This window comes from Phyllopteryx taeniolatus, chromosome 2 (genome assembly GCF_024500385.1).
Source record: "Phyllopteryx taeniolatus isolate TA_2022b chromosome 2, UOR_Ptae_1.2, whole genome shotgun sequence".
In the NCBI taxonomy this organism is placed as follows: domain Eukaryota; kingdom Metazoa; phylum Chordata; class Actinopteri; order Syngnathiformes; family Syngnathidae; genus Phyllopteryx; species Phyllopteryx taeniolatus.
In genome coordinates, this window is record NC_084503.1 from 26,601,088 (window position 1) to 26,808,666 (window position 207,579).

The 207,579-nt window shown below is 42.1% G+C and overlaps 1 protein-coding gene and 1 long non-coding RNA gene across 2 annotated transcripts; both read right to left on the minus strand.

Annotated features, from left to right (window-relative positions):
- Positions 1 to 34,271: 34,271 nt before the first annotated feature.
- On the minus strand, positions 34,272 to 205,283 carry LOC133474163 (uncharacterized). The gene is made up of 6 exons (XR_009787377.1): positions 205,216 to 205,283; positions 125,462 to 125,569; positions 56,298 to 56,413; positions 53,378 to 53,453; positions 35,823 to 35,930; positions 34,272 to 35,698 (listed from the first exon to the last, which is right to left on the minus strand). It is a non-coding gene; the product is annotated as an uncharacterized LOC133474163 (long non-coding RNA).
- LOC133466120 (uncharacterized) lies at positions 159,529 to 162,465 on the minus strand. Its single transcript, XM_061749503.1, has one exon. The coding sequence runs from the start codon at positions 162,326 to 162,328 to the stop codon at positions 159,548 to 159,550; it is 2,781 nt and encodes a 926-aa protein (XP_061605487.1). The 5' UTR covers positions 162,329 to 162,465; the 3' UTR covers positions 159,529 to 159,547.
- Positions 205,284 to 207,579: the final 2,296 nt, after the last annotated feature.

Genomic DNA, 207,579 nt, shown 5'->3' on the forward strand with positions numbered 1-207,579 from the left:
GGGGGAGCTACTGCAGATGAATTCTCGGGAATGTTTTGGCGAAAGCCCTTTTTCCCCCTGTCTGTAAAAGCAATTTTTCCCCACTGTGTCGCCATCACAAAATGTGGGGGATGAGGACTGTCATTAGATGCGGGAGACCGTTGCTGTTTAAGGACATTCCACAAATGCCAGGACAGGTGTGAAGTTTAACACCTGACACTTTCGCGACCCACTGTATCGAAAGCAAATCTCACCCTCCAACAAGTACTTACACGTCACACCAGACGCTGGTGCTGTCGCCATCTAATTATCTGATTGCGCTATGCAATGTGCAGTGTGAACGCTGGGTTGACTGGGTTTTGTGTGAAAGACAAAGGCTGATCCATACTGTACCAGATCTTATAGAGCTCAGAAGGCAAAATGCTTTTTTTCTTTGGTTCCAAAAACTAACCCAGATAAATGCAGATTCTGGACAAAGCGACAGTATGTAGCGTTTGAACAATAAGGTTGGCCAGCTAAGCTAAATGAGACGAGCTGTACGATCCTGGTTGCAATGTTTGTACGGGCTAAACATTTCCAATCAGGCTCCAAATGTATGAAAATTAAATCTAATTAAATTACATACGGCGGCATGGTGGGCGACTGGTTAGCACATCTGCCTCACAGTTCTGAGGCTTGGGTTCAAATACCGGCCCCGCCTGTGTGGAGTTTGCATGTTCTCCCCGTGGCTGCGTGGGTTTTCTCTGGGTACTCCGGTTTCCTCCCACATCCCAAAAACATGCGTGGAAGGTTAATTGAAGACTCTAAATTGCCCGTAGGTGCGAATGGTTGTTTGTTTCAATGTGCCCTGCGATTGGCTGGCGAGCAGTTCAGGGTGTACCCCGCCTGTCGCCCGAAGATAGCTGGGATAGGCTTCAGCACGCCCGCGACCCTGGTGAGGATAAGCGGTACAGAAAATGGATGGATGGATAAATTACATACTAAATTTAGGAACAAAGATTTAAAATAAATATTAAATACATACAGACAGAAATTATTTTATTTTTAAATTCAATTGTGTTCTACGTTCCAGAAAATAGGATATAAAGTAAATAGTGTATTTATGAAAATGTAATTTTATTTTAGATTTATGAAAATTAAATTTGATATTACATTTAGGAAAATGTAATTAATCTACATGCTATATTCCTTAAAATGTAATAAAAGGAAATACTAAATTCATGAAAATTATATTACATATATATATATTTATATATATATATATATATATATATAGTTATAGTATAGTATGTATGTTATAGTATGGAGTTCAACCATACTACATTTATGGACATTAACTTAAATAATTACAAACTTTATGAAAATTAATTGTAATTACAATCTAACTTTGTGAAAATTTGATAAAATTACATATAAAATATTATGAAAATAAAATGACATAAAAAGTATGAAACTGTAGTTAAATCAATTTCCCAAAAACATTTAAGAAAAAAGATGCAGTGATCAAACACATTAATTAAAAATTTAAATAAAAAATTTTAATACAAAGTTAACAAGCCTTAAATCAAATTGCATACCAAATTGATGAAAATATAATTAAATTAAATATCAAATTTATGAAAATGAATGAATTACATATACATTTATGAAAATGAAATTAAATACAAAAATTTAGAAAAATGAAATGAAATGAATAGTTCTTATATGTCTATTGTATTGTAATGACTGCAATAGTAAGTAGAGAGCAGGCCAGCTTTAAAGAAACCTACATAAATAACGTTAAAATGTTTAAAAATAAAGTTTGACCCAGGAATGGATAATTGCCATTATTTCTTACAGGAAAAAAAGAAATAAAGACAAACATTATCTATATTGCCAAGTTTGTTATGATCCTAACATAATCTCATTATTTGCAGCTACACATCCACATATTCCGAAGGTAAAAGCTCAAGCAAATCCCAAAGGTGTCACTCTGCTCTCCCAACAGAGTGACGGATAACGGTTAACGACGGACGCTTCATCTCGCCGAGCTTCTGTCACGACAGAGACAGATGACATCGGATGCAGATGAATTACGGTGCGCCCATTTATCACGACGGGGCCAATGGGAAAAATACAAATGAACGATTAGCATATTTAGCCTTAATTAAGCGGCGGGGCACAATAGATGAGCTTGTAACAGGGACAAGCGTGTTTGAACAGGCTTTTGAATGGAGTCAAAGTACAAGGTTAGTTTGTAGAATATGAACACTAATTAGGGTTAATGGGCTAATTTTCACTGATTGTGGACGTCCTGCACTGTCAAGGTGAACATGAATTCTGGAAATGGAAGGTTGACTCATGGGGAGCTGAGTTGAATAGAACGGAACTCCACTTTCAGAACATATAAAATCTAGCTTAATAGCAACCATGTGAGTTGCACAATTCACACACGTTGCCCTTCAAACTCTGCGGATACAAATGCGTTAATGATCCTAACTACCACTGCATTATTGTATTTGTATAATCTTATTAACGATAAAGACATGCAATTTTTCTAACACGTTTACAAATTCACACATACTGTACCTCAGAAATAACACCATCTATTTTGCTGCTGTCTGCGATTGAGTAAATGCAAAATGGCTACCACATCTTGGCACTTTAGATCACAGATCCCTCTGGTGAACTGGTTAACGGCAAAGACAACTTGAGCGACATAGAATGGCCGTTTGTTAAAGAACCAAAAAAAAAAAAAGAAATATCAAGACACTAAGATGCATTTCTGTTAGTTTTCATGGAAATGGTATATTGACGAGAAAAATCCTATATATCCAAAAGAACATGAGCATGTTCAAAAAACATGTTGCAAATCATGACATTTCATCCATCCATCCATCCATTTTCTGAGCCGCTTCTCCTCACTAGGGTTGCGGGCGTGCTGGAGCCTATCCCAGCTATCATCGGGCAGGAGGCGGGGTACACCCTGAACTGGTTGCCAGCCAATCGCAGGGCACATACAAACAAACAACCATTCGCACTCACAGTCACACCTACGGGTAATTTAGAGTCTCCAATTGATGCATGTTTTTGGGATGTGGGAGGAAACCGGAGTGCCCGGAAAAAACTCATGCAGCCACGGGGAGAACATGCAAACTCCACACAGGCGTGGCCGGGAATTGAACCCCGCTCCTCAGAACTCTGAGGCTGACGCTCTAACCAGTCGTCCACCGTGATGCCATGACATTTCATTTGGGTCAAATAAAGGTGAAGACATTTTGGCATTAAAAGTGAATATCACTTTAGAACAATTATTTTTCTTAGAAACAATTTAAAATGATAACATTTTAAATGATAACAACTTGCGATAATTCAAATACTCATATCAGTAAAATTCATTGATTTTCAAAATAAAATTCAGTGGGCTATGTCTTTATCGTTATTGATCAAATTATATGAAAATGATCCATATATTGGAAAAAAAAGAATTTTTTCGTGACTGCATTGATGACAAGTCTTGGGAATTATTCAGATGTATTTTTTTGTGTGTTTTTTTTTTTTTTTTTTGCAAAAGTAAGATGAGCCTTCATGCTCTTCTTTGATGATCTTAAACATTAAAGTGCAGATGCTGTGCCAAAACAAGAATTTGATAAGGGGCAAATACTTTTTCACAGCATTGTATGTATATTTTCTTTTCTTTTCTTTTTTTAGAACAGTACTTTTATTAAAGTATCTATACCAAATGATACTGACTATCAAACTATTGATACTGCAGTATTATTCCACTGATAAATTGATTAATGCAGGTACTAATACTGTACTTTTACTTACACATGTAGTGTCCATCCATCCATCTTTGATATCATCTTCATCATCCTCACGAGGGAATGGATGTGCTGAAGCCTATCCCAGCTGTCTCCAGGCAAGAGCGGGGGTACAACACCCCCACGTCGGAAACATGAGGCAGATGTGCTAACCAATCGTCCACCGTGATGCCCCAGCAGTATTGTAGGTTCCTAAAACCTATACATGTATCAATATAATATTAGAATATAAATGCTATATATGCAGATGTCAATATCAACAAAAGCTGTAGTTGGGGAAAAAAGTAACTTTTTGAAGTAAATTACCAAATGAGTTTGTGAATCAAAGTACTGATACTAAATCAGTGTCGATATTGTAACAGTATTGATATTGTATCCGTATCGTTTCAGCCATCCTTAGTCAGTAGCAATTTTCTTTTTTCTTTGCAGTGTGTATTGGGGAGAGAAAAGGGCCTTCCCGAAATTCTTATCACAAAGTTGGACACATACAATGGTTTGATTGCTTTTGCACAATTGTCAAAAAAAAATAAAAAAAATAAATGTACCGGCATTACCAGACAAATAGCAGCCCTTTATTGCTCAGTGCTCAGTATTTTTTTTTGTCAATGCCTTTATGTCACAAAAGTGTTCTCTGTCAATTGACTGTCTGTTGTCGTACTAGCGCGGCTCCAACTCCCGGAGACAAATTCCTTGTGTGTTTTTTTGGACATACTTGTCAAATAAAGATGATTCTTATTCTGATAAGTCCAATGTCTGATTGATTGATTAATTGATTAAGAAGTCTGGCTGGAATTGTTCTATGTAGTTTATGTAATTCTTGGCATTGTCTACAACACCCTGTGAGAAGACAAGAAGCTGATTTATCAGTGGGCCATTTGAGTTTCAATGAGTTACAATTTAGCAAGCAGCACCGTGCCGAGGCTATGCGAGACTTGCGGGAGGACGCGCAACCCCTGTTGGAAGAGTAAATGACAGAGTTTCCATTGGTGTATGAAAATTTTGACGGAGGATAAAATACCTTTACATTTATATTAGTATTATTTGTTTGGCTATAGCTACACGGAAGTCTGAAACATTAGGAATAGTGCTCGGTATGAGTAAAATAGGATAAGAAAAAAAGGAACCTGAGCATTATTACTCTCAGGAAAGGCCAATGGTGAGGAACCTTTTTTCCAATTCATTTGTATCCATTAAAATGAAAAACAATTTACTTACATACTGAATTTAGGAAAATTTTAATAAATAAATTACATACGACTACAAGATATTAAAGTCATAAAAATGAAAATGAATTCAAATAAATCTTTAAACTGAATTCATAAAAAAATAATTATATACAAAATGTAATAAAATTTAATTAAATACCTGATTTACAAGGTTAAAATTAAATTGTACACTAGTCATATATTTAATTAAATACCATCCATCCATTCATCTATTTTCCATACTGCATCTCCTCACTAGGGTCGCGGGTGTGCTGGAGCCTATCCCAGCTGACTTTGGACGAGAGGCGTGGTACACCCTGAACTGGTCGCCAGCTAATCTCAAGGCACATATAAAGGAACAACCATTCGCACTCGCATTCACACCTACGGGCAATTTAGAGTCTTCAATCAATTTATCACGCATGTTTTTGGGATGTGGGAGGAAACTGAAGTACCCATGCAGGCACAGGGGGAGAACATGCAAACTCCGCACAGGCGAGGCTGGATTTGAACCCGGATCCGCAGAACTGTAAAGCGGAAGTGCTAACCTGTCATCCACCGATAAATACCACATTTTTATAAAAAAATGTCATGCTACAGTTATAAAATTATATGCTAACTATGAAAATTAAATGGCACAGCAAATTTCTGGAAAGTAATTTACACATTAAATTTATAAAAATTTAACTGAATTAAATACATTCATTAAATAAATAAATAAATAAATAAGCTGAGTTCCATAATGCTGGCACGGTGGAAGTTGAACGGTGGAACGGTTTGCATGTTCTCCCTGTGCCTGAGTGGGTTTTCTCCGGGCACTCCGGTTTCCTCCCACATCCCAAAAACATGCGTGGTAGGTTGATTGAGGAATCTAAATTGCCCGTAAGTGTGAATGTGAGCGCGAATGGTTGTTTGTTTATATGTGCCCTGCGATTGGCTGGCGACCGGTTCAGGGTGTACCCGTGACCCTGGCGAGTATAAGCGGTAAACAAAATGGATGGATGGATGGAGTTCCATACTACATTTATGAAAATTTCACTTATTTACATAACACATTCATGAAAAAGAGCATGATTCAATGATCAAGTAAATGTTTATTATTGTATATATTATAAGCATGTGTAGGTTAAAAACCAACAGAACCTCAGAACTCCTCTGAGGTTCTGTTGGTTTTTTGATTCACATGGTACAATAGCCATATCAAACACTCCCCACCCTGGATTAGGTGTACCTAATAATGTGGCTGGCGGCTGTATATTATTGGGGGGAATTGAGCATAACAAGCAGCTGTCAGGAGTTGACGTATTGTCGAGTGACACGAGGACGACGGCAAAGATGAAGAGGGAAAATTCGGTGGGGATAAAGGAGGTAAATGAATAAATGAGACAAGAGAAAACAAGGGGGAACGGATGGGTGGAGGAAAGTGGGGAGGTGGTTTGGAGGTGGGGTGTCTAATGGTTGAGGTGGTGTGGGGTATTGGGGGGTTGCTCAGGTTGCAAGCAATTTCTCTTTGTTATCAAGTGAAATGACTCCGCAAATATGACAATAAATCACAGCAGGAATCAATCTGAGAGGAGGCGACTGTGAGCCGCTGATAATGCATCAATCAATATTTAATGTTTGGACTTTAATTAATCCACACGGGCACCCGGCATTCTTTAAGTGACAAAAAGGGGAGGAGGAGGAGGAGGAGGAGGAGAAGAAGGAAGACGTGTTTGCATAGAATGGCTCTTATATAAAATGGAGACACCAGAGGCAAGCAGGACCTCATCGGTCGATGCGCTCGCGTTGCTTTATCACCTGTGCTCTTAGTTACAGGCGCTTGAACGCACCACAGCACAGGTGGAGTTAAAAGTGTGCTCGAAAGTATTAAAATGCCATCCTCATGCTTGAAGATCTGATAATATTGTAATGACTGGAAAGGCCACTTTGCTCTGGCCCTAATTACCACTTTCTCTCCAAAATAAAGGTTTTTGACCACCATTGGGGAGTGACAAGATCACAGCAATGCAATTTTTGTTAACTGGTGTATGGAGCTACAATGGACGCTTCAAATAACTGCAGTAAGTGCAGTTAGCCTTGCAGAGTAGCGTTAGCTAACAGCGTTAGCTTCTGATAAGCGGCACATTTTTGTTCAGCGAAGCCACTTGCACTATCTGCTCCACAAATTGAAAAATGTAAATCGGAGGCTTGGTGATGTAGTACTGCCGTCACAAGTAAAATACAATTCATACTTTTACTGACTTTCTGGATCTTCGCCTAGCATAGCTTACAAGTCACTTGCGGAGAAACTCGAATGCACCTATTCACGCCTATGTGCGTACTTTGTGCTCTTTGTGTAATGCCCTTAGATGCCACCGAAACATCTTACTCCTTCTAAAGGCTTCTTTATACTCGCGCGGACGTAACTGCGGCTATCCCTCGCGTAGTTTGCCTTTATACCCGAGCGCAACCCACGAGCCCAGTTTTGAAAAAGTACTGCAGTTCACCTCCAAGTCGGGGGCGGCGCAACGGCTGGTATTGGCTAGGACACCACGCAGTGGAGTTTCCTGTACATTTTCTGGGGCCGTGCGGGTTAATTTGGCGGTCACGTGATACAATGCGGGCGACCGCCGGAGTATAAAGAGGCCTTAAGGCGCCACGTTAGCCAATAGCTGGCCGACTTGACAGCAAACAGCGGCATGACAGAAGATTCCAGTAGAGGACCGAACGGGTGGGTGGGGTTCCTGGTGGGGTTGACGCCGGAGAAAGCAGGTAAGTAAACCTCTCAAGACGATGCAGTAAAAGGTCTGCATGGCTATTAGCAGTGGTGGAAGTTGCTGGTCAGCTGGTAAATGTTTGGTGCCCAACGAAAAACTATTAAAGAAAAACTATGTATCACTAAGTCAAAATTTCAAATTATTTTGATTAACTCTAAATAAAATTTAGCTGTTGAAGCAGGCATTAACTGATTTTTTTTTTTTTTTACTTCCTCGCAGAAGTCAGGCTATAGGTCACATTAATGGTGGAAAACATTTAAAAATAATTCCTCTTTTTTTATTTTTTTGGGTAAATTCAATCTGACGCTCTCACTGTGCTCAAATAGTGCAGTGTTCAGAGATGTTTTCTATGAAATCATGAACGACCCGGATGGCCATTGGCAGATATGTCAGTGCCTCCGCCATACTGAATGTGTCAATTCTGCCTGTAAACATTTTAACGCATCCAAAGTTAACCTACAAACCGGCAAAACAGTAGAAGTGCTAGTCTTACTAGTGTTAGCCAACAATTTCAGCTAGCTAGCTCACACACCACGCTAACAACGTTAGCGAGACCCAGCACCGCCAAACGTTTGACCACAACTTTTGAAAAAAAAGTTGACTTTTAACTTACCAACTTGAGTCGTATCCACGGTACATGGGTGGCATATTGCTTGAACACTTGACGCTTCCTTCTCGTCCTGCCTGATGCTCCGGGCGCTCTGTTTCCTCAGACAGAGCGGTGGGAGTGCGCGCCGACACTCCCAGAGGCATTTGAACAGGGGTGTGTAGACTTTTTATATTCATTCTACACGCCAGCGTCATCACATTTCTGGTGCATTTTTTGAATTTAGAATGAGTGTGAAATTATATTAAAATGTTTTGGGATCATAGTTTGTTTGGGGTATAATTATTTAGGATCTACACTAATAATACAATATATTAATAAAAAAATAGGTGTCTATTAGTCACAAATTTTGATTATTTGCGGCAGGAATCCACACAAACCACACTAGTTTCGTGTTGTAGTTAAAAACTTTTTTTCCTCTCGCAGTGCTAGTGGGAATGTGACTTAAGAGGTTGCACCCACACTATAGCTTCTGATTCGAGGGGGTTTGTTATTAGAAGCAAAAATCTCTTATGAAGCCCTTCTGATCACACTGACACATCCCACAGGTACTAATTACCCAATTCACTGCACAAAAAGGCTTGTGGGAGCCAAAAAAAAAATCACAAGACACTCCTGACATTCAGATGCCTGCAGAGATAATTAGGACACTGCTGAGACGGAGGTCCTAAAGTTGAGAAAATAATAAGACGCATCACCTGAGCAAAGTGTCCAATAGGTCATTGCAAGGAAGACTGATATCTCTCCAACACAAGGTTTTGGACAATTATTTGGAGGGTGGCTTACACGTGGATAAAAGGCTCACTGCAGTGATATTCTTGACCACATGTAGACTCCATTTGATGTGTTGTCCCCCAGATTTAAATGTCTTTTATCTACAAAGTCATCTGGACGTGGGCCGCCTGCTTCAAAGTCCGCCCCTGCACACCATCCCCAAACCAGCACGAACAAGCAATTTGTGGGAATCAGCCCGCGAAATATCAGCGGAAGCCTATAGTTGACTTAATGAGGACTCGGGGTTCACCAGTGATGTTAGCACTGTGGTCATATTCATCTCCAACAGGGAGTCTCAAAACTGTGGTGCGCCTTCCAGGAGGTGCGGGAGTTGAATCGTGTCACACCGGGCTGTTGTAATTGCTCTTTTACAGTGTTTGGAATATAAGGCTGCAATCCATGCCGCACAGACTCTTTAGGGGTTTAAAAAGTTTTCAATAAAAACTGTTCTGATGATGGAAAGGGGGTGCGCCAACTCTGTCGGTATGTTGCAGCAAGTGTGTTGCTTAAAATGTTTGGAAAAGGTTGCAATAAAAACATTTGTGACATTTTTCAGGGTGTTTGGATGGTGTAAGCAGGGGAGAGTGGTGGGCCAACTCTGATGGGATGGTGGAACTGGTGAGGGACTTAAAAAGTTTATGATTAAAAAGCATTTCTGACTTGTTTTGAAGATGTGTTCCAGTGGGAAGGGTGTGCACCAACGAAAATGTTTCCAATAAATGATTTTCCAACTTTCTGGATGGAGTGTGTGAGGAAGTGGGGGTGCACCAATTTTGTCAGGATGTTAAAGGGTGTACGTATTTCAAGAAATTGGCAATAAAAGGCTGCAATAAAAAGCTTTTGTGACATTTTTTTTTATTCTGGATGCAGGAGAGAGGGAGTGCGCCAACTCTTGGGATGTTGAAGGGGGTGCGTGGCTTAAAAGGTTTTCAATAAAAAGCTGTAATAGCGTTTCTGGTTTTATTTGAGGGTGTATGCAGGAAAATGAGGTTCACCAATTCAGCAGAGATTTTGAAGGTGAGCTTGTTTTAAACAATTCAGGGGAAGACTATTTAGAAAATAAATCCAGAAGCACCAAGACAAGATGCTGTTAGAAAAGTGGGGGGGGGGGGGGGGGGAAATCAGCACCTTTGTCATTTCAACACTGCAAATGCATTGCAGACGAGGGCCAAACGGAACAATCCCATTCAACTGACGTTTATAACAGTTGTCAAGTCATTTCCTGCAGCCGTGGTTTATGTTTTTGCAATAACCTCCATGAATGATGTAAAGAGATATTATGATACTTCCTCCTGTTTTTATGATGTGACTTTTCTGTCATTTCTACACACACAAATGATCAAATAGAGACAGTTTGTTCTGTTTTGAAGCAAATAAATACAAGTTGAACAACAACGAAATGAGCAATTACCTGTAAATGTGATTCAGTGAACATTTTATGGTCTCCCTCGAATAATAAACCTCTGATTTGTGCAAATTAGTTTTGTCAAGTATTTAATATCTATTATTTTTTTATTTTACTTTTTTTCCCCCCTTTATCCTGATTATAATCCCTCAAGGGGAAATTTGCTTAAAAGAAGGCTAAAGAAGAAACATCTCCACCGTGGAGGCAGCTCACAATGGGCCAGTGTTACAGAGAAGCGAGAGAAACAGTTGCCAACTGAACATATCCAATTGGTCACGCTCATTAAAAAATAAGACGCACTATAACAAGCTTGACTGAAAGTGTTCTAGTTATTCTCCATGATTTATTGGTCAGACACACTGAACTGACAACATGGACGGGCCAGAAGAAAGAGTAACTCTCTGGGATGTTGAAGTGTGTCTGTGGCTTAAAAGGTTAGCAAAAAAAGCTTTTTTGTGTGGAGGTATACAGGAGGACGTTGGTGCCCAACCAAGGATGTCGTAAGGTGTGGTTTCAAAATGAATGCAATAAAAGCTTTGTTGACTGGTTTTGAGGGTATGTGTGGGAAAGGGGGTGCACCAACTACCTGCTTAAAAAAGTTTACAATTAAAACTTTTTCAGACTTTTTTGCTTTGTTGAGAAAGGGGGCGGGCTAACTTTGTCAGGATGTTGAATTAAGAATGATTAATAAATTAGCAATGAATGTTTTTTTTTTTTTTTACTTTTTTGAGGGCGTGTCTGGGGTAGAGGGAGTGCGGCAACTGTGTCGGGATGTTGGAGTGCTTGGCCAATTAGGTTTGCAATAAAAGGCTGCAAAAAAAAAAAAATCTTGACTTTTTTGAGTGTGTGTGTGTGTGGATCTCTCGGGATGTTGAAGGGGGTGAAAACATTACTGTACATTGGAAGGGTTGGCAACTAGCGGCTCGCGGGCCATCATTTCTGGCATGATAATGAGCCTGGCTGTTACAGTGCAATGGAGGTGGGGAAAAAAAGGCTGCAACAGCGCTCACTTCACTTCCTTTTTACATTATTTAAGCACCTGGGTGCCTAACCCATGTGACGTGACGACGTCACAAGAAATACACTGATTGGCTGACTTGCCCACGTGACCGAAATGCGATGTTCAATGCAGAAGTAATGTCTGCAAAACGGCGGCTGTGACGGCTGTAACTGTTTACATAAGCGGTGTACGTTAGTCGCCCAATAAAAAGTAAAGTAGTGACAACTCATGTGGATTGCAGGACAAATCATGGTCACTTCCGACCTCCGGCAGCTGCGGTGGATCGCCGCTTCGTGCAGCCAACGTCCCGTCCAATTCCCCGCTGCAACCAGTTGGCTTGGAATTTATAAACACAGGTAGGATAAACGCATATTTTTCTTTCCACTCTTCTTTGTACTTTCTAAAATTTGCTATCCACTTTTCTTTTCATCGCTATTGACAGTGATATTTTGCCAGTTTGCTTGCTAGCAATCTTGAGCTAATGTCTCACACACCATACCAACGTAAAGATACAACAGAATCAAGATGTCACGGGAGAATAGGCAAAGTTACTAATAAATAGCCAAATCATTACAGTAGGGCTAAATGTCATCTAAATGACTAATATATTGATTAGGCTAAGAGAAATGTTTATTATTTAAAATGGCAATTATTATTGTTATTATTATTATTACCATTAAGTCTTAAAAACTATGTAAGTGATTAAAGATAGCTGCCTCATTATCGCCAGGTTGCTGTTTCACGACACCATGAAGAGCTGCAGCAGTAACGCAGTAATAACAGCCTGTAGTAAATTCATATATTTTAAATTATAAGTGCATTAAATTACATTTTTGTACATGAGATAATAGTATAAATGAGAAAAAAATATATACATTTCTGTAGGAAAAGCAAGGTTTGCCTGATAAAAATGTAATTTCGGCCCGCGATTGAATTGTCAGGAAAAAAAATTGTCCCAGGGCCAAACTAAGTTGCCGACCTCTGCTATATTGAAAACATTGCAAAATGTCTTCAAATATATTGCAAAATATTGTCCCTTAATATTTAGCCCATAACAGCGACTACTAATGGTCTTATTTAGTGAAGAAATGTGAGAACCACCCAAAGTGGGTCAGCAAACTGGAACTCTTCAGTCTGAAGGAGACTTAAAGCAGCAAACAGGAACCGCCAATGTGGACCACACACACCATCGTGAGGGTGCTTTAAGGTCAACCATGTCAAGAAAGTTTGTCTCGGGGTCAAAGGTACATCCTGCAAAGTTGAACTTGGGGCGAGCACACATTTGTACATTGTTTCTATCAGAATTGAGACGTCTTCTTATCTCGAAGAGGAGCCCAACCAGTCACACTAACAAGTCAGACTGTTTACCACAGGTGACAGTCGGAGGTTAAGTGCTGTCTAGCTGGACAAGAGCCCCACAAACAAGATTTAAAGCCTCGGCTCCCCCTAGCTGCCCCGATCTGCTACGAACTGAGAGAGGTTCACTTTGTGCCTCATAAAGGAGACGGGACCAGGGTCAAGCTAAAACAGCCCGACAGAAACTGAGAGTACGTGTGTGATGATGTCATTGGCTTTATTGGCCTGATGATGCATTCTTCTCTCAAGATGTGAGAGATTTAAGAACGTGGCCTAGAAATGTGTGTAAATACATGTAGTCTTCATCTTGCTTATGTGTGACTCAAACTTTACAGTCTGGTCAACTTTCTTTGAATTGTAATGCCTTCTAAAGGCACGGACGGCGACTGCGCTGACGTCACTGCGGCTGTCCCGCGCGAAGTTTGCTTTTATACACGAGCCCAACCAATGCGCGCTGTTTTGAAAATATACTGCAGTTCACCTCCTGTCGCTACGGCTGGTATTAGCTAGGACACCACAGGGTGGAGTTTCCTTTTTTGGCCATTTCCGGTAGCCGTTTTTACTTTCCTTTCCGTAACAATGGCGACCGTAGAACAGTGTGCTAGAAAAAATGGACCTAGATGACCAGATGATACGTTTAATTTAATTATGCTGCAAAATCGATCGAGGAGGCGGCGGCGTAGATGGTATGTAGAACCAAGGGGAATGCCGAGTACGTCATCACAGCATGTGACTAAAACGGACCAATCACGAGAGATGGTCTCCGCGGCATTCGACGCGCAGCAACAATTTTTGACGTGTGCGCATCAAGCTACGCAGACGGGCCGCGCGGGGCAATTCGTCGGTCACGTGATGCAATGCGGGCGTTTTCGGCCGCGCGACCGCGTGAGTATAAAGAGGCCTTAAAACGGCACCTTCACACCAAAATGGCAAACGACTAGGAGGAGTTTGTTCAGGTACGACCCCTGGAAATGTCAAAAATCCCAGAAAAACGACCCTTTCAAACCAAAAGGGATGACAACTTTTGGATTTTACAGTAAAGATCCTTCATTGTTTTAGTGCATCCTGTCATAATGAACATGTGTGTCAGATTTCGTGTCCATCAGACACGATGGGGGCGGACGTGACGATTTCCTAACACTCCGAACCCTAACACAGGTGAATAATAAAGCCGCCATGCTCTGTCCACACCGATTGTGAAAAGTCATCATTCTACCCATATGAAAAAAAGTATACTCAGTCAAAATACAGAGTTGATTGGGTGGATTCCCTATGAGAAATTGTTTTTAGGTACGGCACTTGGAAATGTCCAAACTAAAATAAAACAAACTGCAAACCAAAATGGCCGACTACCCGTGCCTTTCCTTTCACAGGATAGGTTGCTATTGATTTTTGTGCCCAGTCATGATAAACAAACCTGCCGGGTTTTGTATCAATTGGACATACTTCGCTCATCTGTCTGTTATAGCTGTTTAAAATTTGACTGAGTAATGCTTGACATTACTTCATTGGCCTTCGCTTTAATCCATCCTGATGCAGCAAACAGTGACGCCAAACATGCTCAACAACATTTAATTCCTTCCCTTCTTAAGGAAAATGTGTATTTCCTCTGAAATGTCTTGAAGCAGATGGAAATGTGCGAGGATGGCGGTAGGGGATAAATTTAATCTGACTAAGATTATCATGCTTTGATTGGACCCCAGATTAGGACTGCGGCTGGGCATTTTCAATAATTATTTTCTGCTTGAATTAAACGTATCCTCTTAACACGGAAAAACATACGCTGGCTGGAACATCTGCACCATCGCAGCTTTTAATCTTAAAATATTTATTAAACCACATAAGAGAGCTCAGCATTCACAGATAATGATGTGCACTGTACAGTGGTACTGCCAAGGCCCAGCACAACCCATCAGCGGTTCAAAGCCAATCCATCAATATCAATTATGTTTGGAATAACTGTCGCCATCATAAAACCTTTATTAAGTGTACAGGCAATGAGTCAAGTCACATTGAACATAAAAAGGCCAAAAATGTCTTTTTTGTTACAGGCAGGGTGAAAAGATCTTCGGATTCTGCCCGAAGGTGAAAAATTGACAGCTCAATTGATCCCCCATTGCGTGTTAAGATGTTTATACAGAATCCAAATCCAAAATGCCTAGCTTTTACCTGCAATGTGAAGGAGACTTCTATTACTACTTCAGAAGGCGGAGAATTTTCTGGGTCGACTTGGTCCCCTACTCCATTTTGGTGTTGTTCATACAGAAGCTTTAATACAGAAAAAAAAGGAATAACGTCTGCTTTTAAAAGCAGTGTGAAAGGGGCTTCTGATCCGATCTCACTGGTTCGGGGCCGTTTATACGCAACAGCGAGACTGAAAAATGTATCAAAATTCTGTCTCTTACAGGCTGTAGTGGTTTCAAACATGTCCACCACTCTCTGTTGACAGCTTGTAAGGCCCCACAGATGGGATCGTTATATTATAGCATCGTTGGGACAATTGGGTTGATTTAATTGGCGCTAAAGAAAGGCATCTCTCTGCAGCCAGGCCGTCACACATACAATAGCTTGCAACTTATCTCCTGTCCCGCCTGCTCCGCATCAAACGTCCATTGTCTCAATTGTCTGTGGGACAATCCCAGCCAGCGAGGCTTGTTTGCGAACCGTATTCATCCTCCTTCTTTTTGGAGGTGCGCTCCTCTTCCTGTCGTGAATTAGTTCCCTCACTTATACCCAGCTTGGTTTAAACCCCCATTGTTCTTTTTTTTTTTTTTTTTTTTTTTTTAAATCACTGACCATTTAAATAAATCTCAGGTGGTGACCCCCTCCTCTTGTGTTAACCCACCCCCTGTAAGCTGCATGTAGAAACAGTTACCTGCTTCCACAATGGCCTTGCTTTATCTGACAAATGTTGACAAAGACAGCAGGTCAAGCTTAATACCACCTCCTCCATAGCAGATTCTATGACCTCCTCTCTTCTAAGTTCTTATCACTGCGGAAATGACAGGGTGTAATTCTATCTTTTATGCTTGAATAAAGGACAAATAGAGCGATTAAGAGGGCGAAACATGTTTTACAATTCATTAAGCGAAGAGCCCTGCCGTGTGCTTGATTTGCGCTAAAGCGCTATGTTGGTGTAAATAATGTATTCATTTTTAAAGAGATTCTATCTGGTGTTTCAGTGGAAAGAAAAAAACATCTCCATCTGGTCAAGTGTGAAGTAGGACAGAGCGAGATTAGAGAATGTACTACTGTGTTATCTTATCTCAGCTTAATGTCTGCACAATCAATGCTCCTCCCAACAAGTGGTTCATTACAACGAAATGTATTAATTCCCGAAGAACGGCAGCTCAAAAGTGGCTTATGGATTCAGTATAATATCATAACAGAACTCCCGAAAACTGTCAATTTGATTTCAACTCTGTTTAAAAACTCATACATTAAGACACACAAGTTCCAAAATTAGCCGAACTGGAATTTAAAAGGCCTGAGTAAGTACATTCTGATCCCAGGTCACCACTTTGTCAGACTGGTAAAGAACATTAACACGGGGGGGGGGGGGGGGGGGGGGGAGGCTTTTTTACAGACAGGGTGAAAGGGATTTTGACACAACCTAAGATGCTGGAAAATTGCAGCGTTGACTCCATTCCGTGTCGGTGACATTTATACAATTCAGCAACACAAAAAACGTCTGAAAAATGCCAGTTTTACAGGCAGTGTGATAGGGTCTTCTGATACTAGCTCTGAAGGTTGAAAATTGCCGGGTCCGATTTGCTGGGTCAACTTCATGCCCGTTCCACAGAATGGGGGTACGAAGTTAACAGTTTACAGTGTCGACTTTGTCCCTATTCCATGCTTATCCCTTTTATACAGAACAGCAACAATGAAAAAAATGGGGAAATACATCTGGAAAAAGACAATGAAGGTTTTTACAGGCAGTATGGATGATACTATTTCTGCAGGTCAACTTCATCCCACACTTCACATCTGTGTTGTTTTTACAGAATAGCGACATGGGGAAAAATTACGGTTTGTGTGAAAGGGGCTTCTGGCACTCTCTAATTTCCAAAGGTGAAAAATTGCAGGGATGAAATAGTCCCCCATTCTGTGACAGTAGATTTAATGCAGAACAATAATGTGGAATAAGGTGAGAAAATGGTAGCTTTAACCAGGAGTGTGAAAGGGGCATCTGACAATATCACAAGGTGGAAAATTGCTGGGGAATGGGGTCCCATTCTATTTCACTGCTGTTTAAGCAGACCAGTGAGATGGGAAAAGGGGTAGAAAATGCCAGCTTTTACCAGAGTGTGAAAGGGGCTTTTCAGACTACCTCGGAAGCTCAGAGCAATTTTCCATCTCTTTCAGTATCAAGGTTCTGTATAAACAACATCTGCTTGTAAAGGAGAAAATGTCGACGCTACACTTTTCCGCCTTCTGTGGTAGTATCACAGGCCCTTTTCACACTGCCTGTAAAAGCTAGCATTTTTATGACTTTTCTATGTTGCTATTCTATAAAAATGGCACAGACACTGAACGGAGAATGAAATCCACATGGCAATTTTCCACCTTCTGAGGAAAAATCAGAAGCCCCTTTCACACCGTCAGGAAGAGTTTTTAGGTTTTCCGCCTTTAAATGTCTCGCTGTTCTGTATACACAGCATAAGCATGGAATGGCGGCAAACTCGACACTGTAAACGGTCAACTTCATCCTCCCATTCTGCATCAGTGCCATTTATACCGAACAGCGACACAGTAAAAAGGCGGAAAAAGCTTACTTTTACAGGAAGTGGAGTGACAGCTTCACATGACGGCTTCACTACTAACCACACAAGTTTTTTTTCAACATCCCATCATAAATCCATGTGAGAATCCAAACAGGTCAACACCTTGATCTCCCGCTTACCCGCTCATTCCGCCTCATCATCTATAATTCATCGAGCTCCCGCTGCCGGCTGTGTTCTCATGCCGCCGGCAGCCGCCTAGAGGGGCCGCGGTGGCATAAAGTTGCCGGCTGCCAATACCGCGTCATGCTCGGAATCGCAATGGTCTGGGCCCTGGGTTCCATCCATCACGCTCCGCCTGTCGGTGTATGCCTCAAATAATATTAAAACCCGAAGCCGTAAATTTAACTGTGGCGGTGGGGAATGCCGTGTAATTACACGTCAGAAACAGGAAACGTGGCTGAGCATTCTGCTGCGAAGTGAGTGGACACAATGTATGGAGTTGACTCGAAAGGAGGTGGAGGAGGTTTATTATAGGAGGAAGAGCCTTTTCTTTGGTGGTGGTGGGGAAACTGGGTGGGAATTCCTCCTCAGCATTCCCACAACAAGAACTGGGGACACGCCCTCCTGATAGAAGAAACTGGAGGGTATCAACAAGTGCAAGCTGCAGGGTTTTATTAATGTTATTAATTTTCCAGGTCAGGGCAACCTGGACGTGCAGAGGAAGAAAAAGATGAGGAAGAAGAAGAGGCCAAACATGTGCTGTTAAGTGCAAGCAGGCTGCGGCGTGACATGTTTGCAGTCTTGTCCTCTTCAGATGTTTGGCCTGCGCCGATCCACTTCAAACGCTCCGCTGATAGCCCTCGTCTTTCTCCTTGACTCTTCATTCCTTGTTCACCGAGGCCACGTCCACACAAAGATGGGGATTTATTTTCAAAAAATATTCATTGTAGTGGTATTTTTCTGTGTTTTTTTTTTTTTTTTTTTGGGGGGGGGGGGCTTTTGTTCACAAGCAAATTCCATTTTAGTTCACTAAAACCGCTTTCAGTTGTAGGGGTAGCCAGAAAAATATCAGATTTACAGGTAGTGTGTAAGGGTATTCTGATACTACCCCTGAATACAGAAAACTACCAGTTCGACTTTGTGCCCCCATTCCATGTCGGTGCTGTTTATACAGAACAGCGAAACAGGAAAAAGCCGGCAAAATGCCAGCATTTACAGGCTGTGTTAAAAGAGTGAAAACTGCTGGGCCAACTTCATCCCCTTCATTTTCTTTCAGTGCCATTGATAGAGAAGACCAATATTGGTAAAAACTGGGAAAATGTTGGCTTTGTGTTTACACTCAGTAGGAAAGGGGCTTCTGTAACTATTGCTAAAAGTGGCAAATTTACAGGTCGGTGACCTCATTCACAGTCTGTTTCGGTGCCGTTTGTACAGAACAGTGAGAGAGAAAAAAGCTGGAAAATATCAAGAGGTAGGTAGATGTTGCGTGAAAGGGGCTTATGATACTACCACCTGAGCCAGAAAATTGGCAGTTCAACTTTGTCCTCTCTTGGACAAAAAAGCCGGAAAATGTCAGCTTTTACAGTAAATGTAAAAGAGGCACTAGTAGCCCTGAAGGTGAAGGTGAAGCATGCTGGCTCTTCTTCATCCCCTACACACAGGAAAATAGCTGGAAAATTCTAAGCTTTAAAAGTTGTTGTGAAAGGAGCTTCTGGTACTACCCCCTAACATAAGATTGCCAGGTGGACTTTGTGGACATGAGAGAAATCTGGAAAATATCAGTTTTCAGAAGCAATTACAGGCTTCTACTACCCCTAAAGGTGAAAACTGCTGGGTCGACTTCATTTCTCCATTCTGTGTCAGTGCCATCCATACACAACAGCCACACAGGAAAAAACTTGAAAATATCAACTTTTAGAGGCAGTGTGAAAGGGGCATATGTTGCTACCGTTGAAACGGAAAAATGCAGGTGTGACTTTGTCCCACATTTTACGTCGATGTCAATTACAAAATAGTAACTCGGGGAAAAAAAATAGAAACTTCAGATACAACCCCCGAGGATAAGTCATTTCTGGGTCCACTTCGTACAACTCATTCTATGTCAGTGCCATGTATACAGAGAGAAAAATGTTATAGAAATGTGGAAAATGATAGCTTTTACAGGCGGTGGGAAAGGGATTGATGATACTACCGCTGAAGCTGAGTGTCGAGTCGACAATGAGTAAATCCATGGTTTCAAACTTTGAAAATGGAATGTCTGCCAGTCTGGGTTGCCATCATTCCCTTTCTGGGTGAATTTAGCATGGCAGCGCTTGCGTGCAGGCCAATGATGAGATTTGATCCATCATGCTGAATGATCCTCACCTGATATCCTGCATCAAGCCAGATGCTTAAGCAGGTTAACTTCTAAGTCTTAAGAAGCAAGGACACCCTGCTTCATGTTGCCCTCGCACAATGCCATGAAACGGCGGCTAAGCTGGTATTAAAGTTGAGCAACACGCCTGTCAAAGTGACAGCATGCGAGGATTCCGTCATTTCAGTGATGGGACTGACAAGGGGGGAAAAAAAAAAAGGATGAACTCATTGATGACTTCTTTGAGGGGAAGCTGTAATTAAAGGACTATTATGCCTTTGCTCTGGGAAACGCGTTTTGTGGAGCGGGTGGCGGGCAAGGCTGGCAAAGAACAAGCGGTGATAATTGACGGGACATCTGCTGAGCTGCAGGTGTCTATTACTTCACCACTTCACCAGCATGACCTCACCAGGTGACAGCCGGATTTTTGTAGCAGCAGAATAGAAATATGCCAGCCAGAGCTGCCCCATGCAAAAAAAAAAGTCACAGTATTCATGAGCAACTTTGATATACAATTCTGTTATTTTGTCACAATAGAATTAATATTTATATATATAGTTACATCATTGTATGAAGCTTACAGTAAGCTATACAGTATATTAGCGTTTGTTAAAAAAGTCAAAAGTTAATATATATATATATATATATATATAGTCAATTCATTTGTATTTGTTGTACATTGAAGACATTTGGGTTTCAGATCAAAAGATAAATATGAGACAAAACCTCAGAATTCTAGCTTTTATTTCATGGTATTTACATCTTGATCTGTTAAACAACTGAGGACAGAGCACCTTTTGTTTGAACCCACCCACTTTTCAAGTGAGCAAAAGTATTGGAATGTGACTAACAGTCAGTTTGGCTTACATGGCTGCTTCTGGAACGAGCTCACTAGTCTTTATTGATGATGTAACTCATGATGGAGCAGCAGAATGAATTCTGAGGTCTACAAAACCATTGCTATGTGGCAATTTATAGAAAAATGCATCCAAATTAATCAAGTGAAGCTTCATCATGCAACAAGACAATGACCCAAAACACCTTGCCAACACAATAAAGGACTTCATCAGGGGGAAAAGGTGGAAGGTCTTAGAGTGGTCAAGTCAATCACCGGACGTTAACCCAATAGAGGATACGTTTTACCTCCTTAACAGGAGACTAAAGGGAGAAACCCCCAGAAACAAACAAGAACTGAAAAAGGCTGCAGTAAAGGCCTGGAAAAGCATTTCAAATGAAGAATGGAGCAGTCTGGTGAAGTCAATGGGTCGCAGGCTTGATGCAGTGACTGCAAGGAAAGGTTATGCCACCAAATATTACATTTTATTCACTTGAAGTTAATTTAATAATGTCTGTTCCAATACTTTTGCTCACTTGAAAAGTGGGTGGCTTCAAACAAAAGGTGCTCTGTACTTAGTTGTTTAACACATCTACATGTAAATACCATGAAATAAAAAGGAATTCTGAACTTTGTTCTCATATTCATCTTTTGATCTGAAACCCAAATGTCTTCAGTATCCAACAAAAACAAAGAAACTGACCTTGCCGTTCCAACACTTTTGGAGGGGACGCTCTCTCTCTCTCTCATTAATGTCATTAATATCTGATGTTTTAGCAAGTAGAATCACAGTTTCTGTATATTTAACTGTGCTTCTATGCTGATCCTATAGGTGAAAGAAAAAAAACTATTGTTGTCTACTAATATTACTATATTTAATGTTTTACGTTTAAATTATTTAGACATAAAAACCAAAAATTGGCATTACCAATTCAATAATAATAATAATAGTAATAATTTTAGTATAACAACTATACTCACGACAAGCCTACTATATTTAATCTTTTATCCATAATTTTTATTTTTCATTCTGTTGATATTACAATACAATACTATATGTATTTTTGTGTCGCAGATAGTTTTAATTTTGCATAAGAATAAATAGGGTGTATCAGTCCCTCCCTAGTAAGCCCACCAGCCTGTGGCCGCATAGTCAAATTTTTAGGGAAGTATCATTTGTTTCCAGTTTCCTCAGCGGTTCTGAGCTCTGACTTGCGTTGATTTATGGCCTTTCAAGAAACAACCACATCTGAGAGAGGAATAATTAGAAGGCTCGGAAATGCTACAGTTTAGGGCCTTTGTAATGAAGTTTGTAGGCCCCTAGCCGTATTTTTCTAGGGTGGAGTCCAGGGTACTGAAGGGCCGGATAAGGTGACCCCTCTACACTGCACTTTTCTTCCCTCTTTTGTTGTGGATCCATGGGAATATGACATGCATGCACCAGTGAATAGGGCTGTGCATGAAGTCGGGGTTGCACGACAGATTTTTTAATGCGATGAAAGTCGAGTCGACGAGTCGCTGATGAACTAATTGATATTTTTTCAGTAGACTACTATAATAATAAAAAAAAAATCACAGAAGGAGGGAATGAATCTAAATGCAATGCTCATACACACAATTTACAGAGAACATATGTATATGTTAGAACAAAAAAAGAATTGATGTGGCTCGTCCACTGTCACATATTAGTATTTTCACCCAGAGAAAAATCCTCTCACTTGGTGTGCTTGCCGCTGGGACGGCTAGGTAACATTTGCACAACATGACCAAATGGGGAAACCCGTCCCCATTCTGAGCCCACCACAATAGCGGACTCAGCGTGGCGAGAATTTGCGCCGTTTGCGAACAATCACGCACCTCTTTGTGTGCGGTGGTATACTTTTCTGTTTCCACTTTGATAGTGTAAGCTAAAAAATTGTTCAAAAGCCTAACGAGGCTTTTTTCCCTTTTGATGGTTCTCCTTGACTTATCAAACCTGCTCATTCAGAAATAAAAGAATGTAAATCTATTAAGGTGACTTACTAATTTCATTCTACGCACTCATCTGTTGCTGCAAGCGAATAGTAAAGTCGACAAGTCTGTAAACCTCCTAATATGAGAACAAATTTATGGATAGTCAAATGGCGTAGCCCAAGGGTCTGTCTTTAACTAAAATTTGATAAACAATGTAGGTTTGGATACATTGTATCCATGAAAACAATGTTTGTGAAGCTTGAAAAGGGAAACATTTGAAAACAGGTCTGGAAATGTTTGAAAGCATTGTTATCCTAAGACTAAAACTGGTTGTCGCCTTTGTGTTTGTTTTTTTCTTTCCCCCAACTGTGTAGTATTTCGGAGCCTAAAAATCCTAACATTTGAAAATGATTCTCAAAGTTTTTGAAAGTGAGAATGTTAACACAAACAGGTTTTAAAGCATATACTTCTGGCTTGATGGAGAAAAAACAAACTTTGGGAAAAAAACAATAGTTTTTGGATGATTCCCCCCCCCCCCCCCCCCCCCCCCCCCCCCCCCCCCCCCCCCCCCCCCCCCCCCCCCCCCCCCCCCCCCCCCCCCCCCCCCCCCCCCCCCCCCCCCCGCCAACAACTGTGTTTTGGAGTCTGCAAATGCAAACATTTCTCAGCAGGTTTTGCAGTCAGTTTTTTAAACCAAAAAAGTAGTTGTCGAAATGTGTTTTTTAATGTTTTTCTCCAATGATAACGGCTGTCAGAATGAACTTTTTTTTCTCTGACAACAGCGTTTTGGAGCCTGCAAACACCAACATTTCTAAATGGGTTTGAAAGTGGATGTCTTTGAAAGTGACACTGTTCTCGTTTTTGTCTCAACACTAAAAATTGTCCATTGCAAAAACTAAAAGCTATTTTGGGTGATTTTGAAAATGCTTTAGACCCTGGAATTGCAAATATATTATTTATTTTCTTTCAAAAAGGTAGTTTTTGAAAGTGATGTTTGTGTCAAAAGACGGAAAATTGTCAGCGGTGAAAATGGTAGAATAGGTTTTGAAGGATGAAAACATAAACGCTGTTGAAGTTTGAAGTGACACCGTTTTGTCATTTTTGTCTAAATGCTGAAAATGGTCATCTGTAAAAACAGCAATTGATTGGCTATTTTCCCCACAATAACTGCCTTGATTTTTCCCCGAAAATGAAAATCAATTGAAAAAAGAGTGTTTGCAAAAGGGATGTTATTGTTTGTGTTTAAACGCTGAAAATGGTCATTTGTGAAAGTGTTAATAACTGTTGGGTCTATTTGCAAGGCAAGTGGTTGGTTTGAATAAGAGTAATGTTTTTTTATTATTTTTTTTTTTTTCCACTGACATTGCCAACTACTGGCCTGTCATGCTTATACATAGTTTGCAGTTTTATTTTTATTTATTTATTTATTTATTTTTTTTTGCTGGGTTGTATGATCAGGATTCTTTTTTACAATGTTTCCTCCTGTAACATTAAAAATCCATCCATTTTCCGGACTGCTTATCAACATTTGGGTTGTGGGTGAGCCGGAGTCTATCCCAGCTGACTTTGAACAAGAGGTGAGCTAATTGTAGGGTATATAATCTGTAGAAAAACAAGCATTCACACTAACATTCTCACCTATGTAGTCTTCAATAAAAATAACAAGCATGTTTTTGGAATGTAGGAGGGAAGCCAGGGTACCTGGAGAAAACCGACTCAAGGGGAGGACAATAATATTATTGATAATATAATCTTCTGCAGCTTTTGCTGGAAAAGACTTTCATAACCTTTACAAGATCATTTCAATCTAACTAACTTGTCTTTATGGTGATTAAATGCATCCCCGGTATAAGGCATCAATTACTGGGCAGCCGAGGGCCACAAAGTGGTCCGGGCCGGGGCTCTGGGAGCCAAGTAAAGTGGGCTCGCCTGGCTGCTGTCCTGGCTGCCGTGCGTAACACAATACAGGAGGAGTTCCAAGGCCTAACTCAGCGTTCGGCTCGTTTCCAGGGTGGAGGTGGAGGGGGAGCGCAGAGCGGGGGAAGTGCTGCAGGGCCTCCCCACCCCTCACAGCTGCTCAGGTTCTCTGTTCTATTTTGTCAAAGTACTTATCACAAGTGAAATGACTTTGTGATATAAGCCAGCACAGAAAAACAACAAAAAGAATAGCGGCTCTTATTGCTGCCAAACAACTATAATTTTGTCGATGCCATCACACTCACAGCTTTTTCTATTTGCTGTGGATATAGTTATTGTTTTGCACAAACACACTTTCATCACAGCAGCTATGCGAACTGCCCATCTCCAATAGCACCTCACAGCTTATGTGTTGATGCTGGGCCATGTATCGTTTACACAAACGCAGGGACGTCCAAACTTTCTGAAAGCTTTGAGAAACATGCTAAAGCTGACGCTATATGCTGTCGATTAAAATACAATTTATTAAAATTATTATTACTCATACAAATATGTTATTATTATTATCATCATCGCAGGGCACATATAGCAACGATTCGCATTCACATTCTCACCTACAGACAACCAACCATGCATGTTTTAGGGATTTGGGATGAAACCGGAGTACCCAGAGAAAACCAACGCAGGCACGGGAAGAACATGCAAAATTTGGCCGAATTTGAATTTGAATTTGAACCCTGCACCTCAGAACTGTGAGCCAGATCTGCTAACCAGCCGCCCACCGTGGCGCCCATTATTATTATACTGTATATACTGTAGCAAATGGATGAATGGATCATTTTTACTTTTTACTTTACTACTTGTAAAATGTGTGTAAAGGGTGGTGTAATTTTAATTAAAATTACAAGACAACAAAAATCAGTTTGATACATTGCAAGTGTCAAGATTTTCAAGATCAATTGATTTTCAAACATTTAACTTTTCTGAAAATTAAAAAAAAAGATGAATCACAACACGTTCATTTTCTGAATGAAAACAAATAAAAAATGTTTTTACTGGGGGACATTTAAAACTCAAACAACAGATGGAGTCAAAAAATGGGGTCTTTTGAAAAATTCAACTTTTTTGTGTGACATCTGTAACATTCATCCATCCATCCATTTTCTGAGCCGCTTCTCCTCCCAAGGGTCGCGGGCGTGCTGGAGCCTATCCCAGCTATCATCGGGCAGGAGGCGGGGTACACCTTGAACTGGTTGCCAGCCAATCGGAGGGCACATACAAACAAGCAACCATTCGCACTCCCATACACACCAACGGGCAATTTAGAGTTGTCAATTAACCTACCATGGATGTTTTTGGGATGTGGGAGGAAACCGGAGTGCCCAGAGAAAACCGACGCAGGCACGGGGAGAACATGGAAACTCCACACAGGCGGGGCCGGGGATTGAACCCCGGTCCTCAGAACTGTGAGGCAGACGCTCTAACCCGTCGGCCACCGTGCCGCCCACATCTGTAACACTGAACATTAATTTTATATTTTTAAAATAATAAGTCGTTTTATTAATTAATTACAAAATAATAAAATCATTCATGATCAGAATTTTCATATCATATCCAATTCAGCGTTTTTATTTTATACATGTATTTCACAATTGTAGTCATTTTTGAAATTATAAAATATACATTTTCAAACATTGAAGACATTTTTACAGAAATATTTTACAAAAATATATCTTGTAATATTTTGTTTTCTCGTAAACTTTGGTTGTATGCATTGTTTAGGTTTAAATTTAGAAAATGAAAAAAGTCCAAATGGCCCCCTGCTCTCAAGCTTGTCAACTGATCCCTTTGACAACTTAGTGGGATGCAAGGGGTTCATATTCATTTTGAAAGGTACAAATGGTCACCACCTTGAAGTCGACGCCTGAGGAGGATAAGTGTTAAGGACTGAAAGCATGCAGTAAAGGGGGTCAGCTAAGGACACGATGAGTGGAGTCAGGTATTAGAGAGCCACAGGAAAGTTCTACATCTTCGATATGCTCTTTTTGAACCCTTAAACGTTGAATTTATATACAATTTAATGACAAGACGATTCATAAAAAAATGCGTAACATAAAAAAAGGGGTTTCCAACTAATGTACTCACATGTCTCCAAACACACGGAACGCGATGACATTTTACACCCCAAAACACAAACATCAACACCAGTGGAGAAGAACAAGGATTTCTTCTGTACAGTACTTCCTGGCATGTCTCTGTTGGTAAGGTGACAGCAAGATGGAGGCTGTGCAGATCTACAGTAACACATGAGCTAAACTAACATAGGATTTGTTTTTATTTTTGTCATTTCCAGTCATGTATATTAAGATGTTACAATTTCACAGGGCACCTCAGTGACTCTCCGTACTGTGTTTTTATGTCTCAAAAGTCAGACAACCAGTCTCTTGTTGTACTAGAGCAGCTCCAACTACCGGAGACAAATTCCTTGTGTGTTTTTGACATACTTGGCAAATAAAGATGATTCTGATTCTGACACAGCAATTCTATTTGAGAGGAGACTGGAGCTGTGAGAAAATGGAGTGCTGCAGCAAAGCAGAGACTATGGAGTAAGTAAGACGAAGATAACGAAAGAATGTGTGTTTTGTTATTTCTAGCTCGGTATCGTCAAACGTTACAATCCTCAAATTCTTTTCGAGAGGCGACTAAGGGCGGCAAGAAAACAGCGCTGCAGCCAAGTGGAGACTGTGGCGTATAATATGATAACGCTTTAAGGCCCCTTTGATGTCTCACATGACTCATTTTAGCACTAAAGAAAGCACCAAAGCGGTGAGACTGACGTGAACAGGAGGAAGTCTACTCCGCACAACAGCGCAACACTTCATTGGACATGTGTGGAGACCCCCCCACCCATACCCAAACACCTTACACTCATTATTTTTTCCCCCCTTTACATGCAGTCGGCCTTTCCCCCACTCACTTTCTAATCAGGCCAGGGGAGGGTTAAGAGGACTGAAGAATCTTACTAGGATGTAATCCCGTCCAAGTGGCACTGGCTCTTTCTTCTCTCTTGTTAAGGACTTCTTTGTGAGGCTCCACAGCTTGGAGCCCCGGAAGGGAGGAAAGGATGTGCAGTGGATGAAGCATTCGGGGCCTGGGGAGAGGTGAGGGTGAGAGAGAGGGTGGGATGGTCGAGGTAGAATTTACACCGACAAATGTATGATGTCATTGAATGGAAAGCAGCGTGGCGCCACAATTCAATCGATTTCAATCAAATCACATTCAAAGTAAACAACTGTTGTACTTCAAAGGAGCATATGAGTGCAAATTTATGACCCCTTCCTGGTATTTGGATAACAAATGTGTCAAAAAGGATGAATGAATTCAAAGGCTAAGAAAAAAACGGACTACATGTAACGGCATTACATAAACAGGATAAAAAAGAGGTAATTGGATTCCATTATCGATTCCACTAATACACGTAACCGGATTACAGGTACATTTATTAAAAATCGGGATTATTTTGCAGGATTACAATTTTAATGCGGGGAGAGGCTGGTCGTTGATTTAAGCCCTCAGCAATTTTCAAGCTAGCGGACGGAGCAAACTTGTCGCTGCGCACTTTGCAGGGGCTCATGGAAGATAAGGTTTGCTTCTCACAATAGCACCAGAAAAAAAACTACTCCGTTTGATCTTCCCATGATCGCCTTCCGTCACAGGAAAACTTAACCATAATGTCTTTATCATTGAAAGTGCTAAAAACACACACATACAAGCACCAATATAAAGTATGCCGTGCCTAAATTTAATGCGTTATTTTCTCTTATCGATACAATCGATTCTTTTATTTTTGAAAACGTTTTTTTTTTTTTTTTTTTTTGCATCCGGAAGGCTAACTACCTGCGGACGGATGGATCCAATTGGATCGTAGGAATGTCCAGCGATAAATCGCTAATGAATGAATCGTTACACCCCTTACATACATACATACATATATATATATATATATACATACATACATATGTATGTGTATGTAAGTATGTATGTATGTGTGTGTGTGTGTATACACACACAGTATGGGGGAACGTTTTTGAAAAACTGTTCGGTTCGACTGTTAAAGCTATTGTATGTAACTTTTGGCACCACTCTAAGCTTGAATTCTGCATTACAAAAGTCCAAATATGTCCTGTTCGGTGGCAAAGAAGTTTACAGTAGTGCTAATGCTAGCCAAGATTGTGGCAGGCATGGTTGCTGCTGCGCGTTCTTATGAATCCCTCTCGAGTTCTAGGCAGAACACGCCATCTGCGTCATGCCCTTCCAGCAATGCAGCAGCTAATCATATTGCAGCGTGGCGTGCTCTTCCTACAGCTCGAGTAGGATTCATAATATATAATGCTAGCGAGCCCATCGTCAGCCACCACTACTGAGTCTATATAGCTCCAACAGATCCCTCTGGAACATAAAACGGACCACTTGGAATTACAACTTGATGCAAATTGCTATGTTTGTGACTGAGGTGTTTTGAGTATGATGCAAACGTGGCTTAACCCGAGGATACATGACACTAGCATGCAGCTAGCCAGCCCCCTTAAAATGTGGGAGGAATAGTCTATACACAAACTGTTATAATTCCTACACCGTTTACCTGATTTGGATGTAACTACCCTCAAAATAAAGATGAAAGCCTGCAGTTAAAGCACATCTTGTTCATATAATTTCTAATCCATTGTGCTGATGTTTAGAGCCAAAAAGATGACAATTGTGTCCATGAAGTTTGGAGTGAACTTCATGCATGAGCTGACTGAGCTCATTCATGTACTGTACTTGTATGATTATCATTAACACACATAATAAGCACTTCCCAACCCCTATTGAATATGAATTATGAAAAATGCCAGTTTATATGCATCATGTGAGACTTACAGTATTTAATAACTTGAACTATTTTTATTTAGGAGAGCAAGGGTTAGATCAGTGTTTTCCAACCTTTGCTGAGCCAAGCCAAGTGTATGAATAATTTGGAACTTTGGTGTATGTTATAAATCTACATGTGTATAGAGTTTTGGCTGAGAGGAGGTCACGCATGTCCAAAATAGTGTAACGCAACACTGTCTTATCAAGCGGAACATGTTCACAAACCTTGTGATGAATGTGAGTGGATCCAATTAAAATAAACACACTTGGCGCCCCATATCCATACACATGTTTTTCCTTTCCACATCTGTCCCTCCTCTAAAAAATAAATGACTTATGTATCCATATTGATACATGCGTGTGTGTATATCTTCTTTATTGGAGCCTGTTTGTATGACAGCAGTGCCACTGGACCATCTGTGCACACTGTGCTCAACACCGTCTGCTCTCCTTGAAAGGAAGCTGCCTGCTTAGACAGTGACGAAATGGGAGGGGACTAAGGGTTGGGGGCTCGGCAGGAATGCGGGCCTTGTGTATTGTTTGTAAAAATAAACCATGTGGACAAAGATATTTGAGCGGAATTTATATTAAACAGCTGCAAAAGCATGCTTCTGTCTGTGTGTGTGTGTGGATAGCTGATCCAAGAGGACCACACCACGAGTCTCAACCTGATCTTTCTCAAGAGCTCTCAATAATAAGAATCATTTACAGCACATTGTGAATACTGGAGAAGACATACTGTCTTATGTACATTATTTTTTCCCCGATTGAAAACAGCTCATAATAGGTCTCATAATAACGTCAGTAACATCTTTTTGTCAAAATGCGCCAAGGATCAAGAAAACTTTTACCCACTTGCTGAAATCAGCCTGTTTTGAACGGGTTATTCCTGACTCATGCAAATGAGCAGCTGATCACGCCGCCCCCCCCTCTACTGCGGGACCAAAGCAGTAGAGTAGAGGATCTCAAATGGTGGCTGAGCAAGGGGGTTGCAACGAGGCTCACGGCTACTCATTGCGGAAGCGCCAGCCCAGAGTAGGAAAAAGTGAATAAAGACAGTTAAACCGTATTGTTTTCTTGGGGTGAAGGTGATTGGTGGTGGGGTTATGGTCCAGTCTCAAGCAAATGAGCCAGTGCTCACCCAGCCCCCCTTTCCAAGCAGGAGTTTACAATGAAGAGAGCAGCTACTAATTATGGCAGTTCTCATTAAGACAATAAAATGTATTTTGTATTTTCACTGGTGGAGGCAGCACTTTATTGCCAAGCCTCCAAACATCGTGTCAATTAGTGGTGCAGATCCTTACATGCGGGGCATGCAGCGGACAGTCACCAAACATAAATACCCCCCACACCCACATCAAAAACTTCACTAAACATGTATGTGTTGCTTATCAGAAGCTAACTGCTTCCAGCACTGTATCTCTACTTACCCTTTGGCTTCATAAAATTTCAGTGTTGTACAGCCATTGCTTGCAGTCCTGTGTTCATCCATCACAGTCTGGTTTGGTGCTGCTACAAAAAAGGACAAACTCAGACTGCAACGGACAATCAAAACTGCTGAAAGGATTGTCGGTACCCCCCTACCCACCATTGAGGACTTGCACGCTGCTAGAACTAAGACAAGAGCGTGCAAAATCCTCTCGGACCCTCCACATTCCGGGCACCGGCTCTTCCAGCTCCTTCCCTTGGGTAGGCACTACCGATCAATGCAAACGAGAAGTAGCAGACATTCCAACAGCTTCTTCCCTCTTGCAATCAACTTCTTAAACACCTAACCTACAATTCCATTACAACATGCTGGCAATTTTTTGACTTGAGTTCGTTGTCACATTTCTGTGGAGCCAATTATATATTACTCGTGCACTCACTGTAGTAGTCTCGCCACGCTGCACTATTTGCATATCTGTTGTTGACCAATACTGGCCACTCATGCTAGAGTAGCATCTGCTCCATTTGCACACTGATTGAGGAGTATCTGCAACATTTGCACAATCAACATTGTCCCAGATTATCGCGCTACTCGTCACTTTAAACCGCATACACTCCTTGAAGTCTCGGCGCCCTTTGCACAATGGTCATTGCAATATTAGTCTTTCGAACTGCTCTGAGTGCTAGAGGACTCTGCATCTTTTTGCACAATTGTTAAAAAAATTAATTTAATTACCGGCATTACCAGATAACTATCAACCCTTTATTGCTCAGTGACTGTTTTTTTTTTTTTTGTCAATGTCTTTATGTCTCAAAAGTGTTCTCTGTCAATTGACTGTCTGTTGTCGTACTAGAGCGGCTCCAACTACCGGAGACAAATTCCTTGTGTGTTTTTTGGACATACTTGTCAAATAAAGATGATTCTGATTCTGTAAATGGTGTGTATTCACCAAGCCTAGAGGCCAAGTCATGGGCGGAGATACTTGGTGTGCAGGGGGTAATATTATGAAAAAGATGTGTGATGTCAGAATACAGAACAGCTTGCTCACAGAAATCTAATTTTTTTTTTGGAAATAGGCAGCTCAGAAAAGATTTACTTGCTTGTTTTATTTTTTTCTCACACTGTCCAGAGACCAAACTATTTGTATAAAAGCAATTATAGGTTCAGTTTACATAATGTCTCCTCCCATGTTTTTAAATTATTGAACTGTCTTTTAAATTAACTTTCAAAGGGGTGTTTCTTTGTTTTACCGTAACCAAGTGCCGTACATTTTGGTTAATGGACATAATTTCAGTTTTGAGTTTCTTCGTTATGTTGGGAGTATTTTTTTTCCGTCTCTTAAATATCTACTGGCTTCTCGTAGTCCATCAGTCAAACCTTTGGGGAGCAACTCTGGATATTCTGAATTAAGTTGATTACTTTCCTGCAAAGCCATGGAAAGTTTCTGGTAATTTTTTGGGGAAAATTTAGAACTGGAAGATTAATTGTAAAACTGTGAGTATATATCCTCTGGTCACCAGCACTGTTCTCCTACTACATATTACTTCCTCTTCAGAACACCTCCCCTATTCACTTTGGGCCATATGCTCATGTTTGCACGTCTTTTTTTTAAACGCATCTGGCCTGCGCACCTATGTACATTCTCCCTTCAAGACTCCTAACACACCAACTGTGCTAAACCTGCAAATTTGTGCGCACTTACCAAAGAGGTGTGATTCATTGTCTATCTTCAAGTCTGAGGCTGGCTGTAAATCATGGATCATGGAGATTTCCTGATACATTTTAAAAATACTGTTCAGTTTAAAATATGATAATGCCTTACGTAGTGGATGTTTAGTCATGGGACGTGCACACTACTTTGTCTAACACACTTCGCTTTGAAGGAGAGCATGTGTTTTTTTTTTTTTTATTCTGAATGAAATAAATCCAATAAAAGTAATTTAATCACAATACCGTGCTCATGACAGTATGCATGTTTGGAGGTCCATCAATAAAAAGGGGATTGATCAGCGGTGCCCACGCTTCCTTGTGACACCGATCCAGGTGAGTTTCACATATTTGACCAACGACATACAATAGAGACAAATACTGCAAAAACAAATTATTCAATATCTAATTGCTATCATTGCAATGACTTTTATCATTGTTGTAGTGGGAGCTGTGTAGTTTTTAAAACAGTCCAAGCCACCGGCAGCATATTTAAAGTGGAACAGCTCCTTGCAGGTGAAACAAGCCAGCCATGTCGACATTCGGCCGACAGCGTAATGTTGTATGGACACATTACGGCCACTGGGAGGTAAGCGTAGGTTACCGTCAGTAAGCGTAGTTGAGCATTATGGGCATGTCCGGACCATCAGCATGAGTCAGCCACCTTCAGGCCGTTGGCGGGCAGTTTACTGAATCAAAACGTGCAATATGAAGTGTCACCTTCATAGGGTGCCGGACTTACCTACAGCCTCTGGAGTGCGGACGAGGGAAAAAGCTTAATTCCACAGGAGAATGTGCACAGCATGCATGCAGGGACAGATTTGATGGGGAACACCCACATTTTAGGGTTGCTCCACCCAGAGTGCGTACCTAGCATGAGGGAGTGTAAATAACAGATTTCAGTGGACAGGAGAATGCGCTCAGCCAGAAAAGCATGCAGATGCTCGCCTTGTCTGATTTATGCACACGCAAGAATATAACCCTTTGTTTTGAAAACAATCCATGATCCTCAACCCTGTCAAAAGTTATTTCTTTGTTTTAATAAACCTTGTGTCGGCCTACCATGAAGGGATACTTTAGAGCAGCAAAGCTTGTGTTCTTGCATGCCAATCATCTGCTCAAAACTGAAAATTAAAACAATTACTTCCAAAGAAAAGATGTCAGCACTCGGTTCATTCAAACAAAGTAACACCCTGTTGAAACACAAGTTCCGTGTCATTTTAATACATTCCGTAGTTTCTCCCTCAAGGGTTTGACTTGGAAGTGGAGAATCATTTATACCAGGTACCGGTACATTTCGGAGACACGCTAAGACTGACACGCTTATTTTGTTTAAAAAAAACAAAAACAAGAGCTGACAGACGACAAAGGAATAAGCATAATCTGAAGTTGTTTATTACCCAAAGTTTGCAGCATCTGGTTCATTAAAACAAGGCAAACAGTTTTTTGCCTAGTTAAAAACACATTTTATTTCATTATTATATATATATATATATATATATATATATATATATATATATATATATATATAAATCATCATAAAGTGTACTTTATTATACATACGAGTATTTCCCATGGAATCATTCACAGACTTTACATTGTCTTTCTCCCTCAAGGACACTTTCAGATTACATTTAATCGTTATGAGACGGTCTAATCTAATCCGCAGCCCACCCCGCCACTAACATATGAAAGGGTCTGCACAAGCACTACATGTGGTTCCCATGCAAACAAACTCTGCGATAACAACCTTGTGTGTGTGTTTGTGTGTGTGTGCGTGCGTGCGTGCATGGGTGCGTATGTCGTGCTATGCAAAATGACAGAGCTTTACAAAAAGGGACTGGATCCCATTTCCCAGGCCGGAGCCGGACCCCAAGGGCACAGTGTGGAAACTGAACTAATTGCAGGATATTGGTGCTCGCTTGATTAGAGGACAACTTGGAATGCCTGGTCTGTGATGCAAGCAGACCAAGGTGAGACTAATGGCGGACACTTTTCTTTCTTTCATGCCTGGAGAGAAGTCTGTACGAAGGGCCTACGGCGCTGCGATGGGCCTGGGAGCTTCCTGTATGTCCTCAGAGGATGTTGCTCAGTGCTTGTGGGCTTTGAAATTCGGTTGAATTAACGGCATAAATCGTTGGCATTGCGAAGTTCTACAACATTACAATGCAGTGTACAATACACTTCATTTCAACGGTTGTCGTTGCATACATTTCAGTGTGTTTGGTCTTTACAACATCTCATGATGCTTTTGCATTAAATACAGTAGAATATAATCAGTCTTTAATGGTCCCGCAATGGGGACATTACATTTTTTTTACAGCAGCAAAGCGGTCAGTAGAAACAGACAAGAATAATAACACCAACTAATTAATGTATATTTACCTAAACTGGACAATAAGTCTGAGTAGAATGAAACTAGCAGTATATAGCAATGATACATGATAAAATATACTACTATATAAACAAAGGTGAATGTAAACAGCAGCAAAATAGTCAGCAGCAATTGTACGTGGCAAAATGAGAATAATCAAAAGCAATACCAGCAGTGGAGTGACACTATCACAATACCCTACTATAAAGTATATATGATTATAGATGTGCATGTGAACAGCTTTCACAGATCCATTTCACAGCTTGGTGGTAGAAGCTCTTTTTTAGCCTCATGGTCCTAGACTTCAATGTCCTATGGCGTTTTCCAGAGCGAATGAGGGGAGAAAAGTGAGTGTCTGTGGTCGGAGGGGTCCTTAATGATTCCATTGGCTTTTCGTAGTAGTCTGCCAGTGTCGGTGTCCCTGAGGGTGGGTAGTGTATAGTTTAGCCAGTCACCCACTCTGCTGTTTTCACCACCCGTTGCAGGTCCCTCCCGTCCCTCACAGTACGGCTGCTGAACCAACTTGTGCAACAGGAGGTCAGGAGGCTCCCCATGGTGGATCTGTAGAAGTTTATCAGCAGGTGCTGAGGGTACGTAGTAAACTATCCTGTTGAGAATGTAACCAGCAATGTTAATCACCAGAGTACTACACAGGAATAATGATAAATTAACAGATTACTATATTATTAATGGAGAAACTGTAGAAATACAGAAGTGAATGCATACAGTACCAACAATTGTCCACAGCAATAGTCATCATTCTTCAGTTTATCCTAATTAGGGTCACGTGTGTGCTAGAGCCTCTCCCAACTGACTTTGGATGAGAGACGGGGTACACCCTGGAATGGTTGCCAGAAAATTACATGGCACATATAGACAAACATCCATTCAAACTCACATTCACACCTATGGACAATTTATAGTCTTCAATGAACCTCAAATGCATGTTTTAGCAATACAAAACAATAATAGATAGCAGCAATATATGTCGCCAAATACTATACATCAATATGTATATCAATGTAATAACGTGCTGTTTAAAAAGAATACTATACAATGAAGTATTGAATATCTGCATCCACATGCAACAGGTGGCAGTAATTAAACCTGTGTTTGTCTTATTTGTGTCCAGAAATGTTTGAGGTCCTTTTCAGAAGCATGCAGACTCCATCTCTGACTTTAGTGCTCCTTTGTCTGCACTTGTTTGTTTGATGTGACTTTTCAAGCGACAGACACCACTGAGTGGTGGGAGTGTTGTTCTGCTGCGTGCCATTCACGCCTGCTGTAGAGCGCCACGAAGTCAAACACAGAACAAGCCCCCCGGCTCATTGTTGACCACTGGAACTAATCACCCTGATGGCACCTCCAATAAATCCCATCCCCCTCCATACCCAACCCAGTCAACAGTGATTGGAGTGTACCTATGTGTGACCGCGGACAATACAAATGTGCCAAAGGCAAATAGAATGGGGGTGCACTGAGGCAATATTTAGCTTGGCCAGATGGCCGTTTGCATGCAGCAGGCTGCTTGGCCCTCCACATCTGCTCCTTGTGATGTGCCAGCAACTGCACCACAGTCGCACTTTTACTTGTTGGACCACTTTCTTCCCGGCGATCCCTGCTTTGTCCCGCTTCACCCCCACACCCCCAAAAAAGGAACAAAGATGTGAAGCAGTTCTCAGTGGTATTCGGCTAAACATAGGTTGAGTGATTCAAATGTGGAGAGCAAACTATTCAAGCATTTTCAGTTCATACTGTAGAGTGAATGTTTCAGTTTGTAATTAAAAAATATGCAACACAGATGTGCAGCTGCTCTCAAAAACAGTCCTTAAACGACTAAATATTAATTGAGCGAGTCACAGTACATCAAGACCTTCTGCAATATTTCGGTCTGATCAGTAAATGTTTGAGTTTGTATTTAAGAATGAAACATACGTGAAAAAGTCCTCAAAAAGAGTACTTATACGACTGAATATTAGTTGAGCCATTCGTAGGAGACCAAAATCTTCAAGCATTTTTAAGTTTGTCAATGAGTTTGTAAGCAAAAATCCCACACAGATATGAAGCAGTTCTCAGAAATTGTCGTTTGTTGTCTGCTTAAACGACATTAGGGTGATGGCTCTGCAAAGATAGATTCACATTTAAGGTGCAGAATCTGTCTAATAGCTGTTTGAGTTCAGATTGACAGAAGCTCCTTCATGGACCATCACAGGTTGGGGATTGTATCGTTTTTAAAAAAAAAAAAAATAGAACACACAGGCACACTTGTTGCATGTACGATAGGACGCGTGCATGTTCATCCCAATCACACAGACTCAATAAAAGGATGTGCTTTAGAATGTACTTTTAATTGGTATATGAATTCTGACAATTATGCGTTTGGAATTTCCCCGCTCAGAAGTCACCTTCGCTAATCTGCTTCAGGCCTAAATGGATTGACCGTTGTCAAAATTGAGTGTGGACAGCAAGTGTGCGTGCATGCTTCTGTTGTTTTATGTGTGTGTGTGTGTGTGTGCATATACAGTGTGAGTGTGTGTGTGTGTGTGCTTGGCACATCGTGTGAATACGGCCCAGGCCAATTGGATTAGCAGATTACCACAAGATTTGCCCTATGACCCTTGGATGACACCCGGGCACACCCGCGAATTCGGCCGACAGACGCCGGCCCAGTTCGAACTGCACGACCTTGTCGTGTCTGAAAGGTCAAAGATAAACAGGAGACTATAACTTCAGGGGGATTACAAGTATGCAGCGAGATTAGGCCAACGGGACTACAACAATAATCAGCATTAAAGCCGCGCTTCCTCAAGAGCCAACTCTACCTGATTTGACAACGTGGAGCTTTCTTAGCTGGCTTGCTAGTCGAACAAGACAATAATATGAAGTTTGAATTTCAGCTTCAATTCTCATGTAACTGGTTCCTAGTCACGTGTACAGAGAGCATTTTTAGTTTTTTTTTTTTAATTATACAAAAATCTAACATGTTTGGTTCATTGTTAAAAAAAAAGATCTGAAAATTTGCAATAAATTACATATTTCATACACAAAGTTTGTGTCCTGTTTGGTCCATCAGCAAAAAAAAAAATAAAAAATAAAAAATCTAATTGCAAATTCAGTTGGAGAGTTAGTTGAGAGATGTTTTTACTTAAAGTTTTTGGGTCCATTGGAAAAAAATGGCTAAAATCTAAGGAAAATATGTTTACCATGGTGGCACGGTGGACGACTGTTTAGAGCGTCTGCCTCACAGTTCTGAGGACCGGGGTTCAATCCCCGGCCCCGCCTGTGTGGAGTTTGCATGTTCTCCCCGTGCCTGTGTGGGTTTTCTCCGGGCACTCCGGTTTCCTCCCACATCCCAAAAACATGCATGGTAGGTTAATTGATAACTCTAAATTGCCCGGAGGTGTGACTGTGAGTGCAAATGGTTGTTTGTTTATGGGTACCCTGCGATTGGCTGGCAACCAGTTCAAGGTGTACCCCGCCTCCTGCCCGAAAATAGCTGGGATAGGCTCCAGCACTCCCGCGACCCTTGTGAGGAGAAGCGGTTCAGAAAATTTATGGATGGATGGATGTTTCCCATGTTTTTTTCTTAGTACAACCTCAAATATTAATATAATAGCCAGAAGAACCCTTCCTTGAGCTGTCACCTTATCGTGGTGGAGGGGTTTGTGTGTCACAATGATCCTAGGAGCTAAGTTGTCTGGGGCTTTATGCCACTGGCAGGGTCACCCATGACAAACAGGTCCAAGGTGAGGGACCAGACAAAGCACGGATCAAAGACCCCTCATGATGACGACAAACAATGGACTTCGCTTTCCCTTGCCCGGGCGCGGGTCACCGGGGCCCCCCACTGGAGCCAGGCCTGGTGGTGGGGCTTGAAGGCAAGCACCTGGTGGCCGGGCCTGCACCCATGGGCACAGCCCGAAAGGGTAAGGTGGGTCCCCCTTCCCATGGGCTCACCACCTTTGGGTGGGGCCATTGGGGTCAGGTGCAGTGTGAGCTGGGCGGTGGTCGAAGGCGGGGACCTTGGCGATCCGATCCCCGGCTACAGAAGCTGGCTGTAGGGACTTGGAATGTCACCTCTCTGGCAGGGAAGGAGCCCGAGCTGGTGTGTGAGGTCGAGAAGTTCAGTCTATATATAGTCGGACTCGCCTCCACACACAACTTGGGCTCTGGTACCAGTCCTCTCGAGAGGGGTTGGACTCTCTTCCAGTCTGGAGTTGCCCACGGTAAGAGGCGCCGAGCAGGTGTGGGTATACTTATTGCGCCTGTACGTTGGGGTTCACCCCGGTGGACGAGAGGGTAGCCTCCCTCCGCCTTCGGGTGGGGGGACGGGTCCTGACTGTTGTTTGTGCCTATGCACCAAACAGCAGTTCAGAGTACCCACTCTTTTTGGAGTCCTTGGAGGGGGTGCTGGAGAGCGCTCCCGCTGGGGACTCCATCATTCTGCTGGGGGACTTCAATGCTCACGTGGGCAATGACAGTGAGACCTGGAAGGGTGTGATTGGGAGGAACACCGAGCGGTGTTCTGTTATTGGACTTCTGTGCTCGTCACGGATTGTCCATAACGAACACCATGTTCAAGCATAAGGGTGTCCACACGTGCACTTGGCACCAGGACACCCTAGGTCGCAGTTCGATGATCAACTTTGTGGTCGTGTCATCGGACTTGCGGCCGCATGTCTTGGACACTCGGGTGAAGAGAGGGGCGGAGCTGTCAACTTATCACCACCTGGTGGTGAGTTGGCTCCGATGGTAGGGGAAGATGCCGGTCCGGCGTGGCAGGCCCAAAAGTATTGTGAGGGTCTGCTGGGAACGTCTGGCAGAATCCCCTGCCAGAAGGAGTTTCAACTCCCACCTCCGACAGAACTTTGCTCATGTTCCGGGGCAGGCGGGGGACATCGAGTCCGAGTGGACCATGTTCCGCGCCTCCATTGCTGAGGCGGCCGCGCGAAGCTGTGGCCGTAAGGTGGTCGGTGCCTGTTGTGGCGGCATTCCCCGAACCCGTTGGTGGACACCAACGGTGAGGGATGTCGTCAAGCTGAAGAAGGAGTCCTATCAGGCCTTTTTGGCCTGTGGGACTCCTGCGGCAGCTGATGGGTACCGCCTGGCCTAGCGGAATGCAGCTCTGGTGGTCGCTGAAGCAAAAACCCGGGTATGGGAGGAGTTCGGTGAGGCCATGGAGAAAGACTTCCGGACGGCTTCGAGGAAATTCTGGTTCACCCATCTGGCATCTCAGGAGGGGGGAGCAGTGCACCATCAACACTGTGTATAGTGGGGATGGGGCGCTGCTGACCTCGACTCGGGACGTTGTGAGTCAGTGGGGAGAGGTCACCGAGGTAATTAAAAAGCTCCTCGGTGGCAGGGCCCGGGGGTGGATGAGATTCGCCCAGAGTTCCTAAAGGCTGTGGATGTTGTGGGGCTGTCCTGGTTGACACGCCTCTGCAACATCGCATGGACATCGGGGACAGTACCTCTGGATTGGCAGACTGGGGTGGTGGTCCCCCTTTTTCAGAAGGGGGACCGGAGGGTGTGTTCCAACTACAGGGGGGATCACACTCCACAGCCTCCCTGGTAAGGTCTATTCAGGGGTGCTGGAGAGGAGGGTCCGTCGGGAAGTCGAATCTCAGATTCAGGAGGAGCAGTGTGGTTTTCGTCCTGGCCGTGGAACAGTGGACCAGCTCAACACCCTCGGCAGGGTCCTCGAGGGTGCATGGGAGTTCGTCCAACCAGTCTACATGTGTTTTGTGGACTTGGAGAAGGCATTCGATCGTGTCCCTTGGGGGGTCCTGTGGGGGGTGCTTCAGGAGTATGGGGTACCGAACCCCCTGATACGGGCTGTTCGGTCCCTGTACGACCGGGGTCAGAATTTGGTCCGCATTGCCGGCAGTAAGTCGGACTCGTTTCTGGTGAGGGTTGGACTACGCCAAGGCTGCCCTTTGTCACCGATTCTGTTCAAAACTTTTATGGACAGAATTTCTAGGCACAGCCGAGGCGTAGAGGGGGTCCGGTCCCCTCAGTATTGCATCTCTGCTTTTTGTTGATAATGTGGTTCTGTTGGCTTCATCAAGCCGTGACCTCCAACTCTCACTGGAGCAGTTCACAGCCGAGTGTGAAGCGGTGGGGATGAGAATCAGCACCTCCAAATCTGAGACCATGGTCCTCAGTCAGAAAAGGGTGGCATGCTCTCTCCAGGTCGGGGATGAGATCCTGCCCCAAGTGGAAGAGTTAAAGTATCTTGGGGTCTTGTTCACGAGTGAGGGAAGAATGGAACGGGAGATCGACAGGCGGATCGGTGAAGCGTCTGCAGTGATACGGACTTTGTATCGGTCCCTTGTGGTAAAGAAGGAGCTAAGCCGAAAGGCGAAGCTCTCAATTTACCGGTCGATCTACGTTCCTACCCTCACCTATGGTCACGAGCTGTGGGTCGTGACCGAAAGAACAAGATCCCGGATACAAGCGCCCGAAATGAGTTTCCTCCGCAAGGTGTCCGGGCTCTCCCTTAGAGATAGGGTGAGAAGGTCGGTCATCCGGGAGATCTCAGAGTAGAGTCGCTGCTCCTCCACATCGAGAGGAGCCAGATGAGGTGGCTGGGGCATTTGATTCGGATGCCTCCCAGACACCTCACTGGTGAGGTGTTCCGGGCACGTCCCACCGGGAGGAGACCCCGGGGACGACCCAGGACACGCTGGAGAGACTACGTCCTTCGGCTGGCCTGGGAACGCCTCGGGATCCCCCCGGAAGAGCTGGATGAAGTGGCTGGTGAGAGGGAAGTCTGGGTGTCCCTGCTAAAGCTACTGCCCCCGCGACCCGACCCGGATAAGCGGTAGAAAATGGATGGATGGATGGAAGGCCAGAAGAAAAAAACAACAACAACACATGGTTAAAATTCCTTTGCAGAAACCTTTTGTGTTTATGTGGTTAACCACCAAAAGCAGGAAGTTAAAATGTGATTTTTTTTTCCAGAATATATGCAAAAATCATCCCATGTCAAAGGTTTCTCCAAGGGCCGTTTAAAGGGATAACTAAATTTCAAATTAATCATAAATGGTTAGCTACATTCTTGCCGAGTCACCGCTCTTGGTGGTCACGTGGCATGAACGGATCAATTCTATTGTGCGCTACCGGAGCGAGTGAGGGTATCGATACTTTTTGAGTGTAGCTGATACCAAATTCATACTCGTGAGAGTATCGAGATATCCCTCATCCATCCATTTTCTGTGCCGCTTCTCCTCACTAGGGTCGCGGGCGTGCTGGAGCCTATCCCAGCTGTCATCGGGCAGGAGGCGGGGTACACCCTGAACTGGTTGCCAGCCAATCGCAGGGCACATAGGAACAAACAACCATTCGCCCTCACAGTCATGCCTACGGGCAGTTTAGAGTCTCCAATTCATGCATGTTTTTGGGATGTGGGAGGAAACCGGAGTGCCCGGAGAAAACCCACGCAGGCACGGGGAGAACATGCAAACTCCACACAGGCGGGGCCGGGGATTGAACCCGGGTCCTCAGAACTGTGAGGCTGACGCTCTAACCAGTCGGCCACCGTGCCGCCTTATCGAGATATCATTACCATGAAATCGATATGCCCATCACTTGCAGCAACTCACCCTACAAACGAAGAATTGTCACAAGATGTGGCACTGAAAAAAAAATGTAAAACTCAATCAATGAATACTATATGTGACTCTTTCCGTTGACGTTTTTATAATTTCAGTTTGTGTTACGACGCTGTTGTTAGTGTTATTATGTTGGTGTTTTCCCATTCCCATTGTTGAAAGTGTAGCTTCTTCTTTTCCTTTCGGCTCGTCTTGTTAGGGGGTCGCCACATCCTTTTCCATGTAAGCCTATCTCCTGCATCCTCCTCTCTAAGACCAACTGCCCTCATGTCTTCCCTCATGACATCCATCAACCTTCTCTTTGGTTTTCCTCGAGCTCTCTTGCCTGGCAGCTCCATCCTCATCATCCTTCTACCAATACACTCACTATTTCTCCTCTGGACGTGTCCAAACCATTGAAGTAACCTCTCTAACTTTATCTCCAAAACATCTAACCTTGGCTGTCCCTCTAATGAGCTCATTACTAATCCTATCCAACCTGGTCACTAGAGAGAAACTCAACATCTTCATTTCCGCCACCTCCAGCTCTGCTTCCTGTTGGCTCTTCAGTGCCACTGTCTCTAATCCGTACATCATGGCTGGCCTCACCACTGTTTTATAACCTTTTCCCTTCATCCAAGCAGAGACTCTTCTGTCACATAACACACCTGACACCTTCTTCCACCCATTCCAACCTACTTGGACCCATTTCTTCACTTCCTGACCACACTCCCCATTGCTCTGGACTGTTGACCCCAAGTATTTAAAGTCCTCCACCCTTGCTATCTCTTCTCCCTGTAGCCTCACTCTTCCCCCGCCACCCACTCTCATTCATGCACATACATTCTGTCTTAATCTTCATTCATCTCCTTTCCAGTGCATGCTTCCACCTTCCTAACTGTTCCTCCACCTGCTCCCTGCTCTATCCATCATCGACTGCAAACAGGAAGGGGCTCTGGGCTGAACCCTGATGCAATTCCAACTCCACTTTAAACGCCTCTGTCACACCTACAGTACACCTTGTCACTGTTCTGCTCCCCTCATACATGTCCTATACTATTCTAACATACTTCTCTGCCACTCCAGACTTCCGCATGCAGTACCACTTTTCCTCTCTGGGTACTCTGCCATAGGTTTTCTCTAGATCTACAAAGACTCAATGTAGCTCCTTTTGACCTTCGCTGTACTTCTCCATCAACACCATCAAGGCAAATAATGCATCTGTGGTTCTCTTTCTTGGCATGAAACCATACTGTTGCTTCCAAATACTCACTTCTGCCCTGAGGCTAGCCTCCACTACTCTTTCCCATAACTTCATTGTTTCATCAACTTCATTCCTTTCTAGTTCCCACAGCTCTGCACATCACCATTGTTCTTAAAAATGGGCTCCAGCACACTTTTCCTCCATTCCTCAGGCATCTTCTCACCTGCTAGAATTCTGTTGAACAAGCTGTTCAAAAGCTCCACAACCACCTCTCCTAGATGCTTCCATACCAACACAGGTATGTCATCAGGACCTTTCTCCTCTCCTCACTCATCTCAGTGTCCCACTTTTTCTTGGCTAATCTCTTTCCTGGAATGATTTCCTGTATTTTAAGGTTCTAACACCAAGTCTGCTTCTCCCGTTTCCTACCAGAAGACACACAAAGTTGATAAGAGGTGAAAAATGGGAGTTCCCAACATTTAGAGGCTTTTCCAAATGTGTTATTTTTTACTTTTTTACTTTTTTGCAGTATAAAGTTACAAGTCCTTTAAAGGCACAGATACCAGGAATGCCATTTAAAATGTCTCTATACGGCATCACTCAATCATCAAGTCCATTTCTAATACAGCTAACGTACACAGCCTATGTTGTTTCTAATCCGTGACCCAGCTCGCATGTCCGTGTTTGCCAGTAGTTGCTCCATAAACAAGCAGAAAAGACACGACCCCGCAGCTGCCAAAAAGCCTTTGAAGCAAATTACTTCCTCTCAATCGCTAGCGCTTTAATAGCGTGTGTGAGGACATAAAACAGGTTGGATAATTTCTAGTGGGGAAATCATATTTCCATTGAAAACATGACCACTGATTTAAAATAAGGGGATTTGTTGGGAACGTCGTAATTATTTTTTTCCCTCTCCCGTTCCGAGGATTGGGTTGCGGCTAATCGACGCAGAGCTGAAAGCACTAATTAGGTTTTGTAGTGGAGTGACATGGGCGAAGAAAAGCAAAGGTGCCGCAATAAATAAGTTCTCACCATGTAACTCAAAGCCTGCAATTTGAGACCACGTTTATGTATTAGGTTGTGGGAATGATAAAGGTCTCAACAAAATTCATAAGTCATTGCGTGCTGTAAAATTAATAATCAAAAGAGTATGCTTTTACTCTACTGTTGCTGTTCTATTAAAAACAAGCTAAAGTCTCATACATTTAGATGGTGTTCTTGCTTTTTGCTCTCTTGTTTTCCCTTGTTAATCTCCAGGTTCTACAACAGGTATTTTTGTTTTTGTCTTTTCTTTTTGCTGCATCTTGTCATTGTCTATTCCTAGGTTTCCCAACTCGGTCCCAAGAGTGACTTTTGCTATCTTTTATTGCTTTCTTTCTCTCGCTCTCTCACCTCTTTGCTTATCCCAAGGTTCCCCAAAGAGGTTCCAGTAGGTTTTGTTGATGTTGTTTTATTGGTTTTACTGTGGGTCTCTTTTTTCCTTGTCTCTCCCCAGGTTTCCTAACCATGTGTAAACAGATTTTGGTGTTGTTGATATTGCTCTCTGCTCTCTCTTTTTGCCTTATTTATTCTCAGGTTCTTCAACCAGATCCAAACAGGTGTAGTAGTTGTTGTTGATTTTTTAAATGGCTTTTTGCGCTCACTCTTCTCCTCGTCTAGTCCCAGGTTCTCCAGCCATGTGCAAACTGATTTTGTTGTTGTCGATGTTGATGTTGCTATCACTCTCTATTGTCTCCTTATTTTTAGCCCATGTTCCCCAAACAGATCCAAATAAGTATTATTCATCCATCCATTTTCCATACCGCTGCTGGCGTGCTGGAGCAGCTGACTGTGCAACCCTAAACTGGTTGCTAGCCAATCGCAGGGTACAAACAACCATTCGCACTCACATTCACACCTACGGGCAATTTAGTCTTCAATGAACCTACCATGCATGTTTTTGGGATGTTGGAGGAAACCGGAGTACCCGGAGAAAACCCACACAGGCACGGCGAGAACATGCAAACTTCACACAGGCGAGGCCGGATTTGAACCCGGGTCCTCAGAACTGTGAGGCAGATGTGCTAACTAGTGCCACCCAGATGTGTTATTCTTGTTGTTCATTGCTTTTGCTCTCACTTGTCTACCCACAGGTTCCCCTACTATGTGCAAAGTTTGTACTGCGAACAGATTTCGTTTTTGTTAATGTTGCCATCTTTTCTTTGCCTTTTCTCCTTATTTATTCACAGGTTCCCCAAACAGCTCCCAACAGGTGTTGTTGTATTTGTTGGCTGCTTTTTGTTGCTTCTCCTTGTTTCCCCCGGTTGCAAACTGTGTTGTTGTCTTTTGTGCTCTCTTTTTGCCTTGATTTATTCCAAGGTTCCCCATTCAGCCCCCCTACAGGCGCTGTTATCTTTTATTACTTTTTTGTTCTCTCCATTCTCATTGTCTACCCAACCAAGTTCCAACAGGTTCATTGCTTTTGTCTTTTGTCAATGCTTTTTACGTTCCCCTTTCTCCTTGTCTAACTCAGGCTCTCAACCAGTTCCCAAAAGATGTTGTTTTCTGTTTTTTGTTTTTTTTGTGCTCTCTATCATCTCCTTGTCTACACTCAGGTCCCGCAACCATGTGCAAACAGATTTTGCTGTTGCTGCTGCTCTCTACTCTCGCACTTATTTTAACCCAATCTATTCTGAGGTTTGCCAAAGAGTTTTTTTTTTTGCTGTTTTTAAAAAAAAATCTCTTCTCCTTGTTTATTTCAGGGTTCTCCAACCAGGTTCGAAATAGCGTTGTCTTGTGTTAATTGCTTTTGTACTCTCTTTCTCCCTTGTTTATTTACATATCCCCTAACCAGCTCCCAGCAATTTGTGATGTTGCTGTCTATTGTTGTTGCTCTCTGCTTGACTTTTTCTTCATATTTATAACGAGGTTCATCAACTACATCCCTATAGGTGTCGCTGTTGTCAATTATTGCTTTTTGCTCTGTCTGCCCACAGATTTCCAAACCAGGTTCCAACAGGCATTTTTGTCGTTGCTTTTGCTGTATTTTCTCTTTGTCTATCCGGAGGGTCACCAACCCCGGTCACAAAGGATGTTGTCTTTTATTGCTTTTTGCTCTTTCCTCACCTTGTCTATCCCTAGGTTGCCCAAACAGGTCCAACGCGTGTTGTTGTTTTTTATTGTCTCTTCTTGCTTTTTTACTTTCTTTGCTTTTTTTTAAAACAGTGAATCTACTCTGGCAGAATAAAGTAAAAAAGTCATTCATACTGCACAAAAAAAAATGTATTTATAAATTAGAGGCCATGTACTTGAGAGGGTTTTAAATTACCACATTGCTTAACCACCACACATAAAATGTGGATATTTAGACGCCCCCGTTCCTCTCTTAGGTTACAATGGAGATATTTCTGAAGGAAACCGAGTTGCCGCGTAAAGACAGATTGTTCATACTAGTCCAAACATGGTATAAATCACGCAGGCAAATGTTGTTTTTCCTTTCTCGGTGCCTTGACATAAAAGCTATAAAATTATATAAACAGAGACTGTTACCTTTTTCTGTCTGCCATGCGCAAACAAAAGATGTCTGACGGGTGACCTACGAGCTTTGGAATTTTCCACATCTCCTTTTTTTTTTTTTTTTTTATGAAGAGAATTGAACATGACAATCAGAGGGCAGATCACGTGATCACATGGGCCTGTGGCAATCTGGCATGTTAAGCTGTGCATACATTCACAAACTGGCCTTTTGGATGCTTTTTAAGATGCAGCCAGGTGCTCTCAGCAGGTCTGACCGCCACCACTGACAAACAACACACAGCCTGCTCCCCCACTGACACTGATGGCTTATGTCACTCATGCGCTGGTAGTATTCTCTGCTTCTGGACAGCAAAGCAGCTGTGCAGGCCAGGAAACCTGATGGCTGCCAGGTTGAATGCTTGCTACCAAGAACCAACAGGGAAACATTTTAACAGCAATTGAAATGACAAGTTAGCAAAGCCTCCAAAGTTGGGGTACAGCGTTTCCATGCTATATTCCAGTTTATTGTTCCTGCCCCGGTATATTGTGAATTTTCATGGGAATTTACACTCCCCATACTAATGAATATTGTCTGCCGAGCATTTCTGACACTTCTGTGTTAGTTAAATATTTTTTGTTAAATACTTCCACAAGTCTGAATTTGGAGTTTTGCAAAGATATGCAGCATGTAGTTGAGAGCAAGAAAAAGAGGCACAATAGTTCCCCAACTCAGCTACAGTAATAGTTATTGTTCCCAAAGAGCACAGAGAATACAGTATTGCTGTTTGTCCGTTTATACAGTGGGAAAGTTTTCAGACCCCCTTAAATTTGTCATTTTTTGTTATATTGCAGCCCTTTGTTAAAATCATTTAACTTCATTTTTTCCTCATTAATGTAAACACAGCACCCCATATTGACAGAAAAAAAAATGTAATTGTTGAAATTTTTGCTGATTTAGTAAAAAAGAAAAACTGAAATATCACACAGCCATAAGTATTCAGACCCTTTGCTGTGACACTCATATATTTAACTCGGGTGCTGTCCATTTCCATTTCATCCTGGAGAAGGTTCTACACCTTCATTGGAGTGCAGCTGTGTTTGATTATACTGATTGGACCTGAAAGCCACACCCCGTCTATATAAGACCTTACAGTTCACAGTGCACGTCAGAGCAAATGACAATCATGAGGTCAAAGGAACTGCCTGAAGAGTTCAGAGACAGAATTGTGGCAAGGCACAGATCTGGCCAAGATTCCAAAAACATTTCTGCTGAACTTAAGGTTCCTAAGAACACAGTGGCCTCCATAATCATGAAATGGAAGACGTTTGGGACGATCAGAACCCTTCCTAGAGCTGTCTGTCTGGCCAAACTGAGCAATTGGGGGAGAAGAAAACTGAAAACTTTCCATACCCACTGTATGTGAGTGTTAAAGTAACAGTTGTTTGAAGGTTTATAAATTCTTGTTAGACTTGCTATAGCATTTCTCATTATATGTTATAGGTTATAGCATTAAACTAGCAGACTTTCGTTAGACAAAACAATTTGGTTTGATTGAAAGTTGATGTTTAATTCTCTTTTGTTTTCTGTGTCAGTTTTATCGTAAACTTCAAATGGGATTGACGCATAAACAGCTTGAAGAAAGCACGCTTTTGCTTTGCCTTTTATTTGGAGAACTGTACGAGTGAGAGAGTGACAACAAATGGTAAGAAATATTTTAAAAAGTGTGTTATTAAGTGTGTTCATTCAGTTGAATTGTGTTTAAAGTGTGTGGTAGGGGTACATGTATGACTTTTTTTTTAATCTGGTCTCTCTATATCATGGAATTTCACCTATTGCAGGTAAAGGCTTCTTTATATTCCAGCGGTCGCGCGGCCTACATCGCCCGAATTGCATCACGTGACCGACGAATTCCCCCGCGCGGCCCCTCTGCGTAGCTTGATGCACACATGGCAAAAATAGTTGCTGCGTGTCAAATGCAGCAGACATCATCTCTCGTGATTGGTCCGTTTTAGTCACATGCTGTGATGACATACTCGGCATGCCCCTTGGTTCTACATACCATCTCCGCCGGCGCCTTCTCAATCAATTTTGCAGCATAATTAAACGTATCATCTGGTCAACTAGGTCATTTTGTTCTAGCAGACACTATTCCAGAGTCAACGTTGTTGCTTTCTTCCTTGTTACTGAAAGGAAAGTAAAAACGACTACCGGAAATGCCCAAAAAAATGCAGAGTAAACTCCACCCTGTGGTGTCCTAGCCAATACCACCCGTAGCGACACCCCCGACATTTAAAAAACTGCGCGCGTGGGTTGCGCTTGAGTATAAAGTCAAACTACGCGAAGGACAGCCGCAGTGACGTCAGTGGGGTCGCCGTCTGCGCAAGTATAAAGAAGCCTTAAGGATCTGGAACATATCTGGCGGGGATTGGCTGGGAGGGTGGCATTGGGTCCCTGCAGCCCCCACCGTGTGGCCAGTTGTTGGGGCGCCTCGGTGTGGCTGGCGGACCGCCCTGGGTCCCTCGGTGTGGGACGTGTGCCGTCCACCGGGCTGCTCTCGGGTGGACCCCTGGGCCCCCTCCCGCCCCTCGATTGATTGGGTGGGGTCCTCAGCCTCCACGATGCGGCCACAGCAATTACAGGACACTTCTGTCAGTCTTTGTGCATGTAAAACAGTGTCAATTCACTTGTGTGTGTCAAGATAATGTAATGACTTACTTTTCTCATCCTGTTTACAATTAGTGCTTTATCTTTTGTCTTTGTTTCTCTCTCCCCTCTAGAAACTTTGTTCTGTTCGACTGATCGACTCTGATTCTCAATAAACTTCAATTATAATACAACCCCAATTCCAATGAAGTTGGGACATTGTGTTAAACATAAATAAAACAGAATAAAATGATTCACAAAAATCATGTTCAACCTACATTTAATTGAATACACTACAAAGACAAGATATTTAATGATCAAACTGATAAACCTTATTGTTTTTAGCAAATAATCATCCATCCATCCATCTGTCTTCGGGCGAAAGGCGGACTACTTCCTGAACTGGTCGCCAGTCAGTCGCAGGGCACATATAGACACGGACAACCATTCGCACTCACATTCACACCATCACTGAGTGGGAACTGAACCCACGCTGCCTGTGCCAAAGTCAGGCGAGTGTACCGCTACACCATCAGTGACTCCAAATAATCAATAACTTAGAAATTTATGGCTGCAACACGCTCCAAAAAAGCTGGGACAAGGTGGAAAAAAAGACTGAGAAAGTTGAGGAATGCTCATCAAACACCTGTTTGGAACATCCCACAGGTGAACAGGCTAATTAGGAACAGGTGGGTGCCATGATTGGGTATAAAAGTAGCTTCCCTGAATTGCTCAGTCATTCACAAGCAAAGATGGGGCGAGATTCACCTCTTTGTGAACAAGTGCGTGAGAAAATAGTCGAACAGTTTAAGGACAATGTTCCTCAATGTACAATTGCAAGGAATTTAGGGATTTCATCATCTACGGTCCATAATATCCTCAAAAGGTTCAGAGAATCTGGAGAAATCACTGCATGTAAGCGGCAAGGCCGAAAACCAACATTGAATGCCCGTGACCTTCGATCCCTCAGGCGGCACTGCATCAAAAACCGACATCAATGTGTAAAGGATATCACCACATGGGCTCAGGAACACTTCACAAAACCAATGTCAGTAAATACAGTTCGGCGCTACATCTGGAAGTACAACTTGAAACTTTACTATGCAAAGCAAAAGCCATTTATCAACAACACCCAGAAACACCGCCGGATTCTCTGGGCCCGAGCTCATCTAAAATGGACTGATGCAAAGTGGAAAGGTGTTCTGTAATCCGACGAGTCCACATTTCAGATTGTTTTTGGAAATTGTGGACGTCGTGTCATCCGGGCCAAAGAGACAATAACAATATAGAGCTGAATTCTTGAGATATAGCTTAAGCATCTTTTTCAGCATTTGAATTTTCCTGATTTTGAGAGTGGGGTTAAAACACAGCCTCGTGACATCACGAGGCTGGGGCATATACTTTCTAGTGCGAGTTCCCCCCCCCCACTGTATCAGGACATTTCGTTTGGCTATGCTGCTCAGTTGTGAGTTAGCTGTGCTTAGCTTCCTTAACAAGGCCCATTTACCACTCCAGCTTGCAGTGAGCAAGCTAGCAATTGCTACACCCCGAAAATGCATCTTCGCTGGATGCTTCACTTTACAGGACAGCTCGGTGACGTTATTTAAGCTCCCCAAAAATGAGGAAATAGAAAAGGGATGGATTGACTTTTTGAAGACACGCAGAGGGTGAGCTGAACATCAAAACCAACATCTGACTCTGCAGTGCGGATTATACGACTGATAGTTTTGTAAACTTTCACAAGAGACAACATGGCTTCGTGGGTAACTTCATACTAGTGAATGGGGCAATGCCGACTGTCTAACTACCTTCATCCTCCCGTCCCACTGTCGTCAGATGCCGTGTTCGGCTGTGACATTACGTCACCAACAACGAGGGTAAGTTGACTTGTGTGCTTATTTTTATGATTATAGTCGACAATAACCATTCAATTTTGAAGTGGAGCCTCCTAACGTGATTTTACATCGTATGAGTGATCACCCCCTCATTATATTTGATTTGACATACATTCGACACGCCGACAGCGTCTGAGAGCTGAGAGGTGGCCATTATTATTCAAGGTTTGAAACCTTATTTTATATACTTAGCGATTTGTTTTATTCATTCAAATTTGGCAGGCTTGTTAACATTACTCTTCTCTGTTGTGTGTCAAATTTGCATGCCATTTTTTGGGCCTACTTAGTGCCATTTTCAGCTCCTTGAGCAGCTAAGAGAGTATGTTTTCATACCAGAGAATGGTACCAGAACCCATAAACCTCAGAAATGTGAGCTAGCAGTGCAAGCTACGGACATTAAACCGTCACTTAAAACATTTTTAAGAAAGCTTTTCCTTTTACCATTATATTTTTTTCTTGGTTCCAAGTGCAAAAAAACAAGGCCTATCAAGGCATGCATGGATGAGTTTTATGTGAACGAAGCCCATTAAAACACTTTTGGCAAACCCTAGAACCACATCTCTTAATATTTCCTTCCATTTTGTGCAATGGCCACGTCCCAATAAATTTTTCCATAGTGATTTTGTTATCCGTGCTGCTCAATGACATTTTTGGCAACAAAGAGGCAACAATCCAGCACAAAGTGGAGCCTGACTTGCCCCCCGAGCCTGTACACAGGCTCTCAAAGTCTTCATACACCCACAAAGACATGGTGGCATTGTAAATACACACACACACACATGCACACGCACACACACGCACGCACGCACGCACGCACACACACACACACACACACACACACACAGACGGCTAACTTGGCTGCGTTTGGACGGGTGCAGCCGAGTCATTGAATAGTTTACAAAAGCTCAGTGAGGCAGACATGAGGTCACTGTGCATTAGAAGGTAAAAAGCATCCGAGCGGGACAGAATACTTATTAACCCGCTCAGGGGAGTGTTGCTATTGTGTCTCTATCAACTAGTGATGGAGGGTAGAGGCATCTACAGTATTGGGGGGGAGGCCATTATTTAAGTTTAAAATTAAATGGAAAGCACTAGGATGGAGAAATGAAGCGAAATTAATTGAGCGGAACACAATATGGTGGAGCGATCACACATCGCAAACTACAGGAAGGCTAATTGGCTGCACATAATGTAAAATCATTTCTAATGGAACTTGTTTGCTGCCAGTCTCCAAAACTTTCATTGTGACAGTTTACGTGCTTTGGTGCTGCTGTTTTTGTTAGTAACAAAGTTCAAATGGGTTCAGCAGTTAATGTAGTAGAACAATTGTAGTACAAGTACACCCAAACAGCGTGTGAACACTCGCTCTATGTACACATAAACACACACACGCTCATTCAAGCCGGCTTGCTTAGTCAGAGTGTGAGGTTGCTGGTGTATGAAATGAGGGGAGAACCTTTCATTTCCTCCCCAGCGTGGTTCTCTTGCAGCGCCCCCCACACACACCTCGGGAACGCTTCGCCGCTTAATGCCTGTGAGTTAGAGATGAGAGAGAACACAGGAAGACAGTCAAACACATGTATAGTCACACACATATAGAAAGAATGTAGTCACTGGAGTCGGAAGTCATTAAAAAGGTTCCACTTGCTGGTCATTGTCAACGAGTGGGCAAACATTAGCCACAAGTGGATGTGGATGTTGCCATAGGAACAATTTTAGCGGAATAGTACAAAATTACAACAACAACAAAAGAACGCTTTTTCCGCATTTCTGAATGAATTTGTGGACAGTTTGTATTCATTAATTATAATACTGTCATACTGTCATAAGTTTTTACTCTGACCTAAATTGTAATTAGTTCTTCCAGGCCAAAGCTACACCACAGAACATGTTTAGTGAATATTAATATTTCATTCCATCCTTCCATCTTCTATAGTACTTATCTTCACTAGGGTCACAGGTGAGCTGGAGCCTATGCTGGCTGACTTCGGGCGAGAGGCGGGGTCCATCCTGGATTGGGCAACAGACAATTGCAGGGCACATATAGACAAACATGCATTCACACTCACATTCACACCTAAGGACAATTTAGAGCCTTCAGAACTGAACATACGTGCATGTTTTGGAATGGTTGAGGAAACGAGAGTACCCACAGAATACCTACGCAGACATAGGGAGAACATACAATCTCCACACAGGAAGACCAGAGCCCGGCTACGAACCCACAACCTGTGAACTGTGAGGCGATCGTGCTAAGCAGTATTTATTTATTTATGTATGTATGTATACTCATTTATTGTATGTATTGCATTCATATTTATTTTGATGTGTTTTTCTTTTTCTTTGTAATTACCATTTTGTTTAGGTTCATATTTATAAGACAGGCAGACAGACACAGCTACTTAATGCATCCCTGAGAAATTAGGAAATTAGATTGCCACAGTGGCAATGCACAATGACATCAAAATTTTACAAAATATTTTGTAACAGAAGCCACATGGCTTCCAGTATACATTGCAACATAAAATGTTTGAAACTGTTGTCGTAATAAAGTTATAAAATCTAAATTTGCAAAAATTTCAACAATTCTGTTTTTTGTCTGTCAATATGGAGTGCTGTGTGAACATTGTGGAAAAAATTAACTTAAATTATTTTAGCAAGTGGCTGCAATATAAAAAAGTGTGACAAATTTAAGGGGGTCTGAATACTTTCCGTACCCACTGTGTATAGAGAGAGAGAGAGAGAGAGAGAGAGAGAGAGAGAGCGAGAGAGAGAGAGAGAGAGAGAGAGAGAGAGAGAGAGAGAGAGAGAGAGAGAGAGAGAGACAGAGAGAGAGATGGTTAAGTGGTACACTCGCCTTACTTTGGTACGGGCAGTGTGGGTTCAGTTCCCACTCAGTGACGGTGTGAATGTGAGTGCGAATGGTTCTCCGTGTCTATATGTGCCCTGCGACTGACTGGCGACCAGTTCAGGGTGTAGTCCGCCTTTCGCCCGAAGTCAGCTGGGATAGGCTCCGGCACCCCGCGACCCTAACCAGGATAAGCGGTGTTGAAAATGGATGTGTGTGTGTGTGTGTGTGTGTATGTATATACATATATAAAACATTTTTATAATTATTTATTTATTACATTTATGTACACTTGTTTAATTAATAATATTTTGGTCACACCTGGGTATTTCCAATTTCCCCCAGTCTCTCAAACGTACCACAAGAGTGTGGCTGATATGCATGCTGGCTGTGTTAGACGAGTGCATGGAAGTAAACAGAAAAACACAGAGACAGCCATGTTGGGCACACAAAGCATGTTTTACGCTCGCTGTCTGTCCCTGTCAGGTCGTGGGCCGTTGTGACGACGTACGAGGTCGGAATGGTTAGCGGAAGGATGACGGTGAGACAAGATGGAGGGACGAACAGAGCCTTCGGTGGTGTCCGATGCCGTCACTCACCCTCATCTTCCCCACCTGGTCACTTTTCTGTCACCTCCATCGCCATCACCTTGTCGCCCACTGTCCGTGCCACCGTGTCACCTATCCCCTTAGCCAGCCAACCTGTCAGCCATACTGTCATGTGACCCCCCGCTCCCACCACCTCAGAACGCAACCCCCCCTTGACCTTTTGCCTCTCCAGAGGCCCTGCAGGGAGGGCGGCGGTGTCCAGACATGCCTATCAGCAAGGATCACAGGGCCAGAGACATAAATGCTATAAGGGGTCTTAGATTTATGATGCTGCGTAATATTGTGGTTAAAGCAACCCACCCACTCCTGTTACCGACACGGGGGGAGGACGTCTACTCATGTTTTACGTAAACACACGTGCACACACGGATGCATGCACACATGGATGCACACACAAAATGCACACGAACTGTATAAATATCATTAAGTCAGAAACAGACTTATTTGGCCAGAAGTAAGACCCTCATTAATTTGTTTACTTCGTTTATGTCAAAATCGCCCTCAAAATTGGTTTTGCTACCTCCCAAATCTTTCTAGTCTAGTGTTAAATGGATGCAATGTCAAATTTGTTTATCTTTCGCTAAGCCACATCTCGAAATATGCAGACTGGCCAATCACAGCACAAAATATACACGTTCCTGGCAGCAAGTAAACAGGTACACTTTGAGTCTGGTCGAAGGTAACTTCAGAAATGGACTTGTCCATCCATCCGTCCATTTTCTACCGCTTATCCGGGTCGGGTCGCGGGGGCAGTAGCTTTAGCAGGGACGCCCAGACTTCCCTCTCCCCAGTCACTTCATCCAACTCTTCCGGGGGAATCCCGAGGCGTTCCCAGGCCAGCCGAAGGACGTAGTCTCTCCAGTGTGTCCTGGGTCGTCCCCGGGGTGTCCTCCCGGTGGGACATGCCCGTAACACCTCACCAGGGAGGCGTCCGGGAGGCATCCGAATCAGATGCCCCAGCCACCTCATCTGGCTCCTCTTGATGTGGAGGAGCAACGGCTCTACTCTGAGATCCTCCCGGATGGACTTGTGTCATCTGTAAAATAATGACATTAGCTCTTTACCCAAAATGCTAACCTTATGCTACTGACGTGAGGTCTAGCTACTAGCTGCGGTGCTAATTTGGCAGCGGTTGTATTTCATTGAGTCCATTCAAATGGTCTTGTTGAAATCTTTGTCATATTTTTCACTAGTTTATACTTATTAGCCATTTCCAACATTCCTGTATGAAAAGCCAGTATGGGGAATCGGTTTGGTCTCATGCAAATGAGCCACTCCTCAACCCAACCCCATCGACTGAGGGTTGTGCCATCATGTGTGCGGGTTTGCGTTACCATGACGACCAGGGGCAGTGATATTGTGAACCCCAAATCTGAATTTTACCCAAGTCCTCATAATGTTAGCAAAAGCATGGATTGGAGCTCAGCTTTGCATTTGACTTTGACGTGACTAGGGTTGGACATTGAGAATTGAGAACCGATTGGAACCGGGACAAACGTTCCGCTTCTCACGGACGGATGTGACCGTGCTTCCATGTACATGACATGGAACAACATGTACATGTTTTCAAGATCGCTGCTGAGCCATGGCATATCCCAGCTGAGTTTGGTGCGCGAGGCAGGTGTACCCCCACGGACTGGTCACTAGGGGTTCAACTGCTCTGCTGCAACATGACTGGCTGCAGGAATTGCATCACTGCAGCATTGTTACGATTCCCACATAGTTTCTAGGCACGACACGCCTAGATAAACGATGCAAATGACGCGTCACTGCAATATGATTGGCTGCTATATCCGGGTAGGACATGCTCTCCTTCTTCCAGGCGAGAAAAGAAGTATCTGACTTCAGTGTGGCGATGTTGTTATAAATCCCACCAACCCCAACCCATTCTAACACTATTTAACCTCACCCACACTATCACTAGCCCAACCCTAACCATAACTAACTAACACTCGGGTGGGATTCATAATAACGCAGGACTGGTGGTGAGGAACGAGGGCAGTGGCACAAAGTGAAGCTCCATCTTTGTTGACAAAATATTATGTCCAATAATGCACGGACAACAACTGTGTGCCAACGAGAATTTCATTCAGAATAGAAGTTGTAGGGTACACCAACACCAACCAACATCACAACACTAAAAATGACACTTGTGTCGCTTTACGACACAAACATCAGTGTATACAGCTGACGTATGCTACAAGCGTGTGGAAATATTTGACCAAAAATGGGACCAGTAGCACAGTCACTTGCAAACTATGCAAGTCTATCCTTAAATACAATAAAAGCACAAGTGAAATAGAAACAGAGAAAGGCAAAACTTTTTGGAGCCTGGCACGTTATGCTATGGATCCTTATGATGGGACCGGTCGGCTCGTTGAGTCTTTATAAAAAGTCTTACTATTACTAGCCTCGAAGAACCCTTAGGGGAGGTCCTGTTCTGTATATTGCATCGGACCACATGTTAAAAATGTCTCCACGCAACATTACCCATAATCCTGTGGACAAATACGAGCATGTGATACCATAACAACCCTGTGCTGTCACTTGAGTGTGGGATGCATGCGTAGCAACAGAAGCATAATTACACATTGGCTGACTAAGTTCCGAAGGCCCACTAAGCAACCCTTCTTCTTCCCTCCCTCCTCCTCTTCTTCTTCACAAGCTCCCACACTGATATTTAACAAAACATTAATCTTCTTGCCAGTGCCTCCGAAGAATGGGCGCTGATCGAGCTTGAGCGCTGAGGCCCGGCTAATAGTCATTCCATTGTCGCGCTCTTTTATTTACGCCTTGGCTCGAGCCGGCAGATGAGGTAAGTCTCCTTTTTTCCCCCCGTTCTTCATGTTATTATTCACAAGTGGTGATACATAAAGCCAGATTACACAAATGTCTCTCTGTTTCAGCCACCTCGTACCCCCCTTTGCTTAATGTCCACCACCTTCTTCCCTCCAATGGCTTTCAATAGCACATCTCCCCCTCTCTCCCTCCCCCGTTTTTCTAAATCACCCTGCACATTTGCATGTGAATCGCTTGTATATCTTCTTTTATATGATGCACCCACAACAGTGGCAAAAAAAAAAAAGAGAGGACCCCCATCCAACCCTGAACCTCCCACCCCCCTCCAACACAGACACATACATACATGGACACACTCAAAAAAAAAAGAAAAAAAAAAAAAAGAAAAAACAAGATGTTACTCTGCGACTCCCCTCCCTGCATTGGGAACAGAGCAGGTTTTATGATATGGAGACAAGTCCTTTGTGCTCTCCCCAGAGACGAGCCCTCTGTCTGCCCATGTTACTGGGGCGATAATCCTGCTGGAATTTCTCCTAAGCACTTTTTACTGACATTTTCAATTACCGCCATGCCAGCCCGTGCTAAATGCCATTTAAGGGGGGGGGGGGGGGGGGGGGGGGGGTCATGTCATCTGCAAGCTGAATCATATTTGGGAATCAGACATTGCAGTTGGCTGACCCCCTATCCATGGATGGTCACATATGATTGATGGGAAGAGGTGGTGTCCTGGAGATGAAACTTTTCCTTGCTTAGAAAAACATCAACAATAAAACAAATAGAAATATGCCTCCTCTTGTGACATAATCAAAAGAAAATGCTAAAATAAAAATCTTTCTAAACTTGCGCTTTGTGTCATATATGTCCACACTTTCTGGTGTTTAAGGTCACAATTTGTAAAGCAAGCTTATTCAATATCTATCAAAAATTAATAATTAAAAAAATGCTGAAAAAAAAAGTCAAAAATATTATTGTTATTATTGCTCTGAAAAATACTTCCTGGTGTTTAATGTCCCAATTTTGGCAATCAAGCTAATTTCTTTTCTCTCTTTCTATATGGAACAGTAGATTTTTTTTTCCCTTAGTAACCCCTCCAAATTTTTCCATTGAAATCAAATTTTCTGGTGTTTAATGTCCCAATTTGTCAGAGTTTATTCAATATCTCTTTTTCCATAAAAAAAAGCAGAAAACCCCAATTGAAAAAAAAGAAATAATAAAAAACGTTTTTATTGAAATCACGTGTTGCATCTATTTCATTCAATGTCTCCACAATAGCTGAAAGGAAAGTAGGACTTCGACAGAAAGTCGCAGTAAGAGAGATCTGCCAACTGAAACACTTTTTATAATTCTAAATAGCACAATATTTGTGACGCATTACTGCCCCAGGTTAGAGATGCACTTACAGACGATTCAAACCCGCCTTGTAATTTACAACATCCACATGGCCCTGCCCCCGTTGGCAAACAGAGCATCCAGAGATCTAGACGAGCAAAAACAAACAGGCACGCTGACTTCGACAGTGTACCCGGTTGAGCTTGTTTTTTTGCCTCAACCTCTACGCCGAGTCCGAAAAAGCTCTCGTTTACCACGTTGTAATAATTCATACATGGATCGTCGGTTGCCCCCGCGTTCTTCGTTTCGGTGGACCCACTTTAAAGTGTGCGCTTCGGCAGATTTACAGCCATTGAAGACAAACATTATAGTTCATAAGAGATCGCTCTAATGGAAGTGTTTGGTTTAAAACAACCCAACTGCTGCTATCCCCAAACTGTCAACACATTTGTTTAGCCGAGTTGCGTGATGGTCTTGTTGAACTGCAAAGGCGCCAATTAAACAGGTCAAACACACACACTGCACTCGGGCACACTGCGATAAACATGTTTGATACCCCCCCATAAACCCCCTTGCCGTCAATGATGAGCCAAGAACAGCTGTTTACATGCTTTTTCTCTCTGCCGCCAAGCTGACATCATCCATTGGAGCGCCTCTTCCTTCCTGTCTCGCTTTCGGATGGCCTTTGTTATGACATGTTTAATTGAGGGTTGTCAAGGCATAACATTTTTGTAAATATCACACGTGCCAAGAGAGAGCATCAACGAGAGGAAATGGCCCGCAACACACACGCGCATACACACAGCGGGTCTTGTTGGTCCTGCACGAGCGACAATGCGCACCATTGTACGCGTATAGAGCGCCGAGAGGCATTTTGATACTTAAGAGTCCACATTAAAATGGACGCCCTTAAGATAACAGGACAATTTGTACTCAGTGTTTCCAGCCTTTATATGCAGTGATACTTTGACTAGCAAGTGCACCAACACACAAATACAAAATGAAAACACTCGCAAGGAGCATGGCGTAGACACTCACACTGAACTAACCCACTGTAAACGGCCAACCGCAGCTTGAGTCAGAACTCCTGATGTGAATTCAAACATTTTTTTAAAAACTCATACGTACAGTAGAGGAGTATTTAATTATTCTGTATGTCACCATAGGTCGTTGGCATACAGAGACCAAAGATATATTATTTGTCGTCAATAATAATCCCATCCCACCTACTGCTAGGCCAATGGCGAGTACAGTTTTGTTACCATGACGACTTGGGGTGGCGCTATGGGTGGCTGCACTTATAGCCTTAAATCTATCAAAAGTGACTTAGAACTGTGACGCACGTGCAAAGCCACATTAGGACAACATGGATTGCATAAAGAGGATTCTGATTTTCATTCGTGGAGGCAGCGCTTCATCACCAAACTGCCGAATTACACTCAGTGCATGGGGTGCACGCAGCGGACACATCGCTAAACATAAAGGCGTCACCACCCCCACCGCGTTGTCACAACACAAGCAATCAAGTACAGTGGTACCTTGACTTAGGAGTTGAATTTGTTTGGTTTACTTTGAATGCAAATCTGTGCATCTAACAAATGACAGTGCAGCTCTGCTTACATGTTGCCTTTAATGTGGTGTTTCACCCGTCTGTGTCCAGATTGCAAATGAATGGCTCTGATGTGAAGCCCCCCTTGGTAATTTAAGCATGTATCCACCCCCACCTCCAAAAGCAAGTGGTTTGCATTTTCACTCGTGGAAGTGGAAATTGATCAGCAAGCCGAATTACACTTTGTCAGTTAGTGTTAAGGATGTGGCAATGACATCGGGAAACACAAAGCCCCTGTCTCCCATCCCCATGCCGACAATTTAGCTGAACATTTGCGTATATGCCGCTTATCAGATGTTAAGGGTGGCAACATTGTTATTTTACGTTAATCTGTGCTAACACTGCAGCGCTGCTTAGCTTTTGGCTTTGACTTGATTGTGCTTGTGTGGAGTTTTCCGGGTAGTCAGGCTCCCTCTTACATTCCAAAAACATGCTTGTTACCACAATAACAGTACTCTACACTGTATTTCCATCCATCCATTTTCTACCGCTTATCCGAGGTCGGTCGCGGGGTCAGTAGCTTTAGCAGGGACGCCCAGACTTCCCTCTCCCCAGCCACTTCATCCAGCTCCTCCCGGATGACCGAGCTTCTCACCCTATCTCTAAGGGAGGGCCCGGACACCCTGCGGAGGAAACTCATTTTGGCCGCTTCTATCCGGGATCTTGTTCTTTCGGTCAGGACCAACAGCTTGTGACCATAGGTGAGGGTAGGAACGTAGATCGACCGGTAAATCGAGAGCTTCGACTTTCGGCTTAGCTCCTTCTTCACCACAACGGATCGTCACAAAGTCCGCATCACTGCAGACGCTGCACCGATCCACCTGTCGATCTCCCGTTCCATTCTTCCCTCACTCGTGAACAAGACCCCAAGATACTTGAACTCCTCTACTTGGGGCAGGATCTCATCCCCAACCTGGAGAGGGCACGCCACCCTTTTCCGACTGAGGACTATGGTCTCAGATTTGGAGGTGCTGATTCTCATCGCACCCGCTTCACACTGGGCTGCGAACTGCTCCAGTGACAGTTGGAGATCACGGCTTGATGAAGCCAACAGAACCACATCATCTGCAAAAATCAGAGAAGCAATACTGAGGCCACCAAACCTGATCCACTCTACGCCTCGGCTGCGCCTTGAAATTGTGTCCATTAAAGTTATGAACAGAATCTGTGACAAAGGGCAGCCTTGGCAGAGTCCAACCCTCACCGGAAACGAGTCCGACTTACTGCCGGATATGCGGACCAAACTCTGACTCCGGTCGTACAGGGACCGAACAGCCCGTATCAGGGGTTCGGTCCACCATACTCCCACAGGACCCCCCCCCCGAGGGACACGGTCGAACGCCTTCTCCAAGTCCACAAAACACATGTAAACTGGTTGGGAGAACTCCCATGCACCCTCGAGGACTCTGCCGAGGGTGTAGAGCTGGTCCACTGTTCCACGGCCAGGACGAAAACCACACTGCTCCTCCTGAATCTGAGATTCAACTTCCCGATGGACCCTCCTCTCCGGTCCCCCTTCTTAAAAAGAACCACCCCAGTCTGCCAATCCAGAGGCAGTGTCCCCGATGTCCACGCAATGTTGCAGAGGCATGTCAACCAGGACAGCCCCACAACATCCAGAGCCTTTAGGAACTCTGGGCGAATCTCATCCACCTCCGGGGCCTTGCCATCAAGGAGCTTTTTAACCACCTTGGTGACCTCAACCCCAGAGATAGGAGAGCCTGCCTCAGAGAACCCAGACTCTGCTTCTTCATGGGAAGGCGTGTCGGTGAAATTGAGGAGGTCTTCAAAGTATTCTCCCCACCGGCTCACAACGTCCCGAGTCGAGGTCAGCAGCGCCCCATCCCCACTATACACAGTGTTGATGGTGCACTGCTCCCCCCTCCTGAGACGCCGGATTGTGGACCAGAATTTCCTCGAACCCCTCCCATACCCGAGTTTTTGCTTCAGTGACCACCAAAGCTGCATTCCGCTTGGCCAAACGGTACCCATCAGCTGCCTCAGGAGTCCCACAGGCCTAAAAGGCCCGATAGGACTCCTTCAGCTTGACGGCATCCCTCACCGTTGGTGTCGACCAACGGGTTCGGGGATTGCCGCCACGACAGGCACCGACCACCTTACGGCCACAGCGCCGGTTGGCCGCCTCAGCAATGGAGACGCGGAACATGGTCCACTCGGACTCGATGTCCCCCGCCTGCCCCGGAACATGAGCAAAGTTCTATCAGAAGTGGGAGTTGAAACATTCTGCCAGACGTTACCAGCAGACCCTCACAATACGTTTGGGCCTGCCACGTCGGACCGGCATCTTCCCCCAACATCGGAGCCAACTCACCACCAGGTGGTGATCAGTTGACAGCGCCGCCCCTCTTTTCACCCGAGTGTCCAAGACATGTGGCCGCAAGTCCGATGACATGACCACAAAGTCGATCATCGAACTGCGACCTAGGGTGTCCTGGTGCCAAGTGCACGTGTGGACACCCTTATGCTTGAACATGGTGTTCGTTATGGAGAATCCGTGATGAGCACAGAAGTCCAATAACATAACACCGCTCGGGTTCTGATCGGGGGGGCCGTTCCTCCCAATCAAGCCCTTCCAGGTCTCACTGTCATTGCCCACGAGAGCATTGAAGTCCCTCAGCAGAACAATGGCGTCCCCAGCGGGAGCGCTCTCCAGCACCCACTCCAAGGACTCCAAAAAGGGTGGGTACTCTGAACTGCTGTTCGTTGCATCGGCACAAATAATAGTCAGGACCCATACCCCCACCCGAAGGCGGAGGGAGGCTATCCTCTCGTCCACCGGGGTGAACCCCAACGTACAGGCGCCGAGCCGGGGGGCAATAAGTATACCCACACCTGCTCGGCGCCTCTCACCGTGGGCAACTCCAGAGTGGAAGAGAGTCCAACCCCTCTCGAGACGACGAGTACCAGAGCCCAAGCTGTGTGTCGAGGCAAGTCTGACTAGATCTAGTCTCAACCTCACACACCAGCTCGGCTCCTTCCCTGCCAGAGAGGTGGCATTCCAAGGCCCTAGAGCCAGTTTCTGTAGCCGGGGATTGGATCGCCATGGTCCCTGCCTTCGGCCACCACCCAGCTCGCACTGCACCCGACCCATATGGTCCCTCCCACAGGTGGTGAGCCCAAGGGAAGGGGGTCCCGCGTTACCCTTTCGGGCTGTGCCCGGCCGGGCCCCCTGGGTGCAGGCCCGGCCAACAGGCGCTCGCCTTCGAGCCCCACCTCCAGAGGGGACCCGCGTCCGGGAAAGGGAAACCTAGATCCATTAATAGTTTTCATCATAGGGGTCTTTTAGCCGTGCTTTGTCTGGTCCCTCACCTAGGACCTGTTAGCCATGGGTGACCCTACCAGGGGCGTGAAGCCCCAGACAACTTAGCTCCTAGGATCATTGGGACACACAAACCCCTCCACCATGATAAGGTGGTGATTCATTTAATGCCATTAAAAAAGTGCTTTTCTTTCAAAAATAAGGACATTTCTAAGTGACCCCAAACTGTTGAACAGTAGTGTGTATGTTTGTCATTTCTTACACGTCTCTACCTCTTGCTGCATTTTGCAAATGCAATTTTATTAGCGCCTGAGCAATTTCTTTGTTTCAGTGATGACGCACTCTGACTTAGCCGGCTTCCCCCCTCCAAGCTCCAAGCCCCCGCCCTCTCTAAGGTGAGTCAGTCCTCCGAGTGTCGCTTACCGGAACACGCTCAGCCTCGACACAATGGAGGCCTCACGGAAAGCACCGACGCGCATGTTAACACGCAGCAAGGCGCTCGCTAATGACTCACAGGGCTACTTAATGAAGACAGCATACGAATGGCTCGCAAAGGAGCTGAAGTGTGCAATGCCGACCGGGTGCTCTTTGAAGCCTGTCACACGGATGACAATAACACAATAACACATTCATCTTCACGCCTGTCATCGCAGGCTGATGGACGCACATGCAGGACAGATGAGCTCAGCTTATTGCGAGTGGCCTCACACACACACAACTGTATTGTCATTTAGATTTAATACTGAAAAATAAACCACAAATGGTTAACGGCATGTGTGGTTTGCTTATTCATCAGCTTTTGTGTAACATGGTCAGGTAACCTATCACATTGAAGTTGCACACAATTTTGGAGGGTTCAAATCACCATCCTTGATGACAGCGTACACACGCACACAACTATAATTAGGTGTGATTTAATAGTAGAGTTAAAACTTAAGTCCATGCATTTTACAATAAATTAGTGCATAAGTTGCACAAAACCCTAGTGTTTTTAAAAAAAATGTATAAATTACTTGGACAAAACTATAATAATAGCAAAAAACTACCAGTAGATTTTGGAATGATTTAATTGCAAAGTTTATGGTTGAAATGGAAGTTTTTTTAAATTAAATCATATTAAATAACAAAAAAAAAAAAACACTAGCATTTTTGGACATCAGTTGAGACAATATCAAGTCTTGTGAAACCACAGTTTGCCGAGCAACCAAGACCGTAATTCTTTGATGGTTTTTTTTTCGCGATACTGATTTTCAGGAAACATTCACCCAAAATATTTATATTTAAATTTAGTGGATTCACTGTACAAAAGCTTACTTAATAACAAATATGATATAATTTGGTAGGATTAAATTGGAGAGTTAAGGATTGAAGGGTAAATTTTCGGCCACATTTTGTGCATTTTCGACTAAACTTAGTACATTATTTGTTCAAAATCAAAAAAAAAAAATAAGATCAACCCTATAACCGCACACTCCTGCTTTGTCTAATCACTAAAGATTGAATATCCATGACACAGAGAGAGAGTAAACATACATCCTTATTTACTGTTGGAAGTCACTTTATAACAATGGAGTCGATGGGATGAATTCATTCCAGAGGCTCTTTAACGAGATTCCGAGATGGCGATATAACTTCGCACCCACGCCCGCTAAGAGACGATGAAACATGAAAATTGACAGCGCCGCTGGGCTGCCGTTTACGAGAGGCCCTCTTAAACTGGATGCCCCTGTCCTCCATAAGTCATCGGGCGCAGTGCTCATCACTGACGAGGAGGGATTTACGAGGCGGGAGTCTGCATATGTGCCAAATGCACACCCACCATCACCCGCCATTTAGATCAGGCCTCTATGAGCGTCATAGACTCACTCGCGGCATATTATCCAGTAAAAAAGAAGGGCCACGACATGCTGGTCAAGTCGACTTCCAATTACATTTTCTTCAAAACTGAGTTTTGGCACGATTTAATTGATGTAAGGTTTGAAAGGTAATTAGTGTACAATATTTAGTGCATTTCCAACAAAGTTTAGAACAATAATAATAATACACAAGCCGACTAAGAACAAAAGCAACAAAACTTTGGCACGATTTAATTGAAGACGAGGTTTGAAAGGTACGTTTTGCGCTACATTTTGTGCATTAACTGTACAAAATCATGCAAAAAAAAAAATCCAAACATTTCGACTTGGGCGTGACTTATGTAGAAAGTTAGGATTTTAAAGGTAAATCTTATACTAAATTTAGTGCATAAATTGTACAAAATAATAAAATAATAAAATAAAAAGAGTTCAATTTTGGTGTGCTTTAACTGGAGGGTTTGTCAAGTTTAAAAATACATTCACTTGTAAAATAAGTAGTTTGCAAAATCAAAGTCAAAGGTTATCCTTTATAAAAAAATTTCAGATCAGCATTTTTAGCATTTTGAAGGGAAAGGTAATGTCATCGTTTAGGCTTCAAAATCAGCTGAAGTTGAAAAATGTGGCCTGCATCCAAAGCACCGCAGGTTCGATTCCCTTGATCAGCATGTATCAAAACCAAAATGCAGTCAGAATAGTTTTGTTGAGCATTACAAATGTGAGCTGCCTGTGCCGCTAAGCGTGCTCGACTTTGCTGTTTGTTAGCATATTTTTTGCACACAGAGAACACCTACACACACACACACACGGACACACACACACACACACACGCAGAGGGAGTCAGGTGGTCAAGGGAAGTGCCGAGGGCCGTGAGCCAAGTGGGACCAGACAACAGCTATGACAACAGGGGAGGCTGAGGATGAACACTGTACTATGCTGCTGCTGCTGTTGCTGCTGGTCATGTTGCCTCCGGGCTTGCAGCAAGGGCAACACGACCTGGATGTGAAGCAGAAGCACACATCCCAAGCTTGGACTTCTCAAGCACAACTAGACAGGAAAGACAGAGCAGCAGGAGGGATTCCAGCTATGTTCCAGCCAAGCTGGAAGCGGGAATTTCAGACATGGAATGTGGCGCAAAGAAATGACACTTGTCAATGACGCATTTTAATGTCGAGTAAATAATAATAATAGTAATTCAAGCTGCAAGCTGCAACGAATGGGTCCTCGCATCGTCTTTTTCAAATCCCTGAAATGATTATCAAACTTTGACACCGTGCTCCACCCACATTAGTTGGCAAAGGAAAAAAAAGTGGGGTCCATCTTTTGCTGGATAACTGCTTCTGAATGGGACTCATTTCAAGCTTGTCAAAAAATTTGCCCCAAAAAGCCTGTTTCAAACCAAAATAGTTCACTTCCTCTTACATTTCTGATGCGTCCTGTTATGATAAACATGTCCACTCAATTTTGTGTTGATTGGTGCAACTGTTGGTCATGTTTTTCTCACATCCTGAGAAACTTCAAAATGATCATCAAACTTTAGCGTGCTCCATCCGCAGTAGATGGCGCAGGCAAAAAGGCTTGGCAACTTAGTGTCACCCACCTGTCTAGAAAACGTGCGTCCAATCGGGGCTCGTTTGGGCAAATTTACTAGTCGGAGTTTGTTGAAGTACAAGTACAGTGAAGAAATTCACCCCAAAATGGCTGCTTCAAACCAAACTGGTGTCTGGCGATGTTTTCTAACTTTCCACGGGGCACTACTGAGTGAGTTTTAGGGAGTCAAAAATACATACAATTCCAACTAAGTACACACATTTTCAAAAATCTGTGACTTTCTGGGCATGCTGAGACCGCCATAAGGTCATTCATTTGTCAGCATGATAATAATGAACACACGGGTTCCAAGAATAAATTTGACTGTGGTGAGACCTACAAATAAAAGTCTCTGTACCCCAGCTTCACCAAAATGCTGTAAATTGGCATCACACAGCAACACAATAGACCGCATGAACTACTGAATATCTTTCCGAGTGGCGGTGTGCATCTTTTTAAATATTGTAGTAGTATGTTATAATAACAGGAGAAAGTAGGGAGTGGGGCATTGCTGGTGATTTCTAGAAAACTGGAAAGCGGGACAATTCAGAATGTATGATGATGAAAAATACCCAAAAATACCAACTCGCAATTTGGGGAAAATTCTTAAAAAACAAAGCATCTACACATTGAATTTCCTGAATTTAGTTCCTCTAAGTTACAAGAAAAAATAAATCTCTCTCCAACACAGTAGATTCTTTTGTTTCCATCCAGGCCTTTTCGATAGAGCTTCCACATTGGTTGTGGGTGAGTGAGAAATGTCCCAGCTGATTTTGGGCGAGAGGCGGGATACACTGTGAACTGGTCGCTAACTAATCGCAGGTGACATACTGTATAGGCAAAAACTATTTATACTCACATTCGCATCTATGGACAATTTAGGGTCTTAAATGAGTGCATGTATTTGGAATGTGCGGGGAAGCTGGATTATTCATGCAAGAATGCTGAGAACATGCAAACTCCACACAAGAGGGCTGAGATTTGAACCTGAAATCTTAGAACTGCAAGGCAGACAAGCTAACCACTTTATGCGCCATGCTGCCCACCTCCTTTTTCCCCATCATGAAAAAACAAGTATTAACTGTTATTTTCTCAGTTCATAGACATGTTCATTCACACATGGTCATTAACAAGTTATCTCCTGAGCCCATTTGAACTTTGTTGCTAATCAAAAAAGTAGCACAAATCGAGGCATGTAAACACTGTCTTCTATAACAGTCCTTTTAATTATTGTTTAAACTCCACTTTTACTTGATATGAATTGTACAACCCCAATTACAATGAAGTTGGGACGTTGTGTTAAACATAAATAAAAATAGAATACAATGATTTGCAAATCCTGCTCAACCTATATTTAATTGAATACACTACAAAGACAAGATATTTAATGTTCAAACTGATAAACTTGATTGTTTTTAGCAAATAATCATTAACTTAGAATTTTATGGCTGCAACAAAAAGCTGGGACAGGTGGCAAAAAAGACTAAAAAAATGGGGAATGCTCATCAAACACCTGTTTGGAACATCATACAGGTGAACAGGCTAAGTGGGTGCGATGATTGAGTATAAAAGGAGCTTCTCTGAATTGCTCAGTCATTCACAAGCAAAGATGGGGCAAGTGCGTGAGAAAATAGTCGAACATATTAAGGACAATGATCCTCAACGTATATCCATCCATCCATTTTCAACACCGCTTATCATGGTTAGGGTCGCGGGACGCTGGAGCCTATCCCAGTTGACTTTGGGCGAAAGGCGGACTACACCCTGAACTTGTCGCCAGTCAGTCACAGGGCACATATATAGACACGGACAACCATTTGCACTCCCATTCACACCGTCACTGAGTGGGAACTGAACCCATGCTGCCTGCAACAAAGTCAGGCGAGTGTACCACTACACCATCAGTGACTCCCTCAACGTATAATTGCAAGGAATTTAGGGATTTCATCATCTACGGTCCATAATATCATCAAAAGGTTCACAGAATATAGAGAAATTACTGCATGTTAGGGACAAGGCCGAAAACCAACAGTGAATGCCCGTGACCTTCGATCCCTCAGGCGGCACTGCATCAAAAACTGACATCAATCTGTAAAGGATATTACCACATGGGCTCAGGAATACTTCAGAAAACCTATGTCAGTAAATAAAGTTTGGCACTACATCTGTAAGTGCAACTTGAAACTCTACTATGCAAAGCAAAAGCCATTTATCAACAACACCCAGAAACGCCGCCGGCTTCTCTGGGCCCGAGCTCATCTAAGATGGACTGATGCAAAGTGAAAAAGTGTTCTGTCGTCCGACGAGTCTACATTTCAAATTGTTTTTGGATATTGTGGACGTCATGTCCTCCGGGCCAAAGAGGAAAAGAAATGCATGGGTAACTTACACATCTGTGAAGGCACCATTAAGGCTGAAAGGTACATACAGGTTATGGAGAAACATATGCTGCCATCCAAGCAATTATTTCAGCAAGACAATGCCAAACCACATTCTGCAAGTGTTACAACAGTGTGGCTTCATAGTAAAAGAGTGCGGGTACTAGACTGGCCGGCCTGCAGTCCAGACCTGTCTCCCATTGAAAATGTGTGGCTCATTATGAAGCGTAAACTACGACAACGGAGACCCCGGACTGTTGAACAGCTGAAGCTGTACATCAAGCATGACTGGGAAAGAATTCCACCTACAAAGCTTCAACAATTAGTGTTCTCAGTTCCCAAACGTTTATTGAATGTTGTTAAAAGAAAAGGTGATGTAACAAAGTGGTAAGCATGACCCTGTCCCAGCTTTTTTGGAACGTGTTGCAGCCATAAAATTGTAAGTTAATGATTATTTGCTTAAAGCAATAAAGTTGATCAGTTTAAACATTAAATATCTTGTCTTTGTAGTGTATTAGGCGGCACAGTGACCGACTGGTTAGAGCGTCTGCCTCACAGTTCTAAGGAACGGGGTTCAATCCCCGGCCCCGCCTGTGTGGAGTTTGCATGTTCTCCCCGTGCCTGCGTGGGTTTTCTCCGGGCACTCCGGTTTCCTCCCACATCTCAAAAACATGCATGGTAGGTTAATTGAAGACTCTAAATTACCCGTAGGTGTGACTGTGAGTGCGAATGGTTGTTTGTTTCTATGTGCCCTGCGATTGGCTGGCAACCAGTTCAGGGTGTACCCCACCTCCTGCCCGATGATAGCTGGGATAGGCTCCAGCGCTCCCGCGACCCTTGGGAGGAGAAGCGGCTCAGATAATGGATGGATAGATGTAGTGTATTCAATTAAATATAGGTTGAACATGATTTGCAAATCATTGTATTCTGTTTTTATTTGTTTAACACAACGTCCCAACTTCATTGGAATTGGGGTTGTAATTTACCTTATGCTGTACTTCATTATTTCAAAAAATGCTGACAAAGGCCTTTTCCAACTGCGTAACGAATCATAGTTTGTACAGTAGTGGTCAGCAGAAGCAGGCGGGCCGGGTTATCTTGGCAGCAACTCGGCCTCCCTCAGCTTGAGCTCGTGTCCCCGCCACTCGGGAGACTGACGTCCATGCAAATCATAACAGAGGCGAACGGCCGGGGTTCAGTAGGCCCCCGCCGGCCCCCGCCGAGCTGCCTGCCCTGCACCCGCATAGACAGACAGACAGACAGGGACAAATTGGGACAATCGAACCCTCCCCCCCACCAAACCTTCCATTACCACCCACTCTTCCTCTCCGTCGCAGGAGCCTCTGCTCAGGGGGCTAATTCCACCTTCAGATCACCATTTGTACTTATTATGCTGACATAATTAATCCCCTGTTGTGATCAGTGGGGGCATGAGTGGGGGCCTCTCCGGCTCATTGGACCACGCGCCTCCCCCGCCTGCACCAAACCTCCAAACCAACACCTCCCCTCTCTTTGCCCAACTTGTCTGGTGGCAGAGCTCTATCTCTTCATAATCTGCAGCGTAGCTGTCTGAGTTATTGATTGAGCTGGCGGCCCACCAACGCGCTCATGATGACATACTGTACTTAGCAAAGTGGGACAAATGTATGGCTGCTTTTTTTGTGTGTCAAAATTATGTTTATGTACATATTATTATGTATATTAAATTATTTTTCATTAATTAGTATTTCTGATTATGTATCATCAATTAATTGTACAGGATATAGGTGATTTTATGATTAATTATTAACATGTCAGATTAAGTTTCAAATGTTAATTAATTAATTACAAGGAAATGTTATAAATGAATACATTTCCCATTTGTTGTTGTCTTTTCTAATTGCTTTTTGTGCTACCTAGACCCAGGTGCCCCAACCAAGTTCCGACAGGAGCTTTTGTTGTCTTTTCTTTTCAATATTGCGTTTGTGCTCTCTTTTCTCTTTGTTTATCACCAGGTTTTGCAACCAGGTTACAACACGTTGTTGACCTTTTTTGTCTTTTTGTGCTCTCTTCTCTACTTATTATCCACAGGCTTCCCATCCAGATTCAAACAGGTGCCATCATCTTGCTATTGCTTTTTGTGCTCTCTTTGTTTATTCCCCGGTTCCAACAGGTGTCTACAGTGTCCTTTATTATAGCTTTCTGTGCTCTCTTTTCTCCAAGTGAATCTGCAGGTTCCCCAACCAGGTTCCGACAGATGTTATATTTTGGTTATTTTGGTGTTGTCGGTGTCCATTGTTATAGCTTTTGTGCTCTCTTTTCTAGTTGTTTATCACCAGGTTCCCCATAAATACCAAAAGCTATTGTTATTTGTTTACTTTTCTCATTATTTGTCCCCAGGTTCCAACAACAGATGTCAGTTTCTTTTGTTACTGCTTTTGCGTTCTCTTTTTGTTTATTCTCAGGTTCCCCAACTGGGTTCCAACAGATGTTGCCTTTTGTTAATACTTTTGTGCTGTCTTTTGTTTGTCTTTAGGATCCCAAACCAGGTTCCAACAGGTGTTGCTGTACTCTTTTGTTATTGCTTTTTTGTCCTCTTTATTGTCCTTGTTCATCCCCCGGTGCCCCAGCCAGGTTTCAACAGTTGTTATTGAGGTTTTTGAGGTCGTTTCTCCTCGTTCATTGCCATATTTCCCAGCCAGGTCCTTGCAGGTGTGAGTGTTGCTCTTCACTCTGTTCTCTCTCATTCACTACTCGGTGACATTCCAATATAATAATGAAGCAGACCAGTCGCACTGCATAGCTTAGCTGTAGAACAGATCAAGAACTTTTTTAATGAATATAATATTTAACTATCTCTATTTAACTGGATTTCTATAACCCATACAAATTTGTCAGAAGTCAACATCACACTCTTATTGAATAACGTGAACAGCACTTGATCGATAACAGCACTTGAGTTGTTGACACATTTTGATATGAGTGCGGCCTATATTGTGTTTTAATGTGAGTCAAGTTGAAGAGAAGCAGATATGGAAAGCAGAATAATGAGGGATGACGGGGTTTAGATTGGTGGGGGGTGGGTAAGGGTTGTGGGGGGGGGGGGGGGTCTCATCAAAAAACACCAGCTGGATTAATAAATCCACATCTTAAAGTGTCGGCCGGATTAAAAAGCGGGGTTGTCTCCATTGAGAAACATATGTTGACAAGACTGAGCAAACATTGTGGGAATAATAACATGCACAGATGATCGGTGCTGGGTGGACGAACACAAGCGCGCTTCTGAGAAATCAAAGAGGCCGATGCTTGGTTGAACTTTGATGCAACGCTGTGTATATGTATGAGAGAGGTGAAAGCTCGGTGGAAAAACACAGTTTGTGCAAATATATAATTCAGGGAAATTGCCTGCATATTCAATACCATCATGCAAGCTCGGTCAATAAAGAACAGGTTGCAACGAAAAGGCAAAAACAAAAAGGTAAATGTTTGCAAAATTGATCTCCTCTCAGATGAGGAACTTTAGACTTGTTTTGGCCTTGAGTCCACTTCATAACTGTATTTAGTTCACTGAAAAATGAACTTTTTTGAGAGCTGTAGCCAGGGTGAAGACTTTCCAGAACTTAGTTTTCTGCCATTTATGTACGGAGACCGGAAAGCCAAATAAATATTTTTTGCAAAACTGATCCCTCAGTACAGTAAGCTTTGAGTAGCTTCTATGGGCTGTCTCTTTTTCCACGTGTGTGGTATACTTTGGTATATCCTGGTGCTGATGTGTGTGCAGCTGTATTGCTTGACATGTGAATAAAACTAAACTGAACTGAAATGTAATTCTGTGAATATGTAAATGCTCTGACATCACTTTTCGGTTTTAACCCACTTGCATGGAGATTTCTATGATGTATGATTTCTATGATGTAATAACCAGTCCAGAATTATAGCTCTCAGTTTTTTGAGTTCACGCACGCACACATAAATCTGTTGTAAACATTATTTTGTTTATATGAGAATCTTTCATTTAATGGACAATTTATTACTAGCAATTGGCATTTTGTATGTTTAATTTCAAATGTCATTAAAGGTGTTGCTCTTTACTCGAAAGAAAATAACTTTCATGTTGAGCATTTTCTTCCCTTAGTGTATCAAATGTGAAACGGACATAAAATCCGGGTGTGTACTATGACTTTTGCCATACCGTTACACCCCTAATTAACGATCATGATCAGAAACTAAAGGAGTCACATTGAATCTAGATGCTAAATGCTAACAGAAGTCCTCTGTGTGACTGTCTGATCAGTTTAAAGGGCGCCAAAGTTCACAGGGAACTGCACACGACTAAACTGACGTGAAGCATGTGTGCTGGCTGGTCCACCACTATAACGGACCACTGACGTCGGTGATCTCCCTATTACAAGCCAGTGTACTTTCAATGTGATATTGAAGCCGTGTGAATATTAAGCCACTACTGACTTGTTACATCTTGATATTGATGCTTTAAAGATACTCACTGCCCTCCTCTGGCCTTCATTCTGATGGATTCCGATGAAACATTCCAAGCCTCAAGGTTGCGTCTCAGCGTTATTATGGATGCTATTTCCTGTCGCTTTGTGAACATTTCCGTGATCAGCCACTACAAAACCTTATTTGATCATCATTTGGCATTGCACCTGCTACAGCGATGGGAAGCTGCGTGTTATTTTCACCCTCAAAAGAAGGACGTGTACAGTCAACAGCTGCATGTACCACTGCAGGAATTTGTCGGAAAAAAAAACACTACATTTGCGGAGTGAAATCAGTTTATGTGACTCTATGAGTAACCACAATATGTTTTACCCCAAAAGCATTCTCCCATCAGACTTAGACACCACCCCACCTCCCCTTTCCACTCCTCATATTTACATAAAGGTTCAGCTGCATATTAAAAGGCGCTAAAATATTCACACTGTCAAAGGTGGTCAAAGGCTTCTGCATTCACACAGGAGCTGACAAAGAGGCGGTGCCCAGTGCTAAACCAAAAGACCACTGTTGAAATAAATCAGCGCATACAAAAGACACAGGGAGATAATGGGGCGGGGAAAAGCTGGGCCCGGTCCAGGAAAGAGGGAGAAAAACTCACATAGCGAATGAGCAGCTGGCTGGGAACAAAGTCTGCGCATAGATTAATATTTAGTTTGCGGCACAATTTGTCCGGGACATACAGTATCACAGGAGGGAAAACATCATAACTCCCACAGGGCTTCAACCTTGCTGTGAATCAAAATCAAACAAATAACACGAAGAGGGGGTGAAAAAAAAAATAAAACACACACACACACACACACAAAAAATTGGCAGATGGTTTGGAATGGAGGCTTGTAAGATGGGAACAGAGTAACCCAGACACATCCGCTGATGGGATGTGGAGGCTTTGTGCATGGCTGCGGTGTGAGCAACAATTGTGTGTCCATGTAAGAATGGACAGATTCATCCAAATGGGGGTCATATCCATTCCACAGTTGGTAAAACATATCTAAGGTTTGTCGAAATCACGAAAAGGTGAGTAAAATGTAACAAAGGTTAGTTGACTTTTCCAACAAGTGAGTAAAACATAAGGTTATTTACATCCCCAAACAATACATTAGCTAACATTAATTTACATTTACAGAAAATGGGTAAACCATGATGTTTATTTTCTCGACAAGTGAGTAAAACATAGCTAAGTTTTGCTTTGGTCCCCAACAAGAAAGTGAAGCGTAGCTAAGGTTCATTTATGTTCCTAACAAATGAGTAAAATATAGCTAAGTTTACATTCCAAACAATAAATCAACTGTAGCTAATAAACGTAGTCAAGGTTCACGTTCCTAAAAAGCGAGTAAAACGTAGCTAAGTTTCGCTTTGGTCCCCCAACAAGAAAGTAAAGCGTAGTTAAAGTTCAATTATGTTCCGTACAAAGAAGTAAAATATAGCTAAGTTTACAGTCCAAACAAGTAAATCAACTGTAGCTAATAAACATAGCAAAGGTTCACATTTCCAACAAGTGATGTAGCTATGGTTCATTTATGTTCACAAAATAGTGAGTAAAATGTAAGCTAGGATTCATCCTAAGAAGTGAGTAAAATGTAGAAAACATACATAACACGAGTAAAATGTAGCTGAGATTCATTTACGTTCCCAACAAGTGAGTAAAATGTAGCTAACGTTTATTGAGGTTCCCAGCAAATGAATAAAATGGAGCTACCGTTCGTTTATGTTCCTAACAAGTAATTAAAGTGTAGATATGGCTCATTAAGTTCCCATCAATTGATTAAAAGTTTGTTTACATTCCTGTTTACATAGTTGGGCTTTATTTACATTCCAACAAGTGAGTAGAACATAGTTAAGTTTACATTCCTGACAAGTGAGTGAAATGTAGCCAAGTTGACATTCCCAAAAAATTAGTCAAATGTAGCTAAGTTCTCGTTCCCAAAAAGTGAATAAAATGTATCTTAATTTACATTTCTAACAAGTGAGTGAAACAACAATAGTTGTTTAGTTCCCTAATAAGGGAATAACCCCTAGCTAAGATTTCTTTGTTCCCAACAAGTGAGTAAACCATAGCTAAGATTGGTTTGCACTGGCAATAAGTGAGCTGAACATACTGTAGCTAAGGTTTGTTTAATCTTCTGACAAATAAGTGAACTGTAGTAAAGATTTGTTGACTTTGACAACAAGTGAATACAGAAGAACATATGTAAGATTACGTTTCCAACAAGTGAGTAAAATGTAGCTGGGGTTCATTTACGTTGAAACGTAGCTAAGGTTCGTGTACGTTTGTTTTTATGGGGTAAAATACCTCTGACATAGTGATGCTGTTCGTTAACTGAGCTAGAATGTATGCATTCATTGGCCATTAGGACCCTAGCTGGAGTTGAGTTGACTTTTTATGGAATGCTTCTTTACATCTGTGCGTTTGAAGTGAGTGCTGCCTGCCCTCCTGTCATTTCCTGCTTCGGGTCAGCATGCTGGATGACCACTCATGACGTGTGTAATTTAACGCAACGTGGAACATCCCATAGAGCGGTCCACTCGGCTGATGTCACGCTGACATAACGCCTTGTTGGCATAGGTTCACTACCATTTGCCCTGCGGGGGCGAGGGTGCACAGTCCGTAGCCTTGTGAGGTTTATTTACATTTTGCTCTGGTGCAAATGTATTCACCATTTTTCATAGTGTGTTTTTTGCTACAAATTTTCGAGGGCACTTATAGGTAGAGCACAATTAATTGCAAAAGGAATATTAAACTGAATTCCGATGCACACGCGTCTGTTTCTGGTTATCATTAAACCAGAGTGGAGTGGTCCTCCGTGGCACATTAATTTCATAGCCCTATTGATTTACTGCCCTTTTTTTTCTTCTTCTTTTTTTAATACACATAGACGTTTCAAACAGAGGTTAAAGTCAAGGGTTAAAGGTCTGGCCTGCGAGGCCTAGCTGGAAACAAGAAACTGGCTTTTTTTGACACATATAGGCTGTTGAAAGAAAGTGACAAAGTTTGGACTAGAGTGTTGGGTGGGTAGGTCGGTCAGTCAGTCAGTCGGGAGGGAGCTTGGTAGGTAGGAAAGGAAGCAGGTTAGTAGGTAGGTAGGTAGTAGACCTGCACAACATTGGGAATATATATATATATATATAACATTGGAATATATATATATATATATATATATATATATATATGGAATAATATTTTGTACCTTTGCGATATATGTTGCGATGTGAATAAACAGGATACTTGCGATGTGAAAACCAGCACACATTTCTCTTTTTCCCTCTATGTATTGTTTGGACAGTTTATAATATAATAAAAATCATACAATATAATAAATAAAATAAACTATGCTCAGTAAAGCACAAAAGTATACTGAGTCATACTGTGCATGTGAAGTCTATGTTTATTTTAGTAGTATTGCGCAGGTAAGAGTCCAGCCAAACATGGAATTAAAATAATTTCTTTTCATGCCCAATTATACTGTACAGTCATTAGCACATTCCTAACACTATTCATTGTGGAGGAGGCGGGGTACACCCTGAACTGGTTGCCAGCCAATCGCAGGGCACACATAAACAAACAACCATTCGCACTGACGTTCACACCTACGGGCAATTTAGAGTCTTCAATTTACCTACCATGCATGTTTTTGGGATGTGGGAGTAAACCGGACTGCCCGGAGAAAACCCACGCAGGCACGGGGAGAACATGCAAACTCCACACTGGCGGGGCCGGTGATTGAACCCCGGTCCTCAGAACTGTGAGGCAGACGCTCTAACCAGTCATCCACCGTGCCGCCTTCATTTGGTTTTAATTAATCTATTATATTACACATATGTTTTAACATAATATGCATTAATATTTCTATATTTTGAGTGCATTCGTTTAAACAACACGCATTGTTGTGTGCACCTTAGGTTTGTCTCTTTAATGTACCAGTAGCTCTCCAACATGTAATCTGTTGCATTCGTTTGTTACATTCTGAAGAGCTATACTGCACATAAATGCAGGCGTGAAATTGTTTCCCATGTTCTCATTAATAGCTATCATACAAAAATCTAAGTATATAATTCTCTCTGTTTCTCCTTGTGTTGTTTTAAGGGTTACAATCTACCGTAACATTGGCGCTAATCTTATTGGCATGTCTAGCTTTTCATATCACTGTGTGCTCGCACTTTTGTTGTTTTTACAGTGGTTCGCTGCCTAAAGAGGAGCTTTGTCAAAATAGGATTATTCTACTCAATACAACACTAGCATGGAAACAGAAGTTCAAAAGATTCAAAGATAAGATTTTGCCATCCCATTAAAAATAAGGATTACTCAACGCTTTATTTCCCCCAATAGTCAAGCAAGAAAATATAGTATAATCTCAGACAGTCCAAATGCATCCTTGGCACACAGGTATGTATCACATTTATATCCTATAAGAGCACATCCTTGCAACACACACATGAAAATGAGGCTATAGTGTGTCAAAGGTTTAATGGCGCATTGTGCGGGTGTCAGCCAGAAGGCGCTGTGTGTAACCATTTCTGTCGTGAGCTGACAATTTGATAGTTTTTCACACTTCGCCCATGCCAAGGCTCTTCCCCATTTTTCCCTTTTTTAGACTTTGCCATTTCCGCCAAACTTAAAGCCACACACAAAATATTGGGTGTCTAATCCTTGGGCCTCATTAAGCAGGGGCCGAGCTGTGTATCAACAAATAGCTGAGTGTTCAGAATGAGTTGAAGGAGGCCTCTGTTTCCTCGGCATGTTGATCTAGAGGGCGAATAAAAAGAACGTAAATTTGCATTGTGGATTAACATTTTTTTGCTTGTTTCTCATCCACAGACAGCTCTGTGATTTTTGTGTTGGTTACACCTCAAGTATAAATATAAGTCTTCGCAGGCAAAACCCAAATCTGAAACAGACTGTAGACATTCAGCGCTATTTATTGTTTGAATCTTCTCTCATGTACACAACTACTTGTTTTTCACCCAGTCAGGTCACTGATCGTCAATTGTCAGCAGTGTTGGAAAAGTTCATTTTCTATCCAAACTAGTTCAAAGTTCAGTTCACATTCCAAAAATCAACTACTCCATAATTCAAAATTTAGAAAATCCAAAATTCTGAACTCAGTTTACCGTTCCGAAAATGAACTAGTTCATAATTATTTTTTTTCTCAATATGTTGCTGCAAGGGCACGGTGGGCGACTGGTTAGAGCATCTGCCTCACAGTTCTGAGGACCGGGGTTCAATCCCCGGCCCCGCCTGTGTGGAGTTTGCATGTTCTCCCCGTGTCTGGGTGGGTTTTCTCCGGGCACTCCGGTTTCCTCCCACATCCCAATAACATGCATGGTAGGTTAATTGAAGACTCAAAATTGCCCGTAGGTGTGCATGTGAGTGCGAATGGTTGTTTGTTTATATGTGCCCTGCGATTGGCTGGCAACCAGTTCAGGGTGTACCCCGCCTCCTGCCCGATGATAGCTGGGATAGGCTCCAGCACTCCCGTGACCCTAGTGAGGATAAGCGGCTCAGAAAATGGATGGATGGATGTTGCTGCAAGCTGTTACCCTCAAAATACTGGCATTTCCCCATTGTTGCCAGTCACTCCACATTAGTCGCCAGTTGCAGCTTTCACCTTACAGTCTCAAAAACATGAAGAAAAATGTGTTACTTGATTTTTTTAAAAAAAGGGCGAATTAAAACAAAAATAGTATTCTAGTCCTTAATGTGCACATACAAACACAATCTGACGTAGAAAAGTAGGCGTCACTGCAGCTATGTCCCTGTACGGCCTATTAGGGGAGGAACGGTTCACAAAATCCACAGTTCAGTTCGGTATTGTGGTGATGGTTTTTAGTTTGACTCTTAAGAAAATATAATTTAGAAAAATTTCTTATATATTTTGTATTATTATAATATTTTTTTGTCGTCTATCTATGCCAGCTGCGTTTAATAACAGGCAGAACAATTAAAGGATTTTGCATTGGATGGAAGGTACAATAAAGCTGTGTATCCACCTGTTGCTATTCATACAACAGAATAAGTTGGCTTGCTGCAAATGTCAGCTTTGTGTTCAAGTAAAGAAGTCCAGATTTCACACTGAGTAAAGTGCATTTGTGACTAAACTAGACAAGATTTCAGTATTCATACATTTTATGATATTTTTGTTTGGCAGTTAAGTGTGAGATTTTTCAAATAGGTGCCTTGGCTCAACAAAGGTCTCCTGATCATACATGAATGTCCTCGGCTTATGCATGAAGTTCACTATAAACTTTATCTTCATGTTACTAGCAGCATTGATATATGCTTCTAGTCAGGTCCGTAAATATTGGGACATGAACACAATGTTTTGGGCTAAAATAGCAGCACTACAATGGATTTGAAAGATGTGCTTGCTGCAGACTTTCAGCTTTAAATTGAGGGTATTTACATCCAAATCAGGTGCCCATACCTTACAGTTGCTTTCACAATGATGGAGTCACGGCTACAGCGTCTGATGTGATGTTTGAAATACTTGCTGGACATTGACTTTGTTTTCAACACAACAGGGCAGGAGAAGTGAGTGTCGGGTGTTAAACTTCACACCTTTCCGATGTCCTCTTTCACACAGCCGCAGTCCCACCTTGCTCCGAAGTCGTGAAATTTGCAACTTCTCTTTGATGAACCCCAATTCTATCTATGTCAGGTACCTTTCACACAGAACAGTGACAGTGGAACAAGCCAGGAAAAAGCTGGTGTGTGGCTTCAGCTACAAACTTTGCAACGTACACCCAGCTTTTTGCTCCTCCCTTTCCACCCGACTACACTTCCTCCAAAGTTGGGAAAATTGTGGGTTGTCATTTCAATGCACCTGTCATTTTGATCCCCCCAATCGATTGCAACCTGGTCCCGGATTTCCGCTATTCTGTTTCTCAAAGCCACAGTCCCACCATGCTCCAAAGTTGGGAAATTTGCAGTTTGTCTTTGAACTCACATTCCATGTCATTACCTTTCCCACAGAACAGTGACACAGGAAAAAGCCGTCTTTGACGGGTTGTGTGAAAGGAGCTAGTGTCACAATACCTTCAGCTAAACATTTGCAAAATTTTGATTGAAGATAGCTGTTTGGCAATTCATTATTTCGATGTTGACCTGGTTAAAGGTTGTTTTTTTGTGGCTCCTACAGTGGCATCTATTAAGGGCCAGGAGGTTACGTTGGACAGTCTCCAAAGCGGAGGGGGATTTATTGCGGCTAGGTCTGTATTGAATATATTTGCTCTAAACTAATAGACCGCGAGGGCAAGAGGCGCTGAATTAGGCAAATGGGGTCCAGGATGTGAAGTTGGACTTGATTTATTGCTTTCAATGCGACTCAAATCAATGGCTCCATTGCATTTCCCAGCTGAAATCATTGTCATGCCTAAGAAAAGAGAGATTAAGCGGCCCTAATGAGTTCCAGCGCTTGAATGTGTCGGCTCGCCATTCAGGGGCGAAATCATATTTAATGGCTGACACTCAGTTCATGGCAGGTCCTTCTTTTTCTCAGTGTTGGGTCACCTTCGACACCAGGAAGGCCCATTCAGGGATCGAAGCAGGGTAGGGCGTGGGGGTCGCCTAAATATATGCTGTGACGTTCATGAAAAGAGGTGTGTGAGGAAAAAGCAGCTGATTTTCAATCGGACAGATGACCTCACTGTGCCAAACCCCGAGAACTCGGCCGCTTTTGTTTCTACAAGAAGACCTTTTAATTTCATTTCAGGCCCGACACAGCAGTTGCCTTGGCTAAAAAATGCTGTGCGACACTAATAAATTAAGATGCTCTTTGGCTTCGCTTGTCCAGACAAGTCTGCTGTTATATCTGGGCATTCATTTGCAAATCCACTCCTTACAATTAATTCCAAGAGTCAGATAAATAAAGTGGAGGATGGCCATAATTTGGCTTTAGCCTGACAAGAACGCTCTTTTCCTGGAATTATTTCAAATGCTTCTCTCACAATCACCTGAATTGCTTCTTTAAGCTTGCTTGCAAAGACATGGACTGCGTAAAAACATATTTATTTCCATACGCCAATCAATGCAACGGCTGTAATTTCAGCCCCCCTGTCAATGGTAATATGCCCCGATGAGGTTAAAAGGCATTAGGGCCAGCGGGTATGAGATTAACAGTCATTGGCTGACAAATGGAAAAGAAGGGCTGTCCCGGCTTATTCCAGTTTAATAAGCACGCGATCCATCCCATTGATTATTCAAGCGCTAATATGCCGCAGCCAAAATCAATAGGTAGTGTAGCACTCATTTCAAAATGAATCCAATTACTGCTAATGCTGGAGAAGAAAATAATCAGTGAGGAAAGATGGTCTCGTTTTAATTTGTTCAGATGCTGACCACCTCGTCGCTCGTCAGACATAACATATTATTGTGTAACATGACATAACATAGCACAGTATAACATTACATAACATTATTATTATAATAAGTACATTTAGAGCATAGCAGGGACATAGCATCTCCCAGTATAGCGTAGAATCGCATAGTATGATGTAGCATGGCTTAGTGTAACATTATAAATACAAGTAGTGGTGACATCCATATAATAGCATCTTCTTCTTTTCCTTTCGGCTCGTCCCTTTAGGGGTCGCCACAGCGCGTCATCCTTTTCCATGTAATCTCCTGCATCCTCCTCTCAAACACCAACTGCCCTCATGTCTTCCCTCACGGAAGGGGGCGGGGTACACCCTGAACTGGTCGCCAGTCAATTTCAGGGCACATATAAACAAATTTATAGTCTTCAATTAACTTACCATGCATGTATTTGGAATGTGGGAGGAAACTAAAGTGCCCACATATATATATATATATATATATATATATATATATATATATATATATATATATATATATATATATATATATATATATATATATATATATATATATATATATTCATATTCTTGGCGGCACGGTGGACGACTGGTTAGAGCGTCAGCCTCACAGTTCTGAGGACCGGGGTTCAATCCCCGGCCCCGCCTGTGTGGAGTTTGCATGTTCTCCCCGTGCCTGGGTGGGTTTTCTCCGGGCACTCCGGTTTCCTCCCACATCCCAAAAACATGCATAGGAGGTTAATTGACGACTCTAAATTTCCCATAGCTGTGAATGTGAGTGCGAATGGTTGTTTGTTTGTATGTCCCCTGATTGGCTGGCAACCAGTTCAGGGTGTACCCCGCCTCCTGCCCGATGATAGCTGGGATGGGCTCCAGGACGCCCGCGACCCTAGTGAGGAGAAGCGGCTCGGAAAATGGATGGATGGATATATATTTTTCTTTTCCCTTCGGCTTGTCCCTTTAGGGGTCGCTACAGCGCGTCATCCTTATCTATGTAAGCCTATCTCGTGCATCCTCCTCTCGAACACCAACTGCCCTCATGTCTTCCCTCACGACATCCATCAACTTTCTCATTGGTCTTCCTCGAGCTCTCTTGCCTGGCAGCTCCATCCTCATCATCCTTCTACAAATATACTCACTCTCTCTCCTCTGGACTTGTCCAAACCATCGAGAGTCTGCTCTCTCTAACTTTGTCTCCAAAACATCGAACCTTGGCTGTCCCTCTGATGAGCTCATTTCTAATTTTATCCAACCTGGTCACTCCGAGAGCGAACCTTAACATCTTCATTTCTGCCACCTCCAGCTCTGCTGCCTGTTGTCTCTTCAGTGCTACTGTCTCTAATCCATACATCTTGGCTGGCCTCACCACTGTATTATAAACTTTTCCCTTCATCCTAGCAGAGACTCTTCTGTCACATAACACACCTGACACCTTCCTCCACCCGTTCCAAACTGCTCGGACTCGTTTCCTCACTCCCTTACCACACTCACCTTTGCTTGGGACTGTTGACCCCAAGTATTTGAAGTCCTCCACCCTTGCTATCTCTTCTCCCTGTAGCCTCACTCTTCCCCCACCACCGCTCTCATTCATGCACATATTCCGCTTTACGGAGAATTGGCTTTGTGACGCTGTACCCGGGTTCCGGGTTTTCATCTTCACCGAGCATACCGCATCACGGAGTTATCGGGGAAAACAAAAGGTGGCAGGATATGCTTCTATAGCAACGAAAAATGGTGTACGGACATCAGCACACACTGCAGCCCACATTTGGAGTCGCTGTTTTTGAACTCTAAGCCATTCTACTCGCCGCATGAATTTGCATCATTCATCCTGGCTGGCGTGTACATCCCGCCTCAAGCTAACACGAACACCGCACTGCTAATGCTTGCCGAACAAGTCAATGAAATTGAAAAAAAATCCCGGACTCACCCCTCGGGTGACTATTCTCGGGGACTTTAACAAAGCTAAACTCAACCAGAAACTCCCTAAATACAAGCATCACAATGACTGTCCTATTTTGGACCACTGCTATACTACGCTAAAAAAACGCGTACCGTGCTATACCTTGCGCAACCTTGGGCTCGTCTGATCACTGCTTAATTCACTTAATACCAACATATAGGCAAGAACTTACATGCCCGAAGCCTATGGTGAAAACAGTGAAGAAGTGGACCAATGAAGCCAAGATGGAACTTCAAAGTATTTTAGACTGCACAGACTGGAGTGTCTTTGAAAATTCAGCTGGCAGCCTGGATGAATATTCGATCACTGTCACATTCTATATTAGTTTCTGTGAAGATGTGTGTGTACCAACAAAGTCATTTCGCACATTTAACAACAGCAAGCCGTGGTTCACTGCCAAACTTAAGCAGCTTCGCCAAGCCAAGGAGGACATATCAAAGCGGAGATATGCCTTTGTCTTCCTAATCTTCCTCCCCACCACCAGAGTCATCTTACACACCACCATCCTATGCTGTCTTGCCACACTTTCCCCTACCACCACCTTACAGTCAGTAACCGCCTTCAGATTACATCGTCTGCACAAGATGTAATCCACTTGCGTGCTTCTACCTCCGCTTTTGTAGGTCACCACCCTATGTTTGTGCCTCTTCTGGAAAAGAAGTGTTCACTAGAGCCATTTCCATATTTTTTGCAAAGTCTACCACCATCTGTCCCTCCAAGTTTCTTTCCTGGATGCCGTACTTACCCATCACTTCTTCATCACCCCTGTTTCCTTCACCAACATGCCCATTACAATCTGCACCAACCACGACTCTCTCTCTCTGTCTGGGATGCTCAGAACTACTTCGTCTAGCTCCTTCCAGAATTTCTCTTTCACCTCTAGGTCACATCCTACCTGTGGGGCATAGCCACTAATCACATTATACATAACACCCTCAATTTCAAGTTTCAGCCTCATCACTCGATCTGATACTCTATTCACCTCCAAGACATTCTTAGCCAACTCTTCTATTAAAATAACCCGACTCCATTTCTCTTCCCATCTACACCATTTTAAAATAATTTAAACCCTGCGCCTAAACTTTTAGCTTTACTGCCTTTCCACCTGGTCTCCTGGACACACAAATCTATCAACCTTTCTCCTAATCATCATGTCAACCAACTCCTGAGATTTTCCTGTCAGTCCCAAAATTCAAAGTCCCCACATTCAGTTCTAGGCTCTGTGCTTTCCTCTTGTCTTTCAGCCAAAGAACCTGCTTTCCACCTCTTCTTCTTCTTCTTCGACTTCGACCCACAGTAGCTGAATTTCCACCAGTGCCCTGCAGGTTGACTGTGCCGGTGGCGGACGTTGTTAACCCAGGCCACGACCGATCCTGTATGGAATTCTTTGAATGAACGCTCATATATGTTTGGCAAAGTTTTAAGCCGGATGCCCTTCATGACGCAACTTTCTGCATTTATCCGGGCTTGGGACAGGCCTACAGTTTGCACTGGCTTGTGCCCCCCCATAGGGCTGCATTCATCCATATAATCCATCCATCCATTTTCTGAGCCGCTTCTCCTCACTAAGGTCGCGGGCGTGCTGGAGCCTATCCCAGCTGTCATCGGGCAGGAGGCGGGGGACACCCTGAACTGGTTGCCAGCCAATCGCAGGGCACATACAAACAAACAACCAGTCGCACTCACATGCACACCTACGGGCAATTTAGAGTCTCCAATTCATGCATGTTTTTGGGATGTGGGAGGAAACCGGAGTGCCCGGAGAAAACCCATGCAGACACGGGGAGAACATGCAAACGCCACACAGGCGGGGCCGGGGATTGAACCCGGGTCCTCAGAACTGTGAGGCTGACGCTCTAACCAGTCGTCCACCGTGCCGCCCCATATAATAGCATATTAATATAATAAGTGGTGATTACCTCATCATCCATTACTGCTAAATACTATTATGTTCTGTAAAACAGAGCATAACAGCATGGCAGAGCACTGCATAGCATAACATTATTAATACAATATGGGGGGATGAACTCATCAGTTCTTTGTGCAAAGTACATCCACAACATAGCATAGCAAAACGTAGTGGTGACGACCTTATCAGTACTTAATGCTAAGTATTTTCATCACATAACCTCATGGAGCATAGTATTTCATGACATAACATATATACAGTACACGCATGGAATAACTGGCGACATTGTCTTCCACTTGTTATGATAAGTATATCCAGCGCATATCATATCATAACATCGCGCACAATTTCAATATAACAATAAGTGGTGACGGACTCATCGCTCATTTGTGCTAAATACTTTGAACGTCTATAAAATAACAGAGATTAACCTTGCATATATCATAGCATAGCATAAACTATCCATGCAGTTTCAGACTACCAGAGCATTGGTAAAACATGCCTTATTGACATTTTAATTCATCCCTTATCTGCAACAATTTATTCAGGCTTCCTATGAATTGCATTTTGATTGGATGGATTTCTTTGGATTCATTCATGGGCTTGCTCCCAATTGGACACACAAAGTGAGCAAAATAAAAATCTTACATTCCTCTATTCAATCACCACTAAAGGCTCTCTAATCACTTGGCCAACAAATAAGACTGTTTGCTTTTTTTCCCCCTAATCATCCCTAGTTAGAGAGAGGGAAAGAATGAGCGAGGAAGAACGGGAGACAGACAGAGAGAGAGAGAGAGAAAGAGAGAGCTAGCGAGAGCGAGAAAGAGAGAGAGAGAGAGAGAGAGAGAGAGAGAGAGAGAGAGAGAGAGAGAGAGAGAGAGAGAGAGAGAGAGATCATTACATGGTAATAAAGCATCCATATGGTGTAAATGTTGAGTTGTTGCAAATCCCTTCAGCTTAGCTGCACGGTACCCTAGTAGGGAATGTCAGGCGCAAATGTGTCTGACCTGAGCATATGTTTTGTTTTGAGATATTTGGGAAGTTGCCATGCTACATGATATCGCCAACACCACAGAGCAACAAACAAACCTGAAGTTCCTGATCTGGTCCATAGAAAATGCCAGATGTGCTAGGTTTGCCACAGCAAGTGTATGGGGATGATACAATGTCACCATCACATGTTTTTGAGCAGTACAAGGTTTATAGAAGGATGCAAGGACGTGGAAGACGACCCCAGGAGCGGGCAGATGATGTGTGGAGATTGTCAGTTGACTGTTCGATTGATCGCAAATGAGCTGGGCATAAAATGAGACAGTCTGGAACATTATCACTGAAAATTCTGGCATGCGGAAAGTCTGCGCAAAGAAACTGCTGAACGATGATCACAAGGATCAATGCATTCAAACATGTCATCCTTGAAACAACCAGACTTGCTAGGGTGATTATCACCAGTAATGTGTCTTGGATCTTTGAGTATGACTCTGAGACCAAAGCCCAAAGCCTTCAGTGAAAGTGTCTGACATCACCAAGTCCAAAGAAAGCAAGACAGTTGAAGTCCAATGTCAAAGTATTGTTTATAGTGTTCTTTGATGTGATGGGCATTCTCCAGTTCTTGCCACAGGGTCACTACACATCGCTAGCATAGATAGATGAACAAAGATAAATTTGTAATTAATAAATAACAAGCGGCACGGTGGACGACTGGTTAGAGCGTCTGCCTCACAGTTCTGAGGACCGGGGTTTGTATGTTCTCCCCGTGCCTGCGTGGGTTTTCTAGGGGTTTCCTCCCACATCCCAAAAACATGCATGGTAGGTTAATTGAAGACTCTACAATTGCCCGTAGGTGTGAATGTGAGTGCGACTGGTTGTTTGTTTCTATGTGCCCTGCGATTGGCTGAAGATAGCTGGGATAGGCTCCAGCAGCCCGCAGGCCTGTTTTAAAAATGATGCAGCTCATTAATTTTGGGACATGGTGACGTACTAGGACTGTTGTAGAAGTGATCACTGGAAAAGTTGCAGAGATTTATGGAAAGAAATTGTTGCATATTGATAGTCATCTGTTTCTTTATTAAATCATTGTTGATAATCATTGTGTAAATTCATTAACATGATCGGTTTCTCCACATAGAAGCCATAAGAAGCAGCTCAGTTTTAAAAAGGTTGTTGACCCCTGGTGTAGATGCCGATACAACAGCTGTCGCAATGATACAATATTTGGGACTGAAGTCACACACACTGAGAAGTACCCCCCAACCCTCCCCAACACAAAAGGTCCGTTGTGCTGACAAGTCAACTGGAAGGCGGCTTCAACTTTGAACCCAGAGGTCAACTCATTAACACCAACGCTTAGCTGGGCTGTCATGCAAACTCAACAACTTGTGAATGATATGCACAAGTGTCACTATGTTACACAGCATTTCATTGACTGTGTGTATTTCATTGACTGTGTGTGTGTGTTCTTAGAACACAACTATGTACTGTAGCCTTATTGTATGATTTTGAAATACAAAACGTATACATTTGGAAATAGTGGCCTTGAAATTAGCATAGTGGACTAGTACTTAGCACCTCTGCCTCACAGTTCTGATGTTATTGGTTAGAATCTTCTATGTGGCCTTCCAGTGTGGAGTTTGCATATTCTCCCCGTGCTGGCGTAGGTTTTCTGTGGGTACTCCGGCTTCCTCCCATATTCTAAAAACTTGTGTCAGGCTCATTCACAAGACTCTTAATTGTCCATAGGTATGAATGTGATGGTGAATGGTTTATTTGAACATATGTGCCCTGAGATTGGCTGGCAATTGGTTAATTTTTTAATCATATCTGATGTGAGATGAAGTCTACAAGTCCCATTTCAGCCAACATTCTTCAAACTGTCAGGGATTATAGGGACCAAGCTGCTGGACCAAGCTGTCCAGAAAAGGCCTCTCTGACAGGTACTACTGTTGGACCCAGTTTTGTATCCGCTTTGTCCATATTGCACAATTGTCAAAAATAATAATAATAATAATAATAATTGTACCGGCATTACCAGATAACTAGCAACCCGTTATTGCTCAGTGACTGTTTTTCTCAATGTCTTAATGTCTCAAAAGTATTCTCTGTCAATTGACTGTCTGTTGTCGTACTAGAGCGGCTCCAACTACATACTTGGCAAATAAAGATGATTCTGATTCTGATTTGGCTAAGACTGCCCCGTTTCCTCTGATTGGTTGCCTCCGTGTAGAAGACCCACTTGTGAGAGCACGTGTTTGTGATGTTGACAGCGCTGGCTCGGGAGCAGAGAGGTAGGCGTAGATCTTTGCTTGTGATTGAGATAAGCTCAAGAAATTTGAATGAGCTGATTTCAGGCCTGTCGATCAGAAAAATGTCTGGAACACAGGAATGCGTGGACGATTTGAATTTATATTTCACATGATTACTGAGGCACCACAGAGACAATATACAGTAACATCCCAAATACTAGAAAAAGTTGGTTTGGCAAAATAAGGGACCTTTAAAATAAATGGCTCACAGTCACAGATTTGATTTTGAAAAAATGCACTCAAGGTGGCCCTGCAATTGGCTGGTGACAAGTCCAGGGTTTACTGTGCCTCCATGAATTACCCATGAACCTTACCCATGACCTTAATTTGCAAAAGAACAGCAGAAAATGGATGGATAGATGGATGGATGGCACCAGAAGTAAAAACAAAAATATCCATCCATCCATCATTTTCTACACCGCTTATCCTAATTATGGTAACGGGTATGCTGGAGCCTATCCCAGCTATCTTCGGGCAGGAGACAGGGTACACCCTAAACAACCATTCACACTCACATTCACACCTACGGACAATTTAGAGTCTTCAATTAACCTACCGTGCATGTTTTTGGGATGTGGGTGGAAACCGGAGTAACCAGAGAAAACCCACGCAGGCACAGGAAGAACATGCAAACTCCACACGGGCGAGGCCAGATTTGAACCAGGGTCCTCAGAACTGTGAGGCGGATGTACTCACGAATCATTCCCCGTGCCACACAAAAATACCAATTAATCCCCCCCCAAAAAAAGATTGACTGAAAAAAGCAAGTACACTTCTGATTTTAAAAATAATGCAAAACAAGATTTTTCACATTTTTCTTGTCACCAGTCTTAGACTGGTTAACTGTAGTGTTTTGGAGTCAGATACTCTACCAACCTGCACCCAACAGCCACTTTGTTTGAGACGCTTTTAAGTGCACACAGATAGTGCGTCAAAGTTCTTTTATTGCGCCATCTAGTTGTCCAGAGGTGGAGTCAGACAGGTGCAGCAGGAGCCATTGTTTACTTTTGACAGGATTATTTGTACCTCTCAAACGAGCATGTATCATCAGAGAGCAATGCGGCTATATGTTGACAATGGCCGGATTTCTCCCTGCGTGCAGGTCGTGTAATTAGAGCTGCTCTGTAATTAGGGGCTGAGCCGTTAGGACCTGGGGAACGTCTGTCGACGAAAGTGCAAGACCTCCTCCCGGAGGGGGTGGGGAGTCAAGTATCTCAGGTTGGCTATTTAATGGCCGTGTTTCAAGATGAGCAGTCTTTGCTGCACAATTTGTCCATTCATATGGATACTGGTTGAAATAAATCTAATTCTGTGAACCGGTGCGGCTGCGTCACATTTGTTGTTGCTTTGTGCAACTGTCTGTCCATTCCCATAGACATAATCAGTCAAGCTGTTTTAGGTGGGTCAACAATTAAGGCCTCGTTATATTACCGGGCTCGCGCGGCCGACAACGCTCGCATTGCATCACGTGACCGACGAATTGGCCCGCGCGGCCCCTCTGCGTAGCTTGACGCGCACACAGCAAAAATTGTTGCTGCGCGTAGAACGCCGCGGAGATCATCTCTCGTGATTGCTCCGTTTTGGTCACATGCTGTGATGACATACTCAGCGTGCCCCTTGGTTCTACATAACATCTACGCCGCCACCTGCTTTCTCCCCTGACAAATTAAGGAACTAGAATGTCAGTCAGTAGAGCGCAGACCTTCTTACAAGGCACCCATTTGTGGGTTACGCGAGTGCCTGCCCTACTATTTAGTTGAACTATATCATGTAATGTGTGTATTGTTATCCGGTGAGGCAATGCTGACTACGGGCTCAACTGTTACCAGAAAGATTAAGGGCGTGTTCCTGGACGTCCTACTCCTTGTTCCTCCTTGACTGGGCATGAAAGAGTGAGCAGGAGCACACAATTAAAGCTCTTACTTAGCATTTGACAAGTCACGACCTTTATTTCAACGACATCACTACTCCATAACGTTGGTTTTGTCATCAGGGATATAGCTGGGGCAAAATTGGAGCCGAGATCGAAAAGCATAAGAGGATAGAACATAAGTGTAAGACTATATATGGTATGAACTTTAGTTGTGGCAAACACCCTACTACACCTGGATTGGTTGTCAGTCTATCGCAGGGCACATGAAGCAAAACGATTCCCACTTACATTCCAACGTGGTGACTCAGCGAGAATCGATCAAAGTTGAATAATAGCATTTATTCTGTGAACCCGGGTATGATGAGGATGGAGCTACCAGGCAAGACCAAAGAGAAGGTTTACAGATGTAGTGAAGGAAGAGATGAGGGCAGTTGGTGTTCAAGAGGAGGATCCAGAAGATAGGTTTACACAGAAGAGTGTGACGCGCTGTCGCGACCCATAACAGGAAAAAACGAAATTATAAGATTCTGTGACCCTCAGGCAACAACTTCACAATAGTTTGTCGCACCCCACATCTGTCTGTCCATTCATTTAGTCATATAATCTGCGACTCAGACTCGCTGTCAAGAACTCTTGTAAAGCTAAGCATGTTTAATTTACTTACAATGTTGAATACCTGTTTATAATACTTAATGTTGAATGTGTTTGTGAGAGAGCGTGCAAGTGAGGCAGAGAGAGAGAGAGAGAGAGAGAGAGAGAGAGATAGAGAGAGAGAGAGCAAGAGAGAGAGAGACATTCCTTCACTCACTGATAGTATGCACGAGCGCATTATGTATGTGAATAATGGGCTCTTTTGCATATTTTGTCACAAGAGCTGGATTAGTGAATTAGTTGTTGACAGAAAACTAATATTATAAAACAGGCAGTTTACATGTACCCCCCCTTGCTGACGCCGACTCTGCAGCTTGGTCAGGCAGGAGACTTTTATTCTAGTCTGCTGGAACAACAAACGTACTCGGAAGCTGCCCACCATCCAGTGTTTCATCAGTAAAAAGGTTTGACAGAACGTGACAAAAGTTAGGAACCCTATAGGAAGATGAGTGGCTGGAACAGAACATCGGCATCCGTGGTAAGCCGCTGGCCGGAACACAGTAAACTGTGATACACCATGAGAAAACTTGCAGGACTTGGCCAAAATCCCACGATGTTTTGGGCAAACGGAGCTTCCGTGGCCGTCGGAAAAATAGCGCCAACATAGCTTTTGTTCCATCACAAACTCATGGATACAGGCTGCCATCTTATTCTATTTGTTTGTAGCATCATGCAACGTTCTGTCCAATTAAAAACACAGAAAAATTGTTAGGTTCGGACCCAGAAACATCATTCAGCTTATCAACTCTACAGTCATTCCCATTGATCAAGCGCATGCTTTCCAACGGGAGACGTTTAATTGAGGGTGGCGTCTGAAAGTAATTGAAATATCAAATGAACGCCATTAACTTCTATGATGGCGAGAATTCAAAGAAAAACCGTACATCCTGACGAATGCTTTTAGCGCTATTGAGAGGACGCCGGCAGACGGATTGTGCGTCTCGTCGCACGGAGCTTACATAGATCCTCACCGTGTGCGTCTGAGCCCGCCGAGGAATGACGGAAAGCTCAATGGAGGCGTCTGTCTTGGGGTCCCCCACTCCCCCTCACTTTGTGATTAATACAAGCCTGGCTCAGTTTAACCCCCCTCCTTCTTCTCCTCCACTTACATGTGACATAGATATTAACACGATATAACAAGCTCATGGCTCAGATTTAGCCCCTCGTTAAAAAGTAAGCGAGCTGTTAAAGTTACAGGCGCTTGGACGTCAAATGATCAATAATATCACCCGTTCTTAGGCCACCATTAGTGACTAACACTTTTGTGTTTACAATGTCTCCTCCAGTATAATTTGAACACAGCCAATGATAACGTGCAGTAAATGGCAAGGTCTACGACTGATTGGTTAAAACTTCAGTGAAGGACAAAAGGTTCCTCAAAGTACAGCTGTGTTAAGTGCTTTTCTCGGGAAAGGTGATTTGTTGGTGATAAAGAGTGAAAAATAAAGACTAATGTAACACAATGATTGAAATGATTACTTGATGCGTGTTGTGTCTGGCTTCTTTCGAACTAAATCCGTTAAACCTGTCGTGCTTGAATTGGGGTCCCTGGACTCCCGGGGGTATGCAAATTGTAGCTTGGTGGTCTGCAAAATAATTTGCCATACATTATTATGACATTTTATTTAAAACGTGCATGCCTACAGTACGAATGGGGACCGCCGTGGCAATAAAACAAACTTTGACATGATTGTGATGCATCACATAAATCTGAATGAATAAAGTAGTTTGTGTTTTTTAAGGTGAGCATACTGTACAGCATTATGTAAGCGTCTGTCTGAGAATATTATACTGTAATGATCAGGATCGTATTTCATAGCTACACTGATGGTCATCATTCAGTTTATTATTGAACTTACAATCATTCCTTAGGATCGAGAGCAGTTGAGTTAAGTCAAAATCACTCCTAAGGATCGTACACAGAAAGGTTCCATTTGTTTGTTGCATTGCATAACAGTCTATCCATTCACATGAACATCTGTCAAAAATGTGTCAAAGACGTCTGTGCACCAGTGCGATTTGTTTGTGTCTTAATAAAGGCGACTGTTCATAAAAGTGGCACCATTCACGCTCACTTTCTCCATCGTCTCTGCGGTGTGAATGCAAGCCGCATGAAAATGAACTATTAATCTGTTCCCCCAAAGGAATTCCGCTCGCCACACAGAAGCTTGACAGCCGCAATTGGACGCCGCTTGTCTGGTCAACAAACAATTTCACTGGGCTTCACTGCCTTTCAAAAGCCACTGTTTTCCTTTTCCCCCCTCACTCTCTCCAAGCAGGGCCCTGATCATGTGAAAAAATGTCAAAAGCTTTTCTTCAGTTGTCAGCTGGGGAGAGCTAGAATTTCCAAACATGTTAATCCGCGCCAGCGTTAAAAAAAAAAAAAAAGAAACTCGAATCATTCAGCATGCTGGAAAACTTTGTGCGCTTTGTAGAGTGTGACTTTGAGTGCACTCTGCCATAAGGTTTCCGTCACCCACAATGCTGTATTAGCAGAATTGTTACATCATGACACTCATCATACAAACTATTGCTTTATGCTTCAGATTAGCATTAGCAGATAAATATATATATATATTTTTTTAAAACTACTTTTATACTGTAGGTGCACCTGCATCATCTCATGAGATCCAATACAAGAGCTGCCTTTACAAAGACGGACACAGACCTTTGCCAAGGTGGACTGTGGTCTGAATGTAAATACAAAGGATTTCTGGCATGGAACAGTTAAAAACAAATATTTTTCTTCACATTGTCGTGTGTGTGTGCGTGTGTGCGTGTGTGTGTGTGTGTGTGAGTGGACTAACTAGAAAAAAGTATCAAAGGCACTTTGCCAAGTTTCAAAGAGGCTTTAAAAAAAGGTATTATCAACAGTAACCACCTGAAAATACTACAAAACAAGGTTATAAAATAAGGTACCAATGGAAAATGCTAGGAAAACAAAAATAAAATAATAATGCTGCCCTGCCAAGTTTCAAGGAGGGTTATGAAATACCACCAACGTGAAATATAACTGAAATAAAATACCTGAAAACAAGGATATACAATAGCTAGGGAAACTGTCTGTCTAAATGTATGCATGCGTGCAAAAAAGTATAAATTAAGAAAAATACATTCCTGATGCGGCGGCACGGTGGCCGACTGGTTAGAGCGTCAGCCTCACAGTTCTGAGGACCTGGGTTCAATCCCCGGCTCCGCCTGTGTGGAGTTTGCATGTTCTCCCCGTGCCTGCGTGGGTTTTCTCCGGGCACTCCGGTTTCCTCCCACATCCCCAAAACATGCATTCATTGGAGGCTCTAAATTGCCCGTAGGTGTGAATGTGAGTGCGGATGGTTGTTTGTATCTATGTGCCCTGCGATTGGCTGGCAACCAGTTCAGGGTGTACCCCGCCTCCTACCCGATGACAGCTGGGATAGGCTCCAGCACGCCCGCGACCCTCATGAGGAGAAGCGGCTCAGAAAATGGATGGATGGATGGACATTCCTGATGCCCTGCCGAGTCTCAAAGGGGGTTATAAAATAAGGTAAAAGCAACATAAAATAACTGAAAACAAACAAGAATGAATGTGTCCTGAAATAAGGTACCAAGTGTATTAATTATGGAAAATAAAATGAAAACATCCCACCACATCTGAAGGGGGGAAGAAATAAGCAAACGCCAACAGAAAATTACAATAAACCTGAAACCAAGTAGAACCTGTAACCTGTTTAGGATGATCCGGGTAAAATTGTATTTATCACGGAAAACAATAGAAAGGTGTTGTGCCAAGTCTGTAGGGGGATTAGGAAATAAGGGAACCACCAAAGGGAAATACCCTTAACTGAAGATGTCGACAGTATTTTCTTTTCTTTTTTTTTTTTTTTTGTATTGGATAACAGGTCAGCGGGGATTAAAAAGGTGGGCCACCCCTTAACACCAAAGACTCCCCCGGCCTCTTCGCGCTCCTTCCTCCTCTGCGGCCTCTCATCCTCATAATCATCATCGGCGCTCTTTTCCTGCCATCACACTCACATTCCCTGTCACGGCGCCGCCTGACGGACGAGGTGGCGTTTGATAATGGCATCGGGAAGCGACAAGTCTTGCCTTGTCATTAGATAGCATCAGTGCTGTCTCATTACAGCGAGGGGAGTGTGGAGAAGGTGGGGGGGCAGGGACGAGGGACAAGACCCCGGGCAGACGGACGGCTTCCTCGCCGCCCAGATATGGCCGCTAGTTAATTAAAAACAGTACCTGCTCGCCTTCATCCATCACATGTAGGAGAACTTCACTGACAAACTGCACTTTTATTTTCATTGAAAAGTCACTCTGAGAAATTGTTCTTGTTATATATATGGAAATAGACATCACGTACTAAGCCACAACTCCAGAACGCAGACTGGCCAATCACATCAGAGCACAGAAAAGCGGTCAAAGACTTCAGAGATGTTCCATTGATACATGAATTGATGGTAGAAGAAAAATGTGACGAAGTAGAACAGGATATTTTACTTACTGACTTTTACAACTGCGACATTGAGAAACGGTACATCAGCGTCTCTGTACTACGACCCCAATTCCAATGAAGTTGGGACGTTGTGTTAAACATAAATAAAAACAGAATACAATGATTTGCAAATCATGTTCGACCTATATTTAATTGAATACACGACAAAGACAAGATATTTAATGTTCAAACTGAGCAACTTTATTGTTTTTAGCAAATAATCATTAACTTAGAATTTTATGGCTGCAACACGTTCCAAAAAAGCTGGGACAGGGTCATGTTTACCACTGTGTTACATCACCTTTTCTTTTAAAAACATTCAATAAACGTTTGGAAACTGAGGACACTAATTGTTGAAGCTTTGTAGGTGGAATTCTTTCCCAGTCATGCTTGATGTACAGCTTCAGCTCCGTTGTCGTATTTTACACTTCATAATGCGCCACACATTTTCAATGGGAGACAGGTCTGGACTGCAGGCAGGCCAGTCTAGTACACGCACTCTTTTACTATGAAGCCACACTGTTGTAACACATGCAGAATGTGGTTTGGCATTGTCGTGCTGAAATAAGCAGGGGTGTCCAAGAAAAAGACATTGCTTGGATGGCAGCATATGTTTCTCCAAAACCTGTATGTACCTTTCTGCATTAATGGTGCCTTCCCAGATGTTACCCATGCTATTGGTACTAACCCAGCCCCCTACCATCACTGATGCTGGCTTTTGAATTTTGCGTCCATAACAGTCCAGATGGTTCTTTTCCTCTTTGGCCCGGAGGACACGACGTCCACAATTTCCAAAAACAATTTGAAATGTGGACTTGTCAGACCACAGAACACTATTCCACTTTGCATCAGTCCATCGTCGGTGACCTCGGCCCAGAGAACCCGGCGGCGTTTCTGGGTGTTCTTGATAAATGGCTTTTGCTTTGCATAGTAGAGTTTCAAGTTGCACTTACGGATGTAGCGCCGAACTGTATTTACTGACATTGGTTTTCTGAAGTGTTCCTGAGCCCATGTGGTGATATCCTTTACACATTGATGTCGTTTTTGATGCACTGCCGCCTGAGTGATCGAAGGTCACGGGCATTCAATGTTGGTTTTCGGCCTTGCCACTTACATGCAGTGATTTCTCCAGATTCTCTGAACCTTTTGATAATATTATGGACCGTAGATGATGAAATCCCTAAATTCCTTGCAATTATACGTTGAGGAACATTGTCCTTTATCTGTTCGACTATTTTCTCACGCACTTACCCCATCTTTGCTTTTGAATGACTGAGAAATTCAGGGAAGCTCCTTTTATACCTAATCATGGCAGCCACCTGTACCCAATTAGCCTGTTCATCTGTGGGATGTTCCAAACAGGTGTTTGATGAGCATTCCTCAACTTTTTCAGTCTTTTTTGTCACCTGTCCCAGCTTTTTTGGAACGTGTTGCGGCCATAAAATTCTAAATCAATGATTATTTGCTAAAAACAATAAAGTTGATCAGTTTGAACATTAAATATATTGTCTTTGTGTGTGTATTCAATTAAATATAGGTTGAACATGATTTGCAAATTTATGATTTAACACAAAGTCCCAACCTCATTGGAATTGGGGTTGTAGTTGCTAAGCACAATAATGGAATAAAAAATGTAAAATAAAGTGGATTTAATGTGAAGAGACTCACCTCCCGAGCAGTAATACTTCCTTATTTTGTGACTCAACTATCCACCCATTTTCTAGATTGCTTATCCTCATTAGGGTCGCGGGTGTACTGGAGCCCATCCCAGCTGACTTCGGGCGAGAGGCAGGATACACTCTGGACTGGTCACCAGCTAATTGCAGGGCATATATAGACAACCGTAGACAAATAAGCACTCACACTCACATTCACACTTAAGGATAATTTACAGTCTTCAGTTAACCGAACACACATGGTTTTGGTATGCGGGAGGAAACCAGAGTACCCCGAGAAAACCTACAGGTGAGAACATGCAAATTGCCCCCAGGAAGGACGGAGGGCAGATTTGAACCCATGACCTCTGAACTGTGAGGCAGATGTGCTAACCAGTCACCCAACGTGCCACCCCAATTTGTGACTTATCGCTTTTAATTTGTACGATTGAATTATTTTGACATTTGTATGACAATTAATAATGTTGGCTGTTACTGAAAACATTGCCTATTCAGTTAAAAAGCCTTTATAATGGTGAGAGTTTAACCTGAGAACAGATTATTTCCTCTGGGTGAAATTATTTTAAAATCTGAACCAAATCGAGGTCAATGAATGTTCTTGTGTTTGAGTTAGCCTATCTGCAGGCAAGAAAGTGAATTATGCGCGTTTGTGTTATCTACGATGTTTCTTCGTTGTTGTTTTTGTTTTTTGTTTTTTTTAACGAATTCGGGACAGAAGGTGAGGCAATGAAAAGCAAAACCAAAGCAGAATGAGAGCCCTGCATGGCTGGATAAGCGGCACACAAAAGGAAGAATGAGAATATGTGCGCTGTTAAATTGAATTATGGGATTGATGCGAGCGGCCGTCCCCTCCTCTTACAGATGGCTGCCGATCCCGCTGCCTGTATAATTGTATGGCTAATAAGCAGTAAAGCCAATTAGGCATTTAAGTGCGCTATAATCACTGGGGATTGCATAGATGAAGAAAGGAGGTAGAAAATCAGGCCAAAGGACAAATGAATAGCCTTCCCACTCTACTTCTTAACCCCCCCGCCCCCCCATACTGGAAACACACACACAATTCTATGTGTACGACTAAAACTCCACTATTGATGTATCCATTCATGTATTGTCCTCCATTGCAGTGTGAGATGCTGCGTAGCAACCGCACAACACGACAGCTGTATAGACGATCATTAAATAATAATGACATATTCTTGCCTCCTAGCTTAATGGATACTGCAATACAGTAGGTGAAATAAATAGTATTCGGTTTTTGCCAATTCATTTGTACACTTGTTCTGCTGTTAAATTTCAAAGAAAAAATATCCCGTGTCGGTTATAGTGTGGGTTAAAAACTGGAGGCCAACTGTGTGAAATCACTTTGTACAAATGGTCATCAAACTGTGACATTAAACGGCAGAGACAAAAAAAACTCAGAAATCTTCCAACTGAGGATCATTTGGACAACTTCCCTAGTAGGAGCTTGTCAAAGTATGAGCCCTTGCATTTGCCGCTTCAAACCAAAATGGCTGAATTCAGGCATGGCTTTTTGAGACTTTTCAGTGCTTCCTGTTATGATAGACATGTCTACCTGAAGTTTTGAGGGGTTTTGTTGGCACCCCTAAAATACATACATTTTCACAAGCGCTTGCCAAAATTGGTGCGTTTTTGGCATGTTAAGGCCCACAAAATGGTGACTCATGCATCCGAAGAATAATAAACTTTACGCTATTTGATCTGTACATGTATAATTTTATAATTTATCAGGCTCCTCTTGAATAGAAATAACTTGAAGTCCCTGACTCTATGCAGTTGAGGAAGTAAATTGACTGTCTGTTGTACTAGAGCGGCTCCAACTACCGGAGACAAATTCCTTGTGTGTTTTGGACATACTTGGCAAATAAAGATGATTCTGATTCTGATTCTGATTCTGATAAATACGTCAAGAAAAGATGAAATATCACTTTGGGTCTCTGCTTTCCATCAACAGTTAGTTAAGTTACGATAAAACTGCTGCTGTGGCAACATCCACACACAAAAAGAAGGCGGGACATTGTTGTAGCTTTAAATCGTTGGATCGTAGATTTACATTTATTGATTGATTGATGTAAAATTTTCATGTCCTTCTCAGTCCCCTAATATGCTCTGCTATGAACATTGGACAGAAACTATCTGTGGTTATGTCAAAGAAAATGGTGACGTGTGTGTTGGTTATTTTTTCAAAAAAATAAATCATGGTTTAAATTACAGCAGTAAAGTGGTCTCGTGCTCAGCACGTTTCCTTCCTTGTTCTGGGTATGAATCTCAGCTCAGTCCTTCCTGTGTGGTGCTTGCATTTTTCTCTCCGTGTTCATATGTTCCCACTCTTCCTTTGCAATTTGTCCAAGCTCTTGAACATATGCAGCGTTCGTTTTCCCAATGGCAGATTTCAGCTCCCCGCAAAGATTTTTAATTGGATTGAGATCAAGACTCATTGCTGGCCATTTTAAAACAGTCCATTTTTTCATTTTCAACCATTCCTGTGTGCTTTGGGTCTTAGTCTTGCTGGAGGACCCATCATCTTCGCCTCAAACCAAGTTTTGTTACACTGGGTGAGACATTTCGCTCGAAAATCTCTTGATAATTTTCTTATTTCATGATACCTGTGATACAGTCAAGGCTTCCAGTACCAGATTTAGCCAAGCAGCCCCACAGCATTACGGATCCTCCACGATGCTTGACTGTTGTCAGGGTGTTCTTTTCCGAAAAGGCTTCATTGCGCTCTCTAAACATAATGTTTGTGTGCATTGCCAAAAAGCTCTATTTTTGCTTCATCTGTCCATAAAATTTTATCATTTGCTCTTTTGTATCAAACACAAGTTCTCATGGAAAAATGTTGTCTCACTCGATTCATTGTCTTGAGGAGATATTTTACATTTAGTACTTAAACTTCATGGGTGCTAATAATGGTGAGCACGACTGTACGAGGACAAGGATGTATGTCACAGACTTCGGCTAAACACCAAATGCTTCTCAATTCTCACAGAAGAAGTGTTTCCATGTACTGTAAACCACCCAAATGGCATCCATCTTTTAACGAGCACAATTTGGAATACCTGCAATAATCCCCGCAGCTGTGAGTTTTGCTACAGTTGTTTGCCAAAAGCGTGAGGAACACAGATTCTGGAAGATGTAGGAAGCTTATTTAAAAAAATGGCTAAATGAAATGTGCCGTTAATTGTTGGACCGGGGTGTATCTGTGCAGCTACCATGTCGTTAAATAAATACATTAAAAAAGCTCCAGACAAGCTGTCTGTCACAACATTTGTTTGCCAGATTACACTGCTTTCCGTTGGGACAATAAAACTTCATCAAACCCTCCAACTGCGCTGAAATATGTTCACTTTTAGTGGGAAAAAAAAAAAAGAAAAGACGATTGCTATCAAGATGGGATTTTCTTCAGGGGGTGAACCAATGGGATGCCAGTTGGGGAATTATGAAGTAGTGAAGGATTGACAAAAAAAAAGAAGGGTAAAAAGAGTTGGTCAAAGGAGGAAGAGGATGAGGAGGAAGGGGGGTGGTATCTTGAAAGAAAAAGGTCATGAGTGGCAGCCTCGGCCACCTCACAAAGGGCCTTGACATCATCAGGTATTGAAGGGAGGGTAGAGGAGTTCTTTTAATGGAGCAGGGACCGTAATTACGTTTGCGCTAAAACATGCCCAAGTGGGGTAGGGTGATTTTTAGAGGTGGGGGTTGAATTAATAAGCACGGTTTGCCTGGAGAAGAATTGAGCGTAATTGAACGTAAGTCCCTGAAATGCGACTCAATTTCTGTGAACAATCGAGGCAGAAATTTATGAATTGCTTGATACATTTTATTTTTGGGACTAGGGGAGTCTGCCAATGTTTTGAACTGCTGCTTCCGCAATAGTTTCGTACAGAGTAGATGGGAGGAGGAGGAGATCAAGAGACTCTACACAGACAAATTCAAGTGACCTGGGGCCCCATTTATCAAGCCTGTGTATGCACAGAAGGGTGCGTAAAGCTTGCATACGAACATTTCCATGCAAAGTATGTGATTTATCAAGTTGGACTTGTGCGTTGGGATGTGCGTGAATTTACTCACAGCTCTGACCATGCGTACACACAAAACCTTATGGTAGAACAGCACTAAGAGGGTCACCAAAGCCGTCCATTTCTGGCCAATGGGACACTAATGCGGCATTTCACAACCAACACTAAGATGAATCATGCCGGCAGTGTTGGAGGCAAATATTTCCCTGGCCCCAATTTACAGTATATCCAGCTCCCATAGAGATATCACCAACAAACTGAAATTAAACATGGGTTTCCCAAACATACTTGGTGCCATAGATTGTACCCACATTTCAATTAAAGCACCATCACACAATTAATTCAGCTACGTGAACACAAAAGGATTTCATTCAATCAATGCAAAAATAATCTGTGATCCACATCACCTGGAGGAACGCACAAACGCATTAGTTCTACAGAACAGCTCTGTGGGTGTGCGCCTCCAAGCAATAGCTGTTGAGGATGGCTGGCTCCACGTAATGCCGTCTCCTCAATAATACTTGCAATATGGGTAGCCATAACTTGCTTGTCCTCCTGCAGTTAATTAAAGATAATGCTCGTCTGCGGGCCGTGACATGTTTTTGGGCATTGAGTTTGATGTCAAATCATTTATTTTTATTTCCGAAACTGCTCTTTTCTCTGATCGTTAGAATTTACAGTAGCGGTTCAATTCTCCCTCATCATATTTGTTTCTTTTGTTGGTAACAGCTGCATTAATTGTTTCAAACAGTATTTTCTGGTTTGTTTCCACTTTCAGACAAGTACCACAATGTTGGTCTTGGAGATATTTCTTTTCTCTGCCCTCTTTTCCATGATTTTGGAGAGGGAAGTAGTCCATCCGTGTATTTTTAATTTAAGGGAATGCTGCTACCATATGTGGTCAACTGATGGCATTTCCCAGTGCAAATAAGGCTAGACGTGTGCGAGCGTGGCAGTTTACAACAGGTGGGATGTATCAACATGCATTACATGTGCACACGTTAGATAAATATGCATTTTGTTTGTACTTACACACATTCTAAATTTCAGTCCTGCGAACTTATTCAGAAGCTGTTCTACACAACCTTTGATAAATGAAGCCCCAGGAAGCTCAAAATGGCTGCTTCAGCTGACTTTCTGTTCAATTGCAGGTTCTTTTTTTTGCTTTGTTTTTTACACACATAGACATATCCACCCAATTTCATGTTGATGGGACAAACTGGTGAACTGTTGAGGCCACTTCATTTGTTGAAGGAATAATAATCCCTGTTTTTATGGTGAATCCTCAAAATTTGGTCCCATGCACAGTCTATGTTAGAAGCAAAAAAAGCTTCACAATTTAATTTTGATCTAAGTGCCCATTTGTCTAGTATACCTTTTCCGTGTTCCTCTGTAAAACTGGTTTTGTAACTCCACAGTGCATTATTGAGTGAGTTTTGGGTGGTCCTGTTGAGGACTCCTGAGTACATTCTCACCAGGATACGTATGCTTCCAAAAATTGGTAAGTTTTTGGGCATGGTGAGGACACTGAAACTTTAGTCATTCGTCAGAAGAAGAATAAACACAGCCATTACAAGTGAGCCCTCACCCAGTACTCAATGCATCATGGATTTAGACTTTCTATTTGGGATGTATTATAATCAATTAACTGACCGTTAACAATTCTGTGTATTCTAGTCTATTGTGAGGAGTAATCGCATTTTGAAGCAATGGAGGCAAAATGGAGATCAGAATCTGTTGGCACATTCCTTTGGGCACTTTGTATGTTCTCCCTGTGCTTGCTTGGCTTTTCTTCGGGTACTCCGGCTCGTCCCACATTTGAAAAACATGCATGTTAGGTTAATGAAGACTTTTAAAATTGGTGTCCATGGTTGTTTGTCTATATGTGCTCTGTGATTGATTGTTGACCAGTCTTGCCCAGTGTCATCTGAGAAAGATCCAGCTCACTCAAGACCTAAATGAGGACAAACACTACAGAAAATGGATGGATATGACACTGGAATAGGAGTTCAGAACATTCAAAGATTCTCTCATCCCATTACAAAATTCTTAAATTCTTATTTTTAAAATATGTTTCCCTCCAAACAAGGAAATGTAGTCAAATGCCCATCCTTACCACATTTTACAGTAAAAATCCAGGATCAACATCTTTACTGAGACTACTCTGCTTTGAATATGCATGGTGTCATGGTCTGTGTTTTGGTTTGGGTTGTGTTTAGTTTTGTTCCATGTTTCCCTGTGCTCCATGTTTGTCGTGTGCTCATTAGGTTGTTGTGTCCACCTGTTCTTGTCTACTTTGTGTCGACCAATCAGCTCTCTCCAGCCACTCGTGTCTTGTCCAGGTGTTCCTCGTTGTCTCGTCAATTTGTTTGTATTTAGTTCCCTGGTTTCTTTCAGTTCTTGTCGGTTCATTGTCGTTGTCACATGTCTTTGCCATGTCATAGTCGCCAGTTGTCTTTATCATTGTGGTATGTCATTGTCAGGTGTCATTTTCCCTTTCTATTCCACGTCTTACTCACAGGTCAGTTTGTTTCCAGTTTTAGATATTCGAGTGTTACTTTGATTTGATTATCTCTTGTGGGACTTCGTTCAGTTTTCCCTTTTTGAAGATTAAATATTCTTATTTTGAGACTCCCGCACTCCTGCCTTGCCTCCCTCCTTCCCTGCAATTGGGTCCACCATGTTCTTGCCTTGCGTTACTCGCCTTCACCCTAACCACGTACGTGACGCCATGGTGCTTTGGAATGCAAGCATTATCACAATCAATCTGTTTGGGAAGACCTCTCTCTTTCTCTCTCTCTCACACACACTCACGCAAACACGCACGCACGCACACACTCACGCGCACACACACAGCATTCTTTGGGTAGGCATGATGCTTTGGAATTCAAGCATTGCCACAATGAATCTGCTTGAGAATAAAAAAAAAAAACGACAAGTGAGGTAAATAACTCTTTAGTTTTGCCTGCTGGTTCTTCATCCATTAACAACCGCTCCAGCCCACGGCTCGGGACAGCCACTACAACGTTTCCACAGTTAGCTGCGCCACTTGTAGCACAGCAGAGATAAACTGCCGCAAGATTACTGACTGAGAGGTTAAGCCGTGTTCTTAGAGGCGAAGCGATATAAATCACACGCTTGTAGCGGGTTTCGCGGCGTGATAGGAGGGTGACAAATTCACCAGTCATATGATATTTGCTGCCTTTCGGGACACTCCTTGACAGGCCGCAGCTCGTCCCGTTGGGTCGTCATTATCCCTGACATGAACTCGCCGTGGTTGAGGAGCGCTCAGCCAGCAAATCCAATTAGCGTTCCCACGATGACAGCGCTCTGCCGGCGGAGCTGGCGCACGCACGTTGTAATATGATGTTATTATACACAAAAGATGTTTAAAGAATAGTACAGTGACGAGTTAATTCCTAGTTGACAGCCCATTCACTCATTTAAACAGGAGATTGTCATTTACGCACCCAGACGCATAATTGTCGTGGAACTACTTAGGACATAATGGTCCCTATTGCATTGCATAGTACCTACCTGCCGTGGTATTGTGCTGCTGAGGCTTTTTTGTTGTTTACTGGCAGTGCTGAGAGAATAGTAAAAACCATTAAACTCACGCAGGTATAACCTGAATTTCCCTTCTGGGGATCGATAAAGGATCTCTTAGCTTATAATGATCATTAAGAAAATTATTAGGAATTACTGACTTTTGTCATTTTCAACAGGTATGAGAAACAATGTATTTATTTTATTTTTTTTAATTTTCACATTTTATTTTATTTCATTAGTATGTACTTGGCGGCACGGTGGACGACTGGTTAGAGCGTAAGGCTCACAATTCTGAGGACCAGGGTTCAATCCGCGGCTCCGCCTGTGTGGAGTTTGCATGTTCTCCCCGTGCCTGTGTGGGTTTTCTCCGGGCACTCCGGTTTCCTCCCACATCCAAAAAACATGCATTAATTGGAGACTCTAAATTGCCCATAGGTGTGAATGTGAGTGCGAATGGTTGTTTGTATGTGCCCTGCGATTCAAGTACCTGGAGAAAACCTACGCAGGCACAGGGAGAACCACCACACAGCCTCGCGGATTTGAACCCTGGCCCTCAGAACTGGGGCGCAGATGTTCTAACCAGTCGGCCAATGTGCCACGGGACTGAAGTCAAACTGCAAATTTCTTGACTTCGGAGGTGGTATCAGAGGCAGAATGGCGGCTGCGTGAAAGGGAATAGCCGAAAGTTGGGACAGGGTTGTGAAGTTGATAGCTTAATGCCTGGATCAGACTACAAGACAAATTCGGTCTTTCACGATTGCTCTATGTCAGACTGCTGCCATAAAATCTTGCCGTATCTCAGTCAGACAGTGGCAACACTACAACACATGTATTCCGATATCCCGTCTTTTACGATCACTGGGCTTTATCTTGTCAAATCAAACACTGTCGGAGAGGTGGAACTAGAAAACGTTTCACCGGTCAATGAGACCGGATACACTCGTTACGCGGCGACGATAGCAACACTGGCTCGCGCCAATGTATTGTATTGTGTGGTGGACAAAACAACAAAAAAGGGTGTCCTTTCAAGAAGAGCTTGAGGTATGTTCAAATACATTTAATGCGATACAGCTCGCAAACAGGCAACATAATGTTATTGTAGCCTAGCAAGCTAGTGCTAGCGCTAACGATTGTATGCCTGTGTTCTGTCTCGTCATGCTCTAAATCTTCGGTAAACACTGGTTCGTGTGTGTGAATAAATGTTGACAGCGGTGCCAGATTATGTTGACAATGGCGAGCAAGGGCAGCAAAGTGTAAAAAGCATAGATGGTTTGTGGCGGGACCATAGCCTCAGTTCACAAATTTCCCCCCAGTCTCTGACCACAACTGCGCCCCTCACTGATGTGCACGAGCATGACTCTCAACATGCCATTCTCGATGGCACTACGATTAGAAAAGTGCATAGTTGTGATAAATACTCACAGAGAATGCGGTCCAGCTTCAACAAAATATCAGCGCTACCAATAGTAAGCTAGCACTCTAAACTAGCCACTAGCCACGGCTGCTACATTGGTAGCATGATTATTTGTATTAGAGTGTAACTATAACACAATGTTAATCGGCTTCAAGTTTCATTTTTTGGAAAGTACAATCCAATAAATAGGCTAACAGGTCAGTGCAAGACTGCAGAGGCGGGGGGTGCCAGTGACCGGCTATGAGTGTGCCCGTGACTGCACGGCTAGTGACTGACAACTCGTCGATCACGCCTTCTGTCTGTGATTGGTTGTCCTTCCTCAGGCGCGGTGGTTACTTAAAAATCAAATTAGAGGTACAAAATGAGGTCAGAGAGCAGTGATTATTTTTTTCACAGATCATTTTACAAATGTACCACGGTAATACAGCGATTGGCTGGCAACCAGTTCAGGGTGTGCCCCGCCTCCTGCCCGATGACAGCTGGGATGGGCTCCAGCACGCCCGTGACCCTAGTGAGGAGAAGCGGCTCAGAAAATGGATGGATGGATGGACCACTGTAATATTTACAGGTATCCCAACAGTTTTAACAAATATGAACAAAAATATTTTTTGGAGAACTGCAACCTTTCCCTTTAGTTTTTTGATGCGGCTTTTGGGGGCCATCTCAGTGTGAAAGGGGCACTGTTTTCGGAGAGGAATGAAGTCCGAGCCTTTTTACAAATGTGTCTGGCAGTTTGTTCAGCCTTCACGCTTAAAACTACTCACACCCTCACTTACAAGCTAACATGCTCCCACGGCGAGCTAAACATTAGCTCAAGATCCGCCAATGATTCCCCAATCCGACTGATGGATCGTCTATTTCCTTGCCTCGAGCCCATGATCTATTTTATGGATGTTCCACGGACATGGCTCGCCATCGACGGCCTCCTTGTTTTTATTTCTCCAAGGAGTGAGAACACCTGTCTGCTTTAATCCCGTAGCTGTTCCCTCCCTGCAGGAATGCCGAACGGAGCTGCCGCGTGACATTGATGGAAACAAGATGATATCGATCGGCGTTCGGCAACAAAAGACCCGCAGAGTGAGGCTGTTTTTTTCCCCAACCTGCTGCCATGTGACTCACACACAACATCATAAATGAGCAGCAGAGGGTGAATGGAATCATATTTTCATGAGTCATGACACTTATGAGTGGGGGTCATACTGATGACATACGGAATTTTCCCAGAAGCTGAACTGGTCATCAACCAGCAAACTGTAATACAGTGATACCATAAATGCTTTTGAGCAGTTTTTTTGTTTGTTTGTGAACAAAGCATTTCAATTGAGCACTTCTGTGGAATTGGTGTTGCGAATTTGAGTCCATCTGGTTGACAAGAAATGGCACAGAGTAAAGATACAGACTGCTATGTCAGCTTCTTGGTGTGATAGACATCTAAGCCACAATTTAAACAGCTTTTTGTGAACTTTGTGAGATTAAGTTGGATCTTTTGTGAGCAGTGCGATGCCTTTGAGTCGACGCATTTGTGCTGTTTGCTTGATTTGACAAGGTGAATGAGGTGAATTTTGGTTCAGTGGCAATGCAATGGTAACATGTTTGTACGGAGTTTAATAAGGCAGGTGTCAACATGACATCTTAAAGTGCCTTGATGGTTGACAACATAATTAGACTCTCTGAAGTTTAAACCCCAAAAATGATAAGACCTAAAATCGCTGTCACCACTCATTGGTTAGTATTTGGGGCCTTCCGTGCAGCAGCAGCAGGAACAAAACTTTTTGGGGCTTCAGTCACCAGGGGCGTCTTCATCTCAAATTCCCAGGCTGAATTTGGGCCCCTGTACATCGCTGACTGCTGCATTTGATTCTTGCATAAGTCTGTATTTCAGTACGTCCTGTTTTTGATACTCTGTTTTTGGCATTATAGGACTGAGGATCTTTTTTGTGGGAAAAAAAAGGGAAAAAAAAGCACTTTAATTTGGATCTTTTGTGACTGGTGACATGCGTTTGAGTCCATCTGTGCTGTGTGATAAGAAGGAGCACAGGATGTAAGTGGGAGGAGTAAAGATGTACTGTAGACTGCTGTGTTAGCTTCTTACGCAAGTCATCTGAAGTGTTGCTTGCTAGGCAGTGTTTAGCACATTATCGTTTTTATTTTGGTAGGTTTCTACTTACTGGTTTTGTCCTCACTCCCATTATTTTGATAGGACTCCAAGTCAAATTTTGTGCAGCTTTTTGTGAGTAAATTACTTTGATTTTGATCTTTTGTCCACCTGTTTGTGTTGTTTAAGAGGAAGGAGCATAGAGTAAAGATGTGCACTGCTACTTTAGCTTCTTATGCTATCCGCTGACAGTTCAGCTGCCAGCGGCTTGTACTTTTCGATCAAAACATTGAGTGTTTTATGCATATAGTGTTTTAACATTGGACATTACTGGTTTGATTTCATGTCTTTTCATCAACAACACCGCCTGACTCATGAATCACACACACAATGCTGTTATTATTCTTTCTCTGATATGACATCACTTCAGGAAGTGACTGGCCCCTCTTACAGCCCACCTCTTTCTCATTCAGGGAATGAATTCCCAGAGGTCAACCTTATTTGTCCCGGCAGGGCCTTGGGCAGCAATGAAACAATCTGCCAGCGAGGTTAAACTATATTACACTATTCCGGATAAACAAGTCTTATGGCCTAATTGAAGAGGAGCCAACCAGACTCGGTAAGGCCTCCATCAGTCTTTTTTTTTTAACTAAATGCAAATAATGAGTCAAGTTTGCTCAGCTATGAAAGGATAGTTCTATCAGTTCTTCATGGAAAACAATTTGGCCTTGAACGCACAATGTTTGTACCCATGGTCTTTTATGAAAGGTCCCATTTACAATTTCACATGACCCCCCCAACCCCTCCACCCCGACAATCCACCCCCACCACCTCAGTGGAAGATAAGGACAGGAGTGTAATCAATATCTCAAAACACACACGCACAAAGCTGGAGATAGTGTGTCATTACAGTGGCCAAGTGAACATTTTCACATCATCAACAAAAACGTCCCCAGTGCTATCTGTGTTAAAGTTCACATCTTTCATGGAAATGTCAACAGTTAAATGTGACTCAACCAATAGGTCATGACTCACCATTTTTTTTGCCAGTGAGTGTATGCTGGGCAAAATGTATGGATTTTAGGGGTCCTGAACATCCCACTGCTGCACCCAAAACTCACTCAGAAGCGCAACCTGGTAAGTTAGAAATATATTGCCCCCAACAACATTTTCTCACACGAAATTGTCTATCATAATGAGATGCATGAAAAGGTCTAGGGACCCATGCATGGAATTGAATAGGATGTGAGCCATCTCTGATTGAAACAAAGATTTTGGGTGAATTTCAAGGCTGGTACTATGGCAAACTTCTACTTGGGAATTCACCCAAATGAGTTCCATTTGGAAGCAGGTATCCTAGATAGATAGATGTGTGACACAAAATTGGGAAGCTTTTTTTGACAGCACTGTTAAATGTGGGTGGAGTATGTTGCAAAGTTTGATGAAATAAGAAAAATATTTGCCATGAATACCGCGGTGTGAGGGCCCATTAATCAACATTTGCATCTTTAATTTTTCCTGTAATTAATAATGTGTGATATGACACTAACACATTTTTGTGAGTCATTTTAATTCATTGAAAAATATTGAAAAAAAATTTTAAAATAGCAATGCAAGGTTGTAAATAACCAGAATGTATTCCACAAAAAATATTTTGGGTTACCTCGTGTATTTCAATAAAAGTAGATGAAAGCACAATGAGTCTATTTGTTCTACCTTGTGGGAAAGTTGGAAAATGACAGTAGTTATTGAGCCCTTATAGCCCTGTGGGAACTCATAAATGATTCAGAATGAAAGCTGGTGATATCATCATATTGAGTCCTGCTACGAAGACACACAATATGGACAGATTGCATTTTAAAACTGTTACGTGTGCACTGAATAGGGTTGCACAATTCCGTGAATTTTCAAAGCTGATCGGCAATCGACAAAAAACGGGTTCAGTGCACTTTATGTGAAAGGGATGTATTGCAATGTACCAAAGTACAGATAAATGGAAAGTTTGAAAAGACACCCAATTGGACAAGTCCATTTCTACCTTTCCGACACAATTCACGGTTTTGAGAAATGAGATGGCTCATTCAGTTTTAATAAAATTGACCATCTCTGTCCACTTTACATGTGACAGACTTCAAAAGGGATTACTGTGTAGCTGCGAGTGTTGTTTGTCCAGCAAACAGCCTCCTCTCTGTCTCTACTGGTCACTTCTGTCCTCAAATCTGCTTATAGATTCCCTTTGCTGTGTGGCCTGAAATGGGTCAGGAGGTCAGGGCCTAGCATGGCACTGTGGGAGTGATTGTTCTCCAAAGGCCTTGGGTGCGGAATCCATCATCGTTAATGCACCAGTCTACTCTTGTTAACCGGCTGGCCAAACATGATGGAGAAGGTACGGGGAAAGCCTTTTTGAATTGGGGATCAAATCCTTCATTTCGTCTCATAATTGGCCTAAATGAGATGAAGCCAGAGGGGTCTCGAGGTCAGCAGATTGCCAACTGGAGCCTGACGTGTGTTCACTGATATTTTTAGTGATTAGAATTCATCAGTTAAATATTGTTGATCTGTCCAGTAAATGTGGTTAAAATGTGAAAGCAATTGGACAAAATCTCTGGGAGGACTTTTAAGGATTTGAAACGGCCAAAAATGACCCTAAAATAGTCACTTCCAAACCAATATGGCAGACACCCACAAAAAAGTTTCAAAAGGCCATGACTGAAAAACACAGTGTATACGTATGATAGACATGCCTACCAAATTTCTTATTGCTAAATGAAACATGCTTCAGGGATTGGATTTACAAAATATTTTGAGGGGCATAACTGAGCCAATTTTGGATGATCATACCTGCCTCGTAGAGGGGTTTTAAGTATGGGTAAGGCCTCAAAATGGCGATTTATCGGGCCTCAGAATAATACCCACAAAGAAACAAAAACAATTTCAATCGGACCCTAAAAAAGGCCTATAAAATGGGTCATTTGTAAAAGAAGGACCATCTGCTGTGTGACAACGTCGGGATAGACCATTAGTATGGCCGCCCCACAGCTGCGCATCTTCACATTTGACGACGTCGCTTAAACGTGTGCGTCCATTGACATGTTTACACAAAGATCGTGAACCTGCCGGAGATATTGCGACCCACCGCTAACATTAGCGGTGCTTTATCAACCTGGCCTATTAAAAGTGTCCACATGATATAGACGAGAGGATCCAGCTGCTAAGGTTCCACCCAAAACCGAGGTCCAAAAGCAAACAATTCCCCCTTGCCCCGCTGTTTGATCCTTGTTGCGGTTTAACCTTTGAACTCGAATGGGAAGCTAACTAATGAATTCCATATTTCCCGATGGCGTACAACAGGACCGGCTGTTAGTGACCATCAATCAAAGGCGACAGAGTGGGATGGTCACAGGTCGAACCAAAGCACACACCCCTGTTTGACCTCCCACACACAATCACATACATACACTGGTCATTGCATAAAGACAACTAAACACAAAACTAAGTGTGATTTGAATTTTTTTTTGGCTTCTTTGCCACCACAGACGGACGGGAAAGGAAAACACAAATAAGGAAAAGTGCGATGATAACTAAGAACAGGAAATGGAACTGATTGCAACATTGAGCAATTGGCCTGTGATTCAAAGCCAAAACCCTAGAACTATGAGACAGACCTGCTAACCACTAGTTACTGGGCTGCTGCCATTATTTTCTATAGGGGGAAAAAAGTTTTGCAATCCTAACTTCGTCCCTGAACTAATTATGTTTGACCTTAGGTGTTATTTTATAATGGTGTCCTTAAGTCTGTCTTAAATTAGTCAAACTTTTCTTTTCATGTCCTCCATCTAGAGAATGTTTCCCATCAGTGCAACATCCATTCATCCATTTTTTGCAATCTGAACTGTGTCGTTGTACTACTTATGTTTGACTTTAGGGGTTCCTCTCATATTTTATGACCGTGTTCTTTGCTCTGCCTTGAATTTGTCCAAGTTTGCTTTTCATGTCCCCTTTTCTAGAGAAAGTTTCCCATAAATGCCACTTCCTCTGCTGTAATTAACGCTGCAGAAACTTTAGATTGGGCCTTTGATGAGCACAAAGTTAACAGCAGAAGAGGAAATAAGTCGGTGAAAGGTGACAAGTGGCCGTGGGTTGGTTTGTTGAGGTGGGAATGGCAGGTGTGCGCTTTCCCTTCGCAGCGACACATGCAGAAAAAAAATGTTCCGAAACTATTGTGGCAGATAAGGAGCGTGTGAAAAATCGATGTGGGAGCTCAGTTGCGACGCGCTGACTAACTCCTGGAGGAGCGAGACAGAGAGGGAATGGAGGCTTTTAAAGGACGCCCACAGGAGATAAACCAGCGTTCACATGGGAACAGCAGGAGCCCCGTTTCCTAAAGTCACCAAATCTTTTTGAGTTGAGCACTTTGAACGGTGGGAAAAAATAAAGTGGGGACACCTTCTAAGCCTTTGCCTATTTATCACGAAGCTAATGGTAAGAATCAGATTTTTGGGGGAAAAAAGGTGAACCCTGAGATCAGGCAGAGCCTCGCGCAGGGCGGTAACACGATCTGCAGGAGAGTGCTGATAACCCAGGACAATACGAGAGGGGGATGCCTGGGAGATAAATAAAACAAACAGGGCTATAAAAGTGGGAGGAGAGTGGTGTGGGGGGGGGGGGGGGGGTCCACACGTGGTGCCGGCAACATCAGTCCTAAGAATAGGAGCACAATGATGGCTAGAGGAGGAGGAAAGAGAGGGATGCTTGGGAGGAGATAAAGGCAGCAAAGGGGATGACTCATTTGGAGGAGGCCTGCAGACGGAGTGGAACAAAGTGATTGACACAAATAGTCAACTAGCCTGTTCATATACTATTATTAGGTGATCGCATTTTTAAAAAGTTCTACATTGTCATACGAGTGTAAAAAAATAAATAAGAAAAGGTTAACAGTAACATGTGACAAAAGGTGTCAGGAATAACCTTAAGTGTCAAGTGTAAAATAAGTTACCACTAACTGCTCTTTCAATTACAAAGCTGAGTCTTAGTAAATGACTGAATGATGAAGGCAAGGATGCACCTCACAGATCCCAATTCTTAACATCTCAGGTGTGTTTTGCTTTTTCTTTGTGTTTTTTTCTAAAATGCTGATTTTTACCATCCATCCATCCATTTTCTGAGCCGCTTATCCACACAAGGGTCACGGGAGTGTTGGCACCTATCCCAGCTATCTTCTGGCAGGAGGCGGGGTACACCCTGAACTGGTTGCCAGCCAATCGCAGTGATTTTTACCATAGAAGCATAAAATGATATTATACATTGACAGAAGTTACCCGATTCTCTATCCGTCCAGCACTTTCCCGCTCCACAAGCACAAACCGGCCGTGGGTCAAAGTGTGGCCGTCATGAAAGCTAACTGCACTTTAAAGTAACATTTTAACATTCTTAACTGAAATACAAGTGTGAACTTGATGCTATTTCAATTTCAATGCAATACACCAGAGGTTCTCAAAGTTTGGTACAAGTACAACTAGTGGTACGCGGGCACCCTCTAGTGGTACATGAAAGAATCACTGAATTAAAGACGTAAAATTTAAAACATGAAATACATAAAAAAATATTACAATGAAGCTTGTAGCTATGCATACAACCTGTTGAAACTTACATATATATATATATATATATATACATGTGTGTGTGTATATATATATATATATATATATATATATATATACACTGTGTGTGTATATATATATATATATATATATATATATACATGTGTGTGTATATATATATATATATATATACATGTATATATATATATATATATACATGTATATATATATACATATATATATATATATATATATATATATATACATGTATATATATATATATATATATATATATGTATATATATATATATATACATGTATATATATATATATATATATATACATATATATATATATATATATATATATATATATATATATATATATATAGAGTACTGTAAATGTTTTACTTTTCACTTTTTGCATTTAATCTTTGGACTTAAATATAGGAAGAGAAAAAATATATACTTAATGATTAAGTCATGTTATTGCACATAATTGTGAAATAAAACTCATACTTAAATGTCTAAAAATAAATAATTCTTAAAGAGTGTTAATGTTTTAACTGTGCATACTGTTTAGCATGGGCTTACAATAATAAATACAGGAATAAAACCCTTGTATCATTTTTTAAGTGATACTTGTAAAAAGTTTGAGAACCACTGCAATAGACCCTCAGTCCTAACTTGACTAATGACTGAATGAATAAGGCATAATGCATGAAGTGATGATGATGATGAACTGTGTGCTACATTGTCATTGTAAATGAGAACTGCTTCTCAAATGACCTACCTGGTTAAATAAATGTTACAAAAAGTGGGTATCATGTCATTTCGTCTCTAAAGTCGAGCAAAATGTCTTTTTATACTTGTATGAAAGTTAAGAATGATTTTTAAAAAAATGCTGCTTTAAACATTGCATGTATAGTTAAAAATTTCATGGTGGAAACTGTTTACCCTGTGAATTTCCATTTCCCTTAGTTCCACTTTAAATACAACTTCTCAATCCACATGAGAACGTGGTGATATGATTTCTGTGTCCCAGATTTGTCTTGAGTCTGCTGTTGGGCGCCTTGAGCCGACCTTCTCGGACCACGTGAGGGTCACTCGATGACCCTCTGGGGCCCTCTGAGGAACAACAGCTTGGACCACTGGGGATCTTCCCTCTCTTGCGAGCGTGTAAGTGAAGTCACGTTTTCCAAAAAACCCATTCTCATGTTGCCAGGCGCACACTATCAACAAGCTTTGTGAAAATACGGCCGGGCAGACACAAGAGCATCCTGTGCCATCGAGAGTGCTAACAATGGATGAAAAACAAGCCACTGATAGTGTACGAGCCGGTCCCTCGAGGAGATAAAAAAGCTGCCCCATGTGTGGCTTGTGGCTCCCACACGCAAGTGGATTAATGGCCGGAGCTGCTGTGCTGAGATGACTGATGACTTCAGAGCTTTGAAAGCCCCCCCCAACCCCTCGCTGTCACTCCGCTGTCTCCGGCAGGGTCGCTGGATGGCGTCACCTCGCTCTTACAGGAGATAAAGGTGACAAGATGATGTCTCGCAGGCCCTGCTGTCAATCGATGGATCATTAAAAAACAAAAGCACCTGCAGGGAATCACATTCCTTTACCTTACAGGATACAGGAGAGTGTTTTGTATTTATTTATTTATTTTTTTAATTTAATCGAACAAAGATACTGTTTTGGGCAGGAAGTCTATCATAACATTTCTGTTTCCTGCTTTAAACAATGCCTAAAACATTAGGTACACAATGTTCCATTGATAAATTGCACCCAACAAAGATTACTCATAGCCTACTAGCACTGGAGGTGCTAGCTTGAATGGTGCCCTGTGCAAGACTCCTCAATGATTGGCTCCAGCACGCCCGTGACCCTAGTGAGGATACATGGTACGGAAAATGGATGGATGGTGTCGATATATATATATATATATACGCACATCCATTTTCTTTACCGCTTATCCTCACGCGTGCTGGAGCCAATCCCAGCTATCTTCGGGCGGGAGGCGGGGTACACCCTGAACTGGTCGCCAGCCAATCGCAGGCCACATATAAACAAACAACCATTCGCACTCACATTCACACCTACGGGCAATTTGGAGTCTTCAATCAACCCACCATGCATGTTTTTGGGATGTGGGAGGAAACCGGAGTACCTGGAGAAAACCCACGCAGGCACTCTCTCTCTCTCTCTCTCCCTCCCTCCATACATATATACACACACACACAAACAACCATACATATATACACACACACACAAACAACCATTCGCACTCACATTCACACCTATGGGCAATTTGGAGTCTTCAATCAACCTACCATGCATGCTTTTGGGATGTGGGAGGAAACCGGAGTGCCCGGAGAAAACCCACGCAGGCACGGGGAGAACATGCAAACTCCACACAGGCGGGACCGGTATTTGAATCCCGGTCCCCAGAACTGTGAGGCAGTTGTGCTAACCAGTCGCCCAACGTGCCGACCTCTCTCTCTCTCTCTCTCTCTCTCTCTCTCTCTCTCTCTCTCTCTCTCTCTCTCTCTCTCTCTCTCTCTCTCTCTCTATATATATATATATATATATATCCATCCATCCATCCATTTTCTGAGCCGCTTCTCCTCACTAGGGTTGCGGGCGTGCTGGAACCTATCCCAGCTATCATCGGGCATTAGGCGGGGTACACCCTGAACTGGTTGCCAGCCAATCGCAGGGCACATACAAACAAACAACCATTCGCACTCACATTCACACCTACGGGCAATTCAGAGTGTTCAATTAACGTGCATGTTTTTGGGATGTGGGAGGAAACCGGAGTGCCCGGAGAAAACCCATGCAGGCACGGGGAGAACATGCAAACTCCACACAGGCGGGGCCAGGGATTGAACCCGGGTCCTCAGAACTGTGAGGCTGACGCTCTAACCAGTCGTCCACCGTGCCGCCTATATATATATATATTATTTTTATTATTTTTTATATATATATATGGGCTTTATTTATTACTTACCAATTGCTTCAAAGTGGATTAATATTATTGGAAATGACTGCCAGATTCATTTTCTTGAGCAAAAAAATACATAAAATCTACTTGTTAGTGCAATATGTAACATTAAGAAACATATGTCTTTTAATATTACGTCATCAAAGAGAGAAAGCCATTTGCAACACTTTAGATTGGTCAAGCCTGCGAGTCAAGTGAGGAAAAGCGGTAAAGAAAATGGATGGATTGATTTTTGAAAATTGATTCATTTTTAAAAATAACAGACCCACAAGGGGACTGACCAAAGGGATCGATTTGTGAGAAAATATATACAATTGACCAAATTTGGACATGGGAGGTTTTTGCCCGTTTCCAGCGATATGTAGACACACACATGCACGCACGCACGCATGCACGCACACACACACACGCATGCACGCACGCACACACACACACACACACATACACGCACACACACACTCACAGACACAAACTCCCTGCAGAATAATAGGTACACCTTGTGAGATTCATTACATACTGTATTTCTGTCTGTAAAAGACTATAATGCTCAGTTTTGATTGCCACCGCAAGAGAGCTAAGCAAATAACAATATGATTATTATTATTATGGTTTTAGCTCCCACAGCAGTCTTAGTCAGAGCCCTTCCTCATGTTCTGACCCTCCCCCGTCGCGACTGAGATGACTCTTTGTGCTGGCGTCATCAAAACACATAATTATGACGCCACCCCGACATGCCCGCACATGACTACAAACATTCGTATGATGATTTAGATGTGAATCATGCTACATTTATGGATTTTATTACCTGAGCCAAGGATGTTGTTTGTCACTCTGAGAGGAAATGGAGAACATAGCTGACAGTCTCAGATTCTGGAATGATTAAAGAGAACAAACTTGTTGTTCTACTGAGCTTGTTGTACGATTTATACTACTTCATACTGGACATGCTATTCATTTTGCATTATAGCAGACAGCTCTGCGATTGGCTGACGACTAGTCAAGCGTGTACCACGACTCTTGCCCAAAGTCACCTGGGAGACGCTCCGACTCACCCGCGACCCTATCATGGATAAGCAGTATAGAAAATCGATGGATAGATTATAGCAGACATGAAATGTAGACTAGATAGAATTAAGTTCAAGCGGTGGGGTCGACTGGTAACAGTAGCCGTTGCTTTACCTGGTTGTTATTGGGATTGCAAAATTCTGGGAATTTTCAGTGCTGGAAACTTTCCATGGGAATTAACGTGAATTTATGAAAATAAAAGAGGAATGGAAATTTAAAATTTGCTCTTAATAGAAACTTAAAAATAGTTGAGTAAAATATATTTTAGCATAAACCTGAGGAAAAACAACCAGATGTCATGCAAGTACAGTGGTAGCGTAATGTACAAGTTTTTCGAATTACGAGCCGTCACTTGGTGGATTTTTTTTGCTTTGTGTTGTGAGCCAAAATCTGAGGATCAAGCAAGCTTTGGCCACACCACCGCTAGAGTGAAGTAAAAAAATAAATAAAAATACAGCAATTACCGTAAGAAACTGTAATGCCCTCACATGTGGGCAAGAGCAATTTGCATGGATGTCTGCTTATGACTAAACAATATTGTATTTGTGCTTGTATGCTATATTTCCATTAAATTACACTCAATTCCCATAAATATCATGTAAAGTTTCCAATGTTGAATATTTCCAAAAGTCCCCAATTTAAATTCTCATGGAAATGTATGTCACACTTTTGTAGCCCTACTTGATATCATAGGCAATTGAGCATTTTCATGTTTTACTTTGGTTGACCTCTTTTACACTTGTATGACAATAACCTTTATTATCAAACAAAAAGGAGATGCATCTGTGACAAGTTTTATCCTACTCTCTAGATTAAAAGTGTCATTGCTTGATCATATTGTTATTGGTGGGGGGGGTAACATTTTTTTTTTTACCCTTGTATGAGAGTAGTTGACGAAGTTAAAACTATTATTGAAGAAAGTCCATCTTTCATACTGTATACATTCTCTGGAAAATTAAGCTTTTTATTAGGATGACGTTCCCAGGAACTGGCAAGGCATTAAAAAGTCAACTAGATAAAAGAGAAGAAGGTGAGGATTAGGAAAGGGATGAAAGCTGTAAAGTTTTCCATATTACCTTGTGAAAAGCCGTGTTCACTGCTCACTCCCACTACAGTTTTACCTTCATTACACTGAAGGACGCAAAAAACGTGCAAAGGGATCTTTTTCACGTTTATGATGTTGCATTTGTGGCGAGGAAAAGGCAGCAAATTAGGAACGTTGTGTGATTCACCCTACCTCCCCTCCGTTCTCAAATGCCTCACCCTCCTCCTTCCCTTTTTGCGTGTCGAAGAAACTCTTCGCAGATCGTGCAGACTCATAAAAGCGATGGCGCAGAGACGTCGACATTTCTAAAGCTTGCAAAGATAAATACACTCAGGTATTCATTGCACATTTTATAGGGTGGCCCAAGAAAAAAAAAACAAACAAAAAACATTCTGTCCTCTCTAGACTTTTTTTTTTTTTTTTAAACTTCAACTGGAGTGTTGGCGATCAATTTGTGCATTAAAAAGCCAGCAAAGTTTCTTATGCAGGAAGGTTACATACAGTATCTATCTATCTATCTATCTATCTATCTATCTATCTATCTATCTATCTATCTATCTATCTATCTATCTATCTATCTATCTATCTATCTATCTATCTATCTATCTAACACTGCCTGTTTTTGGGCTTAATTGCTTGCCAGTTTATTGCAATGGCTCTGAGTCATTTTACTTTACAATTGCTTGTTTTTCACCCACAGAAAGCTCTCTGGATTTCATGCTGGTTACATCTCTAACTCGTATAAATGTAGCCTTCAAAGGCAAAACCCAAATGTGAAATTGAGTGTAGACATTTAGCGCTATTTATTGTTTGAATCATTTCCCATCATCTCTAAGCTCCACAATCATTCGTTTTTTTCATCCACACAGCGCTCTCTGGTTTTTGTGTTGCTTACAGATCTAACTTGTATGAATCTAGTCTTCACGGGCAAAACCCAAATCTTAAACTGAGTATACACGCTTAGTGGTATTTATTGTTTGAATAATTCTCCATCATCTTTTAAATTAACAATTGCTAGCTTTTCACCAACACACAACGCTATTGTTTGTGTGTTAGTCACACCTCTAAATCGTATAAATGCAGTCTTCACTGGCAATACCCAAAGTCTGTGTGGCTGTTTATTGTCTGAAGAGTGAATGCAATCGCAGACCACTTGGGAATTGAAGCTCACTTATCAGTCAAATGTTCTAATGCTTTTGCTTACATTAAAAATATAGTTTCAAACATCATTGCTGCAGTATATTCTGACTTATAAATATACTGTAATTGGAAATGAAAGCTGAATTGTTGATCTCTTTCCAAATGTTATTTTTGTTAATGGTAAACCCAAATCTTCTTAGTCTTCAGCAAAGTAAAAGAATTGCGCTCACTGTTTCAATAATTTTGGAGGCTAGTGTATGGCTGAAAAACAGTTAGCGAAAGGCTGCTGTAATGTAGAAATACAAGCCATACATATATAGTCAGACACCCTCGATACAGAGTGTATCAGTTTTATTTTTTAAGAACCATCTGTGTGTGCTTGCTCTCGCCGGGCTTTGTACGCCACAGATGCTCCTTTTGTGCCTCGCTCCAAATCTTAATAAGCTGTTAAAATATTTGCAGAGGCGGCTTTTCTTCACGCCTCTCCCTCTCTTTTTTTTATTAGTGTTATTATTATTTATACCTTTTCATGGGCAGAAAAAAATGGAGATGTCCACTAAATGTGATGGATTGGGCTTAAAAAAATGGCCATTATTGCCATTAAGCGCCACATGTCAGCTGCCGCTTTTGTGGCGGCTGTATTTCTAAGCTAACCAGTGATCCATGAGCCAGGCGGGAGGAGGAGTGGGGAGGAGGAAGAATGTAACACCCTGAAAGAAAATGCCCATCTCGCTCTGTCTCGCTCTCTCTGTATCCGTCACATGATTAAAAATACAGCTGCAGACACAAGTGTAGAAGAGGCAAAGCCAGTCAAAGAAAGAGGACGGGAAAGGAAGTGGAAAAAGAGAGGCTGAATTCTGAATAGTAGAAATCACTTCTTTCAGGCCACGGAGAAGAATAAGAAAAGCCATCTTGGGGGGACACTGTGTACAAACTTACCAGTGTTCACGTGGGAGTGGAGCACAAAACCGGTGTGAATGAGTCGACGCGGAGTCTTTATTAGCTAGCACTGGCAGTTAACGTCAGCAGTTGAGCATTCTATCGGGGGGCTTAGTTTTAAAGAGTAAACACAATAAAACACTACGATAAATTCACTAACGTGAGGTTTTGTGCTCTTTCTGTAACGCCCTATGACGCCGCCCAAACACCCTGTCGGGTAAACGCCCCCCTGGGGTTGACGCCAGAGGAAGGAGGGTGGTTAGCTTCTCGAGATGACGCAGAAATTCCGGATCTTTATTGACAGTACAGTGGTGGAAGTTAACAGCTGATCAGCTGAAAGCTAAGGTATCTCTACCTGGGCTCTAGTTGAAAACTCAAACAATAAAACACTCATTGATGACTCGTACAGAAAATAGCCAGTCAACCTGCGGCTAATGCTGAGAGCCAACATCAATGGGAGCCTGTATCTCGCACTGGGCTTTCGTGAGTGAGGTCATACTTTCTGGAATGTTACTTGCTAATAATGCTGGCTAGTTTGATAATTGTTCAACCACGTTTTTGTGTGATTCTGTTGTTTGGAACATTGGAACAACATTAGGGGTCGTTCCAATTTTGCTGTAACACTGTATTGTTGAATTGTTCTGCATGAAACCATCAAATAAGAAGAAATTAATTCAATGTAAAGATGATTTAGAGTCATGCTGACACATTTGTTTTGGTAGAAAAAATACATTTCATCTGCAAAAGCTGTGTTCCTTGTCAAAATTCAAGTCTTAAAACCATCACAGAAACTGCAATAAAAACAAGAGACTCCTTGTCGGAATATGCATATTAATCAAATGTTACGACTGCCTCGTTAAAACTTCTACTGGACACAATCAAATTGAAAAACAGGAAATTGTGTCCTTTGCCAAGTGAGATGCACTGAGGTTTCATCATCACTATCCTGTCAAGTGTCACACAACAAATCAGTGGTTCTCGGCCAAATTGAGTGACTTCTGAGCACTAGTATGCACTAGCTACGTACAGTATGTCATTAACTATTTCTCCAACTGTACCTTGACGCTGGTTGATTCCCACCTTGTTTCCATTTTAAAACAATGTTTTCCATTCCAAAATAGTGCAAAGTCTTCTAGGGTCACATTGTCACAACCATAAAACCTTCATTAATTGCACAGACAATGTTTTGAACGAGACTTATTATCAATTGTATTCATAGTTCAAGACAGTTCCCAAAAAGACATTATTGTGATATTATTCCATTAAAATAAAGATAAAGAATTCCAGAAAATTTAACATCCACTTCTCACACTCTGGTTCAAATCACTTGGTTTTGGGAGGCGGTTCTCCCTCATGCGAATACAGCTTTCATTACCCTGACAACTGGGGGGGGGGGCACAGCTAAGGCATGTGGCAATGTTAGTCTACTTTGGTTTTCCAACTCAGCAGCTATTTCTCGAATTTTGCAACTTTTACCAATGCTCTTGGGAATCTTTAGGAAAAAAGGTGATGAGCAACATTTGTAGTTACTTTTTGTGGTGTTATTAAAGAAGTCTGGAGACTCTGGTACTCAATCCAAAGAAGAAGAAGAAGAATCATCTTTTCTTGTCATGAACATGCATGCATGCACACAAAATTTGTTCTCTGCATTTAACCCATCACAGTGAACACATACACGTTAGTGGAACACACTGGAGCAGGGGGCAGCTGAAGCGCCCGGGGACACGTATTTCCGGGTCACAGCCATCCATCCATCCATCCATCCATTATTCCGTTAAATCCACTGTAATAATTTTTAATATAAATAGTATATGTACTGTACTTACTTGGTTGTGTAATTTCACCCAACAAGGTTTTAAGCAGTCAAGAGACCCAACTATCTGAATGCAATTACTTAAAAAGTTTTGTCAGTTTTCTTCGCATTGTTAACTGACTATTATTACCCACTGTTTTATAAAACTACTCATGAGTAGGAATGAAAACGGTCCACTGATAAACCATGAAAACAATTACAGATTGTTAGTTGTACTGTTTCAAATTGTAATTATCATTCCTAACGGGTTTAGTGTCACTGAGAGTAGTACTCTAGTTGTCTTAAAGCTTCTCCCAACAGCAAACAAACGAAGAACGAAATCCAAACCAGAGAGGAAAACGCATATGTTATGGTGCTATGAGACATGGTGGAACGTAGCCCTGATGTCGGCGATGTTTTTCTCCTACAAACAAGACTACGGCAGAAGTTTCTATGCAAGTAGCTTGTTTTGAGGGGCGGACCGGTCTCACGCAAATGAGATGCTCATTTGCCCACCCTGCCCTCCTCAACTGCAGGAACAATGACAAGTACAGCTTTTGTTACCATGACAACTAGGTGTCGAACTACTTTTCTGGTCCAATAAAAGCAAGTGCGAACTGCGACGTGCCCATAAAGATAGTAAAAACATGGATTTTTCATTTTTTTCTCATCTAAACACTAAGTAATGGTGCCACCATGCAATTGGCAGCCTTTGAAAGTGTTTTCATGAGATGTGGGATGAATCATTATCATTTATTATCATTACCACCATTACTTTGTGTTGCTTTTTAAGTATGAAGGGTGCCATACAAAAAAAGGTTTGATTGAGTGATCACTGGAAAGCTAAATGACACGCTAAAGTCGTGATAAGTTTTGAAATAATACCTGTTATACATTTAGATCCAGCCATCCTGTGGGAGGCTTGTTGAGGAAGTCGTAGTCCACTGCAAGGTTTCATTTCATGCAGAAAGGTGACAGTTCTGGTCGTGTCCTCTGTAAAATAACATCGGTATTTATTGTCAAGAACGTGTTTATGTGCATTGAACAAAATGTAACCTCTGCATTTAAACCCATCACAGCGGAAAACACTGTCAACAGATGTTAATATCAATAGAGGATGGTTCTTTTTTTTCCATCTTATGTGGTTAGATGCTGACAAGAGATAATAAATGAGCCTTCTTCCTCCACCCTCAGATTTGGCCTGGAATCAATAAACTATCACACCAATAAGCCGAATCGATAATTGCGCGAAGTATCTCTAAAATCTTATTAATTTGCATCCTTTGTGCTCTGAATGGGCCATTGTCTGTCACTGGATGAATAATGGATGACCTGAAAATTCATTGGATGTCTCACCACTTTAGCATCTATTGAATGAATGCAGTTGTTTTAAAAAAGCTTAGAACATGCGTGTCCAAAGACTGGCGACCAGCAGATAGTTTTTTATTGGCCCATGGTATACTTTTAAAAATAAAATTAAACACAGCCCACATGAGAAAACCACCAAGGTGGTTTTGGACCTCACCAAAAAAACAAAAAAAACAAAAAAGTAACCCGAAAAAAATTTGACGTATTCCACAGCACAATGAAAAAAATAAATAAATCAGTGAGCAGCAATGAACAGGCCCTCGCACCCCCTTTTTCATGGCAAATCCTCGAAAGAACCATCAAATGTTGACACCCTGCACCATCCACATTAGATGGCGTACGTACGCTTGGTAATTTTCGTCGCCCATTTGTCTCAGATACTGTAGCTGCTTCTGGCTCATTGGGACGAATTCCCTAGTAAGGGCTCGGTAAAATACGAGCCTTGAAATGACCTGAAAAATGGCCAACTTCCTTTTCAATTTCAGGCATGAGTACTTGGGACTCTTTTGTGCATCTTGTTATGAAAGACCTATTCACCCAAATTTTGTGTCAGTCAATTAAACTGGTGTCAGGGGTACATTTTTTGAAATAAGAAAAAAATACATAGATTTTACGATTTGTATAAACCGGTGAGTTTTTGGTTATATTTTCCATCCCCAAGGAGGTGATTAATTCACAGAAAGAGAAAATAATAAGCAGCGATTCTGTGAGGGCATTTGAACTGCCTGATGCTCGAGTCCTAAATAGATAAATGCTGTTTTTTTTTTTTTTTCCTTTTAGGGGAAATATTAAGGAAAATTGACCTTTTAATGGCTTGCATACAAACACTACTTTGTGTGTCAGGCTACTTTAAATAATAGTTTCTCCACCCATGACTTGGCAGGTTCTTGAGCGTAGATCCATTTTTAAAGTGAACTCCAATTGCAAAGACATATTTGGTATATATAATCTCTTTCGACTTGAGTAACATAACAATAAGATACAACTTTCGATAATCATTTCCAGATTTACAGATTTTGACAAATCGTAATTTCAACATAGACCGCCCTTGTTTTTTCGTCGCAGTGCATTATGGGTAGTGACGTCAAATGGGGATGTGCCCGACGCACGCAGTATTTAGCAGTAGCCACAGTAGCAGCAGTAGTAGAGGAAGAAACTAGAAATGAGGATGAAGATGACAGGTGTGAAGAAACGCGAGTTGGTCATTTTCAGTGGTGTATTTGTAGCTACTGCTTGCCCATGCCGACTGAGAAAGAGAGTATCTGTTGTGAAGAGCTCAGTTTCATTTCTGCCGCTTCTCATGGTACTTGTTCGTTTTGCCCGATGTTATAAATGTGTTTAGTGATAACTGAGAGTAAAGTTACATGAATACCTATTTTACTATTTTTCACTGCTAACTCAGTGTCCGGTGGCGATGGTTTGTTTACTACAGCTGCTGCTGCTAACGTGAGCTCATCAAGGTAAGCGGCCAGCGCCTCCTGTCTTTCGCGTCTTTTTGCTCGGCCTTCGCTTGTCACACGCGGCCGTTTAGGCTCCTTGTGAGGAAAGCTAGTCGGCACTGCATTGGATTTGAGCCGTCGTTTATACCCAGACACACCGGTGAGCTCTCTCATGAGCTGGGGGCGATCAAAGGCTTCGAACAACCGCGAATCTTTCGGCTGCTCAACTCTTCCGGCCACATCCTCCCACCGTTTCCTCAACTTGATCTTTTTGGGAAAGCTATGACTGCTTACCTCCTTTTTTTTGCATTCCGTCCTGATTGGAAATTGCATACCAAAGCGGCGCAGTATGGCATTTTGAACTCCTTTCGCTGAGGATAAAAGTTGTTCGCAAGTGGCTAGCTTAACTCCACAGAGAGCAGTAACGTGACAATTTTACAACAGCCATTCAACGTCATCATTCCCAGAATCCTTGCGCACGCTAAACATGGCGGCGACGGTGTATCAAATTATGGTCTAAACATAATTTTTTTTTTTACTTATAGGAATAATTTATAAATATATACGACTGTATTTCAGTAGTAGTGGTCAGAAGTTGTAAAATTAAATGTATTTGTCATATTAATCATCTTTAAATCATCCATCCATGGGCTTGTCCTCTTCAGAGCTGTGGGTAAACTGGAGTCTGTGACAGCTGACTTTGGGCCAGATCTAGGCAGGTATTTTGTGTTTTTTTTTTTTTAGTTAGTTAGTTTTGTCAACTAAAGGTAAAAATATATATATATATATATTTATGTATAAGTGTATTGGAATTCAGGTAATGCATCACACCATACTCTAAGATGCATGTAGGTGGCAAACCATATTTTAAATCAGTGCTATCAATGTTAGATTCAACATAACAATGGACAGGAATAACAATGATAGCAGAGGTATATTGACTATGAGGTCATAGTCCATGGCCCGTGTGTCAAAACGCACCTGGGGGGTTAACATGCTGGGCGACCACGTTCAATGAAAGCTGCTATGCATCAACGTGAAAACACATCCATCATTTCAACCAATATGCAGGGGCTAGCATGGTTTGTGAATCCCCCCCAAAATAGATAACAAAAAGCTGGCCTTGTGGAAAGGCTAGACGCAAGACATACAGTACACACAGTGTCATTCATCTGCTGTGTTATTCCAAACATGACAAAGTAGTAATAATAATACAAACTCATATCCTGGTGATTTGTCAGCACAGTTTTCTGTTTATCTTTGTAAAACGTCCCAGAATTATTGCTGATGGATGGATATAAGCCAAGGTCACATGAGTATGCTTCTTTCCGGCTACTTACAAAATTAAACAGATTTTTACATTTTCTGATGCCATGATCAAGAAAAATTCCATTGATTGTGCAGGATATCCAAGATATACTGTACGTAAAAAGTTTGATTCTTGAGCGGTACCAATATCAAGTTCTACAGGTACTTCTTCCAGCTTTCTAAGAGATATTCTAAACATGAATGCTCTTGGTTTTAAATGGTATCAAAGACATTTGAGGTAGCCATGTTCTAGTATCTGTTAAACATTTGTATTTGACCCTTTAGCAATCATTTGTTACACCACCATAACTGAGCTGATGTTAATTGTGCTCCGATGGTCATAGTAAAGGCTTCTTTATACTCGCGCGGATGGCGAACGGGCTGACGTCCCCTTCGGCTGTCCCGCGCGTAGTTTGCCTTTATACTCGAGCGCAACCCACGCGCGCAGTTGTGAAAATGTACTGCAGTTCACCTCCAAGTCGGGGGTGTCGCTACGGCTGGTATTGGGTGGAGTTTCCTCTGCATTTTTTGGGCCACTTCCGGAAGCCGTTTTTACTTTCCTTTCAGTAACAAGGAACAAAGCAACAACAATGGGGACCGTGGAACAGTGTCTGCTAGAACAAATGGACCTAGATGACCAGATGATACATTTAATTATGCTGCAAAATCGATCGAGAAGGCAGCGGCGTAGATGGTATGTAGAACCGAGGGGTACGCTGAGTACGTCATCCCAGCACGCGCAGCAACAATTATTGCCGTGTGCGTGTCAAGCTACGCAGAGGGGCCACGCGGGCCAATTCGTCGGTCACGTGATGCAATGCGGGCGTTGTCGGCCGCGGGATTATAAAGAGGCCTTAAGCGTCAACTGGTCAGTTGAATTCTCTGGAAAAGCAATAATGTTGTTGGTTTTAAAGAAAGGATACTTATGGTGAGCTCTCGTTTCTATGCGGAACTCTACCAGTCACTTGTTAAACCAACATCCTATTCAGTCATTCACAGCACATCTTTGAACTTCCTGAGGTTGTCATCTGAATCCACCTGTAACAGTTGTACAAGCTGCATTTCATCACTTAACGAACCACAACTGATCTCTGGTTATTAGCATTAGAATGTTACTGGTTTTAGAGCATATGCAATTTCTACTTTAGAGTCGCTCAACTCAGTAGTTAGTGTGTCTCTATTCAGCACTCTACCAGTAACATGTTCTTTTCATCACTTAACAAATATCAACTGATCTTCAACATCTTGATCTGCAAGAATGCTATTAGTCAAAGCTACAAGCTCAAGTCCGTATTTATCTTGTTTCTTTTCACCACTCGAGCAGTCACACATCTTAACGATCATCTTCAAACTTTCGGAGGCTTCTGTGAGTCTGAGAAAGGAATCTATTGATTTTAATTTTTGCTGTCTGATAAAATAAACTTGACTTAGCTGGGGTCAAACATATTTTCTCTGTGCGTTATGTTGAATTTTAGTATTTTGGGGGGGCATTTTTCTAGAAAGTGTAGATGACAGACCCTTACACTTGATTTTTTAGTATTTTGGGGGGTGGGGGGGCATTTTTCTAGAAATAGTGTAGATGACAGACCCTTACACTATTTGTTGCACATTTTACAGTTTTACATTATCAGTAGCAAACAAAAGAATGTCACTCTACTTTGGTACGGTGTGAATTCATCAACTGTTAACTTTTATGAGTGATGTAGTGCATCATGTAGTGCCACACATCAGTTCAAATTAATCACTTGATGTTTATTTTGACATGCAAAGTGACACATGATAATGACGGTTGGTGCACTGCAAAATGTGTCTATGGTGATCTTCAATGCGTGTGGTCAAGTTTATAAGATCCGCTAAAAAGCCCCCCTATTTACATTAGGGAGTAGGGACGTTCCCTCTTAATGAAAGGCCTCTTGAACAGCTGGCGTGTCACGTTAATCTGATAAAAACATCCTCATATCCATAATTGTAATCAAGATTGACGGGAATGTAAAATGGTGAGGGTTCACATTCATCGGGACCACCATTATGACACGGGGTGGGTTTCAAAATGCCCACCTGACGAGCGAGAGAGAGCTGTTTGCTTAGCGACATTAGCTTTCTCAGTGGGGCTCCTGTGTTGCATTGAGGCTGCACACACACACGCACACATAGCCACGCACGCATACACACACAGCGGTATCTAGCATTTGTAATGAGAGCCAAAATAAAGAGGCACTTAAGGTTTGGCCCCAGCATGTACAAAGGCTTCCTCAGTGTATCGTATAATAGGGCCTGACTGTGTTACTTCTTCTTTGAGCTGCCCCATTTTCACCCCACATCTGCGTTATGAATGTACAAGTGCTATATCAACACGTAAACACACATTTCTAGGCTATCAAGTGCATTCCAAAGCAACAGGTGGCGCTATAACCTGGAGGAAACCATTGTCACAAAGACAATCTTATTTTTCTGGCAAATTAATAGCCAATCCCAATTGGGCGGACCTCAACCTGCTTAAAATCTCACCTGTTTTGAAAATCATATGTATCCTCGTGAAAATGTATGTATTATAGGTGTCCACCTCACTCAGTAGAAAAAAAAAAAAAAAAGCTCCCAATACTGGTTTCTACGATCCACATGAAATTGAGTGGACATCACAGGATGCACAAAAAAGTGCTGTGTCCGAAATCATTCACTCACTCACTGCTCCCTAGTCCCCATGTAGTTTCACTGTATAGTGGACTAGTATATAGTGATCTTATTCATAACAGCTTTTGGACACTACATGGCGCTCCATTAATGACATCACAGCTGTCGCACAACAAGAAAGTAGGCTGTTGCGGTTGGTTAAAAAAAAAAGATTGCTGCAGATTATTAAAAGAGGATTTTGTAAACGAATGTGTCATGTTTTTTTTCTTTGTTGAAAAGTACAAAAGATTCACTCCATCTGTCTGTGATGCATCTCGTCCCGCCATTCTTCTACTACTTCTTCTCTGAAGACGCAATGCATAATAGTGGTAGACTCGGTGAGTGAATATCGGTTGGTCACTACTTATTGCTGTGCTTTGTGGGAAATTTTGAGTGCACTATATAGGGCAATGAATTTGATCACCAAGCATTCGCAGACCAAAATGGCGTAACCACTATATAGTGGTTAGTGAGTGATTTTGGACACAGCCAAATGACTCACGGCCAAAATTGTACAGGAAGCCATTTTAGTTTTTGGCAGCCATTGTTTGTTAAAATTCAGCGAGTCATGATTTTTTTTGCGTGTGCTCATGCCCAAAAGTCTCAATAGAAATTAATGGAGGGGAGGCGCGGCACCATCGCGGAACTGCCGGTTCAAGATAGCGGGCACTCTTGTTTTAATACATTTTGTTTTGCGTTCTGTTAGTATAAATATTATTTTCTTTTAAAGACTGACGCTTGCTTAGACATAGCCTAGGTATTCCTCATTATTACCCTCGTCGTGCTCCACTTGACAGCTAAATCTGTCGTAATGGTATAACCGTTCATTGTCACACATTATGCTTGTAGTACATGGCATGTTTTTGTTTTATCTGTGACAAAAGCACAGGGGAAGGCATTAAAATGTATCTCTCACTCACCGTAAGTGTTCGCCATTGTCTTGCCGAGCTGGTAAGACCTGCTCTTTATTGTTTGTCATCTTTCCCGCCTGGGCCTCAATCACTCGAATGCCGAATGGAGAGCGCTGTCTGGTGCTTGATTGGCGACGCGGGGGAATAAGTGCGATGGGGACCTGTGGATGCTCGGAGATATGGCTTCCCAGTGTCTGGAGGACAATTAGCTGCCTATCAAAGAGCCACCAGGCTGCCCTCCCTGATTTGCTATCAGCGTAACGAGGGGGGACGTTCGATTCTCTGAGCAAACTGCCCAAGCGCAGCCTACTCGGCATGAACAAATAGAAGGTTAAAGAGAGTAATACCTCAACACGGACACCCTTTTGTCTTTAAGCAGGAGGTGGGGGAGCGCACTTTGCATTCATTCCGGTCTCCAGTGACTCTCCAGTAGTTACAAGAAGACATCAATTTTTGGGGACACTTATAATGGCTGTATAGTTAGGATGGCCATAGGAATGTTTTTAAACAGGATTTTGCGCAACTATTGATTTATTATGTCTTGAAGCACTGGAGGCAAAATGGAACCGAAACCAGCAGAGACACTGCTGATTCACTCTCTACTAGTTTGCTGTCCCATTAGGGCTCCCCATAGTGTGTCATCCTTTTCCACGTGAGCCTATCTCATGCATCCTCCTCTCGAACACCAACTGCCCTCATGTCTTCCGCATTCAGTACCACAGTTCCTCTCTGGGTACTCGGTCATAGGCTTTCTCTAGATCCACAAAGACATAATGTAGCTCCTTCTGACCTTCTCTGTACTTTTCAATCAACATCCTCAAGGCAAATAACGCATCTATGGTACTCTTTCTAGGCATGCAACCACATTGTTGCTCACAAATACTCATTTCTGTCCTGAGTCTAGCCTCCACTACTCTTTCCCATAACTTCCTTGTGTGGCTTATCAAATTTATTCTTCTAGAGTTCCCACAGCTCTGCACATCAAACCTTGTTCTTAAAAATGGGCACCAGCACACTTTTCCTCCATTCCTCAGACATCTTCTCACCCGCTAGAATTCTGTTGAACAAGCTGGTCAAAAATTCCACAGCCACCTCTCCTAGATGCTTCCATACCGCCACAGGAATGTCATCAGGACCCACTGCCTTTCCATTTTCCATCCTCTTTAATGCCTTTCTTTCTTTCTAACTTCCCCCTTACTAATCATTGCCACTTCCTGGTCCACTACACTTGCCTCTTCTACTCTTTCTTCTCTCATTTTCCTCATTCATCAACTCCTCAAAGTATTGTTTTCATCTGTCCAGCACACTACTGGCACCAGCCAACACATTTCCATCTATATCCTTAATCACCCTAACCTGCTACACATTCTTCACATCGCTGTCCCTCTGTCAGGGCAACTTGTATTGATCCTTTTCTCCTTCTTTAGTGTCCAACCTGGCTTACATGTCATAATTTGCCTCTTGTTTGGCCTTTGCCACCTCTACCTTTGCCCTACGTCACATCTTAATGTATTCCTCTGATAAAAGGGGGCCATCGGTGTCCAGCGGCTCCCCATTGAGCAGTGTTCTCATGAAATATCGTCTCCACCACCACTACCCATATGAAGCTGAAGATGTCAAACTATTGAAGCTGCAATGTGTGTTAAAATTAGGAAAGTTGAAAAATGACCACTGCTCATGTTGGTTGGTTTATCGCGATAATTTTTTTAATATCAGCAGTGCTTAATTTTGCAGGTCAATCACACATTTGTAACCCATCATTTTCATATGTTGTTTCAGTGCAGTTATAAGTAATCTAATAGAGAGTGTGAACATGTGACAGGTTGCCCCACCATGGGTAACTTGTCTCACTATATGGGGCAAGATGTCACACTAGATTTTGCAACTCGTAAAACATGTGGGAAATTATTGCTCTTCTCCTTTATTTTACTTGAAAGTGAACGTTGAAGACGGTGACAGAAAATGTTTATCATTAGGCTTGAAAAAATACGTTGAACATAACCATTGAACAAACGTTAACATAAAATATTACGCAACAAGCACTGGATTAAAGTCCTTAAGAAATGCTGACACGGAGGCCGTGGCTCTCGGTCTGTTTTATCTTGCTTAAACTGAAAAGTCAAGATTAAACTGAATTACAAAGAAAGAAAGTTTTCCTTCATTATGAAAATACATGTGACAACTAACCCCAAAATGACAGAGACATTCTGCCCCAAACAACCATCTTTGCCAACGCTAGCGCTAGCTTAAAGTTAGTTTAAAGGAGAACAATGACTAAGGAATGAAAATATGCCGCAATCTCTCCTCTAAAAAGTCCACATGTATCACTGCTAGGATTTTTATCTGTAAGAAACCTATTTTAAAATATATTAAAATTAACTTTATTGTTTTTTTTCCAAAAAGGTTGATTGGCGCTGATCTCAGCTCACAATGTGCGATTCTCTTCTCAGACGGGACACGACCTCTGACCATCTAAAGGAAGAAAACTAGTATTCTACTTTTTAGTTGCAACTTCTGGTGGAGAAGATATTTGCAATAAAATGTCATAGTATATCCTGGTTGGTTCAATCCACTGTCTAAATTAATTATGGAACAATGGGCCGCCTCCTCTAAATTGTGGACTGTTCTCTTGGAAAAAAGGAAAGAAAATATAAACAACAGCATCACAATTGGCCCCAAAGAACTGCCAGTCCATCAGGCATGTGCCAGGTGTGTCCAATGGGCATTCCACCCGAGTGTGCGTCCCAACCAGCTCACATCACTGCAACTGTACAGCCACGCCCCACCCCAACCCCCTACCCTCCCAACCACTTCTTCACATGAAGGTGAGAGGCCCGTTAAAAGGTGACGACTGCCCTCCCCGCACCCATCACTGACCGACCGGGATCGTATTTCAGAGTGGTTATCAAGCGGCCCATTGCACGGAGGCCTGGTCACAGCAGGAAGCAGCTGAACAAAGTTACTATTAGCAATGCTGCTCTCACTCTCCCATAATTGGCTTTGACTGCATTTGTTTAAATCCAACAGTGGGATGACGAGGAGGAAAAAAAGGAGGAGGGGAGGTGTCGCAGGGAAACCCAAGTGTGTCAGTTTGTCCAGACACTGTGGCACTGTGGGGAGGTGGGGGGGGGGGGGTGGCGGGGGTCACATAAGAGGCCGAGTCAGGCACTGACTGGAACAAGCCTCCCGCCCCCCTTTCCTCTCCTATACGCACCTCTGGTGGTCCCAGCTCATTTCCTCAAGTCAGCAGGGAGCACTGACACGGCGTGCACGGCGGCAGTGCGTGGACACCCACATTGGGGTGTAGCGTGCCCACTTGTAATCCATGACCCAACACCACTATACCCCCCATCCTCCCACCCCCGTACACACAAATACGAACGCACACATATACACACACACACACAAACGGTGCTGCAGGGTACAGGCAAGATGACATACATATTGTCAGTCCAATGAAAACAATCTAGGTCCATTTTATGACTATTCCGGACATTTTAACATTATGGAGGTTAGCGCGGTGACTAGTAGTTAGCACATCTGTCTGCCTCACAGTTCCGGGGTTTGAATCTCAGCTCCAGCCTTCCTGTGTGGAGTTTGTACACAGTTTATCCGCATGACCATAATTTTGTGACACTAAGTATATCATTCTATAAAAAGTCATAATCCAATGAAAATAAAGTCATAATTTTACAGGAACAGTTACAATCTTATGGGAATAAAATCACAATTCTTTGTGAAAAAAGTCACATTTTTTAAAAATAATAAATAATTCATAATCTTACAAGAATAGTCACTATATTAGTATGACGAAGTCAGAATTTTAAGAGCATTAAATCGTAATTTTACAAGATGAAAGTTGGTCAGAATTTTCCAGGAATACGTTAGGACAACAAAGTCATAATCTTATGAGAATAAAGTTATAATTTTATGTAAATTAAATCATAGTTTTACAAAAAAAAAGTCATTATTTTACAAGAATAAAGCCATAATCTTACAAGAATAAATTGATAATCTTAAAAGAATAAATCATAATTTTACGGGAAAAAAAATTGTAATTTTATGAGAATAAAGTCAGGAAATTACAAAAATAAGTTGCATTTTTTGGGAAAAAACGAATTTGCATGAAAGAAAATGTCAATTTACCAGTTTAGATTTTTACAAAGGATTTTTAGAGTAATGTATTTGATGAAAACAAATATACTCTTATGCGAATAACATTATATAAAAATCTAAAAAGAAAGTCGCAAAGTTAGATTTTTCAAGAAGAAATTCAAGTTATCATCAGTGTGATGGTGGAGTCTGACGAGATCTACATGGATTCCAATCTTTCGTTGGGTTTGTTGGACCGTCAAAGTATTTTCTTTTATCTGTTATCCAGCCTCTTGAGCACACTTTCGCTCAAAAGGTTTTCCTTGTGAACATTACCGCCGCCGTTTCCAAAAGCTTCCCTATGGAAGCGCTAGTAAATTTGGCAACAGCACGGAGATGCAAAGCCGCCCGCGCTGGCTCCAGGCACCAAATTAGGCCGGCCTGTTTCTAGTTAGACAGTCATTAAGGAGATCTTACAGCCACAGCAAATGGTTTCCTGTCCTGAGTGCTTAACTCCTGTAGTAGGAAATGTCCTGGGCCGTAAAGGCTGAACCTCACTTCCTGAAGAGTTTTTTTTGTTTTTTTTTTTGACCGCAGAGGGCAGGCGGCGTACTCGGACCAGTTTGCGCATGGCCCAATCAAATAGGGGGTGACCTGCTTGACCCCGACATGGCACTAACCCTTCAAACAGGTGGTGTCCATTTATGGCGTGGTGGTGCGATACAGGAATGAGAGGCTTATTCAGTCTATCGGGAGAAATAAGAATGGAAAAGGAAAAATAAATAGTAAAGCTGCATTGCTGTGAAAATATCATTCATCACGGCAGAGATGCACAATTGACTTTGAGGTACCGACTTCCCTGAGGGGACAGACAACAAATTACAGCGTCAAAAGCCACAATGATTATTTTGTACTACAAACCAAATACAGTAGATATACATGCATTACAAATCACTACACTGCAACTCTCTCTCTCTCTCTCTCTCTCTCTCTCTCTCTCTCTCTCTCTCTCTCTCTCTCTCTCTCTCTCTCTCTATATATATATACACACACACACACATATATATATAATATATTTTTGTCCTATATATTTGTGTTATTAATTTAATTAATGATTACAAAAAAATTATTATTATTATTATATTTTACTTTATTTGACTATATATTATTTGAAGATTATTTTATTTAATTAGCTAATTATTGAAAATAAGCAGGTTAAGATGTGTTTATTAATAATTAACTTAATTAGCATATTAAAATATGTATTATTATTATTATTATTATTATTGGTAGTATTAGTAGTAGTAGTAATAGTAGTAGCAATAGTAGTGTGGTAGTAGTAGTAGCAGTAGTAGTATATTTTATACAGGATTAATATATGCTATGTTAATTAAATTTTCTGATTAAATATTATTATTATTATTATTACAATAAAATGTTCTATTATTGATTAAACTGTATATCTATTTTTTATGTATTCTTTTAAATAATATTAATATACAACTAATTGCATCTTAATATCTGAATATACAACATTTTTGACAAAATATATAATAATTATGAAAAAAATAAGGTAATCCTATCATTAAAAAATATTACATATTTTTAATCGTACTCTGTTTGGAACTAAAAAAAAATTCTTGATTACACAGGAGAAAAAAGAAATACAGCCCTATGGGGACACAAGCCAGTGCAAACTGTAGGCCGATCCCAAACCCGGATAAATGCAGAGGGTTGGATCAGGAAGGGCATTGGTCTTAAAACTTTGCCAAACAAATATGAGCGTTCATCCAAAGAATTCCAGACCGGCTCGGTCGTGGCCCGCGTTAACAACGTCCGCCACTGGCGCCGTTAACCTACGGGCGCGCCTGGACATTCAGCTACTGTACCACAGTGACACGAAGGAAAGTGGGTTCTTCTGCAGAAAGAGAAAAGGAAAGCACAGAACCTAAAACTGAATGTGGGGACTTTGAGTGTTGAGACTACGACAGGAAAAGCTTGGGAGTTTGTTGACATGATGATTAGGAGAAAGGTTGACATATTGTCTGTCCATCTAAGAGAGCAGGTGGAAAGGCAGAAAGGATAGAGGTTTAGGGGCTGGTTTCAAATTATTTTACTATGGTGTAGATGGGAAGAGAAATGGAGTAGGGGTGATTTTAAAGGAAGAGTTAGCTAAGAATGTCTTGGAGATGAAAAGAGTATCATATTAATTGATGAAGCTGAAACTTGAAATTGAGGGTGTTATGTATAATGTGATTTGTGGATATGCCCCACATGTACGATGCGATCTGGAGGTGAGAAATTCTGGAAGGAGCTCGACGAAGTACTTCTCGGCATCCCAGACAGAGAGAGTCATGCATGGTGCATATTGTAATGGACATGTTGGTGAAAGAAAATGGGGTGATGAAGAAGTGATGGGTAAGTGATGGAAAAATTGTATATATTATCACATAAAAACACATTGTTGCTGTAACTGCATTAAGATGATAGCACCCTTGTTCACTGGAAACAAGAGCAGTTTGGAAAAGTACTACAATGCACATTCCACAAGGCACAAACCCCCACACCTCTAGACACTGACCACATCTTGATAACAACAACCAAGTCCTTAAAAGGTCATGGAATGTGATACCACCTACTCAAGCTTGAATAAAAAGGGCACAGGGAGGCAGACGTTAGAAGATTTCAGATCGCTGAGCGAGCGACTGCTTCTCGTTTTGCCACAAAATATTAAGTACTGGCTCAGGTTGTGTTTGGTGTGATCTCCTGTCTCCTTTTGGTTGGTGCATGCGAAATTGAGAATATCAGTAGATTTACAGGATAACCCTGATAGTAAGTTCGGCATCCAGGAAAGGAACCTCAAGGGACAGATAGTGATAGACTTTGCAAAAAGGATGGAAATGGCGCTAGTGAACACTTTCTTCCAGAAGAAGAGGGAACATAGGGTGACCTACAAGAGCGGAGGTAGAAGCACGTTGGTGGATTACATCTTGTGCAGACGATGTAATCTGAAGGAGGTTACTGACTGTAAAGTAGTTGTAGGGGAGAGTGTGGCTAGGCAGCATAGGATGGTGGTGTGTAAGATGACTCTGGTGGTGGGGAGGAAGATTAAGAAGACAAAGGCAGAGCAGAGAACCATGTGTTGTGCAGCTTTTCGATAAGAGGTGAGACAGGCTCTCGATAGACAGGAGAAGCTTCCAAAAGACTGGACCACTACAGCCAAGGTGATCAGAGAGACAGTTAGGAGAGCACTTGGTGTATCTTCTGGTAGGAAAGGAGAAAAGGAGACTTGGTGGTGGAACCTCAAAGTACAGGAAATCATACAAGGAAAAATGTTAGCTAAGAAGAAGTGGGACACTGAGAAGACTGAGGAGAGGAGAAAGGAATACATGGAGACGCGATGTAGGTGAAAGGTAGAGGTGGCAAAGGCCAAACAAGAAGCATATGATGACATTTATGCCAGGTTTGACACTCAAGAAGGAGAAAAATATCTATACAGGTTGGCCAGACAGAGGGATAGAGATGGGAAGGATGTGCAGCAGGTTAGGGTGATTAAGGATAGAGATGGAAACGTGTTGACTGGTGCCAGTAGTGTGCTGGATAGATGGAAAGAATACTTTGAGGAGTTGATGAATGAAGAAAATGAGAGAGAGAGGGAAGAGTAGAAGAGGCAAATGTAGTGGGGACCAGGAAGTGGCATTGATTAGTAAGGGGGAAGCCAGAAAAACAAACTAAAGAGGATGAAAAATGGAAAGGCAGTTGGTCCTGATGACATTCCTGTGGAGGTATGGAAGCATCGAGGAAAAGTAGCTGTAAAGCTTTGTTCAACAGAATTCTAGCATGTGAGAAGATGCCTGAGGAATGGAGGAATAGTACGCCATTGCCCATTTTTAAGAACAAGGGTGATGTGCAGAGCTGTGGGAACTATAAAGGAATTAATTTGCTGAAACAACCCGACACAATGAAGTTATGTGAAAGAGTAGTGGAGGTTAGCCTCAGGACAGATGTGAGTATTTGCAAGCAACAATATGGTTTCATGCCTAGGAAGAGTACCACAGATGAATTATTTGCCTTGAGAGTGTTGATGGAGAAGTACAGACAAGGTCAAAAGGAGCTACATTGAGTATTTGTGGATCTAGAGAAAGCCTATGACAGAGTACCCAGAGAGGAACTGTGGTACTGCATGCGGAAGTCTGGAGTGGCAGAGAAGTATGTGAGAATAGTATCGAACATGAATGAGGGCAGCAGAACTGTGGTGAGGTGTGCTGTCGGTGTGACAGAGGAGTTTAGGGTGGAGGTGGGACTGCATCAGGGATCAGCCCTGAGCGCCTCCCTGATAGTGGTGGTGATGACTAGGTTGACAGATGAGATTAGACTGCTATCCCTGTGGACCATGATGCTCGTAGATGACATTGTGATCTGCAGTGAAGGCAGGGAGCAGGTGGAGGAACAGTTAGAAAGGTGGAGGCATGCACTGGAAAGGAGAACAATGAAGATTAGCCAAAGTAAGACAATATGTGTGCATGCATGAGAGGGGGAAGAGTGAGGCTACAGGGAGAAGAGATGGCGAGGGTGTAGGACTTTAAATACTTGGGGTCAACAGTCCACAGCAATGGTGAGTGTGGTGAGTAAGTGAAGAAATGTGTCCAAGCAGGTTGGGACGGGTGGAGGAAGGTGTCAGGTGTGTTATGCGACAGAAGAGTCTCTGCTAGGATGAAGGGCAAAGTTTATAAAACAGTGGTGAGGCCAGCCATGATGTACGGATTAGAGACAGTGGCACTGAAGAGACAACAGGAAGCAGAGCTGGAGGTGGCGGAAATGAAGATGTTGAGGTTCTCTCTAGGAGTGACCAGGTTGGATGAAATTAGAAATGAGCTCATCAGAGGGACAGACATGGTTAGACGTTTTGGAGACAAGAGAGCAGACTTCGATGGTTTGGACACGTCCAGAGGCGAGATACTCACTGTATTGGTACAAGGATGATGAGGATGGAGCTTCCAGGCAACAGAGCTAGAGGAAGACCAAAGAGGAGGTTGAGAGATGTAGTGAGGGAAGACATGGTTGGTATTAAAGAGGAGGATAAAGGCTAATGTGGAAAAGGATGACACGCTGTGGTGATCCCTAACGGGACAAGCCAAAAGGAAAAGAAGACAAAGGAGAAAAAAAATCCTCCCAAATGTATTTGATACCTTAAAATTTCATCAAATTGGTTTAAAATCAAGAAAAAAATCATAAGGGGTTTTGCACTGATATAGTAGTAATACCTTTAGGTGAATTGTTTTTTTTTTTAGGTTTTGGGGAGAACTTCTGGGAATTTATTATATTATATATTTTTTAATATTATAATATTTTAGATATGATTCAAACCTAGGAGAATCCTTCAACTGTAAAGACAGATTGAGAACTGCAACCAGTATAGCTCTGACAGCAAAACCCTAGTGTTGTGCTCAAGACCAAGACGTGCCTGAGACCAGAACTCACCAAGACCCTGACAACACCAAGACTTTTGGGAGTCAAGACCGAGTCAAGCCAAGACCAATACCAATACCAAGACCAAAAAAAAAACCACGATAAGGTTGGACAGAGCATTCTCTTTAATTTTAATTTTCTTTTAAGTACATTTGAGAGCCAAAAACATGGTGTCTGCAACTCTTTCAAAGCACAGCATGCAAAAATCTCTAAATATATATATTTTTAAATCTTGCAAAAAATAAATCCTTGCATGCATTTAAAAATTAAGATTGAAAGAAGAGCTTGGTTGCATTTTAGAAACATAAGACCGCAGCATTTTATTACCTAAAGATACATGGCGGGGTCTAATAATAACGCCCCCTCTATTATCTATTATTATTATCTAGTATCTATCAAAGAGTACTTGCTGGTCAGAGGTGGGTACAGTAGCCAAATATTGTACTCAAGCAAGAGTACTCTTACTTGAAAGTAATATGACTCAAGTAAAAGTAAAAAGTAGTTCTCCCAAAAATTACTTGAGTAAGAGTAAGCAAGTACTCTGTGAAAAAACTACTCAAGTACTGAGTAAATAGGGAGTAACTTTTAATTTGTCAGAGCATGAATCCATCCATCCATCCATTTTCTGAGCAGCTTATCCTCACAAGGGTCGCAGGAGTGCTGGAGCCTATCCCAGTTATCATCGGGCAGGAGGCGGGGTACACCCTGAACTGGTTGCCAGCCAATCGCAGGGCACATACAAACAAACAACCATCCGCACTCACATTCACACCTACGGGCAATTTAGAGTCTTCAATCAACCTACCACGCAGGTTTTTGGGATGTGCGAGCGAGATTAGCATATATCCCAAAAGATGCATGTTTTACAGTTACTTATGACCATAAAAGGTTAATGTGCCTAATATGCACAGCCAAATCAACAACAAAAACATCTGAAACTTACCGCAAGCTGTTTTCTCAACTTAGATGTGGGCTGGAATATCCACATTTTGGCAGACACTGCCAGGCAAATAATACAATGCATGAAGAATGTTCTTTTTTTGTTAGTTAATAATGTAAACACAGCCGTTGCCTTCTACGGGAACGACAACCTACCCAACATGGCCGCCACGTCGGTACGTCGATTAGCCGGGCTGGCGTAGCTAGTGTTTATACCTATGCCCGCGAAGCCCAATAGATGTTGTGTTGCGGTCATGTGACTGTCTTGTGTCGTTTGGTCAACTAGAATTAACATTTACGTTGTATTGGAGCAAGCAGCGCCCAATGCGCAAGTTGTAGTCGAAACAGATTGCACACCAAAAAATTATAAATAAGAAATAATTGTTTAAAAAAAGTCATTGTAATGGAGTAAAAGTACCATTTCTTCTTTACATAAAAGTAAGTAAAAAAAGTAAAAGTAAAAAATATGCTGCATTCAGACTACTCTGACAAGTACAATTTATCAGAAATGCTGCTTGAGTAAATGTAGTGCTTTGTTGCTGGTAGGGCTGTCACTATTGAATCTATTTAGAATCGATTATCCTATAGATATTTCTTTGAGTAGTCGATTAATGGCCGTAATATATATATATATATATATATATATATATATATATATATATATATATATATATATTCTTCTTTTCCCTTCGGCTTGTCCTGTTAGGGGTCGCGAAAGCGTGTTTTCCATGTAAGACTATCTCCTACATCCACCTCTCGAACACCTCATGTCTTCCCTCACGACATCCATCAACCTTCTCTTTGGTCTTCCTCTTCTGTCACATAACACACCTGACACCTTCTTCCACCCGTCCCAACCTGCTTGGACCCATTTCTTCACTTCCTGACCACACTCACCATTGCTCTGGACTGTTGACCCCAAGTATTTAAAGTCCTCCACCCTTGCTATCTCTTCTCCCTGTAGCCTCACCCTTCCCCCTCCACCCTTCTCAATCATGCACATATATTCTGTTTTACTTCGGCTAATCTTCATTCCTCTCCTTTCCAGTGCATGCCTCCATCTTTCTAACTGTTCCTCCACCTGTGCCCTGCTTTCACTGAGAATACTCTGTCATATGCTTTCTCTAGATCCACAAAGACCTTCTCTGTATGTTTCCATCAACATCCTCAAGGGAAATAATAATCTGTGGTACTCTTTCTAGGCATGAAACAATACTGTTGCTCGCAAATACTCACTGCTGTCCTGAGTCTAGCCTCCACTACTCTTTCCCATAACTTCATTGTGTGGCTCATCAACTTTATTCCTTTGTAGTCCCGACAGCTCACCCTTGTTTTTAAAAATGGGCTCCAGCACACCTTTCCTCTATTCTCACCTACTAGAATTCTGTTGAACAAGCTGGTCAAAAACTCCACAGCCACCTCTCCTAGATGCTTCCATACCTCCACAGGAATGTCATCAGGACCAACTGCCTTTTCATTTTTCATCCTCTTTAATGCCTGTCTTTCTTTCTAACTTCCCTCTTACTAATCATTGCCACTTCCTGGTCCAGCACACTACTGGCACCAGTCAACACATTTCCATCTCTATCCTTAGTCACACTAACCTGCTGCACATCCTTTCCCATCCCTATCCCTCTGTCTGGTCAACCTGTATAGATCTTTTTTTCTTCTTTAGTGTCCAACCTGGCAAACATGTCATCATATGCCTCTTGTTTGGCCTTTGCCACCTCTACCTTTGGCCTATGTCACATCTCAATGTATTCCTTCTGTCTCTCCTCGGTCCACTCAGTGTCCCACTTCTTATTAGCTAACCTCTTTCCTTGTATGATTTCCTGTACTGTGAGGTTCCACCACCAAGTCTCCTTCTCTCCTTTCTTGCCAGAAGATAAACCAAGTACTCTCCTGACTATCTCGCTGATCACCTTTGCTGGAGTGGTCCAGTCTTCTGGAAGCTCCTCCTGTCCACCGAGAGCCTGTCTCACCTCTTCACGAAAAGCAGAACACTTGTCCTGTCTCAGCTTCCACCACATGGTTTTCTGCTCTGCCTTTGTCTTCTTAATCTTCCTCCCCACCACCAGAGTCATTTTACACACCACCATCCTATGCTGCCAAGCCACTCTCTCCCCTACCACTACCTCACAGTCAGTAACCTCCTTCATCGTCTGCACAAGATGTAATCCACCTGCGTACTTCTACCTCCGCTCTTGTAGGTCACCCTATGTTCCTGCCTCTTCTGGAAAAAAGTGTTCACTACAGCCATTTCCATCCTTTTTGCAAAGTCTACCTCCATCTGTTCTTTTCCTGGATGCCGTACTTGCCCATCCTTCATCACCCCTGTTTCCTTCACCAACATGTACATTACAATTTGCACCAATCACAACTCTTTCTCTGTCTGGGATGCTCAGAACTACTTTGTCTAGCTCCTTCCAGAATTTCTCTTTCACCTCTAGGTCACATCCTACCTGTGGGGCATAGACGCTAATCACATTGTACATAACAGCATCAATTTCAAGTTTCAGCCTTATCACTCGATCTGACACTCTTTTCACCTCCAAGACATTCTTAGCCAGCCCTTCCTTTAAAATAATCCCTACTCCATTTCGCTTCCCATCTACACCATGGTAAATTAACTTTTAACCTGCCCCTAAACCTCTAGCCTTACTGCCTTTCCACCTGGTCTCCTGGAGACACAATATATCAACCTTTCTCCACATCATCATGTCAACCAACTCCTGAGCTTTTCCTGTCATAGCTCCAACATGAAAAGTCCCCACATTCAATTCTAGGCTCTGTGCTTTCCTCTTCTCATTGTGCCTAAGAACCTGCTTTCCACCGCTCCTTCGTCTTTGACCCACAGTAGATGAATTTCCACCGGCGCCCTGCAGGTTAACGGTCCCGGGGGCGGACGTTGTTAACCCGGGCCACAACCGATCTGGTATGGTGGTCACCAGAAGTCCACCGTGCTATTACCTTTTTTGGTTAAAAAAACTTTAACTTCCATTCAGTTCACTCATATGTCATGTTATATGTATATTACACATTTAATAGTGTCTTAAAAATCACTTACATACGCTCCTTTGTCATTTTTGGCAAAGTTTTTCACTGGCCCAGTCCGTCTGCAACAAATGACCGTGTGGTAAACAAGAACTGCGGCCAAATGGTTACAGGCGGTGCCAATATGCGTTTACAAATATTTTTGATTGCTTCGAGGCAGAAATGTTTGCATCGACCAATTTTTGGGGTCGACTTTTATTTCACAGCCCTATTTGCTGGCGTTCCTCAGTCACAACACCGGGAAGGTTGCAGTCGTTACGGGGAGTGCTGGGGTGTTAGTAACATGAATTGAAGGTATTTGTTGTTTTACCAAGTGTTTCTCCTTGTTGTCACATTAATGAAGTGAGGAGTGGAGACCAAGAAAAGACCAAGTCTTTTTGGAATCAAGACCTTCAAAATCTGGTCTCAAGACCAAAAGAAACTACATAAATGAACATTTTCTCTTCAATATATTGAAATACAGTATGTGCAGTGTCATGTGTCTTCTCGTCTATTTTCTGGCAGCTCATTTAAATGAGAAGACATTCATCATTGTGGAGAACACCTGTCAGCTTCAACTATGCAGGTGACTCCTTCCTGTTTTTGTCTTTTGAACAAAAGCTTTATCTTCCCAGCGCTTTGGGTCTGGCCTTAAGTGCGTGCATCATCTATTAGTCATGTGCAAACACATTCAGCATAACGCAGTTTCAAGGCGGTCTTTTAAAGCTCCGGCCTCGCATATGTCTCCTTGTTGTTGGAAGACAAAGACTGAAAATATGATATTACAGCAACAGGCGGGTGTGCACACAGGAGTGGGGAGTGTGGTGGTGGGGGGAGGGGGCGAGGTGTGGGATGGTGTCTGGAGATGAGTACTTACATGACTGTTATGAATCAAAGCACTCAGGAGTGGATAAAAGTACCGTAAACGTCAGGTTAATAGCTGGCTGCGACGTGCGTATTACTTTTTAAAAGGAAGAGGCCAACAATGTGTGCGTTGTAAAAATAAGAGGTGGGGTTACCGTTGGGTCAGATTCCTGAAGTCAAGACTTGAAGTGATCCAAACGTTACTGGAGGTTTAACAACAAAGGTTGTGAAATTGGCACACAAATGTTTAATTGAACCGCACACAATTATAATCAGTAATATGATGAGAGTGCTGTCAAACAATTTGGAAACCAGCCAACTTTTTCAAGAGAAATACACTTATTATGTCATAAAGATATATACATTTTCATTATGTGTGACAAAAAAAGTCATATATTTTGAGAAAAAAAAAACATTGTACCAGAATTAAGTTGTGTAAAGCTGTAATGCTGTGGCAATGTCATATTTTTAGAAAAATTAGTTTGATTTACATCCGGCTACAGCAACTACAGTCGCAGTGACTTGCTTGTATTGCTTGTACAGTTGTTGAGACTTTTGACTTGTTCCAAAGTACAGTAATTACACTTTATAAAACCATCTTATTCCTTAATGTCTTTTATCAGGTTTGATTGTGCTTTTATACAACACAGAGGTATTTTTCTTTCCTGTATACATCCAACAAAATATTGTAGTGTTCTATGGGGGCTAAGACAGATAAACACAATTTCAATTAATTTCATTTGGAAAAATTGATCTGATATACGAGTAATTTTAATTACTGGTTTACGGACCAAATTAAACTTTGTCAAGGTGCCGCTGTACACTGCAAACTCAGTGTGAAGAGACTCACCCTCCAGGCACAAACAATGCGTACACCAATCATGAATGTTTATTGTGTTTGGGCAAAGTGTCAATAGAGGCAGATATGTAACTCGAGAGCGCAGCGTCTGTAATGATGCTGCCCAGTCATCAATCATGGATTCGAGTGAAAACAGACGATTCCCTCATGGCAGAATGGTCGCCGGACTTGAGACTGAGATTAGACTCCTAATGAAAGCAAAACAAAAACTGGACATGTGAAATTTATTGGCACATTTTGCAAGAAAAAAAAAAAAGGTTAAGGAAAGGAAAGGAAAAAGCCGGCAAGCCCGCAAGGACAAGTGCCGCCGCGAAATCATTTTGCAAAACTGCTGCCTGAGCGCCGTTTCCTCGGCTAATCTGAAGAGGGGATATTTGTGGAGTGGCTGAACAAACACAGATTTGCTGCTATTGCCGTCTCTCCCAGCAGCCAGGAGGTGACATGGGGGTGTTTTCAGGGGACAGACTCATCAACCCTGGATCCAAATTTACAGGAAAAAAATATGGTTAAACTGTCCTTATGTGTGATGTCAGCATACCTTGAGAGACTGAGAATGTTATATGAGAGAAAAGGTCTGGGGGTAAAAAAACCACAGACCCAGAAATTTAACTTCTTTTGGTGCACACATCTTTCCTGGCTGCCCATTGCAATATGGCCAAGGTCGACATGAGCAGTAATCGCCGTCCAAACATTTGTCATCAAATCAGTTTTGTGAAGTTGTAATTTTAAGAATAAAGAAGAATACAGGTGTACGATAAGAGACTAAAGTAATAACTTTCTTAGGATAATGACTTAAAAAAAAAAAAAAAAAAAAAGTGACACTGTGAACAATAAAGTTGCAACCCTAACCCTAACTAACCCTAACCGTTATTTTAAAGAATAAAGTTGCAATTTTATGAAACGGAAAACAAATAAAATTGCATATTCAGAGAAAGAAAATGCAATCTGGAGAAAATGTAGTATTTTATGAGAAAAAAAAGAAGAACTAATTCTAAATGTTTGACGCTGCATATTTGGGGAAAAAAAGTTGTAATCTTAACAGTAAAACGTCATGTCTTTAGAAAATTAAGTCATGAGGAAAATTGTAATTTTACGAGTGTAAAGTAATATTTTTAGCTAATAGTTGGTATTTAAACATAATGAGCTATATGTCTAAATGTATTTGATAATAGCTTGTTTGCCGCTAAAATAAATACAAACTCTGTAAACCTAATGTGAGCTTTTTAATTTGAGAAAAAAAAAAAGACTTCAATGCCGTTCTCACTCAAAGAGGACATGTCTCAAGATAGCAACGGAGATGTCGGGCCTTGTTGCTTAATGTTAACCACGTGCAGTGAGAGCTGGTATGCAGGAAGAGGAAATGGCACTTAAAGTCACCATTGTTGGAATTCACAGCCAATCTGGAGATAATAATGCCACGGTCAATGGCAGACAGTCGATTCACAGATAACATCTTTTTTTTTCTCCCCCATTTGTTAAATCGCTATCATCGCAGGACTCGGACGAGGTGGTGACCTTGCAACTGTGCTCATATACGATTTTAGTCATAGAACATGCCCTCAGTCTATACGTCTCCTAAATTCACAGGACATACTTAGAATGAATTAGTGTACTCCGAAAGGTATCACAATACTGCACGCAATATGATGATGGCAACCAAACATGAATGATAACTAGTGGTTGTGAAGAGGTTCAACTGGAGTTTTGTATTTAGTATGATTTGGTGCAAAAAATATTTATGCATGATAATTAATAAAACCAGATGATAAAAAAAGAAAATACAATCTAAATATATGTAACTATAATGGAACAAATAGAAAAATTAAAACATTTAAAAACAAAATAACAGACAAAACCTACAGCACATTTTGTTTAAATAAAAGTATCAAAAAAATATAAATCCTAAAATGAATCCAAATAAGTAAACATGAATATTATAAACAAACTACTATTGGGCAGCATGGTGGGTGACTGGTTAGCACGTCTACCTCACAGTTCTGAGGACCCGGGTTCAAATCCGGCCTCGCCTGTGTGGAGTTTGCATGTTCTCCCCGTGCCTGTGTGGGTTTTCTCCGGTTACTCCGGTTTCCTCCCACATCCCAAAAACATGAATGGTAGGTTAATTGAAGACTCTAAATTGTCCGTGGGTGTGAATGTGAGTGCGAATGGTTGTCTGCGATTGGCTGGCTACCAGTTCAAGGTGTACCCCGCCTCTCGCCTGAAGATATCTGGGATGGGCTCCAGCACGCCCGCGACCCTAGTAAGGAAAAGTGGCGCAAATGTGAGTGCGAATGGTTGTTTGTTTCTATGAGCCCTGCGATTGGCTGGCGACCAGTTCAGACCAGTACGGAACGGAAAATGGATGGAAGTTTGGAAACTGCTATTGAAAAAAACAATACTTAATATTACAACTACACCTACAGTACTACAACTAGAACACCTACTGCTACTACTACTACTACAGTACGTGTGAGAGGCGGGGTACACCCTAAACTGGGGGCCAGCCAATCACAAGGCACATATAAACAAACAACCATTCGCACTCACACCTACGGGCAATTTAGAGTCTTTAATTAACCTACCATTCATGTTTTTGGGATGTGGGAGGAAACCGGAGTAACCGGAGAAAACCCATGCAGGCACGGGGAGAACATGCAAAATCCACACAGGCGAGGCCGGATTTGAACCCGGGTCCTCAGAACTGTGAGGCAGATGTGCTAACAAGTCGTTCACCGTGCTGTCACTAATTAATATAGTTTTTAAATAAATGCAGGGTCTATAGTATAATTAATATTACATACCCATGGCGTAAAGCACATATTGTTTGACATTCTTTATGGTCATACATGTATTAAAATGTGGTTCAATTTTATATGATATTAAACTGTCATGACAACATGGTAACCATCAGATAGCAGTGTGGTGACTATTTTGTACGTATATTTGCACATCGTGCGCCTTGTACACGGAGCTAATGAGAGCATTCATTAGCTGCATGTTGGTTGGTGTGATACACATGCCGGTCTCTCATTGTTTTCTCTCCCGGCCAGTAACTCTTCGCCATGACGACTGCTAATTAAGGATGATTCTTATGTGTGCCCTTTGCCCTTAGTGACACCAACCACTTTAAATTATTCACATCCCTAAAATGAGCCCCTGGACGCGTAAGGGCAGAGAGACCTCTAACCTCGGACTCTGGTCTTTGGACTCTGGTCTTTGGCCACAGAAATCTATAGTTTGCAATTTGAACTGACCCACACAGTTGAAAACTAGACCTGACTGTCGGTAGACCAGTCCTTTCCAACCTTTATTGAACCAAGTCAGATATTTTACATTTAAAAAAATCTGGAAGCACATCATCCCAAAAAAAAAAAAAAAAAGCACAAAAAGTATACCGTACGTACAGTATATGCTTAAACAAATATCTTGTCTAAACTTACAAATATATTTACATACATATACACAGTATATGTATGTATACCTTCTGCCATCTCGTGGAAGAGCATTTAATTATGTCACTCTAATTCGCTAGCATAGATACAGTAGATGAACAAATGCGTAATAATTTTCGGAACAATTTAGTGCAATTGGATAATTTCCCAGTGGTTGGGAATCACTGTAGTAAATGGTGGAGAAATACAGCCAACATGACATGTCAGAGGCAGAATTAATTTATTCGCCTTTACCTTTCACACAGAACCCAGCGAAGCAGGATTATATGTCGCAACTCTAGTCAGATAGTTCGGTGTCTGGTGTGACAGCGGCAATTTCAACACAAAAGGGCGGTGTTGTGACGGTGTGTCAGTGTTTAGCACATCTGCCTTACATTTTTGAGGTTCTGGGTTTGAATCTCGTCTCAGTTTGCATGCTCTCCTTATGCTTGCGTGGGTACTATTCTGGCTTCCTGCCACATTTAAAAAACATACATAGTAGGTTCACTAAAGACACAAAACTGTCCCAAACTGTTCGCCTAAGTGCCATTCACAACAAAGTAACAAAGAAAAAGTCAGAAAATACTGGCTTTTCAGGTAGTGTGAAAGCAGGCTTGTGATGGTGTAAAACTGTTGGGCGACTTTGCACCCCTATTCTGTGTCAGTGCCGTCTATACAGAACAGCATCACAGAAAATGGACGGGCAATGTCGGCAGCAGTATAAGAGGCTCCTGATTACATCAGAGGACAGGGTATTGCTGGGATGATTCTGCCCCCCCCCCCCACCCCGCTATTCCATGCCTGTGCCATCTACAAAGAACAACAACACAGAAAAAAAATGGGAATTGGCTTTTCTAGGCAGTGTGAAAGTGACTTGTGAAATTTTGCCTGTTGACTTTATCCTCTTGTTCCCTGTTGGTGTCATTTATACAGAATAGCGACACGGGGAAATAAGCTGGGAAAATGCTACCTTTCACAAGCAGTGTGAAAGGGGCCTGTGATACTATCACATAGAATTTCCGGGTTGACTTTATTCCCCCATTCTTTGTTGATGCGGTTTCTTCAGAACAGCAACACATGAAAAAGTTTGACAATGTCGGCTAGGAAAGGCTCTGAATCCTAAATTTGGTAAAGCCTGACCTATAGTATCACGCAAGAACAAAACATGGTGGACTAAGAGGTCAGAGAATCAGGCTGTGAGATAAAAGTCGGACAATATCAGCTTTACAGGTAGTATGAAACGGGTTTCTTACACTACATCAGAAGGCAAAAAGGTAGCAGGATTGACTTTGTCTTCTCATTCCATGTCAGTGCCATTCACATACAACAGCAACACATAAAAAGCTGGAAAATGCCATCTTTTTAAAGTGTGAAGCGTGTTGGAGCAAAATTGTCATGGTGATTTTGTCCTGCCCCATTCTGCATCAATGCCACATCTGCAGAACAGTAGCATAAAAAGTCTGAGAACGCTGGCTCTACAGGCAGTGTGAAAGGGGCTTGTGAAGATGGACAATTCTCATTCTGTTTCGGTGTCATACAAAACATCTATACTGAAAAAAGGTGGAAAACCACCATCTTATTAGGCGCTGTGAAAGGGGTTTCTGATCCTACCTCAGAAGGCAGAAATTTGCCGGATCGACTCTTTAACCCCCATTCCATTTTGGTGCCAAATTGGCCCCATTTACGGGCAGCATGAAAGATGCTTCTGATACTACTTCAGATGGCGACATTTCGTGTTGGTGCCATTTATATGGAACAGCAACTCAGGGGAAAAAAGCCAAGAAAATGGTGAACCTGAAACCTACTTTGGGAAACTGTCCTATAATATCATGCAGTGACAAAACTAGTGGGACTATGAGGTCAAAGCATTAGGCTGTGAGTTGCTACTGTAAGTCTGGTGGACCCACGAGATCACCGCTGCGGGGTGCCACGTCTAATCCCTTTCCACGCACCGACACGGAAACATATGTTCCGCAAGGTCGCAACTGCCCCACTGCCACATTTTTATTATAAGCGCTGATATCAAAGCCCACATCAGTGACCATGAGCAAAAATCGAGCATGTCATTCTGCCTGCACTATAATTGTGGCTTAGCGCTTTGATTAATCGCTCTTTAATCTGATCACTACATTTATGTTCCTCATCACAGAGAAATAAGCCTGCTGCTGATTATTCCTTCCCTCTCATTCTTTTGCGCTGAGGATTGCAACTCAATTATCTTCATGATTATCCTGCGGGTTTTAATTTAATCAGCCCCCTGCCATATTTCAGCACAACACGCTATCATAACACAACACTGTACTGCACTTAAGCCTGTTAGGGCCTCAGAGTTAATATTGAGCCACGGCCGGCGTAGAGTGAAGGGAAGGAGGTGTGGCGGGGGAACAGCTGTCATAATTATGCACGTGTTAAACATATTTCACACTCGTCAGGCGGGCCCTCATATTAATCTAACGGCAATATGCTTCGCTTGTGATCTGCTGCCACACAATCTGTTCGGCTCGCCGCTTAATTGTGACACACAGCACAAGTACAAGCGGGAGGCGGGTTAAGGAGGTTCAAGCCTTGTCACAAGATCACGCGCCATAATTGCAGCACTTGGCAGCTTGAAGGAGCCATATTTCTCAACTGGAATTGCCCTTATTCCATCTTTGTTACAGAGAACGGAAAACGAACCACAAAAAGACTGAAAATAAGTTGGGTTTTTTTAAACCACAAAAGGGGTACTGTCAAGGCCGGCAAGACTTTCTCTGCTGGCCTAAACATTATCGGGTGTAACAATTCATTAACTACATGGATGTATCAATTTAAATCCCTATGATCCAACTGCATTGATCTGAGCTCTGCAAATTGGCCTCCTGGACGACATAAATCGATTTAAAATGATTTTAAAACAGGGTTTCGCCATCTCGCCAATGGCTAATTGAAACAGGATTTCCCACATTCGCCACACTGCCGAATCAAAATTGCCTGAAGTCAAAACTCAAAAGCCCTTCCTGATAAAATTCAAAGTGAGCGCACTCATGCTACTGTGTGTGAACGGTGTTAGTGGTTTAGCTTTTCTTCCGCTTCGTAAAATGTTTCAATCCCCCGTCCAGCCGCTGCTGGCTAAGCAGTCAGGCTCACGGTCTTTCCCAGCTGGGGGGAGCGGCGCATCGGGGAAGACAAGACCCGATGCCGCTTGGCGGCGAATTGAAGTATGCACATTTATTATTGCAACGTATGTTTCAAGTGGCGATGGTCAATGTGTCCTGCAATTCACACTGGTTCTCGCAGCTAGCTAGCTGCCTTCTTCATCAAAGCATGAGCCGCTAATCCCACTTGGGTTGTCATGCCGACCGGCGGTGGCGGCGGTGCTGGCTCGAAGCAGGGCCATACATAGCTACCTAGCCATTTGTGGGCCTAAGGCAAACATTGTCAGACACTAAAGGTTTAGCCACATAACACATGTGATCTTGTGTCTAACTACACACAAGTGTGGCTAGGAGATTTTTATACTGTTAGTCACATTTGGCTAGGAAGTTTAATGACCCAGTGCCAACCCTGTAAAAGGTAATCAATCGATTGTATCAACAGTAGGAAAAAACGCATTGGATTAACAGTAAGCATGTCAGACTTTATATGGATGGGTGTGTGTTTTTATTAGCACTTTTAACTCATTCACTGCCAGCCGTTTCCTGAGCCCCTTGACTGCCAGGCATTTCTGAGCAATTTCACTCATTTTTCAAGCCCCACAGAATATTGTGTAATATGATGATGTAAACACCAAAATGACCAAACGAAAGATCAGACTCTCTTCTTTCATCAGGAAAAAAATTTGTCTCTATCTTATATTCTTTAGTAATCATCAGTCAAATATAGGCTACTTTCCGCCAAATCTGTTTCTGGAAGAAAACAACTGAGAAAACAGCCTTTTTGTAAAACCAGACACATCAAGCAGAACAATGACTTTGACACCATTGGGTGAAAATCTCAAACATCTGAACACTCACAGGTGATCATGGGAGTATCAAACTGTGTGTTTTTTTCTGGTGCTATTGTGTGGGCCGGTCTGAGAAGCAAACCACATCTCCCATGATCCCCTGCGCACTGCCTCGGGGATCATGGGAGACTAATGGAACTTCCTGCGAAGTTTAAATCACAAGTATGGACACATTTTGGTTTTGCAGTGAACAAAAACATGAGGCATATGAAAAAGCTGTTTGCTGATAAGAGAAGCCACTTTATGAACCATCACCCAGAAAAGCATGTCAGGCCAAACATCAGTTCGTGAGACATTTCAACCAGGTGTTCCTCATGACACGAGAGCTTACAGGTTGGCGAACACGATTGAGCCAAGGTACAAAATTCCATCACGGATATCCATCCATCCATTTTCTGTACCACTTTTCCTCACTAGGGTCACGGGCGTGCTGGAGCCTACTCCAGCTATCTTCGGGCGAGAGGCGGAGTACAACTGGTCTGAACTGGTCGCCAGCCAATCGCAGGGCACATAGAAACAAACAACCATTCGCACTCACATTCTCGCCGCTTTTCCTCACTAGGGTCACGGGCGTGCTGGAGCCTATCCCAGCTATCTTCAGGCAGGAGGCGGGGTACACCCTGAACTGGTTGCCAACCAATCGCAGGGCACACATAAACAAATTTGCACTCACATTCACACCTAAGGGCAATTTGGAGTCTTCAATTTACCTACCTAGCATGTTTTTGGGATGTGGGAGGAAACCAGAGGGCCCGGAGAAAACCCATGCAGGCACGGGGAGAACATGCAAACGCCACACAGGCGGGGCCAGGAATTGAACCCCCGCACTGTCCAGTATCCAGGTATTTCTTTCACAGTCACACTGGTTGAATTTTGGGCTAAAAAGTTACTGAATCGATTTCAAGCCACTGAATCATTTCGGATCATATCGCGCTAGATGTTCTAGATTCTAGATGCGGATAAGCGGATGGATGGATGGATCATTCTAGATGAACCAATATCATCCTTGAATTCAATAGGCAACCGTGAATCGTGATACAAATCAAACTGTTGTTAAAATGAATCGTTACACCCCTATTTACAACCTGAATTCCAGTAATTGTTCCATAAGGCCCTATGTCAAGATCCTGTTCATGGACTTCAGCTCTGCATTAAACACCATCATTCCTCTCCCCCAAGCTCCTCCAGCTCAGTGCTTACTGCATTATTAGATATGTTTTGTAATGTTATTAGATAAATGTTGATTCTGAACTGCTCAATATGATGTACGTGGCATAATTCTCAGTACTATATTGGGTTTTTGTATAGTATTGATGGGTTCTATAATTGCAGCATGATAGTGGTGGTGGTATGTCCCCACTGAAGGCCTGAGTATCAAATGTACAGCCCACCGATGGATCTAATAGTTGTCAATATCTTGTATCATTCACTGCAAGCTACAATACGGAATATCCATCCATTCTCTATACTGATATCATGTTCAGGGTCACGAGGAGGATGAGCCTATAACAGCTGACTATGGGTAAAAGGCAAACTATAATCTGGACTGGTCGCCAGTCAATCGCAGGGCACATATACATAGAGCCAGACAAACATTCACACCATCACTGAACGGGAACCGACCCCACGCTGCCTACAGCGAAGTGAGGCGAGTGTACCATAAACCATCACTGACCCAATATGGAATAACTTCACCTAAAAAACACATTCAAAATTAAATTGATGGAATGGAATGAATACTGGCTAGCCATGGTAACCTCTCATCTCCAATATTGCTGGATCAGCCAGGACACCCCACATGGAGCGCTCTCACTAGCATAGGTGCTAACAGACAAAATTAAAATGGTTAAATTTCAAATTGTACGACACTGTCCAATGACAATAAGGACTCATTCTAAAAAGAGATTCAAAATGATTTTGTTGGCGCACCGACTTGTAACAATCTATATCATGACCATGATCACCGTGCATCATCACTTGAGTGGTCTTCATTATTGCTGGCTGCACCAGCTAGGATACCCCTCATGTGGTTTTAGCGCTAGCAATGCTGCTAATGCTGAGGTAGGGGAGCCCTGGAGCTAAAAACTTTAATTGTACCTCAGTGTTTCATTAGTGTGCTACATTGCCAACTACTGACCTGGCATGCATATAGTACTCCAACCTGATCCAGCTTTGCGGGTCCATTGAATAATTTGCACAAAGTCATAAAAGACTTTTTAAAAGTTAGCCCAAAACGTAATGCAAAACTACTTACAACAACTTAATGATACATTGGGCAGTGTGACAAAAATATTACCTAAGTCCATTTTTATTATATAGTCGTAATGTTCCACCTACCGGAGAAGCTCGGAAACCAACTTTTAATAGAGATCACATTTTATAATGCATTTACAATAAAACTATGATATTATGAAAGTGGAAATATGAGGCTGCATTTGAAATAGTTAGGAAAATGTCTGTGAGTGGGCCAGAAACAATTTTTGAAGGCAATAAAGGGGGTGGAAATGCATTAGATTTCATGTAAATCAATGGTGAGAGTTAGGAATTAAGGTTTAGGGTTCAAAGTTTAGTGTTATGGTTAAGAGTTGAGGTTAGGGGTTACAGTGATTGTATTGGTTGGGGGTAGGGGTTAGGGTCAAGGTTAAAAGTGATTCAATGGCTAGGGTGAGGGGATAGGATTAGGCTTGAGGGTTTAGCGTTATGGTTAATGTGAAGGAATGGTTGGATTTAGGGGTTGTGATTAATTTAATTGCAGGTTTAGAGTTAGGCATTTGGGGTTCAGGGCTGGTGTAAAGTTGGGTTATGGTGCATGAATGTTAGGATTAGAGGTTTTGGCATTAGGGGGTTAAGGGCTAGTGTAAAGTTGGTTAAAGGTGCATGAATGCTTAGTGTTAGAGGTTTAGGCTTGGGTTGGAGTTAAGCGTTGGGTTTAGGTGATTGAATGGTTAGGGTTTTGGGTGTTGGATTGTGGTTTAGGGGTGAAGGTTAACTTGATTGAATGGTTGGGGGTTTAGGGTTAGAGTTGGCATTTAGGGGATAGAGTTAACTTCATTGAATGTTTAGGGTTAGGTTTTAGGGGGTAATTTTACTGAATGAATCTTGGTTGTAGTAATTATTCAAGGTTTCCGGGAAGAACAACAACGTAATCGCAGAACAGTTGGTTGAACTTTTATTGTGTCTCTTATCTCCTCTACTACAATGGATTCAAGTGGTCAATGTTTGGCCAAAAGGAAAATAACAGTCTTGTTGATTTGCTGTACAGAAATGATTTATTGAGAAACTCTCATATTGTCAATGAGGTTTTCTCCAAAGGATAAAAAGTTAATCTTTCAATAGACCTCTCAGCATGGCCCCTACTAACATTTTGTCATCTTAGTAGCATCTTTATGAACTAGGTAGCAAACTTTCTCTGAGAATTCAAGCAATCTGGCCTTTAATTGCAATCAGACAACCAGCCGAGTATGTCTCGAAATCCAACCCAGCGTGATGATGCACTAACCCCGTTGCCGGGTCAATAAAACCGCATACTGGCACGCCTGTACTTCCTCCTGCTAAAGAAGGGAAAATAGATTACCGATAGCTGTCCCGAGGGGGGGATGCAAACAAACATACAAATAAAGCAGCAGTCTGAGTCTCGCCGCCGATGCCCACCAGATAGGAAATGTGTGTCTAAAAATGTGCACGGCAGGTCTGCAAAAGCAGCAGCGGAAGAGCTGTAGGGGAGACTCTGAGGAAACATGAGGAATCTTGAATGAGTTAGACAGAAAGAAACAGAAGGGTCTGTGTGAGTCTGATTGAAATTATAACCAAAAATATTATCAGATGAATCTTGTGTAAAACAGCACCTGAAGATCAACGTCAAACAGCTTAAACGGATGCCGTCCGTGGCACTCACTCAATCTGGGAAGTATTTAATGCACCGCTTGATAATCTCTTTGCAATCTGAAAGGGATATCCTGGAGATTAATTTTGGGACTAATATGAATAATATGCGTCCCAGGCCCAGGGCTGCGCTGTACTGAACATTGTGTTTAGGAAAGCGCTGGGTGGAATACACACAACAACATATTTATGATTTTAGCTGCATCCAAACTAAAGAAAAGTAGCAGTCTTGTTTCAGGTCAAATTGATCCGTTCTAAAGTTAACAAGATCAGAAAACAAATTTAAAAATGGAAATGTTAAAAAATTGGGGCGTATCACTACAGCCCCATGCAACACTCATATTTAATGTTTCATTATTGTAGATAATATAATGACTTACTTTTCTCATCCTGTTACAATTAGTGCTTTGTCTTCATTTCTCTCTCCCCTCGAGAAACTTTGTTCTGTTTGAATCTGATACTCAATAAACTTCAATTTTAACACTAAGAAACCACAGCAGAAGCTTAAACACTCCTCTGTGACATAGTAAAACTGTTCCGTCATAAAAGGGATACAGATCATCCATTCTGGTTGACCGAACAGCCGAACAGGACAACATTTTTTTGTTGAATAATTACAAATAAATGTTAAAAAATGTATAAACCTTCTAATGCTGGCCTTCTTCTTTTCACTTTTTTCATTTTATATCTTTTCTTCTTCTTCTTTTCCTTTCGGCTTGTCCCGTTAGGGGTCGCCACAGCGCGTCATCCTTTTCCATGATAACCTATCTCCTGCATCCTCCTCTCGAACACCAACTGCCCTCATGTCTTCCCTCACGACATCCATCAACCTTCTCTTTGGTCTTCCTCTAGCTCTCTTGCCTGGCAGCTCCATCCTCATCATCCTTCTACCAATATACTCACTCTCTCTCCTCTGGACGTGTCCAAACCATTGAAGTCTGCTCTCTCTAACTTTGTCTCCAAAACATCGAACCTTGGCTGTCCCTCTGATGAGCTCATTTCTAATTTTATCCAACCTGGTCACTCCGAGAGCGAACCTCAACATCTTCATTTCCGCCACCTCCAGCTCTGCTTCCTGTTTTCTCTTCAGTGCCACTGTCTCTAATCCATACATCATGGCTGGCCTCACCACTGTTTTATAAACTTTGCCCTTCATCCTAGCAGAGACTCTTCTGTCACATAACACACCTGACACCTTCCTCCACCCGTTCCAACCTGCTTGGACCCGTTTCTTCACTTCCTGACCACACTCACCATTGCTCTGGACGGTTGACCCCAAGTATTTAAAGTCCTCTACCCTTGCCATCTCTTCTCCCTGTAGCCTCATTCTTCCCCCACCACCCCTCTCATTCATGCACATATATTCTGTTTTACTTCGGCTAATCTTCATTCCTCTTCTTTCCAGTGCATGCCTCCATCTTTCTAACTGTTCCTCCAGCTGCTCCCTGCTTTCACTGCAGATCACAATGTCATCTGCAAACATCATGGTCCACGGTGATTCCAGTCTAACCTCATCTGTCAGCCTATCCATCACCACTGCAAAAAGGAAGGGGCTCAGGGCTGATCCCTGATGCAGTCCCACGTCCACCTTAAATTCTTCTGTCACACCGACAGCACACCTCACCGCTGTTCTGCTGCCCTCGTACATGTCCTGTATTATTCTAACATACTTCTCTGCCACTCCAGACTTCCGCATGCAGTACCACAGTTCCTCTCTGGGTACTCTGTCATAGGCTTTCTCTAGATCTACAAAGACACAATGTAGCTCCTTCTGACCTTCTCTGTACTTTTCCATCAACATCCTCAAGGCAAATAATGCATCTGTGGTACTCTTTCTAGGCATGAAACCATACTGTTGCTCGCAAATACTCACTTCTGTCCTGAGTCTAGCCTCCACTACTCTTTCCCATAACTTCATTGTGTGGCTCATCAACTTTATTCCTCTATAGTTGCCACAGCTCTGCACATCACCTTTGTTCTTAAAAATGGGCACCAGTACACTTTTCCTCCATTCCTCAGGCATCTTCTCACGCACTAGAATTCTATTGAACAAGCTGGTCAAAAACTCCACAGCCACCTCTCCTAGATGCTTCCATACCTCCACAGGAATGTCATCAGGACCAACTGCCTTTCCATTTTTCATTCTCTTTAATGCCTTTCTAACTTCCCCCTTACTAATCATTGCCACTTCCTGGTCCACCACACTTGCCTCTTCTACTCTCCCTTCTCTATCATTTTCCTCATTCATCAACTCCTCGAAGTATTCTTTCCATCTACCTAGCACACTGCTGGCACCAGTCAACATATTTCCATCTCTATCCTTAATCACCCTAACCTGCTGCACATCCTTCCCATCTCTATCCCTCTGTCTGGCCAGCCTGTATAGATCCTTTTCTCCTTCTTTAGTGTCCAACCTGCCATACATGTCATCATATGCCTCTTGTTTTGCCTTTGCCACCTCTACCTTTGCCCTGTGTCGCATCTCAATGTATTCCTTTCGCCTCTCCTCGGTCCTCTCAGTGTCCCACTTCTTCTTAGCTAACCGTTTTCCTTGTATGATTTCCTGTACTGTGAGGTTCCACCACCAAGTCTCCTTCTCTCCTTTCCTGCCAGAAGATACACCAAGTACTCTCCTGCCTGCTTCTCTGATCACCTTGGCTGCAGTGGTCCAGTCTTCTGGAAGCTCTTCCCGTCCACCGAGAGCCTGTATCACCTCTTCCCGAAAAGCTGCACAACACTCGTCCTGTCTCAGCTTCCACCACATGGTTCTCTTCTCTGCCTTTGTCTTCCTAATTTTCCTCCCCACCACCAGAGTCATCTTACACACCACCATCCTATGCTGTCTAGCCACACTCTCCCCTACCACTACCTTACAGTTGGTAACCTCCTTCAGATTACATCGTCTGCACAAGATGTAATCCACCTGTGTGCTTCTACCTCCGCTCTTGTAGGTCACCCTATGTTCGTGCCTCTTCTGGAAAAAAGTGTTCACTACAGCCATTTGCATCCTTGTTGCAAAGTCTACCACCATCTGTCCCTCCAAGTTCCTTTCCTGGATGCCGTACTTACCCATCACTTCTTCATCACCCCTATTTCCTTCACCAACATGTCCATTACAATCTGCACCAATTACGACTCTCTCTCTGTCTGGGATGCTCAGAACTACATCATCTAGCTCCTTCCAGAATTTCTCTTTCACCTCTAGGTCACATCCTACCTGTGGGGCATAGCCACTAATCACATTACACATAACACCCTCAATTTCAAATTTCAGCCTCATCACTCGATCTGATACTCTTTTCACCTCCAAGACATTCTTAGCCAACTCTTCTTTTAAAATAACCCCGACTCCATTTCTCTTCCCATCTACACCATGGTAAAATAATTTAAACCCTCCCCCTAAACTTCTAGCCTTACTGCATTTCCACCTGGTCTCCTGGACACACAATATATCAACCTTTCTCCTAATCATCATGTCAACCAACTCCCAAGATTTTCCTGTCATAGTCCCAACATTCAAAGTCCCCACATTCAGTTCTAGGCTCTGTGTTTTCCTCTTCTCTTTCTGCCGAAGAACCCGCTTTCCACCTCTTCTTCTTCTTCTTTGACTTCGACTTCGACCCACAGTAGCTGAATTTCCAACAGCGCCCTGCAGGTTGACGGCGCCGGTGGCGGACGTTGTTAACCCGGGCCACGACCGATCCGGTATGGAATTCTTTGGATGAACGCTCATATTTGTTTGGCAAGGTTTTAAGCCGGATGCCCTTCCTGACGCAACCCTCTGCATTTATCCGGGCTTGGGACCGGCCTACAGTTTGCACTGACTTGTGCCCCCCATAGGGCTGCATTTGCCCCCCATAGGGCTGCATTTTCATTTTCATTTTATATCTTTTGATTATTCTATAATTTACTTGGTATATTAAATATATTGACCTTACAGTGGTACAGCTGAATAAAAGAGTGGACATAAATGTCGAATTTACACTCCATCCAGCCATCCATTTTCTGAGCCGCTTCTCCTCACTAGGGTCGCGGGCGTTCTGGAGCCTATCCCAGCTATCATCGGGCAGGAGGCGGGGTACACCCTGAACTGGCTGCCAGCCAATCGCAGGGCACATACAAACAAACAACCATTCGCACTCACATTCACACTTAACAATGAATCCATGTTTTTGGGATGTGGGAGGAAACCGGAGTGCCTGGAGAAAACCCACGCAGGCACGGGGAGAACATGCAAACTCCACACAGGCGGGGCCGGGGATTGAACCCCGCTCCTCAGAACTGTGAGGCTGACGCTCTAACCAGTCGGCCACCATGCCACCTAATTTACACTCTTTTTTTCAAATATTATACACTCATTCCACTGTGCTGCCTGGCTTGAAAAACATTCATGTTTCATTAATGACACAACATGAACCATTTTAAAATGTATCAAAAATAGTGTTTAGTGGGTGCGTGCCAAAGACAATGACATTACATTTGGGTGATGATCTGAACAAAGGTGCATAGATCCACCTCGCGAACGTACGCTCCCTACCCAACAAAATGGACGAGCTTCATCTTCTGTTAAAGACCAGCAAAGACTTCGGACGTTCCGCGGCCATGTGCTTCACGGAGACCTGGCTTTGCGACGCTGTACCCGATGGCGCCGTAATGCTTCCCGGCTTCCACATTCATCGAGCGGACCGCGACATGGAATCATCGGGGAAAACAAAGGGCGGCGGGATATGCCTCTATATCAACGAAAAATGGTGTACGGACGTCACGGTGCTCAGCACACACTGCAGCCCGCATTTGGAGTCGCTATTCTTAAACTGTAAACCATTCTACTCGCCACGTGAGTTCGCATCCTTCATACTGGCTGGAGTCTATATAACGCCTCAAGCTAACACGAACGCCGCATTGCTAACGCTCGCCGAACAAGTCAACGAAATTGAAAAAAAACACCCAGACTCACCCCTCATTATTCTCAGGGACTTTAACAAAGCTAAACTCAACCACGAACTCCCTAAATACAAGCAGCACATCGACTGTCCTACCAGGGAAAATAATACTTTAGACCACTGCTACACTACGGTAAAAAACGCACACCGTGCCAAACCTCGTGCAGCCCTGGGCTCGTCTGATCACTGCTTAATTCACTTAATACCGACGTACAGGCAAGAACTTAAATGTGCGAAGCCTACAATGAAAAAAGTCAAAAAGTGGACCAATGAAGCCAAGATGGAACTTCAAAGCTTTTTAGACTGCACAGACTGGAGTGTCTTTGAAAATTCAGCTGGCAGCCTGGATGAATTCACCTGGCAGCCCGGACACTGTCACATCCTATATCAGTTTCTGTGAAGAGGTTTGTGTACCAACAAAATCATTTCGCACATTCAACAACAATATGCCGTGGTTCACTGCTAAACTTAAGCAGCTTCGCCAAGCTAAGGAGGACGCATATCAGAGCGGGGACAGGGCCCTGTATAATCGAGCTAGAAACCAGTTGACTAAAGAAATTAACATTGCAAAGAGGAACCATGCAGCAAAGTTGGAAAAACAGTTTAGCGAAAACGACTAAATCAGTCTGGCATGCATTCCAATCACTGACTAATTACAAGCGACGATCCCCCCCAGCTGAGAACAATAGCACACTAGCCAATGACTTGAATACCTTCTACTGCAGATTTGAAAAGGACAGTTTCACACCACACACCCACCCGGCCGCACCCGCGACCACAATCACACCTCTGACTTCTGCGTTAACCATCCATGAACAGGATGTGAGACGCATCTTCAAACAACAAAAGATTAACAAAGCGGCAGGCCCGGACCATGTGTCCCCATCCTGCCTCAAAGTCTGCGCGGACCAGCTCGCTCCAGTCTTCACTCAGATCTTCAATAGATCTCTGGAAATGTGCGAAGTTCTATCCTGTTTCAAACGCTCCACCATCATTCCAGTCCCCAAGAAACCTGCAATCTCGGGTCTGAATGACTACAGGCCTGGTGCTTTGACATCTGTGGTCATGAAGTCCTTTGAACGTCTCGTGCTGGACCACCTCAAGAGTGTCACAGGTCCCCTGCTGTACCCCCTGCAGTTTGCCTACCAAGCGAACAGGTCTGCGGATGATGCAGTCAACATGGGACTGCACTTCATCCTAGAACACCTCGACAGTGCAGGGACCTACGCGAGGATCCTGTTCGTGGACTTCAGCTCAGCGTTCAACACCATCATCCCTGAACTCCTTTCATCCAAGCTTCTCCAGCTCAGCGTCCCACCTGCCATCTGCCAGTGGATTTACAGCTTTCTGACGGGCAGGACACAGCAGGTCAGGCTGGGAGAGGCCACCTCATCCACATGCAGCATCAGCACTGGGGCGCCCCAAGGTTGTGTCCTCTCTCCGCTGCTCTTCTCTCTCTACACGAACGACTGCACCTCAGCGAACCCGACTGTCAAACTCCTGAAGTTTGCAGATGACACCACTGTCATCGACCTCATCAAGGACGGTGACGAGTCTGCATATCGACAGGAAGCGGAGCGGCTGGAGCTGTGGTGCGGCCGACACAACCTGGAGCTGAACACGCTCAAGACTGTAGAGATGATCGTGGACTTCAGGAGGCATCCTTCGCCACAGCTGCCCCTCACGTTGTCCAGCTGCCTTGTGTCAACCGTCGAGACCTTCAAGTTCCTGGGAATTACAATCTCTCAGGACCTGAAGTGGGCGACCAACATCAACTCCGTCCTCAAAAAGGCCCAGCACAGGATGTACTTCCTGCGGCTTCTGAGAAAGCACGGCCTGCCACCGGAGCTGCTGAGACAGTTCTATACAGCGGTCATTGAATCAGTCCTGTGTTCTTCCATCACAGTCTGGTTTGGTGCTGCTACAAAAAAGGACAAACTCCGACTGCAACGGACAATCAAAACTGCTGAAAGGATTGTCGGTACCCCCCTACCCACCATTGAGGATTTGCACGCTGCCAGAACTAAGACAAGGGCGTGAAAAATCCTCTCGGACCCTCCGCACCCCGGTCACCAGCTCTTCCAGCACATTCCCTCAGGTTGGCGCAACCCATCAATGCAAACTAGAACTAGTAGACATTCCAACAGCTTCTTCCCTCTTGTGTTCAACCTCTTAAACACCTAACCTATAATTCCATTACAACAAGCTGGCAATTTTTTGACTTGAGTTCGTTGTCACATTTCTGTGGGGCCAATTATGTATTACTCGTGCACTCACTGTAGTTGTGCTGCACTATTTGCATATACTGGCCACTCATGCCAGAGTAGCATCTGCTCCATTTGCACACTGATTGAGGAGTATCTGTAACATTTGCACAACCAACATTGTCCCAGATTATCGCACTACTCGTCATTTTAAACCGCATACAATCCTTGAAGTCTCAGTGCCCTTTGCACAATGGTCATTGCACCGGACTATTGCGATATTAGCCATTCGAACTGCTCTAAGTGCTAGAGGACTCTGCATCTTTTTGCACAATTGTTTTTTGTCAATGTCTTTATGTCTCCAAAGTGTTCTGTAAATTGACTGTCTGTTGTACTAGAGCGGCTCCAACTACCGGAGACAAATTCCTTGTGTGTTTTGGACATACTTGGCAAATAAAGATGATTCTGATTCTGAACTGGAGTCACGATGGGATCACTGGAGAATCATAATGGTACCACTCATCTGTACATCATCCTTTGTCAGAATTTGGTCCGCATTGTCGGCAGTAAGTGGGATTCATTTCCAGTGAGAGATGGACTCTGCCAAGGCTGCCTTCTGTTTCCGATTCAGTTCATAATCTTCATGGACAACATTTCTAGGTGCAGCCGAGGCATTGAGGGGGTCTGGTTTGGTGGCCATCAGCATTACGTCTCTGCTTTTTGCAGATGATGTAGTTCTGATAATTTCGTCAAACTGCGATCTTCAAGCTTCGCTGGAGCGGTTTGCAGTTGAGTGTGAAACGGCTGGGATGAAAAGACAACGCTCTCAATTTACTGGTCGATCTATCTTCCTACCCTCACCGATGGTTACAAGCTGTGGGTCGTGACCGCAAGATCACGGATACAAGTGGCCGAAATGAGTTTCTTCTGTAGGGTGTTCCGGCTGTCTCTTACAGATAGGTTGAGAAGCTCGGTCATTCAGGAGAGGCTCAAAAGTTGAGCCGCTACTCCTCTGCATCGAGAGGAGCCAAATGAGGTGGCTCGGACACCTGGTTAGGATGCTCACTGGACGCCACCATGGTGAGGTATTCCGAGCATGTCACATCAGGAGGAGGAAACCCCTAACTCTTCCCTGCTTTAGCTGCTGCCACCATAATAAGTAGAAGAAAATGAATGGATACTATGTGTACCCTTAAATGCCATAAGAATTAAAAATTTGCCAATTTTGGACAAAAAGGTCATGTTATAATAACAAATTGATACCCTTTAGAGGAAAAAGTTGTCATGTTGTCATAAGTATGAAGGTGCATTTTTAAGATAAAGTTGGAATATTATGATATTAAAGTAAAAGTTTAACCAAGGAAGTATGTCATTTTGAGCAGGCTCCAGCTCATACGTGACCCAAGTGAGTATAACTGGTATAGAGAATACTGTACACCTTTTGTTCTCAATAGAAAATGACTTTATTCCTGTAATTACGTGCCTGGAAAACCTCACCGGGGAGGTGTCCAGGAGGGATCCTAAGCAGATGCCCGAGCCACCTCATGTGGCTCCTCTCAATGCGGAGGAGCAGCGGCTCTACTCTGACCCCCTCCCGGATGACCGAGCTTCTCACCTTATCTCTAAGGGAGAGCCCGGACACCCTGCGGAGGAAACTCATTACCCTACCCTCAGCCCGTGACCATAGGTGAGGGTAGGAACGTAGATCGACCGGTAAATCGAGAGCTTCGCCTTTCGGCTTAGCTCCTTCTTCACCACAACGGACCGATACAAAGTCCGTATCACTGCAGACGCTGCACCGATCCGCCTCTCGATCTCCCGTTCCATTCTTCCCTCACTCAAGACCCCAAGATATTTGAAGTCCTCCACTTGGGGAAGCATCTCATCCCCGAATTTATAACAAATTATTTTGCATACCCACAATCCCATACCCCCAAACTACAGCTGGCTATTATACAGTACTGTATCATTGTATTAGCTCCACGTAGACGACTGAACAACTATATATACATGTGCAGTCCCAAAGGAGGTTGAGGGAGATGTGGCTTGGGGGTGAGAGGGGGTTGTGATGGGTGTGTGTGTGTAAGGGGGGTGGGGGGGGCAATCAGGGATTATTGTCAGTGACAGGGCTGCACCTTGATGGGCCAGGCGCTGCATTGTTTGTCACCTAAACAACCTCAATCAATCAATCATCTCCCCCCCACCCCCCACCCTCCAGCAGCGTATCACCAATCAATCAGCTCGACGCTGAGGGTGGATTGGGGTGGTCCCAACTCGGGTTATGCTGGCCAATCGTACATCACCGAGCGCTCGGGACACGACTCAATAGTCAAAAAGGCAAAGCGGCGCATTTTAATAGCTTAAAAGCAATTTTGAACGATTGTTTTATATTCATTTATTTTTTTTCTCGCCACGCAGTTGAATAGTGCAGAGCCAGATGGGCCACGAAGAGGCCGTTGTCCATATTGATGCGTGCTAATCAGAATTATATAACCATGTTTTTGTGCTGTCATGCTGGCCTCCACTGAATCTATGCATCTTGGACTCAACGCTCACCAGAAATGTATTGTCGGCACTATTACACGTTTAATAGCCTTTTTTCTCCAAAGAGCTTTGCGATTGTAATATACAGTATGTGCTTAACAAATGTATTAGATCAGCACCCAGTGTACGTTTAATGCTTAAATGAACAGTATTTGTAATTACCAAAATCATGTTTTTGTTTGTGTCATGTTTAATACTCTCAAAGGTAGAAGCTCTTTAACCGAAAATATGTTTGTAATGCTAAAATGTCATTATTTTTATCCATGAATTGTCAAGTTTACTGTTTTACCCCCCCTCCCCCCCGCCCCCTCAAAAAAAGGAAAGCACATTTTTTCTGATTAAGATGTCAAATTACATTTGTCAAATTATATGTTCTGTTCAAAATGCTTCAACGTTGTGAGCTCACTGAAATCGAAGGAGTCTTCTTTAAAGGACTTAATGATTTTTCATTTTTATGGTCTTAAAACATTGTCACACAAACTGTATATTTTAAAATAAATATTTTCCGAACTGCATCACAAAACTCTTAATTTCATGAGACAAACAACCATTCACACTCACAATTACACCAATTGCCAACTGTCTGAATGAACTTAACATTCATGTTTTTGGAAAATGAGAGGAAGCCGGAGTACCCAGAGAAAACACATGCAAGCACAGGGAGAACATGCAAACTCCACATAAGAAGGCCGAAGCAGAGATTCAAGCAGACGTGCTAACCACTGTTCCGTGCTGCCTAAAGGCAGCTACGTAACATATCAGTGTGAAAAATTCTTATTCTCATAAGATGGAGGGCATTACCGCCACTTACAGGACAAGGGTGTTCAAACTTGGAGGTTATTTTGTGACACCTGACCTACAAGAACACAATCCCAAGTACCAAAGCATGTGCCATCCATAACGGGTGTTAGTATACGGACTGAGCGTCAACATCAAACTCTGTATTGACGTCCTGGCAAGGTGCGTTTGATGCGACGTGCATCGTCTCTCTCTCCCTGATGTTTCTTTTCTCAACACATTAACTTGCCGCCGCAGGGCTCCTCTGACCGGCGGATCAATGGCTCTCACGCCGCTGTCACCCTTCATTTGGCCTGAGTGAGCGCTGGCTTCGGTGCTCCTCTGCCGCTGGCCCTGCTTCCACCTGGCCTCTTCATACACCCGCTGCCCACCTGAGCCAGTAGTGGGAAGTAAGTAAGTAAGTACATATACTACATTACTGCACTCAAGTAGATTTTTCAAGTATCTTTTGCGTATTTGTCTTTTTTTTCAAATAACATTTTGTAGTTCACTCTCTACATTTGAAAACATACCTGTACTTTCTACTCCTTACTTTGTCAAAATAGGTTTCTTACTTCTTCCAACAACAACAAGAAAACGAAAACAAAACCACATACTTGTAAGGTCTATTTTTTCAGTTGCTGTCATTAGCTAACCAAGCATTTTTTTGTTAGCCAGTTCACAACATTAGCAAAGCTATGAGAACACGTTTTGATAGCATAAGTCTAGGTTTGAAAAAACAACAATCACCATGGCACATGTAAAATTATTTTTTTCTTCTTCCAGCACGAGTACTTTGTAAGTTAATTTAAAAAAAAAAAAGGTGTAGTTTCTGTGTAGTTTTTATTGTTGTGTGATGTTATTAAAAAGGGTATAATATATAATTGACAGTAAAAATGTATTTCTACTTATGGACTTGAATACATTTCATTTTTAAATATACAACCCCAATTCCAATGAAGTTGGGACGTTGTGTTAAACATAAATAAAAACACAATACAATGATTTGCAAATCATGTTCAACCTATATTTGATTGAATACACTACAGAGACAAGATATTTAATGTTCAAACTGATCAACTTTATTGTTTTTAGTAAATAATCATTAACTTAGAATTTCATGGCTGCAACACGTTCCAAAAAATCTGGTGGCAAAAAAGACGGAGAAAGTTGAGGAATGCTCATCAAACACCTGTTTGGAACATCCCACAGGTGAACAGGCTAATTGGGAACAAGTGGGTGCCATGATTGGGTATAAAAGGAGCTTCCCTGAATTGCTCAGTCATTCACAAGCAAAGATGGGGCGAGGTTCACCTCTTCGTGAACAAGTGCGTGAGAAAACAGTCGAACAGTTTAAGGACAATGTTCCTCAATGAACAATTGCAAGGAATTTAGGGATTTCATCATCTACGGTCCATAATATCATCAAAAGGTTCAGAGAATCCGGAGAAATCACTGCATGTAAGCGGCAAGGCCGAAAACCAACATTGAATGCCCGTGATCTTCGATCCCTCAGGCGGCACTGCATCAAAAACCGACATCAATGTGTAAAGGATATCACCACATGGGGCGGCACGGTGGCCGACTGGTTAGAGCGTCAGCCTCACAGTTCTGAGGACCCGGGTTCAATCCCCGGCCCCGCCTGTGTGGAGTTTGCATGTTCTCCCTGTGCCTGCGTGGGTTTTCTCCGGGCACTCCGGTTTCCTCCCACATCCCAAAAACATGCATTAATTGGAGACTCTAAATTGCCCGTAGGCATGACTGTGAGTGCAAATGGTTGTTTGTTTCTATGTGCCCTGCGATTGGCTGGCAACCAGTTCAGGGCGTACCCCGCCTCCTGCCCGATGACAGCTGGGATAGGCTCCAGCACGCCCGCGACCCTAGTGAGGAGAAGCGGCTCAGAAAATGGATGGATGGATATCACCACATGGGCTCAGGAACACTTCAGAAAACCAATGTCAGTAAATAAAGTTTGGCGCTACATCCGTAAGTGCAACTTGAAACTATACTATGCAAAGCAAAAGCCATTTATCAACAACACCCAGAAACGCCGCCGGCTTCTCTGGGCCCGAGCTCATCTAAGATGGACTGATGCAAAGTGGAAAAGTGTTCTGTGGTCCGACGAGTCCGCATTTCAAATAGTTTTTGGAAATTGTGGACGTCGTGTCCTCCGGGTCAAAGAGGAAAAGAACCATCCGGACTGTTATCGACGCAAAGTTCAAAAGCCAGCATCTGTGATGGTATAGGGCTGTGTTAGTGACAATGGCATGGGTAACATACACATCTGTGAAGGCACCATTAATCCTGAAAGGTACATACAGGTTTTAAAGAAACATATGCTGCCATCCAAGATACGTCTTTTTCTTGGACGCCCCTGCTTATTTCAGCAAGACAATGCCAAATCACATTCTACACGTGTTACAAGAACATGGCTTCGTAGTGAAAGAGTGCGGGTACTAGACTGGCCTGCCTGCTGTCCAGACCTGTCTCCCATTGAAAATGTGTGGCGCATTATGAAGCGTAAAATATGACAACGGAGAGCCCGGACTGTTGAACAGCTGAAGCTGTACATCAAGCAAGAATGGAAAAGAATTCCACCTACAAAGCTTCAACAATTAGTGTCCTCAGTTCCCAAACGTTTGACTGTTGTTAAAAGAAAATGTGATGTAACACAGTGGTAAACATGACCCTGTCCCAGCTTTTTTGGAACGTGTTGCAGCCATAAAATTCTAAGTAAATAATTATTTGCTAAAAACAATCAAGTTTATCAGTTTGAACATTAAATATATTGTCTTTGTAGTGTATTCTATTAAATATACCGTATTTTCACGACCACCACGGCAGCAGTCGCCCATTGGTTTATGAATGTGTGTGTGATGATGTAGATAAAGCGCTATATAAGTGCAGTCCATTTACCATTTATTTTTCCTAAAAATTCAAATTCACTTTGCTGGCTGCATTCCTTAACCGAAGAGCACTGACGTCCGTATTATTGGGAAGCTTCTATTTTGAGTTGGCGACCTATTACCGTAATGCCAAGTATGAACAAAATTAGGGGCGACTGGCTTGACTGCTACTTTATGAGTGGAGGCTGGCTTGACCGCAGTCGAAAACTGCACCTACGAAGAGACACGCTTACGAAGCACAGTTTAAACTGCAAGCTATCAGTTACGTGAAGGAACATGGGAATCGAGCAGCCGCAGCCGCGAGAGAATTCAAGGTCAACAAATCCATGGTTCGCAAGTGGAGGAAGCAGGAAAAAACGAGCTTCGCCAAGTCAAGAAGACGAAAACAAGGCGAGGTGGCCCGAGTTGGAAGACCAACTCGAGCAATCGATTAATGAGCAAAGAACAGCCAGGAGAAGAGTCTCAACAGTCACCATTCGACTGAGTGCAATAACTCGGGCGTTCAAAGTGAAGTTGCGAGCAGCGTGGGAGCGATGGCGAACACAGCTTTACTAAGACTAGGAGGCCGCGCCACAATCTGTGAATGGATTGTGGATGCTTGGGCTAACATCTCTGCTCTGACTGTTGTTCGAGCTTTTGCAAAAGCCGGCATCATTGCTGAATAGTCCCCCGGCAACGAGACTGACTGAGACAATGACGAGAGGAAACCTGGCATCTTTGTTGGAGAACTTGCCCAACTGTTCATTTTGGATACAGAAGATGAGGACTTTGATGGATTTGTGGATGAGGATTGATCAAAAAATAACATGAGTACATTGTTAAATACTTCAATAAAGTACAATCGAACTCAGTTTTGCTCCCGCTGCCTTTTTAATAAGATTGTTTTAGCGTGCATGCATGCTACCATATGTTTTAAGCTAACTTATGTTTTACCATGTCTGCGCCCAATAATACGTTGCGCCTTATGTGTGTGTTAAATACAGAAATAGACCCCATAACTGAGACTGCGCCTTTTAATACGGTGCGCCTTATGGTCGTGAAAATACGGTAGGTTGAACATGATTTGCAAATCATTGTATTCTGTTTTTAATTTATGTTTAACACAACGTCCCAACTTCATTGGAATTGGGGTTGTATATTTAAGGACCGTAGCCAAATCAATACTTGTACTTTTAAGTCTTTTTTTTACTATCTGTACTTCTACCCTAAATACAGAGTGTGAGTACATTTGCCACCTCCGCTGACAGACGTCTGCCACAAGCAGCAGCTGACAGACGACAAGTCCTTGGGCCCCAGCAATGCGAAGAAACACTAGGGTTGAGGGCGTATCTGGATGCTGACGCCACATATGCAACACCCCCTTTATTTTGTTCTCACTACACACTCCCCTTTTAACACCTGCCATTCCCACTCTGAGTGTAAGGGGAGGTTCATCCTCTTCCATTGGGCTGTGGAGTCAGTAAATATACGCGGGGTGGGTTGGGGGGTTTGGGGGGACCCATCTAGTCGGAGGGGAACCAGCTGTGGGCCGCAAGACACCTGAGCCGACTTGTAAGCAATACAATACAAGCAATGACAGGATGCATAGCATTAGTGCACTGAATATGTAGCACACTGGACCTCCGCCTTTTCGCGGTTCACTATTCACTATTTATTTTTATTTTTTTTCCCTGTGGCACGTATCCTCAGCTATTTGCTGAGAAACTCACCTATTCATGATTTTTGCACTCTTTTTAAGATCCCGGCAAAAACCTGGGTAGTCGGATGCTAGTAACTGGTGTCAAGAAAGTATGTTGTATGATACATCTTGACTTTTATCAAAACGTACCGTATGTTGGAGCAAAGTTTAGCCTGGGTTATTAGCGGAGGTTGCGGCGAGTCTTTTTCACGTGTATATTTTTGCTCTGCTGAGTGGATGGTAAAAAGCCCAAACTAACAAACGATGGAGCTCTTGCTATTGTTTGACAATTTATATTTTTCAGAGTTGCTAAGGCAACATACAGGTGCATTTCTAGTGTTTTTTATCTAATCATTTGTAATCCATTAACTTCTAAAGGTAATGTTGTGAGATGAGCTTGAAATGACATGAAAGTGTTACTTTGTGGTATATCCATCCATCCATTTTCTGAGGCGCTCCTCAACTGGTCGCCAGCCAATCGCAGGGCACATACAAGCAAACAACCACATTCACACCTACGGGCAATTTAAAGTCTTCAATTAACCTACCATGCATGTTTTTGGGATGTGGGAGGAAACCGGAGTGCCCGGAGAAAACCCACGGGGAGAACATGCAAACTCCACACAGGTGGGGCCGGGGATTGAATCCCGGTCCTCAGAACTGTGAGGCAGACGCTCTAACCAGTCAGTCACCGTGCCGCCATTTGAATTTATGTGATCAGCAAAACTAAATATGTAACACACAAATATTAAATACATGACTATGGAAAATCAGAGTGCATATAAAAGGTGTCTGAAAACTTTGTTGGAGATGTGAAAGATAGACACTTGCCAATTACAAGCCTCACCCCAATTAGTGAGCGATTGCACAATCCGAGGTGAGGTGGGGCTTCTCGCTGCCACACTTTACGTCTCACCCATTTATTTGAACAGGAAACAAAATTGTGTACACTACTGGACTCAAATAGAAAATCAATATAAAGCATAGGACCAGAAAGAAAAGGTTTGTTCTTTACTCTCCATGATGTAGGTGAGGCTTCAACTTACTTGACTGCACGTCCCTGGTTCCTGCCATTCCTGATTACCCCCACCAAGCGTGAAGGTAAATTGTGTTTATTATATTTCTTCTGATGAATTAATCGCCTATGGGGGAACATCACATGCCCAAAATCTCCCAAATGTTTGCAAACAAGTGTATCCTGGTGAAAATGTATGTATTTTGTCAGTCTTGACCACAACTCCCCAAAACTCACTCAGTACGCCCCTGGTATGTTCCCAAAAAAGTGACACCAGTTTCACCGATCGACAAAAAATGGGTGGACATATTTATCATAGCAGGACACAGGAAAATGTTTCAAGGAGCACGCCCGAAATTGAACACAAAGTTGTCCGTATTGGTTTGAAGCAGCCATTTTTTTGGGGGGGGGGGGGGGGGGGGGGGGGATTCCCAGGCTTGCACTTTGGTGAACTCCTACTAGGGAATTTGCTCAAATGAGCCGAAATCCTAAACAAGTAGCCGAGACAGATTGGCGACACAATTGCCAATTTTATATATATATATATATATATTTTTTTTTTTTTTTTGCCAATGCCATTTAATGTGGGTAGAGTGAGGCCTAAGCAATCAGTTTGAGGAGTCGCCGTTTTGAAAAAGTCAGTGCGAGGGCCCATGTATTCATCAGCATAGCCTTCTACTGAACATTGCAAGGAGAAATAAATGGATACACAAATGAAGTTGTGATGCCAAACTGCCTTTACTGCAACTCTGAATCTGTTTACTATTCAGGAACAAGCGTCCTAAACAACCCCTCCCCGCCAGTTATTGTGCCCTTGTGCCGGGGGAACATATTGCACTGTATGTAAAAAAATGAACAAACATCAGCTCGGCGTCAGCGGCCCCCCTTTTATCGCCTATACTTTATTACACTCTGCCATCTGCATGGAGGTATGTTAATAGCTCACTGCAACTATTTACACATATGAAGAAGTGTACCCATCTGCCATGCGCCGCCGCTCGCGCATGAATCAGCCCCGCCTCCTCCCGTGTCTACTGGGGCGCCAGCAACTGCTGTTTGTTCACAAGGTGACAGGCAGCAGCAACACCTGCGCCTCACTTCCTGCCGTCAGACATATGTTGCACACCTCCACATAACTTCATGTGTCTCAAGGTGACCCATCTCCTTCGGGGCCGGCGTTCGTGTCAAGTGGGCAAAAACCAATCAATTGGAATCAGACAAAATTGGATTATGAAGGTAATTACTTGTACAGTCATTCAGGTCAGCGCCCTGGCCAGAACTAGGCTTAAGGCGGCACCAGGTGACAAAAACGGCTGGCAGGGCCAGCACACTGGGGCCACTTCAGGCAAAACGGCGCACATCCGTAACAATTACTGCCCGTGCCGAAAATGACTGTATGCACATCCCTTATAAAGCGACACGGGAGGCGTTAAGATGCTTTTAACAGCGGCAATAATCAAATAATATACGGTTATGCGCGCTGCCACCCCGCTCGCCGTCAAATTACAGCATCTTTTTTAGGCTGGCTATATTGGATGAATAATAATCCATATAAACTGAATATCGGAGAAAAAATATATATCTTGATTATGGGTGCAGTGTTCGCATCCGGAGCTTAAGTGTGTGTGTAAATCACCCCCGCACAGAATGTATGGCCCTGCAACAATAATCTCACTAATCGCCCTGCTTCCGCAACAACAGCATTGTAAAAAGCAGCCATTTTCCAAGAAAGCTTCATGAAGATCAAAATGTGTGACTCGGTTTCATTTACGCATGTACTCGTACATTTACACAATATTCTTCCTTACATTTCTGTTGCATGTTTTTTCACTTTGTACACTAATACAAGAAACAATACACAAATGTGGTGTTCCACGATTTTAATGTTATTCTTTTGAGCGATTACGGTTCCTTAGTACGATTCCAGTTCCAAACGATTCTCGATTCCGATTCTTTTAGGGAGCTGGGTCAAAAACGTTTGCATGGTTTAAATAAAGGGTGTCCAAATAACGAACATCCATTTTCTTAGCAGCCTGCAGCATCGACGGAAATGAACTTTGACTTGAGGTTCTTTATAACCAATATCAATATCAAACATATGAACTAAAAGGAAACTGACCCAATTGACTTTATTCATGAATTAATGTTTCAGCTAAAAGTTAAAGATAGCATTGTTAAAATAGTTATTTTAACGGGTTTAACTATTTTATTTTATTGTTTCACGCCGCACGGTGGACGACTGGTTAGCACATCTGCCTCACAGTTCTGAGGACCAGGGTTCAAATCCCGGCCTCGCCTGTGTGGAGTTTGCATGTTCTCCCCGTGCCTGAGTTGGTTTTCTCTGGGTACTCCGGTCTCCTCCGACATCCCAAAAATATGCATGGTAGGTTGATTGAAGACTCTAAATTGCCCGTAGGCGTGAATGTGAATGCGAATGGTTGTTTGTTTATATGTGCCCTGCGATTGGCTGCCGACCAGTTCAGGGTGTACCCTGCCTCTCGCTTGAAGATAGCTGGGATAGGCTCCAGCACGCCCGCGACCCTAGTGAGGAGAAGCGGTACAGAAAATGGATGGATGGATGTTTCAGTCACCCAGTTGACTGAGAGTTGACTTCACTGACAGCATTGTTAAAATAGTTATTTTAACAATGCTATATAGCTGCCCATGTATTTTGTCTCATCACTTCAAATGGTTTATATTTGCAAGTTTTAACTTGACTTCTTGTTTTAAGCTTGTTGCCTTTTATTTTGACGGGTACGCACCGGAACTCAGCATTTTGGCACAAAAGGTAACTTCACACGGCACCGGTGATTTTTTTTTATTTCTTTTTTTTTTTATATGGATGGAACCAAATGCTATAAAATGCTGATTCCTTTCCCTACCCACCGATGAGGCACAAGGTTAGTGTTTGTGATACTGTAAGACAACGTTATGTGAATTTTGTCCCAATTCATTGTGATGTAAAGTTGCTACGGTGAAGTTTTAGCCCAATGTTAGGCTTTTTTTTTTTTTTTTGGGTCATCGGCGCAGTGCGAAGGGGCAAGCAACCGTTTACTTTGTTAGCTGTCTCGATGTTGGCACAGACGCATTTTATTGTTTCACTCACCCAGTTGACTGAAAGTTGACTTCACTGAAGCTCCGTGCGGTGTAGGCTGAGGCTCGGAGCGCGTCAGACGCTAGATATCGGGAAAAACTCCTTTGCACAATATAATCTTATTCCAAGTGTTGCACTGAGGCGACTGGTCATTCATTTTAACAAAGTTAAGACACTTTTGTTCGCTGGCGTTGGGCACAAGCACGACATCGTGCCCGTTCTTCTTCGTTGGTTTACGCCGCTTCTTCGTTGCGTTTCGCCACTTCTTCTTCGTAGCTGGAGGACTAGGCATAGAAACTCGGAACCGACATTTTTCAATTTGAATGGTTCCGGGAGAACCGGAACATTAGTCCCGGTTCCATTCGGTTCTCGATTCTCGATGCCCAACCCTATGAGAACATACTGTACAAACGGACATATTTGATTGAGAAGTGAAAGGTCAAGAAGAGCGTGTTTCCAGCGCATTTAGTGGACACCCCACAGCAACCAACAGCTTAGAGGTGTCAATTTTTCATAATTTTGGAACTTTATTTTATATACTGATACTGATTTTTTTTTGTATTGATTCAAATTTGGCAGGCTCGTTAACAATACTCTTCTCTGTACTGTGTCAAATTAACGACTGTTTTTCATTATAGCATAAATCCTATTTATATTGTATTATTGTGATAATACAAATTTGGCCTTTTGTTTTGGAAGACATTGTATTCAAAATAAATTCAAGGGTACCAGTACTGTAAAAAAATCTTCAAGAGTGTCTGAGCTGTAACACTGGGCAGGTGAAGTACAGTGTCGGAACATTCAGCATTAATCTCCACCTGACACTAATACTTGATGTATGATTGACCCCGCCCATTACAATCGGGGCCATATGGCAACACATTAGCCCTTCGAACCCTCCAGTAGGATAATCTCCCGGCGCTGGCAATGCGTTTTCTTTGCAGATTTCTTTGCACAATAATTGCATGACAGTATTAACGTATCGGGACAGCTTTAGAAGGGAAGGCCTTGCGTCACTGGACAGAGGAAGGAGGAGCTTTTTTATGCCACAGGAAGTCAGCAAACTTAATCTGCGATCAAGGAAGCTTTGCCCGCACGCACACGCACACACACACACACACACACACACTAATTTAAAGACTGGTATGCATGGCATTATTTGTTCATTCCCTATGATCAATGCAGGAGTTGCTTTTACGAGGTTAAAGCCAATCGACAGAAAAGTTGTAGATGTTACATTTGATACCTACAGATATTTTAAGCAATGAGTTTGTAGGACATTTTAGTAATAGGCCTACATCAGAAATTTTTAGATTAACGTTTTACCTCAAAAAGATGCACTTACACTTGGAGAGTCTTTAAGACACCTTTACTTCAAACATTTACAAACGTATTTGTTAATCACACATTGATTTGCCTCTATTATTGATATCTAAAACTATTACATTGATATGGCAAATTTGACAATTTGCTTATATTTAAAAGATTTTGATGACTTCAAATGTTTGACTGTCAATAATAATCACAATAATTAAAGCTGCAATGACTGCGCCCTCGCACCTGCTTTTTCATGTTGAATCCTCCAAAGGATTATCAAACTTTGACACCACGCTCCATCCACATTAAATAACGTAGGCCAAAAAGCTTGGCAATTTAGTTTGGCCCATCTGTCTAGGATAGTATGAATCCCACTCGAGTTCTAGGCAGGACCCTCTGCAATATGACTGTTTGCAACACGTGCCGGTGCAATATGATTGGCTGCTATATCCAGGTAAGACAGGAATGGCAGTACCTGAGTTCAGTGTGGCAGCGTATTTTGAATCTCATTAAACCTAACCCTAACAAATGATTATTTTAATTTAGTAAAAATGTCATACATATTTGGAATGGTCATCTTGTTTCATCTCCATAGGCAGCCATGCCTGTATGAAGTAGGGTGTGTCCTGCCTGGATGCAGCAGCCAATCATATTGCAGACTGCAGCAGGTCGTGTTAGAACTCAAGTGGGGTTCTGATTAGAACTCAAGTGGGATTCATAATAACACGCATAGAATACCTGCTGCTGATTGGGGCTCTTTTGAGTGAATTCTTTGGTCGGAGTTCATCAAAGTATGAGCCCTGGAATTCGCCCAAAATGGCTGCTTCAAACAAAAAAGATTGATTTGCTGTTGAATGTTATACATCGGTTCTTGAGATTTTTTTTGTGCATTCTGTTGTGTCCTGGTGACAATCGGTCAAATTACCACCAAAATGCACATCGATCAGTGAAACTGGTGTCAGGAGCATATATTTCCCCTATGGTGCTACTGGGTGAGTTTGGGTGGGTGGTGTTCGGAATTCCCGAATTAGATACAATCTCACCAGGATACACCCGCTTGCAAACATTGGAGAATTTTATGGCATGTTGAGGCCCCCAAAAAGGGGATTTTATTATCCAGAATGATAATACTGAACATAGCGATTCCAAGCAATTCTGACAATAACCAATTTTCTTCTCGTAAAAAAAATATTACATAATTTTTTTTAGAGGACTGTCAAGTCAACGTTTTCATGATAAATGACACAATATCTAACCGCATATTACAACTGCTGTACAGTACTATTAACCACTAGTGGTCTTGTAAGTCATGACTGCGTCATGACTGGTGAGGTCATACAATAAAATTTACGTGAATTTTTCTAAAAGGATGCAAAAAAAAAAAAGGCTCCCATGGACAATGCAAAGGGTGTAAATCCAGCAGACTGTTCCCTGAATGTCATGTCATGAAGCCCAACACATCCACCCCCCTACTTTAATCCCCCGGTCCTGAAGTAGTACTCGACCTACAGTAGCGAGCGGGTATACCCTACCCCCCCCCTCCGCCAGTAATGAACAAATTCACTGCACATTACTCTGGACTTGATCTCTGGCAAAATAGTGCTGGAACAAACAATTTGGTTTGTCAACACCTTTCTCATGACTCCTCCATCAATGTCAGGGGTCCAAATTTAAACGGCAAAGTGCATTTGACTACGGGACCGAGGGCTGATTAGACTTCCCGGCTTGGTGAATTGGTCCAGACAGCCCAGTGACTGTGATTGCCAACCCCGTCTTGAAAATAAGTCTCCGCCGCCTGGGATTAGCATGAATATTTTGATATAGATCGATAAGCAATCTCCCCTCCATGAGAAATGCCAGCAGCCTTCATTTGGCTGATCAAAGGTGCATCAGCCGGTGGACAACAGCAGGCTATTGTTTTTTTCTGTTGTTGTTCTTGTTTGGGAGAATCCATGGGAGAGGGATCCACAAGCGGGGTCACTGCTAGTCTTCTCGCCTTATCGTGGAAGCAATCATTGGTTCACAGGATCCCATCTTCCAGCAATGGACCCTCTCAAATGAGGGAGAAACAGCCAGAGACCAGAGTTCATTACACTCGGGCTTGTAAATTGTTTGGCCAGTGGGTGCTGCTGACCTGGAAGTAAAAGGTTGAGGTCAGCAATCTATTTACCTGTCTCGCACCTTAACACACCTCATTGGCTTTAGACTGAGGACCCATAGTGCTGTAGTAGCTGTGACGCGGCACTCATTAAATTCCTTAGATCATTTTGGGAAGTGCACAAGAAAAACTGGGCAATCAGGCTTAGGGCTCAGAGTAGAGTTAGGGTAGGGTTTAAGATAGTGTTAAGGGGAAAGTCAGTCAGTCAGTCAGTCAGACAGACAGGCACAGGGCTAGGGTATGGGCTATGGCTAGGACTCGGGTTTAGTGTTGGTAATGTTAGGCTTTGGCTACCCTAACAAGTAGTTTGGGATAGAGCTTGGACTAGGATTTGTGGGTAGTGTGAGGTTTAAGGTTATAGTTAGTGTTATGGTTCTGCCACCCTCACACATGCGGCAGCCACACTCATGTGTTTCCTCCTGGGCCCAAACTTTCCCTCCCTCCCTGCACTACATGACCCCCACTGATTTGCCAGATCCCATAAAAGAGTGCAGGTGTGACCCGGGCATTTAGCAGTTAACTGGTGTCGAGAGGGACCACACGCCACTAACTGACAGGAGGCTGCTGCATGGGGGGGCTGGGGAGAGAGCAGCACTTGCGAGAAACAGTGCAGCACTTATAGAAATTGCAGGGTTAATTCATTAGGAAGTGTCACTTTATTCCAGGGAAGCCAGAGTGGGCCGATTAATAAAAGTACTAATCAAGATTAATTAAGGGGAATATATATGTGAGGATTAGCAGGCTTTGACCCCTGGTTCCCTCTTCTGACAGCAGGCATCTCTCTGGCTATTTTACGTGCTTTGGTTTCTCTACCCCATATGCTGAGATTTTAGCATGACTGCCCCCTATCGATCTTCCGTTTACCACCACCAAGGAGGATACCGCTGTAGCCAAACAAGCATGTTTTACAAAGCCATATCTCGCGAATATTTCCATCTGGCATCAGAACTCTCCTTCAAGATGCAACCACACCTCCTCTAATCACAAACAAAGCAAAGAGCCGATTGCCAATGCTTTGGTATAATAAACCAAGTTCTGAGAACCTTGGATAATGAGGGTGATTTTTTTGATGACCACTAAAACTATCACGCAGCTAAATTAGGGATTAAACTATGATTTATGATGATTTCATAAATGGAAAATATGAATGCAATGATTTGATGACATACGTTTGTGGAAACATTTTGTTACACCTTTCTACCCATGATTATAAATTGAGGGGGACATACTGCTAAGTGTTATTGGAAGCTGTAATGACCTTTACTTTAATGTCCTTGCAGAAATGGTGTCTGCTTGGACATTTCCAAACATTAAAAAAAACATGTACGGCATAAAGTGATGGCTATAAAAACATAGCTTCCCATTTTTGATATTTAGCTTTCTGATCTGAGTCTGTCGAATCACTGTCATTTGTAGTGTTTTTAAATATTTCAAATGAAATTGTGGGTACTTTAAAGCAAGCTTATTGTGCCTGAAAATAAAAGTAAAATGTTTTTGGTTTTTTTTTATCAGACAAGGACAACGTGTTTATTTGTGCAAAATAATAATCATAATATAACTGTAAAAGTCCATGGAGGCTTGGGGCACAGTCCAAGGTCAAATCCCTTATATTTGAACTACAAACATAGTTTCAACACTTTCCTTCAGTTTTGTTAAAATCTTAGTGACAAAATTCACCTTCGACAAATTTGGTACAGAACCAAACTAGGGTTGTTGGCTTTTGCTTTTTTACTTTCAAAGATTTTGTCATCTCAAATTGTTCACACTGCTCGTTTATCATAGTGTTTATATTATTACTTGACCATGGTTCTGTTAGCATAACCTCGAGTGGCAGCGGTTCAAGAGCTATTCTGTCATTGATGTTAGCGGATGACGCATGTACGACCAAAGAGCAAGACCCAAATCCTACACGTTCAAGGAGGGTCTCAATAAAAACAAATCCAGGCTTTTTTATTTTTTTTTTGCTTTTTTTGGGGGGAGGAAGGGTATGAATGAGTGTGCAGATATTGCAGCACAAGATCTAACTTTGTTGCTGATGGTTAAAACACATGTTATAAACAAGATGTATTGTTATAATAGTACTTTAGCATGTACATTATGGTGAACGTGACCAACAACTGGACATAGTGCAGCACTTGAGACAGGCAATAAAGCTCTATTGCAAGCAATCAGCGGAGATACTTTATAAGTGGTTCAGATATTTCCTCCTGGTCCAATACTGAGAAACACAGTTTTTACTTCACTGTGCAATTTAATGATTTTTTTTTTTTTTGCAGATCTGAAAACAGGCAAGGGACTTAAATAATAGCAGGAGTGGTATTGAACCTTTTCGTGGGAGATCAAACGCAGCTTTCATTAGTTTAGTACAGCGCAGGGGCCTCATTGACGACTTGTCAGACAGTCTTGCCTTCAATACGCGGCGAGAGGCTCTAAAAATCATCCTTTTACTGAGCCCCCTCGGCTGTAAATTCCACCCTCAGCTCGATGGTACACCCCCCTTCACTGCCCCGGACCGCCATTATTTCTTGGCGTGGATTAACCCTACGCCAGTGATCAAAAGGAAGCCTCCTCGCGTATCTGTGCCCGGCCGCCCATTAGCCACTCATAATGACTTCCTCAACTTATTATGATGGAAAAATCCATTGTTTGTCCACAGGTAGCATATTTAGTGGACGTTCATGATCTTCAGGGGGATTAAAGTCATGCTACTGGGGGGTAGGTTTGCTGATCTTCAGTGGTAATGGAGGAGGTGGGGGTGGGAAAGGGGATTGCTTCACAATATCAGGAGTCTTAAACCTCTTTCGACCAAGCAGTACAGTTTACTTTAGTCCAGGACGTTTTTGCATTTGCAGTTCCATTTCAAACATTGTGAAGGGGACCAAACATGAGTGTAACCAGTCCAAGATGTATTTTGGATGTGTTGATCTCCAACCCTCCAACCATGACTTTCCGGATAAGTATTATACAAAATGTAATGGGTTATCACTTTTTGGTATTCTTCAGTTGTGGTTGCAACCACAGTATTATGGTACCTAAACTAAACTAAGATAGACACACTTCCAATCCAATTGCCATAGTTTTATGGGATCCTTCTGTTAGGGTGTCAACTGCAGTTCGTTGATTGGTCAGCAGGAGCCTTTGACAATGGGAATTCATCTTGGAAACTTGGATCACAACGGATTCCATTCCAAATCGGAGACAAGTGTAACTCGGTTTGTGAGGGTGTTTTGAGGAGGCCACGACTCAAATCCTGAAAATAAATTCCAAATATTTGCTGGAGAGATGTTAGTCTGCTTCCCAACTACCGTTCAGGGGGCCTGAGGACTGTAATATTCAAAACAAAGTGGCAATGTAGTTTCTTTATTGTAATTTTATTTTATTTTTTTACTCTGTATAAGGAAATCTAAGCAAGTGGGGGAAACGGACCAAGTTTACAATCCAATCAACTGTTTTGGAACAGAGAGCACAAACAACAAGTGTGAAAATAGCATTAGTTGAATAGCATTAGTTGACTAGTTCTCAAACAAAACACATTAGGTCAGGGTGTAACTACTTTTGGCCCTTACCACACATCCTCTCCGTAAACAAATATAGTGCAACTCAGCTTCTGGCTAGTGGATGTCGTGGCTAGTGTGAAACCTTTGGTAGTACGTGAAACTTGTTAGCTCGTTTGAAATGTCATTATTTGAATGTGAATATCAGTGCAGCAGGAAAAAGAAAAACAAACTTCCAGTGCCTTTTAAACAGCCTCTCCCAGGCTCTTCAGATAGAGCCAAAGTAATAACAAATGCCATTGGTGTTTGTATTGCATAATAATTCACACTGTTCACATGGTTATTGTTGCACTTGTCTGTATCATTTACTTCTTTACTTTCTTAAAAAGAGGTTTAGCAGTTATATATTTACTTTTATTATATTGTATACATTATTGTTTTTTATTTGAGAAAAGGTAATTTATTGGAGTTTCTACTGCTGGCAGTTTGCAGTTTTGTTTTAAATCCTGTTCACACAAAACAAAAAATATAAAAGCACTTCTGTATTTTGCATTTTGTTCCTTTAGTGGATCAAATGTGAACCGAACTGTCCTCTTAAACACAATGTACGTGCGAAACCGTGGCATACCGTAACACCCCTACTATTTAAAAGTCAGATCAGGGAAAATGGTTTCACACCATACTATAGAAAACCCCACACGATCCGCACAATATCACTTTGTCCTACCTTATAGCAGTGATTCACACATTGCATTCGTGTGCCGTGAGAGATCATCAAGTGTGCTATGAGAAACTATCCAATTTCACTTAATTGGTCTGAAAATTATTCTTTTTCAATAATGTATCTTGGTCGATCTATCCATTCCAGTGTTGTACAGTGACAGACTGAACAATTACTAAATGCCCACGAGATAGCAGGTTCACCTGTGTATCCACTTTTGGGAACGTTTTTGTTTGGTGGTATGCTGTGGGATTTTTCTAATGTAAAATATGTGCCTTGCCTCAATAAAGTTTGGGAAACACTGCCTTGGAATTTGCATAGAGAAACAAAATCTGAGCCAGGGATCATATTTACTTGCAGTCTTCCCCAGTTGACCCGAGCGTGACTATTAAATGCCCGCTGATTCACGTTGCATTAGCCCTTTGCCTTGGCGTTTGAAGTGTACTTACAGTAAATATGATACATACACCGGGGCTAAAAGCTTTACATAAAACTGTCTGGGTACAGCATATTAACCCATCTTTGTTTACAAGAGGCAGGTCGAAGAGAGCGAGAGGGAGACAGAGGAGGGATGAAAAAAGACAATTTGGCACAATGGTCATAAAATGCTGGATTTGTCTCCCCCCCCATCGCTCCGCTTCACTGGCACACAAAACTGCAGACATAACGCAGACGCGAGGCTAAATCACTGGGGACAGGAGCATTTAAGAAGGAGTGTCACATTTCTGTGTAATAAATAGCAGAGATTGATTTGACCTCCCAGCCTGAACCTGCAGTTTACTTATATACACACCCCAAAAAATGGCTCCCTCTCGGGGGGGAGGGGGGGGGGGGGCACCGCCTCAGAAAGGAAATGTGATCGGATTGGAGGGCCGCGGTGGTACCCTATAGCGTCAATATGACTAACCCAGCGACCTGAGTGAGATGTGAGCGCGGGGAGTCTACAGCTGAGCGAGAAGGTCAAAGGGGTTCTGTTACCACTTTCTTCTGGGAGCAGTCTTGTGCATTATTCACTGTACCAGGGGTGGGCATACTTTTGTGCTCAAGGGTCAAATTATATTTTTAAACTGCACAGATGGGCAGGTCATTTGTAGATGAGTTTAAAGAAAAGAAAAAAAAAGTTGTGTGGACAGGAAATGTTAAATAGTATATTTTAATGATAAAATATAATTCCATCCATCCATCCATCCATCCATTTTCCAAGCCGCTTCTCCTCACTAGGGTCGCGGGCATCCTAGAGCCTATCCCAGCTATAATCGGGCAGGAGACGGGGTACACCCTGAATTGGTCGCCAGCCAATTGCATGGCACATACAAACAAACAACCATTCGCACTCACATGCACACCTACGGGCAATTTAGAGTTGTCAATTAACCTACTATGCATGTTTTTGGGATGTGGGAGGAAACCGGAGTGCCCGGAGAAAACCCATACAGGCACGGGGACAACATGCAAACTTCATACAGGCAGGGCCGGGATTTGATCCCCGGTCCTCAGAACTGTGAGGCAGATGTGCTAACCAGTCGTCCACCGTGCCTTCTAAAATATAATTCTCAGTGTTAAATTTTATTATGTATCATTAATTTAAAAAACTATATTTGATAAAATAAAATACAAATTATTATTTACAATAAACCATTAAACAAATTATTTATTCATGTATTCATGACAATCAAATAAAAATGAAAACAATATTTTTGAAAAATAAAATCATTGCTATTTTACTATTTTTCAATTACTTGTATTATATATTGATTTAATTATGACTCAACCAATTTCAATACAATAAAAAAACATGTAAAACTGTTTTACTAATAATTTTTCACTGTATTATGTACAAAAAAAACCTGAATACATTATTTCATGACAAGAATAAATAATAATGAATACATGAATTTCGGCCAACCAATTTTAGGAAAAAACAGCTTAATTAATGCAACCAATGAAATAGTTCATTCATTTCATAATAAAACCTTAATTAATAATTAAATGAATAAAAATGTATGAACCTGACCAATCCAGGGATTAGCCCGTCTTTCACCCGAATTCAGCTGGGAAAGGCTCCAGCTGCCCTCTACCCTGAACAGGATAAGCAGCAAAATGGAAGGATGGATTTATTAACCAATGTGCGATTTTGGGCTTTCTCATCGTAGCAAGCCATGGCATGGCATGGCACAGGTGGTAGAGTGGTCGTGTCCCAAGCTGAAGGTTGTGACCTGTGACCAGGCTGCTATGTCCTTGAGCAAGACATTGAACCCCCAGTTGCTCCTGATGCTGCATCATCAGGTGACCAGTTACCAATTATTCTAATAAAATAAAATGTTAACTATATATATATATATATATATATATATATATAATAATTGATTTTTCCTCTTATTTCCAACAAATCAATTAACAAATTATTGGAATGATTCATGAAATGAAATGTACAAATAAAAATGAATAAAGTAATTTTGATTGACCAATTTTAGGTAAAAACGGCTAACTTCATGCAGCAGATAATACATGGCTCTTGATCATGTAAATACCAGGTGGGCCATATTAAAGAATGAAGCGGGCCATATGTGGCCCACAGACTATACTTTGCCTACCCCTCCACGACACCGTCCCCCAGCGCACCACACACTATTTAGGGAGGATGGTCTGGCGATATCTCTACCACCTCGGGAGATGTACCAGGAGGGAAAGAGGCCTCTTCCGCTTGTGAAGCGCATATATGCAAGCTTAAATAGGGGGGGGGGGGGGGGGGCAATGTCTCTGTAAGCATTTAGCGTAACAGAAGGGGAGGAAATTGTCAAAGACGCAGGTCAAATCTGCATGCGCGTCTGGCACACAGCTGCAGGTCCACTCAAAATCTGCATGCAGAGTACATTTTTTACGTACAGTCCATGATGGGGTGGGCAAACTTTTGTACTCCACGGCCCCATTTGATGTTTAAAATGGGCAGATGAGCCAGGTCATGCGTAGATGAGGTTTAAAAAAATTTGACTCTTTACATGAAATATGTAATGTGTAATATGTAGTTTATTTTAAGAATAAAATAATAATGTTAATTTTTTATTTGATTTTAATCAAATAAAGTAGTGTTTATAATTCATGCAATATTTATTAATTCAGTAATTATTTTATGAAATCAATATGTATTTATATTATTATTATTGTTTAATGACATTAATAAATAAAACATGAATACATTATTTTAATTCCCCAATTTTAGGGGGGAAAGGGCTAAATTACTGCAACAAATATGACAGGACTCTTGAGCATGTGAATGCTCAGTTGGCCACATTAAAGAAAGGAGCGGGCCATATGTAACTCGGGATCATAGTTTGCCCTCTCGTGGTCTAATATGATGCACTGTGTGTAATGTGGTCGTCCGACACGCTGATGTAGGTTTTTAGTGGGAATCTTAATTGATTTTCTTGCAAAAAAATATTATTGTTGTTGTTTTTGGATGTTACAAAACATGCTTGCTCACTATTGACCCTTGTTTGACCAGTCAGGTTTTCTTAGCAACTTGCCATTAATAGTTGTTGAAAAATCAATGTCAATTTAAAAAAGAACAATTGTTTCAAATAAATATAAATGAATCAGGGAAGCATAGTGTTTAGTATGTGTTGCTCACTGTCAATAAGTTCCAAAATTCAATTCTCGACTCAGGCCCTCCCTCGCTGGAGTCCTCGCCATGCTTGTGTAGGTTTTTTCTAAGTGGTCCAGCTTCCTTCCACATTCCATAACCATGCATTTTAGGTTCAGTGAGGACTCTTAAATTGTCAATAGGTGTGTGCGCGCGTGTGTGTACTCTCAATTTTCATTTAGTTGGAGTATTTTGAGCAACTCTGATATTTAATTTTACTGTATTACTTATGTTTCTCTGAATGATTGCTTCATTCTCATGAAAGCTGCACGACTCTATTACTATTTTTTTTATTTAAAAAAATTTCTCACCTTATGATTTTTAATATAAGTGTATTTTAAAATTGCATCTTTTTTGTCTTTAATTTTGTATACTGACTTCTTTGTCCTCAAATCAATATGACTCACTCATTGGCTTTTACAAATACTCTTTCATGATTTTGTTACCTTGGGTAAAGAAGAAATTCAGATTAAACCCCCTTACTCGATAGCCATAGTCACTGACTCATTTTTTTTGCGGATTTTGCACGTGACCAAGATTGAAGCCTGACTACAATTTTGGTACATCCTCAAGCCAACTTAATGTATATGTAAGCTGAAAAAAACAACACATCACAGGAGGCAAAGTGGTGCGTCGCAGCAAGAGCGGAAATCCACAGAAGCTGCTTTCCAAGCAGACGGCAACATGTGGCGGCCATAAAGCGCTGCGTCTTATTTCGGCTAATTATATCGGTGCGGCCACATGAATTGTACGTGACGCAATGTGTAGTGACAGTATCTTGAAAATATGTCAGCCGCAACAAGAAGCTTCGAGGAGACTAAACCAATTTGCACGACTCCGATTCCGATTATGGGCTTGGTGAGCAGTGTTAAACGTGCTCGAGTTGTGTTTCAAGTTTGAAATGGGCTTAAATTTGGGAAAAAGTGCTCCAAATCCTCACTTCCTTCAAAATAAACATCTCTGTATTACTCCTATTGCTATAGCTTTTGTGTTTATTAATATGGTATTATATATTAACATTAATATTATATATTCATTCATATTAGGTGTTTGTGTGTGTGAGGCACATTGGATGAATGTGTTAGTTTGTAGCGTGTTAGCATGACTTTATACATGTGTAGTAACAATCATTTTTATTAAATACAGTCATATGTAGTAGTCTTAGGGCCCCCACCAGCTTTGTATTTCCCATGGAATTAGGATTATTATACCTCCATGTTATAACAATATATTAGAAACAGAGCTAATAATAAAGTATGTATAATATACAGGTATATCATTATTATAAATATAATTTTAAAAACTTGATAAATGTAGAAAAGTATTGTAATGTACTATAACTACTATTTATTTGGTAAATTATGTATGTCTGCGAAGGATATTTCTGAACATTGTGATTATTTATCTTAACATCCATAAAAGTGGGTCGCAAACAGAAAGGTTGAGAGCCCGATATACAGTACAGTGCTCAACTACAGTACATTTAGTAGCCCACCGCCAGTGACCTCTCAGACACCATCCAGCATGATCAAGTGCTTTAATGTGGACTCTTTCAACTTCAGAGAGTGCTCGACATTTCACCATTTTGGAACGGGAATGAAACAGAATTTTTTTGACACTCAAATTTGAGCCAGCTTACTGGTCTTCAAACGTAATATTCAACCAATGTAACAAAAAGTAAATCACTTTAATTTGACATCTTAATCAAAAAAGAAATTTGATAGACTACAATGCATCCATCTGTCCATTTTCTTCCGCTTATCTGAGGTCGGGTCCCGGGGGCAGTAGCTTTAGCAGGGAAGCCCAGACTTCCCTCTCCCCAGCCACTTCATCCAACTCTTCCGGGGGGGACCCCGAGGCGGGAGACATAGTCTCTCCAGCGTCAACCTCCCGGTGACGGTGTCCCGGTGGGACATGCCCGGAAAACCTCACCAGGGAGGCGTCCAGGAGGCAATGATACTGACATATATACATTAAAAATATCATTTGGGTGAAAGCGCTTCTACCTACTAGTGTAGCTGTAAGAGCCACTGTTGTAAAATTACAACATCAGCTTTAAGTTCGAAAAAAAATTACAGCATTTTATTTTACTATGATTTAGTTTATTTATTTTGTTTTGCAAAAGACCACATTTCACATGGTCAATGGGTCAGATTGTTTAACCCTGCAATGCTTTTAGATGGTAAATGTGTTTTCGGTCCAGCCTTCAGGCCACGAACTCACACAACCTGCAAATGTTTCTTCACACTCATCTCTTTGTTTTATTGGACTGCATTTGTCACAATTCAAGTAAGTCAAATGCTTTAAATATTTTATTATTATTTTTAACTTATTTGCTTTTCCTATTTTTCCTTCTTTATTTGCTTTTTCATTCACTAAATGCTCATAAAAATCTGTTTACTCAAGGTGACGCATGCTGGAAAAAGTTTGAAAATGATAGGGAAAGGGTTTGAATTTCACTGCATTTCAAGATGCAGGGTGAGTCAAAGGTTGTGTTATGCTTCTGGACACTTGCTTTTGAAGTGCGGAAAAGGCCGGGAAGCCAGAGTCTAGCGACTGAACTGCTTCCTCTGCTTCTACGCGGAAAAAGCAAAGCAGGCGGTGATAAATGATGTCAGTGCAGTCGATGGGCAAAACACAACACAGCACAAAACACACAAAGCTCTTAATGCTGGGCCATATTGGTTGCTGACGGGCACAAATAACAGTAGTGCAGCACTTACAGCGACCAATCATAGCGTTTGCTTCCGGGCTTCTGCCGTAAATTCTTTGCTCTGATTAAACTGTAAATTCTGCATGCCTATCAGGCTCCCATTAATGGTGGCGGAGGTGCTTTTGAAAAGAAAATTGTTAATCAGGCGAGAGATATGGCGTGGAACATCCGTCATCGATTGTGAGTGTTTATGACAGTTTACACAGCCTTATAACTACAGGGAGCGGATGCCGATCTTTCCATTACCTGCCGCTGAATGCTAATTGTGCATTTTCCCCTCTAATGCATCGCCGCTGTTATCGTAGGCTTTTAGTGAAACCCCGGCAAATCAATAAATATAAATTATAAATGCAAAGATGTAGTACTTTGAACATAAAGAGTCTAATTAATTGCACTTGATTAATTTATATAGTTTAATTATCGCCGGTGGATGCAGATGGCGTCAAATATCTCGGACAATCTGCTTATTGGCATATCGGTCATAAAAATCTGCAGACGGCGGCACGCTGGGCTAGCGCACGTTTTCGCTCGGATATTTGCAGATTAAATTAATAAATTAAAAAAATGTAAAAAATGATCCGTAAATTATTTAAAAGGGTACGAATTGCCAAACTGTTGCAGGACTGTCGTGAGCTTTCATCTGTTGGCGTTATGGTGATTAGTGGGTTCATTTTATCAGGAGCTGAGCAAAAACTAAAGTTTTAAGTTAATGGTAGATACGTGCTTTCCCCCGCCACCCCCCCCCCCCCCCCCCCCCGCCTCTCTAAAAGCAGCATAAAAGGGTAATTTCGGTGTATGAGTGTGTGTGTGGCTGCTAATACTTTAATGTTTACGATTTAATACGTCATGTACATGACCATTGTATTTTTTTTCTCTCTCTAATGGAAATAACGGTGTTTTAGTGCAGTTAGCCTTTTGTCAGTTAACAAGCAGAAAACTTTAGGCTAAGGGTTCTAAAACTTTTCCGTACTGTGACCACTTAATGGGGGAGAATTCTTTCAGAGGACCTTCTCATAATTTTTACACAAATTAAACATAACTACCACATGTAAGTTGCCTGTTTTGACATAAAAAGTCTTTGTTACAGTAACAAATTCATATTTTTTAGAGAAATAAAGTTGGAATGTTATTGAATAATTCTGGGAATTTTTAAAGTTGGAAACGTTCCATGGCAAATAATGGAAATAAACAGGAATAAATTAGGAATTTAAAAAAGTGAAGGTTGGCTCTTCGTAGGGAGCTTAAATATACAGTAGTTTGGAAAATATACATTTTTTGACTAAAACAACCAAATTTCATGCAAGTACATTAGTACCTTGATTTATGAGTGCTCCAACTTACCAGTTAGCTTGTTTTTTGAGTTACAAGATGGAGCAATTAAGGAACTGTAATGCCCTCACATGTGGGCAAGGATCTATTTTGCATGGATGTTTGCTAATGACTTTTTAAAAATATATTCATACTTTCTTACTTACTACCTTCTCATTAAATTACCCTCAATTCCCAGTTAATACATTCTCAAATTTTGAATTTTTCCAAAATTGCTTGTGTATCCCCTCACTTATACTCTCGTCCTGTAGACTTTTATAATTTACATAATTAATGCCACCATACTTCAGTTGTACAGCCGGGTTCACGACCCTTGTCCTGCATGCTTCTTTTCCTCTCCTTGTCCTGGTCTATCTTGTCCTGTCCTTTCCTCACAGGGTGTAGCACTACAGCCCCATGCAACACTCATATTTAATGTTTCATTGTTGTAGACAATGTAACGATTTACTTCTCTCATCCTGTTTACAATTAGTGCTGTGTCTTTTGTCTTTTTTTCTCTCTCCCTTCGAGAAACTTTGTTCTGTTCGACTGATCAAGTCTGATTTTCAATAAACCTCAATTATAATACCACAGCGGAAGCTTAAAAACTCCACTGTGACACAGTAAAACTGTTCCGGCATAAAAGGGATACAGATTTTCCATTCTGCTTGACCTAACAGTCGAACAGGACAAAAAAAATAAAATAAAAATACAACCCTAATTTCAATGAAGTTGGGACATTGGATTAAACAAATAAAAACAAGAGTACCATGATTTTCAAATCATGTTCAACCTATATTTAACTGAATACACTACAAAGACAAGATATGTAATGTTCAAACTGATAAACTTGATTGTTTTTAGCAAATAATCATTAACTTAGAATTTTATGGCTGCAACATGTTCCAAAAAAGCTAGGATAGGGTCATGTTTACCACGGTGTTACATCACCTTTTCTTTTAACAACATTCAATAAACGTTTCGGAACTGAGGACACTAATTGTTGAAGCTTTGTAGGTGGAATTATTTCCCATTCTTGCTTAATGTACAGCTTCAGCTGTTCAACAGTCCGGGGTCTCCGTTGTCGTATTTTACGCTTCATAATGCGCCACGCATTTTCAATGGGAGACAGGTCTGGACAGCAGGCAGGCCAGTCTAGTACCCGCACTCTTTCACTACGAAGCCATGTTCTTGTAACACGTGTAGAATGTGATTTGGCATTGTCTTGCTGAAATAAGCAGGGGCTTCCATCAAAAACACGTTGCTTGGATGGCAGCATATGTTTCTCCAAAACCTGTATGTACCTTTCAGCATTAATGGTGCCTTCACAGATGTGTAAATTACCCATGCCATTGGCACTAACACAGCCCCATACCATCACAGATGCTGGCTATTGAACTTTGCATCCATAACAGTCCGGATGGGTATTTTTCTCTTTGGCCCGGAGGACACAACGTCCATAATTTCCTAAAACTATTTGAAATGTGGACTCGTCGGATCACAGAACACTTTTCCACTTTGCATCAGTCCATCTTAGATGAGCTCGGGCCCAGAGAAGCCGGCGGCGTTTCTGGGTGTTGTTGATAAATGGCTTTTGCTTTGCATAGTAGTTTCAAGTTGCACTTACGGATGACGCGCCGAACTGTATTTATTGACATTGGTTTTCTGAAGTGTTCCTGAGCCCATGTGTTGATATCCTTTACACATTGATGTCGGTTTTTGATGCAGTGCCGCCTGAGGGATCGAAGGTCACGGGCATTCAATGTTGGTTTTCGGCCTTGCCGCTTACATGCGGTGATTTCTCCAAATTCTCTGAAACTTTTGAAGGTATTATGGACCTTAGATGATGAAATCCCTAAATTCCTTGCAATTGTATGTTAAGGAACATTGTCCTTAAACTGTTCGACTATTTTCTCACGCACTTGTTCACAAAGAGGTGAACCTCGCCCCATCTTTGCTTGTGAATGACTGAGCAATTCAGGGAAGCTCCTTTTATACCCAATCATGGCACCCACTTGTTCCCAATTAGCCTGTTCACCTGTGGGATGTTCCAAACAGGTGTTTGATGAGCATTCCTCAACTTTCTCAGTCTTTTTTGCCACCTGTCCCAGCTTTTTTGGAGCATGTTGCAGCCATAAAATTCTAAGTTAATGATTATTTGTAAAAACAATAAAGTTGATTAAATATATTGTCTTTGTATTCAATTAAATATAGGTTGAACATGATTTGCAAATCATTATATTCTGTTTTTGGCGGCATGGTGGGCGACTGGTTAGAGCGTCTGCCTCACAGTTCTGAGGACTGGGGTTTAATTCCCGGCCCCGCCTGTGTGAAGTTTGCATGTTCTACCCGTGGGTTTTCTCCGGGCACTCCGGTTTCCCCCCACATCCCAAAAACATGCATGGTAGGTTGATTGACAACTCTAAATTGTGTGTGAATGGTTGTTTGTTTGTATGTGCCTTGCGATTGGCTGGCAACCAGTTTAGGGTGTACCCCGCCTCCTGCCCGATGATAGCTGGGATAGGCTCCAGCACGCCCGCGAACCTAGTGAGGAGAAGCGGCTCAGAAAATGGATGGATATATTCTGTTTTTATTTATGTTTAACACAACGACCCAACTTCATTGGAATTGGGGTTGTATTTTGTATCGTTATTTTTTTTACATTGCCATAATATTATGATATTAAAGTAATAGTTTAACAAGGGAAGGACACTAAGAAAATAATTAAAAAATATACATCTTTATTCTAACAACGTTTTATTCTGGAAAATGTGCCTTTATATGCTGCTCTAAGTGCTAGAGGACTGCATCTTTTTGCACAATTATCCAAAAAACATAATAATAATGTACCGGCATTACCAGATAACTAGCAACCCTTTACTGCTCAGTGACTGTTTTTGTCAATGTCTTTATGTGTCTGTTGTCATAGTAGAGCGGCTCCAACTACCGGAGACAAATTCCTTGTGTGTTTTTTGGACATACTTGGCAAATAAAGATGATTCTGATTCTGATTATTTTTTCTTCAGAACAAAAATGGACTTCAATCTTGTAATACTACACCTTTGGTTGAAAAAAAACCTGCCTCACCTTAACCTCATTTTACCTTGATTTTACTTTCATATCAGAAGGATGAATCATTAATTTTTTTGTTTTAGTGATTTATTAAATGTATTACTAAATAAACATAGTAAATGATACAATTTAATAATGTATTGCAAATTATTTTGTGGACCCAAACTACGGCTTGCAGACCCCCAGAGGTTCAAGGTCTCCAGTTGGAGAACTACTGCTTTAGGCCGTTTAACGAGGAAGGGAAAGATAATTGTAAAAAGTACTTGTAGTATAATGTCTGTGTCTTCCAAATAACTTCTCCGTGTCTCGGGGGTGTACATCTTGACACTGTTAATGAGGGTGTTTAAATAGAACAACAGGGGACTTGGCCGTATCATTACCAGACGGACGTTACAGAGGTACAGTAAATACAGCACGATACAAGGCGATGACGTTGGTTATATTTCTACAACTTGGCTATTTTAGTCCATGCTAATAGAATGAACTAATCGAGTCAAGCAGAAGTACAGAATGAACACAATTTTATAGCTGATCAGCTAGCCTCGACGAAATACTGTAAGCCAATACCTGGCAGCGATTGGCACTTTAGAGCACGTAAATGCCACAAGGCCTGTAAACCACTGTTCGTTTTTGGCCCCAACTTCAAATGCCAATAGTGCACTCAGTTTATCCTGATAGGACATTTAGGTGGTCAGAGCAGAAACCAAAGATGCAAGCAGCAATGAAAAGGCCCTCACGGTCCCTGTTCATGGTGATATCGAGTTTGTCAATGTACGAGCTTTGGAATTCTGCCTCAATGGCTGCTTCAAAGCCGTAGTGTGGACTTCCCATTTCATTTTGGGCATGGGTCTTTCAGACTTTTTCATGCGACCTGGTACGATAGACATTTCCACACAAGTTAATGACAATCGCTCAAACTTGTGTCAGAAACTAGTGAAGTTGGTGTGGTGTGGTGTGGTGAAACTGGTGTTTAGGGGCCACATTTTTTGTTTACTTTCCAGGTGCTTAGAACCCCTTCTTTCATGTTGAATCCTCAAAATGCTAACATTTGTATGCCATGCTCCATACACATTGGATGGCTAGGCACATTTTTTTCCCAATTTAGTGTCGCCCAATTTTCTGAGATACCTGCTTCTAATCGGGACTTATTTGGGCGAATTCCCTAGTAGGAGTCTGTCAAAGTATTCATCCCAAAAAATGGCTGCTTCAAACCAAAACGGACAACCTTTTGTCCAACTTTTGGCAGTGGTCCTTAAGACATTTTTGTCCACCCAGTTTCATGTCAATTGTGGAAACTGGTGATGGGGATTTTTTTTTTTTCCTAATTTTGCGAGGGGCACTGTGAGAGTAAGATTTGGGTGGGGTGGGTGGAAAGGGGGGGTGGGAGAGGGTTCATGCTCAGGACCCCGAAAACATAAATTTTAAAGACAAAGTCACGGTTTACCATTTAGTTTTCCTTTACTGGTTTTCTGGACCCATTGTCAAAGAAGTCTTTCTTTGTGTTTTATGGGCTTTTGCTAATTTAATTGTACAGCTATTTAAATAAATCCAATGCAAGTGCAGCAAATCATCAACAAACGCCCACACAACAACAGCGAGGGAATTCACAGACGCAGACACAGTTCCTCAAAGTGCATCTCAACTTTATCTCTGCTGTCGGCAGAGGCGAGCACTTTTAATCATGCCGATATGATTGAGTCACTTTTAAACAATAATGATCGCGGCGGGGGCGTCGTTTGGGAGGAGGTGATCAATCAGAGGCTCATTGAGCTTTAATTCATGTAGATGCACACCTAATACTCATTACAAAGATGCAATTTCCAGCCAGTCAACATAGATTAATGGGCCCGAACGTCTCCGCACCGGTCGCTTCGCCCAGTGCCGCGTATCGCGCAGGATAGATGGCAGACGTGACTGGTTATAACGCCGCTTGTTTATTTCACGTTTATGACAAACAACCATCAAAATGGCACCAGCCCAATGCTGTTGTGTTAAAAAGTTATAATAGATCAGGAGGCGAATGTCTCAGATTGCTTGGCCAAGCAAGATTGATGCAAAGTATGCGTGAATTTTCAAAGTAGTTCCGGTTGAAATACAGTCAGTCCCTTGATAATGAAACCTAATAATGTTGTTTCGAAAGTAAACATTTTGTTAAAAAAAACCACTATTTTTGAAAAGGGTGCATGAATTTTTTTTAAGAGAGCCCTTTGTCCCTTGCGAGCAAAATCTATTAATATGAAGTAAATTATAGACACTATATCTTTGATATCGTGTGAATTCAAGCGAGTGCACTGATTTTGCTGAAACACCATTCCCTTGTTAAATAAACCAAATAGTATAGAAAATAAACTAACGAAATGTAGTCACTATTTCTTTAATAATCTCAATGTGTGAATTCTCAATTTGCTGTCATTTTGCTGAGACATCAGTCGCTTCGTAGCTAGTGAAACCTAATTAGAAGTAGCATAAAAAACACACAACTACTAAAACAAATAATAACAAAATATTTTTGCAAAGTGGATGCATTTTCATGTTAGTCATTTTACTTAAACACCAGCCACTTGCTTGTCCCTTGATTGTGGACAAATATTTCGAACAGCAGACCTGACAATGAATCTTTTTGGCAGCTTTATTTATTTTATTTTTATTTTTTATTTTATTTTTTTTAAATACAATTTTATATGCAATTTATCTCCACAACAATTTTCATGCTAAACCACTTTTGTCCCTTTCCAGAGTTATGAAATTTCCCACTTCCAAAGCTTTTATGAATCCAGTGTTACTACAACAACTACAGCTATGATATCAAACAAGTGCTATAGGGAACTGAACAAATGGGATCGCAGTATCCGCGTTCTTTGTAAAGAATGCTTATGTTCTGTTAAGTATAATGTCATAACACTAAGATGAATATAAATAGGAATCAGGATCACACCATCATTTAATTATGTTATCTATGTCACACTTTCTTTGGTATAATCAGATTAAAAGATATAATAAAATATTTGTTATTCAAAGGCATCTTTCTGTGCACGCAAGGACACCATACAAAACATAAACACCACAACAATGACAAAATTAGAAAAAGGGAAAAAACATACAGCTAAAAAAAAAAAAAAAAAAAACTGAATTCGTAAGAGAAGTTACCACATAGCAATGTCCCAATTACAGTAATCTGTATCGTCTTCTATTTATTGTAAGTATGTTCATTTGTGCCAATAGACAATCTGTGGAAATGTCAAATTATTTCAAAAACAAGGATTAATATTGAGTGATTTAAAAAATGAGCAAATAGGACCAACAACAACTACATTACATGTCCCCCCAACCCCAGTTATAAGGCCGGCGAGCCCGCTCGGCTCCACCTGGGCATCACGGCCATCCATTCCGCATTAACTGGGCTTGGTGTGGCCGGAATCCCCTCCTCACGGCAGCCGCGAAGACAAGCGCGTTTAGCATGACAATTATGATAATTGCTGAGGGTGGGATGTGGTGGTTTGAGGGGGATAGGCAAATCTGATTAAGGGCCCTTCTGCATGATCAAATATTAATCTGATGCGTATTCATTCTGACCCGGCTGGGAACATAAGAAGCTCTTATGGACTTATGCATTAACAGATTTGCACGGGCTGAACTCATAGCAACTAATAACAGTGGACATGTCACTGTCTCAGCCCTGGAGAGAGCATGCTGCCGTTGCTCCTGGGCAGTTACCATCAAGCTCAATCAAGAAATGAAAATAGCTAATAGAATAGAGCTTCTTTCAGTGATTTACTGCTTTAAAATACAGTGAAACCCCATTTTTCACAGGCGATACTTTCAAGACCCAAATCCAAATTATTATACAAATGATATTTTTCTCTCATTTTCCCAAATAGTTGATACATATATATTCAAGTCATCCACTGTCAGAATATAATTCAAATGTTTTTGAACTAACCTCTTAATGATAACAGTATTTTTTCTGAAAAATAAAAAACACCAAGGGACTGTTCTAAATTATTCCGCACAACAGAGTTTCAAGACATTCGACAGGTTTTAAAGAAGTGAAGTTATTTGATTGAATTTGCAGCATTAGGAGGTCATATTTACAAAAATCAAAAGCTATTTCAATCAAAAACATCATAAACAATCCAAGTTAACTGTTGACATAGGAGCCCTTATTTGATAGCAGCTTCACAATTCTTACATCCATGAGACTGAAGAAAAACCAGCTCAAAGCATGATAGTGCTGCCACCATGCTTTACTGTAGGTACTTTCTTTCCTATTCTTTCAGGTGATGAGCAGTGTTGTGTTTAGGCCAAACATATCTTTTGGAATTATGGCCAAAAATGTCAACCCTGGATTCAGCGGACCCTAACACATTTGCCCACAAGTGTTTGGAAGATTTTGTTATGGTCCGACTTTGGCAACTTTCTCAAAAAAAAATTTAAAATAAAATAAAATGTTGTCCAATTTTATATAGTCTTTGATATACCAATGTTCAAATAAATAAATACTTTTCTCGTAACATACTTTTACTCGTAATGTTAAAATGTTATTCTTGCAATGACACACATTTTTAAACTTTCAACTTTTAAAAATGGATCCTTGTAACACTACCAAGTTTACTCAAAATATTACAATTATTCTTAAATTCTTTGTTACTTTGCATACTTTATTACCTCAACAATTTGCACCATTTACACGACCTTTTGGCTTTAGATCCAATTTTTCTGTCTATGCATCCTATTTGTTTGTTATGTGAAATAAAAATGTAAAAGAGGTATTGAGTAAACAATAGAACAGAAGATGAAGGAAAGAAATGTAAAATAGATAAGTGAGTTACGTTCTCCGTAATTGGCTCAGTAGCTACGTAATTGGCTCAGTAGCGTCCGCTGGCTTTGAAGTCTTACGATGCAGACAGCGACAGACGTTTAAAGACGATTAGAATGATATTAATGCAACACAAATAACAACAGAAAAACATCTTGTAAGAATCATTGGATTATGAATGTGGATTACATCTCTCTCCACCCACGTTGCCGGGAGACTGCAGGGATGGATGAGGAGGGAGGAGGGTTTAAATCCAGATGACCTAATCTTCTTTACAAAGCATATTTAACTCACTATGATTTATAAACACGATCAGGCTTATTGCAAGGTCAAATCTTAATTCAAAACATATTGTTTGCTTGGTTAGGCATTTACGTGCAACATATGTCCCCTCCTTCCACCCTGTTGCTCCTGAAAGGAAGATGTGAAATTGATTGATTGAATTTGATGTGAAATAAAAAATAAGTCAAGAGTTATATTTACTGTACGTACAGTTAGTTGAAGTAAAAAGTAAAATTACAATGTTTGCCCCTCACAATACTCCAATTAGTCCTGTTACGACACTGGATTTTTATGGAACTATACGACAAACGTGAAAGCATAATGGCATTAGACATCTGCGATTTACACAGTTTGAAAGCATGCGCGCCTCAATTTATTCCATTTATTTCTACCCCTTGGTTCTCAAAATGTATTCTGTATTGTTTGTTTCACACAGTAATCCAGTGACAGCGCGTGCATTTAATTTAGCGCATTGCCCAGCGAAACATGCGTCTAAGGTTGTTAGTGAGAATGAACCTTCTCGACTAATATGAGATTAACCCAGAAGCTTTTCGCTGGAATAAAACAACACACACACTCACGCACACACACACTCTCTCTCTCTCTCTCTCTCTCTCTCTCTCTAGGCTTGCTCGATGAAAAAAAAAAAAAAAACAGAAATCTCACATGGTCAAATACACAAACTGTGAAATTATACTCTGGTAATTATGTTTTACCAGAGTATAAACTAATTATGTTTTAAACTACAACGTGAACTAATTCTAAATTGTATCCACAGTCAAAAGTGTCAAAGTATTTTGAATCTGTAACAACGTTTGCAGTTTTTATATATTAAAAACTTTTGAAATCTAACCCATGACCATAACCATTTTTTGTTATGAGTGGTTATTTTATGGATGTTAAGTATGTGGATGAAGACTATGGACAACAAATAAATAAATAAATAAATAAATAAATAACTTTTAGATTGGGAGAGGGCGCAACCTATGACCCATGAGACCGTTTAATCAGCCATGCAATTCTAGAAACAAATAAAATGCAAAAAAGAACCATGTGCATAATTAAATAACAAAAATAAGTTTATAAAAAGGCTATATGAAAACATTTTACACAAAAAATGTTCATGTTGATGATAGCTATTAATATATATTTTTGAATCATATTTTTATTTTTCAAACTAAGCATTGCCTTGGACTTTTTGACCAAAATTAAATAATATTACAGTAAAAGATCAAATATAAGCTCAAGCAGGACTGTTCAGTTATTTCTGGGGAAAAAAATATCTTGAATTTGCAGAAAAATGAATTTTAAAAATGTCTTAATATTTGGGGAATTTGGTTATCCAGAAAACAGCAAAAGTATTTTTTTCTCTCATAAAATAAAGAAAAGAAAGGTTAAGAATATTGAAATCAGTAAGTTGGAGCTACCTTACATGCATTTGGTTTGCTAGTGAGAATATAGATTTATAATGGGGAAAAGAAAGTTTGTCCAAAAATATAAATTGCAGGAAAATAATCTCTTGCATATCATCTATGTCCAATCTATCTCTATTTTTAAGCAGAAAAGAAAAACAAGAATTTACTTTTCTTTGCTTTTCTGAAAGATAAAGGCAGTGGATTGAATCTAAATTGTCCTCAGTTGACGCTTATAAATATACGATGTAATAAACAATATGTGAAGGAATATATTAAATGGACTGCGCACTTCCAGACTTGTGTTTCATTCTTGCTAACACACTGTTCCACACACACACATACGTCCCTGAACACGCAACACAATTGGATTACAGCACCTACACAGCCCTAATTCAGACTTCTTTCCCAAAGATTTAATAATACCCGAGTGGAATTTGATATATGACTCAATGGAAATGGAAGCCACATGACATGTTGCTTGTGATTGCCCTGTTGAAAGGCTCATGAACTCCTTGTCGTGCATATTAATGCCCGTGTAACCTTTGGAGCTTTATTTCTTTATTTTTATTTATTTGTTTGTTTTAAAAATAAATTTGAAAAAAAAAAATTATTCTTCATGTTCTGGATTTAAAAAAAAATAAAAAATTCATAATGTATTTTGTTTAGTTTTTCCCTGATTTATTTATTTTTGTTTATCTGCATTATACAGATCCGTTACCACATGAAGGCGTGTCATGAAGAAGAAAAAAATACCAAGTCATGACTTTACTTGGAAAACAATTGGAATTTACAATCATATCATAATATTTTTTTTAAAAGTCTCTAATTACGAGAATAACGAAGCAATAGTTGTATTACTCTTTTATTGTCACATATCTAAAATAGTTTCAACCTATTTATAAACCCTCTATATTAGTATTGTAAAGTGGTACTTTTAAGTTTTAAGTTATGTTAGGGAAATATTTTCATAAAAATAAAGACTTTTAAAGCAATTTAGGTGAAAGTAAAACTATTTCTGGAAAGAAGTCAAATGTATTTTTTTTATTATATTAATATGCAGGAACAAAGTTATAATTTTGCTAATTTAAAAAAGTAATTTTACAACCAAGTCATGAAAGGATTAGAATAAAGTTGCAATTTTAAGAACAAAATTAAGTTCACAATGAAGTAATACAAAACGTTTTTTATTTAAATGTCAGAATAATCTGAGAAAAAAATAATTTAATGTAAAAAGATTGAATATTAAGAGAAACAAATATTTAAAACAAAAACAAAATATTTAAAAATAATACTGCAAGAACAGTCATAATTTTGCTAATTAATCAATATCACAATAAAGTCATAAATGTATTAGAATAAAGTTGCAATAGCATTAAAAATAAAATAAATGTATTCATTTTTGATATGTTATATATGATTAGAATAAATTCTTTTAAAAGAATAAAGTTATAAGGGAAAAATAGCCATTTCATGAGAATAAAGTTGTATTCGAAGTAAAACATTCCAATTAAATGTCACATTAGTTTCCCAAAATAAAGTCATAATTTTACAAGGCAAATTTGAATATTAAAAAAAAAAAATTGCATCTTGTACAAAATATATAAATGTGACACTGACTTTTCACCAAAAAGTTTGACTTTATTGTCATAGCAATGTATTTTTCAACATTTACTCAGATTTGTTTTTGTTTTTAAGACCACATATTCTTTCACATACCATTGTACAGGGCTCCCACTGATTCCGAATGATGTTGTGTTGTATTATACCAAACATAATAAGCTGTAATATTAATCATAATCAGACCTAAGAACCTTTTCACAGTGACAGTATTGTCATGCGTGGAATTTGTGTCACTGTTCAAAATGGAGGTAAGTTTCCACCATTGGCAGTGTATTTCTTCCATTTGGTCCATGTACAGGTGCACACAGGCCGCCGTGGGGTATCAGGTATCACCCCCACCACACACATACACTCATTCACATATATAGACCATCCCCATTGTCATGGTGAACAAGGGGTGTGCCTCGCTGCACTTTCTCATTCCATTTCCTTTGGTGGAGGGCCGACTACCTACCACCCACTGTAAACGTCATCATCCCTTTAACATTCCTCCTCTTCCTCGACGACTTACCCCATCTCAAACTCACCCCACTTTTATGCCTCTAATGGTGAGTAAACAAAATGGGAATGTTACCCCAACAAGTCACAGGTGTCCCCCCAAATGAACTGGAATATCAGCACAATACTATGAGCTCGTCACACTTGCGTTCCTTGTCTTTAAGCCCAAGTACTTACATCTGTAACTGCCTCCCACCATTCCAAAAATCCCAGATCCAGAGTAGCATCCTCTCAGTGACTGAAACCTTCAAGCCAGAGAGAGAGAGAGAGAGAGAGAGAGAGAGAGAGAGAGAGAGAGAGAGAGAGAGCGGGGGGGGGTTCAGCAAGCAGCAGGGAAGGTATCACCCAACACTATCCCTTTTTCCCCCCACAAAGGAAAACCAGGAAATCTCCACTTATTTCAACAAATATTTGCTTCAACGCAGGAACTAAGCCCCAGTGTGCCCCCACCCCCCTTTCCGGAATTACAGAAGCGTTTGCAGCTCTGTGAAGAGATTGCAGCACCATCTGCTGTCTAGAGAAGACAGTCAAGGAAGGATTTCCAAGAATACAGTCAATTTGCGGAGGGAAATGGACTGAGCCTTGCTACGAAAAACACACACAAAAAATGTGCGTAATTGACACCCCCCAAAAAATGTTTGTATTTATCTACTTTAACAGTTTAAACTGGAAATATATGACAAACTATGATCCCAAAACACTTTAAAATAATTGTAGACTAATTTTACAACATTACCCTTAAAAATAAGCATCTTCAGATTATATATATTTTTAAAAATGTATCAGAAGTGCACACGTACATGCTCATGCATCGAAGACGCTGCGCAACAACACAGACTAAACTTAGCTCCTCCCCGACAAACAAAGCTTGTCTCTCCATCGAGATGCATCACTTCACCACACTTCCTTGTGATCAATTCCTATTTGGACATGAAATTGGTGCCACCTTGTTGGGTATTAGCACGTTCCAAGCAAAACACAAAATGTGAATAGGTAAATTTTTCAGATGATAATGGAGGATACAATTCTCCAAAACGTTTACAGTATATAGGTGAATTTGCAAATAGGCAGGGTATGTATTAGTTTAAACCAGGGGTGTCAAACATACGGTCCAGCAGGCCAAAACAGGGATGTGAAAAAAGCAAATTGCATGCTTTTCTTAAGAAATCTGAGGTTGCTCTCAATGTTTTGTTAATAAAAACGGGTTGAAATTAGCTTCATATTAGCTTCATTCTTCATCAGTACAATTTGTCACTGTTCAAACGAAAAGGAAACTGTTTTTTCTATTTAACTATAAGTTCATAATAACAACGGCGTCACCGCCCGCTATATAGCGGACTACCTGTCCGACTATTTACTCAGCTGGGCCCCGGGGCCTCTCCTCCTCCTCCTTCTCCAGCGCCGGGCCGAAGAGGGAATGGGGTCGTGAAATATTTCATTTCCCAAGTAAAACATCTCCTCTGGTCATAGTGATGGATGTGCAATCAAGGCCCTAGCACTCATTATTAGCCCCGACTCGGGATCCACCGGAGGAAATGAGGGTGAGGGTGAAACATTTTTTTGTTTATATTTAGCACTCTGACACTTTGTCAAGCAAAGAAGAGGACGCTGTGAACTTTCAAATTGGGATTGCACGGAGACTATAATAGCCAACAAGGGTCTCCAAAACCCAATATAGTCAACACTGACCTGCTGGTCATTTGCTATTAACAAATGGACTTATTTATATTTTTTTCCTATGGAATTTATCCTCAACTATTGTCTGAAAAATGAACCTATTCACGTATTTCTGTGGTCTTTCTGTGACACCCTAAGTTGCCATAAGATCGTGCCAAAGCCTTGACTAATAGGAAAGGAGTAATTGGTGTCAAGGAAGTATGTTGACTTCCTAATGGTTGATAAAAATGTGGCTTGAATTAGACACAACTCGGCTTTATCTGGTGCTTACCAAGCTTAATATGACCTAAAGGCATGTGTCCATAGATATGAATGGGTAGATACAACATGCCGCTTTCCATGTGGGTGGCCGGCAAGAAAACCAAAAGACCAAGTATGCCGGTACACTGTGCTACGTAAATGTCCTTGATTAATGCATTACTGTTACAACTTCTGTATACACAGATTTTGGTGTTTTGTGGGAGTACGCCACAGAAGTTATTAATGCTTTACAGTGAAAAACCACATCTCACACATTGGCGCCTTCCTGGAGAATCTGATCTTTTGCTGTGGCTTCCTTCATCTGCCTTCAAAGACTCCTAATGAGAACCCACAAGAGCGGCAGGGCTCGTTGGGGAACCCTCCCCCCAAAGAGAATTGATATCTGTGGTAGAAAAGGGAGAGGAACAACACGTAAAAGTGGCAACAATTTAGGAAATGTTTCCAAGAAGTGACGACTTCTGTGAAGGTTCATAATGGAGTTCTATTCCTGACTTGGTGCACAAGAGATAATTTATGAGAAACAACGGACAGTATGTAAATAAACTACTAAACAAACCACTGAATCCTGCTGCAGAATCCAATGATCCCAAAAGAATCAGCGCC

What these genes read in the sequence shown, in the direction of transcription:
- LOC133466120 (XM_061749503.1), bottom strand. Translation starts at nt 162,328, where the DNA reads ATGACAGGAAAATCTTGGGAGTTGGTTGACATGATGATTAGGAGAAAG.